The sequence below is a fragment of the Phyllostomus discolor genome, chromosome 12, assembly GCF_004126475.2.
Source record: "Phyllostomus discolor isolate MPI-MPIP mPhyDis1 chromosome 12, mPhyDis1.pri.v3, whole genome shotgun sequence".
NCBI classification, from domain to species: domain Eukaryota; kingdom Metazoa; phylum Chordata; class Mammalia; order Chiroptera; family Phyllostomidae; genus Phyllostomus; species Phyllostomus discolor.
In genome coordinates this window covers 3,966,110-4,208,770 of record NC_040914.2, presented here as the reverse complement: position 1 = coordinate 4,208,770, position 242,661 = coordinate 3,966,110, and the positions used below count along the sequence as shown (strand labels likewise).

The following is a 242,661-nucleotide window of genomic DNA, read 5'->3' as shown; positions in this document are numbered from 1 at the left end:
ATGGCTTTACTAGTGAATTTTACTAGTTTTATAAGGACCAAATAACCTTGATCTCAAAAGCGACAAGGATATTATAAGAAAAGTGTAAGCCAGTCTTTCTCATAAATTTAGGTGTAAAAATCCTAAACAAACTATTATTAAACTAAATCCAGCAAAATAGAAAATGAATAATATATAATGACCAAAGAATAAAAGGATGGTTTAACCAATTAATATAATTTCATTTAATAACAAAGGGAGGAAATCATGGGGCCATATCAAAAGATGCAGAAGAATCATATAGTAAGATTCAACACTTATTCATTATTCATTCTTAACAAACTATAAATAAATGGAAACTTCCCTTTGTAGGGTATCTACAAATAGAGATTGGTCACAAGAACAATATACTGACTACCAGTTCTATTCAACATTGTACTACAGGGTCTAAGCAATTCGATAAGGCAAGAGAAGAATAAAAGGTATAAGTACTGAAAAGGAGAAACAAAACTGTTGTTTTTTACAAAGAACATGATGATATACATAGGAAACCCAAAGGATCACACACCAACTGAGCTATACAACAAAGAGTTTACAATATTTCATAAACTTTAATAGCATATTTTGAAAGAAGTTCTGTTGTGGGTAAAATGCTATCAAACAGCATCATATACTACAGAGAAATCATTGGTGAAAGGAAGAGTCAATTAATGGAGCAAACTTCATTGCGTCATTTTAAGAAATTGTCACAGCTGCCCCACACTTCAGCAGCCACCACCCTGAACAGTCAGTGGCCCTCAACATGGAGACGAGACCTCTACCGGCAAAACGATCATGACTAAGGATATGGGGTCACAATTATCCGTGTTCCTATGGAAACTAATTGAATATTTGTTTTACATGGATTTTTACTCAATTTTCCAACACTACTGAAGAGTCCCCTTCCGCTGCCAAGCAAACATTTGTAACTTGTACATTGATGAAATGGACCAGAAGCTTAGTGTTGTGACTTGTTTTTAAAAAAGTACCTTGAAAATTAAAAAATATATATGTTATGACTTGCTGAAAGCTCAGATGATAGTCACCATTTTTAGCAATACAGTAGTTTTAAGTTAAGGTATATACATTTTTTATATATAATGCTACTGTATACTACAGTACAGTATAATAGACTGCAATAGTGTAAACATAAATTTAATATGCACTGGGAAACCAAAAATTCATGTGACTCATTTTACTGCAATATTTACTGTATTGAGGTGGTCTGAGATCAAACCTACAATATTTCCAAGATAAGCCTGTACTTAATTTATGATAAAGCTGACAAGTGCGGAGCAGTCAGGGAAGGATTGCTTTTTCAATGAACAGTGCTAGATCAATTGGATAGCTTCATGGGGAAAAAATGAATGTTGGCCATGACCTCAGACCATGTGAAGAATGAACTCCTGTCATATCAGTACTCTAAATGTGAAAGTTAGAACAGCAATGTTTCTGGGAAAAAAATGTAGGACAAGATCTACATTACCATGAAGTAAGCAAAACTTTCTTAAGTAGATCAGAAAGCATAAAGAAAAAGGCTGACAAATTGGATTACATTAAAATTAGGAACTTCTCTGCTCACAATAGACGCTGTTAAAAGAGTAGAAGTCAAGCCACAGAATGGGAGATATTTGCTGACATAGGCCTGACAAAGGACTTATGTACAGAACATATAAAGAACTCTTATAAATCAAAAAAGATATCCAATGGAAAAAAAATTGAATTGGCAGTTCACCAAAGAAAATTCCCAAATGGTCAATAAATGTAGAAAATGGTGCTCTATTTCATTAAGTATCAGGGAAATGCAAATTAACAGAATAATAGAATAACACTGCACTTCTCCCCAACTACAATAGCTAAAATTAAAGTGACCAACAGTACTGCATATTGGTGAAGATGGGGAGTGGAGTGCATACCAGTTTGCCTGGGCTGCCGTAACAAAGTACCACAGATTGGGTGGCTTAAACAGCAGGAATTTATTTCCTCACAGTTCTGAAGGTTAGAAATCCAAGGTCAAGGTGTTGGCAGAGTTGGTCTCTCCTGAGGGCCTCCTCCTTGGCTTATGGATGGCCTTCTTCCCACTGTGTCTTCACAAGGTCTTCCCTGTATTTGTGTCTGTGCCCTGATTTCCTTTCTTACAAGGACAGTCATATTGTATTACAGGCCACCCTATAGACCTTATTTAATCAACTCTTGAAAGAGTTGATTAACCTATTTCCAAATACAGGCACATTCTGAAGTACTGGGGGTTAGGACCTTAACATATGAATTTTAGGAGGGTACAGTTCAGCCCACAACCTGGAGCTACTGGACCTCTCCTACACTGGGAGTGAACTGAGATAACTGCTTTGGCAGCATCCATGACAGCTGAAGACACACATGCTGTGACTTATGGAAGATTCCACTTCTGGGGGTGTATGCAACAGAAATGCAGACAATATGCACATCAAAAGACATGGGAAGAATGTTTATGAAGGTGTTTATAATTGCCTCAAACTAGAAATGACCCAAATATCCACAATGGATAAATGAATGGATAAATTTTTGTATATTCATCCAATATAATTCTTTAAAATAATAGAAACGAACTATCTATTGCTACTCCCAACATAGGTGAATCTCATGAACATTATGTTGAGTGAAAGGAGTCAGATATGAGAGTGTACATTCTATAGAGTTGCATTTACACCAAGTTCAAAAATAGGCAAAACTACTCTGTGTGGTATTCAAGGAGGAGGGAAAATAGTGACTGAGGGCCGGGAACCAGGAGGGGGCTTCTGTTCCTTGATGTGGAGGCTCACCTTGTGCAATTTTATTGAGCTGTACACTTAGAATTTGTACAATTTTTCTCAGTATATCTGTCCATTAAAAAAAGTAAAGCACCTAAACCCAGCTTGATACTACTCTGCAACTGATTTTATAAAAAAAACACCTGTGTCAGAACAATTGCAATGTCCTGGTTCTCAGTCCTTGCCAGGTAGGGGGCCCTGAGGTCAAATCAGGGTCAGTACCTCCAAGCTGCTGACAGTATTTGTCATCCATCTTCTCAGCAACAGTTTGGAAAATTTCTCCCAAAAGACTATACTTTGCATGGTTAAGGGAACATTAAATTGACTATTGTTAGAAAGAGGAGCTTAGATAAAGGACTACTTTTTATCATGGAATTGAAAAAAGAGAGGCAGGACAGAAAATAACTTGCGTGAACAAGACAAGAAAAGAGCCCAACAAACTTACCGAGACAGTGTCTTGATCCCAGAGAAATCTAAAACTCATTTTGAGCACAGATCCCTCTTGAGGACGGAGTTTCCTTGTTCCCAACTCATTACTTAGCTGAATCTGGGCATTAGGTGTCCCAAAGCCAGCTGAGTTTGTAGTTACCATTCCCAAACCCCTCTTTGCCTGGATACCATGGAGATGGGCAATCAGAGAGCGTGTTCCCCTCCTCTTCCTTATCCCAAGGGGCAGAGCTGAGCACTCAGAGCCACAGCTTTGGATTTCTTTAGTTTGATGTCACAGGGAAAAAAGTTACCCTTGGAACTCTTAATATTTGGCATCTGTGCACCTCATGTGATTCTGGGGGAATTCTCATCAAAACCAGGATTTTTTCCACGACGATCTCAGTTTTACGAATACCCCAGTTAATAGCAGGTGAGGATTTCCTCCCACGCTGGTGCCTCATTGGCCCAGTGCCATGACTCTTTTGCTCTTTCAGGCTAATGAGAGCAAAATCCTGGCAGGCCTCAAGGGAGCGTTTGGAAATAGGTGTGGTGGTTACTAAACCCGTGTACGAGAGAACACGTTCTATTCCCAGGTGTATCCCACTCGCTCTTGTTTGGACATGTTTTGAATAGATAGGCCCCTTTTAAAAAATAATTCACCAAGTATATAACTTGGATGGGTTTTACTTAAACTTCAAATTTAAAAAAGTCTTCCTGCAGGAACAAATTTCCTGTTAAGAGAAAGAAACTTACCTTTTCCTTAGTATGTCTGACTGCTTCTCTGAGCATATATCCTAAATAGAATCCTTGAAAAGAAGGGCAGGGAGGAGATCATTCCCAAAAGAATGACTGTGCTTATGCCTACAATAACCTGTCCTAAGAGAAAAAATGAACCTGGCCGTTTTCAGAGTAATGAGACACCTGTAGAAAGCCATTCCAGATCATTCTGTTCTCATGGCATATTTGGGGGCTTTGATTTTCTTGGTCGGACTCCACAGGTCTTTGCTCCCATGTGGCCTTCTCACTGAGGCCCACACTGAGCACCCTATTTCAATGCACTCGGTCCCACACCCAGTCCTCCTTAGCTCCTCTGCTTCCCCTTGGCACCTTTTAACATAGTGTTCAGTTTATTGCTATTTTTTTTTTGTCTCTTGGCGGTGGTCTGTCTCCCCCTGCTAAAAGGTGACCACAGGAAGGTGAGGCTCTCCCTCTGGTTTGTTTCCTGGTACATAATAAATACCTGGGATTGTGCCTTGCACACAGTGAGTACTCAATAAGCACTTGCTGACATTTGAAAATTCACTTCTGTGATTAACCAAGCGCCAAGCTTTTTAATCTTCTTGCCTCAGATTAAACTACAAACTTTGATTAAAAAGTCTTTGCTGTTAGCCCAAAAGGATATTGTAACATATTTTCCAGATACAGGGTCAGGTTGCACTATTCCTTTTCATAATACCATTTAAAACAAATTATTAATAAATGTTAATGTTTGAATAACAAGGTTCCAAAATCTGGAAATTTTATCTTATTTTATTTTATGCTTTTTAAAAATTGTATTTATTTGTTTTTAAAGAGAGGGGAAGGGAGGGAGAAAGGGAGAGAGAGAAACATCTATTGCCTGCTTCTTGCATGCACCCCAGCTGGGGACCAGGCCCACATCCAGGCTTGTGCCCTGACTGGGAATCGAACTGGTGACCTTTTGCTTTGTAGGACAATGCTGAACCAACTGAGCCATGCCAGTCAGGACATACAAAATCTGGAAATTTAAAAAATTATGTATGTAATACATATATACTCTATGACATAAAGCAAATTTGGAGTTAATCAAAGATTTTTTTAACAACAAACTTAAAAGACACAAAACATTTGTTTTTAATCATGGCATGAAGTGTCTGAGGAACACCATATGAAAAAGTTCATGTCCGATTATAATTGTTAAAACTGTGTTTTGGATGCCTGGTAGGCACCAGGTACTTTCCTGCATTGCCTCTAATTTTCTCAACAGCCCTTTAAGGTAGGTATTATTATCCACATCCATAGATGAGGAAACTGAGGCCCAGGAAGGACAAATAACTGGCCCAAGGTCATACAGATCTCAGATGAGAACGAGGGTTTGTTCAGTTCCAGTATTTGTCCCCAGACACTGTGCTCATTCTCCAGAAAACAGTGCAATGCAATTTGATGTGATACTCACATATGTCATTGGTTTCATACTCTTAGTCAACACATATGTTTTGAGTAATTGTTATGTTCATAGCACTGTGCTGGCTTCCTTGGAGATCACTGGAAGAAGCTTGCCATCTCTCTGGGAGGTACTCATGAACCGTGGGGGCAGACTGTGTGATGGGACAAGTCAGTGGGATCCAGTAAGACTGTGGGAGTTCTGAAGAGGGAGGAGCCTTCATGGGCCAGGCTCCTGGAGCCTGATCACAGGTGCCCCTTTGCTTCCTTGTCCAGAAAGGGGTGGGCCCCTGATTGGGTTTGGCTGCCCAGCTTCTATCTCCCCCACAGTGGCACCTCAATTCTCATGAGAATCGACTTCCCCCCACTGTATGCCCTTAGCACAGAGGTAACCCCAGGTTGTTGCCTCCCACTGCCCCTTCCCCATCCTCTGTGGATGCTAAGGAGGCAAATCCTTCTCTTAGTTGCTGATAGGATGGGAGCAAGCATGGGACCCACACTAAGCCAGTTGCAGCCCCACTGTCAGGATCTTGGATCTTGAGTGAATGACAGAAAATGGTGGACCCTCTGTGGACAGGAATGACCATGGTGAGCAGAGGTTAAGCTTCAACAGCCACATCTTGATTGGGCTGCTCCTGGGATGAGGCAATGGCCTGTGTCCCAGTAAGTCTGGAAGAACTTTCTAGAAACCCCTCTGTAGTTGACACAATCCTAAATTTATTGTCTTGTCTTTATTGGAAAAGCATCTCTTTTCCTTTACTCTTTATCCTGAATTTAACGTTGACAGATCTAGTTCATGAAAAATCATTCTAGGGATGGTCATCACTGAGACAGACTGTGAAGCCTGCTGTTGGGAAGTTGTTTGCCTACTCTGATGCTCTCTCCACAGGCTGAAGAGTATCTGCTTCTTTAATGAAACTCTTTTTTTTTTTTTTTTTTTAAGATATTTCTAGGACTAAGTGTCCTAGAGTGATCTTTTTTTTTTTTTAAAGATTTTATTCATCCATTTTTAGGGAGGAAAGGGAGGGAGGAGAGAGAGAGAGAGAGAGAGAGAGAGAGAGAGAGAGAGAGAGAGAGAGAGAGAGGGAAACATCAATGTGCGGTTGCTGGGGGTTATGGCCTGCAACCCAGGAATGTACCCTGGCTGGGAATCGAACCTGGGACACTTTAGTTCCCAGCCCGCGCTCAATCCACTGAGCTACACCAGCCAGGGCCGAAACTCTTTTTTTAAAAGATTTTATTTATTTATTTTTAGAGAGAAAAGGGAGGGAGAAAGAGAGAGAGAGAGAGAGAGAAACATTGATGTGCGGTTACTGGGGGCCATGTCCTGCAACCCAGGCATGTGCCCTGACTGGGAATCGAACCTGCGATGCGTTGGTTCGCAGCCTGCGCTCAATCCACTAGCTATGCCAGCCAGGGCAGAGTGTCTGCTTCTTAATAAAGGTGAAGAAGTTCAGTGTTTTCTTCGATCTTCTGAAGTTACCTGAAGCTTGATAACCACTCAAGAAGCCAGCAAATGTCTCCAGATTGAGCAGGGTTCTGGCTGAGGTGTCAGGATGTGATGCCAGGGCTCTGGGTGTCCTGCTGGTTTTGCTTTGTGGGATGATGTAGGGAGAGGCTTTCCTATATTTTGGCTCCGAGCAAAAGATCTTATCTGTGAAATCAGAGCACTGTGCCTGGTCCTGAAACCATGACAGAATTAAGCCTGGGATGACCCATTTACTGGGGGAGTGCTCTGCAGCTTCGAATTGTTTGTTACCTCCCACAGGGTGCTGTGTTAATTCAGAGTCTGTTTGCAGAGCACATCTGTCCCTTTAAATTCTCTGCGTCTGTCCGTAGTTAGCATGCAATTCTAACTTGAATTCATTAAAGCCAATCATTTCAGTTCCTTTTTTTCAACTTGGAGTTTTTTAGTTTAAGTTGTCCTGGGAAAAGAACTCTTAATAAATCCCTTTAAACATAGTGAATCAGAGCAATTAATGGCATTTTAAGAATTATTGAAACATCTTAAGGTTTGTGATTTGTGTTCTAAAGGACATAAGTAATCCTTTTTTCTTTTTCTTTTTTTTTCTTTTTGGTTTCAGTTAATCTCAAGGACAGACATTGGGCACATAGACTGTTCAAGTATAATTAATTATCTGGTTTTGCCCACAACTGTCACACCTTCAAAACACTGAGACTGTAGCTAATCATCTGAAATTCTCCCACACTGAAATAATTGCACACACCCTTTTGGGCTAAACAGATATATGTATGAGGTGAATTACAAGAAGGGAAGTCACACACCCAGAGGGAAATCAAGTTTTGTTTGTTTGTTGGTGACTCATCAATGTAGCCATGCACTAAATATTCAATATCTGATGTAAAACATTTAAAATCCTGATGCAGTACCTTGAAGCGAAAATACATGAGTTGGTTTAACCAACCACATTGGTATTTTTGTACCATAAAGTACATTAGAAATCCCAGAGCTGGGAAAAGCAGTGGTGGAAAGATCCCAGGGATGGTGTGGCTCAGAAGTCCTTGGGTGAGCAAACCTGCTGAGGCTGGGGCAGGGGGTTTGTTTCAGTTTATGATCAACAGGACGCCGAAGGCCAATCAGCTTCAGCCACCAGAGAGATCTACCCATGCTGAGTGGCATTCACCTGAATTGTTTACTGCGTTAGAGTGTGCACCCCCAAAATGAGCCCAGTTATGACTCATACTTACATTTAATAAAAAAACCACTTCATTTTCCCATGCATTGATACACTTGAAAAAATAACACTTTACCTTGAAACCTCTCTTAGAAAAGTACTTAGGTTACCTGTATCAAGGCAAAAGATAAAATATGGGAGCCTCACATCAATCATTGTTGAGAACCAAACCCTTTCTATTTACCTCACACAAGGACATATCACACCAGGTTTTTAGAAATACCAAAGGCCTTATCAGGGTCACAGCTGAGTAGTGGTATGTAGGTCTGGAGTACAGATAGAAAACGAAGTGTTAGAACAGGCCATGACATGCCACATGCCCATCAGATGCATCTTTTCTTTGGCACAGAAGTTTGGAATTCACTGCTCCAAGGGAAAAAACTGCTTGTCACTCCAAACCCTGGACACCGATACTGGCAGCCAGCTCAGTGATAATCTTCGAGTGCGTCTCTGATGGTTTCTGAAAGGCAAGAGAACCTTCCCTGTGAGAGGCTCGGGTACTGTCGCCAGTGGTGCACCTTCCAGCCCTGTTTTCTATAGGTATGGGCTGTAATCAAGAGAAACTGGCTGCTTTGGAGGCTGCCCTGTGTGAGGTGAGAGAGAAAGGAGCAACTAAAGTAAAGCCTTACTTTACACAAAAGCTGGGCAGTGCAGACCAAAAGAGTGACTTCCACTTGATTACCATTGATCATTCAAGGAAAATCAAGTGTTTGGATTTGAATGTTTGAGACTAACTGCAGTGGTGTCAACTTGTGACTGTCTAGGACTGATCTTCTATTTTCCAGTGCACATTGGGCCAGGCAAACTGAGTTGACAGTGTGCACCCCCTACTCAGAGGACTCCACCCGCACCAAGTCTTTCTGGTGATGGGCCAGGGTGGCAGCTAACTCTGCCTCTGAGTTGTTCCACAGCTGCCTCCAGACTTTTGCCTTCACCTTTTCAGTGATCAGAAAGAACAATACACACTAAGGAGCCAATTGCTGATGAAAGGTTAATTTGTGGGAGGTCCTCATTATCCTGGAATAAAAAGAAAAGAAAAAAGAAATAAAGAAAAAGAAAAGGGAAAATTGAAGTGAATCTACTTAAAACAGGAACCAAACTTTCATAGTAAAGTGAAATAAAATATGATTGGAGCTCTGCCCTGAAAATTAAACAAGCATCATAAAAAGTCAATTTTATACTTCAGAAACTTGGGTTAAAATTGCAGTTATGTATAATTCTTAAAATTAACTAAGAATTGAGTTATATGTTGGTGAAGGAGACTCTGTTTATGGTGTATGATGATATTCTACAGATTTCCCTCTAGACTGTCACTGTGTGATAACAAAGAGGGCCATGTTATTAATTTTCCCAAGAGTCTTCCCTTGCTATTTAACTCTTTCATATCAGCATCCTTTATCCATTGATTTCCCTTCCTCAGTTATTTACATGTTTGAAACTTGAACTATCCACCTCTGCCAATGGCTTTGCTTGTGATACTAGCAGTCAATATGACTTTCACAGACTATGTAAAATGTGGCCTTTTGTGCCAGTTCACTTCATGGTAGATCTATTGTATATGTATCTCACTCCATTGGCAAGAAAAGACTGACCCCTCAAGGTGGTCATATGAAAGGCAAGATAATTCTCCTATTCTGTCAGGAGAAGTGTAAGTGAAGGTTAGTTTTAACCATGGCCAATTCATTAAACATGGCCATTCATATTTTCATGTTATGATTACCTGGTATTCCCTGAGCACTTTCATAAATATCAGTCTTCAGATTAAAAAAAATTCTTTTACTCCCAAGAATGGTATGATTCCCCATTTACTCTTTCCAATTATACAACCTTAAAAACCATAATTTTCTTGAGTAACTAAAACTTTGACTATAGCCTCAAAATTTAATGTATACTGTTCTCATAATTATTTTTCTAAACATAACTGAAACTGTCATTTTTATTATATCCAAAATTTATTATACCCAAAAGACATTTTACTGCAGTGATATTGGTTAATAACATTACATAAGTTTCAGGTATACATTATAGTTTGATATGTGTATACACTAAAATGTGCTCACCATCAAAGGTCTAGTTTTCACTCCTCACCATATATTTGACTCCCTGTACCCACTTTGTCCTTCCCCCACCTCCCTTCCCATCTAGTAACTACAAATTCATTGCCTGTATCTATAAGTTTATTTTTGTTTCATTTGTTTGTTTTTGCTTTATTTTCACATCAGTGAAATTATACAGTTTTTGTCATTTTCTGTAGATTTATTTCACATGGCATAATATCATCAAGATTCATTCATGTTGCCTCAGATGGCAATGTTTCATCCTTTTTATGGCTGAGTAGTATTTCACTGTGTTGTGTTTGTGTATCTACATCTATCAGTTCATCCATCTATCTATATCACATCTCCTATTTTCATTCATTCATTGATGGGTACTTAGGTTGTTTCTGTATTTTGGTTATTATAAATAATGTTGCAATGAACATAGGGGTACATATACCTTTTTGAATTAGTGCTTTTATATTATTTGAATAAATACCCAGAGGAGGAATTGCTGGATCATATGATATTTCTATTCTTAATTCAAAAGGATTTTTTAAAAACTGCTTTTCTTTTGATTCATAAATTATTTGATTATTCAATTGATCCTTTTTGTTTAACATCTAGTTTTATTGCATTGTGGACAATAAAAGTTCTACTTTTGGAAATTTATTCACATTTATTTTATTGTCTAATGTAATTATTTGTATTTCAATACTCCATGGATATTTGGAATATTAAATCACAGTTATATGTTGCTACTCAGATCTTCCACATCTTTTTAAAATGACGTCTTTGTTAAGATAAAACTATCCAAAGAGCTTGAGTCAAGATGGCAGCTTTACTCTAGGCAGAGTGTTTCTCTGCTTCTGTGAAGAGGAGGAAACTCGCAGTTTGGTGGAGAAACATAGCAAATGGACTACGTTACCCAATCACTTTTGAAAGCACAACATCAAAAATTATTGCCATCATTGAAAAACGAAACGATAAGGAGACTGCTTCAGGACAAAAGGGACCCAGGGATCAGCGCGGGGGACTAGGGATTTGCAGTCCCCAGGCCCAGTGCTCCCAGGTCTGCCTCAGGGGTCCTGGGAGAGGGGAGTTGCTGCTCCCTCCCCCGAATACGGGGATTGAGCAACTCCAGGGGAGAACTTGTTGCTTGAAGGCACAGATTGGCCAGTTGGACTGGGAAAAAATCACCCAGGGACTACGAACACCCACCCAGAGGCCTGGGAGAAGTGAGGGCCTCCAGCCGACAAGACCAGGGGAGGCCTGGAAGAGCGCCCGCACTCCTAGCCTGGTGGGAGTGTGGATCGGTGGAAAACCCGGAGCCGGGAAGGGCTGGGGCATTCTCAGTTCTCGGGAGCCTGCAGTTCTGATCTGGGGAAGTGCGCACCCCATTCAGAATCCTGACTCGCTCGCTGTGATCCCAGAAGGGATGCGGCGCTTAGTGCATTCCTATAGCCCGAAACTCAAAAATTTCCAGCCAGCCCAACCGGGGGTGGCTGGGAAATGCGCCCGCACCCATAGCCGGGTGGGAGTGCAGATCAGTGGAAAACCCAGAGCCGGGAGGGGAATCCTGACTCGAGCGCTGTGAACCCGAAAGGGTCAAGGCGCTTAGGGCGTTCCTAGAGCCTGAATCTCAAAAGTTCGGTGGAGGGGCGTGCCCTTTTACGATTCCCAGGGAGGGCGCAGTGAATCTCCAAACGTCGCAGGTGCCTCCTGAGATCATACAGCTGGAACCCTGCGGGGACTCCAGAGTCTGGAAGAATGTGGCAGTGAGCTCCGGTGAGCGAGTGTGCTCGGGAGCACCCAGGGTACCTGAGAGACTTGCTGAGATCTGGCTGGGAAAAGAGAGAAGCATTTCAAAGGTCCCTCAGCCAGCTGAAGCCAGCAAGATCAGAAAAACTGGTCTGGCCAGTTAGAAGCCAACAAGAAGTTTTTTTTTATTTTGTTTTTTTTGGGTTGGTTTGGATTGGTTTTTGTGGCTGTTGTTGGTTGATTGATTTTATCTTGTGTTTTAAGTGACATTTTATTTTTCAATTCTTATTATTTTTATATCTTGCAATCCCTTATGTTTCTCTTCCATTCATCCTAATATTATTCCTTCCACTCCAAATTTATCTCTCCTGCACTCCATCTTCTGCTTTTCTTTCCTTTTTTATAATCTTGCAAGTGACTGTACATTTGTATTATCTTTTTCTCACTTTTCTGACTTTTTTATTTTAATAATATTTTGGTATTCTTTTTCTTTCTGTATAATCTTCTTTGCTTGGCTGGTTATACTGTCATTTGATAGGTTCCCCCTGGTATCTCAGTCACAGTGTGTTGATAATTTACTATCCTTCATCTGTGTTCCATTAATACACCTCTCAAGGTCCTATACTCTTTATTCTTGTTATCTAGATCTCATCGATTCTGCCACAAGAGTGTCACTTTACTATTACTGTTAATAAGACCTAGTCCATTCAATTGTAAATACTACTCAATACCCCTACCTGATCTCAGCCCACTTTGCAATTTCCTGAACTATACTATCATTGGGGTTGTCTCTATTCTTTTACACACTACTCCTCTATACTAATCTTTAATCCAACCCTACCTTAGAATCTGACCTCCCACAGCCTCCCAACTTTCTAGATACAACTATCAACCCTCTCGTCCCCAATAAGAGTCTTACCCTCTTTCCATCCTTTCTAAAATGTGGATAGTGGGGTGGAGGATCACGGTTAACACTATAAGAAGCCAAAGGATAAACCATCTCTTCTCTACTGGCTGCTAATGTAAATATCATAGTACACTGTCTTGCTGTTTTAAACCATTTCGCCTTATTCCTCCAACTGATCACAAAAAAAAGAGTAGGGGGAAGCTGTGAACATCAGGATACACGAAGGAGATTGCACCACTGAATCTCAAAGTATTATACCACAGAAGTTCACACCATAATTACAGGGAACCAGAACAGATCAATTTAAGAAACAGAGGCTAACAAGAAGAAACCCACAAACAATGAGAAAACAAAGAAACAACTCCCAATTGAAGGGAAATGAGGAAGCCTCAGGAAAAATGCTAAATGAAATAGAGGCAACTCAACTATCAGATAGTGAGTTCAAAACAATGATTATCAGGAAGTTCAATGAACTCACAATGAGCTATCAGAAATTAGAGGGAAGCTACAACAATCTCACTGCAAACTATATAAACATGAAAAAGGAAATAGAAACTCTCAACAAAGGACAAGAGGAAATGAAGAATACAATTTCTGAACTGAAGAACACAGTAGAAGGAATGAAAAGCAGGATCGATGAAGCAGAAGATCGGGTTAGTGAGCTAGAGGACAAAGTAGAAAACAACATCCAGAAAGAGCAGGAAAAGGAAAAGAGGCTCAGAAAGAATGAAGAGGGATTAAGAGAAATGCAAGACAATATGAAACGTAATAATATAGGGATACCAGAGGAGAAGAAGAAGAAGGGATTGAAAACCTAGTTGAAAAAGTAATGAAGGAGAACTTCCCTAATTTGATGAGAGAAAAAGTCACACAAATCCAGGAAACACAGAGAGTCCCAATCAAGAGGAACCCAAAGAGGCCCACCTCAAGACACATCATAATTAAAATGGCAAAATTTCAAGACAAAGAGAGAATCTTAAAGGCAGCAAGGGAGAAACAGGAAATAACATACAAGGGAGCCCCAATAAGGCTAACAGCTGACTTCTCAATGGAAACACTTCAAGCCAGAAGAGAATGGCAAGAAATACTCCAGGTAATGAGAACCAGAGGCCTGCAACCAAGGCTATTTTATCCAGCAAGGCTCTCAATCAAGATAGAAGGCCAAATAAGAAGCTTCCCAGACAGAAGAAGTCTAAAAGAATACACCTCCACCAAACCAGCTCTGCAAGAGATTCTAAAGGGACTGCTTTAAGGAAGGGAAGGAAAAGAGAGAGAGAGAGAGAGAGAGAGAGCGAGGAACACGCATACATAAAAGACAATGGATAAGTTCCTATCAATAATAACCTTAAACGTAAATGGATTAAATCCTCCAATCAAAAGACATAGAATAGCTGAATGGATAAGAAAAAAATGACCCACATATATGCTGTCTACAAGAGACCCACCTCAGGATAAAAGACCTACACAGGCTGAAAGTGAAGGGCTGGAAACAAATCTTCCAAGCAAATGGACAGGAAAAAAAAAAAAGCCGGGGTAGCAATACTCATATCAGACAAAATAGACTTCCAAAAAAGGTCCATAAAGAGAGACCCAGAAGGTCACTTCATAATAGTCAAGGGAAGAATCCACCAAGAAGACATAAATATTGTAAATATATATGCACCCAACATAGGAGCACCCAAATACATAAAGAAAATCTTAGAGGACTTCAAGAAAGATATGGACAGCAGCACAATTATAGTGGGAGATTTTAACACCCCACTATCAAAAATTGATAGATCTTCCAAACAAAATATCAACAAAGATATTGTGGCATTGAACAATACCCTTGATGAAATGGACTTTACTGATATATACAGAACCCTCCATCCAAAAGAGCTAAATACACATTCTTTTCAAATGTACACAGAACATTTTCAAAGATAGACCACATGATTGGACACAAAACAAGCCTCAAGACTATCAAGAAAATTAAAATCATACCAAGCATTTTCTCGGACCACAAAGAACTGAAAATAGAAACCAACCCCAAGGAAAAAACCCAAAACACTCTAAATCATGGAGATTGAATAGCATGCTATTAAACAATGAATGGGTCAAGAATGATATTAGGGAAGAAATCAAAAGGTTTCTGGAAACAAATGCAAACGAACTCACAACAACCAAAAATTTATGGGACACAGCCGAGGCAGTCCTGAGAGGGAAGTTCATAGCGATACAGGCCCACCTAAAAAGTTAGAAACATTCCAAACAAACAACCTAACCCTACGTCTACAAGAACTCGAGGAACAACAACAAAGACAGCCCAGAGCAAGCAGAAGGAAGGAAATAACCAAGATCAGAGCAGAATTAAATAACATAGAGAATAAAAGCACAATTCTAAGGATCAATGAATCCAAGAGCTGGTTCTTTGAAAAGATAAACAAAATTGACAAGCCTTTAAGCAGGCTCATCAAGAAAAAAAGAGAGAAGACCCAAATAAACACAATTAGAAATGAAAGAGGAGAGATTACAACAGATACCACAGAAATGCAAAGGATTGTAAGAAATTACTATGAAGAACTGTATACCAAGAAATTTGAAAACCTAGGTGAAATGGACAAATTTCTAGGAAAATATAATCTTCCAAAACTCAATGAAGATGAATCAGAAAGCCTGAACAGACCAATAAGACCAGATGAAATTGAAGCAGTAATAAAAAAATGTCCTCACACACAAAAGTCCTGGAACAGATGGTTTCACAGGATAATTCTACAAAGCGCTTCAGCAAGAGCTAACCCCTATCCTTCACAGACTATTTCAAAAAATCCAAAAAGATGGGAGTCTCCCAAACTCTTTTTATGAGACCAACATCATCTTAATTCCAAAACCAGATAAAGACACAACAAAGAAAGAAAGCTTCAGGCCAATATCACTGATGAACGCAGATGCTAAAATCCTCAATAAAATATTGGGAAACAACATCCAACAATACATTAAAAAGATCATTCACCATGACCAAGTGGGATTCATTCCAGGGATGCAAGGATGGTTTAATATTCACAAAGAAGTAAATGTAATACATCATATAAACAAAAGCAAAGACGAAAACCACATGATCATATCAATTGATGCAGAAAAAGCATTTGATAAGGTACAGAACCCATTTTTGATAAAAACACTCAGCAAAGTGGGAATAGAGGGAGCATTCCTCAACATAATAAAGGCCATATATGAGAGACCTACAGCCAACATCATACTCAATGGGCAAAAATTAAAACCTTTTCCACTAAGATCAGGAACAAGACAAGGCTGTCCACTTTCACCACTTCTATTCAATATAGTACTGGAAGTTTTAGCCACAGCAATCAGACAAGCAAAAGAAATGAAAGGCATCAAAATCAGAAAGGAGGAAACAAAACTGTCACTGTTTGCAGATGACATGATAGTGTACCTAGAAAATCCTATAGACTCCACCAAAAAACTGCTTGACCTAATAAATGAATTTGGCAAAACAGCGGGATACAAACTCAATATCCAGAAATCAAAGGCATTTCTGTACACCAACAATGAAACAGCAGAAGCAGAGGTCAAGGGAAAAATCCCATTTGAAATAGCAAAAAGAAAAATAAGATATCTAGGAATAAACCTAACCAAGGAAGTAAAAGACCTATATAAAGAAAACTACACAACACTGAAGAAAGAAATTAAGGAAGACACAAACAAATGGAAACATATACCGTGTTCATGGATTAGAAGAATTAACATCACCAAAATGTCCATACTACCCAAAGCAATTTACAGATTCAATGCAATTCCTATTAAAGTACCAATGGCATATTTCACAGACGTAGAACAAACACTTCAAAAATTTATGAGGAACCATAAACGACCCCGAATAGCTGCTGCAATTTTGAGAAATAAAGGCAAAGTAGGAGGTATCACAATACCTGATAGCAAAACATATTACAAGGCCACTGTAATCAGAACAGCCTGGTACTGGCATGAAAACAGGCACATAGACCAATGAACAGAACAGAGAGCCCAGAAATAAGCCCAAGTCTCTACAGTCAATTAATATTTGACAAAGGAGGCAGCAACATAAAATGGAGTAAAAACAGCCCCTTCAACAAATGGCATTGGGAGAACTGGACAGCCACGTGCAAAAAAATGAAACTCGAGCACCAACTTACACCATACACAAAAATAAAATTTATTCAAGGTGGATAAAAGACTTAAATATAAAACATGACACCATTAACGTTCTAGAGGACAACATAGGCAGGAAAATCTCAGATATTTCACGCAGAAACTTTTTTACTGATACATCCCCCAGAGCAAGGGACATAAAGGAAAGAATAAACAAATGGGACCTCATCAAAATTAAAAGCTTCTGCACAGCTAAAGAAAACAGTATCAAAATTAAAAGAGAACCAACTGTATGGGAAAACATATTTGCCAATGATACCTCAGACACGGGTTTAATCTCCAAAATATATAAAGAACTTACATGACTCCACTCTAAGAAGACAAGCAACCCAATTAAAAAAATGGGCAAAGGACTTGAACAGACAGTTCTCCAAGGAGGACACACAGAGGATCCAGAGACACATGAAAAGATGCTCAATATCGCTAGCTATCAGAGAGATGCAAAGTAAAACCACAATGAGAAACCGCTTCACACCAGTCAGAATGGCCATCATAAACAAAGCAACAAACAACAAGTGTTGGAGAGGTTGTGGAGAAAAGGGGTCCCTAGTGCACTGTTGGTGGGACTGCAGACTGGTACAACCACCATGGAAAGCAGTATGGAACTTCCTCAGAAGCTGGTGGAGCAGGATATTTGCCTGTGGATAACTGAGAGGAACAACAGGGGAGTTAGACAGACTCTGCACCTAGGGTTCCACCTTGGGGAAATAAAGCCTCAAAACCTCTGACTGAAAAACCTGTGGGGGTTGAAGCAGCAGGAGAAACTCCTAGACTCACAGGAGAGTTCATTAGAGAGACCCACAGGGTCTTGGAATATACACAAAACCACTCACCCAGGAATCAACATCAGAAGGGCCCAATTTGATTGTGGGTGATGGTGGAAGTGACTGAAAGCCAGCCCAGAGCTGAGCAAGTGGCAATGCTCCCTCTCAGACCCCTTTCCAACAGACAATGCCACAATACAGCAACATAGATTGCCTCGCCTGGCAAATACCTAAGGCTCCACCCCTTACTATGTAACAGGTGCTCGGAGAAAAAAAATATGGCCCAAATGAAAGAACAGATCTGAGCTCTGGAAAAAATACAACTAAGTGATGAAGAGATAGCCAACCTATCAGATGCAGAGTTCAAAACACTGGTAATCATAATGCTCACAGAAATGGTTGAATATGGTCACAAAATACAGGAAAAAATGAAGGCTAATGTGAAATAGAAGAAAATGTACAGGGAACCAAAAGTGAAGGGGAGGAAACTAGGACTCAGATCAATCAATGATTTGGAGCAGAAGGAAGAAATAAACATTCAACCAGAACAGAATGAAGGAAAAGAACTCAAAACAATGAGGAGAGGCTTAGGAGCCTCTGGGACAACTTTAAGCATTCCAACATCTGAATCATAGGGGTGCCAGAAGGAGAAGAGGAAGAGCAACAGATTGAAAACTTATTTGAAAAAATAATGAAGGAAAATTTCCCCAATCTGGCAAAGGAAATAGACTTCCAGGAAATCCAGGAAGCCTAGAGTCCCAAAGAAGTTGGGTCCAAAGAGGAATACACCAAGGCACATCATAATTACATTACCCAAGATTAAAGATAAAGAGAGAATCTTAAAAGCAGCAAGAGAAAAGGAGACAGTTACCTACAAAGGAGTTCCCAGAAGACTGTCAGTTGATTTCTCCAAAGAAACCTTACAGGCCAGAAGGGGCTGGAAAGAAGTATTTGAAGTCATGCAAGGCAAGGACCTACATCCAAGATGACTCTATCCAGCAAAGCTATCATTTAGGATGGAAGGGCAGATAAAGTGCTCCCCAGACAAGGCAAAGCTAAAGGAGTTCATCATCACCAAGCCCTTATTATCTGAAATGTTAAAGAGACTTATCTAAGAAAAAAATGATCAATAATATGAACAGTAAAACGATAACAAACTCACAAATATCGATAACTGAACCTAAAAAACAAAAACAAAACAAGCAAACAACTAGAATAGGAACAAATTCACAGAAATAGAGATCACATGAAGTGCTATCAGCAGGGAGTGAGGGGAGAAAGGCAGAAAAGGTACAGGGAATAAGAAGCATAAATGGTAGGTACAAAATAGACAGAGGGAGGTTAAGAATAGTATGGGAAATGGAGAAGCCAAAGAATGTATATGTACAACCCATGGCCATGAACTAAGTTGGGGGAAGTATGGTGGGGTGGTACAGGGTGAACGGGAATAAAGAGGAGAAAAAATGGTACAACTGTAATGGCATAATCAAGAAAAAATATTTTTAAAAAAGATATAACATATATAATTTGCTGATTTAAGGTATATAATTCAATATTTTATTTTTTTTGTATATTTACATGGCTGTATAACAATCACTATATTCTAATTTTAGCCTAACTTATCAAACTCTACTTCAGGTTTATAATAACTTAGTTCCAGTGAAATATAGAAACTTACTCCTAAATAGGTCTATTCCACCATATTATGTTTCTCTATGTAAACCTAACAATACATTGTTATAACTAATGCATTATGTAGTCTCATGTTTATGAGAAACAGAAAAGAGAGGAAAGCAAGTATATATTTATGTGGTTGTTATATTGCCATCTTATCCTTTCTAATTTCCTTCATTTATTACTGTAGATTTGAATGATCATATTGTATCCTTTTTGTATTCCATTTAGCTTTGCTCCAAAATTCCTTCTACATAATTTTATTGTCAAATACATTGTAATTTTATATATTACAATTACATACACATTGTTTTTAGAATCAGTTTGGGGTATACAGAAGAAATATACAATTATGCACTGTCTTTTGCACTTACTACACGATTACCATTACCAGTGCTGTGTGTATATTCAAGTCACTATCTGGGATCATTGCTTTCTGCCTGGATATTTCTTGTCTAGCAGGTGTGGTATCAAAAATTCTCTCAGATTTTGTTTATTTGTAAATGTCTTTATTTTTCTTTTATTTTTAAAAGCTAATTTTAACTGGATATAAGATTCTTATTTGGCAATATTTTACGTTCAAAACTTGGACTATATCATCCCAATGGCTTCTGGCTTCCATTGTTTCTTTGGAAAAGTCTGCTGTTAATCTTACTGGGGTGTCTTTGTGTGCGATGAATTTTCTTTCATTGCTTTCATGATTTTACCTTTGTCTCTAACTTGAAACAGTTTTACCTTAATGTGTCTGCATAGGAATCAATTTGTTTATCATACCTGAAGTTTGTTGAGCTTCTAGGTTATATAAATTGATGATTTTTATTTATAGTAACTTTGGAAAAATTTAGTGATTTTTGTTTCTTCAAATACTTTTAAGGCTCTTCTCTCTCTTCTATTGTTGTTAATTCCATTATGTGTATTTTGGTACATATAGTGGTGTCTCACATTTTTTTGAGGCTCTTCATTTTTCTTTTATTTTTGTACTCTCTCCTTTTTTTTTTAAGGACTCACTGTAGTTTATTTTTTTAACTTTTTAAAATTTTTAATTGTTGTTCAAGTACAGTTTTCTGCCTTTTACTCCCATCCGAACCCACCCTCCCCCCGTGCTCCCCCCCTCCCTCCCTTTTCCCCCCCCCCCCCCCCCCCAGTTTTTATCCATGTGTCTTTTATACTCATTCCGGTAAACCCTTCCCCTTTTCCCCTGAAATTCCCTCCCTTCTCCATTCTAGTCATTGTCAGCCTGTCCTCTATTTCAGTGTCTTTGGTTATATTTTGCTTGTTTCTTTGTCCTATTGTTTAGGTTCCTGTTAAAGGTGAGATCATATGGTATTTGTCTTTCACCACCTTATTTCACTCAGCATAATGCTTTCCAGTTCCATCCATGCTGTTGCAAAGGGTAGGAGCTCCTTCTTTCTTTCTGCTGCATAGAATTCCATTGTGTAAATGTACCATAGTTTTTTGATCCATTCATTTACTGATGGGCATCTTGGTTGCTTCCAACACTTGGATATTGTAAATTTTGCTGCTATGAACATTCGGGTGCATAGGTTCTTTTCAGGGTTCTTAGGTGATAATTCTAGCAGTGGAACTACTGGGTCAAAAGGCAGATGCATCTGTAGTTTTCTGAGAAATTTCCATAGTGTTGTACCAGTCTGCAGTCCCACCAACAGTGCACTAGGGACCCCTTTTCTCCACAACCTCTCCAACACTTGTTGTTTGTTGCTTTGTTTATGATGGCCATTCTGACTGGTGTGAAGCGGTTTCTCATTGTGGTTTTACTTTGCATCTCTCTGATAGCTAGCGATATTGAGCATCTTTTCATGTGTCTCTGGATCCTCTGTGTGTCCTCCTTGGAGAACTGTCTGTTCAAGTCCTTTGCCCATTTTTTTAATTGGGTTGCTTGTCTTCTTAGAGTGGAGTCATGTAAGTTCTTTATATATTTTGGAGATTAAACCCGTGTCTGAGGTATCATTGGCAAATATGTTTTCCCATACAGTTGGTTCTCTTTTAATTTTGATACTGTTTTCTTTAGCTGTGCAGAAGCTTTTAATTTTGATGAGGTCCCATTTGTTTATTCTTTCCTTTATGTCCCTTGCTCTGGGGGATGTATCAGTAAAAAAGTTTCTGCGTGAAATATCTGAGATTTTCCTGCCTATGTTGTCCTCTAGAACGTTAATGGTGTCATGTTTTATATTTAAGTCTTTTATCCACCTTGAATAAATTTTATTTTTGTGTATGGTGTAAGTTGGTGCTCGAGTTTCATTTTTTTGCACGTGGCTGTCCAGTTCTCCCAATGCCATTTGTTGAAGGGGCTGTTTTTACTCCATTTTATGTTGCTGCCTCCTTTGTCAAATATTAATTGACTGTAGAGACTTGGGCTTATTTCTGGGCTCTCTGTTCTGTTCATTGGTCTATGTGCCTGTTTTCATGCCAGTACCAGGCTGTTCTGATTACAGTGGCCTTGTAATATGTTTTGCTATCAGGTATTGTGATACCTCCTACTTTGCCTTTATTTCTCAAAATTGCAGCAGCTATTCGGGGTCGTTTATGGTTCCTCATAAATTTTTGAAGTGTTTGTTCTACGTCTGTGAAATATGCCATTGGTACTTTAATAGGAATTGCATTGAATCTGTAAATTGCTTTGGGTAGTATGGACATTTTGGTGATGTTAATTCTTCTAATCCATGAACACGGTATATGTTTCCATTTGTTTGTGTCTTCCTTAATTTCTTTCTTCAGTGTTGTGTAGTTTTCTTTATATAGGTCTTTTACTTCCTTGGTTAGGTTTATTCCTAGATATCTTATTTTTCTTTTTGCTATTTCAAATGGGATTTTTCCCTTGACCTCTGCTTCTGCTGTTTCATTGTTGGTGTACAGAAATGCCTTTGATTTCTGGATATTGAGTTTGTATCCCGCTGTTTTGCCAAATTCATTTATTAGGTCAAGCAGTTTTTTGGTGGAGTCTATAGGATTTTCTAGGTACACTATCATGTCATCTGCAAACAGTGACAGTTTTGTTTCCTCCTTTCTGATTTTGATGCCTTTCATTTCTTTTGCTTGTCTGATTGCTGTGGCTAAAACTTCCAGTACTATATTGAATAGAAGTGGTGAAAGTGGACAGCCTTGTCTTGTTCCTGATCTTAGTGGAAAAGGTTTTAATTTTTGCCCATTGAGTATGATGTTGGCTGTAGGTCTCTCATATATGGCCTTTATTATGTTGAGGAATGCTCCCTCTATTCCCACTTTGCTGAGTGTTTTTATCAAAAATGGGTTCTGTACCTTATCAAATGCTTTTTCTGCATCAATTGATATGATCATGTGGTTTTCGTCTTTGCTTTTGTTTATATGATGTATTACATTTACTTCTTTGTGAATATTAAACCATCCTTGCATCCCTGGAATGAATCCCACTTGGTCATGGTGAATGATCTTTTTAATGTATTGTTGGATGTTGTTTCCCAATATTTTATTGAGGATTTTAGCATCTGCGTTCATCAGTGATATTGGCCTGAAGCTTTCTTTCTTTGTTGTGTCTTTATCTGGTTTTGGAATTAAGATGATGTTGGTCTCATAAAAAGAGTTTGGGAGACTCCCATCTTTTTGGATTTTTTGGAATAGTCTGTGAAGGATAGGGGTTAGCTCTTCCTTAAATGCTTTGTAGAATTCTCCTGTGAAACCATCTGTTCCAGGGCTTTTGTGTGTGAGGACATTTTTTTATTACTGCTTCAATTTCATCTGCTGTTATTGGTCTATTCAGGCTTTCTGCTTCTTTTTCATTGAGTTTTGGAAGATTATATTTTTCTAGAAAGTTGTCCATTTCACCTAGGTTTTCAAATTTCTTGGCATACAGTTCTTTGTTGTAATTTCTTACAATCCTTTGTATTTCTGTGGTATCTGTTGTAATCTCTCCTCTTTCATTTCTAATTGTGTTTATTTGGGTCTTCTCTCTTTTTTTCTTGATGAGCCTGCTTAAAGGCTTGTCAATTTTGTTTATCTTTTCAAAGAACCAGCTCTTGGATTCATTGATCCTTAGAATTGTGCTTTTATTCTCTATGTTATTTAATTCTGCTCTGATCTTGGTTATTTCCTTCCTTCTGCTTGCTCTGGGCTGTCTTTGTTGTTGTTCCTCGAGTTCTTGTAGACGTAGGGTTAGGTTGTTTGTTTGGAATGTTTCTAACTTTTTAGGTGGGCCTGTATCGCTATGAACTTCCCTCTCAGGACTGCCTCGGCTGTGTCCCATAAATTTTTGGTTGTTGTGAGTTCGTTTGCATTTGTTTCCAGAAACCTTTTGATTTCTTCCCTAATATCATTCTTGACCCATTCATTGTTTAATAGCATGCTATTCAATCTCCATGATTTAGAGTGTTTTGGGTTTTTTCCTTGGGGTTGGTTTCTATTTTCAGTTCTTTGTGGTCCGAGAAAATGCTTGGTATGATTTCAATTATCTTAAATTTGTTGAGCCTTTTTTGTGTCCTATCATGTGGAAAAATATGGAACACTTCACGAATTTGTGTGTCATCCTTGAGCAGAGGCCATGCTCATCTTCTCTGTATCATTCCAATTTTAGTATATATGCTGCCGAAGTGAGTACTGTACTCTGTTCTTCTGATTGGAAAATCTATATTGTTCTATCTTCAACTTCACTAAATTTACTTCTACCAACTCAAATCACCTGTTGAATCTCTCTAGTGAAGTTTTCATTTTGATTATTATACTTTTCAACTCCAGAATTTCTATGTGTTGCTGTTTAAGTAATTTTATCTCTTTATAGGTGTTCTTTATTTGATGCAACATTATCATCACACTTTTCTTTATTTCTTTAAGCATGGTTTTTTTGGGGTCATTGAACATATTTACAATAGCTGCTCTGAAATTTTGTCTTCTATTTCACCATATGGGCCTCTTCAATTTTATGTTCATTAAAATGTTTATCTCTTTGACCTGTCAAAGAATAAGAGGTATAGCAAAGTATCCCATCAGAAATGTAGTTTTGTACATTATCACTAATATTTTTTACTTTCATTTTGAAAAATGAATTTGGAGGATGTATACTACCAGATACAAAGATTTATTACTATGTTACTATAATATGTCAGTGTGGTATTAGCACAAGGTAGACAAACAGACAAATGGAACAGAACAGAGAGTCTAGAAATAAATACACACTTATGTGGATACTTAATTTATGATAAAAGTGACAAATGCAGAATAGTAAACTTGATTTGTACAAACTCATGTATTAATAATATCCCTGTGTTTGTTATATTCGTTATAAGTATTTTCTCCTAGTTTGTAGCTTATCCTTTAAACCTTTAGCTTAAACTTTTTCCTTTTTCCATCATGCAGAATTTTTTTGTTTTGTTTTGTTTTTTAACTTGTAGGTGGCCAAGTCTGTTGATATTTTCTTTTTGGAATTTTAGGTCCCATGAATTACTTAGGAGAAAATCCCTCAATTCAAGTTTGTAAAAAATATTTCCTTTAGTGATTTAAAAAATTTGTTTAAGACTTAGATCTATCATTCATCTAGAACTTATGTTCATGAATACTGTGTGGTAAGCATCTAAAAAACATCAAGTCACATTTATTAACTGATTCTTTGTTTTCCCATATAATTTAAAGGGCCACTTTTAAAAAATATTCTAAATTCCAACATCTGTCTCTGCTTTGGAGCTTTCTATTCAGTTACACTAGTCTAATAGTCTAATCTTGGACCAATATCATATTGTTTTAATAGCTGTAACTTAATAGTATATTTTGATTTCTGGAAGGATAACGGTCTCTTCATTATTTTTCTCAAGCCTGTATTATCTTCAGGGGTAATCTTTAAGGTATTCTGAGTCTAGATGCAATGGTCTAGGGATACACAGGCTGAAGCCAGGTAGAGCATCTATAATAGATCAAATTCTAAAGAAATGTCTTTTGTACTAGGCTCCACAGAAACAACCACAAAAAACACACTGGACAGAATTATAATCTCCAGCTTCTACTAAGCCCCATGCTGCTCTGAAATTTTAGTTTCCTAGAGTCATTTCTCTTTTCTAATCATCTGAGTTTCAATTTCACACTTAAACATCTCTGTAAAGCACCATTCCACCATTTACTTTTCAAGGATGAACTTCCCTTCTATTTTACAGAGTAAAAACAAACTGTAATATGGGACTTCTTAAGTTTCTGGTGGCAAAGCTACAAACTGGCACCTAAATCCATCTTTTCCTCTTTTCCCGTTGTTAAAATGGAGAGAGGGCCCCCCCTCCCCCTCCCAATTTCTGTTAAGTGGGATGGGATCTGGTCGCATCCCCTTAGGGAATAGTTCCTTTTTGTCCTGTGTTTGAATGTGCCTACCAATCTCACTTTCACACACACACACACACACACACACACACACACCATCACCCACCCTTTTACTTCAGATTTCCCTGAAGATATGTTACTATCTCCACTTGTTCAAAGCCACTTTTAGAAAAAACTGTTTAAACTCATCATTTCTTCTCCTCCTACTCATTTCTCAGTGTACTGCAAAGGTTACCTGTCACTTCCTTATGGTTAAATCTTTACTAATATTCTTTTTTAAGTATATTTTATTGATTATGCTATTACAGTTTTCCCAATTTCTCCCCCTTGTCCCCCTTCCACCCTACACCCCCCCACCCTTCACCATTCCCCCCCTTAGTTCATGTACATGGGTTGTACATATAAATTATTTGAGTTCTCTGTTTCCTATACCATTTTTGAGCTCTCTCTGTCTATTTTATGCCTACCAATTATGCTTCTTCTTCCCTGTACCTTCCCCAGCATTCCTCCCTTCTCCATCCCCACTGAAATCTCTCCATGTGATGTCCATTTCTCTGATTCTGTTCCTGTTTTAGTTGTTTTCTTAGTTTTTATTTTCATTGTTTGTCTTTTCTTTTAGGTTCATTTGTTGATAGTTGTGAGTTTGTTGCCATTTTACTGCTAATAGTTTCGATCTTCTATTTCTTAGATAAGTCCCTTTAACATTTCATATAACAAGGACTTGGTGATGATGAACCACTTTAACTTGACCTTATGGGAAGCACTTTATCTGCCCTTCCACTCTAAGTGATAGCTTTGCTAGATAGAGTCATCTTGGATGTAGGTCCTTGCCTTGCATGACTTCAAATACTTCTTTCCAGCCCCTTCTGGCCTGTAAGGTTTCTTTGGAGAAATCAACTGATAGTCTTCTGGGAACTCCTTTGTAGGTAACTGTCTCCTTTTCTCTTGCTGCATTTAAGATTCTCTCCTTATCTTTAATCTTGGGTAATTTACTGATGATGTGCCTTGGTGTATCCCTCTTTGGATCCAACTTCTTTGGGACTCTGGGCTTCCTGGACTTCCTGGAAGTCTATTTCCTTTGCCAGATTGGGGAAATTTTCCTTCATTATTTGTTCAAATAAGTTTTTAATTTCTTGCTGTTGTTCTTCTCCTTCTGGCCCCCCTATAATTTGGATATTGGAATGTTTCAGGTTGTCCCAGAGATTCCTAAGACTCTTTTCATTTTTTTGAATTCTTATTTCTTCATTCTATTCTAGTTGAATGTTTACTTCTTCCTTATGCTCCAAATTGTTGCTTTGAGTCCTGGTTTTCTTCCTGTCACTGTTGACTCACTGAATATTTTGCATTATTTCATTTTGGGTATTTTTCATTTATTTTTTTCTTTTCTTTTTTATTTATTTTTTAAAATTTTATTTTAATCATTGTTCAAGTACAGTTTTCTCCCTTTTACTCCCAATCCAGCTCACCCTTCCAACCCTCCCCACTTTCCTCCCATTACCATTCTCCCCCTAGTTTTTATCCATGTGTCCTTTAAATTTGTTCCTGTGAACCCTTCCCATTGTCCCCTGAAATTCCCTCTTCTCTCCCATGTGGCCACTGTCAGCCTGTCCTCTATTTCAGTGTCTGGTTATATTTTGCTTGTTTCTTTGTTTTGTTGTTTACGTTCCTGTTAAAGGTGAGATCATATGGTATTTGTCTTTCACTGCCTGGCTTGTTTCGCTTAGCATAATGTTTTCCAGCTCCATCCACACTGTTGCAAAGGGTAGGAGCTCCTTCTTTCTTTCTGCTGCATATTTTTTCATTTTCAACCAAGTTCAATCAGTTCTTTGAGCATTTTGACTACCAGGGCTTTAAATTCTCCACCAGATAGGTTGGCTATCTCCTCATTGCTTAGCTCTCTTTCTGAAGTTTTGCTCTGTTCTTTCATTTGGGTCATATTTCTTTGTCTCGGCACACCTGTTAAGTTGTAAGGGGGTGGGGCCTTAGGTATTCAACTGGGAAAGGCAACCTGTGGAGGAAGGGCCAGAGAGGGTCAATGTAGCTCACCTGCTCGGCTCTAGCTCACCTTCCAATGAACTCTTGTGTGAGACTGGGGGTTCCTCCCATTGTGGCAACTGCCATGGTCCTCAGTCAGCTATGTCTCAGTTTCCTGTTCAGCCATCCCTGCTCACATGATCTGCCACCTTGCCTTGGGTTCTTACCAGCCTGGGTGTTCTGTTTGACTGTTTCTTTAATTCCTTGGTTGTCAAAGTTCCATGCAGTTTAATTTTTTGGCACTTCTGTTTGTTTATTGATTTTGGATTGGTTATTATCCTCCTTTTGGTTGTGCGAGGAAGTGAAGGGTTTCTACCTATGCCTCCATCTTGGCTGGAACTCCTTTACTAATATTCTTGCCTCTGGTCTTGTTCTCCTTCAATCTTTGCCTCACCATAGCAGCCAGGATAGTCTTTTTTAAGATGCAAATTTGGACATATTTTCTTCATTTAGAAGCTTTCATGATGCTGGGTGAAAGGGGGTGGCTAGGGGTGGAAGAGGGTATAGGAGGGATAAATGATGGTGGGAAAAATAATATAAAAATAAAAAAATTTTTTAAAGAAGCTTTCATGACTTTTTACTGATCTCAAGATAAGGTCCAAACTGTCTGGCAAAATTTTCATCTTCAGTCTCCTCAATCTCCTCAGCACTCTCCAACCCCAAATTTGGCTCACATCACACTACTCACTGTCCCTGACTTCCTCACTATACTGTCACCTGGTTTTCCATTTTGCAGCTTTGCTCAGCTAACTTATACTTATTTTAGTACTCCAGCAAACAATGGGATGCCTTTTTTGACCACCACTCCAAAGCCAAATGAAGCACTCCTCTTTGTGGTTTTCCTTGGCACTGGTACTTATCCATATTATATGCAGCCAATATTATACTATTTATTTCTCTCTGTCTCCAACTACACTGAAAACTCTTGAGAGCAGGAATAGTGTTTTAATCACCACCTAACCCAATGTTAAGCAAAGTGCCTCAAGTATAGCAGATGGTCTATAGATAAGAGAATGGAGGAATAAGCAGCTCCTCTGTTAACTTGAGAACTCAGAATCATCTGTGACTTTTGTAACTGAAGAAGGCTGTTTATTTTGTGGTAAAAAGGTACCATTTTAATCATTTTTAATATAAGTTCAGTAGTATTAAGTATGTTTACACTGCTGTGAAGTAGATCTCTGGAACTTTGTCTTGCAAAATTAGAACTTTATACCCATTAAACAACAATTCTTTCCTCCCTACCCCCAGTCTCTGGTAACCACCACATTCAATTTCCTATATCTATAAATATGACTACTCTAGATACCTCATATAATGGAATTATACAGTATTTGTCCTTTTGCCTGCTTATTTAACTTAGCATTATATCCTCAAGATTCATACATGTAGCATGTTACAGAATTTCTCCCTTTTATAAGGCTGCACAGTATTCCATTATATGTATATACTACATTTTGTTTATACATTCACTACTGATGGACATTTAGGTTGCTTCCACTCATTGGTGACTTTTTCAGGATTTTCTATGGTATTATAATTCTCATTTTCCACAAGCTTCTGATTCTACAACATTCAAATACAGTATTCCATATAATATATGCAAATATGTGCTTTCCAGAAATATGACAGTCTTTATTAAACATAAGCTTTTGATGCTATTAAAAAGTTATTCACACTTTTTTCTAAAAAAACTCTTGTCATTAAAATGTATGTATTTTGGTATATATTTTACATTATAAATCCTCATTAAAAAAGAAACACTTATACAAGATTTGGTACATTAATTTATACAGAATAATGAATTTAATAATACTGATAAACATCAGTTTTTAAAATTAGAAGTATAGCATTCTATATAATATATATTATGTTTTATTCCAAAGCTAATTATGCATATCATTTAGAAAAAATGAAGGAACAAGAAATTGATTTTTTGGTTTTGTTCTGTTGATGTAAGAATGTCCAAGTTAGAATTTATTTGAGCTAAATTGATAACGTATCAGGAAACTAGATCTCAAGTGCTCTGGAGGATGATAGTATTATTAAGAAATTATTTTCCTAAAGTTTTTATTTTTATTTATTTTCAGAGAGCAGGAAAGGAAAGAGAAAGAGAAAGAGAAAGATATCAATGTGTGAGAGAAACATCCATTGACTGTGGACCCAGGCATGTGCCCCGACCAGGAATCAATCTAGCAACCTTTGGTTTGCAGGACAAGGCTCAACACACTGAGCAATACAAGTCAGAGCTGAAGGAGGACAGTTTTGCAGTTCTCTTTATACATGTGGAATTAAGAAGGGAATGTAAGGAAGATTACATGAAGGTGGGAGGTGGGGAAATCTTTATGATTGGATTTCAGGATAGTGAATAAGATCAAATGCTCCCTTGAGGGTGGTTAGCCTCCAAGAGATCTGAAAAAGAAATACTCTGGCATTTCAAAGGTGTGTTAACCTAGATGCACAAGAACCAGGGATGGTGTTGAATGAAGATAAACCTTTTATTAAAGTTATGCGCCTGGGGCCTAACACTTCACCATGACCCGCCCAGTTAGGAATTTGTGATCAGATCACCCTGTGAGGTTACTTTCAGGCACTGACTTATTACACAGCCCCTTTTCTTCCACAGTTCAAACAACAGACATCACAGAGAAGAACATTTTTAATCAACACCTGAGATCAGGTGGGGTAGACAGAGTTCTGTGCACTAATGATTGATCAAATTATAGTGCAATCCATACAAATAGGCACTCAGTTCCTCAAGGGAGAAGACAAAAGAAAAAACGGTGGCAAAAAATCCAATAATAGTCCCAGCCATTATCTTGTTACTTTTGAGGCAATAACCTATATTGGGCATATCTTTTTCTGTTGGTTTTGAAAATTTGGTCACCACTGGTTGAGGGTTATTCAAATGGACATTTACATGAATTTTCTCTTTTTCCCTGCTATTGTAAACAACAGTATAATGTACTTCCTTGCATCTTTGCATGAATATACGATGATCTTAAAATAAATGACTGAAGTAGAATAGGTAGGTCAAAGGGTATGCATACTTCTAGGGTTGTTACCAAACAGCAATTTGGGTTCCTGCTGCCTGCTACCATCCTTTAAGCAAAATTCCAGAGGCAAAGGTTTGGTGATAAAGGAAAGGAGTTTCTTCAAAAGCTTCACAATTTTGGAATAACAGCTTTCCACAAGAATTAGTCAGTTAGGCCTTCAATTAAGACTAAACTCTTTAATTCTTAGTTACAGCTTTAATCACTTTACCCTATCAATTAAGGCTAAACTCTAACACCTGGTTCTCCTATCATTTCCCCCTATTAGTTTTTGCCATATTTTGCCATGTATAGTGGGCACTTTTTTGCCCAATTTTTGAGGGAAAATAAGGATGTGCATTATACATGGGTATAATGATAACATACCATGGGTATAATAATAAGTATAATAATTCCATGTATAATGCACACAGAAATGTGCACATTATACACAGTAAAATTTCTATAGGGTTAGTTTACAAACTAAAACAACATAAGATACAAAACTTATGCAATTTTGGAAGAATGGTAGGCTTCTATCTCAGAGCTTGTACTCTCAAAGAATAAACCTCTGCCACCCTCTGCCAGGCCAGCCCAATCCTAGGCTGTGCCTGGAATTCCTACCCATCCAAAATACTGTCTGTTGGGAAAGGCAGGCAGCTGCAGCATGATCATCCAGGGATACTAGAGGAAGAAGAGCCTGAGAGCCTGTGAGCCAGAGAGCCAGCCCTCTTTTTATTTCTCTGTTATCTGGAGGCATTCAGGTTCTCAGCCAGTCCCATCCTAGACTGCTTATAATTGCCTCTGCAAAGTCCTCCTACAGCCCCTCCCTACTTCTCCCCAGTGATCTGATCAGATCTCTCTGTATCAGGGTTTTTATTGCAAATTGTCAACTAAGCTTTCAGAATGGTTTTTACCAAACTACTCCCCCACTGACCATATATGAAGCACCAATTTCCTTACTTTCTCACTAACATCATTTATTATTCTTTTTAAATGATTTATAATCACAGACAAAATGCAGTATCTCATTGCTTTAATTATATTTCTTTAATAATAAGGTCATATTTTTTCATGTCTCGGGCCATTAGTATTTCTTTGCAAAATGTTTGTTTATGTCTCTTGACATATTTAATACTGTGATCTTCATCTTTTGGTTATTGATTTTTAAGAGTTTCTTGTATGATAAGGATATTCATACTTTGTTATATACTACAAATATTTTTCCAGTTTCTTGTTACTAATTTTATTTATGGTGTATTTTTATATCCAAAAGCTTCAAATATTTATGCAGTCAACTCTAGCAATTGTTGCTTTTGTCTTTTTTGATTTGGAAGTCAAGCTTAAGTAACCTCTGTGTGGCAGATTCCTATCCCATAGGGGAACAACTTGCTAACAACTTGTATAAGAACCTTGGGGCAGGAATTGGGTGCTAGTGAGGGAAATTTGTCTTACAGTCTTGTGAGCATGGAGAATCATGCCTCCTGCAGGCCAGGAAGACCAGTGGTATATGAGTGGTGCAGGGCAGTGAGGAAGGTGTACCTGTCTCTTCTGCACAATGGCTGCTTCCACTCCCAACCTCCCAGCAGAAGCTGATCTGACCATGGAACAATGATAAAATTTAGGAAATTAATGTTGACACAACACTGTTATCAAATCTAAAGACCCAAACTGAATTCTGCCTAGAGGGCAGTGGCAGGCAGCAGACCCCAATTGCTGTTCCATAACAATCCCACTAGTTTCCTTTTCCAGGTCCAGAGCCCGATCTAACATCCTGAGTTGCTTTTAGTTGTCATGTCACCTCAGTCTCCTCTAATCTGGAACAGTTTCTGAGCATTTCTTTGTCTTCTATGACCTAATATTTTTGAAGAGTACTGTTCAGTTATTCCATTGAGTGTTACTCAATTTGAGTTTATCTGATATTTTCTTGTGATTAGACTGAGGTTATGCATTTGGCAAAAATGCCACAGAAGTCACTTATCTTTCTCCATCATACTGAGGCCATGGTGTTGATGTGTCTTATTCCCACTGATGTTAACTTTGATCACTTGGTTAAGATGGTACCTTCCAGGTTTCTCCACTGTACTAGAGATGCTATTTTTTTCCATTGTCATTAGTAAGTATCTTGTGAGGAGACACTTTGAGAATATGTAAATATTCTATTTCCCATTATATTTTCACTGATGGTTCATACCTGCAACAATTATTACTGCAGTGTTGTCTAAAGCTGATTTGCTATTTCAATCATTCTTTCTACATTTATTAATTGGAATTTACTGTAAGAAAGAGCTTTTTTCTGCTATTTATTTTTGTCAAAAAAATATCTATTTGTTTGAACTCATAGATATTTATTTTATTCTGCATGTTATCATTGATTACTATTATTTATTTTGTTACTCAGATTGTCCCAGATCTAGCTATTGGGAACTTCAAATTAACCCCTATGTTCTTTTTATATGCCCTCCATCATTTTATGAGCATTTCTTTACTTCTTGGCACAAGATGTACAAGATTCTTGTCTTTCCCTGCCCAGTGATGGAATCAACCAGTTCTTTAATGAGTTCTTCTCATTAAAGAGAGAGATTTACAAACCAACACATGTCTCTAGGTGGAATCATTGCTACTGGCATGTCACTGCATGCAGGTCCTCTCAGTGGATAAAGCCATATGTATGTATTCTCACAACCTATACACACATCCATATTTGTTTCTATATCAATCTGTGTATATACTACAAATCAATTCACTCCAATAACCTCTGATTCCAGTCCAACACCACAAGGTTCATTCTAGTCTTCCTTTTTCCTTATTTGTAACTTCTTTCTTCAACAATGAGAAACTTGCTCTAATTGTCTAAATATATTTACTTATTTGGTTAGTTGTAGCATATATGTAAAATAATTTTAGAATTGCTACATACCCCTTTGAAAAAATTAGTAACTAGTGCATATTATTTGTATACAGTTCTTCTATTTAGTCTTATCCAATCAAAATACTATTTTCTACAGTTACTCAGATTAGTTCCTTTCTTTGCTACAGTGTAAATATGTTGTTCATTTGTAGTGCAGTTAGGTTCATTGGTTACTGTTCACTTTGAGTTTCTCCCACATCCCAGTTGGTGTTAACTATTTATTTCTGAGACATGTGAAACCTTATTACGGTTCTCAGAGTCAGAGCTGTACAGAAAGGTATACTCACAGAAGTATGCCTCTTCCCCTCATCCCTTCTACTCTCTTTCCACTCCCCATTCTTTTTACCCAGTTCCCATCCACCCCTTGTAGGTAACCAGTCTCAATGGTTTCTGATTTATTTTTCTTGTATTTCTTTTGCATGAAGGATTCCTTGTCTGATCTTAATGGTAAATGGACAAGAGCAATGGCCAAGGCCTTAAAAGGATGTGGTAACAAAGGGTAGAGATTTCTAAAGGATGAAAGTATGGGTTGCCCCATTGGGTTACCTGAATACTTAGATGTGCTAGCCAATGTTGAGAGGAATCTGGAAAGAGTAGTAGGGGAGGCTGGTGGTGAGTATCAGTGTAGCCTTGAGGCCAGCTGTAGCAGGAGGAGTTGTAGTCCATCCACTAGCTATCTTTTGGCAAATTTCTCCAGGAAAGGAGACCATCCAAAATCTTAGAGAGGCTATTCCCAGCTGGGATCAGCATGTTATAAGTAGTAAGTGGATTCGAGCAGTGCAAGAGGTGAACTGTAGTGGATGTCATGCTGTACCTCCTAGGTTCCCCATTCAGGAAGGAGTCTCCCATTCCCTCACCTGTGTTTTCTAAAGCCTCATAAGTACATGACACAGTAGTATGTACATAAAACAGAACCATACCTTTCTATGAGATTAGAACAGAGTATAGCAGACAAAAAATAGCAAAAAGCACAACAATGTATACCTTAATGTCACATGCATATCATGGAGAAGAAAGAGTAAGGTCAGCAAGAACTTGAATGATCAGCAAAGGCTGAGAGTTGAGACTTGGCTTGAGGCTTGAGGGGTGGGAAGGAACTGGGTATGAGGAATTAAGAAGGAATGGCTCCCCGAGATGACACACCAGAATTGGTGGGCATTTGTAGCTTTCCTCAACCCTTCTCTACCTCCTTCTCCCATTTCTCTCTGCCCAAGACACAGTCTGCTCTTGTACCCTGTTCCAGCTTCTGTACCTTTGGCTTCACTCCACAGTTTAGCTAAGATAAGGCTGGACTTTTTAAAAAGGAAATTCACTGTTTGAACTCTAAAGTTTTCCCAGGCCTTCCCACCTGTGGTCACAGTGAGTCTCTTTAACAGTAATGGAACAAATCTCCAATCTTCATCACCAAGTGTTTCTTAGCTAGTGCCTAGGCTCTCACTACAATGTACTGCACCATTAACAGCTCCTATCTTCAAAGTCTCTGGATGATAGTCCACCTTAGCACAGTCTCTACTTCAGCTTCTTCTCAAAGTTGCTCTCCATTTGTCAAGGGGGCTGATTCCTAATGTTTACAGAAACAGAAATCCTAGAGACATCAGCATAATTCTGCATTCACTCCAGTTCCCACCAGGCTGAAGACACAGGGTTGTTCACAAAGGTGGGGGAAATGTCACTCTTCATAAAGACTACCATGCTTGTCCCTCCAAATCTCAGCTCTCCCCCAGAAACCTTTGCAAAGAAAAAGAAAAAAACCCTGGCTGGTGTGGGTCAGTGGATTGAGTGTCGGCTTGTGAACTAAAGGGTTGCTTGTTTGATTCCCAGTCAGGGCATACGCCTGGGTTGTGGTCCAGGTCCCTATTAGGGGGTGCACAAGAGGCAACCACACACTGATGTTTCCCTCGCTTTCTTCTTCCCTTCCCCTCTGTCTAAAAATAAGTAAATAAAATCTTTAAAAATAAAATAATAAAAACAAAGAAAAAGAAAACAAACTCCACTTTCTTCTTCTAGTTGAAACCCCAACATTTATGCAAATGATGCTGGTGTCTTCACCCACCAATTCCAAGCAAATCTAAATCCTGGTTTAAGTTTGCACAGGAACTGAATATTACTATAGAAACCTTTTTTAAAAAAAATGTAAAAGGAAGAAACAATGACAAAGGCCTCGAAAATTCCTGACATTAACTCAAAAAATTGTGGCTGACAATCCCACCTAGGCTGGTGATGCTTACTTGGCATCCTTCTTATCTGTTGGGCACAAGTCCCCTACTTCCCCAGCCCCAGTGCCTTGTTTTATAGGACTACCAGCCCTTGAGACAGAGCCTGGCACAGAGTGGGGCACTGTCGCAAATCATAAACATCCAATGATTGAGACAGATGAAAATGAAAGCAGGAATAAGTAAATGGGACATTCCTGCCTGGGGAACTCATCATTGCTTCATCTCAGCCCCGCAGCACCCAGTGATTGACCTAGCACATGGACTTTCATGTGAGGATGGGGTTCCTCAAAGATGCCCAAAGATGCCTCCCCAGGCTTCCACATCATCTTGCAGCCCCAAAGGGGTCTCTTTCCACCTGTTTTTCCCTCTTTACCACTATCCCCCCCTCCTGGAGGAGCCCCAGTAGTCCTGCTCCTTCTCCCTGACTCCATTTCTCTGCACGTCTTGGGTTTGCCTGATAGAGACACAGTCGCCACAGTGGTCAAGGCAGGAAGGCTCTTCAGATGAGTTCAACTTTATCTATTTGGCTAACATCTGGGCTTACTCTGATTTGTTAATGTTTTAGTGTGTTCTGTTTTAAGTTAATGTTAACACTGTAATGTACCTCCCATGTTTCTTTCCTAAATAGACTTTAGTTTTTAGAACAGTTTTAGGTTTGCAAAATATAGTAAAGATAGTACTGAGATATCTCATTTACCTGACACCCAGTGTCCCCTATTACTAACATCTTACATTTGCATACTATCTTTGTTAATAAGCCAATATTCCTACATTATCAAATAAATTACAGTTGATACTTTATTGGTATTTCCTTAGCTTTTATCCAATGTCCTTTTTCTGTTCCAGGATCCTATGCACGACACCAGATTACATTGAGTTGTCACAGCTCCTTAGGATTCTTCAGACTATCACACTTCCTCTGCCCTTTGTTTTTGATGACATTGATAATTTTGAAGAGTACTGGTCAGTTATTGTATAGAATGTCCCTCTATTGGGATTTGGTATTTTATCTCAAGGTTAGACTGTGGGTATGAGTTTTGAGAGGAAGATCAAAGAGGTTAAGTGCCATTTTCACCTCATTGTATCAACATGGTTTATGACTATTGATGTTGACCTTGAACACCTGGCTGTAGTGTTTGTCAGGTTTTTCTCCCTTTCATACTCTTCAGAAAGAAGCCACTATGTGCAGCCCACACTTAAGAAAGTGGGGAGTTACATTTCCCCATCTGAGAATGGAGTGTCTACTGAAATTATTTCGAATTCTTCTGCATGAGAGATTTGTCTCTTCTCTGACATTTATTTACTCAATTATTTATTTATATCAGCATGGACTCACTGGTATTTATCTGATACCTTGGGTTATAATCCAATATTACATTATGTATTTTGCCACTCACATTGGGACTCACTGGGCACTGGGAGCTCTTTCATTTGGCCCCTGTGACCCTTTCACATATTATTATAGACTGAACATTTGTGTCTGCCCCCCTACCCCCACATTCATATGTTGAAGCCTTAATCCCAAATATTATGGTATTTAAAAAATGGTGACTTTGTTAAGGTTAGATGAGTTCATGAGGCCCTGTAATGATGGGATTAGTGCCCCTATAAGAAGACACCAGAGAGCTTGCTCTCTTTCTCCTGAAGAGGCCATGAGAACACATAGTGAATGGCAGCTACCTACAAACCAAGAGAAGAAGCCTAAGAATAAAATCTACCTTGCTTGCACTCAATCTTGGACTTGCCAGCATCTAGAACTGTAAGAAATTTCTGTTGTCAGAGTCAACCAGTTTATGATATTTTGTTAAGGCAGCCTGAGTTGAGACACAGACCCTCACTGTTTTGCTTTCTGAGCATACTTCCTTATTTTCTGGCACTGCAAAATGCTCCAGGCTCACCTTGTGTATTTTCTGCCTCAATCCTAGAATCAGCCATTTCCCCAAGGAGCCCAGTTCCTTTTACTGGAGAATGGTATTAAAAACCAAGAACTGAGTCCTAGGTAGCCAATTCTTTTTGGATAGACAAATTATTTTGTGCCTCCTATGTGCCAGACACTATGTTAGCTTTTTTTCCATGTCAGTTTATATAATCCTCATAACAACTCCATGAGGTCAACTCTCTGTACAGGAACAGAGGTTTAGTTAGGTTATATGCTAGCCAACATCACCCAGTTCTGCCTCCATTGCTCATCATGTTGCCTTGATGGAGACTGGTGTCACATATACCACAAATAAACAAACCAAAAAAAAAGCAACCCCCACAAACACCACCATCATTTATCGTCTGTTTTGTGCTTCATAGATACTGCAGTAATTTAAATTACAATAATTCTGTAACAGGTAATCACTGCTTATTCAGTGGAGTGAAGATATAAGAATAAGACCCTCTTGGGCCCACAAAAGATACAGACTACCATTCCTGATCTGCATAGATGCCGAGTCCTTCGTGTGTGCACAGATGAACATGTACCTATCCTTATATGCACAGACTACAGGCATTTAGTCTTATGTACACAGATGCATACAGCTCTTCTCGAAGATGGGCTATACCTATCTTCATGTGCTCACATGGCATATACCTATCATTGTGTGCACAGATGTCTTGTATAATACTGTTATTATTCTTAAGTGCATAGGTGGTATGGGATCACAAAATCTGATATGTGGAAAAGTGTTTTATGATGGACATTCACGGTAAGTTTAAACAATGTCAGATCTTTCTCTTTAATGCATAGGACTCATGAAATTTGGGGGTGTCCTAAGACAACCATTTAGCATCATAGCTATTACAATTCTAATAGTGCTTCCAAAGGTAAAACGAGGTTTAAGTATTCCCCTCAAGGATGGGAATCATATCACATGGGAAAGAAGAAATCAGTCAGAAGATTGATGTGACTAAAGCTCCATTAGAGTGACTACAGTGTGATCTGACATTTAAAATGAATATTAATGGATTTGTCTGCTTAGCACCCCCTTTTCTGCGGACTGCCTCAGCCATACCATCCATGTTAGTACATCAAGACATGTTCATGGCCATTCGATCATTCCTGGTATGAGCACGTAACCCAGCTGGGCCAATCCCAGAGTCTTTGCCTAAGGACTATGTAATAGGAACTAAAAAGAAAGTTGGCTTTTCTTTAGTCATTAAAACTATGAACACTGAGGCAATGTGAAGAAAGTTTGTGTGCAGGCAGAAAGAATAATGAAAACAACACACACACACACACACACACACACACAGATGAACATGAAGGCACTTGAGCATTTGAGTTCTTGGTTCTGATATAGCCTGGGTATTTTGTGAAGAGTGCCTTCAAGTCTTTGACCAACTCCTTCTTTATATTAAGTCTAGTCAGGGATGGCTTTCAGTTACTTCCAGTCAAAAGTGCCCTAACCAACACAGAATGACTCACAATCACTGCCATATTACATGTTGCTAATATACCACAATAAATATCTACTAAGATCCAAACCTGACAGATATCTTAACTATCAAAATTTTATAGATATGTTTCAGATCTCCTGTGAAGGTGGTTAATTTGGTATATTAATTTTTCTGAAATTTATGCTTAGATTTAAATTATTTTAAATTATTTTAAAATTATTATAGATACTTAAGATACACTGGAGATAGTTAAATTTGCATAATAAACTTCTATTGATCTGGCTTTCAAACAAGAGATTTCAAATTATAAAATTTTTCCTCCACTCTATGGAAATAAATGAAAGGATAAGATGTGGCAACTAAGGAAACTGTTCTAACACTTTTTGGGATACACTACAGGGTCCATATCAACATCTTCAACATGATGTATATTTCAGTGCCTGAATCATCAAGGCAATATTAAGGACAGCTTGACCTTGTTTGGAAGTGCATTTCAGTTTACTTAATTCTAGGTTATAATTTGTTTATAATTCACATGTGAGCATGATGATAATAGTTAATACTTTTAATCTCCTACCATGTAGTAGGCAGGTACTCTTGTAGGGCCTAACATTAACTCCTTCAGTCTTCACAGTAATCCTGTTAAGTTGTTATCCCCACTTACAGGTGACAGAGAGGTCAAGTAATTTGTTCTAGGTCATACAACCAGTAAGGGGTGAAGCTGTGGACATAACAGGCTGACACTAGAGGCCATATATTTTAGGTAACTAAGGTAGTTAATCATAGCATCTCTCAGATAACTAGCATATTCAATTAACAGGACATCCTACTTCTCAAGTCCTTTGGATAGAATTTTATTGTACTGCTTGTTTACAAATTCTTTGGATTTGTAGAATGTGGACAATATTGGTATCAGTGAGGCAGAGATCGATGCAGGAAAATTTTATGATGGCTTGGGTCCCTGTGACTTGCAAGAAAGCAACATGGTATATATATCTTTCCTCATCCCAGAAACAGAGGTTCCACCGGGCTTTCATCATTTCCCTATGGTGAGAACAAGTCTTTCAGAGGCTTCCCATCTCTCTTAGACTAAAATGAGAAACTGTCTTGGGCCACAGGCCCTGCCTTTCTCACCACTCTCCACTGCCACACTGAGTTTCAGCCACCTGGCCTTAATTTTCTACCATCACAAGGCCCTCCAATAAGACTTTCCCTCTGACTGGCACATCCACTTCATCTGTGTCACCTCACCAAATTGTATTAATTTTGTAGGCCTTCCCTAAGCCACAGGCCAGGTTTGATTCCCTTCTTAAAATCTCTCACAGAATCTTGTACTTCTTATAGTATAGTAACAGAAAAATTGTGTAATTACTGAACGTCTGTCTTGCTGGCTCCAAGTGTAAACTCCATGTGGGCAGGGACTGTGTTTATCTTGTTGTTGCAAAATCCTCACAGCTTAGCACATAGCTGGCATCAAAAAAAATTTTTTTTTTGTAAACTGAGCAGAAAAATTACCAGCCGAAATGTAAATAAACACTCTTGTCTCCTTGGCATTGACTAGACCTGCTGAGTGTGGAAGAAGGCCTGCCCAGGCAGACACAGAGAGAATGCTGGTCCAGCTCAGCAGAGTGGCTAGCAAACCAAAGGAGAAATGAATACACCTATGCGATCCTTAAGCGATTACGAAATGGTCAGGATAAAATTATGATTCTGTGAGTAACAAAATATAGTCCAACTTTAACAGTGCTAAAATCTTGATCAAAGAATTTTCAACTCAATACTGAAGGTCAAAATGAAAGACATATACTGGTTTTGATGATGTGTCATTCTACCAAGTGTGCTTTTATGGTTATAATTGTTTATCTTTAATTGCAGCCCTTTTATTTTTATTTACCTTTATTTTTGAAAATGTTTTATCATCTCTTTCCTGATTCCTCGAAACAGTCTTAAGCGGAGAAGTGTTGGCATTACCATGGCCTTGGCGATGAAGAAATGTTTCCTCTTTCAAAGACTATTTTTTGGAGATAAGAATTGCTAAAGAGGAAGCAATCAAACCTATCGCGAATGGCTGTCCTCCACCCAACATGCGACTTCCTGGTTTTAAGATGCTTTCAGATCCTCCTGTGAGACATTGATAAACCTGGGTTGCCATGTATTTTCTTTGGAGCTCACATCTCTTAATCTGTTCACCTGGAAGACATCACACTGAAGTCGCTCGTGGAAAGTCAATTCGTTTTTCCCAACAACGACTCACTATCTGCAGTGTTACCAATGTGATATCAACACTAATTTTACACTGGGGCAATTTTGCTCTATTCATTTTCAACAAGTCTGCAGTTGTCTTCACTGCCGTGAGGCCCAGGACTTCACTCCAGGTTTCATCCGAGTTCGCGGTGCCCCACCTCCCGGGATGCCAAGTCTGGTAGGTCGTTCTGGAAGACTGTCGCTGAGAGCGGGGGAAGCCCCGAGGACGTGGTGGAACCGAAACAGAACTTGGTGATTCTATCAATCACCTCACGACACTGTGCTTTCTGAAGACAATGCTGCCTTCACAAAGCTACGCTTCTCCAACTTCTACAGACCCTTTCTCACAGCTGGGACCCACAGCTGGCTGCCACCGAGTGCTAAGAGCGGTGGGACCGCAGGGAGAGTCCCGGGTGATTCTCTTCACCCACCACGCCCGCTAGCCTTGCGGCGCCGCGGCTAACGCCTCCGCCACGTGCCCGCCTCCCCAGCCAGGCCGCTCGCGATTGGTTGGCAGTGCTGCCTATTGCGAGAGAAGGGCGTGTCGCTCCCAGGTCGGCGCTCCCATTGGTCTGGCCGCGGTGGTAGCGCGCGCGGCCGGGAGGAGGAGGGGAAGCCGGTGGCTGAGGAACGGGCGGAGGCTGCCGATTTCGTAACCGTCGCTCCTCCTAGCTGACTCGCGAACTGCGAGGACTGGGTCGGGTCGGGCCGCGCCGTGCGGGGCCGCTCGGAGAGGAGGCCGCCTGGGGGCGGGCGGGCTGGAGGTGCAGGTAAGGAGGCCCCGGACGTGCGGGCGGGCTGGAGGAGGAGAAGGCCGCGGTGGAGCCCGCCGCTCGCGTGGGCGCGGGCCCAGCCTGAGGAGACTCGGCGCGGCCCGCGAAGGCCGGTTGGTCGGGAAGGCCCCGCGCAGCCGGCGTCGCAGGCGGCGGCCCCGCGCGGCGTCTGATGCAACCTGCCGGCAACACCCAGCGGGGCCGCTGAGCTCATCCCTGGCTGCTGCCCAGAGCCCCGGCGCCGCCCGCCGACCCCTGCGCTCCCCCGGGCGCCCCTCACGGCGGGTCAGGGACGGGCTGGAAGGCGAGAGGCACCCGCTCCAAAACCCAGCCCTCAGAAGTGTGCAGTTCTGACAAGCCGGGCTCGTATTGGCCCCTGGGGATAAAGGGTGTTCCCAGGATAACAGGAGGTGAACCGTATCTTATTTTAGTGCCACATCGGATATTTTCTACTTCTCCAAAATTGCTCATTGTGGGGTCGTCGAGAATTCTGTTAAATCAATAAAGTGGTAGTCAGGGATAGCACTTGATATTTAAAGACGCGACTTTACAGAAATACTATTATGTAATTTATGAAGCTGTAGTTTGAATACCCTGCAGTTTACATAGGTGAGATGGTGCAGCAACCACGAGTTGAATAGAAAAGAGGCAAGAAACGAAGTGCTTCGTTAGCATGGTGGGGGAAACAGTAGGAAAACAGCTGGCAGAGGTATCTTAGATGGAGAGGATGGGAATGCAGGTTTGAGGGGAAGAGTAACTTGTTTTTCTAAGTAAGCTTGCATGTTTTTCTTCAGAAGGTTTAAGTGTTTGGTTCTTGTCTGAGGATTATGCTTAATCTGGCATCTTAAAATGTGTCACTTTCAGAAAGGTTTTAATATTAGGGGCTGAACAAAAATTGGTAGTTCAGTTTGAGCCTACTACACTCAATCGAATCATTTGGAGAGCCTGTTCTTTAATTTAAATAGGACATGTGACTACCAAAGACGTTTTAGAAGTAAAATACTGTAAGGGCTTTTCGTACTTAGAAATTCTTCATCCAAATTTTTGATATTTAAAAGTTAAAATCCGGTCAGCTATTACCAGTTGAGTGGTATTTGGGATAAGCTGTTCTTAAAGTTGATTCTTTGTTTCTGGAAGAATTTACTGTAAACAAGGTTAAATAATTATAGGATGCTGGTGAGCAGAAGAATTTGTCAATTTCTTGACACTTGCTTCTTGTGGACATACTTGGCTGATTCAGTCATTTTTAATACCTGCCTTAAAAACATTGAAACAAAACTTTATTTTGTTTCAGACTATCCATTAAATTCACAAGAACACCAGCAAGGTTACCTGATCAGGGAGAGGTGGTTTCCTCCCTAGGGATTTTAACAGCACACGGTAGTGCTTGATAAAGACAAATAGGATCTCATGGGGGCTGAATTTAGACTTAAAGTCTAAGATTGTCTCATCTGATCACAGTAATGATAAATGTAGGTAGGCACAATTCCAGGTTTATTGTGTATTCTCGAGAGGGGATGGCTTCATGGGTCCTTGTATTGATATCTTATACTAGTAGGTAAGGTACATTGGTCTCCTACCTTTTAGGCCTTCCAGTGCTGTCAGTTAAAAAAAAATTTACATGATCTAATAGATGTATATTTATAAACAATGTGTGTGTACTATTTATTGTGTATGTTGTAAATCAAACCAAAAGTGGATTTTAAAATTACTTTTAAAAAAGATAAATGTACATACATTTCCTTCTTATATTTATGTACTTACCAAAGGTATATACCCTTCTTCATGGACCCCTGTTTTGGATCATGAAGCAAGCAGTACAACTGAATAGTAATAACTGCTCTTTTGGGTGTGTATTGGCTTTGACTGCTTACCTGACTTCACTTGTAGTACAGAGTTATCAGACCCTGGCAATACATGCCTAAGAACTTGAGGTTATTAATTGGAAAACAGTGGGACTAAATAGAAAATAAAGCTTCTTAACCAAAATGAAACAAAGACCAGACAAGAATGATGTTCACTGTGTAGACACCGGGGACTTTTATTTTCCTATACACCTTTAAGAAAGACACTGAAGTTTAGGTAATAAGACCATGATCTCTTAGTAATACTCTTGATTTAATTGCAGTTGTTTTAACAGATTGTAATGCTAAAGTATCTCGTTTTTATGTAATACATTTATTAAAACATGTTTTCTCTTAGCCTTTTGAGACTATATTGAACAAATATTTCTTGGGCACCACCACTGTATATACCTAGCCCAGCACCCAATGCTGGGCATGTGGAGATGAAATGAAGACAGAGTGCTGCCTCTAGGTCTCTAGAGTAGTCTACAGAGAGAGACACTGTGGAGCTGACATTGACAAAGAAAACTGGTTAATGAATTGGACAGAAGCACAAACTAAAGAGAAAGCATGGACCTAGAGGTGTGGATTTAGAGGACCTATGATGGTTCGGTATTGTTGAGGTGTGAAGTGTAAGGGAACAGGGGCTAGGGGGAGCGTTAATTTGATGCTGTTTGTGGGAGCCACAGAAGAATTTTGAACAGGAAGGTGTGTGACACACTCAGGTTTGAGTGTTAGATTGCTCTAGAGACGGTTGGAGAGAACAGTGCTAACCAGAGGAGACTGGTGCCCCTGAGAGATGATGTCAGCCTGAGGTAATTCTGTGACTCTGGGAAAGAGAGGTATGGTAGATGTAGTCTTTTTCTGGGGTGGGGTAGAATTGTCACATATCAGTGATTGAACAGATTTGAAGCAAGGGAGAAACATCTATAAATATTTTGGAGTATAGACTTTTACTGAGGAAATTTGAGTAAAAAAATTTGTTTTGGAGGACCAGGGAGGAATATCTCGTTGTATGTATATGGGCAAAAAAGTGACAAGAAAGTTAGGAAAATTCTTGACAGGTTTATTATTTTCCTAAATAAAAAATTTTTATTTTTGTTTTAGTCATTCTAACACTGAGTTTTCAGTGTGTTACTGATATAAATGAACATTACTTTAATTAAGAAATCTGAATTTAAAAAATGTAACCTACTCAGTTTGTTCTTTTAAAGATCCATTGTTATCTTTAGTAGTGGCTTTCCAACTTCACTGTTAACAGAATCACTTGGAGGTCATATTAAAACAAGATTGCTCATACCTACTCCTAGGGCTCCTGATTCCTAGATCTGGTGTGGCTTGAGAATTCCAACAAGTTCCCAAATGATGATGTCGCTGGTCCAAGGACCATGCTTTTTGAGCACTGTTGCTCTTCAGTTTTTCTACTGCTTCCTGCTTGAATGATTCACATGCAAGGAAACAAGGCACCACCCTGTTTCCTGTAGACTGAACTTTGGAATAGAATTTATCCACATAGGAGCCAGACTTTCATTTAGGGTTCAATATCCACATTTGAAATAAACTTATTTTTTTCTCATTGTAGGTGCTCACATATTTGTGGAAGGAACAAAAGCACAAGTGACACTGTAAACTGTAAAATGTATAAATTTTGGAGGCAGCTATTTGCTGAGTATAAAAACAAAATTGATAATCTGTTTGGGGTTAAGGCTTTAAGACCATTATGCTCTTTGACTCCCTTGGTTCATTTTCCTTAATGGATATCTCTTCCTCTTTGTTTGTTTACATATTAATCTTTACCCAAGGATATAGTTTCTTTTTTATATTACTGATTTTAGAAAGAGAGGAAAGGGGGGTGGGGAGAGAGACGGAGACAAACATCTCTGTCTGAGAGATGTTAAGAGACAAATGTTGACTATCTCCTGTACATACCTTGACTGGGAATTGAAACTGTACCTTTTGGTGTGTGGAAGGATGCCCCAACCAACTGAGCCATCCTGGCTGGGGTGAATTATCTCTTCATTTTAAAAGCCACTTTCTTGGCTTGTCTTTGGCTGAAGACTTTTTTAAAAAAAACATTTTTGGAGTTCTTTTTATTACTACCAATTTTTCCTTTCTTATAGTTTTACCAGTTTGATGATGATTTTTTGTTTTTCAAGGTAAAGGGCTCATTTTCAAAACCTGGCCTATTCAGCCTAGTATCTTGCTTGGCAAGATGAGACAGACTGAGGTAGAAGAGCCCTTTCCTATCTTTGGCTACAAAAATGGGCATGAGCGTCACAGAATTTGGAGCCTTTACTGAGTTTAGTGATTGGCAGTTCATGGTATATTGTCAGTAGGAAGGCATTTTACTATTCTACATTCTCCATTGTTGTTGCTGAGTTGACTGTAGAGATTAGCTTTAAAGACTAAAAATATAAGTGGTGTATGAAAAGTAAAAAAATAAGATGATTATGATAGTTGAGATGATCCCAGTAAATAAGATGATTATGACTGTTGAGATTATCCCAGCAGAGGTGTTAAATGAGTTATTAAACGTTGAGTAAAATAGCCCTGGCTGGTATGGCTCAGTAGATTGAGCATCGGCCTGCAAACCAATGGGTCGTTGGTTCAATTCCCAGTTAGGGCAAATGCCTGGATTGCTGGCCAGGTTCCCAGTTGGTGTGAGAGAGTCAACTACATGTCGATGTTTCTCTCCTTCCCTTCCCCTCTCTCTAAAAAATAAATAAAATCTTTAAAAAATTGAGTAAAACACTTATGTTCACTTTATACCAAATAATTATCTAGGGAAATTGTCAAGTGTCCATTACTGAAGATAGACTTGGAGTAGATGTCCCACAGGGTTTGGAAGGAAGCTTTATATCTTGCCTTAGTACTGGAGTGAAACAGATGACCAATTAGCTCAAGGCTGCCTTCGTGGCTTAAAAAACAGTTGGAAGTAATGATATAAAAAAATTTGGTTGTCAAATGATCTTTAATTGAAATATTTTCCTGTGTAGTTATTTTGTTAATTTGAGAGAAAGGGAGAGGAAAAAAAACATCAATTTTTTGTTCCACTTATTGATGCATTTATTGGTTGATTGTTGTATGTGCCCTGACTGGGGATTGAACCCACAACTTTGGCATATTGGGACAGTGCTCTAACCAACTGAGCTACCCAGCCAGGGCCTTCCTTTGTAGTTCTTTTTAAGATTTTATTTATTTATTTTTAGGGGAAGGGAGGGAGAAAGGGAGAGAATATCAATGTGTGGTTGCCTCTTGCACGTCCCCCCACTGGGGACCTGGCCTGTAACCCAGGCATGTGCCCTACAATGGGAATTGAACCAGCAACCCTTTGGTTTGCAGGCTGGCACTCAATCCACTGAGCCATACCAGCTAGGACCCTTCACTAGCTAAATATTCCATTGTACCTCTGTTGATGTCATCTACGATGTCATGAATGTGGCAGCCATCAGCATTGCAGCCCACAAGTGGAGTGGTCCCCAGGATCTCTTTAATGGCTCCAGAGAGTTCTCTACCTAAAGATTGGTGCTATATTTGTTGGACAATGTTGACAGGCTCATCAAAAGTGGTATTTCCACTATGCTTAATGTTTATTTGGTTCTTTCTGTCTTTTGGTGGTTCTTTGAAGGCTTCGATGATCAGGCAGATACACAAAGTACTGCCTCAGTGTGGGTCTGTCTTCTGAATGGTCACCTTCACTGTAATCCTCAGATCCTTCCAATCACCGGTTGCTTTGGTGATGCCATCACCAACCTTTTTTGGAGACTGATCTTGGGGGCCAGGGCAGAGATGGCACTGACTTCCCCACATAGTGCAACTCAAGGATATGACTGGTCTTGTGGGGGCTGAACTTTGGAGGCATGGGGGAGATGGCTGGTGCTGGGTTTATCCAGGTCTCGGATGACTGAAGAAAGTTGCACTTAGACCTCCTCCAAGCTAAAAACCAAAGGGAATATGAATTTTTTAAAAGTAAATATTTTAAAAATCAGATGTATATACAGTGTTTATACTGAAATGCCTGGCTAAAGGTTTGGGTAGAGCTACTGGTGTTTACTAACTTAGCTTTTTGAGATATACTCATTTGAGTATAATTCTCAAATTCTCAAATTTTCATAATTCTGGCTTCAAGTTTTTCCATGATGTAGTTTTAGCAGTTTTGTGAAAAGATAACAGGATAGTTTTATGGTTCATAACACTGCTTTCTAAATTTTTAGGAATGCTATGACTTCTTGGTGCACACAGTTCACTCAGCCAGTTTGTCTTGAAGTGGCTTTACAATAATAGGACAGGTATGGTTTCTGACACGTCTTGAGGCAGTTGTAGTGACCTAGTTGAATTTGTAGTAATCCAAATATGACTAGTTTTTGAAACTGTGACTTCATTTGTACAGGCAGCACTACAGTTGTTGCAGAGCTGGCGTGTGCTCTGAGCTCTGCAGCAGTGCTGTGGGTGCAGGCACTGCCTCTGCTCCATTCTGTCTAGCCTGAGTCCCACTACCTGCACTTCCTGGATGCACTAGAGCTTTTGTTTCTTTTCTTGTGGTTTTAGTTTGACCGTGTTTAGATGTATTTTTAAATTAGGTCAAGAAGGGGAAAAAAAAAACACTATTAGAAGTATGGTGGGGTGAGGAAGCAAATTGGGTTTCTCAGAGCTCCTAAATCTTTGATCCAAGAAATGAACTTAGGAAATCTCTGTAAGCTCCTAATGTTTGAAGTTATTCAAAAAATTTTTTAAATGCCAACAAACACCTTTTCAAAATATCCCATAAACTAAGTCGAGTTGTTGCTGACTCACTCTCTCTGCATGTTGGAATAAGGAACATGCAGCTCTCATAGTCCAGTATTCCTGGTGAATGCTGGAGTTGGGGGCATTCTGCTGCAGCATTCCTTACGACTTCAACCAACAATTCAAACTTTTTTCTCCTTTTATTGCAGGTGTCTCTTCTATCATAATTGAACTCAGCTGTTCCCTGATTAAACCAAACATCTCAAATTTCTTTCTGGCAGATTGCCAAGTAATATTCAGCGTGCTGCCTAATTAGGGATATTCATGTGTTTTCCTCCCATTTTTAAAAACAATCACAGATGGGCAGTACCCTCAGGGATTCAGGTGGGCTGAATTTGGCCTTATGGTGCTTCTGTACTAACTTACCTTTCTCAGTTAAATGGTTTAGACTTCTGAAACATTGGAACAGTTGACAATTCCTGTAGACTTTTCTCAGCATAATCAAATAATGTTGGCTTGCTGTTAGGTGCATGCAAGTTTAATCTCATTTGATCTTGTCATTTCAAATTTTTAATGCAGTTTATTCTTTAACTAGGTACATGTGAAGATTTGGCAGTGTAGAGTGGAAACAATTGATCACCTTGCCCTCATTTCTGCCTCTTCTGTGTTGGCAAGGGAGAGTGCCCAAATGAGCAAGATACCGCAGCAGAACAGTACTCCAGGAGTGAACGGGATAAGTGTTATTCATACTCCAGCTCATGCCAGCGGCTTACAGCAGGTTCCTCAGCTGGTACCCGCTGGCCCTGGGGGAGGAGGTAAGGCTGTGCCTCCAAGCAAGCAAAGCAAAAAGAATTCACCCATGGATCGAAACAGTGATGAGTATCGTCAGCGCAGAGAGAGGAACAACATGGCTGTGAAAAAGAGCCGGTTGAAAAGCAAGCAGAAAGCACAAGATACACTGCAGAGAGTGAATCAGCTCAAAGAAGAGAATGAACGATTAGAGGCAAAAATCAAACTGCTGACTAAGGAATTAAGTGTACTAAAAGATTTGTTCCTTGAGCATGCGCACAATCTTGCAGACAACGTGCAACCCAGTAGCACTGAAAATATGACAAATTCTGATAACGCAGGACAGTAGACCACACCCCTTCCAAACTCCACACCTTGTGGCTTGAACATTAAAGGTGTAACAACCTAAATCATTCATATCAATGATTGAACATTGTCTTGTTCCTTAGTCAAAGATCCACTGAAGGTTGTTTTCTAGGATCAGCACTGAAGAATTGATTAACTAAAAATGTTAGCCATGTAATTCAAATTTCAGGTTTTAAATGTTACTGGGATAAAGAAATGAATTTTTAAGGTATATGGTAAAAAGTTCCAGACCTGGATATTCTTAATAAATCCTGACTTCTCAAGAAAAGCTTCTTTTTCACGTTGACGAAAGGAATGAGGAACTGCAGGTCATGCAGAAGTTTCTTGGTTTTAATGGACATGGTTAATTGGATTAAGAAAAAGTGTTGTCTGTGTTAATCTATTCGTGATTTTATTCTAAATTATGTATTAAAAATCCTTAGGGCTGTAGAAACCAATCACTTTGTAATGTGGAGTGATTTTATGTATAGCATAAACCTTTGTTTAGCATAATAATGAGTATTGTTTCCCCCACAAGGACAAGTTTTTGAGTAGCGATGTCAGGTTAAGTAAAGAACCCATTGTATTCTTTTTGGCAAATGGCAGTTTGCAGCCATTTGGCTTAAAAACAAATAATACTTATGAAGCAAATAGGTTCTTAAAAAAATAAAAGTAAAACATACTAGAATTATGCTTTTAGGATACCTTTGGGTCATTGGATTGGCATTTTTTGTATCCTTAAAAAAGAAAAAAGCCCAAACAACTCAGTAGTTTAAAGAAACTACCAAAATTTTAGTTTCTGCAGATGCTAATAAAGTAAGCATTTAAAAAATACCATTTTGACAGCCAAATTAGTAAACAAAATGTTTTAATAGTTTGGTCACATGAGCTACTGATCAGGATTTGGAATATCAGTTCAGCAGGTAGTTTCTCCTGTGTTCAAATACCTGCCCCCATGGCCAGGAGTTTGAAAGACGGAAATTTCTTATGAAGGACTATGTGGTGTTTGAATATAATCAAGTGATTATTAGAAAAGGGCATCATCAACTCCCAAAATAATAGTCTAGGAAAACTTGAAAGTGTAAGGTTTAGCCTTTAATTTATTTCACTTAAACACATCTTTTAATATTTTTGTGATACTTCTTTTTCTAGTTAGTGGGCTGTTCTTCCAGATTTTTTGTACCACTGTTTCTGTTATGTGTATGCTTTTATATCCCATAAATTATTGTAGGAAGAAAATATTGATAAAACTCAGGATATTGACATTTTTATTGAGACTAAAAAAATGGCAATCACTAAAGTCAGGAATCGCTAGTCTGATTTATATCAATGTCAGTAGTTTTGATTGTCCTTGTTGACTTTTTATTTTTAAGCAGCAGAAATCTAGCGAAAATTTGTTGGGCTCTGTGGGGTGTGTCTGTTTTTCTCTTTTGTGTGTGTGTGTGTGTATGCGCGTGCCTGGGCTGGTGACGAGACTGAGTTCACATCTGATAAAAAGTTTGCGTTACTGGGTATCTCATTTGAACTTAGTTATTTTTGGCCATATTGCTGTTTCATACTAGCACCTGGGAGAATGTAGCCAGCATGTAACTCAAGTTGTAGTTTTGGGTCGGTGGAAGAGTGCTCTGTGCTCTTTTCTTGGGTAGAAGACATCACAGCACTCTGAAACCCAGCGAAGCCATTATTTAGACCATGAGCCTCCCATGAGCCTCTTCTGCAAGTGACAGGAGCCCAGTGTCCCATAAGAGGCACTGTCCCAGGAGGGTTAACTCTCAATATATGTCCAGGAGACAGAATAGGTGTTTGTCTTAGGGTCCAACACCAGTGTACTTTGGATGGAGTGATGATCTACTGGTAATAGATGTTTTAAATAACTAGGAGATACCCACAGGCCCTACTGAATCTTTAATAGCTGATCAATATTATATAATTAACCTAAATGGTGATGCAGTTGGGTCATTTTAATCTTAAAACACCTATAAAAGGTGTTACAGACATCATAATTTCTTACTACAACTTTCAGAAGTTGATGTCTTTGTGGAATTAATGGTTACCAGTTATATGAATCGACTTAACTGTCTTAGAAAAAATGCTTTAGGGAAATCAGGAACATGTACTCAATATTCAAATTAGAACATGAAATTGAAAATTTGGAAAAATGGGTTCAATCTTTCTTGTTACCTCTGCAAATTAAACTTTAGCACAAGCAGTTCTTTATGCATAGGACAAAAATGTTAACTATTGTCTGGACTCTTACTGAAGTATTTGGGAAGGAAAGTTTTTAGTTTGATAGATTTATCAGTATAAAATTGAGGGAAATCAGGTATGGGGAATGGGTAAGTTTAGAGCTTTGGGAACTAAAATGGCTTTTGTAACTTTTGTAGGTTACTTATGAACCATTAGGATTTGGTCTGCCTTTGCTGGCAGGTCCAGTTGTTTAGGAACTAGGCTTTAGTATATCAGTTTCTAGCTGTATGTGAGTCTTTGGGGATGGGTGCTTTCTGACTTGTCTTGGCTGTAAGTGGTGAGGGATCAAGAGCAGCACTTCCTGGTGTCTGCCCCTTTCAGTTTTAGGGGTGTGAGCTCAGATACTTTAGACATTCTTACAAGGAGTAGTAAGATTTTAATAAAATAGGACCAGAACATGGTCACAGACCAGTCATGAGTGTGAAATCCTTGAATATACATAAAAAGTAGAAGTGTGTACGATTTAATATTTGATAAAAAAATTGTAGCAGTTTTTGGTATTTCTTAATTCCCTTTTAGAGGACTTGAAACTATGAACCTGAACCACCCACTTTAGCACTCAGTGCTTTTTGATGCCTTAGAACTAGGAAAAGCTGTTTTTGTTTGACAAAAGCTAGGAAGGAGAAAGTCCGTTCTACAGCTGTTAGATCTGCCTCTCAGGAAAAAGTACTTGTTCCTTTTGTTCCAGCCTTCCTCAGTTTGTGAGATGACTCTATTTTTTTAAATATAATTTTATTTCTTTCAATGAATTTGAAATAAAAAAACCTTTGGAATACAGAATTTCATTGTGGGTTTCTTTATGTTAGATACCAAGAAAGTGTCCAAGTTGTCTCCTGTTCCTAGCTTGGGGTTGGAGTGAGGTGGGGCTGGGAGGGACAAACGGGTATTTTGTCCAAGTCTAGGGAAGTCTAGATTTCCCTTAGTGGATGGGAACATAGTTTTCTGTGAATATAGAGTGCCTCTTTAGTTATAATTCTGTCACCTGGTCTAATCTAAAAATGTGTATTAGAGAAAGCAGTAACAAGTGTTCTTGCTTAGATACGTAGTGTCTCAGTGGGTGGTTTCTATTTACAGAGTGGTAGGAAATTTATTCATAAGGTAGGAATGTCAAAGTGAGGCTTTACCCCTAACGATACACTTTATGGTATGTATATAATAATTTCATTTACACGATGCCGTGGACTGTCTATAGAAACGAATTCATAAATATTGAGTCCAAGAAGCTGGTTTGAGTATTTCAAGGTAAGATTCCATTTAGATGCTTTTCTTCTGTGATCCTTCAGTTTATGTCTTGGGAAATGTCTACTCACTGCATCTTATAATCATTTCTATGGGTAGTACTGTTCCATTTCATTTTTATGAATTAGTTGTGATTGAGAATCCAGTATCTTATCTGGGGAATTTTATAGGCATGATTTGTGAAGGTGTCAGCTCTTTTTAAATAAAAGCACCTTTAGACCTACTGCTCTTTCATTGCCTGTGAGCGTCTGAAGAGTTCATATGCATTTTACATGCACTCAAAGGAGAACACCAACCCTGAATGCTCTTTTCCCGCAGTGTGCCCACACTCCTCACAGAGTTCTTGGCCTGAAGGTCACACAGAGCCTTCTAGAGAATTTGGGGTTGAAGAACTGGGCTTGAGAATGGAGTTGTCACACATTAAAACATTTTTGCAGACCAAATACCCAAGTCTTGCCACTCCCTTTGAAGCAGCTGTTAGAGCCAGATGCCCTTCCACATGTCCACAGTTCAGTTCCACCTTCTAAATGTCTCTTGTACCTACCTGTCTGCTTCCCTTCCCCTCCCTCACCTTCTGCGGAGCCATTCTCCTCTCTGCCTGGACTTGATCTCCCTGGACCACTGCATGTTCTCCAGATCTCTGGTTTCCTGTGGCACACAGGGTGAGGCCCAGCCTCCTTGTGGTGAGGCTCCCTTTGATCTTGCTGACTTCATTTCCTTCCATCCTCTGTCACATCACTCACTGCTGTGGCTGCAGGGATTTCCCAAGCTCATTACCCAGGGCTGCCTTAGGTCAGCTGTTCTTATGTCTTGGGTAGCCTCATCTCTCACTTTTCACTTTAAACTCTTCCTTTCTCAGCCCACTGGCTTTTAGACAAGGTGAATCCTGTTACCTTCCTTCTTGGCCCTTCTCTGTTTCAGACAATATATTTGTGTATGTTTAAGGTGCAGCCTTTCGAGACTACCGACTCTGAGAGCAAGAAGCATGTTTCTACTGTACACTGGCACATAGGAGATGCTCAGTTATTTCTTGAGTGGATATGTAGGCCCTTCCAGCATTTTGGAAAGGCATTTAGTGTGCTGGACAGCTCTCTGGGAGGGTCTTAATGTATCTCTGAAGCTGTACAAATTTCCGCAGTGGTTGGAGGAGACATGGGAACCTGCTACCTCCTTTGGAATGGTGGGTAGAGCAGTGGGCTACTGCTGGCCCGTTTGAGACCAGCACCTTCATGGAATGCCCCTGAACTTACCAACATGGCTAAACCAGAGTCATCAAAGCACTGAGTTACTGTGATTTCTCTTTGTTTTTTTTTTGTCTATTGTTTGGAAATCAGAGAAAACATTTATATGAAGTGAGCAGTTTTGGTATAAAATGTCTAAAGGAGAAAGATGTGAGACAGTTTTTATTTTTTTTAATTAACTAAATGCTTCATTTAGAGCAGGTGTGTCAATAAACTCATTTTCACTGGGGGCCGCATCAGCCTCACGGTTGCCTTCAAAGGGACGAGTGTAATTTTAGGACTGTATAAATGTGACTGCTCCTTAACAGTTAAGTGAGAGCTTGGCACTGCTGTGGGGTAGAAATGGTGCTGGGCTGGATAAAACAAGGTTGGAGGGCCAGAATGGGCCCTCTGGCCTTGTGTTTGTCACCTGTGATTTGGAGCTCCAGCCTAACTTGAACTGTTTTATCCTGGGGTGGGGGAAATTGAAACCCTAAACATCAGGCTCAGCTGGGATAGAGAGATGGGGCAGACTCGAACTCCTGATGTTCAGACAGGCAGCCAGTACTTAACTGCTCCATGTCAGAATAACTTAGGGGATGTATCTGTGCACCAGCAGAACTGAATGTTATAAATCTTAGAAACAAGATAAATGGTTTCTTGGAATTTAGATGGTTTTATTTTAATGTGGCCACATCACAAGCATTTTTGTGTTACTGCCATTGGAAGAAATAAATTTGTTTTAAACTCTTCAATGACTTCTCAAAATGTCTCTAGCTTGGGCTACAGAGTTTTCCACTACATCATGGTTCATCTCTGATGTCTTTTCTCACTTGCCCTGCACTTGGCTGGGGAACTGGACAACAGCACTGTGGAGACAAACCAGGAATGGTGCACAGAATTCTAACCAGGGGGTGGGGCAGTCCTGTGGGGCATGTGGGAATTGGGCAAGCAGAGCTAAGGACAGGTACTCTGCCACTGGTGAGGACCAAGCCCAGCCAGCCCTGGACGGCTCAGCCTCAGAATAGAATTTGGTCAGTGGGCTTACAGTTATAGAAGACAGATGGTTTCGATAGAGATGGAAGGAAGTAGAAAGCTCACCTGTGCCATAGTGCTGCCTTTGTCTTAGGTGCTGTCAACCCATTGGCTTTGCTAGCATGTCCTGCTCGAAAAGGATACCAAGGACAAGGAATCTCTGCAAGTGTCATGTTTTAAATAACTGTGCCTCAAGTGCTTCCTAATTCTGCCCCCTTCAGAATCTAGCTTTGAGGCAATAACCACATCAAAAAGCCTTCTTACTCCACCAGTTCACCTTTCAGCATGTGCAGAGGTGTGATGTGGGACAGCTCCGCGTGTGCCTGACCTTTTAGCCCAGAGTCTCTGGCTAGGTCTAAGTGTGCGTGCTCATCTGCAAAGGGGTAAAGGACAGAGACATGCACAAGGGATGATTTTAGGAAACCTTTAATTGCAAATTCCATTCTGTATATTGATTTTTGAGGAAAAAACATTGGTTTTTCCTGAGCATAAGAATATGAATGACAACAAGATACATTTTAGTGACTATTAAAGAACAGGATTTTTTTTTGCAAATAGTATTTTAAAAGCTACTGTTATTTAAGCTAAGTATTAACAGCTTAGGGTATGATCTTGTAGAAAGTTAATAAAATAAAGTTTCCCCCCCTAGGACATAGCACTATTTGGTGTGGTCAAACTTTGATGCTGGCACATGATTTCTGAGCTCCATCTCTCACTGCTGGGCACTCCCGGCTGGCTCTACTTTGGGCCAGAGACGGAAGTGAAGGCCTTGTTGGAGCCTGCCATGCATGCTTCAATCTCCTCCACTGTGCGGGGCACACAGGTCAGCAGCTCCATGCCATTCTCAGTCACCACGACGTCCTCCTCGATCCGGACCTGGGTCAGACCAATGGACTCAGTATGTCTGAGCTGGCCTCATTCTCAAGATGAGCGGGGCAAGCCAGACCTGACAGCTCCAGGCTGACCCCTACTGAGTGGGAGAAGCCCTTTCTGAGGGAGGAGCTGGCCTCCAAGACCTGGGTCACCGTGGAGAGGAAGGCTCATCCCATGGAGCCATGTGTGCATGCCGCCTGCCCACCCTCTCCTTGCCCCTTGTGCCCTGCCAGGTGGATAGGAACCCCTGGAGTGGGCAGGGGTTTTGTAGAATCTGCGTCTCCTCTGTTGAGGGGTGAGGCACCTATCCAATGCCAGACCACAAGAAAGGGTAGGCCGAGTGCTTCTCAAGTGAGAAAGTCAGGACTGTCCCTCCTCCCACTAGGGCCCCTGTCCTGGGACAAAGGTGGTACACAGCAATGTGGGGAGCATTCTGGGAGCAAGGACACAGGGGCTGGCGATCGATACCTACCCCACCAAATGTACGGAAGCGCTGCAGGACCTCACGGTTAAAGAAGCAGGCGCGTGACGGGTCAGCCAGGGCCTCGTCCAGGAGGTGGTCGATAAAGTAAATGCCTGGCTCCACGGTCAGCACCATGCGTGGCTCCAGGTGCCGTGCAGTGCGCAGACTCCGCAGGCCGGGCTCATCGATGCGCTGCACGCCCTGTGGTTAGAGGGACGGTGAGGAGGACCCAGATGACAGCTCACACATGGGAACACCCAGCGAAGCTGTCCTCTGCCCCTGCAGGCGTCCTTGTGTGAGGCCTGGCTCCAGCCCTGTGGGGTCTCCCTGCAGCTGCAGGGAAGGCTTTGTGATTCGGGGGTGGGGTTGGGGGTGGGGGTGGCTCTAGCCCAGACTCACCCTGCAGTGCTATGCCACAGGCACTGCAGAAAAGGCCCTCTTCTCAGCACATACCACCAGATTTTTAGTGTCCCTGCCCCTGTTACCCTCAAAATGGCCTGCAGGAGCCCTGTGGACACCACATGCACACACACAGGGCAAGCTGCCCAGGGGGCTGGCTGGGTGTCCAGCTGCCCTCACCTGGGCCTTCCCCTTGCCAGGGGAGCAGTTAGAAGCCAAGGCTGTGTGGCCAAAAAAGCTCTTAAGGAGGCTGAGGCTGCCGGCTGCATCTCTTCCAGGCATCTCAAGTGGAAACCAGCCCCAGAAGTGCTGAGCCTGGCGCCCCCAGGCCAAGTCCCAGGTTTTCATGTGGCTTTTCAGGAGGTACTCTCATCAGGATGGGCCTACCAGCACCAGCTCCGGCGAGTATTTGCAGAAATGCACGCATACTCCAAGTATGCTCTGTGCCCTCCAGCTGAGCCTGGACAACAGCGCCCAGCCCTTGAGGACTGAGCAGCAGTGGCAGCTGCTTCCGGCAGAAGCACCCCCTCCCCTGCAAGTGCACACCCAGCTTGGGCCTGTCCTCACATGGGTGTAGCTGACAGCGCTGCCTGGGCTGTGAAGGCAGGTGGTGCCTGGGATGCTCGCAGAAATTTCCATCTTCCCCAGGCCCCTAAGGCACACATCCAGCCCTCGGCCAAGGCCTGCGAGTGAGTGGGCAGCAAGCTTTCTGCTCAGGCTCGGAGCCGGCCCTACCCTGCTCGCAGCAATCCCCTGAAAGCCCGGCTGCTGGAGACAGAGCTGTCGTTTCTGACTGTTTGGGGGCCAAAAACATCAGACTTCAATTAGTGGTTCATGTAAGGTAACTGAAACAGGCTGGCTCAGCCTCCATGGCTGCGCATGGCAGGGGAGGCTGTGGCCGTTACTTCGTGAGGGTGGGGACAGCGGGGCACCCATGGGAGCGGGCATCCACAGCCCCTCCGACCACCTGGCGTGAGCCATGCTGGGATGGAGGTGGTGAAGGAACACCGGGGCACTGTGACCCTGTGGGTCCTGCTGTGGGCTCAGAAACCTGGTTGGTGTGGTACACAGCCCCATTCCGCTTTGGCGGGAGGGGCTGAGTCGGGAGGGTGGAATTGTGGAGGGGTCCAGTCTGGGATGGCAGCCCCTGTGCTCCAGTGCTGGGGACTGAGGGATGGGAGCCAGCTCCTGCCCAGAAGCTGCGTGTCAGAGCTAGGAGTCCAGGGCTCCTGCTCCAGCCTCTCTTGCCCCTGCCCTCTGAAGTCTGTGCCTGCCCTGGGCTCCACCTTCCTGAACCTCACCTTCATGCTACCCCTAAGTGCCTGTCCCCCTGTTCTCACTCCAAGGTTGCCAAAGCTGGGGGCCTGGCGGAAGCTGAGACCTGACAAGGTCACGCCCCCAGTTCCCCTCAGTTGCTATGGGCCCACGTTTTGCTGTTTCATGGATGTGCACAGGGTGGTTTGCTCAAGCTTGCATAGACAGGCTGCCTTCTGGACATGTTCAGGTGAGGAGAGGGGGATGGCAGGGTCCCCGGGGACGCAGAGCAGGATGTGCCTGTCGCAGTCCACCAACCTCTGCCCCTCCAGAGAATTCCTGCTCAGGAGCCTGCCCACGGGGGATGGCCTCCAAGGACAGCCAGGGCAGGGCTTGGAGAAGGATGGGGCTAGGCCGAGTGCAGGGCAGCTCCCACTCGGGAGAGGCTGAGCCCCAGCCCCGAGGGCCCCGGGGACTCCGGCCTTGTTGGGGGTGGGGGTAGGGGCGCTGGCCTCTGCCGGCTTCCACCTAGGCAGAGGGCTTGACAGGCCTCGATCGGCTTTTACTGGGCTCTGGGCAGAGGAGACCCAGATGTGCCTGCAGGCCTGAAATAAAACAAATGACTTTTATAGGAAAAGCCATATTTTTTCCACAATGTTTATCTGTCAAAAGAATAGACTGAGCACAAAGGGCTGCTTACTGGAAAAGATGAAAACAGTTTGCTGCCAATTTTCTCTGGTGGAAAAAAAGGGCTTTGGCGACTAATGAATAATGAACCTCAGTTAACAATGTCTGGAAGGCCCCGCTCTTGGCTCCCTGTACACAGTGTGATGGATAGAAATTAGGAAATTAAAACTGATTTTGTTTCTCTAAATTTAACTGTTTACACTTGAGGAAAAAAATAATTGAATAATAATGCTTCTCTTGAGCAACTCCCTCCCCCCCACCCCAAGTCATTCTTAGTGCTTTCAAAATACCCTGCAGCCAACAGGCCAAGCCTGTCTTGGCTAACTGGCTGGTGGGCCCCAGGGCGTGCACTGATTGCACAATCAGCCCCTGCACTGTGGGCACCGGGCCAGGTGGCAAGGCCAGGTTCATCACCACCCACCGGCCGAGAGGCTGCAGCCACCTGCCGGGCAGGGCTGCCGGGCAGGGCCTCCAGAAGGCCCTCTGGGTGGTCTTCTCAAGGATCTGTTGGTAGGTGGTGGAGGGGAAAGCCTAGCTGGAGACACCCACACAAGCCTCCCTCCCCTGCCAAGGAGATGGAGAGGCCATGGGGGCATGCTGGCCCAGGGGCAGGGCGTGGTGGGGGCAGGTGCGGACAGAAGCTGCCCCAGGGAAGAGCAAGGGTTCCGCTGCTGGCTTGTGAGGGCACTGGGCTTAGCTAGTCTCGGGAGAGACCAGAGCCAGCCACCAGCTGGTGGAGCTTTACCCAGATGAAGCCAGAGGCAGGAGGGCATGGCCAGCACAATGTCACACCCCATCGCAGAGACCCAGGTCCTGGGTTCCCACTGTCCTGAGGGCACCCCATGCACTGCACACTGACCACCTACCAGCCTCCAGGAAAGGCCACACCCAGTGCACTGCATGGGGCTCACTGTGCAGTGTGCCCATCGCACACACTGGAGGCGGCGTGCTCACAGAGCCTCCCCTGCCTTGACCAGGGCCTTTGGGGGTTGGGGGCACCATGGCAGCAGCCTGGGCCAGGACCAACCGCTAGGTGTAAGGGGAGGGGGAGCAGTGGGCCTCGCTGGGAGTCCACTCTGTTCCTGCCCGGCTCGTCACCACACTCCAGCCGTCTCCCAGAGCCCTAACCCACCCTGGGGAGTTCCAGGCTCAGTGACAGTGCAAAGGCAGGCCACTGGGGCTGGCGTGTCCACACTGACCTCTGGGTAGCCTCCCACGTCGTGCACATCGATGCCCAGGAAGTGACCGAGTCCGTGCGGCATGAACACGGCTCCCAGATGGGCCTGGACCATGGCGTCCACGCTGCCATTCAGGATGCCAATGCGGGCCAGCTCCTCCAGGTGGATGCGGTCAGCCAAGCGGTGCATGTCCGGCCACCAAACGCCTGTGGCTCAGAAAAAGGCTGCAGTGAGCTGTGGACCCTGGCAGCCTGGCCAGGGCTCCCCAGGGTGAGGTTCGCAGGACACAAAGCCCTCACACTGGCTGAGGCAGGAGGTTGGAGGAGGGGGCGGCGAGGATGATGAAGCCCAGGGTGGCCCTCTGTGCAGGGCTCTCCCAGCCGCAGCTCTGGACCTGGAGCCCCTTCCTCCCTACTGTGCCCTCAGAGGGAGGCTTCTGTCACCCACGGCCAGGGGCCTAGCCCAGGTGTGCTCCCCACCCTGTGCTGTGTCTGCCCCCCTGCCAATGCGTGCTCCTGGGGCCGTGGGATCTTGGCCAGACCCTCGGGCACCAGAAGGAGAGCATGAATGTCCCTGACAGTGGATGTGGGACAGCTTCAGGAAACCCCAGGCAAAGCTCAGGCCCCAAAACTGCCTAAGTGCCTCAGGCTTGGGGCCAGGGAAAGAGCAGAGGAGAGGGGTGATCCTACACTCCCCCAAATGTAGCTGAATCACTCTGGGAGCCACTGCAGGGGAGCAATGGTTTCTGGGGTGAAGGTGCAGCTGGCACCACCTCAAGGGCTGGCTGGCAGGGTCTGTGGCTCTGCCTCTACAAGCCCTGGGTGACCACTGTTGTGGCAGCACAGGCACCCAGGCCCCAGGTTGCTAATCAGGCCCATCTGTACCCCATATTTCTGAGGCAAAGGTCACTGTGAAGGACACTGAGTTGGGGTGAGCAGGCCCTGTGGGACTCTGCAATTCTGTCCTGCCTTGTCCCCCAGGGGGCCTTTGGGGGCTGTAGCCTAGGGCTCTTGGAGAGCCATCCTCAAAGACCCTTGGCTATCCCCAGGGCATACCAGCCCTGCCCACGGACTCCATGGAGCCCCACCTTCAGCTTTGCTCAAGGGCACTCAACATGCAGCGGAAGCACTAGGCAGGACCTAGACCAGCGAAGTTCCTTGCTCCACCCTACAAAGACTGAGCATGGGGCAGGGCAGTGTCTGCCAAGGCCAGTGACCCTAGGACATGCAGGGCCAGGCACATAGGGTGGGGCCTGCACCCCGATAATGTGCTCTGGCTACAGAATGTGGCCAGCCCTGGTCTGTCCAGCCCCATCCATGTGGGTGGCAACCCCAGCTCCCAGGGGCCTCCCCATTATACCCTGCCCTCCACATGGGCCACCACTGTCGGTCACTGCTACAAGGGGGCAGCGCTAGGACTCTGGGCAGGGCCTTGCTGGGCCCTGCACTGGCCAGAGCTGAGGCACCAGGGTCTGGGCTCAGGGCTCTGAACCTCTGTGGCCGGCAGAGGGCAGATGATGAGCTTAAGGGGAAAGAGAGATGAGAGCCCACCCTGGGACGCAGGCTGTCACCTCTTAGCTGGGCGCCGGCCCCCCAGATGGGGGCTCCTCCCCTGCTGGAGACAGAGGGGTCTGAGCTGGGGTCTTGGGTGGGCTGAAGGAGCAGGGCTGGTCCAACCTCTTGGGTCCCCAGGATCCAGGCTCTGAGCAGGTGGGTGGGGCTGCACCCTGGACAGTTCACAGAGCAGTGGCCAGCTGGTGGCCCGAGGCACAGAGAGACCCAGGGTGGAGGACACCAGGGCCTACCCCTGGAGACAGAGAGCCTCTGTCTCTAAGGGCAAGCCTTGCCCATTCTACCTGCCTCAGCCTATGAGGGGCTGAGGTGGGGGTGAGGGTGGGGTCTGGCTACAGCCACAGCAGTGTGCAGGGAGAGCCCAGTCTGCACCCCAGGGTGGAGCGTGGGTGGGGAGCTTTCCCCTGACGGCATGGCGTCCTGACATGGAGGCCCAGGACACTAGATCTGAACTCGGCTGCTCCTCACTGTGTGACTGGGACCAGCCTTCACCTCTGTGAGCCCTGGAGGCCCCCCCCTGGTCAGACACGGCCACAGCGCTGCCCTGGGGGCTGGCTGCAGAAGCGTCTCCCAGGAGACCGGGTCTGTGTGCCCTGGAGACTGCCGCAAGCCACCCTTCACCCATCACGTCTGGCCAGCCAGCCCCCAGGTTCACTGTTGCTCACTGCACTCACTCAGGGGCCACCAGCTGAGTCTGCCTCGACCTCGGGCCACTGCTCTTCTCCGAGACAGATCAGCCCCACCCCTCCAAGGGACCTACCTTCCCAGACTCATTCCCATTCCTCCTGTGGGCCTCTGTGTTGAGGCTTTCTCCAGGAAGCCCTCCCTGACTGCCCCATCCTGTGCTATCAGGACACAGCTGTGCCCTGGTTACAGCCTCTGAGCCCTGAGAGGGCGGGGCCTGTACTTTGCCCCGTGCCTGGCCACCTCTGTTCCAGAAGGAGCAGTGTTCCAGACACTAAGGTCTTCATGCCTCAGACCCTCTGCAGACTCTCCCTGGCCTGTGTCTTCTCATCCTTGCGGACACAGCATAAAAGTCAGCCCACCCTGGAGACCTCGCCTCCCTCCGCTATCCCAGTGACTTCCTTCCTTGCACTTAGTCCCCTAGACAGGTCTGCCTCCCTGTTTCTCACGTGTCCCCCAGGAGAGCAGTGTCCCCTCCGCACCCCCGACACACGCACCCCCTGGGGCCTGGCAGAGTGAGTGCTGGGTGCAGGGGAGGGTGCGCAGCGAGCATCTGCCTAAATCTGCTCCTGCCAGAGGCTCCGGTTCTAAAAGAGCCCCAAGCAGCTCTGCAAGCCCCGCAGGCCGGCCCCTGGGACCGAGGAAGGGTGTGCTGTGTGGTAGTTGATGCCCCAACCCCAGCACAACTCTGTCTGTCTCCGGCAAGGGCCTCCTCCCAGTGCCAGAGCAGAGCCCCCAGAGCGGCCTGCCTTCAGCCTGGCCAGCTTCCACAGCAGGCTGTGGTCCCGGCCTGGCCTCAGCAGCCGGGGATCAGGTATAAATCATGCTGGCGCTGGCAGCTCAGCTCCTCTCCTGTCCTTGTGGCCCCTCGTGGGGCCGGACGTTTGGGCCCGGGCGGTCCCCACGGCGCCTCTAGTCTTCCTCGCCTGCAGGCCCTCGGGGAAGGCCTTGCACACAGCGCTCTTGGCCGGGAGTGAGAGTTTCTGCCTGTGTGTGGTTAGGGCTGTGACAGTGACTAAACCTCCGGCAACTTGGCCCAGTGTCTGGCCCGGATGGTGGTTACGACACCCAGGGCCAGGGCAAGGGTCCCTAAGTGTGTGGAGGCTGCTGTCTTTGGGCTGTACGTGTGGGGTGGGCACAGATGGGAGGCCACCCCCACCACCTAAGCCCCTCACTGACCCCAGGTTCTGTGTGCCTCAGCAGCTCGCCGGGCCCTCGGGGCCGCCCCTCCCAGCAAGGAGGTGTCAGCAGCCCCCTAGGCCCGCTTACGCTGGGCACACCACGCTGAGGATCACGCTGCAGAGACTGGGTGCCGTCTGCTGGCCCCTGCCCCTCACCTGCAGCCAGCACCACATCCTGTCCTGTCTTCCTGAAACACCTGCGCCTGAAGCCTCATGGCCCCCACCTCTCCTGGACCTCTGCTGTCTTCTCCTCCTCCCTTGCATCGCCTCGTCCCCTACTTCATCCTGCCTAAGGCCTGGACACCAAGGCCACCCCTTTAAAACACAGGTCAGACGGGGCCAGCCCCTGCCCCAAGGACAGGGCCCTGAGTTCCTCGTCCCAGCTTCCGTCTCCAGCCTCATCCTCATCTACTCTCGGCCCAACAGCGCTGAAAGCTGGTGCCCCACCCACCCCCCTGTGCCTTCTCTTTGTGGTTCCCTAACTGGGACCATCCCTCCAAGGGTCTTGCCTTCCCAGACTCACTCCCATTCCTCCTGTGGGCCTCTGTGTTGAGGCTTTCTCCAGGAGGCCCTCCCTGACTGCCCTTTGCTGTGCTGTTGGGGCAGAGCTGTGCCCTGGTTACAGCCTCTGAGCCTGAGAGGGCAGGGCCTGGCACACACGTGGCCTGGGCAGGAACCCCAGCCTCTCTCATGGCCCTCTTTCAGCCGGTGCTGCCATCTTGTGGACCTGGGATTCAGGGGTGCCCCCCATCCCAGGTGGCAGGGTAGCTTCCGGGTCTCTGCCCCATCATCTGCCTGTTGGCTCCGAGGGACCAGAAACCAGGTACCCAGGCCCCAGTACGCATTCAGAGCAGCGCCAGGTCACCAGCTGGTCTTCTGTGCCCACCTGGTCCCCTCAGGCCACACCCTGCCGTGGTGGGCTGGGAGCCTGCTGGGCCTGCTGCCTGGGGCAGCTCTCAGAGCCCTGGCCACATCCATCACAGCCTCGGGGCCTCCTGCCCAGAGTGTGACAGCCTGGGGGCTCTGAGGCCCGAGCCAAGCAGAGGAGGCAGTGGAAGACCTCCCCCCACACCGCCCCCCAGCTGCATCCTCACAGCCACGTCCAGACAAAGAGCTCACTTCATCCGAAGACAACAGCCCTCCAGGGACGATATGTCGCCAGGCCCTGGGGGTGCAGGAGGGAAGGCTCAGGGCAGGGGTCCCGTGGCAGACCCTGGGGGCTGCAGGGAGCTGCCTGGCAGGCCAAGCTGGCGCAGGACTGAGGGTCTTCAGCCCACCCCGCCTCAGATCCCTGTCTGCTGCTAGGATGTCCGGGGACCCACACGCCCTTGGGCCGTGTGCGCCCAAGCTGCAGGCGCTGGGATGCTGTGTTGAGCATGGCTGCTTTGCTCAGTGTCCTTGAGGTCCTTCCCCCCACCACACAAGCACCCTGGCAGAGTGCCCGCAGGAGTAAATGAGGCCAGGGAGGGCGGGAACTCCCCCACTGTCCTGTAGCCAGCAGGGGGCCCTCTGAGGCCAGAGGGGTGACAGAGCCCAAAGAGCCCTCTGGGCCCTGGCTCCTGCCACAGAGGGCACCTGTGGCTGGGGTGGAGTGCTGTCCCTGTCTCTCTCAGCTTACCCCTGCGTTCTTTGCCATCTCTGAGGAGAGGCCCAAGGGGAGTCCAGCCCCTGCCCCTGCCCCTGCCCCATGGAGGGCAGCAGAGTCCACAGAGACACCCTAACCGCAGGCCACATGGGCGCCCTTCTCCTAGCTGGTCGCTGAGGCTCTAATAGCAGCCTCTCCTGTTGTCTGACCCACTCAGGGGGGAGGCATGCCCCACCGGGGAGAGCCCCAACTTCATGCTGGCATTGCCCCACCACGTACGTGGCTAGAATCCTGATACCAGGGGCAGAGCCGGGAGCTGGCAGCAGCTGCAGACAACCGCACAGACTGTGCAGAGAACGATGATGGCTGCTCATGCCCTCGAGCAGACTGAGACACAACTGCTTCTGCAGACAGCAAGGGGCCCCGAGCCCAGTGCGCAGCCTGCACCACCAGTGTAGGGGCTGGGGGGTGGGGCCCTGCAGCCCAGGCCAGGGCGACCAGGGTGGGTGGTGAGCAAGGAAGAAGAGGGAGGGAGGAGCACCGGGTCCTGGGAAGTGGGAGGTGAGGCTGCAGGAGAACTGGGTGCCTAGAGGGGACCTCAGTGCTCCAAAGTGACCAGAGAAACTGAGTCTGCAGAACAGCCCTGAGGTGGGCCACCCCCGCCTCCTCCCTGCATGAGGGCCAGGGGTCCCTTCAGCACACTTTTGTGCCCAAGGACACAGCGTGCTCTGCACAGGAAAGCCACACGCCCTGACACAGAAGCCACAGAGAGCTTTGATTTCACCAACCAGAAGCCAGCATATAGCCTGGGGGGTCCGGACCCCCTCCTGGAGGGCTGGCATTGATGATATTCCCAGGTAGATGCCGGAGCTGCCTGGCTCACCCCTGCCCACCCTCATGGGGCCCCGTAAGTCAGCTCAGCCCTCCTTCTCTGGCCGAGCAGGAAGCCCCGCCTTGGACTCCAGGACCAAGGGCTGAGGCCCGCCATCCTCACCCCCTGGGGCCATGTCCCAGGGTCCAAGTGTGCTGTGGTCGCCCATCTCTGCCTCTCCTCTGGGCATCTTGCTGGGACCCGGCTGTCTGCACACACTCCTCCCTGGAAGGTGGTGGGAAGCAACTGTGCAGCCTCAGTGGGTATTTGTCCTGGCCTAGGAGCTGAACCCACAAACCAGGGCATTTCCGCTGGGACAGGGCACAGGGCTGGCCTGGCCGTGGCCTCCTGACTGCTATGCGGAGGCAAACTGCCCCCATCTGAGAGCAGCTCTGTGGCTGCAGAACCCTCCCTGCAGGGCCTTCACTGCATGCGACCTCAGCGGAGCCAGGCTCAGCCCTTGGGAACCAGCAGCAAGCTTGTCGTACCTGTGGTAAAGGTCGGGGGTACTGTGGGGAAACTGAGGCCCTGGCGCAGGCCCAGTCTGTGTCCCACAGTGTGCTGGGGGGGCCGCCCCACAGTCTGCGGAGACCAGCTTGGCTGGGCCTGGCGCCTTGTGCCCACCCTGAGAGTGGTGTAGCCGGGCAGCCCCACAGGACTGGGCACCAGGCCTTTCTCAGTAGCAAGCAGGGCCCTGAGCACTGGCCTGCCTGTTGGCTGACTGAGCCAGCACACCAGCTGCAGAGATGCCACTCAGGTCCTCCCGCTGGCTTTCTTGTGCAGGGGGCAGGGGGCAGGTAGGGTCATCCAGGCCTTGGCCACCACCCCTGTCTCAGCACCAGGCGAAGACTAGGCAGTGCCAGAGGCTCGGACACTGTCCTTCCAAGGCCCTGTCTGCCTAGAATCTTACCAAGCGGCTCCCCCAACAGCCATTATGCCCAGGCCTCACTCCGCTGGCCCCGCCGTCCCCAGTGTGAAGGGTGGTAGGCAGCCCCCCTCCCTCTGCACTGTGGCCGGCGGTGGGCTCGGATCCAGGCAGGCCTGCCCCCGTGCTCCTCAAGGGGCCTATGATGGGGTGTGGGTGCAGGGGGTCCTGGCACTCAGGGTGGGCTCCAGCCCCCTCCCAGGCCTTTCGGGTGGCAGAGCCCAGCTCCTTCCGGCCTGGAGCCTGGGCCTCCGGGGCATCTACGTGCACAGCAGCCTGTGTGGCAGGACAGCTGATGTGGTTGCTCAGCCTGTGTGGTGACAGTGCTGCAGGTGCAGCTTTGAGGTGGCACAGCGTGGAGGTGCAGGGGGACCCTGACGCCCTCGGGGCTGTGCCCGGCTCAGGGCCACGTCCGGTCCAGGGCCCTCCTGGGAGCCGTACACCACAACCCACGGTCTCCAGCCACACCCTTTCGCTTGCTGTACCTGAATACTTATTTAAATGAGTGACGTTACTCAAAACAGAACAAAACGTGCTCATCCCTGGGGAAGAAAGGGTGTGGAGAGGAGAGACATGCCCTTGGGGTGACTGTGTCACAGAGGCCGGGTTTAAAGGTCGGAGTATGAAAAGGTCACAGTGAGCAGAGGCCCTCCTCCCCAAGCCCCTGCCCCGAGGGTCAGTCCCGTGACCCCTCCAAGGACTCAGAAGCACACGTGAGTCCGTTTCTCACTGCCGCCTTCCTTTTACCAGAAAGGGGGCCCTGGCCACCCCATGCTGCCCTTGGCCTCACGCGACAGTCCATCCTGGAGTTACCACGTGGTGACCCGTGCAGACCGCTACTTAGAGGGGGGCTGCTGCTCCCCAGACAGACAAGTAGCCTCAGCTGCTGAGCCAGGCGAGTCCCACCGCCACTGTCCCCCACGGAAGCGGACTCCTCGGTTTTCCTGGTCTCCCTTTGGGGTGTCTCTGAGCTCCCCACCAGGGCTCATCTGAGGGCCAGGCTTCGTTCCCGCTGGAAGAGTGAGGGAGCGGAGAGGGGCCTGGCGCCCCTCAGCAGCCCCCTCCCCCTGGCTCCCCAGCCTCTGGCGGGGGCCCTCAGGGCTGGACAGGGGCCATCCTGTCCACAATGCGCCTCCTCGGAAAATGACAGTTGCTGAGAGGCCTCAAGAGCAGCCCTTGGCTGTGACCCATCCCAACAACTGTGCGGGGGGGCCCCTGGGGCTGCTCAGCCACAGGCCGAGTCATGGGGTTCTGGGCCTGCAAGAGGCCACATTAGGGGCTTTTACACTCAGGGGCTAGGGATCTTTTCTTCTCTTTCATTTTTAAAATAAAGTCTCCTCAGAGGGATGCAAATATAAGCGCCACGGTCCCCCTCAATTTAGTGTGAACTCAGAGTCCGGCCTTCAGGACCTGCCATGGCCAAGACCCCAGATGGCCTTGCGGCCTCTGCTCCCCACCCCCGAACACTGCTGCTGTGTTCAGGGGGTGGGGAGCAGAGGCTGCAGCCCCCCTCAGACCAGCCGCGGCTGCTGCTCCCGAGCAGGAGGGCCTGCCATGTCCCACCAGGGGCCGGGGGGCCGAGCTGACCAAACCCTGCCTGCAGTGAACTCTGCTCCACGGCAAAGCTGGGGACACGTGGCATCCTGGCGGCCGGTGCAGACAGACAGGTGCAGACAGGAGACGTACAGGTGGAGGTCAGCTGGGGCATGGGGCGACCTTGGGCTGAGCTCGAGGATTCCCAGCGCTGCCCCTACTGGGCAGCCAGCCCCCTCTTCCAGGAGTGAGTGACTCTGGGACCTGACACCATCCAGTCGCACTGGCCAAGCACGCGAGGCGGGAGAAATTCTAGTGGCAAAGTGTGGGGCCCGCTGCTCTGAGGCACCGGCCACAGCTGAGGACGGGCCGGCCAGGCGTGCCGGCTGCTGCCCGGAACCCCCTTGCTGGGCACCCCACAAGCCACCAGCCCTGCCCTCACCTGGCTTCATGGCGCTCATGACGGCGCGGGAGCTCCGCAGCACGGCCTCGTAGATGGCCCTCTGATCGTCTGTGAACTTGCCGTTGGCGGGAAAGGAGCACGTGATGTCAGAAGAGAAGCAGTAATACTCGCCGCCCATGTCAAACAGGCTGCGGGGAGAAGGCGCATGAGGCCAGTGGGGGGCGCGGGGGGACACCCCAGCCCCACTCTCCTCCCACTCGGTGCACACGGGCAGCCTGTGGGATCCTGGGCCCGTCGGGGAACTGAGGCCGTCTCACTATGGGACTGGTTCCGCAGAGCTGGGGCCCCCACACTGGTGTCCACAGGAGCCCTGGGCCATGCCAGGAGACCTCTGACCCCAGAGCAGGGAAGGCTGGGGGCAGTGGGGCCGACTCTGCACTCACACCCCTGGCCTCCACTGGCTGGGCCACTGGGTGCTGGGCCACGGGGACTCACTCGGAGAGGGAGGGAGGGACAGAGATGTCCCCAGATGCCCTCTGCTACCGAAGCCTCCAGGTGAGCGCTCCCACAGGCCCTCCCAGCACTGCCCTGCTTCCAGCATGGGGCACGGCTATCGCCACAAGGCAACGTACGTGGGACTGGGTGGGGGCATCAGGACGGACGCGCCACATGCCTCCCGCAGGAACCAGCATCTGAGTGAACCCCAGCCAGTGCCTCTGCTGCCGCTCTGGCGTCCCCCTGACCGGCAGAAAGCAGCCCTCCCTGCTGGGATGGGACAGATGTGCCTGCAGGGCCTAACGGAGGGGCAGGGAGGACATTGCAAAGGACTGCCCTCATGTCCAGCAGGGCTTCTCTGGGGCCAGGCCAGCTGCACACTGCCCTTGGGGCTGCCCGGAGCCCAGCGTCCCCCGGTGGCAGAGTGGGACCAGCAGGCCCAGACGAGGCAGTGGAGAGTGGGAGGACAGACGAGGCCCGGGGCTGACAGACAGACAGCCTCGAGCCAGCAGTGGAGGCGGGTCAGTGCTGGGACAGACAGGCAGCCCTGCGGAGTCAGGAGGGCAGGCCCAGCTGACCTGCCCTCTGGACACCCCGGGACGGGCCCTGGCGCAGCGAGGCCGGAAGTGGGCTGAGCTGCACCGCCACGCTCTTGCTGCCCGGTCTCGCGCACAGAACCTCCTCCCCTGTCCCCCCCCGCCCCGCGCCCTCGCACCCCCCATGGTGGGACGGGCAGGGGCACACAAGGGCTTCGGGGTCCAGGCATGGCTCCCACTGGGTGGCCAGGCTGCCTGGGGCTCTGGGTGGGGGAGTGGGGTGCACAGACTGAGCGCCCCTCCCGCCCTGCCCCACCCGAGTGCTTGAGGAGGCACGCTGCCTCAACAGCAGGCACAGAGCGGGGACTTGGCAGCCCCTCAGCCCCTTCACGAGGTCACGGCCGAGTCCTGATGCTGGTGGTGATGGACCAGCTGAGGGACACTGGTCTGGCCTCAGGCCCCAGATCCTTCCTGCATCTTCAGGGCCACCCCAGATCCAGGTGGAGCCAAGGCAGTGGGGGCTGCCCTCTGCGACCAGTGGGGACCATGCTCTGACTCCCGTGGGGGTCACTCTGCAGTCACGCGACTTCCGGCCGCTCTGACTCGGCCGCTCCCAGGCCGAGTCACACCCCCCACTGCGGGGGCCTCTCACCCAAACCTGGGTTCTAATGGCATTCCAGAGCGGCCTGTGCCTTTGGGGGCCCCTATCCCACAGCACCCAGTTGGGGTCTCCAAACTTGCTGGTGGGACAAGGGGTCAGGCGTGGCAGGGAGCACCAGAACAGGCTTTTAAAGGACAAACGCGAATGCTCAGTTCCCTGGATGTTTTGCTGGAATCCAAGGTTCCCAGCTGGGCACTGTTTACTCTCCTGTCCTTTTCCGACTGCAGCTCCCCAGGGGCGGGGCCAGCAGTGCACACGGCTCAGACAACCCTCAGGTGCGACCCTCAGGTGACTCGCAGAGGGCAGGGGGAGTGCCCCCACCAGCACAGCAGGAGAACTTTGTGTTGGGTCAAAGTCACAGACTCGAGGGCACCCTGCCTGGGCTGGGCCGACGGGGGAACCTGGGCCTCACTTGAGGCGACCCACCCTGAGCCCGGTGTGGGAGCTGGAGAGTGAGGGATGATAAAACAAGAGGCCGTGTGCAGACGCGCCCAGGAGAGGTGCCTGCTCCCTGGGAGGCTGCAGATGCAGCAGGAGCTGGGGCCAACAGCTGTGCGCAGGTTCCTCTTGCCAGGCACTGTCCCCCAGGGCTGGCCGGGTGGTAGGCAGATCTTACCTCACAACCACAGGGAAGCTGAGGCTCTGAGGTCAGGGGTCAGCAGCTCAGAGACCAGACAGAGATGGGCTCTCCTGTCCTGGCTCCAGCACTTGGCCTTCAGAGCCTCGGTTTTTCCACCTGTAAAATGGGCACAGCAGCAATGCTGCAGCTTTGTGTCCTCTGGGCACCGGCGTGCAGGCAGCCGTGGGGAGTGGTGCTGCGTGGGGTCACGGGCCAGCGGCCCCGGGGAGCAGGGCGTTTCCATTTGGGCTCCCCAGAGGCAGCGAAGGAAACGGTTCATGGCTCACCTGTTCGGAACACCCAGGAATGGCCTGAGCACACAGAGTGGGCAGCAGCGTGGGGGACACAGAGGCCGGGGACCCCCATATCAGAAGGTGACCCACAGTAGCGCTGCCCCAGACAGAAACATGTATTGGATGGTGCTGATCTCAAAGAAAAACAGAAATTGCACTATTTGAAAAGTCAGGAAGCCCACTGGAGCGCACCAAATGCTGGAGGCATCTGGGACAGTAAAAACGAGACTCTTCCCCAGGCAGACGAGACGGCCAAGTTCTCCAAACGCTCCTCAAAAACTCAGAGAGCGTGGGGTGGCGGAGGCCCGGAGTTCCTCGGCCAGCCTGGCTGCACCACTGAGATTCTAGACGACTCCGGCTGCACTTTCTGTCTTAAAACCATCCGCTTTCTGGAGCAGGAAGTGCAGCACCAGCCCGCGGCTCCGTCCTGCCCTGCCGACGCTCAGGCACGGGGCTGGAGGCTATTTTCGTGCTCTCAGTTCCCTATCTTTCAGGGTTTTTTTAATCCCCCACAGAGTTCCTACACACATCAGTTATTCAGATTCAGGCCACGCTGGAATCCAGGGACAGAAGCCATCTCTTCTGTAAATCAGCTCCCTCCAGCCCCCTCATGCGCACTCCCCGTCCTCCGAGAGCAGCGGACAGCGGGAGCTCAGCCACACTTTGGCTCCACCGAGAACTCGCACCCCCCCCCCCCCCCCCCCCCCCGGGGACACCACTAGGAACCCTACCATCTTTGGCTGAGTGAATGCTTGTGATAATCTAAGACATCTGGGGAGATATTACACATCTCCAAGCAATATGCTGGCCTCTCTTTCCTCACATGTGTTCATCTGCTTCTATTTCTGGCTGGGATGAGAGGTTCTGTCTTCCCTTGGCTCCTCCCGGGCAGCCTCATGCCCGGGCTACCTGCCACCACTGGCCCACCCAGACCCTCCCCAGGCCCCTCGGCTCCCTCGGTCCCAGCGCAGGGCCCAGCCAGCCCACAGGCAGAAAGCCTACAGGATGGTTTGGCCAGTGATGGGCTTGGGAACAGTTGGGGAAAATGCTACAGTGCTTATTCAAGGACTACTTTGCACTGAAGTTCATAGTTTCCCTTCAATCCCCCCCGAGCTGTGGCCTCCCCCCAAGACTGGTGGTGCACAAGTGCCCGCGCACAAGCACATGGCCCGGGCCCCACAGAGGGCTCGTCTCAGACCCCAGCGTGCAGCCGCCCTGTCTATGTGTGGGCCAGGCCAGGGGATTTCTGAGTGGGAGGAAACCCTCGCTTCCCTTCAGAGGCTGGCGTGAGACAGAAAGGAAGGAGGACCAGTCACTTCCCGGCTCACGTGCTGCCTGGGCAGACCCTCTGGATGAGGCCCCTGAGCCAGCTGCCTGCTCCCAGCCTGACTCTCCGTGAGGGCCCAGCTCTGGGTGCAGCCAGCGGGGCAAAGAACCTCACTAGGAGCCCTGGAGGTTCCCTCAGTGCCACGGGCTGACCCACCAAAGCAGGCCTCTCCCCGGTGCCTTCTGGGCACCCCTGCTCCCCAACCCAGCCATGCAACAGCTGTCCCTGAGGGGCTGGACAGATGGGAAAGTCAAGCGCCAGCTCCCACAGCCAGCAGTCCCAGCGTGCGTGGTGGCACAAGAGCACACAGGCCTAAGAGCAGGCCTGTGCTGGGGGCCTCCTGAGTGCCCGCACAGAACTGCTGTGACTGCACTACAAGTAACGTGGGTGGAGCAGAGCAGCGGCATGGGGCCAAGTCCCCGGGAAGGACACTGCATGACACCTGGCCCGATGTGTGGGCGGGGCCCAGCGGCCACCCGCCCCCAGGGCTTGCTGAAACCACAGCACAGTGGGGCAAGGGCTGGCATCCGGGCAGCAGCCTCTGAGGGGGAAGAGTGAGTCGGCGTCACGCGCACAGCGTATGCCGCAGTGCCCCATGATGTCTGCAGGCACCCAGGCTGTCTGGACCGGTGCTTTCAAACTGCGGGTTGTAGAGTCAACTGAGTGGGGTGGGGGTAAGAAACATAAACAAGTCACAAGGGTGGAGAGAGAACACACGGTCAGGGTGTCTGGTTGCAATCTGGGTGCATGTGCATGCAAGAACAGAGCTTCTCACTAGACAGAGCACTCATGGCCACGGCCACGAGGCTGGATGCACGGCTGACTAGGGCCTGGCCCCAAGGACTGGGCACATCCTTAAAACCATGAAATCCCCAGGATGGGGCTGGCTGGTGGCAGCCAGGCATTTCTCTAAGGAAACAGCAGGGAGGAGGGGCCTGGCCTCAGGGCGCAAGCCCTGGGGGTGACACTTGTCCCCCAGCGCCCACTGAGGTGTCAAGCACTGGGAAAGTGGGACTCAAGAGGTCCCCCATCCCAGCCCCTACACCAGCTGGGGAGGAGCCCTGGGCCCATCTTCCCATCTCTGCCGGCCATGGTGCGTGGACGCCAGACATCAGACTGAGCAGCCACAAGCAAGCAGCATCGTCCCATCATAGCCCATGGGAGCCCAGAGATGCCTTGGGGTGCTGGGTGAGCGGTGGCACCCACAGTGTACAGGGGTGTGGATGTCTGTGACAGAGACACAAGCTGCTGCCCATAGACAGGGGGCAAGATGAGGGTGACCTTCGAGAGCAGCTCAAACTAACATCCAGTCCACATACGAGCTGTGGAAATAACAGGGAACTCACTTGAGAGAAAGGGCAGGGAGGAGCCACGTGGTGTAGGTGCTGTGAGCAGGAAGAAGGTGGCCAGGCAGGGAAGGAGCCTGCACTGGCCAGGCCCCCTCATCTGCAGGAGGAAAGGACGCGGCAGCTCTGGGGTGACTGGGGCAGAGGAGGGCTCTGATGCCACCTGGGCTCAGGGGAGACCCCACCAGTGGGATCGGCAGCGTACCACCTTCACGCCAGCCAGGGCTCAGGCGTCTTCAAAGGCTTCCCTGGGAGGAAACTGGGGGCCCTTACTTGTCTGGGCGAAGAGAACTGGGGCTTTGGTGGAGGTGAGCTGTGTCCCCACCTTAGCTGGTCAGCACTTCAGGCTGAACATTATCAGGGCAAGGGGACAGATGGGGCCCTAGCCCCACGACAGGGCTGGAGAGGGAAGCTGACACTGTCTGGCTGCTGAGTGTGGGACTGGGACAGTTCTGTTCCCCTAACTGGGCTGGCTACACCCCTACCTTGCCCAGGACACAGAAGATCGAGGCCTGCAGGGAGGAGGCCCAGCCCACACATCCTGACACAGTGCTGCCCTCTTCTGGCCAGTGCTGGGAGGTCTGGTTCTCTACCCACCAGCCATATCCTGCCAGCAAGTGGGGCAACCCAGGTGTGGGAAATCTTTAGAATGGTACTCTGGAAGGTTCTGAGAGGGACCACAGGACATCCTACCCCTGGAACCACTCCTCCTGTCACATGACCAGATGGTGGAAAATAAAGGATGTAGCAGGTAAGGAGAGGTGTCCCAGCTGTTTTCCAAATCAGAGCCCACTGGGGGCACACCTTGGACCCTTCCCCACCTCTCCCCACAGGGTGAGCCTGCTGATGGGCGCAGGAGAAGCAGGGAGTGCCACAGGTTGGCCTCAGACCCCCAAATTCAGCACAAGAATGGGCTTTTCTAGGTACACTGCCTCCCAGTGTATTTAAACAAGGACAATGGCGCCCCCTGGTGGCTCTTGGGCAGCATGTCAGTTCTTGATACCTCCACCCACACTGGGGGCTCTCTCCAAAGCCCAGACTGTTCCAGGAGGACTGGGCAAGGGCTTGAGGGCTCAGAGGACAACCAGGGTCAGGATGATAAGGACCTGACACGGTGTGAGCAGTGTGCCTCGAAATGCTCTCCTCAGCTCCACAGGCCCCAATTCTTAGGGTGCTGAGTGAGGCTGACAGAGACCAAGGCCCAGCGCCTGGTACTGAAAGGACAGAGGCATGGAGGTAGGCCCGGCCCGCCTCTGGCTCCCCCTGGCACACACCCGGGGGACAACTGGGGGCTGAGGACACAGAACAGGCAGGCCATGTGACTCGAGAGCTCCCTGTGAATAAACTGGGCCTGGCCTGCAACCTGTCTTGGTGGCCCTCACCTGCAGCCTGTCTTGGAACCAGCTGCAGGAGCACAAGCAGGAGGGGCCCAGCCTGCTGGCTCTGGGGGGAGACGGCCCCTGTGTTGCAGCTCGCACCCGCCTAGGCTCATGCTGTGCCGGCTCCAGGCTCAGCATTTTTGCCCTGTTATCACTGAATCTTCCTGGGGCTACATGCGATGTCACCCCCAGTGACTGAGAGAGAAGCTGGGGCCGAGGGACAGCCACGCAGCTGGGGAAGGCAGGGACTGGCACTGGGGGGCCTCTTTGCTCATCCTCACACAGCCCCGCCTCTCGCAGGTTCCCTGTGTGTGCAGGGGCGGGGGTGGAGGGGAAGGGAGCATCTAAGACTCTGGGGAGAGCAAAAGGCTGGCCGCACTCAGCACACACTTCCCACCTTCTCCAGTGGAGTCCGATGCTCCTGGGCCAGCGCTGCCCCCAAACAGCCCCATGGATGGAATGTTAAAATACCTCGGGGGTGTTTCCACCAGACATCAAGGACCTGAGATGCCAAGCGCCACTGCCCTGGGAGACTCAGCTTCAGGGAGCATTCTGCACTAGGCTCATGCTTTGGTTTCGTGCCTTATGATGAAGTGCCGTGGCTTTTATGTTGGGATAACAGAGTTATTTATTATTTACCAAATGCAGTGGGTGCTCGGCAGATCAATTTCAATAAAACAATGGCTTATAAATGCCACCAGCAATCTGGCAGGAGCAGCAATCAACAAAACATGTTGTTCTAAATCCTGCGTAATAAATTGACTATAATAAACTCATAATTATTCTACTGGCTACATTTCAAAGTTGGCACTAGAAAAATAAAATCACCAATTTGGGCTCAGCATTAACATCCAAGGAATTCCTTGGATCACTTGTCTCTAAAGCTGTGACCGGAGGGCGGGGGGGGGACGGGGGGGGACGCAGGTGTCAGTGCTGCCGGGAGGGCTGAGGCCACAGCACTTGAGCCAGGTGGAGTCCTGATGGCCACTGTGCCCTGGTCACCCAGGAACGGAGTGGGGACTGGTCTCTCATGGGGGGAGGGCCCTCCCTGGGCAGAAAGACGGGAGTGGGGAGGCAGCCACCTCCTCTGGGGAGCGCCGAGCCCACAGGGGAGAGTCCTTCACAGCCGAGGGGCCTGCACTGGGGCCCCCTAGTGGGCCAGAGCTGTCCCTGGACAGCTGGGACTCTGCCTGGGGACTGGCTTCCCATGTCCTGTCCTCCCAGCCAGAATGGGCCACAGAGTCAAAGAACATCAGGAAATGCTGCAACAATCAGAGGCCTTGAAGAGGCCAGCAATCTCTCCTCGGGGACAACAGCACTCAGCCTCGGCCCAGAGGGCAGGGACGGCCGCTCTGATCCCTTAGTCTCCAGCTGAGGCAAGTCTGAGGCAGCCAAGCCTCCCCCAAATCCCTCGGCCCTGCACTTGGACTGGCACCCTTCTGTGTCTCTGGGACCTCGCCGGCACGTGGCAAGGGGAGCAGGTGAGATACCCGCTCCGTGGGAGCAGGCTGTGAAAATCCACACCAGCTCCGCCAGGAAGGCGGCGTGCGGAGCCTCACTCAGGTGCCGGGGCAATAGGGGGGGAAGGCAATGACGTTCCCTCCGGGTGGGGCACTGAGCACACCGCACCCCGGCCCTCCCTCGTCTGTGCGCCCGTGCCCTCAGCGCCATGTCTGACGGCCAGACAGGGCCGGCCTGTGCAGCTGTGGCCTCTGGGCAGCTCTCAGTAGCCTCAGGCAGCCTGGACCGGCCCTGCCTGATGACCGGGTGGTGAAGAGGACGGAGCGGGGGCCCGTCCAGGTCAGTGAGGCGCTCACAGACCCCTCGAAAAGCCCAGCGTGCAGGCCCAGCAGGGTGGGGCCTAGGCCTAGCCTGAGTTCTACAGGCCGGGCGTCCACAGGCAGGACCCCAGAGTCCACCAACAGGGGATGGTGCACCGGGGTTTGGAGCCGCAGGGCCCACCCTGCCTTTTTCATCGTGGCTCCATGGGGAGCTGGGAGCACAGCAAACTGTGCTCAGAAGATGCACCCGAACAGCCTTGGGGGTGAAGCACCACCTCTGACCTCCCGAGCTAACGCTGCTGATGCTGAGAGGCCCTGCCGCTGGGCCAGCAGGTTTCAGGGCGGGGGGGCTCCCCAGAGGGTCCTCTGCGCTCCAGGCTGAGGGGCCTGCCCTCCTGGCACCGAGACAGAGGGGTAACTGTGGTGGGTGCTAAATGCAGGGGACAGAGGCAGGGGCTGGCAGATGGCTCAGGCCCTCTTCAGGGAGCCCACGGTCCCACAGGATCAGCCCAACCCCGCGGTTTCTGGTCCCTGCCCCTGTCTCAGCGCTCCCTGGCTCCTGGAGCCCAGGCACCATGCAGGCCAGTGCCTGTGGAAGGACCATGGCCTTGCTGTGGTCAGCCCTCTCAGGGTGGACCCAAGGGGCCCCAGTGAGTCACTCTCGAGGTTGGGTCTACTATGGCCCCGCTCGGCTATGGCAGAGCCTGGGCAGGGGCAGCTCGGCTGGCCGCACTCACCACATGTCTCCGTCCTGGATGGTCCGGTTGTTGGGGGCCCCGGCGTGTCCGTAGTGCAGTACCGCTGAGTTCTCACCGCTGCGGAGTGTGGAGGGAGGTCAGCAGCTCATCCTCACCCACCAGCCCCAGGGGCTGGCACCCCAGCCCCCTGCCCTATAGGCAGTACTCCGCTCCCTGACACAGAGGCCCGGGGGTGGCTGGGTCAGGCCTACAGCCTGAGGAGGGGCCGTGGGGCACGGTGGCCCCATCACCCACAGCCACACGCTGGTGGGCAGCCTCTCAGCTCGGGGGGCCCTCCTGCAGGGCTTCCTGGTGGATGCTGCCCAGGCAGGCAGCTGGGGCCAGGAGTGCGGTTCTGACGTGAGCAGCGCATGAGGAGAACAGACTGGAAGCGAGGGTTCGTGGGTCTGGGAGGGGCCCAGGAGCCCTCCTTTCCTGGAAGGGGCCTGGGCTGGGGTGGGGTTCCCGGGGGGGTCCCACTGGGGGGACACAGATGGGGTGCCAGTGGCTCTTCACTCCTCTGCTCAAGGGAGATTTCCTCATGAGCGGGTCCTTTAAGAAAAAAGGACTTTTAAGTCTGTCCAAGTGAAAAAAAGGCTCACCTGGGTGTAATATTTATGGCCCTGTTCGGGAGTTTCAGGAATCATAAAAGTAGAAATAATGATTTTTCTCTCTATCTACCAGAGAACACTTCCAAGGAACGAAATGCTCACATGCATTATTCACGGGCCGAAGGCGTGCACACCGCCGGCTCGGTCCTGGCTGAGCAGGGCCTGGCCGTCTGTCCGGAGGGCACAGCATGGGGAGATGAGATGGGAGAGCCCAGGGGGTGAGGAGGCCACCCACAGCCAAGACACGCCCCTCAAAGGCACACCTACACTGAGACTCTCTCTCTCTCTCTCTCTCTCTCACACACACACACACACACACACACAGTGTCTTCCATCCGCACTGCACACAGTGCACACAGCCTGACCCACCGCCACTGCCCCCCCCCCCGCCCCCGCCAGGCAGACAGCCGTGTGGGAGGGGTGAAGAGCGGGGTGGCCGCCAGTGGCGGCCAGTGGCAGCCAGGCGCCCTCCCGCACAGCAGCAGCCAGGGCAGGCAGTGGCAGCCTCAGCTCCTGGGGCCTTAGGAGGAGAAGCTTAGGTGGACACTGGTGTGGACATGGGGGTGAGAAGGCACGTCTAAGCTAGGGAACGGTGGGACCCCCTACTGCCTCCCAACCTCCCTCCATGGTCACCCCACGTGGCCAGGAGGCCCACTCACCTGCCGCAGATGCAGGTATAGGAGCTGTGGCGCATGCCACCCCGGGAGTAGCAGTAGTGTTCGAAGAGGCTGCAGGAGAGGGGAGACACGTCAGGGCGACGGAGGCCCGTGGCCAGCACGCGCCCTGCGAGGCCTGAGCTTGCTTGAGCCCTCCAGTGTGGGTCTGCGAGGCTTGCAGCTGAAGCCTGGGCAGCCACAGACCACAGACAGACGCACAGCAGTCAGAGCGGGGGCACAGGGCCAGGGGAGCTTGCCACCTGCAGCACTGTGCACTGCCCAGCTGCCCAGCCCGCCGGGAGGCCAGCCCTGGCCCTGTGGGAAATGAACCAATGCAGGGCCACAGCGTCTGCAGGGCTGGAGGGGGTGTCTCGGGACACCCACACCCAGTGGCCACATCTCACCTCACAACAAGGGGTTGGACACCCAGCCAGGGAGGAGCACAAAAGCTCTCCCAGCCCCTGAGCTGGACTCACCTGGGGCCCTGGGCCTGACCCCAGGGAAGAGTGCAGAGAAAAGGCAGCGGGAACCACTGGGCGCTGGCCTGGAGGATGGGGGTGAGGGGCCTGCAGCTGGAGCTGGGCAGGGGCAGGGCAGTCTCAGGGAGGTGGAGGGAGGCGGGGCCTGGGAGAGGCTAGGATGCCACCCCTCCACCCACCCTGCCCCAGGATGTGGGGGTGGGGCTTGTTTCATCCTGGGCCTCTGCAGAGCCCAGCCAGGGAGGTGGGCTGTCCTTGCCCCTCCTGAGGCCTGGGGGCAGCTCAGGCCCTGCCCTCCCGGTGGCCCTGGCTGAGAAACAGGTCTAGGTGGCCCTGCCCTGCCCACCCCCTACCAAGGCAGGGGCCAGTCACAGGACTGTGCTGTGGCCCCATCTCCAGAAAAGCAAGGCCCCCTGTGAGCACATTAAGTGGTGATTCTGCTCTGCACTTTCTAGGCCTGTTTCGGAGAACGCCTGTGCAGAGGAGTCCCATCTTCCAGGTACTGCAAACGGAAGTTACATGTAATTGTTATCACTGGGTATTAAGCAGTTGTTAGTTGGGAGCAGTTCCATCAGCTTTCAGAGTTGCCTATGAACCTCGGGATAACTGGGTATGCGCACATGAGATGCTCCCTTAACAGAAAGGACTCCAGGAACTGCCAGGAAGGTGAGAGAGCCACGTGCTCCCCGTCCCAACAGGAGCACTCTGGTGGCTGCCGTGAACTCCAGCCTGAGTCCCAGAGGCCACGGGGGCGGCAAGACCTGTCATGGCCAGGAGAGGGCCACAGTCCAGCACGTTCCTCCATGGAGCTGACCCCCCGCCCCCCGCCACCCCCACCCTCCCATGCCCTGGAGCGGCACAGGCTCAGCACCCACATCTCCCTGGCCTCTGCTCCCTGCCCACGCAGCACACAGCAAGCATACTGAGTGGCAGACGCTGGGCGTGCCGGGGAGCTGCGGTGCTCCTCAGCTTTGAGAGGAGCTAAGACAGAAGCAGGCCTCAGAGGGCTGCGCAGCGGAGCTCAAGGCCAAGGGCAGCCCAAGGAAACAGGGCGGGGCTGGTCCCTCCCACAGTCAGGCTCAGCAGCCTGCACCACTCCACTGCGCAGCAGCAGCCTCCACTGCTTCCCTTCCAGAAGAAGGCACCAAGCGTGAGACGCACAGCTGCCTGAAGCCCGAATGAAGGGCACAGCCCGACTCCGTTGGCCACACAGACAGCCCCTCACGCCCGGGGAAGAGCTGAGAACACAGGAGCGGCACCCCGTGCTGCAAGCCCACCCCAGCTACAGGGCCTGAGGTTCTTCCACGCGCACTTCGGCACCCAGCTTTGCTTTGAAGTGAACTTCTCTGACCTGACATGGGGACAGACTGGTTTCTGGTGGCAGCAGCGGGGGATGCAATGGGCCCACAGTTGCTGCTCAACGGCTAAGCAGACCCTCCCCCTGGGGCCTTGGCTGTGGACACCCGAAGGTGCCAAGTTCTGGGGCAGGTGCAGCACGTGGCTCGGGGGTCTGTGGAAAGACATGAGTCTGATGCCTTTCTGATTCTCAAGGGGTTAGGGGTGAGGAGTGAGGAGTGGATGCTCCAAACTGGATCCACCCACACGCTGGACACGAGGCCCCACAGAGCTTGGTCAGGGCTCGGCAGGCCGTCATGAGCACCGACCAGCTGCAGAGCCGCCCGGTCCCCACAGGGAGGCAACAGAAGGACACAGAATAGAGACCCCTCCAGACTTCTACAGAAAATATGGTAAGCCGAGCCAGAACAGAAGTGAACTCTGGCACACCAGAGAGGCCTAACCACTGACTGACACAGCCTACAGCCAAACCGAGCCACGATGACACGACGGCAGAGCATGTGACCGGAACCCCCACCTCCAATGCCTGGAGGTGCTGCCTAAAACGGAGGGAGCAGTGTTCACAGGACAGGAAAAGTGAGGCCGGAAGGGAAGAGGGGCTGGCAGTCCTGGGAACCCACGGCCTTGGCTTTCACTGCCATGTGGGGACAGCAACAAGACCCTGGGCACACGAGAGGTAGGGGACTAGAACAGAGCCCCACCCCCACATAAAGTCAGGGACTGGGCAGGGGTGCACCCTCAGCAAACGTGTAGATTTGGGAGAGCATTCACAAGCATCAAAGGAGACAATCAGGAAGCTTGTCTGGGCTCTGGGAGGAATAAAGAACATTTTCTCAGATTTCATAGCATGGGTTTGACTTCCATGGGGTTCCAGTTCAAGTGTGAACTACCTGCATGGTTTGGACACCCCCAAGCCAGGAAATTAACAAAAATCTTGGTCCCTGACTGGTGACACCTGGAGCACCTGACAGGGGCAGACACAAAAGCCATCGTGGCCACTGCACCCTCAACCCAGGCCAGCCAGGATCTGCACACATGCACACACTTGTGCACGCATGTGCATGCAACACACATGCACACAGACACACGCACACACATAAATGTACACAGCACATGCCTGCGCACACAGACACATGACACACAAATGCACACACACTTGTGCACATAACACACACATAGACACATGTACATGCACAAATGCACACACTTGTATACACAAGTGCACATCAACACATGCACAGACACATGACAAACATAAATGCCCACGTGCACACTTGCGCACACAAACACACACGCAGACACATGCACACATAAATGCATGTGTGTGCACACATATACACACAACAGACACACAAGCATACGTGTACATGACACGTGTGCATACAGACACATGCATAAATGTGCGCATGTGTATATCACAATACACACATGCATACACAGCCGCATGTACATACATGAATGCACATACATGCACACACTGAAGATGAACTCACAGTCTGAATGCACTTCACAAGAGCTGTCAGACACAGCAGGTAGGAGGCTGAGACTCCCAAGAACTTGTGGTAACAGAACCCTCAGATGCAGACTGTACATACACAGGAAGTCATTACCGCCTAAACTTACAGTGTGAGAAGAGATCAGGCAGACTTTGTGAAAAACCAAAACAAAGCTTCTAGAAATGAGCAGTCTCTGTATCAGAGGACCACAGACAGGAGGACAGGTGGCAGGTCATCAGTGACCCCGGCGACGCCCTCTGCCAGGTCTCTCTGCCAATCCCTGACTCTCACGTGCAGCACACACGTGGTGCTGGGCCTCACCCCCCCTGCCCACCGGGAGGCAGGTGGGGTGGGAGCACTGGGACTGGATGGGTCCCCAACCCGCCCCCTTCCACACGGCAGGAGGGAAGGGCAGGGCCTGCCCATGTCCCTGCCACCAGCCTCACAGACTCCCTGCTGCTGTGTGGTCCCTGAAGCTATCCTCCCCGTGGCCACTCTTCTAATGTCCTTGCCTATATATAAATTCCTGCAAGCGAGCACAGGTAGAAAATGCTCTGCATCCAGGCATAAATGAGAACCTTTACGTGACCTGGAAGAGTCTGTGCTGCGAATAATGAGGCGAATGCAGTTACTGCTGCGACAGAGGGGCAGGCACATTTGCCAGAGTTGGGGGATGACTAACGGGGTGGGGGCAGCGGGTTCCGGTCGCAGGTCTGCAGGGGCCGTGTCTCCAGGCGCAGCCCCACTGGGCCTCCCCGGGGGCTGCCAACCCAGCCCATGGAGCCTTCCTGGGCCCACGGTCCAGCTCCAGCCTCTGAGACAGACAGACATCCTACACTCACTGGCTGCCCCAGGTCACGGCGGAAGGGCTGCCCTGGCAGCAATGTCCCGAGCCATCAGCACAAGTGGGAGCCAGCCAGGGCTCTCAGCAGTGGGCCGCATCAGCCACACAGTCCCCCTGCCAGGCGCCCCCCCTCGCTGCAAGACCACCCCCCCTCCCCGCCGCTGCCAGGCGCCCCTGCCAGGCCTGGTCTGGGTGTACCTCGGGTTCTGAGGCCAGGCCAGAACAGACGCATGAGCAGGGAGATGGGCGGGGCGGGGGAAGCCACTCGACTGAGCAGAGGGTCTAGGAGGGTGAAGAAGCCTGGGCGGGAGTCCACCCCCGCTGTCACTGCAGTCTCCTCCTGGCCTGTGGGTTCCCCTCTGCCCTGCCCTGCAGTCCCTGACCCAGGCCCCATACCCAGGCTCCCAGGGCACCACTCAACGCCAAAGCCAATGCCAAATCCTGGCTCTGCCTCTTACTAACCAGCTGTGTGGCTTCTCCAAGCCTCAGTTTCCTCATCTGTAAGATGGGACAACAGTCCCTCACACAGGCACTACTGATGCACAGATCCACAGCTTGGACACCCGCACGTGCACAGTGGGGCTCTCCGTGGGCATCCCTCAGCCCCATGTGCAGGCCGATGCACATCCAGCAGCTCCAGGGCAAATGCACCTGGGGCTTTCCTTGACACAGGGCAGCTCAGAACCGGGCTCCTGCCCAGCTGCTTCTGCCCACTCCCACGCTGAGGGCTCTGCTTAAATTCCCAGAGTCCGAGCTCTTTTAACAGAGTTCTCTGTGGGCCTTCCGAGGAATGGCCAGCTGGCAGGGGTGGGGGCTGGGTGCCTGCCCCTCCTCTGCCCCAGGTCCCTGGGGAGGGAAAGACCCAGAACATGAGGGAGCCACCACCGAGACTCTGAGAATGTCTCAAATGAGCAAGTAGCAATCAAATGGCCTGCCACCAAGAAGGGACTGATTTAGAGCCTTGGACTGGGCCCAGACATGCATTATTAACATGCCAGTGCTCGTGGCACAGCCTGCCGGATGCAGCAGCACCAGGGACGTGCACGGTCGGTCACAACGGCTGCAGTGGCCGTCCCCATTGCCAGCGGCTTTCCTCCTGCCTGCTGTCCCCTGAGTCCCTTCACACCCCTCCCACTGCCCCCACCCTGGTCCTAGACCAGGGCCAACATCACCTGCCGGCCCAGGGCCGCCCTCAAGGGTGGGCGGGGTGTGTGGTGCCAGGCATCCTGGGCCTGTGTCGTGGACCATTTCCACATGGACGGACGAGAACAGACCCCATGAGACCCCCTTCCTGCCCAGGCCCGGCTCCCGACTCTGCAGCTGCTGCCAGCGTCCCGCCTCCAGCACCCTGGATCTGAGGGTCTTCCCTGGAGCAGGGGGCGCAGGGCTGGGGGCTCAACGCAGGCCCCACTGACTACTCAGTCGGAGACATGGGGCAGGTGACCCGGCCCCTCTGATAAGAAAAGTGCCGGCAGCACTTAGCGTTTACAACAGCTCTCGTGGGAGAGGCGCAGTCTCTGCTCCCCAGATGAGAAGACTCCCACCCGGAGCAGCAACGTGCTGGGGTCAGGGACCCCACCGGATCCGCGTGGGGGGTCGGGGTCCACGCACGGTTTCCGACGCCAGCGCCTCCAGGGCCTGGGGCTGCACCTGCCAGCAGGACGGGCCCTCACGCTCCGTCAGCACTGGGGCAGCTGTGCTCCGCCACGGCCACGACCTTCCCGAGCCCCGGCCCCCACCCGAGCTGGACGTGGGTCTGCCGGGACAAATGCCCCGCACGATCCAAGGGCAGTGGTGCCGTGGGTGATCTGGTGGGAAGGGGAGCTGGAGGTGCAGAGGCCCCGGGAGGGGAGACCCCACCCACCGGAGGCAAGGGCAGCGGAGAGACAGTGGTGGCCACTGGCCACGGCGGGAAGACGAGGAGCACCAGAGAGAAGCCACTCACTCTGTCCCCAAGAGCAGCTTATCCAGTTTTGAGATAATTAGCATTTTAATTGGATAATTGGGAATTCTAAATTGCCTGTCTCATATTAAGCATAACTGAGGACATAACATGACTCTCAATGAACAAATATTCCCTTTTATTCTCGACATGCTTGATTAGGTGGACCTTCCGAGTTCCCTGGTATCGGTTACTGGATGGAACACTCCTTAGCTGTCAAAGCCCTGGCTGCATCAGACTGCTAACACACTTTAAAAACGCATCTGTGTGTGTGCACACACACAAATGGAAGAGATCTTAGAAATTCTCTACACAAATAAAATAAGATATAAATAAAATCACCCATAATCTTGTTCTCCAGAGATAACCTCTGTTAAGTTTCCATTGACCATCCTTCCAGGCCTTTTTTTTTTTTTTGTATAAGCATGGATTTAAAAAAAATTGTCCTGGCTGGTGTGGCTCAGTGGGTTGAGCACCAGCCTGTGAACCAAAGGGTCACAGGTTTGAGTCCCAGTCAGGTCACATGCCTGGGTTATGGGCCAGGTCCCCAGCTTGGGGAGTGCAAGAGACAATTGATGTAATCTCTTACACAATCTCTTGATGCTTCTCTCCTTCCTTTCCCCCCTCTAAAAAGTAAATACATAAAATCTTTTAAAAAATTAATTATATTAAAGCCCTGGCTGGCATAGCTCAGTGGATTGAGCGAGGGCTGGGAACCAAAGTGTCCCAGGTTCGATTCCCAGCCAGGGTACATGCCTGGGTTGCAGGCCAGAACCCCCAGCAACCGCACATTGATGTCTCTCTCTCTCTCTCTCTCTCTCTCTCTCACTCTCTTCCTCCCTTCCCTCTCTAAAAATAAATAAATAAAATCTTAAAAATATATATTAAAAAAATTAATTACATTAAAATGGTAAACTTTGCCTGCAATCTGACACACATGCAGAAAGGGACAGAAACCCTGAGGACCCAGCCCAGTGGCCCGACACAGCCCACACAGACCGCAGCCCCCGAGGCCGCCCTCCCTCCAGGACAGCCTACTGCTCACACCCCAGGTCGGCGTCACCTGACCCGAGCTTCACAGAAATGGGATCAAACAACCCGTCCCCTGTGCCGGCTTCTTTGGCTGCCCCATGCTGTGCAGGTGGAGCCCGGGGTGAGGAGCTGATGCTCCCTGGTTCTCATGGCATGCCCCGGGGTGCAGTCACCCCGGGGTGACTGCGCCCTAGCGGGCTTCTGCAGTGTTCTGCTGGTGAACACTCTGGTTCCTTCCAGGTTGCAGCTGCCGTGAATAGCGCTGTCCTGGATGTTCTTGCTGGCCTGTGGGGACGGTGCACCTGTGCCTCCACCAAGCTCACAGCCAGGGCAGGACGTGCTGTGTCCTGGGATTTCATGCAGGTCCAGCTTAGCAGATAAAGCTGGCATGTCCAGGTGTTTGCCTCAATTTAGTCACTGGCCTCTAACCTCTCCTACTTCATACCTGTCCACGGGGCCCAGAAGAGTCGAGAAGAACCTGAAAGGACAAATGGCCCCACCCTACCCTGGAGGTCTCGGGGAAGGTTACTGCTAGATGCCTAGAAACAGTAGGTGCAAGGCTGCATTTTTTCTGAGTGCTCTCTCCGTGTCCAGAATCAGAGGACTTCTCCCTACTCACACCGCTTGTCCCTGGCGCAGGCTGCCACCTCCTCTGCCTGGCCGATGGTGACAGTGGTCCAGCTGCTCCCTCTGCCTCAGGCCTTGTCCCCGCAGGGCATGCTCCACAAGGGGGGGCGGTCACATCATGATTTAAGGGACTCCTCTGTTCAAACCTGGCCCCCGCTTCCCATGAGCAGTCTGCCTCCCTCTCGGCCTGTCTCCGGGTGGCTCTGGGGACCACGCGGCAGCTCCCGCGGCAGGGCCGCTGGGCCAGCCCCGTCCTTCCCGCCCTGCCCGGAGTGTCTGTCCCAGGGGTCTGTGCGCTCCTCCTTCCCGCCCCCCCTCCTTGGTTTCCTTCCCAGGGATGCCCCTGAGTAGAGTACCCCTCCCCCTCCAGCCCTCACCACTGTCTGTGTAACACAGTACCCATCCGTCAGTGTGTCCACCCGCCCATCCATCTGTCCATCTTGTCTCACCTCCCAGTGGGGAGGGGTTTGTGTATTTCCTTCACTGCAGGTGCCCTGGAGCCTGGGGCAGTGCCTGGTACACAGGACGTTCCAGGACACTTCTGCTGAGTGACTGCATAAGTAAATGGTGGCGTGGCGGTACCACGGCCTACGAGTTACTTAACCGGTTTCACGCTGTCAGATGTCTAGGTTGCGGTGGACACCCGTGGCCATGAGCCTCTCCACTGTCTTCAGGCTGAATTGCTAGAGTGGAGTCACTGAGCACATGCACAGTTTGGAGTCTCAGGTCGTGCTCCCCAGGTGGACCCCAGAAACCCCGTCAGGTTCTCAGGGCCCCCACAGCGTGTGCATGCGCGTGGGGCCCCTGGGGCCCGCAGGACCGCCAGGCTGGTGGGCGAAACAGAATGCCGCCTCCTTCTGCCATGGTTAACCGGCAAGTGTGGATAATGCTTTAGGTTTATTTCCTCGTATCGCCTCCTTTCTAAATGGCCTGCTTCTTTCCTAGAAAATTGAATGTTTATCTTTTCCTATCAATCCTTAAAGGGTTTATATAAGAAACATACTAGTGGTTCTGACTCAAATCTACGTAACAAGCCTCTGGCTCCCTCGGGTGACCTTGACTGTTGTACCTTCCCTGATGGTTCCTCACAGGACAGGGCACCTGGGGCCGGAGCCGCAGACCAGGGCAGAGCGAGAGTGCACACCCCAGGCCCACGGCACACAGCTCAGGGGGGACACCCCAGCCTGTGAACGCAGGCCCCTTGGAGCCCACACCACTGGGCGGGGGAGAGGGCCGGCGCCAGAGGGCCTGGGGGAGCTGGGAGCACTGGCTCACTCTGCCGGGCACTCTCTGCCTCGTCCTGGGCACAGCGACTGTGCACCACGGACCTGTCTCACCAGTCCTTGCTGACGTCAACAAGGACACCTTTCTTGGCCCCAGACGGAAAACTCTCCCTTTGAAGATGGTGCACCGGGGCTCCCTAGGAACCATTTTGGCCAGTGACCAGGAAGGGGCGGAGTGAAAGAAGCCTGTTTCACACAGCTTAGAGGCCACTTCCCCACAAGGGACACGGCAGAAGGCACAGGGGAGGGAAGCCAGGCGTACAGGGAGCCTCGTTGGGGTGGGAGTGGGGGTGGGGAAAGGCCCAGACAGGATGGGGCCTTCTCTGAACTCGTGGTTCCCAAAGCATGGTAAGAATCCATGAGATGGGGTACACCAATACATGTGTTTTATGCATTCGATATTTAAAGTATTAACCTTCCATTTATGGTGAATCATACTGGGTTTCACTCAAGACAGAAATGTAAAACTTTCTTTTAAAATATTTGTTTTTAAAAGTAAAGAAACTACTAGCCAAATAAAGTGCCACCTGCGAGCACTGTGGCAGGACCTGTGAGGGTGTCTCGTGACGGACGTGCTGGAGATCCTGCTCGAGGCCTCGCCGAGGACACCCCTGCTTCTGGCTCTGGGTGGGGACACTTCGGCCCTGGAGCTCCCCAGTGCCCGGACGGCACGGGCGGTCTTCGGAAAACAGCTGGCGGAGCCAGCTCCGAGAGAACCCCAGTTCTCCCCTATGTCCCAACCCGCTCCTGTCCCCAGCTCAGCAGCCTTGAACACCAGGTCAGCGTGGACCCTGGAGACAAAAGACAAACAGGCCCCCCCAGGAACGAAGCCACCTCCAGCAGAGCCGGCTGCTGAGGGCCTCAGGCGTGTAGACGCCAAGCTCTGACCACAGAGAGCAGACAGTGAGAGCTTCCCTCGGCCCAGAGTCCTGGCCGGAGCCGTGCTCGGCCATGCTGCCACCTCCCTTTATTTCACAGCTCATCCCAAGGTCAAGCCCTTCGATGGAGTCTGGCTGGGGCAATGAGGCCCCCCTGGGCTGCCCCCGCAGGGCCACGGCTGTGCAGCGTGGTGGTCGCCGCCCAGGGCCTCCAGCCCCATCTGGGGCATCCGTGCAGGCACCACCTGCCATGACCTCCACTCCCTCTCCAGTGGGAGAAACACAACTGGGAAGCTCCCACCCAACAGGTGTCTCCTCAACACCAACCTGCAGGAGGCAAGCCCAGTTCCACCCAGCGGAAGCAAGAAGGAAGCCCCTAGTTGTTCCTTCTGGAGAAAGACAGAGCTTTGCTTTTCGGATCCCTCTAGGATGTTCTGCTTTGTTCCTAGACTCCAGGGCTACTTTATTTCCAAACATCAAACTCCTTTCTCCCAGACTTAGGATTTTAAAAACATTTCTCACCAACATGTCATTTCAGACAGGACATTCTCTAGAAAGCACCATTCTATATCAATGCCTCTCAGAAGTGGCTGCCCGAAGCCCCGATTCACTGCCCCCAGCATGCTCCAGCCCTGGGCAGCCCCTGTGTCCCTCCTCTTCTGCATCGGTGGGCTGCCTGGGCCCCAGCGGAAGCAGAGTGGGGCCCACGCCTGGGCCTACATGATCCCTCCTGCCCTGTGCTCACAGCTCTGCGGCATGGTGCCAGCCAGGCCCACTCGAGCCACTCTAGGTGTTTTAAGCACAGGACACAGAACGTAGGGAACTGGGTGGGGAGGGTGTCGGTGTGCAGCACAAGTCCAGGGACACTCCTTGGCTGGAGGGACCCCAGGGAGCGGTGTCACCGCAGCCCAGGATTCCTGACCTCCTGCAGGAAGTGAGGTCCGCGGACGCCTCACCAGGTGAGCACCACACTGAGATGACCCTCCTCAGCTCCCAAGAGTCACGAAGCGCAGGTAGAAGCTGCAGCAGCAGTGGAGGAAGGCCCAGCCACTGTCTGCAGGGCTGAGCCCTGTCCACTCTGTGTGCAGCTGCACGGGGCTGTCCAGTTCTCTAAATGTTCCTTAGTCACGTGTGGACAAAGGAATAACAGGAATGCGGTTTATCACTTTGAAAGACTTTGTCCACTTACGATGACAAATGGGGGTCACGCACACGCAGCCCCTACAGAAGGAGCAGCTCTGCAGGTGGGGCTGCTGGTGGGGATGCTGCAAGCACGGGCGGGGCTGGGGGCTTCAGGGCAGGGCTTAGGTCTGGCCAGCGGCCCCTCCAGCACAGTGGGGGCTGCACCTGTGTCCCCCAGGAACGCGGCAAGGCCTCAGCCATGGGTTAGTGTGGCGAGGACACGCTCAGGAAGTGATGCCGCTCTCCAGGGCCTCAGAGGCAGAAGATGGGGGGCAGGAGAGCCCCCGTGGCAGCAAGGGGCCCACACCGTGCCCACACAGGGCGGGAGAGGCAGTTTACGAACTCACTCACAGGCTCCGAACGTTTCCCCTGCCGACATCCCAGAGATGCGGGTGGGTCCCTCAAAATGTATTCTCCGACCCCCATGAATGTGTATTTTTGGTAACTTAAACCTATTTATCAATAGCTAATTAACAGGGTCTAAGTCCTATGATGACAAGGTGATTAAACTGTTTTTGAAATAATCCATTTTTAATTAAAATGCTATCCTCTCTTGGTTTCTGGATAGCTTCAAAAGAGAGCCTTAACAGATGTCTTGATTTTAAATACACATTACAGAAAGCCAATCATTAGAAGAATTCATGCCTTTAATTACATTTTAATTATTCTTTGCCTATTGATGCAAAGTGAATATTCTTTCTTTATGGTGCTAGAACTGCTAACCAAAGCCAGCAGACAGTGAGCAGGAACTCCTCCCTGTGTGAAGTGCCGTGTCGGGGAGCCATGTGGCGGCAAGGTGCGCCCCGAAGCTGTCTGCCCTGGTCCCGGCGGATGCCTGGTCCGGAGATGTGCTCCGGCTCCGGGATCCTGGCCCCTGGCCTGGAAAGGCTGTGCTCCAAGGTGGGAGTGTGGGGTGTGTGACGAGGCCCAGGCGCCCCCTTTTCCTGTTCAGCCTGAGGCAGACTTCTCCCCTCCCCTCCCTGCACACACTCTGAAGCATCTCACTGGGGCAACCCGTGTTAGCAACCAAATGGCCCACTGAAATTCAGAAAGCTCACAAAACGCAGTGAGAGCTTGGAGCATGAGGAAGAGGGGGGCCGCACTGTGAAGGTGTGCTTTCCCCCAGCCTGGCTGGGCCACTGGAGGGGCCTGGGCACCCCACACCACCCAGCAGGCCCTAAGTACCCCCTTCCAGGCTCCACCCCAACACTGTCCCACAACCACTCACTGCGGGGCACTCAGGAAGGCCCCGGGTTACTATGGCCCCTCCTCACAGCTCCCCCAGTCCATCTGGCTGCCCTGGTGGCCTTTAAACAGCTTCCCTCCTGGCCTACCCACTTGCCTAGGAGGAGATGGCTGGAGGGCCTTTCAGTGGCCTCTCCCTCCTCTCACCATCGAAAGCCCTCCCATGCCTTCCACACCTCCCTCCCTCCCTCTCTCTCTCACCTCCTCCCCTTGGATTTCAGTGTTGTGCATGGCTGTCCCTCCACGCCTGACCCTTCCCCTACTAGTCTCGCAGGAAAGTCCCAGAGGCAGGCCCAAGTCATCCTGTACCCAGCTGCACACAGGGATGAGCACACAGTAGGTCCTCAGTAAACCTCAAGGGAAGGTTAACAGACGGCAGGGATAGTTGGCCTGAACATGCCTAATGATCACAACAGAACGTGCACAAACATGCACATGTATATGTGCACACATGTTTGTGCACGCACACATACACACGCACAGCCTTAACTCCCTCCTATCTGAGGGGAGCCCTGGTGGACCCGGGCCTCATGCTTACCACTCTGCTTCCTTTCCCTGGGCACGTGTCTCAGCCACACTGCAGGGAGCTGACTGTTGCCAATGGGAGTGTGGGAGGGAGTGCTGTGTGCCATTCCCAGGCTAGGCTCCTACGAGTGGGCATAAGACCTCTGCTTTCTGACTCCCTTCTCCAAGGGCACACAGTCAGGCAGCCCTGACGCCATTGGAGGAGAGCCACGGGGCTGCCTCCGATTGCAACATGAACAGGCAATAAATGCCACTGGACTGAGCCACTGAGATTTGGGTTTGCGTTACTGCAGCAAACGCTACCCTATGCTGACTAACACCGACAGGAATGTAGAATATGGTAAGGGAGGAGTTTTAAGTCAGTGGGGCAAAAACATTATTCCAAAGATATCAGATCAACTGTTCACTCTGAGGGGGCAAATTGAAATTCCCTCCAGCAATTCCATTTGCAAGAATTTACCCTGAAGAGGCTGTCAGTTAAATGCCTACGAGGTGGAGAGATGAGGCTGACTGTCACAGTGGTGAGTGGGAAACCACCTCCTGCCATTCCTGCGGAGGGCTGGTTGGGCAGATTATGGGGGCCCCACAGATGCAGGGTGCCGTAGCTCACTGCCAGGAAGAGATTTCTGCTTCACACAGGGGAGGAACAGACGCCGCCTGGTGCGATGCCAGCAGATCAAAGCCTCTCTGTGCGCCTGGAGAGACACGGGAAGCTCGTCTGCCAAAGCCACGGGGGGGTAGTGACCCTCTGCATCCCAGGGTATCTTTCATGTCTTGCTTATAATTCTCTGCACTGACTGGACTTCTACTGCCACGCGTAATGCCTTTTCATCAGCATAAAGGTATTTTCATTTTGAAAATATTTTTTGGAAGGAATAAAAAAGCTATCCGTTGAACACCAGCTCTCCTGGACCCAGCTACCAACCACCAACCAGGTCTCTTTTCTGATGATGTCCCAAGTGGACACACAGTTGCAATCCAGGGCAACTACACTGAGCTGCCACAAGGGGTCGCAAGCACATACCACTGGTCACCCACACAAAGCACCTTGAGAAATTTTCTGCCTGGCTTGAGGGACCACAATTCAGAAACAAAGTCTGTAGGCAAGGAGACTCTTCGGTAGGGGGTATGGAGAATCCAAGCCACACCCCATACCCAAGTGTCAGCTCGGCTCTGCTTTAAAGCCCACTTCTCTTCCTTCTTTGGCATCGGATTTGGTGGCAAAACCTCCACCTGCATGAGTATCCCTCCTGCAGTGTGAATGGGATGTCCCACGGCAGAGACTTGGTGGGAACTGGCCTCGCCTTCATCCTCTGGCTGCCCACACCACACTCTCTGCCCTGTGGGGACCGCCTGCCTCCAGGGAAACGGGAATGACTCAGCTCCCACTGGAGTAGAAGGGAGCCACAGACAGGCTGGGGCCAGACATGCAGCTCTGAAGGGCCAAACTGAGAAGCAGATTTGCCTCTGGTCCGTGGCTGGGAGAATCCCAGCTACCTCGCTGCCCTGGGGGCAGAGGGTGGCTTCTCTGCCAGGGAGCCTGCCACTGTGGATGGGTGCGGCAGGTACAGGGCAGCTCACTGGAGTGTCTAAAACATGATACTCACTGAACGCCCCAGACAGAAAACTCGGGTTCAGCAAAGAGCCTGGATCTGAACGGGTTTCCTGCACAGCTTCTAAGTCCCCGGACGAAATGCACTGCTGTGTAGCACAGGTGAGAAGTCGGGGCTCCCCTCACGTGCAGCCTAGGAACAGGGACCCTGACCTTGCCTGAGGTACCTCGGCCCCCTCAGCTGTGCCGCGTGCAGCCATGCCAGGCCCGACCTCCATGCTGCAGCTGGGTCTTCTGGGGGAAAATACCTCAAGGGACTTGTTTCTACCCCCCCCCCCACCAGTGCTGGGCCCCAGAAACTATACAAACACTTGCATGGGGCCCCCAACCAACACCAAGCTTTGTGACTCCAACTCCCTATCCTGGCCTTCCTTACCTGGGGCACCAAACACCTCAGCAGTGCATCAGGGTGTCACCCTCCGCAGAAGCTTCAATAGCCAGGGAAGAGGTACCCTTCTGAAATCTCTGTAGTCTGGTCGCTGGCCCTCCCCTGGTCCAGCGTGAGTAGGAGTCTCCCCCTTCCCTGCGAAGGGGTGCTCCCCCTCCACAGACACACAGGGGCACCAGGGCCCTTGAGACGGCCTTAGAATGATGACGCCCACTCTGTGCCTCCGGGGGCCTTAACTAATTTATAAGGCAATTTTAATAATAGCTGTATATTAACTTTACATTCCCTTTCTTCCTATTTTGGTGGCTATGAACTATTAGGAACTAGGTGATACATTACACTAGGCTTCAGGGACTTTTTATTAACTAATGCCCCATATTTAAAAACTTTCTTGTTAAAGAGAAACATTAAGGAATGCTGTCCCTTTTATAATTGCCTCTAACAGACTCACTGTTCAGGTCCTGGCCTTAACAGACAGCCAGGCAGTGCTGTCCTAAATTGCATTTAACTTTCATTTTCTTCCTGTCACCGGCCAACAGAATAATTCTGACAGCACGCAAGCGGTCATTTCACCGCGCCAGCCCGTAGTTCCTGAGCTGCCTGTCAATTTCGGGGGTACAAGGGCCGCTCAGGATGGATGAGCAGCGGGCTTTCTGTCCAGACTGTCACCGCAGCAGCCCTGCTTTAGGGGCTTCGGGTGCTGTTTTTCTGTTGCTGAACCTACTTATTGAAAGACATGTAAAGTGCACACACATTGGGTCCCACCGCCACGGCCTGGGAGGCTCGGCGCGAGTGCCAAGCCTCAGCGTGTGCCCTGGAGCCTGGCTTCTCTGGTGAGAGCCATCCACCCCCGGTCCCGGAGGCCAGGCCAACCAGTCCGTTCCCACTGCTCGGAGGTACTCGCCCTGTGAGACACCAGAGCTTATCCACCTCCACGGCAGTGCTGGGTCCCCCGTTTCAGACCGCTCCCAGCCCGCACACAGAGCATTCTCACACGTGTGTCTTCTGTGTGTTTGCTGAGTACCAAGCAGAATCACTGGGCCCCAGGCATGGACCGCTCAGCTTCGGGAGATGCTGCCTGCTGTCTTCTGGAGGCTGTCCCAGCATCTGCTTTCTGTTTGCCCTTTTCCCCCTGGCAGGGAAAAAACTTCAAAGCCCATCACTTTGTGAACCAGAGACTTGAACCCAAATGTGGGGCTTCAGAGCTCCCCACCAGCCTGCGGCCCCCCAGGCAAGCACCTTCCTCGGCCGTCTCGGGCTGGCAGGTAGGCAGGCAGGGCCTGCTAGTGCCAGCCCTGCCTGGTGGGACCCAGCACATCTGGCTTTCCTGAGGCCCCAGGGACACCTGTCCTCCAGACAGCTGCAGACAGACCCTGAGGCTCCTCCCAGCCCACCCTGGCCCAGAGGTAACTAACTGAGTTGGTACAACATAGACCTCCACAGGAATGGGAACTTCACCAGGGATGAGACGGGGGAGGGGCAGTGGAAAACACAAACCCTTCAACTAGGGGAAAAAGCTGCCAGCTGGGGGCATCCAGAATCGGTTGGAAAAGGTCACGGCCTTTGGGTGGTTGTAGAGCCAGGGAACAGGGTCAGGAAGGAGCCAGGTGGGGCAGTCAGGGGCCAATAAGACCAGGTGAGGGCCAGCAAGACCAGGTGAGGGCCAGCCCTCCTCAGGCCTGCCCTGCCCGCTCTGAGTAGAGGGCCGACACAGAGCACTGTAGCAGTACCCACTGGACAGTTACCAACATGGGAGGACAGCCTGCAGAGGAGGGAGAGACCCCCCACCCCACACCGAATGCCCCAAGGGGCCGCTGCCAGCATGCCCGGGAAGATCAAAGCCTGGGCTGCCATAGGAAGTTGAGGGGCGAGATGGGACGGCTGGGGACAGCTCCCTCACGTACCCAGCCTGTCCAGATGGAGGAGAGAAAAGGCCCAGCCTCCTCGGCTGTGGCTGCAGGAGAGCTACAGAGCTGGGAATCCTTTGTTTTTATTTCCAAAAGCACAGGGACCCCTGCTGAGTGTCTAATCCTGACTCAAAGCCACAAGTGGACCCCTGGGAAGCCCGACACAGAGGAGCCTCAGCTGTGGCAGCCCAGGGCCCTTGGGAAATTGAGGCCCAGAAGCCAGTTTTAGAAGTTTATGAAAAATAAATGCAATTAAAGTGGTGGAAACAGAGCCTGGAAGCCCAGCTGAGGCCCCAGGGCGGGCGACTCGGGAGGTGGGGGCACTGAGCCCTCACCGGCCACAGCCCAGGTCAAAGAGCAAGTGGGGCTTGGGTCCAGCTGGGGAATGAAGGCCCCCAGAACCCACCCCCTTGTTGGGTCCCGGGCAGGGCTCACCCTGCTGGTGCGGTTCCGGGCCCCTGTGCACGCCCCTCTGGCCTCAGTGCCCTCAGCTGTGGAATGGCAATGATGATCATGCTTGGATCGGATGTCGCCATGGAAGTGCTGTTCCCGTGACCTCTCACGTAGCATCCCGGGGGCCAGAATCTCCACGGACTGCAGGCGGAGGGCTGCCCTGGGCCCCTCACACCACAGTCCCAGTGTCCCCGCTTGGTCTCCGACACCAGCCCCACTGAGGGGCTCTCTCTGGTCTAAGGCCAGTTGGCACATGGGTGTCCCACCCAGGCTCTCAGCAGCCCTCTGCCTGCCTGGTGTCTGGCCCTGAATATTCACTCAGCAAACGTCAAGGAGAGTAGAGCAGGGGTGGCGGAAGAGGCCTGGCCTCCAGAAAGCGGTGAGAAGGAAGAAAGGTGATGGAGCTGGGGAAGCAGAGGGAAAGCCTGAGGTTAAGCTGGCCCAGAGCTCCCTCTGGCCACAGGCCTCTAGCGAGGTTTCAGGGTGCCACCTCTGGCCTAGAGGAGCGGAGGAGGGAAGAGGAGGTGGAGAAAGAAGAGGAGGAGGTGCAGAGGACAATGAGGGGAGGGGTGAGGGGGGAGGGGGTCCCAGCAGCTCACCTGGGGGCGAGCCTGAGCCTCCTTCAGCGTCTCCCGCTGGCCCCGACCGTGTGACCGTATTCCTGCCGGACTGAGACAGCACGGGCCAGGGCTCTGGTCCTCCCCAGGCAGAGGTCACACCTGCCCCCACCCTGGGCCACGAGCCCAGTAGAACCAGGGGGGCCTCAGTGGCTGCCACAGATTAAGTCACTCCAGGGATATGCTCCCCTCTCCCTGTAGTGGGTGCAAGGGCCTGTCAGGGAAGACGGGTGAGATATTGCCAGGAAGGTTCTCTTACTACAAATTGCACCTTTATGGGAAAATCAATGATACTACCTCCCAATCTTCCGCACTTGTTGCTGATCTACAGTAATTATCCTGCGGTCCGACAAGCCAGAACTGGGCTGGTGCCCCAGGAACGCCTGCCCTGCGGCCCAGGGGTGCAGGCCCAGGGGTGCAGGAGGCCAGCGAGAAGAGAAGCTGTTGGGAGAGATCTGCCACGCCCAGTTCCCGGGGAGCTCAGGGGGCCCCTGGGGTCTGTCCATCAGGTCTGTCGGCAGCACCATGACATGCCTACTATGCGCCAGCCGTGAGGCGCTGTGATCACAGGGTGAGCAAGGCAGACCCTGGGCTTCAAGTCCTTGGACACACAGAGATCCCCTGACTCCCTGTGACAGTGTGAGGTTGGACAACGCAGAAGCTACCTGCTGGCAGAGCACAGCCACAGGGAGGTGACTCATGAGAGGACTTCCTGGAGGAGGGGGTCTGCAGCTAAAGGCAGAGCAAGTGGGCAACCCGGAGGCGGAGAACGGCAGGGTGGGCGAGAAGGCCAACAAGGCCTGAGGAGGCAGCCAGGGCTCAGGGAGCAGCAGGGAAAGAGAAGGGAGAGAGGGGCCTGGGGCTGGAGGAGGGTCGCCCCTCCCTCCTTCCCCTAAGAACAGCGGTATTGCTCATGCCTGGCACAGTCACGCTGAACATTAACTTCTCAGACAGTCTACTTTTATTTCTTTCAAGATTCTTTTAAATGATAGCTTGTTTAACTACCAACATCAATTGGCCAGCAATTCCACGAACAAATGGTTCTCTGCTTATCTCTGAGTTCAGCCACTTTTATTTGTCCCCAAGTAGTTGGCAGGAACCAGGCACATCAATAAAGGAACATCAATTTTTAACAGCCACACGAGACGCAACAGCTTCAGATGGATTTTCCGCCAGCAAATGGGGAGCCTGGAGGAGCGGTTATTAACAGCCATTAGAGACGCGCAGGCAGGCCTGGGAGTCAGGGCTCCGGCACCAGACTGGATTAAGGAGACACTGTAGGCACTGGACCGCTAGACGTCATAAATAATGCTGAAATTTTAGACTGTGGTTGAACTCTCTGTTGTCACAACCGTTTAGGTCATGGTGTGTTTGATGTTGTAGAGCAAAATGACATATCTCTTTCTCTACTGCTAAGCGCAGTGAGCCCATCGGAATAAATCCAACTAAACTGCCCACTACAGGTGAGCAGACAGCGACACTGGGGGGAGAACCCGAAGGGGTGGTGGTAACAGACGCCCCTGGGACAGTGATTTCCAGAGGTGCATGGGTTGTGCAGGGAGGGACCTGTTTTCTCATTGGCCCTCGCCACTTCCTGCTGTGCAGTCTCATTGTTGGAAGAGGTGGGGGTCTAAACCCTCATGGGGTGCTAACCCAGCCTCTCCCCAACAACCAAGTCACAGCAGAGCCAATGAAAGGGGCAGAAAAACCAATGCAAGGAGAACAACATAACGAAGTGTCTAACCACGAACCAGGAGGACAGCAGTGCATTAAAGCAATGGGTGACGCTCCTGGACAGCGGGAAATAATTCTCCAAGTCCAAGGGCTGGCTCACTGCCCAGACACACCCAAGAATGCTGCCAACAAAACTTTGGGGCTTGTCCAGGATGCAGAATCTCAGAGGGCCCCCCTTGGGGTACCGTGTTTCTGGCACAGACACTCAGCTGGACACAGAATGAACACATCCATCTGCTCCCTGGGCCTGGAGAACTGGTGGAGAGGCAGGGATGCTACACCCAGCTCTCCCAGGACCCACTCTGCTCCATTCAGCAGGAGGAACAAAGCCCGTCTTCAATCCCGCCCTGGCTCCGAGCTTGACAGCATGCTGGCTGCTTCCTCTCTGGGGCCAGACTGGCCCAACTCTGGCTGCTGGAAAACAGAGACTGGAGGGCGTCAAGGGATGAGGCAGGTTGAGGGTTCCACTGGCCTGTTAGCCCTGTTACGTGCAAGGCCAAGACCTGTGCTCGGGCCCACTATGGCCGGAGCCTGGCCCGAGGGCGAGTTCTCCCACCGTCCAGCAAGCCAGGCCAGGACCGGGGTGGCCCCTGGGTAATGGAGGTAGGAGCACAGTGTCCCGCCTGCAGCAGACAGCTGGGGGGCAGGGCAGCTGTCCCAGAGGAAAATGTTCTCCCCAAGCTGGGTGCTCTTCTGGAGCAGAGCTGTGGAGCCTCAACAGTGGCAGCTCCAGGACTAAGGGGTGATCCCTCCCTACTCTGCTACTGGAGTGGAGGAAACAGGCCAGATGCCGTTTAGCAAAGGGGACCTGAGCTCCAGCACAGGCTGGTGGCGCAGTTCTCTCCGCCAGGCACAAGTGGAGGTTCGAGGGGCTATTCAGGACCAGTCATGGTCTGAGCAGGGAAAAGCATCACATGTCGGAGCTCCCACAACCTGGGCACCTCTCACATGCACCCATGACCCCATGATGCACCAGCAGCACCAGAGTCCAGCACCTCCTGACCCCCACCTCTCTTTGTCTGGGCACCTAAGCCCAGGGGCTGCCTCAGCACCCAGCCCTCCAAATCCTCTCCAGGAGGGGCTGAACCTCAGGCATAGGTGGGTCACATTTATGCCCCTGCCCACATGGGTGTGTGGGGATGGGGGGCCGAGCACTGGCGACCTGCCTGGCACAGAGCAGGCTGGCCTCTGGGTGGGCCAGCTGGGATGACCATCGAGCCTCCCTCAGCACCTGGGGCTGCTCGGCAATGCCCTTGGACCCGTGCCATCGGTTTTAGCTTCCTGGGGGCTCTCAGCAAAGGCAGCTCCCCAGATGAGAGAGATCCAACCCAGAGATGACCACCACTGCTGGTTCCTCAGGTGTGGCACAGTCCAGCACCACCTGAATGGGGGTGACAGGTGCCTCCAGCTGTCGGCCCGCCTGACAGGTGCTGCCACTCTTGGGCCTTAATTAATGCCTTTCATGAACTCCCCAGAGCAAACGCCAAACTTCACAAGACGGGGTTCTAAGAAATGTTCTTTATGATCTTGTGCTGGCTTTTCTTCAAGCATAGCTACAGTTCATTTGTAAAAATTCTAAATGACATCTAGTGGGACCAGTCACAAGAAGGCCGAAAACTCCCTGGAAGTGGCCCTGGCTGGAAATGAATCTTCCCCTCACGCTTCTCTGTCCCCACCCTGCCGCCTCGACCCCCCTGTGCACAGGCGTCCCCAGTCTTCTCTACCTCATTTAGTAGCACCTCCGTCCTTCCAGGTGCTTGCATCGAAGAGCCTGGAGTCACCCCCAACCTGACAGAGAGTCCTGCCGGGCATACCTTCAGAGTCAGGCGTGGACCAGACCCCTCCATCACCACTGGGCCGTCAGGCTTGCCGGGGCCAGGTGGACCCTGCCCTGAACCTGCCTACCTCTCACCTGGGACACTTAGTCACCTCTCACGCTGCAGGGGCCGCCCCGCTGGGCTCCCCGCTGCTGCTGCCCTCGCCCCTGCAGTTGCTCCTCAGCACGAAGCCAAAGGCGGCTGCTCTCCGCGGCTGCCAGACTGGGTCCCTTCCCTGCTCGGTGCGAGGGGCCCCGGGGGGCCTGCCCCTCCCCTCTTGGATCTCAGCCCCGTCCTCGCTCCTAGCCTCTCTGCTGCTTGGCTGTTCCCCTCCTCGGACACCCCCTCCCCCTCCCCCCAGCCTGGCCCCTGGGCCCCTGGGAACTTACTCCACTCCTCTTACGAGAGGCCTTTGGCACCACTGTCTTCAAAACTGCAAATCCCTTCCAAGACTCCCTCTCGCATCTTCCCCAGTTTTGCTTGTTTTCTGTAGTATTTGTCGCCATCGAATACGCTGCACATGTGACTGGTTTACTTTGTTTCCCTCTCCCCTAGAGTGTCACAGGCAGGCTGCCCTCTGCCCTGCCCCTCCCTGGGACAGGCTGGGCTCCTGCCGCTGCCAGTCAGTGTTTGTAATCCACCAAAGTGGCCCAGGCAGCCAGGGGACAAGGCAGGCTGGGCAGAGTGGTGTGGGCAGGGTGGATGGCCCCGAGGGTGGTCTGCTTGCCAAGGACAGTCAGGTGGAGCATGGGGGCATCTGTCAGCCTGCTCAGCTGAGAGCAGCACGAGGGCCAAGAGGGCTTCTGCTGTACTCTGGTCAAATCAGAGCTCCTTGAACTGGACAACCTGAAATGTGCTTCCTAGCCAGCTGGGCTGGACCTACCACACCTGGTCTTAAAGAGACAACTGTGGTTTCTGCAGGTTACATCCGGCCCAGAAAGACATGCCTCCTCAGCATCACAAGCCTGTGTTCAGAAACGCCCTGCTGTTTAACACCCCTCTGGTGAGGCTGGCGTTGGCCCGGCCCACCCACCTGCCCGTCTGTGAACGATTGCCACACGCACCGCGTTACAACACCAGCACCGCTCCTTATCTGCCCGCCCAGGGGCACAGACCTGATTCCCTGATAACCACTGGGCCATCAGGGTCAGCAGGGCGGTGACCACATCCACAGGAAGCGAGGCCGCCTGGAAAAGCACGCAGCCCCGGGGTGGGGATGGCACATAACCTTGCTCTGGCACGTACAACCTTGGCCCCAGCCCGGCTGGATGCTCCTTGGGCCCCGAATCCTCCTCACTTGCTCAGGGAAGAGCCTGCCAAGTCTTCCTTGCCCACCACTGGAGAGAGGAACAGCCCTGTTCCTTTTCCTCCTCAGGAGTGTTTACTGAGTGTCTGCCAGGCCACCCTGGCCCTGTGAGCATCCCTGACAGTGACCTACGCCCCCCTGGACCCCTCCCGCATCTCTACCCCTGTCCAGCCCTGCCCTTTGCTCTGGCCCCGTGGTCTCCGAAGGGCTGCAGAGAGAACCGTTGTAGAGACCAGAGCAACCTCTGAAGACCACACTCTGCTCTCTAGGTGATGGCCTCAGGGTTTCCTGGCTGAGCTTGATCATGACCATGGGGTGGGGGTGTCACTGGGCCTCCTGCCTTTCTTTAGCAGCCTTTCCCCTTCAGGAGGTGGAATCTTGCCCCTAGAGTTGGCCAGATTCTGCCCGGATGGTGGCATTCGGTAGGTATTTGTCTTTTTTTATCTTTGTAGGCGTTTTTAAAACCAGAACTACCCTCAAGGACAACCATGCCTTCCGGTACCCTGCACGGCCGCATGACAACTGTGAGGCTGGAAGAGGTGGCCCCTTCCCATCAGGCGAGGGCGTCAGAGTGGTATGGGCCTGAGGGTGAGGGCCTGATGCTCAGGGCTCAGATCCTCACTCCCTCACTTGCCAATGGTGTGACCTTGGCCAAGCAATTAGCCGTCTGGTTCCTTACTTTCCTTGCCTATAAAAGGATCTCAACAATAGTCCCAAGACTCAGGGTGTTGCTGCCAGGACGAACCTGGTGGAGCCCTCATTTGATCGCCACACTGGCAGGGCTCAGGCCGCCTGGCACGTGGTCTGACCTCAGGAAAGGCATGCGGGGCTGCTGTTGCTGGTGGGTCGATGACCACTACCTTTCTCCCCCAGAACTACGTCCCACGGGAGCAGGGCTCTCCCACATTGCTGCATCTCCAGGGCTCGGAACCGGGTCTGGGGAACGGTAGGTGCGTGATAAATGCTTGCCGAACAAGCACACGGGCTGACAGTGGAGTGGTCTGACTGAGGGAACCTGCCCTGGCCCCAGGGGTCTTGTGCCTCATGTGCTGGGGCAAGAACTGCTCAGTCCCCCAGCGCCCCTTTGCCTCTCTTTGAAAATAACCAGCTCCCTGTCTGCACATGTTACTGACCCCAGGGTGGCTGCCAGCTCCTCCTCACTCCTCCACCTGGGTGGCGATCCCATGTGTTTGCCCTGCCCCCCCAGAAGATCTGTCTCAGTGGGGCCAAGGCCCCTCTGTCCCCTGGCCCGGCTCCTCTCTAACTCTCAGGTGAGCAGAATGAGGGGCCTGCTTAATGAGTGTGCACCCGCCCCCACACAAATACCCTATGTGCCCCCAGGTGGTGAGGGTCTGCTTAATGAGTGTGCACACCACAGACACACACACTCAAGGCAGAACAGGGAACACAGCCAAGCCCCAAGTGCAGCTCCAGGGCCCTGGGGGTTTCCCACTTGTTCTCATGAAAGCACAGCCCAAGGGCAGAGGCTCTGCATTTCAGGCAGGAAACACAATGAAGGGGAGGTGGGAGGCAGGAGAGAAAGCAAGTGATTCCTCCTCTCCCCTCACTGCCAACATCCAACCCCATCAGCTCTAGTGCCAAACTCAACCTCTAGCCTGCCCTCTCCTCCCGCAGCCCTCTCCCCACAGCCTCCTCACTGCCCCCTGCTGCCACCTCCATCCACTCACTACCCAAAGCCTTAGCCTTGGCTGGTCAAGTGACTCCAGCTCACAGAAACCTGAGGGGCGTCTCACTGAGACTGGCCTTGCCACCCGCTCCTCTTTTATCCCCTGGGTCCTCCCCTGTCACCTGCCAGGGGAGGCCTGGTCCCCTTGGCAGAAGAAAGAGCAGACCCCCACCCAGACCACCCCTGGTTGAGGTTTTCTCCCTCCCGCCCCCCCGGAGGGACTGCCAGTCCGAGGCATCCAGACGGCAGCCTCTTGGAGATTCATTTCTGTCCTCTTCAGAGGATTATAGATCGACTGTCAAGTCTTGCTGTAAATCAAAAGAAAGTCACTACTCATTACCTACTTAGAATTCCCCGAGTTCTCCCTGGGAAACCATCTCTCAGCCGGTGGATCCCTGCGCCACCAGCACTATCTCCACACACGCCACCCATCACCACAGCCGCCAGACACTTTTTCCTTCCAGGCTCCTTTCATAGCACCTAGATGAATTTCCACCTTTCTCCAGTTTCAAGAAGAGCTGCCAGGATAAATGATTCGAAGACTCCAGCTCAGCTGAAAATGCATGGACTGCTAGAGCCTGTTCTGCATAACCCCAGGCTGGGGGGAGAGGCGCATTCCCTTCAGATGGGTCATGCTGGCAGCTGGGGCCCCAGACTCACTCAGGGACCTGGGCACTCTTTCCTGTGTCTTTGCACCTGTGGGACAGTGACACTTGTCCAGCTTCAGCCAGCACTAGCGCCCATGCCTACCCCTCCTACCTTTCAGTGCCTGGGGAGCAAGGACGTGCCCCACTTGTACCAGGAGGAACCCCTTTCCCAGGCCTGCAGCTGGTGCCACTTTTCCAAACAGCCCTTGCCCCCAAAGGCCTACTCAGCACCCAAGGAGGCCAGGGCGAGGTGGACATCAGCCTTCACCCACGCAAGGTTTCCATCTCCAGAGCCACCAGCCCGGCTGCAGGAGGAGCAGTCAGACCCTGCTTCTCCCGCTGGGATGAACTGCAAAACGAAGTACAACAGCAAATACAAAGCCCACCAGGCCCTGACCCTAACAGCTACCAGGCATCTCCTGGGGCCGGGGGTGGCTGGATGGGCAGGGCCATCCACCAAGCCCCGGTCACCCCAAGCTGGGGTGTCATGCACCTGGCTGGGATGTGCAGGAGAGCCACCTGACCTGGCCACAGACAGAGCTGCTCCTGAAGGTCATGACCTGGCCCAGGCCCGGACATAGAGAGAATGGGTCAGCAACTGCCACTCACGAATGTGCAGCGTCGAGTGCTGTCACGGGTGCAGTCCCTTGGGCTGGTGCTGTGTGGGACACTCATAGAGTGGGCACTGCTGCACACAAGGAGCGGCCGGGTTGAGGAGGGGTGGGCCCTGGGGCTCTGCGGCCACAGAACTGGCTTCTCGAACAAAACAATGGCATTAGCATGAACATGGCTGGGCCCGCAGCAGTGGTAACCGTGACCCCAGATCCCCTTCCTGCAGCCCCCACCAGGTTCCTGCGGGCACTGGGGCAGAGCGAGGCCGGCCTTGTGGTCAGGGCCTCGAGCAAGGGTAGAGGCCATCTCTCATTCTGCTCAGAGAAGCAGGTGACAGGAGGAGGCCTTGGGCCACAGCAGTGCTGGGTTCCCAGAAGGATCCTGGGGCCCCACACAGTGACATGCTCGCTGAGACCCCTGGCTGGAGGTTACCCTGGCCGGAGGTCTGTAACCGAGGCAGGGCCTGCTCACAGCCATCAGCAGCCTGGGCGCCCCTGGGTCTTAAAACAGCATGTGGACAGTCCCATATCCACATGACAGCCAAGTGGGCAGAGCTGCCGGGGCCCATCCCCTGACCAGCCATGCCGGCCCTGCCCCTTTCCTTGTCCTGCTCTGGGACAGTTGTGGGGGTGGGGGCACACGGCTGGGACTGTGGCATGCCCGCTGACAACTGCCAGAGGAAGCTCCAAGGCCCACACCACCCCCTCCTCACTGTGACTGAGGGGGCCAGAGTGAGGGGCAGAGGCTGCCCTGGCCAGCAGGCTTGCATGGCTCAAGCCCGGCTCCCCGGCTCCCCGGCTCCCCGGCGCCCGGTGGAGCCTGTGTCAGGGCCTCTGAACGGGAAGGCCCTCTCTGTGGTTTCATCGTAAATCACCTCCAGGTTTCAAGAGCAGACGCGCCTGCTGGCAGATACAGAAGCAGGCTTTCAGAGTTCCTGGATTAAACCCTTCATGACATCTACAGAATTCAGAGTTAGGAGGGGAAAACTCCCAGCCCAGAATAATTGCTCCCACAGGGAACATCCTTCTGCACCAGCAGGTAATAGGTCTGAATGAGAATTTTCTAAAAACCAGCACCAAACCTCGCAGCACGAGCCCAGCTGTCTGCCTGCTCTGGGAGGCGCCCCGAGGAGCGGCTGCTGCAGGAGAGTTCCTTACAAGTCGCTGCCGAGGCAGAGCTTGCCGATGGTCAGAACTACACTGGACAGACGCCCCGAGACAGCCTGGCCCCACAGCCATCCCCATGCCGGCCGGTGTGCCACCGGGCTCCTTCAGGAAAGCCTCTTCCGGGCTGCAGTGCGGGCAAGGCCCGGCTCCGGGGCTGGGTCACCCGGCAGGTAGCCTGTCAAGAGGCAAAGCAGGAGAAGCAGGCTTTTTCCATAGCTCTCTCTCCCAATTTTTCTTGAACTATACGACCCTTAAACCATCTTTTATTTTTCTCTCTTTTGATGAAGACACTGGTATGAGAAATCTTTCTCAACTGTAAGAGAACTGATGCGTGAGGCTGCAGAAAGGGGCAGTGAAAGGCTGCCTCAGTGTGTGGGGGGACGGCCAGGGGGGTGGGGGGCTTTTCCAGGGGCCCCAAAGCCTACTCAGCTCCCACTGGCTGCTGCTTTGTGGGAACCAGCCCAAGGTTACTAGCTATTTCACTAGCTTTTTCTAGAAAAAGCCAGAAAAGTCTCCCAATTTTAAATTGTTGACTTTAAAGAAACCTACACCCCCACCCCCGCCCCTTGCATGGGCCAAACTGAAACTGTCTGGGCACTGGGACCAGCCCAGAGGCCATCAGCTTACAAACTCTGGCCTTTGTCTGCTAGAGAATTCCTCCTGAGTGAGAAATGGGGACCCCCAGTCTCCCTGCTAACACACACACCAAGTCCTTTCCCTGACAGAAGCTTCTGGGGGCCCAAGGGGCCCCCGTGGAAGGCAGGCCATCTAGTGAGCTATGGCCAAGGCCAGCTCTGAGCAGCGAGCCCACAGTGGGGAAGCTGCCTCCCCCCCCCAGAGAGGGGGCACACCCCAGGTGTGGCTGGCACCCCTCCCTCCTCAGCTCCTTTGCGCGGTTCACCTCACACAGTGAATCCACAGGCAGCCCAAACTGTCCACCCCCTTTCCTCGGGGCCTGAGCAATTTTGACAGCACCCTCGGGGTGGACCAGAGAGGTCTGGGTGAGCAGGCAGAAGAAGCCAGGACCATCCTCCCTGTGGGAAGTGGGAGGAAACCGAGGGACGGTGTCCAGCACGTGTTTTCACGGGGCCATGCGGACGAACAGGACATGGAGAACGGGCCAGGGGAGCAAGGGCTCTCTCAGATGAGAGGCAGGCTACGAAATGGGCATGACCAGTGGGCAGCAGAGCCGGGCTGAGGGAGCTGCAGGAAGTGAATGGGAGACAACTGGAGGACCTTCCACTGATGCAGAAGAGGGAATTATGAGAGAAGGGAAAAGAGCCTGGAGAAGGCATCCAGGGGACAGGATACATGTGGAATAGGAATTTATTTATGTTTATTTTTTAAAGATTTTATTTATTTATTTTTAGAGAGGGGAAGGGAAGGAGAACGAGAGGGAGAGAAACATCCATGTGTGGTTGCCTCTTGTGTACCCCCTACTGGGGACCTGGCCTGCAACCCAGGCACGTGCCCTGACTGAGGGAGTCGAACCGAGGACCCTTTGGTTGGTAGGCTGGAGCTCAATCCATGGAGCCACACCAGCCAGGGCTGGAATAGGAATTTAAAATAAGAGCCTGAGGCAAAGAAAGGCGTCATTGTTCGGATGAAAGAGCCAGTTCCTAGACCATCTTGGGAGCTGGCAGGGACCACCCCAAGCCTGGGTGCACAGCTTCTGTCTGCCCCCCATGAGTCGCCCCATCAGCACCTGTGACTGAGAGGAGCCACGGAGCGCCTGGGGAGTGAAACCCATCAGGGTGACATGGTAAATACATTGCAGGTCTCCGCTACCATGACCCCAGGGGACAAAGGCTTGCCCCTGGGGAGTGGCCAGTGGAATAACTGACAGAAAACACACATGTGACACTCCCACTTGGGTGTTCAAACGGCCCCTGCCGCTGGCCGGTCCTCTGTGGGCACACCAGCCCCGCTGACGGCCGAGCTGTTCTGATTCCCTGGAGCTGCTGCTGGGTCCAGGTCAGCAGGCCGAGTCCTCCTGCACCTCATCTGCTCCGTGTGTCAGGCGCGGCTGCTTTGCTCTGCCCTCACTGGCCTAGGTCAGACGACTCCTGGCCTGAGTCCTGCCACTTGAGGTGTGTGGCTCTCTGTGGCCGCTGGCGTTGTGGACTGGCTAAAGAACTTTGAGTTAACACAACCCAGCTCACACCTGTTCTCAAGGGGCCGCCTTTACCTGGACCTCTAACCCAGCCATGAGGCTGGTGGCGTTTTGATGCCCAATGTACTGAGATCCTCAGAAAATAGTTACTCTCAAGAATAAAGGCAGAATCCTCTAAACATCAAGGAAAGAAAATAAAAAAGTTCCCTAGAAAAAAGAATGAAGAGAATTTGCTTAAGATCTCCAGCAACAATGGAGGGAATGGTTTCACGGAACAAAGATGCAGTTCCCAGCGAAGCCATCCTTCACATAGGAGGCAACAAAAGGCCTCTCAACGCGCAAGGTCAAAGGGAAGCATCAGAGCAGTGACTTTCAACTGGCGAGCTGCGAGGATTTTTAAAACACGAGTATCTGACTGTTTAGTCAGGGGCACTGACCTCTCCTCCCTTAGGTTGTCAAATGAAAAACTGACAGCAGCCAGCAAAGCAATAGCTGTCCAATGGGAATAAATCAAAATTATACCTGTCAGATCAGCAAAAAATGTATTTTTTGTAATCAGGTTACGTGCACATGAGAGGAACGGGCTGGCTGCCGCCGCTCTAGGGCAAGGGGAACCCTGTCAGGACAGCCGCGCTGGCTTCGCTGGGGCCGTGCTACATCTGAGTTGCTTACTAAACTGATTACAAAGCAATGCAAATGTTGAACTGGCTGATGGAAAGAGAAGTTATATATATATATATATATATATATATATATATATATATATGCTGGCAAAGAGGGGGAAAGTGGATAAAGAGTAAAACCATGCTAAATTTTTCACTCTTCAGAGTGAGTAATCAATAGTTTTAGACTTTTTACCAAAGATAGAGAACAGAGAGAAATACAGCTCATTTTTTTCTTAATTTAAAAGTAATTCTGTACCAAAAGTGAAATGCATATAAAAAACAAAGGAAATTTTCCTACTTTCCAATGACAGAAAAACTTGTCAGAGCCAGAAAGGCAGAACAGAAACCAGAAAGCACCAGCACGACGAGAGGCCAGAGCCCGGGCGGCATGGCAGACGCTGAAGGCCCCACTAGGGCAGGACAGGCTCCCATTTGGAACAGGGAGCTGCCGCCGCTAACCAAAGTCAAAAACAAAGGAGTGAGCAAGGGTACACCAGGGAAAGTGCAACAAAAAGAAAAAATTTAATGACAATGCCAATATCAGATGAAGTCAGACTCAAGACACATGGATTAATTAGGTCAAAAGGGATTCTTATAAGCTGTAAAAAGATAAAATACATAATGAAGACATAACAATCATCAACCTGAATGTTTCGAACAACTTGGTAAGGAAATGAATAAAATAAAAATCTATTTAGAATCACAATGAGGAATTCATAAAACCACCTCTCCTGATACTAGAGAAAATGTACAGAAAAAAGAGGGAGCGGGCAGATGGCTAGAATAAGGTAAGAAACCTGATTTAAGGTGCACCAAAGCGTGTGCACTAAAAATAAAAAAAAAAACAGTTTCAAATACATGTTTAATGTTTAATGTTTAACTTTATTCCATAAAATACTGACAAAAACATTTCTAAATAAGCCACAAAGAAAAACATCTCAAAATAAAGGAAAATAAAATTTACATACACTACATTCTCAAACTACAATGGTGACAAAACCATATGCTAACAACAAAAAAACTAACCAAGAAAGGGATCCAACCACATCTATCTGGGCATGAGAAGAAATGCCCTTCGTTCCTGTCTTAGGTCAAAATCCAATCAATCAAAACTTGTCAGGATGTGGTCAAGTGAGCATTCAAAAAGGCATTGTCAAAATTCATCTCTTACTAAAGAATGAAAATAAGCAAAGACTCAATTAAGTAACAGCCAAACGTCCCGAATGAGGCCAGCGGGGGAGGGGAAAGGAATCAGCGAGCCCGGGACTCCGGGACTGCACAGGCAGGAGAGCTGAGAGCACGTGCGGGGTGGGGGGGGGGGGGGGGGGGGTGGAGTCTGTGAGAAGACCAATGAGAGGGACGCAGTTCCGGTGGTGCTTCAGCACCACCAGGCACTGAGAAAGATGCCAGTGTCAGGCATGAGACAGGAAACACAGCTGCGGATACAGAGGAGGTACTTTTCAAACCCACGAAAATAAAGTAACTGCATTCTAATTAAGCTGAAAACTCCTGATGAAAACAAACACTTTGAAGAAGACGAGCTGCGCGACTGAGGGGGCAGCGTCCGATGAGGGCAGCGCCCAGGACCCGGGAACGCTGTCGAAGGCGAGCTCCCCAAGGACACAGTCTCTGCTGGTGTCAAAGGACTGCTTGACACCTCAAGAACAGAAAGCCCTATGCTTTCTAAATTGTTCTGGAAAACAAAAATGTGGACAGCCTCCCATCATAATTTAAAAAATCCTGATCTCAAAATATGGCTAAAAGACTTTAAGAAAAAATGTACAGCTCAAGCCCCTTTTTGAGTCTACATAAAATGCTAGTAAAAAACAAGCACATTATAATGCTAGCTAGATGCCATCAGGCCTGGCCAATTCACTGTCCATATATTAGTTCACCAAATCCTTCTAACTATCTCTGAAGTGCTATCATCATCCTTTTTCCAGATGAGGAAACTGAGACACGGGAACTGGCAGGACACCAGGCTCTGGAGACCATGCTCTAACCACTAGGATATACTGCCTCGCCATTTCACTCCTGCAGCTTTTTAGACTAGTAACCCACCAAGGCACAGCAGAGGGTGTGCCACAGACACCACACTGGCCAGACACCGAGCAGTCTGGTCACGAGGTCCACCTAAGGCACACCAGACTCACACCATTCTCCCATGGAAGCAGCCCGCTGTCCGGGAGACACAGCTGACCCGGGGGCCTGAGTGGGGCATGCACATGATGAGCCAGGTGTGTCTGGCGTCGGCAGAAAGAAGAGAGTGTTCAAAATCAAAACAACAGGGGCGGGGGGGCAGTGTTAAACAACACGGGTGCCCAGTGAAAGAGTCCCCACTGACTCAAGTTGGGACGATCCAAGTGACAAATTAAGTAGCTTCATATGAAGTTATAATCCAAAGTACAGAATGTATATCCATACAGATGTGAGGAAACGAATGGCTGAAGAAACACATACATGGGGACGAAGAGAGAGCTCTCCCGCACAGAATCACAACCGTGTGGGAGTCCGCTCCCCTGAAGGGCAGGCTGGGATGCAGGCGGGGCTGCAGCAGCGACTCTGCACAGGGAAGCCGACACACACTCCCTCGGGCAGGCGCTCAAGGTCCACTCAGCAGTGAGCTGTTGACAGCAGGCACCCTGGACACGTGGTGACGAAGTGGCACTGGGCTCCACGCTCCTCCTCCCAACACCCCCGTCAAACCCTGAGGAGACCGTCAGAAAAACGAACCCCGAGGGACACTCTGCCAGCTTGGTGACCGGCACTCCCAAAAACTGCCACAGGTTCCAAAAGCAAGGGAAGGCAGAACCTGTCACAGCCAGGGGGGCCTCAGGGGACTGGGCAACAAAGGGGAATACAACACACAGTGTTCTGGAACGGAAGAAAGGACATTAGGCGGAGCTAAGGAAACTGGAATGAAGTGTGGACTCCAGATCATGACAAGGCACCCACGCCGACCCTGAGCTGTGACAGACGTGCCAGGGCCATGAGGCCGGCAGGGCGCAGGGCACGTGGGAGCCATCCAGTGCTCTCGTAGCCTTTCCGTGACTGAAACTACTCGAAAATACACGCGTATTGATTGCTTAACAGACACAGAGACACACAAGGCCAAGGGAGGTGCCAAAAAGGCAGCTGGTAGAATTCAGCATCCTTTCCTGATAAAATCTTCTAGCGAGCCAGGATAAAAAACACCACTTTCTTAAACTGGCGCTAAATATTTACTGGAAATCAACAAAGTCAGGTTCAAATGAGAAGCACTGGAGTTAAATCATGAAGATGCCCATTGGCACCACTGGTACTGAACAGGATTCTCTCGAGGGGCAATCCCCCGGCATTTGAGAAGAAAACTTCTATTACCTTTGTCTTCAACAGCTCTCCCTAGGTCTGCATGGACCAGGCTGCCTTTCCCTCTGCTTCCTGGTTCAGCTTTCCAGCTGAATACCAGGCTGGTTTGCGCCCGCGTGTGCCCATTTCTCAATCACCCTGAGAGGCAGAAGGAGCTACCCCCACGTTAAGCCCGAGTCCCACAGCCTCTCCTCCACTGAGGCCACAGCTACGCTCTCCGACACCAGGCTCGGCCGAACTTCATGGAGAGAGCTGCTCCCTGTGCTCGTGTCGGGCATGGCCACGCGGGCGGGGTGGGCACTAGGACCGTGCTGCTTGTGTGGGTGCGGGGCAGTCCAAGATGAAGCACAGCCTCCTCCGAACTCCAAGGAACTGTCCACCCAAGACAACCCTGGCTCTTCTCACTGAGGGGTGGCCAGCCGGGTGCAGGGCTCGGGCTGCCTTCCCGAGGGGGCACCGGACAGACGGGGGTTTCCTGAGCCCTCGCGTGGTGGCCTCGTGTGACCCGTCTCCAACAGTCGAGGAAGTGCTGACAGGAAACCTGCACCGCCTCACAACACAAGGCAAAGAGTGGGTTTCACCACACCCGGACCTGGGGTCTCGGGGGCCCTTTTGAATGATCCACGCCACAGTCTTGTCCCTCAAGGTGGCCAATAGAGAGAGGCCCTGTCTACTATGGAGGGCACAGGGCACTGCCCATGGACAGTGGCCAGGCCCACAGAGAAGGGCCCATCACATCTGTTCCTACCCAGGGGGAAGCTGGCTGTGTACCTCCAGAACCTCCACGAAGGAAGGGAATGAGAGCTTCTTGCTGCCGTCCATCATCATTGAAAACTGGGTCCTCTGCGTGGCCTGGGGGTTGTGGTGGCCAGGGGCACGCATGACTACCATGCCCAGCAGGGAGAGCTCCAGGTAAGACCCAGAGCGAGAGAGGGGCCCAGGCCTCTGAGATGGTCCGTCGGTGGTCACAGTGCCCCAGGAGGACCGACAGATGCAAGAGGAGGGTGCTAAGCCAAGAGGCAGCTGGAAATGCAGACAGTCTGAGTCAGCTTGAAGGTGAGGGGTACCGGACAGAGGGAAGCAACTCAGCTGCCTCAACTGTTGGTGCCTTCTGCAGCCAGAATCACCGTGGGCTAGTAGGGTTCTGGGGGTTCCTACAACTCTCCCACCACCTTCCAATTATGCTCACTGGAGTTGAAATTTCTGAATATCAAAAAAACCCCAAAATGACCTTGTTTAGCAAGAACACAGCAAGGGTTTGAGGGGTGGGTAAATTGAAAGACCAACCACTCGACCCAGTACCCTGTGGCTTGGGTGTGGTGTGTGCGTGTGTCGTGAGCGTGTGAGTGGTGTGTGATGTGGTCTGTGTGAGTGTGGGGGAGGTGAGTGTGTGGGGTGTGGTGTGTAGGGGGCATCTGTGTGTGCACATGGTGTGATGCATGTGGTAGAGGTTGTGTGTGAGTGGCGTGCTGTGTGGTAAGTGTGCATGTGTCTGTGTGGGGAGTGTTGATAAATGTGTGGTGTGGGTGAGAGGTATGGTGTGTGTGTGTGTGTGTGTGTGTGTGTGTGGTATGTGTGTAAGTGTAGGGTGGGGCCGACAACCCCTCTCAGAAGAGACCCCTCAGGCTGGGTCCCTGTCCCTCACCCCTGTCGGGACCCGGGACACAGTGAGCACACAGAATCATGACTTGCTCCATCTGACCAAAGGGCAGAAAAAAGCAAGGAGACTTTTTAAAAAACCCTCACCCAGGGATGTGCTCATTGATGTTAGCGAGAGAGACGAACAGCAATCAGTTGCCTCCCTTATGCACCCCAACTGGGGATCAGACCCGCAACCTTTTCGTGCACAGGATGACGCTGCCACCCACCGCGCCACCCAGCCAGGGCAAAGCAGGGAGCCTGGTACCCCACCGAAGCAGCGCTGGGCAAGTGCTTCATTAACAAGGGACTGGAAGGGAACTGGCGGCTGCTGTTGGGGGCTGCTGTCTGTGCTGAAGAGCAGAGGAAACCCAGGCCCCGCCCAGGGCCTCCAGAGGGGCTCGGGTGCGTGCCCGGAAGGACCCCAGCCCAGGGAGGAGGATGGCACCACAGGCCCCCAGCACTCCCCACAGTCCCTCTGCCTTTCAAATGATTCCGCAGTCCCCACAGAAGCTGCATGGGAGGGCCCAGGATGCCCCATTCACCGTTTGGAGAGAAAGAGCGTAATTTCAATTAAGGTCCCAGGCTGTCAAAAACATCAAGTTATTAATCTCCTTGTGGCAAATGTGAACCAGGACCTGCTTACACAGCCAATTGAGCGTGCTCTAAATTAGTGTTTGCAGGTAATTGATTCAGCTGCCAGCCCCATGCCAGCCGGCTACAAGCTGGTTACGCCACTAACATTAAATAATACGAGCAGTAAAGTGGCCTGCCTGGTCGGGCCTGCAGTCAGATGCTGTTAGCGCCCGATTTACCCAAACGTTATGTCTGATTGGTTTAACACAATTTACTACACGTCAATTGGGGAAAATGATTCTCACTTCCCTGAAACTCTACTCACGGGCACAGCACAAAGGAGGAGGTGTCTTAATAAATGCCATCAGCACACTTTTTTTTAGCATGCCCTCAAGATTTTATAGCTTTGGATAATACATTAAAAAAAAAAAAAAAAAAACAAGCATAGCCCTGGCAAGGTGTCTCAGTTGGTCAGAGCATCGTCCTGTGTACCAGAAGGTGGCGGATTTGATCCCTGGTCAGGGCCCATACGGGAAGCAGCTGATCGATGTTTCTCTTTCTCTAAAATCAACAAGCATATCCTTGGGTGAGGATATTTTTTAAAGTGTAACTCTTAGAACTGGGTCTCCTGGCCGGCATCTCTCGAGTCCGGGTCTGAGCACCATCATCTTGGTGGTGCTGGTTTGCCCTCCTTGGAGACAATCAACAGGGCTTCTCACCCCACCACCCCCACCCCCACCCTCCCTTCAGTCTGGACACACTGGAGGCCCCGCCCTTCCTGCCCTGTGTCCCTCTGTGGGCTGGGGGTGCCAGGGGCTCAGGAGAACGTCCCGCTGGTTCTAGGGATGCTCTTCTAACCCAGGAGTCAACAGCTCTCCCAGGGGTAAGTCCAGCCTGTGCTTAAAGGGCCAAACCCCGTGGGGGACTAACAACTCAGATGCGGCTTCATATGCTTCACCTAGTTGAGAAAAGAAGGCTCAAGTCCACAGTGGCACCAATGACAGCAGGAAACAGCTCAGGACACTTCCCTCTTTCTCTCCCCCACCCATCCAGTGCACCTGCATGTCTGTCCTGACAAGAACCATGGGGCAGACACTGGAGATAAATAAGACCAAGTCTCCAAGAAGCAGCCTCCAGGCTCCCAAGGATGCAGACCACAGAGCTGTGTCCGCCAGCTGCCCAGCAGTGACAGAGAAGTGTGCCCGCAGGAGGCAGCTCCAGGCAGAGTGAAGCTGCCCACCTCAGAGCCGCAGATGCTCCCAGAGGCTTAGGCTGGCACTGGCAGTTGAAGGTGCCCTCCTCACATCTGGCCAAGGACACCCCCAGACGTGACAATGTCCTAGCACAACCATCTTCCTACCGTCTTCAGGGAGGTGACACCTTCTGCCTGCAAAGGTCACCCCAGCCACCTGTGCTTCAGGAACAGTCTCCACCTCTTGCTCTTGCTGTTTCTGCTTCAGCTTTTCCCAGAGCAGCCCCCACCCCCTCCTCACACTCCACCCCAGGAGCTCCTGCTCTCAGCTCTCAGGGACCCACAGGCTGATGGCTCCTAGGGCAGGCACGCGCCTGGCACATTACACTAAATAAATGCCGCCCAGCTCCATCAGGCCAGCTGCTTTTGGCCACATCTTCAGGCTCATTTCTCTGAGAAATGTCCCTGATGCAGAGGTGGCAGCAGTGTGTTGAACCCAGGAATGGGGGAGGGGTGGAGGCCGAGGGGTTTGAAGACAAGGGTGACCCCCCCCCCCCCGGGGCTCAGCGAGAAGAGACCCTCCTTCAAACAACAGCCAAATGCAACTCATAGACTTCGGATCCCGACTCGAACAAACCAACTCTGAAAAGATAGTTTTAGACCAATACAGGCTAGATATTGATAATGTTGAAGAACTATTGCTAATTTGGTTATTTGTAATAATGACATGGTGGTTATGTAAAGGGAAAAAATATCTTCATCAACTGAGACCCCTAATGATGTACTATTAGGGAGAAACGACATGATTCTTTGTGGGGGGTGTATTAACAATTTCCTGTTAAAGGGTAAAAAGAAAGACTGTTATTACCGTGGCGGAGGAGGAGGGTAAGGAGGTAGAGGAAGTAGCCCAGGCCAGCCCCTGCTGCAGAGCTCACACACAGGCCCATCTGGCTGCAGCAGGGCTGGGCTGCAGGATATGGGGCCAGAGAACAGCCCAGGTCCCTCCTAGGAGTCACCTTCGGAGCTCAGCCCCCTGCAGTGCAGGGCACAAGGCTGCCAGCGTGCAGCAGACGGCAGGGTTCCACACTGGGGCAAGCTAGTCCTGCTCCAATTTCTGGGTTATTTTTATTTGAGACATCAGCTGTGGGTCACCTCTAGGCCAGTTCAGATGAGAACAGATTTCTGGGGCAGTGCCAATCTCAGGGCCCACTGCCCGGCCCATCTCCCAGGTAGCGGGGCAGAATTCTTTCTGTTGCAGACAGATCCTTGGGGATCAGGGATGCTGGGAATCCTGAGCAGACACCGCGTGCCGCACGGTCCTCGTGGAGGCAGAGGCTGGGCCACTCGCATGCCCTTCCCCACCTCCGGGGTCCTTGGTGAGGCTCTCCTTTGGCCCCTCCAGGAACGCCATAGCAACCAGAGCTTCCAAGGCCATGTTAACCTCTTACCACCAGAGTAAGAGGACAGAAGCACAGAGGTCCCTGTCCAGGACTCCTTTCAGGGTCAGACTTTGAAAAAAATACCCACCCCCGAGCCACGTGACCATGAGCGTCAATGCCCATGCTGCCCACTGCCGACTCCGCCTGCTGCTTGAGCTCCCCCAGCACTGACAAAGCGCAGGCCTGAAAGGCTGGAAGGGGGACTGGAGGCAGAGCGGGCCCTGGGGTGCCCCGGCGGACTTGGGCCCCCAAGGTGGGCAAGGGGATGCAGCGCCAAGCTCTGAGGCCAGGTAGGAAAGGGCAGTCCAGGATCGGGACAGGTGGGGTCAAGGATAAAAGGTAAAACTCTTTTTCCGGTGCTCACCACACTTCCGACACCAAATGTGCGGGTTTTCCAAACAACCAACTCTCTAATTCTCTGTGGACACCACCGGGGTGTCCTGCAATGCACTTCGGGCACCAGCTGCCAGAGTCCCCACAGACCCCACAGTTTAAAGGGCTCAGTCCCACAAGATCGTCCCCACTTCAGACATAAGTCCAGGCCTCCCATACTTCTGACTGACCGGCTATAAATCGGGGGTCAGGACAGGGTGTCCCATGACGCCCTCTTTGGGGTTGATAATTTGCCCAAATGGCTCACAGAACTCAGGGAAGTGCTTCATTTACTGTTACCACTTTATTATAGAGATTACAACTCTGGCAGAGCCAGATGGAGGAGATGCACAGGGTGAGGTATGAGGGAAGGGTGTGGAGCTTCGATGCCCTCCAGGGGGTCCCCCTCCCAGCACCCCCACTGCATTCACCAACCTGAAGCTCTCCAAACCCTGTGGTCTAGGGTTTTCAGAGGCTCCATTTCACAGGCACAATTGATTAAATCACTTGTCAGAATGCATTCTCCAGCCCCTCTGTCCCAGGGGTTAGGGTCCAGGCTGGAAGTTCCAACCCTTCAATCACAGGGATGGAAGCCCAGTTACCAGCCCCCCATCCTCAGCAGCCATTAGCATAACTTCAGGCCTGGTTGAAAGGGGCTCATTATGAATAACAGCAGACTCTGTCACTGGGGGAATTCTGAGGGTTTTAGAAGCTCTGTGCCAGGGACTGGGGGCAGAGATGAAATGTGGATTTCTTATGTGGGGGCCGGGGAGGGAGGTGTGGCAAATGGCAGCCTGTTCCTCGTCCTCTCCCTGGGGGTGGGGGGGCTTCTAGATGGTGCAATCACTGGTGGGTGACTCAGGATAGGGGTGGAAGGGGAGCCACTGGAGCAGTCTGGGTCTGACCAAGGGCTTCCTCACATGGTGAGCAGCAGTATGCTGACCTCGGTCCCGGAGCGAGGCCGAGGACTGGCCATCCACACCCACAGAGGCTGGGCAGCCCCAGGAAGCGGCAGGCAGTACCGGCTTGCTTGCCACAGGCCTATTTGGAGCTCTAGGCCAATGGAGCTCTCCAGAATACTTTATGAGCCACTTAACCATCCTGAGACCCAATTGTCCAAGCACAGCGGATGTAATGACAGTGTTTACACATAAAAATGGCAAGCTGTTTCACTAGTGCCTTTCAGAGTCACAATAGCAGCTCTTTGGTAAAGTTTCCTGCAAATTGCACAAACACAGTCCAGGGGCTAGAATGATGGGGCACTAAAGCAGCCTGAAGAGCAATCATAGGCCATTACCATCCAATACTCTGCCAGGCGCCAGCAAGGTGGCCTCGGCCGGAGGAAAACCCTCTTCGCCCAAGATGCCCAGGCCCCACTGAAACCCCACTCGACCCACACACATCCCGGAGGCACTCCACCTGCCGCTCGCTCAGGGAATGTGAATCACTGTTTCACACTTTAATCTTCACCCAGAGAAACACAGCAGCTTACCTTTCCATCTCATATTCTTTCATTCCCACTTTTACAGCCTTCATCACCTAAAGTAGAGAACACGGAGCACAGACATTTGTATCACGGAGGTAAGTGGCACCGCCTGATAAATTATGTAGAGTACTTTTTCAAAAGAATATCCTCTTTTAAAAAAAGAGTGATACATGCACACAGTGGTGCAAAAAGTCCCAGAGTCACACAGTTGATTCAAGCTGCCCTGGAGCGCGCCTCCACCGGGGCCGACAGACGCCCAGCGCAGACAGGCGGCGGGCTGAAGGCAGTGAGCATCCAACTAAGACATCGGCGGACCCTCAAGGCTCAGAAAGCCAGGGAGACGAGCCTTAAAGGTTTCCTTTGCTTAACTCCCACGGAAAGAATGCTACACCCCCCTGTTCCTGGCAGCGTTAATTACAGTAGCCAAGACCGGGAAGCCCCCAAGGGTCCATCAGCACACTAGTGGGTAAGAACGTGGTGATACGTGTGTGCAATGGAATAGTACTTGGCCATCCATAAAAAAGAATGAAATCTTACCATGGGCAGACCTAGAGGGTATTATGCTCAGTGAATTAAGTCAGAGACAAATACCTCACGATTTTACTTATATGTGGCATCTAAAGAACAAAATAAACGAACAGACAAAACTGAAAGAGACTCGTAGACACAGAGGGCAGACTGGTGGTCACCAGAGGGTGGGGGCATCGGGGAGCTGGGTGGGAGAGGTGAAGGGATTAAGAAGGACAGGTCAGGAGTTACAGAGCAGCCACGGGGTGTACAGCACAGGCAGTGCGGTCAGTAACATCGTCAGAATTGTGAGTGGGGCCAAGCAGGCGGGGAAACTCTCCGGGGGAGCCCTGTGTAAAGTAGGGGACTGCCCGCTATGCTGCACACTTCACAGTAATACAGAGTAATACTGAGTGTAAACTATAATTGAAAAACAAAATAAAACAGAGAAAATGAACTTATACAAGGGGTTCTGTTGTCCATGAATGACCCATGTCTGTCTCCAGACCTGAAGCTGTGGTGGTCACCAAGCAGGCACCAGGCTGTCCCAGTCACCCTGACAGTCTCTGAAAATACTCCTTGTTTGCTCTGACTCCTCGGGGAAAGTAAAGGGGGAAGGTTTGGGAAAGAATGAGGGGAGGACATTTAATGAAGGTCAGTAATAAAAGTGCTTGGACCGTGGGTAAGAACCAAAGATCCTTTAAAAAGGAGCGGGAACTTTGGGAATTCTGGGAAAGAAAGCCCCACCCTCCTTGGGAGTGGGGCCCTCATGCTGGGGACTTCCCTGAGGGTGGGTGCCTGAGCCCCTGCTGCCCCTGCCCTGTCCCCACTGGGGAATGGAGAAAAGACATCACTGTGTCGTCTCTCCCACAGTGGCCTCCCTGCTGCCCCACTGGCACTCTGACGGCAGCCCCCCTGAGGCGTCTGACTGGATGCCGCCCTCTCGCCCCTCCACGCAACAGTGTGCTTGCCCCTCACCCCCGCCCCAGCCAGAACAGCATCCCAACAAGCCAGGGCCCTGCTTACCTCCCGGTGGGCCTCGCTGGAGATTCTGTTGGTGTAGCGTAAAACCTCCAGCTCCATGTCTGTCTTGAAGACCCGGCTTCAGGGAAGAGAAAGACAAAGGGGCAAGTCAGGGACTCTCAGCAGGAGCTGGCTGACCCCTCCAGAGAGACTCTGGAGCTATCGCACCTGCACAACCTAGAAGCTTCACAGGGCCAGGTGGTGCCCAGGGAGGCTGCAGATGGGCTACCTAGGTGTGGGTATGGCGGCAGGGTGGACCGCCAGTCTGAAGGAGTGAGAGCACCGAGAAGCACTGCCTATCCTCAACTAACAGCCTCACGTGTGCAGGCTGTTGCCAGTTACAAGATCTGGAAGCTGCTGTGGGTGGTGGAAGAAGCCCAGGTTCTTCAGCAAGACAAGCCTTGCCTCGCTGAGACTCAGTTTCCTCACCCATCAAATGGAGGGAAATCTACACAGGTGAGGCTGTTAGACCTGGATCTTAAAGTGTGCTGCCTCTCGGGCTTTGCACAGTTGGCTGAAGAGGCCCCCCATTCCTTCCCCACATCGGTGGGGACTCAGGCCACTGCCTAAGACAGAGGTGGGAGTGGGAATGGGGGGACATGCGATGCACCAACTTCCAGCCTAAGTGCAGGAGTGAATGTGGAAGGAGCCAGTCTGCCGAGAGAAACAGGGGCTGAGGGGCAGACACCAGAAAAACAGCAAGGAAAGAAAGGGTTTTTGGGGGGGCAGGTGGCACAGCCAAGAGACCTTGCTGACCGGTGGAGATGCCCTGTATTTCCTGCAACTGGACACCAGGTGGCCCTCACAATAAACGCCTATTAATTTGTACAAATATGGTTAAGGGTTTCTGGTCTTTGCAATCTATCTCATCCCCAAGTAAGACCCACACAGAGAAGCTAAATAACTATTCCTTTTCTACCTCCACCATACCCAATAAGCAACTCCAGGTCACGGGCATTTAAGCAGCAGCTATGGCCAGTTATCAGGAACACAGAGTCCTCAGCCATCCCTCCTGACCCACTTTCTACAAAGCCACCTCTCCCTGCCTCAGAGAAAACACACTCAAGCACCCTCAAGGGCAGCACAGCCAGCATGTCTGACGACAGCACACTAGCCCCTGCCCTTCGTCCATGTGCCTCTCATCCAGCCACTAGCTGTCCTCGGAAGCCTGGCTGCCCTGAGCTGGCCTCAGCAGAGGTACACAGGATGGCAGGGAGGACATCACAGAAGCAGCCCAAGCCACTGCCTTACAGTGTCCATGGTACCATCCAGCCAGGACAGCCAGCCTTTTGTCCCCCAGGAAGTGAGGAGGGCATTGGCCAGCACAGCGATGCCCTCTTAGGAGCGTAAAGCTTCTGGGGAACATAGACAGGGCAAACCCCCAAGCACACTGCGAGTTCTGCAAACAAACACGCCTTCTCCCTGAGCGGCAGACACTGAGCCTAACTGTTTGCTCTTCACCATCATAAAGATGCCTCTGGCTCTGCACCAGGGTGCTGGGAGCAGCCCCACCTGGGGAACAGAGAGCTCGTTCCTGTGCCCTGGAGGGTCCAGAGCCACCAATGGGACTCAGAGGAGCGGCTGGGGCACCTTAGGTCCAAACCCATTCGCCGGATGATCTAGCAGCCGCCCGTGCTTTGCTCCTCACTGCTGCCCTGCTTGGCCCCAGCCCAAGGACCTGGGAAGGGGCGAGCAGGCCTCTCTGGGATGGCCAGCGTGACAGCACAGGTGGAAAGAGGCCCAGGCTGCATTCGCCTCTGGCCCTCTGCCTCTCTGTTCAGCTTAGATCCCTGGTTCATCCTTCCAGCTACCACTCTTCCTGACAACTTAGACCTTGAGGCCCTGTGCCCATCTATCCAAACGGGGCTTAGCCAGACCCCATGAGGGTCAAGCCAGAGTCCGTGCCCATGTGCTTCAGGGCTGTGGGGGCTGCGGGGAAATCCTGCAGGTGGACGGCTGGATGGCACAGCAGCGGCTGGCCTGCAGCCCTGCAGCCTCCACCGGCCCCAGGCCTGCCCTGAGTCGCAAGCGGGCATGGAGGAGGCCTACTCTCAACTTTCCCCACCTCCCCGAGGTCTCTCCTCTCCCCTCTATAGGGCCCCCTCCCCTCTTCTCAGAGGATGAATGAACTCATCTCTGACTTCTCGGAGAGCACAGAAGCCAGCAGCTGGACACACTCCACCTCTTCTCTAAACAACCTGGCCTTCCCCCTCATGCTCTCCTCCCTCCATTCAAGGGAAGGGGTGTCCTTTTCCAGATGAGGTTCAGCCCCTCCCCCCCACACCTGGGTTCAGTCCCAGCCTCAACCTCCTCCATCCACCTGCCCCTACTACTGAACACCCCATGACCACTCACTCACTTCCCCTCTAGCCAAGCTTTATCGACACCACGTTTCTGGAAAGGAAACTGAAACGGTCCTTGCCATGGGAGAGGGGTGGGAGCAGCTTTTACGTTTTACTTCGAACCCCTTCCTTCCCCATCTCCTTCCCTCCCCTTTCCCTCTCCTCCCTTCAATCTGACCTTGCTTGTCCTTGCCCAAAACCGTCAGTGCCCTTTAAATGTCCTGGGGATGAAGTCAAAACTATAAGGTGACTCCTGATGCTCTACAGGCCCCACCCCCACAGCACACTCTTCTGCCTGGAACTTGCTAGAGCCCTTTGGGCTGACCTTTCATCCTCTAGCTCCCACGGAGAGGCACCTTTCTCAAGGTGGAAGGCTCCATCTCCCACACCAAGCTAGGCAGGCTCTCTCTGTTCCCTGGCCAGCTATAGAAATCCTCAGCAAGCTCTCACACTTGCAATCTCTTTTTCACCTAAGTCTCCTCCAAAACCATAGCCCTGGAGGGCAGCCCAGGGCCAGAACAGTGCCTGGCTCAGAGCAGACACACAGAAACTTCAGGTTAGAAATAGCATCTGGGCACTGCACCAAAGCTGGAAACACTTTCAATGAGGAGAGATAATGGCCTCATTTCAAAAGAAAAGGAGGCCACCCCTCCCCCGCCCCAAGGGGAGTTCACCAGGTCAGTGTGGGGGCTGCTCAGCCTGGCATGCCCCGGGCAGGACAGGGACACAGCAGCCCAAACTCCACTGCCATTGCCCACTCCCAGCCAGAGGCAGGAAGGAGCAGCCCCAGGACTTGACCCCCAGGAACTCCACTCGGCCTCCTCCCCGAGGCCAGAGAGCCCTGGTCCTAGAGGTAAGCAGTGCAAAGCACACAAGCAGCCAGAGAAGAAAGGAGACAAGGAGTCCAGACCACGCCCTCCTCCCTTCAGAGACCTTACGCATTTTAAGCCAGCGGACCAGGGTCCTGCTTTCTTTTCCAATTTTACTGGGGAGGAAAACTAGGCCTGGGGAAATGGCAAACTAGGCCTCTCACTGATTTCCTCAGAAGTTATGTTTTACTCACATTTAAAAAAAAAATCAGATGGAACCACAGCGGATTACCCCACAAAGGCAGTTCCATGGAGAGCCCAGCCCAGCCCAGCCCAGCTGAACCCAAGCTCTTAAGGCCCTGAGAACAGCCGTCTCTGTGTGCAGACTGCACCAGTCACCCACAGGGCACTCTGGGCCGGAAGCCTCTTCCCGTTTCCTCCACGACACAAGCTCCGGAAACCTGTGAGATGACCGCAGCGAAGAAGACCACTGGCCAGCACTCTGCACAGCTGCTCCCGTCTGCAGGAGGAGGAGGTCACAGCCCTGACTCTGACGAGGCTATTTCCATGGCTTCTGAGCACAAAGAAGGCCAGGAAAGGGGGGTTCCACCACAGTCCTGCCCTACAGGCCCAATGGCCGCTGGAGTGAGGGGGGGTTTAGGCCACAGTCCGCCCCAGCCTGATCTGGCCCAAGGATGTGTGAGGTCATGGTTAGACATGTGATCTGCAGGGGTTCTATCCCCAAGAGAGGATGAAGGCCATCTCCTCCACAAAGCATCAGAGGACGGAGGCTCAGGACAAGACAACACCCGTGACACTTAAGAAGTCTGGACGGAAGGCAGGTCAGGCAGCAGGAGGAGGCGCTGGCGTGTGTGGGAGACAAGCACTCACACGGCCGGCTCCTGGCCTGGCAGCACACTCGGGGCTGCTCCCTGAGAGGCGGCACTGTGGGCGGGGTGGGGTGGGGCACAGGAGGCTCAGCTTCCGCAGCCGCTGGCCCGAAACCCTACAACCACAAAAACTGGACTAGGCTGAGATTCATTTGTGCAATTTCCTACCCCCCGCCCTGGTAAATAGTCACAGGTCACAAAACTGCCTCTGGATAGTAAACCTAAATGGAGAAGACACCAATTAACTGAGGTCCGATGCTCCAACGAAAACAGTAGTATGACACGATGAAGTGTGTCCAAAATCAGTATGTAAGCGTCAGAGTGCACAGTGCTCACCAAAACCTGGTGTGAAGGACAGGAACTCCCTCTCTCCTGAAGACGAATGTATGGGGGGTGGTTCTGTGAGAGAGGGCGGTGAGAATTCAATCCTGCAGGACCCCCAAGACCATTCCTTCCACCCCGTGACGCAGCAATGCCAAGGGTAAAACCCCAGGATAGCAGCAGGGACAGAAAGACAGAGCCGGTTAGAATTACATATTTTCAGGAGGTTCCATCAGTAAGTCCCCTCAGAGAAACCGGAGCCACAGGTAATGCTGGCTGAGTGCGGCTGGGAGCCCAGTGGGCTGGGGACCTGCCTGGGCCAGGCTGGTGTGGGCCTCGGCCAGGGAGGCGTGGGACGCCCACCCCACACCCGGGTCAGTGCCTGACGCCCCCACATCCTGCCTCCGGCCTTCCAGGGCATTCACTGTGTGTCGAGTCCTCACTCTGCTGAGAATCCCACTTTCTACCTGGGTTTCTCATCAACTCAGGGTTAAATGCCTGTCCCCTGGGAGACAAAGACAGCAGCCCCACTGGAATACTCTTCACATACACACCCAAAATCTAAGTCATCAGCGACACACCTTTTCTAATCTGGGACGTACCGCCAGGACCTCAGATCCTGGTGTGCTTCTGCCCCCCAACCATCCACAGCTCACCATCTCCAGGGACGGGACGGGGTAGAAAAAGATTTGATACCCCACTGCCTGATCAACACAGACCAGACACCATTGCTTGGGGTAATTAACAGTTCTGAAACTGATCTATGACTCAATTTCAGTCTCACTCAAAACCCAAGAAGGCACAAGGCACTTGCCGGCATGCCCCCTCCCCTGTGCCGCTTCCGGGGCGAGTCACTGAAGCCCACGGCAGGGCACTGCTAGACGGCACAGAAGCATCTCCTTTTACTCCCCCTGCCTTCAGATCAATTTAATCATCTGTGGAACAGAAGAGGAGCACCGCAGCCTAAATTATGGAAGTGAGATGCCTGCTCTTATTAAGTTTCAACTTTTGACCTCCACATTCAAACTGCAATACCAGCACAAGAAGAGAAATTATCAGTTATAATCTCATGTTTGTGGGGAAGAGTATGATTATAGAGGAATTTACAGGAAATCAAAAAGGCACTGCTTGAGAGAATGGAAAACAATAAAGCAGTCACCAACAGGAAATGAATGACACCCAAACAAAACGAGCAAGGAAGCTCGGGCAGCACTGGGAGAGGCTGCTCACCGCCTCCCGTCAGACAGGCTCTGGGAGGCACCAGGAGGCACCCTGAACTCCCCGCCCAGGGGCTAAGCCGGAGCCAGGCTGCATGTCTGCGGCAGGAGGCACGGCGCACCCCCCATGCCCTGGCCTCACGTAAGACCCACTCCGGGGGCTCTGAGCACCCCCGCAGGCCCAGTGGCCACGAGTGAACGGAGAGAGGCTGACACTCAGGGGGCCCCGCCCTGGGGTGCCTCTCAGAGCTGGGAAGGGCAGCACAAGACCCCAGAATCATCAGGCTGGCTCAGCTCCCAGCTTTTTCTTGGGCGAATCCCTCGGTTTTCTCATCTGTAGCATTGGGGTAATCAGAGTGCCTTCCTCATAACATACATAAAGTATCTCTTTAAAGAGGGTGATGTGCGTCAAGCGCTTGGCAGAGTACCTGGCACACAAAGTCTCAGAAGGTGACAGCCATTGCACCGACCAGCTCAGGTGTGTCAGCACTGGCGCTCTCACCGAATTCCTCAGCCGTCCACCAAGGGAGAGCACTCCTACTTTGTAGGGGAGGACACTGAGGCTCGGTGCTACAGACTGAGCGCTTGTCTCCCTCCGAAATTCACGCTGAAGTCGAATCTCCAATGTGTTGGTATTTGAAAGTGGGATCTTCACAGACGGAGAGGCTGGGGCTCAACCAAGTTCAGTGCCATTCCCAGGGGAGTGGGCTGGGGTTAGAATTGAGATTTGCCCGAGGGGTGGTTTATCCATTACACCAGGCAGCTTCTCTCCATGGGCCTAGTGACAGGTGATGGTAGAAGCATTCAGGACCCATGGCCCTAAAGAGGCAGCAGTAAGTTGTCATTTAAGGGTATGGAGGAGCCCCTCCCTCCTGCAGATGGGGGAGACCTGCCACCACCCCACCCAGACTCCTTCTCGCAGTGACCAGAGGAGGGCCGCCGGGGCTCCCACTGAGAATGCTGCCGTCACTGCGACGCCAGCACCCACGCTATTAAAGCACACCCCTGAGGCAGGAAGGACAGTGTGACATTTCTAAAATAGTTCTGCTGCCATCAAATGCCAAATAAGTCCTTTCTGCTGCTGGCTTTAATAAAGTTGGGAAGCGTTCTTACGAACGCTGAATCCACTTCCAACCCTTGGAAATGTCATTAGAATTAAAGCGTGCCTGCTCTAAAGTGACGAACTAATGACACGTCCCTTCGGAGATGCTGGAGCGCACAGTTTAGCTCCCATCTATAAGCGTCCGACTCTAAGCAGCCACAAGGGAGTGCCATGTGTGGAGTGTAAGTGAACTCAGTCCGTTTCCCGAGTATCCAGGATTTATTCTTCTGTCAGGGGGGCTAGAGATGGGCCAGGCACGTGTTACGTTATAGAAACAAGAGGCGGCCATGTGCTGGAAGGACACAGGCCCCACCCTCACAGAGTGGGGCTGCGATGGGTCCTGGGCCAGAGCTGCTGACCAGCTCAGCTGGGGGGCCTGCCCTGCAGCTCCCCGGGGGTTGGTACCAATGCCTGCCCACAGCCCCCAGATCTTCACCTTCTGCCCAGACTCTCTCCCACGGGCACCTGACTCAAAATTAACACACGCCAGACAAGTCCTTGATCTGCCCTCCCAGCCATCCCCATCTTTTGTCCCCAGCTGTTCAGGACAAAAGCCCAGACTCACTTTGAACTTCACCCTTCACTCAGCTGTCGAATGCTCCTCTCAGGAGTGTTTGCCCTGACTGACACTTTATGTTTCGACTCCATCACACCGCCCTCCATTGCTACCTAGGCCCTGCAACAGCCTCCTACCTGGCAGCCTGTTCGCACCCTCACCCTACGATTGAGTCTCAGTCTAAAGCTAAAATGATTTTTTAGAATGCAAACCTGATCCTATTCTTCCCCTGCTTAACTCTTTCAAAGGTCTCTTTTGGTTCCCATTACTCTCAAGACCAAGTCTAAGTTGCCACCATAGCCAACCCATCCCCTGCCCAAGTCTCCCATCACCCACCGGAGCCACTTCCCCAGTGTGTGGCTCCATGCTGTCCGCACAAGGCCATTACCCATTCCCCTGTCTCCAGCCGTTGAACAAGTGGTCCCTCAGACTGTACTGTTTCCTCCTCCTCCTCTACTCCATGCTCTCCCCAACCTCACCAGCCAACTCCTACTCATTCTTTAGGTCACTGTTCCCAAGTTCCAAAACTGTCCCAGCTAGATGGAGAAATGTGACCATATGGCCTTAGATCAGACATGAGGAGTCTGCACACCTCCCTGTCAGGTGATGATGTGAAGGCCCTGCCTTACCTCTCCCCTATGTTCACAGTAAGTGCAGCCATATAACAAGGGAAAGCGTTTTGGTGCTATTAAAGACTTGGTTTCTATCAATGACTTGGTAGAAAACTCAATGATTAGGATGGCACACTGTAGTTGGAGGGTCACTCCCAGGGCCCACAGAGGCAACACCAAACCCGAGAAAGCTTGTCTTGCTTTGACCAACCAGAGACTGGGTATGCTGCAGGCAGGGGCTGCCCACATCAAGGGAAGAAAGTAGGCAACATAAAACATGTATAACAGGATGCCAACCACTCAAGACACATGCACAGCATGAGGAAAACATGTTTACCTTTTGATAATAGAATTACATATGATATTTATTTTTACTCTTCTCACTATCTACTTCAACTACATAAGGTTGGCTTATTTATAGTAGGAGCTTTAAAAGAGTAACAATAAATGAAAAGATAAGAGAAGTTTAATTGACATTCAAATGACTCATGTCCTTTCAAAAAAACCCCAACCAACTGACAAACAAAAACAGCGAAGACAGGGTAAAAGAAGAGGCTCTGGGAACTGGCTTGTCTGATGGGCACTCTGCGTTGGAGCAGGCAGGCACAGCAGGGTCTGTCACCTTCCCGCGCTGAGCACAAGGAACAGCCAATGTAGCCACAGGCTGTACTTACCATTCCACAATCTCCGGATGAAGAATAGCATTGTTAACATTGAACCTATAGAGAAAAAAAAAATTAAGCTCATTAGTTCAATGATCTGTCATCTCCCAGCAAGAAATACCTCATTGAAGACATACACACCATGACCAAGAAGGGACCATAACATTTAATGTAGTGACCTGCTGGTTCTGAGAAGGCCTGCTGCTTATTCTCACAGCAGACAAGGTAGCCCAGGCCATGTCCTCTAAGTGCAGCCAGTTGTGGAGCCAGCCGCCATCTTCCATCCTTGCTAGGCCGAGAGTTTAGCTTCTTCCACCAAGTATGGCAACATATGCATAATGGGAGTCTCAGAAGAAAAGGAGAAAGGAGTGGAAGAACATTTGAAAAAATAATGACCGAAAACTATGCCAATTTAATAAAAAACATTAATCTACAAATAAAGCTAAATGAACTCCCAGTAAGATAAAATGAAAGAGATCCACACCTAGACACATCATAATCAAACTGTCGAAAGACAGAGAATCTTGAAAGTAGCAAGAGAAAAGCAATTGATCACATACAGAGAATCCTCAGTAAGACTGAAGGTTGCTTTCTTATCAAAAACTACAGAGGCCAGAAGGCAGCGGGATGACATATGCAAAGCGCTGAAGGAAAAACACTATCAACAAAGATTCTACATTCAGCAAAGCTGTGCTTCAGAAATGAAACAAATTAAAACAGTCTCAGATGAACAAAAACCAAGAGAATTCATTGCTAGGAGACCTATCCCATGAGGAATACTAAAGGAAACCTTTCAAACTACAATGAAAAAACACTAGAGAGTAATTCAAATCAACACGAAGGAAAAAGAACACTGGTAAAGGTAGTGACATGAGCAAGTATAAAGACAGTGTAAGTGTATTTCTTGGTTATGATACCTTTTTCTCCTAACTTAAAATACAACTACATAAAGCAACAATTGTAAATCTGTGTTTACAAACACAAAATATACAAACAATTGATCTGTGTGCAATAACAGCATAAAGGGGAAGGACAATGGAGCTATATAGAGGCCAAGTTTTTGTATACTGTTGAAATTAAGCTGAGTTAAAGCAAAGTAGATTTTTAACTTCTTGTCAAGATAGTGGTGTAGGCACACATGGTCTGCTTCCTTGTATAACCACATCAAAATTACAACTGAAATACAGAACAACCATCACTCAGAACCGTCAGAAATCAAGTTAAGGAGGAAAAATGGAGATAATTGTACTTGAACAACAATATTAAAAAAAGAAGAAGAAAAAATAAAATCTTTAAAAATGTAAAACAAAATGAAATAAAGTTGAATGGAAGTCTGACAAGTTCAGAAATAAAGAAACCGCATCCATCCAGACTGGCAGGAGTGGTGCAGACACAGAACAGGCTGGTCCCTTATCTTTGTGTGCTGGATGAAAATTTGGAAGGGATATCTTGGGAGCAAAGAGTCTCAGGCCCCCTAGCCCAGGGTACCAGTGCTAGGAAGGTATGTCCCCACAACTTCTGGCTGCAAAAACCAGCGGGGATTGAGTCAGTGGAAGAAACTTCTGGAGCCACAAGCAGTTCTTATAGAACCCACACAGGGACTCACCTACTCAGACTGATTCATTCTGAGCTCCAGCACTGGGGTAGCAGACTGGAAGGCACCAGTGGTATACAGGAAGAAACTAAAGTGTCTGGCATCAAGGTGAGCAGAGGCCATTGTCCCTTTTCTAAACCCTTGCCTGACAGAGCCATTAGGTTGGTCCCATATCTGAGACTCCATTAACCTGGCTAACACTGTTTGGCCCACCTTGGAGATCCCCAGAGGCTCTGCTCCACCCCACTTACAGGCCTACCCAAGCTGCTCTTCCACATGAATCTGGTTTGGCTTATGCTTCACAACTTCCTAAATCTTCTCAAACTTGCAACAGCTGGCCTCAGTAAGCCTCAGGCCTGGCACTACCAGCAACCAGCCTAGATTCATGGCATGGCTTCACCTGGGAATCTCCAAGCCCAGCACAAGCAGCATCCATCTCAGATTGCTTTATAGCTCAGGCAGCGTGGCCCCAGGTAAAACACAGGTGGAGGCTGACCTTGGCCTGCACCACCCAAGAGACCCCTGGGCCAACACACCCAGTGGACAGCTACAGACCTTTGTGAGACCTAGAGTGAGCTTTGGAGAACCACCACTCTACTGTTGCACAGCTGATCCTCCAGAGGGTGGAGGTGGGTGGTCAGTGGTCACAGCCAATCTTTGCAGCTGACTGACATGGGTAAATTCCTCCCATTGACCTGCCAATAGCAACCAAAGCTCAACTATAAGAGAAGGGTGTACTTAGCTCACACAAACGGTGCACCTCAAGTATCCAGCTTGGATGATAGGGGAGGCTGTGCCACTGGAACCCACAGGACACCTACTATGTTAGGCCATACTACCAAGACACAGAGTCAAAGCAGCTCTACCTAATACATAAGAACAAACACAGGGAGGCTGCCAAAATGAGGAGACAAAGAAACATAGCCCAGATGAAAGAACAGAACACAACTCCAGAAAAAGAGATAAATGAAATGGAAATAAGCAATCTATCACACGCAGAGTTCAAAACACTGGTTATGAGGATGCCCAAGGAACTTAGTGAGGACCTCAGCAGCATAAAAAAAGATCCAGTCAGAAACAAAGTCTACAACAAGTGAAATAAAGAATAATTTGCAGGGAAACAACAGTAGAGTAGATGAAGCCAAGAATCAGATCAAGGATTTGGAACATAATGAAGTAAAAACCAAACAATTAGAACAACAAGAAGAAAAAAGAATCCAAAAACAACATGGAGAATGTAACTAGTCTCTGCAACAACTTCAAGAGGTCCAACATTTGCATCATAGGGGTGTCAGAAGGAGAAGAGAAAGAGGAAGAAACTGGAAATCCTTTTGAAAAAATAATGAAAGAAAACTTCTCTAATTTGGTGAAGGAAATAGACATGGTCGCCCTGGCTGGCGTAGCTCAGTGGAGTGAGCATGGGCTGCGAACCAAAGCGTCGCAGGTTCGATTCCCAGTCAGGGCACATGCCTGGGTTGCAGGCCATAACCCCCAGCAACCGCACATTGATGTTTCTCTCTCTCTCTCTCTCTCTCTTTCTCCCTCCCTTCCCTCTCTAAAAATAAATAAATAAAATCTTAAAAAAAAAAAAAAAGAAGAAATAGACATGGTCCAGGAAGCACAGAGAGTCCCAGTTATGATGGGTGCAAAGAGGCCCACTCCAAGACACACCATAATTAAAATACCGAAGTTTAAAGATAAAGAGAGAATCTTAAAAGCTGCAAGAGAAAAGCAGTTAGTTACCTACAGGAGTGTTTCCATAAGACTGTCAGCTGATTTCTCAAAAGAAACTTTGCAGGCTAGATAGGGCTGGCAAGAAATATTCAAAGTCATGAAAAGCAGGGACCTATAGCCCAGGTTGCTTTATCTAGCAAAGCTATCATTTAGAACCGAACAGCAGATATAGAGATTCCCAGGCAAGAAAAAACTAAAGGAGTTCATCATCACCAAACCATTATTATATAAAATGTTAAAGGGAATTATATGAAAATAAGATAAAAACTATGAACAATTAAATAGCAATAAAAAACTATCAACTATCAACAATCGAATCTAAAAAACAAACTAAGCAAACAAAAAGAACAGAGACAGAATCATGGATATGGAGCATTTTGATGGTTGCCAGATGGGAAGTGGCTAAGGAGGAATAAGTGAAGATGTGAAGGGATTAAGAAGTACAAATACGTAGTTACAGAATAGGCATGGGGATGTAAAGTACAGTATAGGAAATGGAGAAGCCAAAGATTTATACACGTGACCCATGGATATGAACAATTATGTGGAGACTGCTGGGCGGAATGGTGGTACCAGGTGGAGGGGGGCAAAGGGAGAAAAATTGGGACAACTGTAATAGCATAATCAATAAAATACAATTTTTAAAAAGGCATACATATCTATTTGGAAAATTTAGAAAATAAAGGTATAAAAGAACAAGGAAAAAACTCAAGATAATTGCCTAACTTTAGACTAATGTAAGTGTTCTCAGCCATTTTAAAGTAGGATAGGCTAAGCTATGGTGTTCAGTAGGTTAGATGTATTAGATGCATGTTCAACTTAACAATATGTCCAACTTAACAATGGACTTATTGGGATATAACCCCCTTGTAAGCCAAGTTGCATCTTGCAAACAGAAACCAAAAAGGAGCTCAGATAGCTCTACTAACATCAGCCACAATAAGCCTAAGACCAAAAGTTTAGGAAATACAATAAAAGAACATTTTATTTTGATAAAAAGGTAAATTCATGAAGTATATATAATCATTACAAATGTATATGTGCCCAACAACATCGCCCCAAGATATAGGAATCAAAACCTGACAGAACTAAAGGGGAAATGGACAATTTAACAACAGTTGGAGACTATAATACTTTGTGATAATGAATAGAACAACTAGAAGGAAGATCAACAAGGAAACAAAAGACTTAAACATTATAAACCAATTACACCTAACAGTCTTTACCCAATAGCATAATCCTTTTTCCCAAGGGCACATGGAACAGTCTCCAGAATAGGTCACATGTTAGGCCATAAAATAACTTCCAACAAATTTAAAAGGTCTGGAATCATGCTAAGTATGTCCTTCAACCACACTGCAGTGAAATTAGAAATCAGTAACAGAAGGAAATTTCACAAGTATGTGGGAATTAAATTATACACTCCCGAATATGGACCAATAAGTAGGTCAGTGAAGAAATCTCAAGGGAAACTAAAAATACTATGAAACAAATGGAAACAAAACACAACATACCAAAATGCATAGGATGTAGCTAAAGCAGTGGTTGGAGGGAAATTTATAGCTGTAAATGACTACATTAAAAAGGAAGAAAGTTACCTGAAATCAATGACTTGGTCTTCTACCTTAAGAAACTAGAGAAGAGCAAACTAAACACAAAGGAAGACAAAAGAACAAAATAATAAAGATTAGAGCAGAAATATGTGAAATAGAGAAGAGAAAAACAAGAGAGAAAATCAAAGGTTGGTTCTTTGCAAAGATCAACAAAACTGAAAGTCTTAGCTTGTCTGTCCAAGAAACAAAGAGAAGGCTCAGATTATGGAAACCGGGAATAAAAGAAGGGACACTACTACTGACTTAACAGAAACCAAAGGACTATGAGGGCATATAACAAACAGTTGCATGGCAATGAATTGAACAACTGAAATAAAAGGATAAATTCCTAAAGCCACAAACTACCAAGACTGATACAAGAAGAAATCAGAAATCTAAATAGAGCTATAAAAAAATAAAGAGATTGAATTAGTAATCAAAACACTTACAAAGAAAAGTCTAGGACCAAATGCCTTCACTAGTGAATTCTACCAAACATTTAAAGAAGAGTTAACACCAATTCTTCATAAACTCTTACAAAAACTAGAAGAGAAAGAAACACTTTCAACTCATTCTATGAGGTCAGTAGTACCCTTATACCAAAACCAGACAAAAACAGCACAAGAAAACCATAGATGAAAATCCCTTAAAAACACGGACACAAAACATCTTCAACAAAATCACAGCAAACAGAATCCATCAACAGTAAAATGGATGTACACTATGATCAAGTGGGACTTATCCCAGGAACATAAGGTTACTTCAACACATGAAAATAATCAATGTAATCAATATTAATAGAATATGGGACAAAACCACATAGATGTAGAAAAAGCATCTTACAAAACCCAACACCTTTTCATGATTTAAAAAACTCAATAAACTGTAAAGAGAAGGGAACTTCCTCAACCTGATCAAGTGCAGCTATAAAAATCCCACAGCGAACATCAGACTTGACGGTCAAAGACAAAAGCCTTTCCCCTGAGATGAGGAACAGCGCACGGACGTGCTCTCCCTCTGCTTCCACTCAGCATTGTACGGGGGATTCTAGCTGGGTTGACCAGGCAAGGAAGCGAAAGGAAGGGCACTGACTCTCTCTGTACATGACATGACCTTGTGGATAGAAAATCTAAGCAGTCCACACACACACACAAAAAGCACATATTAGTGCTAGGAAACAAGTTCAGTAAGTTCACGAGATATATGATCAGCATATAAAAATCAGTTATGTTTACATATACTAGCAATAAATAGTCTGGAAATGAAATTAAGAAAACAATTCCATTTATAATGGCATCAAAAAAATAAAATACTTAGGAATAACTTTTAACAAAAGAAGTTTAAGACTCAAACACTAAAAATTATAAAACACCATTCAAAAATAATAAAGACGGTCTAAATAAATAGAAAAACATCCCATGTTTGTGGATTGGAGGAATTAATTTTGTTATGATGACAATACTCCCCAAATTGATCTGCAGGTTTAATGCAACTTCAGCACAGTGGGCTTCTTTACTAAAATTGAAAAGCTGATCCTAAAATTTATGTGTAAATTCAAGGGGTCCCAAATAGCCAAAACAATCTTGAAAAAGAAAAATAAAATTAGAGGATTGACATTCTCTGACTTAAAAACTTACCATAAAGCTAGGTAATAAAGACAGTGTGATACTGGCGCACACACACACACAAGTGTGTGTGTGTGTGTGTGTATATGTTATATATAAAATATGTTATATATATAATTTAGAATCTAAATTATACATATAATTTAAATTTATAGGCAACTGATTTTTCTTACTGTGGTAAAATACACATACACATAAAATGCACCATTCAAGCCATTTCTAAATTTTATTTTTCAATTACAGTTTACGAGTAATATTATTTTGTATTAGTTTCAGGGGTACAGCATTGTGGTTAGACAGTCATCTGCTCTGCAAAGTGTTCAGCCCAATATTTCCGACAGCCACCTGGAACCACATGCAGTCACTATGACATCACTGATTACTCCCCTAGGCTGTACTTCCAGCTATTTTTAAGTGAGCAGTTCAGTGGCACTAAGTACATTCACACTGTTGTGCAACCATCACCAGCATCCATCTCCAGCACTTTCTCAGCATCCCAGACTGAAACTCTGTCCCCGTCAAACAAAATCCCCCACCCCTTGTTTGCCCCAGCTGCTGGTAGCCACTGTTCTATTTTATGCCTCTATGAACGTGGCTGTTTCATGTCAGTGGAATTATGCAATATTTGCCCTTGGTCAATTGATTTTTGACAAGGGTGCCAAGAAAATGCAATAGGGAAAAGGTCATCATTTCAACAGATGGTGCTGGAAAAACTGGATGTTCACACAGAACAGAACGAAATCGACCCCTACCTCACACTATATATGGAAATTAGCTCTAACCAGACCAAAGACCTGAATGTAAGAGCTAAAACTACACAGTTCTGGGAAGAAAGAGGCAATAGTTTCTTAGATAATGACACCTGAAGCACGAACAACTGAGGGAAAACAGATGCACTAGATTCATCAAAATGAAAAACTCTTGTGTATCACAGGATACTTCAAGAAAGTGAAAAGGCAACATACAAAAGGGAAGAAATTTTTTACAAATTATATGGTGTAGTATCCAGAATATAAACAGAACTCTTACAATACAATACAATTACAACAGAAAAATTGCTGCCCATTAAAAATGGGCAAAGGAACTGAATAAACATTCCTCTAAAGGAGATCAAACAAATGGCAAACAAACACATGGAAAGATGTTCATCATCAGCTACCAAAGAAATACAAATAAAAACCATAATGAGATACTACTTCACAGCCACTTACATGCTGCAATAAAAAAGACAGATAATAACAAGCGTTGGTGAGGATGTGAAGAAATTCAAACCTTCAGACATCACTGGAGGGAATGTAAGTTGGTACAGTCATTATGGAAACTAGTTTGACAATTCTTCAAAAAGTTTAACACAGGGTTACCACGAGACTCAGAAATTCCACACCTAAGTATATACACAAGGGAACTGAATGTATATCCAATATATATTAATGTACACAAAGACTGGCACATTAGTGCCCGTGGCAGCACTACTCTTCACAGCTAAAAGGTGGAAGCAGACAAATGTCCATCAACTGATAAACATTCAAGTGCAATGTGGTGTGTATCTACCAACTGGGGTATTCTGCAGCCATAAAAATGAGAAAAACTGTTTCATGCTTCAACGTAGATGGATGAACTTTGAAAACATGCTAAATGAAAGAAACCAGACATGAAAGGCCACATATTACATGATTCCACTTATATCAAATGCTAGAATAGGCAAATCCATGGAGATAGGAAGTAGATTAGTGGTTGCTAGGGGAATGGGGAATGACTTCCTAATGGGTATAGAGTTTCTTTTGGGATCATGAAAATATTCTAAAATTGACTGTGATGATAACTGAACAAATATATAAACATACAGAAGCTGTTTAATTGTGCACCTTATATTCTCGTAAAGCTGTTTTCAAAACTTACTGAATTATGCACATAAGGAATCTTATTGTATGTAAATTTTACTTCAATAAAGTCCATTTATAAAGTTGACAGAATGAGAGAAGAAATAAACCCACAAAGTTTGAGATTTGCTCATAGCTCTGTAGTAATAGAATAAGCAGATAAATCAGAAAAGATGCAGAAGATATAAACAATTAGGATTAATCAACCTGACTTAATTGACATATATAGAGCACTACAGCCCCCAACTACACAATACATGCTCTCTTCAAGTACCCAAGAAAATTTATCTTAATGATCATATGCTGGAAGTTTTAACAAATTTCAAAGTGATGAAATACAGAAAATGTTCACTGATTACAGTAGAATTACCATATTTTGACGTGTATAATGAGCACTTTTTTGCCCAAATCTTTGAGGGAAAAATAAAGATGCACATTATACATGGGTAGCACTAATTCCATATCTATATAAATGTTTTTAATGACTTTATTTATACTTATGCATTAAGTGTAACTCTAGAAAGCAATAAGGATATCCGTATGCAAACTACCCTGGAATATGATAATCTGTTTCTAAATAAAATAAATAATTGAATTTAAAAACTAAAATGAAAGATTTTTTTCCCTGAAAGTTTAGGCCAAAAATGTGGGTGTACATTATACACAGCAAAATATCAAAATCAGTAACAGAAAGAATACAAATCCCAAATTGTTTGGAAATTAAGATTTTTAAATAGCCACTGTTCAGAGAAGAAATAATGGAATTAGAAAATAAAAATGTAAAATACAACCACTGAAATGCAGCTAAAACAGTGCTTGGAGGAAAAATGCATAGCTCCAAACACAGCGGAAAAGAACACTGAGAACAAGGTATAAGCTCCATCAGAAGAATGTCTTTTCCTTCTTTCTCAAGAAGCCAAAGAATAAATGAACATAAAGAAATTCGAAAGAAATTAAAAAGAGCAGAAATCAATAAAATAAAAAGCAAACATCCGAGAACTGCCAGAAAATTGAACTGTATGGAAGTCTGACAACTAAGGAGTTAAAGAAGAAATATTAATTCATTCGTCCAGACCGGGAGAAGGGGCAGAGACGGGCAGCAGGGCAGAGAGGACTCCCAGCGAGGCAGTGGCTGGAGGACCAGGGTGGGCAAGGTAGCAGCTCATGGACCAGGTGAGGTGTTGGGCTGGTGGAGCAGACAGTCCCACATTTGCATGCAGCTAAACCGGGAGGAAGAACTAGGAAGCGAGACAGACACTGAAACCCAGGGTTCCAGTGTGGGGAAATAAAGCCTCAAAATCTCAGACTAAAAAAAATCTGTGGAGGTTGCAGTGGCAGGAGAAACTCCCAGTCTCACAGGAGAGTTCACTGGAGAGACCCACAGGGTCCTAAAATGTATACAAACCCACCCACCCAGGAATCAGCACCAGAAGGGCCCAATTTATTTATGGGTGGCAGAGGAGGTAACTGAAAACCGGCAGAGAGCAGAGCAAGTAGCATTGTTCCTTCTCAGACCCCTCCCCACTATGCAGCGCCACAGTGCAGCAACCTGGGTTGCCCCACCCAGGCAAATACCTAAGGCTCCACCCCTCATACTATAACAAGTGTGCCAAGACAAAGAAATATGGCCCAAATGAAAGAACAGATCAAAGCTTCAGAAAAAAATACAACTAAGTGATGAAGAGATAGACAACCTATCTGATGCACAGTTCAAAACACTGGTAATTAGGATGCTCACAGAAATGGTTGAGTATGGTTGAAAAAGAGAGGAAAAAGTGAAGGTTATAAAAAGTGAAATAAAGGAAAATGTACAGGGAACCAATAGTGAAGGGAAGGAAACTGGGACTCAAATAAATGGTTTGGATCAGAAAGAAGAAATAAACATTCAACCAGAACAGAATGAAGAAACAAGAATTCAAAAATACGTGGAGAGGCTTAGGAACCTCCAGGACATCTTTAAATGTTCCAACATCCAAATCATAGGGGTGCCAGAAGGAGAAGGGGAAGAGCAAGAAATTGAAAACTTATCTGAACAAATAATGAGGGAGAAGTTCCCCAATCTGGCAAAGGAAACAGACTTCCAGGAAGCCCAGGAAGCTCAGAGAGTCCCAAAGAAGTTGGACCCAAGGAAGCACACACCAAAGCACATCATAATTATATTACCCAAGATTAAAAATAAGGAGAGAATCTTAAAAGCAGCAAGAAAAAAGGAGAGAGTTACCTACAAAGGAGTGTGCATAAGACTATCAGCTGATTTCTCAAAAGAAATCTTGCAGGTGAGAAGGGGCTAGAAGTCATGAAAGGCAAGGACCTACATCCAAAGCTATCATTTAGGATCAAAGGACAGTTAAAGTGCTTCTCAGATAAGGTCAAGTTAAAGGAGTTCATCATCACCAATCCCTTATTATATGAAATGTTACAGGAAATTATCTAAGAAAAAGAAGGTGATAAAAACTATGAACAGTAAAATGACAACAAACTCACAACTATCAACAATTGAACCTAAAACAAAAACAAACTAAGCAAACAATTAGAACAGGAACATATTCACAGAAATGGAAATCACATGGAGGATTATCAATGGGGAGGGGACAATGGGGGAAAGGTACAGGGAATAAGAAGCATAAATGGTAGCTACAAAATAGACAGGGGAAGGTTAAGAATAGCATAGGAAATGTGGAAACTAAAGAACTTACATGTATGATCCATGGACATGAACTAAGGGGGGGTGTGGGTAGGAGGGGCAGTTCAAGGTAGAGGGGAATAAAGGGGAGAAATGGAACAACTGTAATAGCATAATCAATAAAATATATTTTAAAAATAAATACATCTCTATTTCTCATTAAAAAAGCAAACACACAATAAAGATAAATCTATAAAACCAAAAGTTGCTCTTTGATAGGATGAACATAACTGAAAAGGGGCCACCAGAATATAAATGAAAGGGTCAGACTGGGGCACATTCCTGACACTCTGTGTCAGCTGTAATCTGCAGCTCAAGCTGTCAGTGAGGCAGCTAGGGAAGTGCCACATGGCCCAGCACAGAGGACAGGACTCAGCAGAGAAAGCTGGGCAAGCCCTCAGCCCTCTGCACCCTCAGTCCTGTGACATCTTGGGTCAGGATATCACACACAGGGCACGCAGGCCTGTGGCCAACCAGGGACTGTCCACAGCCTCATTACTGGGACTTGAAAATGGCTGTCTACCGCCACGGCTGTGAGCTGGCACACCCACCCCTGGCTGAGCCTGACGAGGATGGTCAGTGACAGGGAGAAAAGAGAGAAAGAAGGGGGCATGGGTGGGCAGATGGCCAAAGCTTTGGGATTCCTAACTACATAAATAAGCCTACTTAATTCAAAGTCAACCAAAATGTTGCAGAATCAAAGCCCTCCTTGTGCAATATCAAAGAGACCGCAGACGGCTGACACAGTTCGGCATGAAGAACAGAGCAACAGATGACATAAATCAAGACGACAACACAGACTCTGCCTCCCGTTTTGCCAAATGTCACTTTGACATTAGGAAAAGCAATGGCTTATCTCCTCAACAGCCAAAGGCACCAGTAAAATCTCACTTCACGAAATGTGTGCGTGTGTACAAACCCCCAGCAGCAAAGTGACCCAGCACACAAACACACACACACAGATAACGTGAACACAAACACAACAGGCAAGATGAACTCACACACAGGCAGTACACACTCAGCAAGGGGGAGCATGCAGACACAAAGATGTGTGTACAACAGATACACTCAGACACATGGATGCGCACAGGTGTATACTCACAGTCACAGGCAGACACATACATGCACACAGACTCGGGCACACAAGCTCAAGAGACATGCAGACACACTCACACACACACACCAGACAGGTATACACAGACTAACACACAAAGGTCCATACCCAAATATACACACGTAGAGAAACACATACACTCACACTAATGCATGCTCAGACACAAACATGCAGACAGAGGAACACCTGCAGACACACAGCAGAGTCCGAAAGACGCTCCCCACAGTGTTGATGGACCTCAACTCAGGGCTACGAAACTCTGCCATTCCTTGTTTCTGCTGCTGTGCTAGTTCCCATTTTCTATGACGAGAATGTAATTGTGTAAAAACGACAGCAAACAAGTGCCTGAGAGTGGGGGGTGTCCTAGAAGCACAAGGTACTTCCCTGGTGGGCTCCACCTGTGGACTGGGTGCTGCAGGGTTGAAGTAGTACGGGCGCAGCCACTGCTGCCCTGGCCCCCGCAGCTGTAACCCAAAGAGCAGGCCCTGGGAGACCCCCCTCACCCCTCCTAGGGGCTGAGGCAGGGTCCTGTCCCTTCGAGACCCATCCCCTCATGGAGAATCTGTGGGCCTTGCTGAGAAGCCGAATCCTAAATACTAACTTGATACACAAGTTAGCAGTAATCAGAAAGCCGAGGTCCCCATGCCACAGACTAGCATTTTGCCATAATTGTCAGGTTTTAATAATGTCCCTCTCCTTTCTGGGTTTTAAAATTCACATCTTTGAATATTAATATTCCTGCGTTAACAACCCCCAAATTTAGCAATTTCATTTTTAACTGCTTATTTAAATGGAATTAATTTGTAACCAATGGTCTTCAAATATGCAAGGCAATTTAAGTAAATGCCAAAAGATAAAAAATAGGTATATTCTGAATAAGCAGCTGATGCCAAATACCGACCACATTCCTGTGAGACAATAGCAGGAAACAGCTCTGTGTAACTCCCCGCCCCGCCCTGCCGGGCCCCTGGGCACGAAGTCTGCCTGGTTTGGAGGGGGCTCCATGCCAGGGAGGTGTCCCCATTAAGGTGCACAAACTCGATGGATGAGCAACCTCGGCTCAGGCCACCTGGACCCCCACAGACCACCTCCTTCCTGACACAGCCAGCACCTCTCTCTCAGGAAAAGCTGCTCTGAAGCCCATCTCCCCAGGTGCTAACAAAGACCCCTCCCGGCTCGCTTTGCCCCCAGGCTGCAGCAGCCAACTGCTCTAGGCCCCCACGGGGTGAAGTCAACAGGAGGAAGCCTGGGGCCCTCCTGGCTACAGAGCAGACCCCCACCCCCCGCTCCTCCTAGCCCCCCATCCCTGCACCTGCCGGCCATGCTCTCACCAGGCCCTGGCCATGAGCACCTGACCCCATCCTCTGGCCAGAGCCCACAGAGAGGCCTGCTCCTTGCACCTCTTCTGGGGACTGTCCCTCCTCTGATCCAGCCACATGGGAGCCACGGCCTGGGCCAGAGCCCAAACTCAGGCTGAGGCCTGCACACTGCCCCCACCGTCTCCCTTCACCCTTGATTCCCCAGGGAGGACAAGGCCACACCTGTTGAGTCCACCGAGCCCAGGCCAGGGGGAGAGCCCAGTGTGTGTCTGCCATGCCCACCCCAACTCTGGCTCTGTTCCCTCTGCCCCTAGTCCTCTACCAACCCCGCCGCTGCAAGACTGGCCATGCTGCCTGCTGCAGGCACCAGACCCTGATGTGAGAGGGCAGAGGAAAGTCCAAGGTCTCCCAGGACCAAACCCCCAGCCCCACCAAGGTCGAGCCCAAGGTGACAGAGCCAAGGCAGTCAGCCCTGAGAAGCCACATTCAAAGGTCACAGGCCGCTCACCCAGCAGGACCAGGTCCCAGAGGGTCTGGCACAAGTAGACAGGTGAGGCCACTGTTCTACCCCAATACCCTCCTCTCCCCAGGCCAAGGGATGAAGGCAGCCTGGGGTGGCTCATCAGCACAAACTAAGGGGCCAAAACTGAACTTCTGCTCAAGCAGGTCAATCAAGGATCCAAGATGGAAGGTGTTGCAGAGAAGTTCAAGAGGGCCCTGACCAGTGTGGCTCAGTTGGTTGGAGTGACCTCTCACAAACCCAAAGGTAGCAGGTTCGATTCCCAGTCAGGACACATGGCTAGGTTGTGGTTTCAGTCCCCAGGCGGGGCATGTGTGAGAGGCAACAAACTAATGTTTCTCACATCAATGGTTCTCGCCCTCTCTCTCTCCCTCCCTTCCCTTCTCTCTAAAAAAATCAATAAGCATGACCTCAGGTGAGGTTAAAAAAATTTTCAAAAGGGCCAAACCCCAAAATTACCAAAAATTCCAGGAAAAACACACTTCATTAGGGCAGTGAGAAGTGACCTGTGATAAAAGCAGTTGAGCAGCAGAAAGTAGGACGACAGCAAGATTCATCTTGCTTAGGAGACAGGCTATTATTATCCCCACCAAACAGCTGGAGCTGCTCACGGCAATCAGGTGAGCAAGTCGCTGAGGCACAGTGGCCCTCAAGGACAAGGGCCTCCCCCACCTGGCACAGAGGCAAGGTGCTGGCAGCTGGTGTGGGTGGGAGGCACTGGCAGGCAGCTGGGGCCGGGGTCTGTGCCCATGGTGTGCGGAGTGGGGGCGAAGCTATACTGCCACAGTGGGGTGGGGGGCCCTGAGGGAGGCATAGAACACTAGCCCCTGGGGGATAGGAGGGGAGGAGCACCACAAGCAGGCCAGGGGACCCCAAAGCACAAAGACACACAGGAGGGATCTCACATACAATACATCAGCCAAGTCTGAAAACCAAGCCCCACATGTCGGTGTGGGGAGGAATCCCGGCTCAGTAGTGAGGGGCTGGGGAACACCCCAAGTCGGACCCTGTGGACCAGAGCCTGGGTTGGAGAGGGGACAGCCCAGAGCCTGGGGAGGATGCGCAAGGGCAGTTCCTGGTTCTCTAAACTGCCTCCCAAGTGCTGACCAAGTAGGTGGGGGCTGACAAGCACAGGACCTTCCGGGACCTCAGCAGGGGCCCAGAGACTCAGGGAGCAGCAGGAAACAGAGGTCGGGATCACAGCAGGACTACTCCCGGCGGGTGGGGATGACCATGATGATGTCTCTGGGCCCCCCAACCCTACCTCTCTCCAGGAAACTTCAGGGAGCAGCTAGCAGCACTCAGCTCTCAGGGGCTACACCCTGAGCTCCCCAAGAACCAGGACTGCCACACCACCACCAGACCTGTTCCTGGGGTGCTGAGCAGGCATTCTCTGCAGCAGACACCTCTGGAGGTGGCAGTCCATAGCCTCAAAGCCCCCCACAGCTCACTGACACCAGGAGTCTTATAATCAGCCATCCTCCTGGGTCCACCTGGCCCACTGCACAAACAGGGAGACTGAGGCTCCGAGGGGCAGCGGCTGGAGAGGGGTCTGCTTGCGAGTACCTGTTTACTGAGCACCGAATCCACGCCAGGCTCCAGAGGAGAAGGACCTCGTTTCACTCCCGTGACAGATCCAAGCGCGCTGCCCTTGGGGGCTCCAAGGCTTGGAGGGCTATTTCTACTATGGTAGCAGAGCTGGCCAACAAGGGTGCCATCAGGGCTCCCTCCTCCTAGCTCAGGGCCCTCCCCTCAAAGCAGAGAACAAAACAGAGGCTGGAAGGGCCGGCCCATGGACCACGGGGCCACTGCACGGTGTTGGCAGAGGCACCTGGCAGTGTGGGGTGATCACAGAAGACCTGGCCTAAGCCAGCTGGCAGCGGGTTACACGCCCCCAACACACACACTCTCCAAGGGTCGAGGGAAAGCAGGCAGGTCCATGGCCAGCATTTCAATGAGCTGGGCTAATTGCTGGCAGAGGGGGAGGCAGGGCCGCTCTGGGAAAACTCCCAAGAGGATGCGGAGATTTGAGCGATGAAGAGAAGCAAACCTGACACCCGCTCCCCCTGCCCCATTGCTCTTATCATGGGGAGACTGATACATATTTATGAGCTCATAATCCTTCCTAATCACCCCTACATCACACATATACACAAACTCCTGTGGCTTAGGCTCATACATAATTATAAGGCACTTCCTCTGTCACTGCCTCGGTCCACCAAAGGACAAAGGACGAGAGAGGATGCAATGGTGCAGAGTAAGTGTGGTGGGGGAGGGGCTGTGATCAAGGTACAGGAGGCAGCTGGGAGCTGTCCAGCCCAGCAGCCCGGAGGAGCAGGTGTGCCCTCCCGCTCACAGCCAGGCTTACCGGTTATAGCCTTGGGCTAGCATCACAGACCTCGGGACTAACCAGCCCCAGCCCAGACACACATCCTCCGGGGCACACAGTGTGAGAGTGGCAAGGAGGGTGAGGAGCTAAACTATGTGTGCCTGAAACCCACCCTCCTGCCTGGAGAGACCTAGCATGGGCAACAGGGCTTGGGGGGCTAGGCCTGGAGCTGGACTGAGGAGTGAGGGAGGTAAGGGGGTCTAGGGCAGCGGAGGCACAAGGGAGGTTGCAAGCAGGGCTGGGAGGGTTTGGGGGCCAGGAGTGAGGAAAGGGGGTTGATAAGAACAAAGACCATGGAGCCCAGAGCAGGTCTGAGAACCGCAGCATAGGCGGGGACCTGCCCGTGCACACACAGCGGCCAGGGCTCCCTATGCACCCTGCGGGCCTGCGCTTCTGTTATGGAGCTCCAAACAGAAGTGGCTCCTGTTCCTCAAAGTAAAGGTTGAAGCGAATTTAGGCAAATTATTTTTCTGAGCATTTCCTCAAAGCACCCAGTCTGGTCCTCTTTGGGCATCCTCTTGTTTGTGTATTTCTAGGCTGTAGACTGGCAAAGGCCTGCTGGCGAAGATGTGAGCTGTGCAGAGTGGAGAAAGGCAGTTCCCGGGCCCCGAGACTCACTTGCTGATGCCCTCGAAGGAGGCCTCCCTGCAGACACTGCCGCTGTCGGTGTTGACGCCACGCTGGGGAGAGAAAGGGAGCGTGAGGGCACGGACACGCACACAGGGCTGCATGGCATCCCCACAGCCTGCACTGGAGGGCCTGCCTCCCCAGCCAGGCTCAGAACTGGGGAAGAACCTGGAGCCACCACCCCGCCTGGCAAAGCCATTCCTCCCTGAGTAATGCCAGGCCAGGCCCCAACACAAGGGCAGGCCCTCCTTTCTGCTGCATCTTGAAAAGCAGAGAACAAGTCGTCCTCTGTCAGAGCACGTTGCAGACACCGGGTCAGCTGCTCAGGCAGGGAGGGGGGTGGGGCTGGGCAAGAAGAGCTGGGCCACGCCACGGCCACCACCGATCCGCTCTCCCAGGCTAGCGCCATCCCGTGCACATGCGTACACACACACTCTCCACTGGCTGTCCTGAAGGGCTCTGTCAAACTCAGCCCTTCTGGAGACGCCGTGTTACATTTCTCTCCTTTCCCCAGTTGTGAGGAGACTCCAGGTGGAACTTGGACAGGAGCAAAGACAAAAAAGATAAAGATCTAGAGAAAAGTGTGCCACCCCAGCGAGGGAAGGCATTTTAAACACCCACTTCTTTCCCAGAAACTGCAGGTCAGCATCTAATGGGCGCCCCCAACAAAACACCCTGGGCCATCTGTGACCACAGTCACCTCACACAGCCTTCTTTCTCAGCTGTCAGAACAGCAGAGCAGGAAAAAGAGACCACGTGAAGTGCTAACAAAAACAACCAGGAGAAACGATTTCGGTGAAGATCAGTTAATGCAGGAGAGAGGGTCACTTTGGGAGGAAAGAAGGGTTTCACACTCCTCACGTCTGAAGCTCCCCAAGGGCAAAGAACTACAAGAAAGTACCTTCTTTTCTGCGTCCTTCCCCGGCCCAGGAGCCCCTATGGGTGCAAGGGTGCCAGGGGTCCCTGTAAAGCCTGCCGGGCCCCAGGCCATGGCAGCCATGAGTCATTCAGAGCCCGTGTTCCAAACCTGATGGCACACTGCCCACATCCTCACCAGCAGATGCCGAGGGTGTGTGTTTCAAATTCAATTAACCATGGAGGAGACATAGGATGGAAGCAAATTGATATTCTACACCCACAAGTCCCACAAGCTCAGCCCGACACAAACACATCCTCCAGCCGGGTTTTAGCCCTTGGAGCAGGTGTGGTGTCTTGCCCACAGTGGCCTCAGGGCAGGGCATCCCAGGGAGACCGGGAATTGAGGACGTGGTCCTGGACACGTCCAGCCTTCCAGACTGACAAGGTGTCACTACTTATCACGAACGACCGTTTCTGCTGGTTTCTCAACCCTCCCCGGCAGCTCTGACCTCTGCAGAGGTCAGAGGCTCCCTAAAGCCCCTCCCCATGCCCAAACACGGCCGGTCCCCGGGCACTTGTCACTTACCAAAGTGAGGAGGACAGAGGGGCTCTGTGTGGTCAGGACAGTGGCAATCTGAAAGGCAAGAAAGGAAAATCCACGTTAGGGCATCCACGGGAGGCCGGAGGAGACAATGCACAATGCCACCATCACTCAATAGTGACAACTCACGTTTACTTGAGCGGAGCCTTAAAACAGGTGGTGCTAATGGGGTCCCCACCCAGCAGGTGAGGAAACTGAGGCTGACAGAGAGTAAGGGACTTCTGAAAGCCACACAGCTACCAAGGGGCAGCGAGGAGTTCAGATGCAAGTGGGCACACTTCTCCACATGCTGCCCTGCCCCGGGACCCCAGACCTGCCCACCCTCTGAGGCCAGCACCTCTACTCACCCAACAAGTCCCCACTGAGAGACCCGTTATGACAACCTCTTAGGTACTGGCCCCACCAGCTTCCCATCCCAGGGCAGACACTTTCCTCCCTGCCCCCAATTACTCTGCTAGACCCTGGGATGTTAGCCATCCTCAACTCCCTCCCTCCCTGCTGCCCTTCCCCCAGCCCACATCCCAGCTCTCCACCCTTCCACCACGGCCTACTCCATCCTCACGCCCCTGTGCACTGCTTGCTTCCTACCCCAGCCAAGTGAATGAGCACACCACACAAACTCATCGCTCCGTGCCGGAGCTCGGGCTCTTGCCACAGCCTACGGTGCCTTCTCCCCATCTTCGCCACTTCATCAGTTCGTACTCCGGACTGAGGCCCCTCACCCCACACCCACAGGTTCATCCACTCCCTCCTCTACAGTCCCACGGACGGACACCATTTTGCTGGCCAAGTGCCCGTCACGCTGCATTTAGCCATGCCACCTGTAACCCAAGGTGCAGCCACCGTGGTGGAGCACCTGCTTCCTCTCCTGGCTCCTCAATCTGCTCTGCATCTTGGCCCCTGCAGCCCCTACTGTACGTGAGCCCCCAGGGCAGAGAAGAGTCTTCTCTCTGCAGCCCTTGCCGCTGCCCACACACCCACCCTAAACTCCTTAGCACCCTGACACAGGGCACAAGTGAGAAGGATCTGTTGTTTGTTGATTTTACAGCTTTAGGGAGCTGCTGCTGACATATTCTCCACTGCACATATTTAAAGTGCACGTTTTGATAGTTTTGACATGTGTATACATATGCGTTTTAATACTGAGAGGCTCACAGAGAAAACCTGGAAGATACTAGAAACCATAAAAAGATAAAACACACCTACAGTCTCCTCCCCAGAGACCTTTAATATCTGCACATAAAAATGGAAATCCGTAATGACATTTGGATCGTGCAAAGTTACAGACCTCACTTATTCCCAGTCACTAAATATTCTTCACATCCATGACGCCCACCAGTCACCACCACCACGGATGGGGGCGTCCGACGAGCCCATTTCGGCCTGTGCCAGGCACTGCAGACGTCACCTCTCTCCACCACCCATGAGGCTGGTGCCGCAAACACCCAGACCTCACAAGTGAGAGAGGCTCGTGGGTTCGATCAGCTGCCGGGTTTGCAGTTAAACGAGAGCAGGGCCCAGAGGTGAACCTGTGGCTGTGTGATACTCTCTTACCAGACGTACCCTCAGTTATGCATTCCTCTGTTGGACACAAATTATTTCTTAGGACTAATGACTATAAATAATGCCCTGGTGAAGATCCTTCTACATAAGCCTTTATTTGCTGCAAATAAATTCCTTAAAGTTTTCATTTCCTTAGAGCAAACAGAGAAACCTGACCCAGTGAGACCGCTGGATGGAGAGCCTTGTGCTTCGCCGGGGCTCCTGAGGCTCACGGCCCTTCCAGACCGAACCGCCCACCCTCCCTCCCTCAGAGCCCCAGCCTCCACTCCCGGGCACCCCTCACTGACTCAGTGGTGGCTCCAGGAGCCACTAAGTCCCTCAGATTGTCTTGGCTGAGTCCCTGCTACTCCCCAGGCCCCTCGGAGGAGGGGGTGGCCGTTAAAGGGAACAAGAGCTGTGTGTTGGGCCCTGGGTGTGTTGTCACGTTGGTGACGGGTCTCCATTCATCAGCACAGAACAGTCCATCCGTTACGACAGCACAGCCCTAGCGTGAGCGGGCCCCTGGGAACAGTACGTGTGACTGTCCTTGGGAGAGAGGAGCAGGCTAACACATGTGCGAGCTGATGGTTTTTCTCTCCACGGTGACTCAGGGTGTGCTGCTTAGCAGTGGGGAGGAAAGCAGCCCTCCCGGAGCCGCCGGATGTGCCGACGGGTCAAGGCCGGCACAGAGCAGGCTGGGCATCTGCCTGTCCTGGTGGGGCCGCATCTCTTGTTCATCACAACCGCTTGAACAGGTCCTGGTTACCTCTGCAGCTGCCAGGCCGCCCCCGCCTGGCAGCTCCATCTGCCTGTCCCCTTCCCCGTGGGGACCCACCAGTGCCACACTCTCATCAACATAGCCTGATTCCACGCCTCGAAAACTGAGGGGACATGACACGGCTACTCACTGCCAGCTTATAGTGCAGCTCGGGCATGCAAGACGGCATGGCTCTGTCAACAGAGGGCCTCATCCCCAGGATGTGGGGTCACCGGGGACCCATGGGCTCTCACTGGCCAGTGCTGCATTGATCTGCCAGGCAGCCAGGCCTCTCCAGCAGGTCGAGGTGGACAGCACATGCAGGTCTCACGGGACCCCCACGGACTCGGGCCCTCCCCTGGGGAGGATCAAAGGCTGCCAGTGGACACCTTACATGCCTCGTGCCCAGAGCCCCCACCAGCCTGCAAACCAGTCTTCACAATAGTCCAGAAAGAGGGGCAATCTGTGACCTCAAAGAGTTGCACTGCTCTGGGGATCTGGGCATCACCACACAAGAACCTAAGCTTCTGAATGAACTGCTTTCCACGGCAGTCTGCAACAGCTGTGCAAGGGTGGCTGGCAATGTGCTTTAAAAAAGTTTGAACACCAGGAAAGATCATACACAATATGGAATCGCAGCTACTCTTGAACAATCTGAGTATCTAGCCATCCTGGGCGGCAGCTCCCAGATGCCACTGCACACCGGGGCCCAGGGGCAGGCGGCAGGCGTCCCGGTGCTGTCACGGCAGGTTCTCTTACATCCGTCCTGCCTGCACCGGAGCCAGTGACCCTGGTGCCCCCGCCACCTGCCTGAGCCGTGAAGAAGAGTGAGGGCTCACCATGCGCCCTCCAGCACGCCAGCCCCCACCCCGCTATGAATGCCGGCCTTCCTGCAGTGCCTGAACAGCAATGCCTGGGGGAGTCTCTCAAGGCTCTCCTCAGTGCGCCTGTCTCAGAGGAACACCATTCACTCTACCCTCTCAATCATTTAACTCAGGGTCCTCTGTGGGGAGGAAGGGAACTAGAGAGCCAGGTTGGCTACATCAGACACCTGCAATTTACTCTTGATATCGAGTGACCAGCTGTGGCCTGGGGTTGGGGGCCTTCCTGTCTTCTTTCAGAGGAGACAAGTATCAGCTGCTTCCCGTCTGTGATTCATCACAGACGACCAAGGCGGCCTGAACTTCGATGCGAGCACCATGGATGCGAGTGCCACGGACCTGTCCCCTTCCTGTCACCTGCCAGGATGGAGGACGCCTGGGTGCCTATCATGCCTCCAGCCCAGGTGCCTCAGTCGAGCAGTCTGTACTTTGGTCAGGCTCTGTTCTGAGCCACAGAGGATCAAAGGCACTTGACAGCCTGTGTCCCCTCTGTAGGTGTGTCCCCCAGCCCCGTCGCATTCCTACGGGGTAGGTACAGAAGTGAGAAGCCAGGCCTTTGGGGTCCAAAAGTCCTGGGGCCACATCCCAACCCTGCGGCTCCCTGGCTGTAGGGCTGCGGGGCTGTGGCCAAGGCCCTGCACACGCGTCCCTGAGCCTCGGTCTCACCCTCTGTGTTAGGGTGGGAGTGGTGGGCCACCACGGGCCAGGCCGGGGTGGGGGCCCTGTGGGAGGGGAATAAGGGCACCCTGGGAGCTGGCAATGTCACTGGAGCCAGCAGAAGCCGCCCAGAGCAAAGAGCCTGTTTCACTGTCAGCACGAGTTCCCGTTTCCAACAGGGGCCACGGCAGCAGCAGCCAGGACTGAGCGGACAAGCGATAACAATGACAACAACCTGCGGAAAGCACCTTCGCCTGAGAGTCCACCCTCCCAGCACCACAGAAGCCTTCTTGTAAGGCTCTGTTTCATAAGTACAGGCTCAGGATGAGCTGTGTTGTAGGCTGTAATTCTACACTGTCATTACAGGCTTTCCCGCTCTGACACTCAAGACCTCCTCTGTTTCACTGCATCTGGAAGCCAGGTCTCCTTCCTCTCCCCAGAAATCACAGCATAGACGAGGCTGGGTTTCTCCTAGGCGTACAAGCAGAAGCACCTGACTGCAGCAGGGAAGGTGGAGGCACAGGGATGCCCTGACCCAGGGGGGCTGCGTCCCGGGACCTGTCCCAGGCTGCCCCTCCAGGTTTCACACTGAGGAAACCCAGAAGCTCAAGTTCACAAAAGGCAGTCATGTTGAGATGCAGTTTATGGAGGCAGGAGGGATACACCTGCCGAAGGAAAGGGTCAGGAACAAAATCAGAGCTCAGGATGAGCAGGCTCCTCCCTCTCTAGCTGTTAGAAATAGAAGGTAAGCAGCAAATGACCTCATTAGGGGCATGCAAATAAATGTTGAGACTGTCTGAGATCCTGCATCCGAAGAGATCAATACAGCAGGTCACGGGGATATTAACAGACACTTGAGATGCTAGGAATCACTCCCCGATAACTTAACATTGAAATCACACGACATAAAATAAAGATCCATCAAAACCCATCTCTCCACAATCCAACCGGGCGGAAAGTGCTGCAGGAGCAGTCCCCATGGCCCTGGGGGCGTGAGCTGCATTCCTTCACCGGGGCCTCCTGACGGGGCACCACCACGCTGTGGTGACCATTCACCCACACGGTCCCTTCTCCATCAGCCCCTGCCCCTGCCTGCTGACTCCGGCCCTGGGCTTCGAGCAGCTCTGATGCCCACACATCCCTGGGCCCAGGCAGACAGGCAGTGTGAGAGTAAAGTCCGGGGGGCGGGGGAAGGACGCTGCCGTAGTGACAAATACAAGACAGTTGAGAGCAGGGCACAGACGAGAACACGGTCAGGGTCCACCATGTTTACGACTTGTCCCAGGAGCCAGGGGAGGGGTGCCGGCGTGGCTGGAAGTCAGCGGGGATATGGGGGGCTGGCCCGAGGCCTCGGATGGCAGGTAGGAGGGATGGTCAGAGGAGTGGGCCAGGCCTTCCGGGACAGCAGAGCTGGAGCGGGACTGTGCCTAGGCATGGTACTGACACTGGCCTGCCTAGGGTGGCCACACATGTCTGTCGAGGTCAGCTGTCTGTCCCCAACGCCAGGCCGAGACGCACTGGCTCCTCGCAGCCTTCTGGGTCTGGCCAGGATTCCGGGGAGCCCTCCTTTCACCCAGCACTGCATTCACGGACACAGCCTGTGTGCTGCCCAGGGGGAGGGGGCGCTGCTTGGCCTCCAGCCTGTTGGCTCCTGCAGCCACTTCCCCGCTGCAGCCCCAGCTCTGAGTGCACATCCACATGCAATCTCTGTCTGGGGAAGAGTGGCATGGGAGGGCCCGGTCCAGCTGACTGTGCCAGGCTGGGGGTAAACTTCGAGCACTAGGCACTGCCCTCTTGGTCTTTCTGTTCTGCCAGGTACAAACCTTCAGGGAGCACGGCAGGTGAGGCAGTGTCTAGGAAAGGGCAGAGGGCCTCCTGCATGCCTGGCAGGGGCTGCAGTGTGGGAGGCCTGCATCCCACAGGACACAGCGAGAGCACAGAGCTGTACCTCTCCCCTGCCATGGCCCTGCCCCATCAGCAGTGAACATCAGGGGCAGCCCCGCTGGACTGCCTGGCTTCCAAACAGATTCAAAGCCCGGAGGTGACAATCGCACACCCACCGAGGCCACCTGGGCGCATGGTACCACTGGGCAACCACCACACAGAGAAGTCGACTAAATCCAGGGACCTCCACTGCCACCCCCTCCCCACAGTCTCTGGAGGCCCAGAGGGCCTCTGCGCTGGCGTCTGCGTCAGGTGAGCCTGTGGGGACGGCCTCCCGACACGGGAGGGTCCAGGCTGAGCCCGGGGGGCGCCCAGATAGGACCTTCTCAGAGACATCCTCCCCTGTGCAGCTCAGCGGCCTGAACCCAGGCACCAGACCCTTCCTGCCACTGAGTCAGGGGCGCTGCCCCAGCAAAGGAGGGGGCTGTCTCCGGGGAGGTCTGAGGTTCATGTTTCCCACCTGCTCTCTCCTGAGGGGCTGGTGGTCAGGTGGTGGCCAGCAACGCCACGCCAGCCTGGCTGTGGCAGTGGGAGGAGAGAGGATCCAGAGCAAACGGGTAACTAGGAGCCCTGAGCCACTCTGAGAGGGGGCAGCGGCTGCCACTCACCTCGTCGGCATACCGGACGTCGTCCACAGCATACTTCTCCTTGAAGTGCTCCTTGGAGTGGATCCTCGAAGAGAAAAACAAGGAACACCATGGTCAGGGTTTGACCACCTTTCCAAGCCTAGGTTATGAAGCCCAGGCCCATCCCTGCCCCGCTGGCACCTGGCAACAAATGGGTCTGCCCCACTCAGATTCAGGGACAGAGGTACTAGGCCACCGAGTGACCACTGAACCATGGCTGTCCCCGTTGACCTCTGCTCTTCCTCCGAGTCGGTGACCCAGACGACCGGAGATGATCAGCTGCAGACAAACCCCCTCCAGTGAGAGCCCACCGGGCAGCCAGCTAGCACATCCTGCCCTTTGGGACGTGAAACAAGCTGCCTCACAGGCCCCCACAGAGACTCTTTAAAGGAAAGTTAAAGATTTAACATTTTAAAGAATTCCATATCAGTATTACTCACTGCAATGATGAGAAACATTCAAGCTTACTCATCGGCCCTGAAAAACCAGCCAATGAGAAGACAGAGACACACGGCAGAGGAGGCTGGGCAGCCCTTGCCCACCTCACGAGGGGCTCCTGGCCAGGGCCGCTCTGGGCAGGGGTCCGGCAGACACTACCCCACCCCCAGCCCCAGCGTCTCGGCCAGGGGGTGAGTCAGTGTCACTGCCTGGGACAGGGCTCCCAGGGGTGGAAGCCAAGGGGGGGGTGAGGGGGCTGCGGAAAGCCAAGTCTAATGACGCATACCCACGATCCTGCACCATCCCACACCTGCGCACCGCGTCAGCATGGGGTACGTACCCCGTCCTGCCTGTGGTCGAGTGGTGTTCTAGTCAGCAAGTGTTAGAGCCGAGGGGGCCTCAGAGGAAAACAGCAGATGGTTTCAGCCTGTGCTTTCTGGGCTTTCAAGGGCGAGCAGATGACAAGGAGGTGGGTGTGCCGGACAGTGGGCTGGGGAGGCTCAGGGTGGACAGGGCAGGGAGAGCACTCTGGGACTTGGAGATGACCGCCTCCAAGAGGCAGCTCCATGTGCCTTTGAGACGCCAACGTCTTTGAGACACACTCAGACATCACTGCCCAGGAAGCAGGATCCCTCTCCCTCTCAGAGCCCTGCACCACTTTCCTCCCGACCCAGCCACACGTCCCAGACCAGGCAGTGGCCACAACACACAGAGCACAGACCCAGGAGAGGTGGGTGGGCCAAGGGGACTGGCAGCAGGGCGCTCGCAGCTGCACACAGCAAGCTGGGCTGAGGAGACCACAGTCTCGCTGCAATGGGCTGCTCGGGGCCCCTGAAAACTCTTTGCATTGTCTCCATTTTGGGGTCTCTGAAGTGGGCAATGAATGCATCAAGCTCCTGCTGTGAATTAAATTCGCATGATCCAGCATCTTGCACCGTTGAGACAGGACTCGATGGTTAAATGGTCAAGGTCCGGTGCCTCCACCAGCACCGCCCAAAGCAGCCAGGGCAGGAACCGATGACAAGCATCTTGCCTGGACACCGGGGGCCCTGGCTCCAGGCTCACCAGAGAGCTCGCCGACCCTGTGCTCCTCAGGGGCGAGTGACACTCTTGGTAGACGGCTGGCATGGCAGATGTGTGCAAAAGCACATGCCAGAGGCTCAAGAGGCAGCATGGTCAGCGTCAACGCCCTGTGTCCTCACAAGTCCCCAAGCCACCACCTCTGGTCCCCAGTCACTTAATCACGTCCAGCTGTGATAGGCACAAAACACAAACTCCCAAAAGACTCAAACAGTGCCAAAGACTTGCTTCCAAAGCCAACCCCAATGCCTCCTAGAGACAGGCACTGTGGCATTAGCCTTGGCACTGACTTTCCACCTCCAAACCCAATGGGGACCCTGACCCTCCCAGCTCACCCGAGCCTCCCTGCCAAGGAGTGCCCCGGAAAACATGTTCTTGCCCGCCCTGCCTGAGAGACCTGGCAGTCGGGCTTTGGCAGAGACCTAGGAGACTTGAGACCTGGGAACATATCTGTGCACTCAGCCTGAGGTCATGGTCATTAATGATGTGGAACTACAGGAGGTAGGGGGAGGTGGAGGTAAAGAGAAGACAAGCACAGGACAGCTGTAATTTGTAGGTGGCCCCGGGGCTGTGAGCTCAACTGTCCGCCCTTCACCTACCAGCCACAAGCCATTCCACTGGCCTGGCAGCCTAGCGGCGCCAAGAGCCAGCCAGGCCACGGGCAAGCCTCCACCACACCCTGGTGTCCGGGAAAAAGTGCGGGTCGGTGTCGCCCCACTAACTGCCCTTTATCCTTCTCAAGAGCTGGGCTAACATGGGCCAGAGTACACACTGGGCTTCAAGGGCCAGGACCGCCCAAGCAGCCAGAGGCACGGCTTCCAACAGGAGGACACGTTCGACAAGCACAACCTGAGGGGGCTGCGGGCGCCTCTTCTCGCACTTGGCACGTCATTCTTTTCTAAAGGGCAGAGATAATTAAGTTTGAATAGTACTTATTTTTCATGTTTTAGAGCTAATTACAGTAAGAACCACTTAAATATCACCCTAAGGATAAGTGTGCCAGGTTACCACGTCAGGCTAGTGACAGAAGGCTCGGCAGCCACAATGCGGTGCGGCTGTCGGGAGAAGGAGCGGCACATTTGTCCACAAAGAGACCTGCAGAGCTGGCTGGAGGGGTCGCTGGGCAGCAATAAGCCCGCTGAGGGCTAGGCGGGCGGTGGCCACACAGAGGGCCAGCACCCTGCCCCATGGAGTCTAGGGTCCAGCAGGCAGCTCTCGCCAGTCCCATCATATGAGGGCCACAGAGAAGCGACTTGGCTAGAAAAGGGTGGCTCAGCGAGGAAGCTGACGCCACCCCAGAAACTCCCCTTCAGGTGGGAGGGACAGCGTTGGCAGGAGAGAGGACGGAGTGCCCCACTCACCAGGCCGTGTCCTGCAGACGGAGCCAGCTCCCAGGGACCCGGCCCACCATGCAAGTTCGAGGCCTTTCCCAGCACCGAGGGTCAGGGCTGATGCCTCAAGTGCCAACGCCTGTGCAGGGCCTCCAGCGGGAAGGAGACATTACACTAATGCCCACGGTTCAATTTCTGGAAAAGGAAATTGCCAAGCACAGGTCTGGCCGCTAGCTGACTGCCTGCCAGCGGTGGATGAATAAGTCACTGCGATGTTACAGCAGTCACCGTCGGCTCCCAGCAGCCAGAGCCTGCCTCCAACTACGAACAATGCTGCCGCCTTTCCGTCTGTTCTCCACCCAGGGCCCTGCGCTTGCTCTGGGATGGCAATTGGCACTTTTTTCAAGATTCTACCAGCTTGTCTGAGAAAAGCAGATCTCTCCAAAGCCATGCAGGCTGCTCCTGGGGACCACTCCCACAAGTGGACAGACTGCCAGCAGCAGCACTTCTCAGACAGGCTGGGCAGCGGTGGAGCTGGCAGCTCCAGAAGGAGAGCTGCTCAAAAGGAGGCCCGTGGTCAGTGGGCCTGGGAAAAGTTCCTGACTGGGGATCCTGGCACACCCCTAGCCAGGCCTCAGGCTGCCCGGGACCAGGAATCCCGCAAACTGCCAGGGGTAACAGCCGGAGGAATTCCCTCGGCCCTCCTCAGGAAGGCCTGTCCCCAACCAGTGCCTTGAAGACAGAGATAGAACAAAGCCTCCAGACAGGCTGAGGCAGCCTTGATCCTCGTGACCCTGGGGTGTACAGGGTGGGGGGCAGTGACTGTGAAAAACCACATAAAACACACACCACACATCGACAGCCCACCCCAATGACACATACACACCCATGCACACACATGTACATATATATACATACACACAGGTTCCCACCTCAAACAGCAGTGCTCAGGGCCTCAGACCTGGAACTCACTCACACCACTCCTGGGTGGTGCCCTCAGTAAGGGAGCACCCTCCTCCCTACACACCCTGAGCCAGGGTCACCGTCGAGAGCTCCAGGCCCGAGATCTCAGCCAGGGACAACAGCAGAATATAGACAAGTTGCAAAGGCTCTAGGAAGGTCCCCCAACTTGGCCAAAAGTTGTTCGCCTGCTGTGAGCACAGAAGCTGCTCAGGGTGTTTTCCCAGCCTGCTCGGAGAACCCGGCACCCCAGCAGTCAAAGCAGCCATCAGCTAAACCTGATTCTGACCAAAATGATGGGAAACGCTCTCACACCAGAGAGGCAGCAGGCTTTTGTAAGCAAAGACTCCAAATAAAAACAAATTTGAAACTGCCACACTCCTGTCCCAACAAAACCCTGGGGTGAGGGACAGGCCCGGCACCAGGACAGGCTGTTTACGCAGGAAGTGGCATATCTGGAGATGGAGGAGTTGTTTCTCTGAGCAACTTTATCTGCCAGATGGATTTTCAAAAGCCATTGGATAGAGACTCAAAAGGAAGCTGAGCAGCCGAAGGTCAAATGCCCCGTCTGGTGGGTTTTGGTTTCGAAGGTCAGGTAACTCTGGCAGCCGCACTCTTCCCGGGCTCTGTGGGTTACGAGAGCACCTGAGAGTGGCCACACATGGTCAGATCAGCTGCTTCCCAAGTCCAGCTCCACACGACCAGACCCTTAGCTACTGCCCTGTTGCAGTCATGCCTGTCTCCCGGAGGCTCAGCATAGGAGCCCAGGAGACAGTCACAAGAGAGCAGGGGAAGAGAAAGGCTGCAGTGGAGAGCCAGGCCTGCAGGAGACAGAGGCTGAGCTCCCAGCACGGGAGCCCAAAGACCTTTGGGACCACCATGGTCCGTCTGCTGCCCAGAGTGTACACGAAGTCTCTATGACAGGGAGACCACCCTGCAGGTCAATTTGCATCCTCAAAGCTCAGCCACGCCTACATGTCTGCACCAGACAATCAGCTGGCTTGGCAAAGCGGGAACAGACTAAAGCAGAACTTGCAGCCATGGCTCTGAAACCCAGCTGTGGCCACAGTACAGAGCATCACCCCTGTATCACTGAAGATTCCCTTTCCGAAGAGCCAACTGCTAATAGCTGTTCCCTGACCAATCAGGTCCTGGCTATGAACCCTCAACTCAAGTGCCACGTGGTTTCCCAGCCGGTGTCTCTGGTGAGATTTGCTCAGGTTTCCCCCTGGACAGTGGAGTCCCTGAGGCAGGGTCCAGGTTTCTCTTCCCATAACCCTGGAGGGTGCCCACCCTCCAGGACCGGCACTCCCCGACTTCTCCCAAGAGCCAGCTCTGCATAAAGAAGCAGAAAGACACACAGATGAGGAGGTGTGCTCAGAGCCCCTCCCTTCCACCACCATCCGTGCCCACATCTCGGCAGAACCAGGAAGCAGGAACACAGGGAGGCTGAGAGGGCATGAGCACCGCCCAGGCACAGGGGCCCTGGCTACTCCTGGACGTGCCACTGGCGGCAGGAGCTGAGGCCACAGCTGTGTGATCACACCAGCGTGCAGGAGGGATTCTGGGAGAATCCTCTTAACCAAGACCAGATCTGAGCTCCCACCAGGAAAGTCCTCACTGTGGCTGCCCCAGTTACCGGGCTTCGTCACAAACCACCCCAACACGAAGCGGGTACGAACCGCTCACAGGCTGGGAAGGGCAGGGCTTGGGTCCGAGCCCAGAAAGGAGGACGGCCCCACAGGTCTGGGACCTGGCAGAAAGACTCGGGGGCGGGGGCTGGCCCCTGCTCCGGTGGGTGGTGCTCGCCACGTGGGTGTGTTGGGGCTTCTGCACAGCGTGGCAGAAGCCATGGTGCACTTCACGGCCCAGCTGCAGAAGTCCCACAGTGACCCTGCCACCTTCACGCATCAGAGCAGTCGCTAGATCCCAACCTGAGCCAAGCAGGAAGGAAAAGATTCCAGCTCTCCACAGGGAATGGCCCCGAGTAATGCTGTGGCCACTTCTGGAAATTACAAACTGCCTGTTTCCAGCATTCTCACCACCTAATTTCAGCGTCACAGAAGTAGCTGTCTCCACAATGACCAGTGCCTCACGAGTGGCATGCCATCGGTTCCACAGAAACAGAATTGGAGGCCCCCAACAGTGGCCAGACCCAGACTGGCTCTGTGGAGAGGCCATACTCAGCTGTCAAGCAAGCTTCCAGCAGGACCAGGCCGAGGGACCTGCATAGGCCACACTGCCAAGCTGGGCCCGTCTCCTCTTTAAAACAGGGCAGTCACGAGGATCCAGCAGGGAACAGAAGGGAGGATGCCAGTAAGGGCCACGGCAGGATGTGGAAGCAAGGGCTGGGCAAGGCCAGGCCACCCTCCCAGGAGTGCTCACGGGTCCTGGCCTGGACCTGCTGAGCTGGCAGGAGGAGAGGCCCTGGATGAACGGACTGATGGGAGCCCACCCCTGGCCAAACCTAAGGCCGATTTCTCTGCAGGTGCAAGACTCACTCTGGTGAGGCAGGCAGTCTACCCCAGGGGCCTCCTGCAGGTCCCCCTCCACATCCCACTCCGGGCTGGGGCAGCTCGGAGTCCCTGGGGGCCCTCACCAGGCCCCACTCTGCCATGCCCAGCGCCCGGTCCCTCCCTCTGGGAAGGAGGCAGCAGACCTCCCAGTGTCCCCCCAGTGCGGGTGTGGAGGCCTGTAGGAACCTGCTTGTGACACAGCAGGGATGCGTTCATGCCATCTCCCCCAGGGGCCTCTGAGAGGCCCAGATCTAAGTGGCTGCCCAGCCATCTAGCCCAAAGGTCAGCGGGATCAGGCATGTCCACTCCCCACCCTCCCTCCTCAGGGCCGAGCCAGGTAAATGCACGGCCAGGAAGGGCCCACCCGCTTCTCTTACGCTGCCAGTTCTGCCCAGAGCCAGGTCTTCACAGCACGGTCAGAGCTCAGGGCCGGGGACGCTGCCAACGAGCTCAGAGCAGAGAAGGCAGCGGAAGAGGTACACACCAAACCGCAAAGGAGGCTCTGGGCTTGGCACTGAAGGGCCGGTGGGGAAGGGCAGCGTGTGAAGCAGGGGAAGAACAGGGGGCCTGCCCTGGCCCTCTGCACTGAGCACGTCCCTGCAGCAGCCAGGTGCCTGTCATTCAAACCAGCCACAGACCTGCCAGCCTACCTGGTAATGAGTGTTCAGGGACTCTAGGCAGTGAAGGCTGCAATTTATACATTCGCCCAGAATAATCACTCTCCAGGCAGAAATGACACACTGGAAGGGGTTAGCATGGAGTGGGGTCCTCCAGTCACCTCAAGCATCCCCAGTTAAGTACAGCTTCTGCCGCAGTGCCACTGAGCAGGCAGACATGGTTCCCAGGATAGGTGGACACAGCCAAGGGCTCTGGAGCTGGCAGGTGCCATTAGTGATGAGGGAGGGGTGGCTCAGCAAGGCCCAGGCCTCTGGTCCCATGCTTCTCACACATACTGCCCCATCTCACAGGTGAGCTGGCCAAGGCAGGTCATACATCTGTGGCCCTGTGGAGCTAAGCCAAGAGGCAGGCACACTGCAGGCACCCAGCTATGGCCTGCTGTTAGCGGTGGGCCTCAGAGAAAGGCTACAGGTGGGGCCACCTCCTGTGGATGCTGCGCAGATGCACTGGTCCACTGGGGCCAAAGCCTCAGGCGTTTTCACAGAGCTGGGAATCCTGAATTTCAAGATTAATAAACAGCACCTCTGAACAAACATGAGCACGGTGTGCAGCTCTGCCTCTGACACCCCCAACCCCAACCCAGAGAACAGGGCTCTGGACCAGAGCAGGCTGTTGGTGGGCCTCCCCACCAACCCCGCCCCTCGATACGCCTTCCCTCCTTGCCCTCCACAAGCTGGGCCCTGCACCCCCACCCCTGGCCAGCTGGTGGTCAGCAGGCATGGTCATGTCACCCAGATTGCTCCTTACTTTCCCATCCAGGTGGCATAGTGGTCAGGAAGCCTGGGCACAAAGAGGGTGGACTTCCCAGTGTCGACATCAATCACGCCATAGCAGCCTGGCTCAGTGACCCCAAACGCCCAGTGAAAGAAGGACTCCTGTGGCAAGAACAAGGACCAGCTTACCCAGTCAGCCAGACAGAAACGAGAGGTGCAGGGAGGGAGGTGGGGCAGCCAACCGAGCACCCGCCTTTAGGCCCACAGCCCTCGAAGACTGACCCCCAGCCTCACACAGCCCTCCACCTTGGTACTCCTGCCCCCGCTCCAGCTTCTGGCTGCCTGTCCCCTCCAGGGCTTGGCAGGGGTCACCCTGGCTGACTCTGAGCTTTCTCTGATGATGTGGGTTTCATGCTCCAGGCCCATGAGCACCCCCACCTCATTGGCCATGCCCCTTGGACCCTTGATAGAGCACACGGGTCACCAGCACCCACGAGCACCACAGGGTCAGTTCAGCCCTCCCCATGCCTCTCTGCCACCCCAATCTCTCCGCAGCCTCCATGCCCACAGGCAGGCAAGAGGCCACCCTGACTTAGACACCAGGCTGGACATCTGCACAGAAATGGATTCCTCCGTTAGGGACTCCTTACTTCCTTTTCCCACCCCCAGGGCTCCGGATGACTTCAGTGTTTAGCAGTAAACACTGAACTAAAATATCGTTAGAAAGGTATCGAGTGGAGGAAGAGCTCTTCTAAAATTAACCTTGCAGACATCAGCAAGGGAGCCAACAGCTGAATTTAGGAGATTAGTTTTTAAACCACAGAATATGTAAACCTCAAGATGCATCAAGACAAGTCAGAAAAACTTTAGAGCTCGTCTCTAGCAGCCAGGGATTGCAGCTTAGGGAAACCTTCCAGCAGGAGGCACTTCCGGTAAAAAATACTGCAACCCCTTCTGGCAGTGGATAGCAGCCAGACTATGCCCTGTGGAGTGGACAGTCCATCCGGGGAGGCCATCCTTGCCACCCCCACTCCACATTGGGCTCCCCTTCACATTCCCCCACCTCCTGCCTGCTTAGGATGGCTGGATGGCCATGTCCCCTAGGCCCTGCCTGCCCTCAGGGAGGTTCTGGAGTTCCCAGTGTATCAGGTCCCAGCTCTGGGCATGGCAGGTTGGAAAAGAAACCACTTGGAGTCTGGAGATGGGGTCCTGATTAATCCCAGCTCCACCCTTGGAGCCTTGGTTTCCACATCTGCATTGTACAAGTAGATGCAATGCTAGGATCAAGAAGAGTGGGGCCAGCTCAGGGACCCCCACCCCCAGCTTTCTCAGACTCCTCTGTCAAGTGTCCTACCTCCTGTTCCTGGGAACCGAGTTATGTCAGTGATTCTTGGCCAATGCCACCACTTCCAGGCTGGCTTCCTATAGCTGGGGCATCTGCCACCCCACAGGTTTCCAGAAACTCAAGGAACCCCTGGACACTTCCCAGGTGAGGGTCACACCCTCACCTGCCCGGGTCCTCTGGCGCCTGTGTGGCACCCTGCTCACACACTCCCCACGGGTCTCCGCTGCCCCAGCCCTCCGTGCTGCTGGTGGAAGGACCTGAGCCCTCCCAGCTGCAGCTGTCTGAGCCCATGGAACGCTACCCAGCCCACCTTCTGCCACTCACACCTACAGATACCATCCCCCCCACCTAGAGCACCCACCCCCATCAGAATTTACCCTGGCTTTCAGGGACCATACCAAATGCTGCCTCCTCCATGATGCTTTGCTTGCTGGCTTCCTTAGGAACACCCTTCTGTACTCGAACCTGAGAGCCGAGGCTACCTGGTGATGGCTCTGCCACCAGCGAAGGCGGGCTTCCTGAGCACCCAGGCCTGGGCCTGCCTTCAGAGCCTCTCAGGATGCCCCAGGAAGCAAAGCTGCCCACGGCCTACCAGGCCAGATGCTGGAGGAGGACAGCCAGCCAAAGGAGACGGGAAGCTGCGGGGCTGGGCTCACCTGGCGGAAGAGGACCCCGGTGTCCGTGCAGTAACGCTGAGTTTCCTCCCCGCCCTGCAGCAGCACGATGGAGCCAGCCTGCACGGCCTGGTTCTTCCGCAGACGCTCACATAGGCGCTGCCTGTTCAGGGCGAAGAGAGCTAGCGGCACCTTCAGGGTTTCGTTCCCCAGCCAAAACCACAGTCTGCGAAGATAAACACACACACCGCCACACAGGCCTCTGTTAGCACCACCAAGCATGGCCACCGCCCATGGCCACCGCCCATGGACAAGCGGGCCAAGCCTGCCATGGGGCCCCATTAGCACGAGGCTCCTCACCAGGCCTCCCCAGGACCAGAGGGGTTTATCACACAGAGCCTCCCCTGCTACCCCTGAGCACCAGACCACAAGCGGGGATGAGGGACAGCTGGGTCTGTCACAGAGGGCAAATGAGGCACGTGGAGAGAAAGCCTGGGATCGTGTAAAGATGTACTTACTCAGCTCCTGCCCTCAAGGAGCTTACGTCCACACCAGAAAACACACCCTAGCCCAGATGGCACTGGACCCCTGCCCCAGCGCCGGCATGCTGCCGACTCCTCTGCAAGCCACAGACCTGGCAGCCAAGGCCGGCTGCTCCTCACCTGGTGGGACACGCACACACACACACACACACACACACACGGTGCCCAGTGCCAGCCCAGGAGTGTGTTTGTGTGTGTGTGTGTGTGTGGAATCACCAAGGGGAACCCTGGCAAGATGAGCCTGGGGGTGGCAGTCCCAGCAGTGCTGACCTCGAGGAGAGCTGCTGAGGCTGCAGGGGAGGCTGGGCAGAGCCAGGCCTGGCAGGGCAGGTAGGTGTCTACCCCACCCCCAGCCCAGCACTGGCTTCCCTCCTCACTGAGAAACTCCCCTTATCCTGCCTGCACCACTCTCTTCAGCTGCTCCCGCCTGAGGCTTCTTCTCCCCCCCGGGGCGGGGCCTCCCCCGCACCCCCATGCCTATTCCCTGTGTTGCTCCAGCATCAGTTTTCCCCTCTCAGGAGCATTCTCAGCATCCAGACACACAGGAATCTCACCTGTCTTGAAAAAATAAAAACAAAAACACTTCCCTTGACTCCCATGCCCCCAGGAGTCTAGTTCTGCCCCCTTTGCGGTGAGTATCCTCTGAAGAGTCACCTAAGCCCACCATCCCCATGCCCTGGGCCCCCTTTCCCCTGCACTCCTTAATCGACTCCACCAGGTCTCAGCCCACCCCCTCCCTGCATTGCAGTGCTTATAGGCCTGTGGGTGCCCAGGACACTGAGTGAGGGCCACACTCTCAGATGAAACCCTGCTCAGCCCCAGCCCCTCCAGGCTCCCCCTCTCCTCATCTCACCCTCCATGCCGAAGCCCCACAGCTGTGGCTCATCCCCATCTTCCACATGGACAACTGAAGGGAACTCTCAACTGCTCTCCGAGTCCCAGCACCCCTCATCTGCCCACCCCCACCATCCCAGCTTGCACCCTTCCAGGGGGGCCCTTTAAAAATGCAAATCCAAGCAGGCACTCCCCGTTCGAGCCACCCAGCTTCCTAGTGCATTCAGGACACAGTGCTCCCTGACTCCCCAGCCATGGGGAGCTGAAAAGCCAGCCCCCACTCTGCCGCACAGGCATTTTCTCTCTTCCCACAACACCTGCACACTCCCCCGCCCACAAGGGCCTTTGCTGCTGCTGACCCCAGTGAGGAGAGCTCTTCTCCCAGTGCTGATACTCTGGGCTTCCCCAGGCCTCTGCAGAGACACACCTCTTCCCAGAAGCTTTTCCAACAACCCATCCAAGCCTCAGCCCCTATCTTCTTCACTCCTCTCTGGAGCTCATGTCACTGCCTAGGTCACATGTTTACTTGACTGTTGTTGTCTCCCCAAGTAAAATATAAGCTCCAGGAGGGCAGGGACCCCACCTCCTTCCTAAAGGTGCTGAATGCCTAAGTGCAGGAAGGAAGGGCAGCCCCAGCCGGGGAGGGGGGTGGCCCAGGGGGTCGAGGGGGAGTGGAATCAGGCAGGTGCTCTCTGGTGGGTAGGAAGGGTGGGCATGGAGGCTGAGGAAGACAGGGCTGGCTCAGAGCTGCTGTGAGAGGGGCTCTGCCTGGGACCGCAGTGAGCGAGCTGAGCCAGGCACACGGAACCTTCCTTCACTGTACTTGGCCTCACAGAGGCCATGGGCACCTCCTGCACTCCCCTGGCCGTGGGACCCTTGTTGGCGGGGACACTCCTGCACATCCTGGCTCCAATGCCACCTTCTCAGGATGGTCCTCCCTGGCATCCCTCACCCCTGCCATCCCCACTTGGTACTGGGCTGGGTTTCCTCCACTCTCCCAGTGCTGCCCAGGACTTCACCAGCAATTCTCCATGCCTCTGGCCTGCAGGTGGGTTTAGCCTGTGGGAGGCACCGAGGGACACAGGACTGGGGAGACTAGAGGAGGTGAGGAGAGGGGGGAGAACAGACAATCCACTCCCCTGCTCCCTCCCTGGTGGAATCTGGACTATGATGGCTGGCAGTCCCTTCACACAGGGCCGCGGTTCCCCCGCCGCCCTTCCTGCAGCACACCCCTGGATGGGTCCTGACCAGCTTCCCTCCTCTTCCTTCCCAGGCTCCCTACACCCGCCCAGAGCTCTGCAAACCAACCCTGCATGCACCCTCCTCGGTTGCTTCTGAGTCAGCTCTGCCCAGTCCCTGGCTGCAAGGGCACAGTCCCCTGTTACCACAAATGTAGCCTGGGTTCACAGGGGCTCACGAGTGACATCTGCTTCCGCCCACAGTGAACCCCATGAAGACAGAGACCTGGGTCTGCTTGGCTCACTCTTGTGCCCCGTATCTGGCACCCTGCTTGGCATACAGCAAGTGCTCAATAAATATTTGCTGAGTGAACAGCTATCACAATGTGGGGCCACACACACAGCTGTGCAGATCAGAAGTTGACACATGAGCCTGCGCAGGGCAGGAAGCAGAACCCTCAGGCCCCAGCCAGGCAGGACGGGTGGAGGGGTCACGCATAGCTTACTGGTGCTGACAGGGCTGGAGTCTCCCTCCCTTCACCTCCCCAGCATGGGCCCTCACTCACCCTCCCAGGAGGGTGGACACATGGGTCAGGGTTCCCCCTAAGTCGGGCCATTTCCTATCAGGCTCAGCCATAAGGATGAAAGGCAGAGACCACAGCTCCCAAACAAGCTCGCATCCCAGCTGGCCACGCTGTCAGGAACTGAAAGTGTGCGGCCGCCAGCATCCCTGCAGTGTCACACTTTCCCCTCACGCAGCAAAGCCTGTGCAGTGGGTGGGGACAGGGAAGAACCTCGTCTTTACAGACGCTCCAACAGCACCGAGGGAATGACACCAAGGCACAGCTACAGATGGCCTGGCCCAAGGTGCCAGACCCAAAAGGCCTCAACAACACAACTAGCTGAAAATGCCCGGCCTCAGCATGCAGAGCCCAGTGCTACCCACCTCACCCCCCTCCATTCCTGGCCTCTGGCATAGCCTCCCTCCTCAAACACACCAGGTGCCCACTCCGCCCCCACCGGTGGGGCCAGCTAGCACCCCACCACCGGGAAGGCTCTCGGAATGGGTGGGCTTCCTCTTACCTAGAGCCTTCTGAAAGGCCTAAATCCCTCAGGACCCCCAGACTGTGGCCTTCTGGCCTGACGGCCAAATAGCCCAGGGCAAGACAGAAAATTTGGTAAGGCACCTCTCTGCGAGTGTCAGCTGCTACCACAAGGAATATCTACAGTAAATATTGCCTGGTGCGGTGCGGCTCAGGGAAGGGTAGCCCAACCCAAGCCACCAGGCAGGCTGCTGAGCTGCAGTCATTCATTCCTGCAGGCACCCCCAGAATCAAGGTTCATAGACACATGCCCTTTGATTTCTTGTGGCACAAACCAACCCCCTCAAAGAGAATGTTGGGCCCAGAGACAATGCAGGTGACTTTTCTCTGTAAGTTCAGCAGAAGCAGCATTAATAAAACATCTCCAACTGGTTCCTGCTAGAACTTTTAACTGGCACCAGAATTTAAAAGGCAAAAGCCAGGTCAACCCCAAATCCAAGCATAGGCTTGGTTTCTTGTAGGCAGCCGAGGGTGCAGGCAATGCCCAGGGAAGACAGCAGGGGCTGGCAGACAACAGTTCGCAGGCATCCAACAGTCCCATGGAATAAGCTCTGGCCCCCACAGGCCAGCCAGCCCAGGAAGCTGCCAGTGACCAGGAGTGATCACTGTAACCCATTCCCATACCCCCAAACTGTCCCCTTCCCCGCAAACAGGCACTAAGCCACCTCCTCCTTTGCCTTCAATGGCTACCTGCCAGTGGGGTTCTAACCCAAGGCCCAGGGTCCCCAGGGGATCCATGCAAATAATTTAGGGACTCCATCTACTTGGAAGGGGAAAAAAAATCTATGTTTATGTTCTCTAATTCTTCATTCAAATTCCCATCAATTATTAATGCAAACAACTGACCACAATAGTATCAGCAGTGTGTGACTTTCACAAACAAAAATCACAGGGAGTTTAGCCCTGATGGATGTGGCTCAGTGGGTTGGGCATAATACTGCAAACTGAATTGTTGCCTGTTTGATTCCCAGTCAGGGTACATGTCTGGGTTTTAGGCCAGGTCCCTAGTAGGGGGCATGTGAGGGGCAACTGATCAAAGTTTCTCTCCCTCTCTTCCCCTCTCTCTAAAAATAAATACATACAATATTTTAAATTTTAATTATTTGATTTTTAAAATATATTGTATGGATTATGCTATTACAGTTGTCCCAATTTTTCCCTTTTTGCCTTCCAGTGATGCTCCCCCCACCCCCGCCTTTAGTTCATGTCCATGAGTTGTGCATGTAAGTTCTTTGGCTTCTCCATTGCCTATACTGTTCTCATCCTCCTGTCTATTTTGTACCTACTCCATTATGCTTCTAAATCCCTATGCTTTTTCCTCCATTCTCCCCCTTCCCCTCCCACCTGATAACTCTCCAAATAATCTCCATCTCTATGATCCTATTTCTGTTCTGGTTGTTTGCTTAGTTTGTTTTTGTTTTTTAGATTCAGTTATTGATGGTTATGAGTTCATTGACATTTTAATGTGCATGGTTTTGATTTCTTATTTTTCCTAAATAAGCTTGGTGATGATGAACTACGTTAGCCTTACCTTATCTGGGAAGCATTTTATCTTCCCTTCCATTCTAAATGATAGCTTTGCTGGATCGAGTAATCTGGGATATAGGACCTTGCTCTTCATTACTTTGTATAGATCTTGCCATTCCCTTCTTGCCTGCAAAGTTTCTGTTGAGAAATCAGCTGATAGTCTTATGGGAAATCCTTCGGAGGTAACTCTGCCTTTCTCTTGCTGCTTTTAAGATTCTCTCTTTATCTTTAACCTTTTGTATTTTAATTACAATGTGTCTTGGTGTGGACCTCTTTGGGTCCAACTTGTTTGGGACTCTGTGCTTCCTGGACTTGTATGTCTATTTCCTCTGCCAAATTAGGGAAGTTTTCTTTCATTACTTTTTAAGTAAGTTTTCAATTTCTTGCTTTTCCTCTGCTCCTTCTGCTTTCTCTATGATTCAGATGTTGGCCCTTTTGGAGATGTCCCAGATTCTTCTTAAACTTTCCTCATTTTTAAAAAATTCTCATTTTTTCCTTTTGTTCTGGTTGCATGTTTATTTCTTCCTTATATTCCAACTCATTAATTTGAATCCCAGCTTCCTTCCCTTCACTGTTGGTTTCCTGTGGATTTTTCTTTATTTCCCTTAGTAGAGCCTTCATATCTTTCCTTATGCTTTCACTGTAGTGAATGACACTTCTGAGCATTCTGACCACCACTGTTTTGAACTCTGCATCTCATGATAGGCTGGCTATCTCTGCATCACTTAGTTCTTTTTCTAGGGTTCTGTTCTATTCTTTCATTTGGGCCATATTTCTTTGTCTGCTGATTTTAGCAGCCTCCCTATGTCTGCGTACTAGTTAGGGCCACTTTGATTCTGTTTTAGTGCAACTATGAAGTCACGTGGGTCAGGGCCTTGGGTATTTGCCAGGGTGGGGCAACTGTGGTTCCATGTGTAAGGGAGGGATCGAAGAGGGGACAATGCATGCCCCTGCTGGCTGACTTCTGGGGGCTGGCCGGGCCCTCACCCCATTTCCAGTCACTTCACCCACTTCCCGTATGCAACTGGTATCCCTTCAGCTGCTGTCCTGGTTGTGGTTCCCAGGGTGGGTGGGTTTGCGGATATACCGGCAGTTTCTCCTGCCACCCCAACACCCACTGGGTTTAGAGCCAGAAGTTACGGGGCTTCATTTTTCCCGGTGCTGAGGCCCTGGGCTGCGCAGTCTGGCCTGGGACTGGGCTTGCTCACTCACGAGGTGTCCCCCTGATTTTTATCCACCACACGTGAACATGGGGCTGCCTGTTCCACCAGCCTCCACCGCCTCACTGCCTCTCTACCTCTCTGCCCCCGCTCCCGCAGCCACTCCGAGTCCTCCCCGCCACGACTCCCTGTCGGGATGAATGTAGCTGCTTTAAATCCTTGGTCGTTTGACTTCTGTACAGTTCTGGGTGTTTTTCTGGGTGATTTTTCTGGCAGTTCTGGCTATTTTTCATTTTTAAGTTAGTTGTGTTCCTTCTTATGGCTGTGCAATGAGGCTGGGCATATCACCTATGCCTCCATCTTGACTGGAAGCCCCACATAAATAAAATCTTAAAAATCACAGGTATTTTCATATCACATCATTAATGTCACAATATCTCCAAATATCACTTTTGTTCTCACTAAGTCAAAGTTAAGGTGGTTATTAGACCTGCAGCTTTTATTATTTAATGTGTTAATAAAAAGTATATATTACTATACCACAAATTTATTTTTTAACATTTTTATAATTATATTCCAATATAACTGGTTTTCCCTGGAACCCTCTGCATTTTATTTCATGCATTTTAAAAACATCATTCTGAGAAGGGTGCCAAGGTCTCACTGATGCTCATGCAGTCCACGGCACAGGTAAGGACAAGACTCCTATCCTAGAATGTGAGGCCACTTCTGGGTGGGGCCACACTGCCAAGAACCAGTCCATTTCCTCACCCTCAGCCTCCAGCTCAGGCCTGGCACCAAGCCCACTGGCTGACTTTCAGCCAGGCCAACCTGCTCAGCCTGGTTGGATGGCGCCTCTCGGCGACTGGTCACCAGCTCCCAGCCTGTCTCCTGCTCTCCAAAGGAGGGTTAGAGGGTCTAGGCACAAACAGAGACTGAGAGAGCACTCTGGAGAATCTGGACCAGGCCAGCACTCCTCCCACAAACCCACCCTTACCCCAGGCCCCTAGGTCAACGTGAGGCCTCTTCTCAAGGAGCACAGTGTTCTTATCAGGGTAGGGATGAGCTTTGATCCACAACCCAACTCCCCCAAGTACTTTCTCTCCAGAAGAATGCTGACTCCAGTGTGACCTATGACCCAACAGGTACACACCCAGGGCAGCTCATCTGCCACTTTTCTCTGGGTAAAGACTCTCTGGGCAGCAGCTTCCTGGGAGCCACTCACTTAAGAAATTAAAAATATTTCTTCATCCTACTCAAAACTCTGTCCCTCTCCCACCCATAACTCCTTTCTTCAATTTCTGAGAGCTTTCTGGAAAGCAGGAGGGCATGTTGGGCTAGTTTAGAATAAATCCCCATTTTCTTCATTCAGCACCATGTCATTCAGCATCAATCACAGGGTGGCCACAAATTGAACCAGTCCCTGGGCTCCAAGGATGCCAGTAGAGGCATGAAAGGCAACAAGCCCTCGCCCAGTCATGAAGAGCAGGCATGCAGACATGAGAAAGCATCCAACCAGTGGGCAAAACTGAGACTCTCCGGGGCTCTGAGCAGGTTGTCTTTACTGGAGACTGGGAGAGGGGGAAAGGGGTGTCAGGAAAGGCTTCTAGGACAGAAACCATCTGAGCTGGTCCTGCAAGTATGTGAACAATTGTGTCAGAGAACAAGGACACTCCAGGGCTAGCAGGTTGAATAGGCAAAGGGAAGAGGAGAAAGGAAAGATCTGTGTGGAGGAGCAGATGCAGGAGGGTCTGGCTGCAGGGGAGAAGGTTCAACTCTGTCCATGGAAAGCTCAAAACATGGCTCAAAGAGGAGGCAGGGCTTCCTCCCACCAAGTGCCACAGGATGGGGTTGGGGGTGGCCTCAAGCAGACCTCTGGGGACTGTGGGGCTCTCTGTTCCAGACTGGAAGTCCCTGCCTAGACAGAGCAGGATCAACGCTGACACACTCCCCAGAGGACATTTCAAGTTTCTAGTTGAATCTGAGATGCTAGCTCAGGGTTCCCAAAATCACATACAGCATACCCCAGTCAGCCAGGACTCTCACGGCTCCCCTGGCCCAGGCTTTGGTTAGACTCTATACACCACCAGATCTGACTTCCAAGGAGCCCATGACCATGACTTCATGGTGTGATGCCTCATTATGCCTGACTAACTGATCTGTCCTGTATGTGCAGCTGGGCACCGAGCTTTGCTGGAAACACTTATAACTTCCTTCCCTTAAGGAAGCTGGTGGGGCTTGGACTCAGGCTCTGGGTCCAGCAGGGCAGCCCCATATACCAGCTTGGAATGGCTCTTGCCAAGGAGGCCCTGTCAAGCTCTGGAAGCTCCCTGCACCTGTCAAACTCAGGTCTCCCTCCAGAAGCACGCCTCTCCTAGAGCTCTGTCACTCTCTTTTACCCTTTTACCCCCACCCCTTGCCCATACCATCCCAGAGCCCAGAGAATCAGCTTTGCTATACGATCCCTCCTTCTAGCCCTAGCTGGTGTGACTCAGTGGATTGAGTGCTGGTCTGTGAACCAAAGGGTTGCCGGTTCAATTCCTGGTCAGCCAGCCTGGCTCCTCTGTACCTTTGGGAGAGCAGCAAGCCTCAGACCAGCATGGACACCTGAAGCCAAATACAGCCTCTAGAACTCCCTGTGACCACCTGGCCAGCTCAGAATCAGGGTAACAGATCCATACCCAGGCACTGGCCTATACCTACTGCTCACTCTGCTCTATAAGTCAGGGTCACAGGTTGGGTTCAAGGATCTGACCTTGGTTTCCTTGACACTCTGGGACTTTGCATGCACAATTCTCTGCCTGCAGGGTGAAGCCTACCCACTCTCCCCTGAGCTTAGAACCCACACCCCTCCATGGCACATACCAAGACTAGAGGCAGGCAAATGGATGACAGAGTCCCATGTGCCCATCTGCCCCAGTGGCCTGTGAACAAACACCTAAGGGTAGGCTCAGGACTGTTTCTGCAATACAGTACATGCCACTATATGTTTGATCTGTATGTCCTAAGCCCTTCCAACCTTGAGGACCAATAGAGGAGGCCACTTTCTATTTTCATTCTCCCTGCCTCCCTAAAAGAAAGATGCATTCCGCCTACCAGTTCCCCCATTCTGACCTCAGCTCCCAACCTTGCGTCTGGAGTTCTCCCTCTCCTAGCACTGGGCCTCCTCGCCCCAGCATCACCAGGCCCTCATGCTATCCCCCACATTCCACCTCCCGCTGAACTCACACACAGCCCCAAGCAGTGATCATCTAAAAAGCAGATCTGAGCAGATTAAAACCCTTGACGGGCTCTAGGCCCTCAGGACAAAGTCTGAAGAAACCATCTAGGGCACCACACCCTCCAGCATGGAGACACACACCCCTCTCTCCTGTCTCCAGGACAAGCTAACCTTTGCTCAAATGTTCCCTCATCTGGGACAGTATCTCTAATGCTTCATTGACACTATCTGTCCATACTTTCCCCCACTAGGACCACTCACTCATTCGTTCATGCAGCAGAATTTATGAAACACCTGCTGTGTGCAAAAAACTGTCCTGGGGCAGCCTAAGAGTGAACCAGAGAAATGCCCTGACCTTACATTTTAAACGGGAAGACAAGAAGCAAGTGTACTATATACTTCATCAAGTGCTGAGAAGGGCTGCAAAAAGTAGAATAGGTGCTTGGGCAAGGCTTCTCTTTAGCGGAGCATTTGGGCCCTGAAGGAAGTGGGGAAGTGCTCCGCTGGGGAGGAGATTCCAAGCCCATCTCAAACACTGACTCTTCCCTGGAGCGCCCAGGGCCCCTGCGCCCTGGCAATGCACTGAGTTCCCATCTGAGAGTCGTAACCGTGAGCACGCGGGTCGGCCCGAACTCTCCACCTAGGCCGCACAATGGGGGCGATGGAGGCGAAGGGGGCCCCCCCAGGGCCAATGGGTAGCGGGAAAGGAAGCTGTGGGCACAGTGTGGCCCCTGGTTCAGAGGACGCAGCTAGCTTCCCAGGAGTGAAGACGCACGCTGTGCGCAGCCACCCAGAGCGCCTAACGGGGGCTGTTGCCCGCTGTCCAGCTAGGAGGCCCAGGCCCCCTCTCCGCGCTGCCAGGCAAAGGCCAGGGACTGGAGCAGCACTCACCCGGCGGTAGTGGCCATGTTCAACCCGCTCTGGCGTCACGTGAAGTGCAGTGTCAGCTGAACCACCACCACCACCTCCGGTCCGGCTTCGGGGGGCGGGGCCTGGGCGGGGTTGGGGGCGGGAGTCCCTGACCCGCCCCCTCTAGTGCCTAGTTCCTCAGAACCCGGAGTGGCGGAGCCCCGGACCGCGAGCAGGGTCTAACTACCCAATGACTTCCTGCTGCAGACGAGGGGCGGGGCCTGGGGGCGGGGCGGAGCTCTTTCTATAACCGGAAGGCGTGTCCTGAGACAGTGCTTGCTTCAACTGCCCCCCAACCTGGCGTCTCAGCCCGCCCTGGAAAGGACACCCTGGTACAGGGAGCCTATGAACCAAGCTAGTGATGGGGCAGAGGTGACAGCTATTGCTTAAGGAGGGAAATGGCTTGAGCGAAGGCCGGGACAATTGGAGTAACACAAAAGTTCAGCATCCCAGAGAGAGGGTGTGGGAGTGAGAGGTGTGGCCTTAGAGGTAATCTGAGGCCGGGGAATTATGTCTGGTAGGACCTTTCCAAGCTCCCTCAGCTGCAGGATGGAGAAGGACCAGAAGGCAAGGCAGCCAGTGAGGATCTCTGGGCAGAAGTAGGCTCGTGGAGAGCACAGTTCATGAGGGAGTGTCTACCAGAGGGTATCCCCCTTGGCACTGCTGGGCACTGGTATTAGGTGCACAGCCCCCCAGAGAGCTGGGTGGAGGGGTCGTGGGGGAGCATGGGAAGTAGATGTTCTAGGAGAGCAACCTGGGCTACAGGTGCCTGAGAATAATAGTAATACTACCATCTACTGTGCCCCAGTGCTTTGTAAATGTTAGCTCTTTGAATTCTCACAACAACCCTGTGAGGTAGGCTCTGTCCTGAATGCCATTTTACTGAGGCCCAGAGAGGTTGATAAGTAGCTTGAGCTCACACAGGGGCTGAGTTCGTGCAGTCCGTCAAACCCCTGAGTCATGACTCACACTGGTTCTGTGAAGGAAAGGGGCCCAGTCCTGTGGGGTGGGTACTGCTGGGGTCCTGCCACAGGATGGTACAAGTATGTGTGGACAGGAGGTGGGTCCTAAAGCATATCCCTGGGAATCCTGACCCCCGCCCTCAGCTGTTTCAAAGCTGAAAGTAGCTTCTGGTTGAAGGGCTTGTTTCTTTATCAAGATGAGAATGCAGGGGCTATGAGATGAAGAAGCAACTGCTGTTTGTCTCCCAAAACTGGGAAGAGAGCAGGTCCCTTAAATTGGGGGAAGAATCGAATATGACCATAAGCAGAGTGGGTGCCACCACATGGCCACTTCAAATCCCAGCACCATCTCTGGTCCCCTCATCTGTCAGGTGGGAGCTAATGGAACCCACCTCAGGGGACTGCTGGAGAGTTTCCCGAGCAAACCTCCAGGCACCGTTAGCCCATGGCATAGCCAAAGACGACAAAGCTGTGAGGGGAAGGTAGCATGTTCAGACAGACACAGATTCTACACATAGCAGCGCTCAGGGGTCTCTGTTCTCCAGGCACAACCCCAGGGAGGGTCTACGGGCCCTCTTGCCAGTATCTGTAGAGGAAAGCAGAGGCACATAGCCCTACACCCCACTACCGACCCTGGGTCCCCAAGAACTTGAGCCCCCCCCCCATTAAGCAGTTGCTTTTCCTCCTAAAGAGATGTGATTCCCTAATAAGGGACACTTTTTAAAAACCAAGAATGAGCAGAATGCACTTTTCATGCTCCTTTATGGAAGGAAAACCTGTTTCTGAGCTAATCACAGTCCCTCTACCAATTTTTAATATAAAATAGATAAAAATTAAGCTAGCTATCAGCTCTGAGTATTTATTAATGTGAACAAGAAGTAATTATTCCAAATCCACAAAGTGATACAAGGAGAGCACCTACCAAGTGGAATGCTCTTGTTTGTGAGCAGTAATAGGAGGCCCTGCCCATGACTCCTGCCCAGCCAGGCCTGTTTGGGCCATGGGCCTGTCTTGCCACCGTTGCATGAGCCTGGCACAGAGGGCCGACCCCACCCTGCACCCCTCTCCATCAGAGCTCTGGCAGGGGCCCAGGACAAGCGGCCCTGGGAGAAGAAGATTGCATAGTTACTCATGCAGGGCAGGCCCTGGGCACTGCTGGGAGCCAGAAGGCAAGTGGGGAAGGATTGATTCTGGAGAGTTGGAGTGGGAGTATATAAATCAGCAAGAGAGAGGCAGGCAACACACTCAGGCCTTGTGCAGGATACCTCTGAGGTCACAGGCCCTTGGCTGAAACAGTCTCCCCTCTGGTGACCTCCAGGTGGCTGGGAGGTGTCTGTGCTCAATGGACCCAGTGGTCAGAGCATCCTAACCTTCCAGAAGTGCCCTGCCCCAGCCAGAGACCCAGTAGAAATGTGGCTTCCAGGGTCCCTGTGACACCGAGTCCTGCCAGGTTTCCCTCCTCTGTCTACCTGCCCCCCCCCCACCCACCCCAATCTAGTGCCATGCTCTTACAGCTCCCTGGACATGGCTGACAGATGGCTGCCTGGAGAGAACAGGCCCAGAAGTGGTAACCAGCCAGATTTGGACTCATGAGCCACCCCCTGGGGCCTTTCAGGGGTGTCCCTGGGAGAACCATGACAGGGGCCCCAACCACCTTCTGCTGCACACCAAGTACACTGGTCTGCTGGGAGTTTCTGTGGGACCACACTGGAGGTGGCCTGGATGCTGGCTCTGTCCCCGGCTACTGAGAAATTGCCCATGAAGCCACTCTGTGACTGGCCACACTGTGAGGAGTCAGGGCCGAGACCCTGTCCTGGAAATCTGGGGACAGAAGAGGAAGAAGAGCCCTCAGTGTTGTCCACAAGAAGCCCCCATCTGGGAGGGCAGATAGCAGGGATCCATGCTGCTACTTCCTACTGTGATGAGTGGGCAGTTACTGAGACATTCTGAGCAGGAGAGCAGTAGGGTCCAGGCCTATGTCCCCGGAGAAAGCTCAGGAGGCTCAGAGGAGAGACCTGGAAAGGTCCAGAGAGACTCTGCATGAAGGCTGCATCCTCAGGTGGTGAAACCCCAAGCGGATACCGTTTGGGAGTCTTGTGATTGCTTGTTTACTTCTGCTGAGAACAGAAGGCTGGGCTCAGAAAACCAACACCTAACAGACTGAACAGAAAGATGGAAGGGTGTGGGTGTGTGGGGTGTAAGATGGGGGCAGGGTGGTGTATTTCAGCCCGACCTCTTCCCAAGTGGGGAAGGCTGGAGAGTGATGGAAATGAAACACCCTGGAGGCTGCCTCAGCCTTTGCCATGTCAGCGGCAGCTGCCCCAGCTCTCCCACTCCTGAGGCCGTGTGGCCTGTTCTCTCCCCCAGGACCACAGCACAGCTGTTGCCACCGTTGTCAGATCACGTCATTCTCCTCCTGCCCTTCTTTTCCCAGCCCAGGCGCCAGAGTCTCCATCTTCCTACAGGAAAGAGGCAGCAGCAGCTGAGGAGCCCTCCCCAGGAAGCCCCGCCACTGCCTTGGATGGAGTGGTCCCTGCTGAGTGCTTCGCCAGGGTCTGTGAGGCAATTCAGGAAGAGAAATGGAATGGCGGCTTCAGAAAGGCAAATCATTCCAACGGCACCTTAAAAACATCGGCGGAAACAAGTTCTTTGTGTGTGTGTGAAAATGAGGAATATATTGTTTTCCACTGTTTGGAAGACTGTTTCTCATCTTGAAATCACAAGCTATTTTCTTCCAGAGAGACTTATAAATACATCCAATTATTGACATTCAATACAGGAAATAAAGTTCTGAAATGGTTTTCTCCCTCGCACACCCGGAGTGGGCTGGCCAGGTTGGGGAGGTGATAATTACTTTTACTTCCGCCAAGTGTAGGCCTATCGGTGCAGAGCGGCCCCTCTTTCCCCCACCTTTCATCGTTTTCACCTTTACTACATTTCCCGTGTTGTGCAGGGCTATTCATTGGTGTAACTTTATCACCACATTTCAAGATCTCGATCAAAGAAATGAATGAAATTCCTACTGTTAGAAGTGTGAGTGCAGAGGCCCAGGGCAGGGAAACTTGGCTCACATCCTGGAACTTCCCCTGGAGGAGGGGCTCTCCCTCCCTCAGCTCCAAGTTACTCAGCATCTCTGACGTTCCAGCCGACACAACTACCCCTCTAGCCAGTTTGTGTCAGGCTGGCATTTTAAGGAGGACGCTCTCAGCCCTTCATGAAATTGCCCACAGGCTGTGTTGAGGAGATTAGATGGGGTGTCCCGTGAGACACTCAGCATAGCCCCTGGCTCATGATGACCGTCATCCTTACCTCAGTGGTCGTGAGAAGCAGGGCAGCAGGAAAGGACCAAGACCCATATCCCCAAGGGGTAGAGGTGACAGAGATGCCCCATGAGGTAATTCTCAGCCCTGCCTGCCTACAGAACAACTTCAACATGAAGGGGTGGGCCCCTGGCCCCAAGAGCCAAAGTGCTCAGCGCTCACTCTCTTCGAGAGGACTGACCAGGTCTGAGGGCTGCTCAACCCCCTCTAGCCAGCCCTCGGATCCCTGCATGAGGGCTGACACTCCAGAATAAAAGCTGCTAAAGAGAATAGAGAATGAGTGGGGAAGGCTGCCAAGAGGGGGTTCCTGTCCGCACCCAGGGCTTCTGGCCCAACCTGGGCTTCAACCCACAGGGCTGTGCTTGTGGGTGTGAAATTCCATGTAGAAAAGAGGGTGCAAGGAGGTTTCTGAGAGGCATTATAATAGATCACAAAATTGACTTCAAACCTTGTCCTTGCTGAGTCTGTGTCTTCGCTTTGTGATGCTGCAGCTCCTCCCATTCAGAAGTGGAGCCTTTTCACCAGCCCTTGAGTCTGGGTGGCCAAGCAACTTACTTGGGATAGTGGGACATTAGCGAAAGCAGAAGTCCTGGAAGGTGTTCATCCCCTGGAGCTGACCCTCTGGCCACTCTTGGGAGCCTGGGCCATGTGAAGATGCCCTAGGTAACCTGCCAGGGGTGTGAGACAGCTGTTCAGCAACCTGCCAACCAACAGACCCACAGGCAAGACTGACCTAGAATATCAGCCTCCAGCCAGCCTGGTTTCAGCAGAGGCCAGCTGAGCTGGCCCTCAGAGTCCTGAGCTATATCAATGGTTGTTATGCCAGGTTATCAAAGGTTCTGCCGTGGAGACGGAGGGGATCCTCTTCCTCCGAGAGGAGGCGGGGGCCCGGCGCTGTAAGGGCTGTGAAGGGCATTAGAACAGGCCTCCCCAACCTGTGCCACTTTGACATATGAATTATTTTGAGCTGAAAGAAATGGAGACCCTGCAGGCTCACCAGAAACTTACCTCTCCCTTAAAGAATTTAATTAGGGACCTTGCCCATAAAAAGAGTTATTACCAGAGATAACTTTTTATGACCTATCTATAGGGAAAGACAAGTTCCTAATTACTGCACATCTGCTCTTCTTTCTTATCGCCCTGCCTGCGAATGACCTTCCTTCCCTCTCAGGCCCCAACATGCCTTACCCCATCTTAGCGGCGAATGTCGCATATGTGTCATTTTCTGTCTCCGAACCTCTCATGTATGTGAGCTTTTGGTAAGTATGTATGTAATTCAATTTGATTATTTTCTCTTGTTAATCTGTGTCATTTTAGTTATTAGACCAGCCGAAAGAACCTAGGAGAGTAAAGTTTCTTCCTCCCCCACTGCTATTTTTACAAGGGATCCAGGGAGATGCAGGGTGCCAGCAGCACTGCCGTGGGACCCTGAGGAGAAGGTGTGACCTTCACCTCACCTCTGCCTGGAGCACAGTCTGACTGCAGCTCAGAGAAGGCTTAGGGACCTCGATTCTGCCTCAGTGCCGTGTGGGTGCCTGCCATGGCAGCCCAAAGAGGCAGTCCCACCACACACACAGTGCTGCACTGCTGCTGGAGGGGGGAGAACCATGGTGTGGAGAGGTGGGCCCCAGGGGGCTTCCTGGGCAGCAAACTTGCAGCACAGAAAGTGGGAGGACTCTCTGAGCTTCTGCAAGCATCCCCAGGAATATCTGGAAGAGACTTTCAGGGCCTCTGTCATACAGATGGGGCTGGAGCCAATTAAATCCAAACGATCGTGTAGATGGAGCCTTGTGTGCACAAAAGCTGGTGAGTCCGACCTGGAGACTCGGCCTGCACTGTCACACGCCAAAGCAAGGCTGGCCTGTGGTGTGCAAGCACCGGTTTGTACTGGGTGGCTTAGATGGGTCAGTGAAAGGTGGCAGCCAGTAGGGAGTTTGCTCCTAGGCTAGCCTTGCTGGAACAGACCCAACCTGAGCCTAGGTCAAGAGCAGAGCATTGACCCTTCCAAGGCAAAACTCTTCCTCAAGTTGCTGCAGAGACACCTGCCCCAGTCCAAGGCTAGGACTGTCCAAGCTGAGCGTCCACCTCACTTCCAAGTGCTGGCCACTACATCCGAAGCATCCTTTTAAAAGATGAATAGATATCCAGAAGTTGTCGCTGCTGTGCTCAGTCCAGACAGTAGCATGATCTCTGAATCAGGTGCTGAGTTTGCTGGCAGCATGCTGAGGTGGTAGGGGTCTCCCTCCTTTCCTTGTCCTTTCTGGGCATTCAGTTCAGCCTTTGAGAAAAATCACAATTTTATTTCTAGATCTCAGAGATCGCTATTTAGGGCTTGAGGGAGAATCTACTGAACATCATCTCGCAGTGGAAATGCCAGAGGCAGGAGCATCTGCATAAGGACCCCTCTGAAGAGGCAACTCATCTCAGTTCCCAGACCACAAATTTGCCTGCAGGACCAGACATGCGCCCAGCACGAGGCCTTTCCCAGCTTCCTCCTGGTCACGCTGCCAGCTGACAGGGGCCGCCCAGAGCCCCAGCACCAGAGCTGGTTGAGGGTGGGCACCAGGCCTTTTTTCACTTGAATTTGGGAGAAGAGACCTAAAACCTCCATCAGCACCACCTCTGCTTGAGAGAGGAGGCCACAGCTGGGCTGAGAAGGGCTTACAAAATCTCTGCGGACGTCCCCTGAATTCTAGGCTGCAGAACTGGTTGCTCGGAAAACCCTTTTTACCTTTGGACCTGGCACCAAGGGTGCACTCTGCCCCTCTGTCACCAGGGGACACTTGCTATGTGAAGACTAAGGGTCCTTTCTAAGAGGGTCCAAGGCCTCAAGGCAAAGCCCGCCCAGGTGAGGAACACAGTCCAGCTCTTCGGTGTGGTTTTCAGGGTAGGGAGGGCCCATGCAGCCCACCCCTCAGGGATCCTGACTTGGTGGGCTGAGGTGTGGCTCAGGCACACGGATTTTTAACCAGCACTCCAGCTGCCTGTGGTATGTGGCCACGTTCCAGGTTCATGTGTGGGCAGCCACCCACGCAACTCAGCCTCCCTCATGCCTGCAGTGTACTCACGCTACTAGGCCAGGCCCTGCCAACCGCCTGTCCAGGGGTGGAACGTGGGCTCTGGGCATCAGTTCTGAATGCAACCAACACCTCTCCCCCCACACACATTTATCCCCACCTTCTCCTCAGTGACAGCCCTTCTGCCCAAGGCCCCTTCAAACCCCACTTCACTGCGAGGCCAGCTCCTTCTGCCCTCCTCACAGCCCAGTCAGCAGAGCTCCCTGGCCTGGCTGGGGGCCGCGCACTGCCCATGGAGCTGCAGCCCCTGCCAGCCGGAGAGCCTGTTAGCCCGTCACTCCCACCTCCTGACTGACATCGAGTGAAAGCTTGCTGAGACCAAGTGTTATAAGGCTGTGGGGGAATAAATGGGAACATTTACTTTGGAGAGTACTTTGGAAATATCTATAAAACCACAAAATGTAAAACTAAGCCTTCTGACCAGTAATTGCAATTCTTATCACCTACACTGAAGAAACTCGGCCTCGTGAGTGTGAGGAGCGGCTTTCTTTGTGATGGTGAAAGCTGGAAGCCACCCGCACACTCACTGATAAGCGAGCTCTCAGCCACTCACGTGCTGTGGGACCAGTTAAAAGGAATGTCCCCGATCTACAGGCACCGACACAGGGACACCTCGACAGCACAGTTTTCCCAATACATGTAACTGACAAAGTTTATTATCAAGGACTTTAGTAGGTTTTTAAAAAGACTGTTTTGGGCCCTGGCTGGCGTCGTTCCGTGGATGGAGCGTGGGCTGCGAATCAGAGTCACCAGTTTGATTCCCAGTCAGGGCACATCCCTAGGGTGTGGGTCAGGTCCCCAGTAGGGAGTGCTCAAGAGGCAACCACACACTGATGTTTCTCTCCCTCTCACCCTCCCTTCCCCTCTGTCTAAAAATGAATAAATAAAATCTTAAAAAGAAGACTGTTTTAAGAATACTGAAAGATGATAATCCACCTTAAGACATGTAGAAACAAGGATAATGAAAATACTAAATACTATCTAAATTACAAGGCCTTACTTCACATCGTTAACTACACTCTCGGTGTCTGGCAAGCAGCAGCTGTACAGCCAGCCGTCACGAAACTCGCCTCGCAGCTTGTGAAGGCTGCAGAGTCTCACTGCAGAATCGATACTATTGCTTCCGATTACCAATGCCGAGGGATTTTTTTGTAATCAAGCATGCATTAATACAGAAAGCACAAAGTCCTATTCACAGGGACTGTTTGTTTCTTTAAAGCATATCTCAAACATCTCTTATAGCGTGAGCCACAAATGTGCTCAACAGCACTTTGTGGAGTGGAAAGTCGAAGGATGGTGCCTACTGCGCTGTATCTTGTCAATGTTTACAACCCGCAAAACAATAGACAGTTCTGTGAATTCTCTGTGGACTCGTGTTTATGTTGTAAAAGTGCTTAAAAGGTCTGGAAGAAAATAAACCAGTGCTGTCTTCAGGGCTTGGGGGAGGGCAGTGTGCGAGAACTTGAGGGGATATACCTTTATCTAACAGTCTAATTTTTCTAAAAAACGAGAGTATAATCATGCATACCTGTAATTAAAGATAAATAAACTTACTGTACAGGAGAAAATCCCAGTCTCAGGGAGCCCACCACCCGCAGGGCTCCCCTTGCACGTGGGGAGCCTGCTGTAGTGTGGCTCCAGTGTGTGCTGGAGCTGGCCCTACACCCCACGCTGACCCATCCCACCACTGTGCTCACCCAGCTCCCGAAACAGACGGGAGGTTGGCCGGTTTGTATTTTGCAGGAAAAGGCCTGGTTATTATTTACAAGGATCACAGACAGAACGCTCCAGGGCAGTGCCAGGAGGACAGTTGGGGAGTCGGGTGTTTGGTGGGGGGACAACCATAGTACACGGAATCCAGAGCCTCTGTGGCCAAGCCCACCTCCGACCCCTGCCCCCATGCCCCACTCCCCAGTTCCTGACTCCTACCCCCCAAATTCTACCTGCTTCTTCTACTTATCCCATCTCCCAACCTACCAGACCCAGAGCCCTACAACTCGAGTCCTGCCAGCATGCATTCCTGACCCCACCCCTAACCCCCACCTTCACATAACAACCACTAACTATCTGACTTGCAGTCCCCACAACCCCTGTTCCCCCTACCCTGACCTTGACCCCCACCTCCCAACTCCAAGGCCTGCTAGCCCCTCCCAGAGAACTGAGCCTCCCTCATTTCTACAGCCCTGGAGAGAAAGGGAAGCAAATCCTTTGGTGGAGCGGTTGCCAGTGAGAGGGAAATGGTGATTTAGGCTTTTATTTATCAAGGAAGGGACTATCCCCCCTCCCCTCCCCCTCCGCAAGATTTGCAAGAAGGCGCTCAGCCTCCTCCTCCTTCTGAATTTCCAGTCTCCTCTGTGGTTTCCATGGATTCAGAGATTGCTCCCAGCACCTGAGCCCCAGTGAGGGGGAGGGAAGTGAGGGGAGTGGCTTAGTGAGCTGCGGTGGCTGGGAGGGAAGCTGCTCCCCAGGGCCCTCCCCTGGCCCACCTGCTTGCTGCCCTTCCTCCTGGAGGCCCCAGAGTTCACAGGGGGCTTTGTGGGGGCTTGCTAGGGGCCTGACATCCTCTTTCTGGGTCTCATCTTCTTCTGGATGGCCCAGGGGCCTCCAGAAACTGTGCTCTACCCTGTAAGACCTCAGAGGAGCTTGAGAGACTGACACCTCTGGTGAGAAAATGCCAACAGTGGCCACAGCAAGAAGGAACTCACCCCAAACTGTTGGTGAGAAGAGCAGCATAGTTTAGAAAAGGGGCCAAGGCATTGCCGGGTCAGTCTCTGTTCTGCTGCACCACAGCAGCCCAGCCAAGAGCTCATGTGGGTCCCCTGTTTCCAGGGCTCTGGTGCTGGTTGCAGACTCTGGGCTACTGCAGAGAAGGTGAGAAAGGGTGTGGTGGGGAGTCACTGACTAGCATCCGCTTGGGGGTGTCCATTCAGCTCTGTTTAGTCCCTTCTAGAACAAATGCAGGGCATTCCCCACCTATCCCTGTGGCTGCCCTGAGTCCCCAAACTGTTTTTCTCTTGATGGCTGTTGGGTGTGCAGGCCCCAAGCATGGCCAGGCCAGTGCCCTGCCCAGGGTCCAGCTCAGCCCAGAAATATTCACAGTGGCTGCAGGAGAGCTGCTTTCAGAGATGGGCAAGCAGCCGGTGGGGCCTCCTGGCCAGGCTGCCCTCCTGGGTTTCTCCCCAGCCCAGTCTCAGCAGGTTCTGAAAGCTGCTTCAGACCCCTCCACTGAGGTCCCTTTTCAGTGTTCATTTGCTCAAGTCTGTTTTTGTTGTCTGTGACCAAGAGCCCAGGCTTGACACCCTGTTTCCAGCAGGTTTGTGGACCAACTGTGATCTTGGGGACCAACTGTGATCTCAGGGGCCACTACTACATGAGGTGCAGGAAATTCTACTACATGGGAAATTCCCATGGAATTTCCTGGGGAGCCACTAAAAGCTACTCACTCATTCCAGATCCCCGAGAATGAAGACAGGATCCAGTTCCCTCTGGGTCCCTGTCCCTCAACTCTGCCCCTTCCTCCTGAAAGCAGGCCCCAGGCCCTGCCCCCTCATCTTCTTTGTCCCTTGACCACTCATGCCAAATCCTGTTTCACTCTTCCACTCAGCCTGGAAAGGAAGCCATTCTTTGCAACCTTAAAGCAGAGAGTTCATGTCGGACCCAGCAGCCCTACCCCTGGGTGTGCAACCAGCAGAAATGTGACCATCTGTCCAGCAGTGGACACAGGCAAGGCGGCTCAGAGCTACACTGTTTAGGAAAGCCCCAAACCGGAGCTACCGCAATGCCCATCTGTGGGGGACTGGGTGAATAAAGGGGTGCTCTCACACAGTGGGTCTGCACCAGCAGGAGGACAGCCTCAGAAGCCTGATGCTGAGTAAGACCAGCCAGGGGCAGAAGAGCGCCTGCGTGTGATTGTGTGGCTGCTGTTGCAGGACAGTGGCAGAGCTGAGGAATCTGAAGGGGTCTGGAATAGGCCTCCCTCAGACATGCCACATCGGCATGTGATTCTTTCGAGTCGGAGGCCGTCGAAGCCCTGCAGGCTTGCCTCTCCCTTGAAGAACCTAAGTGCCTTGCCCATAATAAGAATTATCACGAAGAATGCCTTTTCATGACCTGTCTACATGGCAGAGCAAACTTCTCACTAGGGACCCTCTGCTCTCCTTACCCCCTGCAGTGACCTCCCCCCCACCCCCCACCGGCCCCCGCTGAAGGCTCAAGGTGCCTGACCTCATCCTTTCCTCGGAAAGCCACACATACCTCATTTTCCCTCTGTCTCTGAACCTCTCGTGTCCTCGGGGTCTCCAACTCTTTCATGGGTGTGGGGTTCCTGTAAATCCATACATAAGTGAATTTTGTTATTTTCTCTTGTTGATCTGTCTTATAACAATTTAATTGTTAGCCAGAAGGAAAAACCTAGAAGGGTAGAGTAAAATTTTTTTCTTTCCCACAAGTTGCAACAGACACCATAGGGCCTGCAAACTTGAAATGTTTATTGCTTATTCTTTCTCAGGCATTTGTCAATGCCTGACTATTGGGTAGTGGCGATGGAAATGGGCAGAAATAGAAGCAAGACTTCTCAATGTACGCATTCATATCATTTGGTTCTTGAACTTATAAATGAATGTATTGGGTGTTTATTTTTAAAAATCAACTTTAAAACCGTTAAAAGAACATTGGAAAAACTCATCTAAATTGTTGAAAATCAAGCTAATGGCCTCCGGTGGCTACTAGTGCCTGGAAGGGGAGCACAGGAGAGCTCTGGGGGCCGGCGACCTGGGGTGAACTCATCTGGCTGACTCCATGGGTGCGCTGCGTTTGTGAAAGTGTGAGGAGCTGCCTGACGGGAGCACTTTTTGGTCGATGTGTGTGGCAGACTTGGATGAAAGGTTGCTGTAATGAACGGGGCTGCCCTCAGGGTGGGGAAGGTAAGGGAAACATTCATATTCCCTCTTATTAAAGGAAAGAAAAGAAACCTAAACTGCCAATCTTCCATTTTAGAGCCAGCTGTACATTGGCATCCTGTTGGGGAGTGACTTTTTACCCCACAGTTGGGCTGCCTGGGGCTCCAAGCAGGGGCAAGCCTCAGCCTGGGGGCTGGGGGTGGGGCCTGGAGAAGGACAGCCAACCCCACTTGCCTTCTCTAGGTCCCCTGTCACTCCAGACCTACTGGGCGCCTTTCAGCCTGGTCCTGCTTGACTTCTCAGCACCTTAGGGTGCCGTGGACCAGTCCCTCCTTCTTGAAACTCTCTCTTGCTTTGCCTCCCACCTGCCCTCCCCTTCTTGGCATTCCTCCTAACTCTCTGGCTGGTCCTTCAGCTGCTGACAGTCAGTCTATCCTCAAATAATGGGCCCCCCAGGGCTCTGTCTCAGAGCCCACACCCTCTAACTGCAGCAGCAACAGCAGCAGCTTGGGGTGGGGGTGCCTGCCTGTCAGGTTCTGCCCTGGGCTCCATTTGTGTATTAGCTCTCAGGTATCATCAGACAAGACAAACACCCTGAAATGGTCACTACTTGCCCATTCCACACCCCACCACTGTTATTCCCCATCTCTGGACACTGTCTCTGACCAAACTCAGGCTCCTCTGAGCCTTCTTCTCAACTGGCCTCAACCACAACCTGTAAGGACCACAGACTCTGAGCACAATTTCATTCACCCCCCTCCCCCACACACACCTGGAGGCTCGAACAAATTCTAGCATGGCTCCTGACAACTCAAGGCTACATCCAGCCCCCACTGGGTTTTTGCCTGAGAAAGCTCAAGGTTGCCCAGAAAATTACTGTTTGTTCAGTAAACGCCTGAAGCTAGGTCGCCTGTCTTCCTGGCTCTGGGGGAGGGCAGGAGCCTGCTTCCATAAGCCCAGTTGGCCAGCCCAGAGGCCCCACCACACTGACTACCCCCACTCTCGCAGCTTCTGTCTTCCCTGATTCTGCTCTAGCCCCCCTCGCCCCCACTCTCTCCCTCTCCCTACTGCCCCACTTTAGAAGGTCCAGTCTCCTCACCGGGGAGTTGAGCTCAGCTCTACAGCACTGTTGGGGTTGTTATAAATACGATCTGTCTTTACTGCCTTTAGCTAGTGTCCAGCTTTGCTCTCTCTCACCTCCTCGAGTATTTTTGTTTGAGTGAAAGGCGGTCAGGATGTGCATGGCTCCTTCCCCCCTTTCCAGTGGGGGTGCTGCATTTGTCTGAGCCCCATAGGAGGCAGTGAGCTAGGACAGGCCAGACCCTGCCCCTACATGGGCTCCTAGGTGGATTGATTTCCCAGAGCTGCTGTAACCAATTGACACACACCAGGTGGCTTAAGATGATAGAATTTCATTCTTGAAGGTTGTGGAGGCCAGAAATCCAAAGTCAAACTGTGTGCAAGGTTGGTTCCTCCTGAGGCTCTGAGGGAGAGTTGTCCCATACCCTTCTCATAACTGCTGGTGGCTGCTGGGAGTCCCCAGTGTTCCTGGGTTTGTGCTCACATAACTCCATTCCCTGCCTTTGTCCTCACGTGGCTTCCTGCCCTGTGCCCTGTACCTTTTCCTTTCCTGTCCCTTAGAAGGACTCTCATCATTGGATTTCAGGCCCACCCTCACCCAGGATGATCTCATCTTGAGATTCTTAACTTATTAACAGCCCCAAAGGCCCTTATTCCAAGTCCTGTCACATTATGAGGCTCCAGGTGGACATTTTGGGGGGACTTACCACTTAGGACTCAGCAGGCACCCACCCCTCTTTCTGGCACTCATGCTGGCATCACCAGGATAACAAGACAGATCCGTGGGGATGGCTGGGCAGGGAGGGTCCCAGAATGTGGAAGGGCCTGGGATGGGGAACCTGAGACCCTGCATTCTGGCAGACACCCCTCCAGTCCTCTGTCGTCTCCTTCCCAGTGATGAGCGCTTGTCTCAGAGCCCAACAACCTGGGTCCAAGCCTAGCTCTGTCCCCTGACTGCTGCATGATCTCTGGTGAGCAGGTCCCCTCTTCAGGCAGAGATGAGCCCCCGCTCCTGCAGCCCCAGCCCTGGGGCTGTGAGCATGAGCTGCAGCGCCTCCTGTTCACATCTCAGGAGCCCGGAGCCCAGTGTCTGTCCCAGCACAAAATGATGCTGAGTGAGGGCCGGGTGTCCTGGGATGGGAGGTTCATGGTGGATTTGGGGAGTCCCTGACCTTCCCAGATGGTCACGTCCTCTCTGTGGCTGTGTGCAAATCGCTTCTTCTCACATCAGTCGAGTTCCCTGCAAACAGTGAACGGTGGCATATGGTGACCGAGCACAGAGAAAGATGCAGTAAGTGAGCCACCGTGGGGAATCCAGTTCCTCTGGTAACAAGGCGGGGCTGTGAGCCTTCACAGTGTGTGATGTTGTCAGGGGACAGGAAGGATGAGAGGAAACAGGGGACTCATTCCCAAGACACTTGCGTTGACCCCAGACCCATCCTAGGTGTGTAGAGAGAGCACACAGGTGTGTACTCCACCCCCACACTGAGCTGTGCAGCCTTGCCTGTGTGGAGGTGCCTCCCTCCCCGCACACCACTGGTGGCTCGGGGACTGGCTGGAGGGATTTGGGATGCGGAGTGCAGCCAGGATCACGGTTGCGTGCCTCGGGCAAAACGGTGAAAAGAGGGCAAATATTTGCTCAGCTCCGTCTCATCTCACTCTTATGATGTCCCGATGAAATAGGTACCACATTCATTCCCATTGTATAGATGAAGAAAGAAACTGAGGCTCAGAGAAACCAAGTAACTTGCCCAGGATCACATAGTTCTTAAATGAACAGGGCAGGAGTCCAGCCCAGTTTGTCTGGCTTCAGCGTCGCTCTCTACCACCTCAGCCCTGCCTCCCGGGCCAGGCCAGGCGGGTGAGCCAGGGAGGAAAAACGAACAATCGCTCGGCTCATGGGCCGCACCCCAGACTCCGCCATTTTACTCTCCAAATAATTTTAACAACAGTTGTATTCGGGGTGTGGGATTATAAGGGAATATTCTCCTGTTTTCCAAATATTTGTTAGTGTGCTTTTATTATCTTTATCACTAAAAAATAAACATTAAAAAGTATCTATCAAGTGGCTTTTGTCAAGAGCACAGCTAGGATACTTGTCATGCAGAGGAGGTTGCTCAGGGGACCAGCCGAGCATTCACAGACTCTCCGAGCCCTATTTTCCTTGTCTCACCTCAGATTGCCAACGAGTTCCTCACAGCACTGCGTTTCTCTGCTTTCACACAGAATGGTTTTTACCAAACTACATCTTAGCACCGTGCCCTCAGTTTCTGCCGAGGATCAATAGACAAAATGCACACGTGTAGGTTGTTTCTGCATTTTCCATAAAACCTCTCTCATGGACACCATCTGCTGTGCTGTTCACATCCCTCGCAAAGATCCAATTGACAGACTCCTGTCGGAGTCCTAGCTAGGGGAAACTCTCTCGATCAACGTGTAAGCTCCTGAAGAGCTCAACCATGTCCGTTTTCACTCACGTTGATTTCACAGTGCCCAGTACAGCACTGGGCAATTACAAAGTGCTCATGTATTGTTTGTTGAATGAAAAGAAAGAGGAATGTATTGACTTGCACAATTGAGAAGCCCAAAGGTGTATCTTGCTTTAGGTACAGTAGGATCCAGGGGTCCAAACGGTCTCATCAGGAGTCTACCTCCCTTTTTGGCCTCATTCTCTGGTTGACTCCCCATGTCAGCCAAGACAGACACACCACTTTCATGTACCAGTTTGTAATCCAGAGGAAGAGAGGATTCTGGTCAGTCAGCTGGAGTCATGTGCTCATCACTGAACCAATCGTGGTGGCTAAGGAAATGAGGTCCTTTCAATGGTCAGGCCTGGGTCATGTCCCGCCTCTGAAGCCAGGGGGAAGTGTCAGCTGTGTTTTTCTCTGGAGCCCAGCAAGGACGGCTCTGGTTCCAGAAGAGGACGCAGAAGGAAGCATGCTGCGTGGACAGAACCCTAGGCTGTCCCAGGCCCTAGAATGTCCCGACCTGGGCTCCGGATTTCACCCCTCTCATTGTACTTCCCCATCCTGATAGGTGGTGCAGCCACCGACTCCCCAGTTCCTAGAGCCAGAGAGCTGCAGGTTGTTCTTTGTTCTTTTCTTCCCCTCCCCTTAGGGCTGATGGAAAACGGAGGCATGTGGCTAAATCCGGCCACCCAGCAGTCCAGCCCAAGCCCAGCAGTTCTTGACATGCCGGCCCCCCACCCCCTGCCCAGGCCCTTCACAGCCCTCATCACGGTTCTGAGAACCCTGGGGCAGGGAAGGCACGGTGCCCATTTTATGGATAAATACACTGAGGCCAAGCTGAGCTGACGATGTGTCTCCTAGAAACACATAGGGAGCTGATGGAAGAAGCATGGCGGAGTCCAGGCCTGAGACCTGGTTGAGAAACACAAGCTACTCTCACTCTACTCCATGGCCTGTGGCACTGGGCACAGCAGATCACCAGTACTGCCAAGTCAGGCACCCCTGTCCAACAGCCCTGCCCTACCCCAGCTAGCCAGGGCCCCAAGTCCATGGTCTGGGGGCTCTGGGCCTCCCTAGTGAGGAAAGGGAGGAGGCAAGGCTCCCATGTGGACAGGGTGCTGTGGCCACTGCTGGGACAGCATTGAGGACAGTTTTCCTTGGGAGATCCCTGGACACTGGGTTGTTGGATGCCAGGACAGATGCAGATGAGTGTGCATGTGGGCTAGGTTTTCCGTTAAGCAGGACCTACACCTCAAGCCAGGACCAGCTGCTGCTGGGGGGACACACCTGCTTTTACTCATGAGCTCCCTGGCACTGGGACATTTTAGTCTCTGATGCAGAAGAAAGGAAGTGCTGAGATTCAGAGACTCCAACACAGCTTGTGGCACTGAAGACCCCCAGGGCGGCTGGCAGGTGGAGGTCCAGCCACAAGCAGTGCTGCTCGCTCTGCTCTAGGCAGTTGACGCGCCAGGAACTGTGTGCCTGGCCTGGCGTTCTCGCCTGTGTTACCTCACTGCTTCCTCATTGCGGCTCCATGCGGAAGGCTCCTTGTCATCTGTGACAGTGTGTCCTCTGGGAAGCAAATGCTGGGAGGAGGAAGGGGTACAGCATGTTTATTGGGGGGTAATGTGTGCCAGAGATAATAGGGCAGAAAACCATTGAGCAGGGAGCACCTCAGACTGAAATGGAGAGGCAACAAAGTTTCAGCCAACCAGAGGGGTCCTGCAGTGGGCAGCCCGATGCTGGCCCCCTGCCATGCTCAGCCAAGGGCTGAGAGGCACCAGGGAAGAGCCTGGTGGGGGGCTGGAAAGCTCCCTGATGTGCAACAGCACTTCCAGAGATGAGGCAGAGGCCCGTCATGGCAGCCCCTTGAGCAGTTTGCAGCTGTAGAAGCTGGCGCCAAGAAGAGTTGGGACGCCCCCAGAGGCACACCCTGCACCAGGCAGAGCTCCTGTCAAGCCCTGGCAGCCCCTGACTCTCAGCTGCGAGATGCTGTTTTTAGCCGGCGGTCAGGATCCTGGGACGGGTTCCCCTCTCCTTCTCCGGGGAGAATGACGCTGCAGCTGACGGAGATGACAGCCTGACAGAGGACCTGGGTCCTTGCTGGGCCTCAGCATAGCAGGGACCATTGGGCGGCATTCCAATCTGCACGAATCTCATGACACTCTCATTGTGTGATGAGAAGCCATTTTGATGTGGTGGCCCACGTTCTAACATAAATTCATCAAGAAAGCTGTGGCATTCCCCCATCTTTCTAGGTCCTGTGTCTGTCGGGATCTTCCAGGGCTGTCCTCCTGACACCACTGAGGTTCCTGCTCATTTCCACCTGTCCCTTACCCTGATACAACATCAAGAGGTAATTTGGTTGCTGTTTTTTCAACCTCTTTCTAATTGTCAGCTTCATTATTGTCCAGAAAATCCTCCAGGTTGGTTTTTAAGAACTGAGGAAGCCACAACTTTTGAGCCCACCTGGTGTCCTACACACGGAAAACTAACTCCTCTTACAGAGAAGCTCAGACACCTGGTGATGTGATTTCTCCAGCCCAAGACTGTCTTCTCACCCCACCCATCCCAGCTTGTCCCTTTGAGCAAATGGGTCCACTTTCCACCCCACTGCTCAGCCCCAAACCTCAGCAGTCCATGCTGACCCCTCTCCTCAGCCCCCTCCTGACCCCATGGAACAGCCAGCAAACCCTGGGGTTCTAGCGCCCCAAGGGCGCCTCCATCACCGTGGCTGCACGGCTGCTCTGCCTCCTTCAGCTGGAGGGACTGGATGAGATTCTACATCGGTCTCCACTCCTCCAGTGGCTTCCCCAACACCCACAGCAACAGCAGGCTGGTGGTGTGGTTCTCGACTCTGGATGCGCATTTGAAAAACCACGATGCCAGGATCTCACCCCTGAAATTGGTCTGGAGTGGGGCCCAGGCACTAGACATTTATAAAGGGCTCCAGGGAGTGCTAGTGTTGATAGGTGTTCTACTAGGACAGTCACGAAGGGCCGTCTGGCTTGGAACGGGGCCCTGTACTTGAGATTTAATTTCTGCTGTTGTCATATTATGAAATTCTTAATAATGTTTGTACTTGAACTTGCTTTGCGAGGGACAATGGAACATGTGCTGAGGCTTGTAGTAACTGCCTTCCACCACCTCTCCACATCTCAGGATGGGTTCCCAGACACCTACTCCTCATCCCCCTGCCGCACCCTCCCTGCTGGAGTGGAGCAGTGAAGCGGGCTAAGCACAGGCAATGGGCGGACTGGGTTGAGCGCTGAGTTGCTTGGTGGGGCCCTGGGTGTCTGTGAGGGTTGCATGCACCCCACAAGCATCCCTGTGCTCAAAGGAGGGTGGTATTAAAAAGTAGATAAAAAACACCACAACAGGTGGTGGGAGAGACTGTGGAAGAAAGGAACAAATTTTTCTCTGCTCTTTGAACAAGGTGCCCTGTGTTTTCATTTTGAACGGGGCCCTGCAATTATGTAGTTGCCCTGCCTCCAGGGGGCGACGATAGTACTGATGTCACTCCTGAGCTCACACCCTGGGCTTTCTACTGAAAGTGCCACCACCCCATCCTGGAGGGCTTCCTCTGGGAGAGGATGGAGGCTGCTCTTCAGGGGCAACCTACCCACAGATGCAGGAGGCTCTAACAGGGAGCTGAGTGGGACCACCCCCACTCCCACATCAGCCTCTGAGCTCACGCCCTCCACTTTCCTCTCATTCCCTGCCCATCAGCCTCTTCCCATCCTCCCACAGCCCTCAGTGTCTCCTTTGCTCGCACCGCTCCTTCCAGCCTCCCTGCTGGTTCCTTGGGCTCACTTCCAGTGCCAGCTTTCAGAGGGGCCCTTCTGAGCCCTGCTGCATTTTCTTGGTAGCACACGTCTCTCTCTGAAGTTCCTTTTCTGTTGATTTGACTGCATATCTGCAGAGCTCTGCCCCTCCACACCCCCTGAGGGCAGGGCTTTTTCTGTTTGGTTCACAGATGAGTCCCCAGAACTGTGCTGGACACACAGTGGGAGCCCAGTGAATATTTGGGGAAGGTGCAGGAAGAAGTCTGGCTTAGCATTTGGGCTGTGAGTCTCAGTTTAAGGGGCGACTTCCAAAGTGCTGGACCAAGACCGAGCTGAACAGATGACCGGCCCACGGGGCCGGCCACAGCAGGGGGCCGTGTGGAGCTGACAGGACTCACTGCAAAATGCCGGTCTCATTCCACAGCCTCTCTCGGCAAGGAGGCAGTGAATGCCAGTGGCCCAGAGGGAAAACCATGGTGGCTTTGGCTTGAACGACAGGAGAGGAGGTGAGGTGTTGGATACACTCAATTATCACCCCGAACCCTATCATTGCTCATAATCGGCCTGAGATAAATCACAGGCAGGTAATTATTATGTCAGGTCAGGTAGCAAAGAGAAGTTTTAAAATAGCAATCAAAGAACTTGCTGGTTAATTCAAATCCATCCTAACTCCCTCCAGGGACAAAAGTGATTTGGCTGTAGAATTGACCAGGCGTAGAAAAATGTGATTGCTCCATGCAAAACGGGGACTCCTGGACTTAATGTTTCTCTCTGTCAGGTTTCAGAACAGCATGCCTGCCAGGAGCCCTAAATCAATGGTCACCCACCTGGAGTAAGTCACAGTGCAGGCACGCCCTGTTTCCTGGGTTTTGAGCCGGAACTGTGAAGCCAGCTTGCCAGACTGCCCGGCCTTTGGGACAGTCTCAGACACATTCCCCTCTGCTCAGTCCCGCCTTGGGCCTGGAGCCCCTTGCTCACCCACATCCGTGTGCCCTCCCCATCCAAGCACCAGCAAGGCCCAGCTCAAACCACCTGGCCCCCTGAGCCCCCTCACCCCAGGCCCCCTTGAGACCCATCCCTAAATCTGCCTCAGGAGCTGCCACCTGTTGTCCCTACCTTCAAAGGACAAGGCTGGGTTTATCTGTCCCTGGGCCTGTGGTAGGTTCCAAGGGTTCTCCTAGAGCTGGGTGTCCTCATTCTTGCCCACTTGAGCAAAACAGCCCCCTGGGGCCAGCTCCTCTGTCCAGCAGCAGAAACTACTTTGGAATAACTTAAGTCAAAAGAGTGGGAGTGGGATTACTGGGAGGATGCTGGGCATGGGGCGCTCTCTTGAGTGGCAAAGGGCGGAACACCCAACCCACTCTGGGCTGAGCAGACCCCATCCAGGCAGGCTGGCCTCAAGTGTGCCTAGACTCAGCTACTTTCTCTGGGCCCTGGGTTCTGGCTGACTATGGGCGATGTTCCTGAGCTCCACATGACAGAAAGTTGTTCGCATCCGTCCAGGTGCAGGTCCACTAAACATGGCAGGCATTCTTGCCCATTTGCTCAGTCAAAGCCCTGGGGTTAGTTCCACTAGGGCCTCACCATGGGGTCAGTCATATGCATGTCACCGAACGGCAGCGCAGTGATGTGCCTGGGCCCTGGGTCACACGCTGGCCCCACCTAGGGTGCAGTTCTGTTCACAGCACACAGGCTGAAAACAAGGCAGGACTGAGTCCCATGGGTGAATTGGGTCCCAAGTAGAGGAAACGGGAGCTGGGCAGCCCCAAACCAACAAACAACCACGAAGGTAGCTCCCTGGATCAACAAAAGAGAGCTGAGCAAAAATCAGAGTGCTCCAAGGCCGGGGGTGGGGTGGGGGGGGGGGAGGTGTGTGCTGGAGTTCGGGGGCCTTCCCTTTCCTGCGGCCAGCCATGAACGAGGTACTCAGCTTCACCCATCTCTGGGTCCCAGGAGAAAAACTGCTTGGGCAAGCAAGCCCCTGCCACAGCCAAGCACTGGGCCTCCCCAGAACAGGAGAAGGGGCTTTGAAAGTTGGAGACATCCCGCCGGCAGCTGCTAGAATGTGGGTGCTGCCACCCTCGCAACTGGGCCACCTTCCCCCCAAACCAAAAATTGTACCATTTTCCTTCTGTTATTACTGGTACGCGATGCAATTCCATGGTAGTGATTTATCTCAGTGGAAAAGTGTGCCCTCCCCTGGCCGGGAGGCCTGGCCAGAGCCACTGAGGGATGGGTTGTCCAACTTCTCCCTTCTCTTGGGTTGGGAGAAATTAAATGACCTAACTTTTTACCTCAGATTTCTAGCTGGTCAAGTGAAACTGCCATTACTTTAGGGGTAGTGGAGAATCCCACATGAACGCTTGAGCCCCTCCCCCTCAGCCTGAGACCCTCCAGGTAAAGTTCAAGGCCATTCATTATCTTGGGACTCCCTGCCCAACCCCCCATCTGCCCACAGCCTTGCGTTCTCTCTTGTCCAGCCTTGAATCCTGCTCTGGCTGGCCCTGGAATTCAGCGGGTCAGTGCTCCTTTCCATGCCTGGGCTGCCCTTCTCCCACAGCAGGCACTGACACCACAGAGCCAAGCTGGAGGGGCCGCACCCACCTCCGAGCCCAGCAACCCCTGTGCCCCAGTTCCCAGCCCATGTGCGCCGGTGGACCTCACTGCGTTGTGGATGCCTCCGCCCCCATCCACACCTGATCTTCTCCGGACCTCAGGTCGCCACACGGGTGGGGGCAGCGTGCTTTAAGGCATGCGAGTGGAGGATCTGATGGCACCGTTGGGAGGTGGGACCACAGCTCTGTGGCCAAGGCTCAGCGTCCTGGGGCTGCCCAGCCTGCCAGCCCTCGTTAGGAAATGCTCAGACGGCACTTAAGTCAAGAAACGGATTCACCAATGCTGCAGCACCCGGGGACTGGGGCCCTCAAGCAGGAACTTGCGCGGATAAAGCCAGGAATACATCTCTTGGAGCCCCCCAACACAGGGAGCCCCTCAGAGCAAGTGGCATTGGTGGCCTTCACCCCCAGCCTGGCTCTGGAGGCCCCAGCGAAGGGTAGAGTCCTGGGAAATGCCAGGCATTTGGAATTGTGGGAGTGCGAAGGGCGGGAGCACCAGCGCTGCAGGGCGCTGCGGCGGGTGCGGCGGCGGCTCACTGGGCTCCGGGAGCTCTGTCTCCAGGGCCTCACTGAGAGGCTGGAGGTAGACCCTCTACCCACAAATTTAAACAAGGTACTTGGCCAGCACAATAAGACTGAAAATAAAGAAAAGCAGTACAGTGATTCGAAAGAAAGAGATAATATCATTCTTGGCAGATAACATATTTATGTTTCTCTAGAAAAGCCAAGAGTTAACTCACAACAATTAGAGCCACTGAAAGGGTCTGGAAAAGTGTTCTCATGGATGATTCATTGAGAAGAATCCACAGCTTCCCAGTGAAACGAAATGAAAAAGGGCCTCATCCACAACGCCGATAAAGCTACAAAGTGTATGAACTTAACATGGAACATGGAAGACCTAGGTGAAGAAAACTCTGAAGCATTAAAAAGGACAAAAAGACATGTTTGGTTGGAGAGAAATGCTTGCCTCCAAGTTTATCAGTTTTTCTCGAAATTCCACTTTTTAAAATTTCCCCAAACCTTTTTATTGGAATTTGAGAGCAAAATGTTTAAGTTCATGAGAAAAGGCAGGAATGGATGGACTGAGGGGGACTGAAGTGAGCCCTCTCCCCCCGCACTCCCCTCCCCGCCAGCCTCAGACACACCCCTGCCAGTCCCAGCCTTGCAGGATGAGAATGCTGAGCTGAGGCCTGCTCTGTTCACACAGCCCCTGCGTTGCCCTACCAGCCTGTGGCCTGTAGTGTGTTCTGAATCCATACTGGGAAGGCAGGTGTCCCGAGAATGGCTGTGAGCCCAGCAACAGGACCCATGGTTGAGCCCGGCTCAGTCTAGGCCTGTGAGGGTGGCTGCCTGGGGAAGTCTCCTTTGCAAAGCTGGGACAGAGGGCGTGGTTTGGGCTTTCAGGGGTCTGGGCACAGTGCAGATGGTCTGGGGAGGAGGGGCGGTAGGGCAGGGCAGGGAAGACTATGAGGGCCTTGCCTCCCACCTGGGGGTGGCTGCTCCCCTTGTCCTGACCCTTTCCTGTGGCTTTCTGAAACTGGGAAGCAGAGCCTAGGGTCCCTTCTGGTCTGTCACTGCAATTGTTGTGTGACCTTGGACCATCCTGCCCCTTGGTTTCTCATTTTCCCTGGCTATAACTTGGGGGAGGGGTATAGCTGGGTCTTAGGGCTTGGGTCTCTCCAACAGGGCTGCCTTTCACAGCAGGTGAGAACTGCCCTCTTACAGAGGGGAACCCAGATGTCAGGTGGCTGGGAGGCTTGGGTGAGCCAGGCCAGAGCTGAAGGCCCCAGAGAGCCTGGGAGAGAGGTCCAGAGGGCAGCTCTTCCAGGCCCTGGAGGTCTCAGCAGACAAACAGGCTGCAGGGAGGGGGTGTGGACCCATCTGTGTCCTCAGCCCCACACCCAGCCTTCCCCGGGGACCACGCCTCGCCCAGACAGGCCTGAGACCAGCTGTCAGAGTTGGGGCCTTGTGTGGGCAACTCTGGGAGCATCCCTTCTCCCTCTTCCCAGCTGGCTGCCCCCACGCTGGAACTGGGGACGTTTTGCCGCAGGATTCATGGCAGGAACGGATGGGAGCTGCAGGCTTTCCCACCTCAGAACTGAGGTTACTCTCAGATTCATGGGAGCTATAAACCCATGCCCTATTTCTGCTCTAATTGAAGCTATTTGTATTGTGACTAAAATAATCAGAGACAATTTTATTGGTACATTTAAAAAAATAATTACATTCCATATATTTAAGTCATGTAAGTGCAGCGGTAGTCTGCTGGGGCTCCCCAGGGGCCCAGCTCACAGGGTGTGTGCTAGGATCCCACCCTGGCTCCAGAAACAGATCCCTAAGGCCCGGGCCACAGTCAGGGGACTTCCAGGGGCCAGGCAGGCAAGGGGTGGGGGCAGGCATGCCAGCGCTGCCCTGAGCACTGTCGGGGAGCACAGAAGCAGGGCTCCCTGGAGTCCAACCAGACCCTGGCTCAAAACTGTCCTTGTGGCAGGTGTCGGTGCTTTGCCACCCAGCAAGGAATCATCTGCCTTGTAGTCAGTCACCCCACTTTTCTCTGGGGACCCTCCCACTCTTTGTTCTCCTGCTTCTGGAGCAGCTGACTGCCCACCTGCTCTGGGGGTGGCACCAATCAGAGCCCAGCATTCCCCAGCCATAGTGGTTGGTTCAGGGTGGAGCATGTGACCCAAAAATAACACCTGTCCTGATCCCCAGAGTTTTCAGATATGCAAACGAGCGCACCCCATTTTTGCTTACATCTTTTGGAGCTGGGCTTTTGTCCTTGTGAGAAGTGTTCTAACAGATCACTCCTATAAGGAGTTTGTTATAAGGATGCATGGAGATGAGCCGTACACAGCACCCTCGTAAACAGTCGCTGTGCTATTGTCAGGGTGCATCACGGAGCGTGGACGCTCGTCACCAGTATTAGGAGACAGGGAGAAACTATGAGGGGCGTCGCAGCCTGGGAGGATGTTGGCCCGTGTGCTCGCAGGCGGCAGGAGCAGTGTGTCTGCCGGCTGGCAGTGGCCCTTACCTTCCCCATCAGGCCTGTGCTGCATGGGCCGGACACAACTGCCCGTGCTCAGCCAGGGCTCTGGGTTCCCAGGACCCCAAGCTGGCTCTTTTCCTCTTCAGCATCTCTTCACTGTCTGTGGGCCTGATGGATGCCTCAGCACCCCCACCGGCCCCCGAAGCTCCGGGTCCTGCGCTTGGAGCTGAGCAGGGCCTGGGTCTTCGTACCCACCAGCCCGACAACGCCCTCAGGCACCACGGGGCAGAAGTTAGCCGAAGTTCCCACCCACCTGGGGCAGGTTTCCACTCCCACAGCAGCACTGGGGAGGCCACTCTGTCCAAGTTGCTGACAGGTGGCTGGAGCCTTGCCTCCCTTCTCCTGGAAAGCTTTCTGTCTGCTGGACTCAGGCCACCTTGATCTTAAACAGCAGCGAGAACCTCGAGGACAGCCCTGCTGTCTACCTGGTTGGAGAGATACCGTGTGCTCCTGGCTTATCTGGGGGCCCACTGCTTGGAAAGGATCTGAGAGGCACAGGGGCTGGCCCACCCACCTGGCCCCTGGAGGTCCCGGTCAGTGGACACAGGCACACCCACAGGCAAACACACACACGTCTGGCAAGGGCTTGCTTTTTCTACCTGTCCCAGAGCAGAGGAAGCCCAGCTTCCTCTGGGGTGCCCTCTGTGGAACTCCATAGCACCGCACAGCCTGGCCTTGTGCTGTGTCTGCCTAGGAGGCCGCCTGCTCCTGGGTGTCCTTGCCCTCCCCAGTCCTCAGGGTCCCCAGCCTGACAGCATGTACCCAGCATCCTTGGTCCTTGTGAACAGTGACTGGCCACATCTACCCACTGGGACATTCTCCCTACCCAGCCCCAGGGCTTCACCAAGGTCCTGATCTCAAACATTCTTTCCTGTCCTCAGGCGGCTGTGAAAATCCAGCTCCTCACAGGCCCAGACACGAAGACACAGAGGACTCTGGAGCTAACATGACAAACTCCTCACAGTCACAGGGAGACAAGTAAACCCAGGGGCCTTTGGCACAACCGGGCTCCTGGGAATCAGTGTGCGTGTGACGGAGGCCCCTGTGCCTCTGGGTTGGCTTATAGGCCTCCCCTGCACGAGTAGAGCAGGGGACACAGTCTTTGTCCCCTGATGGTGGGGGTGGCACAGACAACCTAGAAGTACATAGAGGAAAGAGGGAGAGGACAGAGGGAGGGTGAGAGTGTGAGAGGGAAAAGGTGGGGGGAGAAAGGGACACTCAGAGGTGTCCAGAGAAGCTGTCACCTGACTAGGAGGTTAGAGGGGTGCAGGGCAAGTCCAGGTGGGCCTGCTAGTGGGACAGACAGACAACAGACTGGGACATGGCCTGGCTCCCCATCTGGGCTCCACAGAGATAAATGGGTCCACCCAGAAAGTGCCCCAGAAAGGCTCTGCCCCCAGGACCTCTGTGCTGACCATCCTAAAGACCCGACCCACCCCACTGCCACTCCTTGTTCAGAAGAGGAAACTGAGGCCCAGAGGCAGCTGGGGCTGCTCCAGGTTACCCTGTGAGCTGTGGGTGTGTTGAACCCAGATCCCTGAACTCTGGCTCTTGCCAGTGACCACCCCAAACCACCGTGTCTCCCTACCCCTCAATCGTCCTCATCTGCAAAATGGGGGTGTTGGGCCAGAAGGCTGTACATGCCCCTTCTGGCTTGGACACCTAGAGATGCAGGACTCCTCCCTCTGAGTCTTTGGGGGTCCAGCAGGAGCACTCCGCATTGGGCACTTACTGTAAATTAGCTCTGTTAATTACAAAAAAAAACACCTGCTGGCTTGTTAAGCTATTTCAGATAACACAGAGGAGACAAGGTGGGAGCGCCTCCCAGCCTGGCCCATCTCCACCAGGTGCCATGTGGTCCATGCAAGCACAAGCAAGGCCCCGTCCTCTCTCTGAGCCCCTCTTCCCATAGAATTAAGGAGGAGCGTCTGGAGTGGGTGACCAGGGACAGCCCTGAGCCCGGGCTCAGCCATCCTACTACACGCAGCAGCCCTCAGCAGGCCCTGCCTGTGTCAGCCCCCGCCTCCTGTGCCAGACCCCTGCTCAGAGCCCAGGGACAGGGGCTCATTATCCCATCCGGTCTGCCTGGGATGCGGCAGAGTGACAGCTGCTCCGGGTTTAATTACTGATGGGCTGCGGCTATGCCAACCCATGAATAAAATTACAGTTGTTCTGCAATGCAAATATGGCAGCCTCAGTTTGAGGGTCTGAGGTGCTTATTTTGATTGGCTGGCTTTTTTAATGAGAAAAGTTTTATTACATTTTAAAGCACATTAGTAATGATGAAACACACACCTAAAGATTTATATAGCACTGCAAACAGTAGCAGGGAAAAAGGAAGTTATTTATAACTTCAAATATGTTCCTGCCATCTGATTGCATTGTTTTAGGGAGCAGGGCATTTTTAGCTGATAATTGCTTTAATGATAAATGTGGAAACTCAAGAACCAAAATATACAATGTCTTTAAAAGGCAAAAGCTTCAGTTAAGATTGGATGCATTGCTCTTATTTAGGGAAGGGGGTGGAAGAGGGGGACCTCAGCAGGGCACAGGGGTAAGAATAAATTAGGGACATTTGACATCCACAGGTGACCACTGAACACAGATTCAGCCTGTGGAAATGGAAGCAGAAACATACCTCCCTTCTGTTGGAGCTGCCCTGGGGGGCACTTATTTCTTCTTTGTTGTTGTTGAATGTTTCCCTTCAGAGTGATGTATCAGTGCTCTGGGTGACTGCCTCACCTGAGCTGTAACTGTGCGAGAATGCAAAGTTCGGGTACAGTGACCTGAAATCCATAAGGATTTGCATATGGTGCCTTTGGTCCAACTTCCCCATCACTTAGCAAATGGACTTTCCCTGGGAAGGCGGAGTTTGCTGATAGGTGGACCTGGGAAGTGGCAAGTCCCTCACTAAGAGTTCTCAGCAGCTCTTTCCCTCTCGGGACATGGCTGAACTCACAAACCTTCTAGCTGAGAGGGAGAGCTCTCCCACGGGCCTAGGTCCTCGCCTCCAAACAGAGCAGAACTGACTGCAACTCAGCAGCATTGGTGCATTCTTGGTTCCCCCTTCTGCTGGCGTGTGTTTATTGAGGGCTTACTGTGAGCTGAGCTCCTGGCTTGTTCTGACCTCGAGCATATGGCCTGCACTTTCAAAAGTGACTTAACGAGTATGGGAGAGACAATTGAGCCCCCCTAAATGACAGTGTGACAAGGACAATGGACACACAGCAGAGGATGGGGCTGGCTCTGCCTGGCTGGGGGAAGGGAACATTAGTGAAGAGGTCACCCAAGCCAGCCCCGAAGGGTGCTTAGGAGTTTGGAGCAGACACCCACCACATCGAGGTCTATGGGAGGAACAAGGACTTGGAGTGACTCGAGCACAGGCTGCTGTCTGTGAGGGGGAACTGGGGTGAAATGGCGTGCCAGGCCGTTGTGCTTAGCACTGAGGGCACTTCTGCCGCTCTGGGCTGGGGTTCAGGCAGACCTGAAGGCAGCTCTGATGGGGCAGAGAAAGAGCCTGCAGAGCAAGGCAGGCCAGTGGGAAGGCATATGAAAAACACAAGATGGAATCAGTGTTTTCTGCTTCCCTTCTCTTGGAGGTCACCGAAGCTGAGTGCCTTCTGTCCATCCAGCCATGGGCCCCACCCTGGAACCAGGAGGCAAAAGATGGCACAGGAACCATAAACTGGCTGCAGGACTCCCTCCCGGCATCCTGGCCCCACTGTACGTGTGGGTGTGTGTACAGGCTTCTTTCTGTGCATGTGTTTACCAATGCACACATCTCTGTACAGTGAGTCCTCACTTAACATCGTCGGTAGGTTCTGGGAACTGTGATGGAACCACTTACAACAAATCCAGTTTTACCTGAGGCTAAGAGTTCAGTCCCCACAGCATCTCATCAATGTTGTCTTGAGATGATGCCAAACGACATGCTATTCAAAGACCTGCTGTGTGTGTTTGTGTGCATGTGTGTGCACATTGTGCATGCTCCTGCATGTGTGTATATGTTGTGCGTGTGTGTGAAAATGTATATGGCATGTTGCCACCTGTGTGAACATATGTACATGTGTCTGCATGCGTGTATCTTGTGTGTGAGTGTGCATGCTTGTGCGAATGTGTGCTCATGCATGCATTTGCAGATGTGAGTGTGTGTGCATGCTCACCAGAAGACCCATGCCTAGACTAGACACTGGGTTTGTAAGTAAAGCCTGACGCTCTGGAATCAACAGTCTGATACAATCACTGCAGCTTCTCAAATGAGTCCCACACAGCTAATACCCTTGGGCGGCTCAGGTTGCTAAGGTCTGCTTGGTGAGGGGAAGAAAATGAAAAACTAAATTTTCAGGCAGCCTGGGCCAGGTTTGGAGGGCTCTGAAGGGGGTTGAAAGGGCATCTATTGATAGCCAGATGGGTTCTGCCACCAGGGTCCCCAAGGGACAATAGGAAAAACCCAGCTAAGCCCAGCGCAGCCTTAGGGGCCCTGCAGACAGAAAAGGTGAACAAATGCCTGTGTGTGTAGGTACATATGGTGTGTGTATGAACATGTAAGTAGGCACATGTGCCCATCTGTGCAGCTGTGTGTACACAAGTGTATGAGTGCACGAGTGTATGTGCATGCTGGTATCCATACATGGCCATGCACGTGACCTGTTTCCTGATCTAGGAAACTATCTCCATTGACCATGGAGTTACCCAAAGCCACATTTAAGGAAGGTGAAGCCAGGAGAGAAAGGTCAGGGCACACGTCTGCACCGCCCTCCCCTGTGCTGGCTCTCTGATCCACCAGCATCAGTGCTGTCCAGGGAACAGACCATGCTACGGGCTGGAGAGATGGCGCACTGGGTATAGGATATAGCCCAGGTACCCTGCAGCGTGCCACAGTGGGACAGGAATCCATTGCCTGCACCAGAGACTTGTTCTATTCTTAATGGCTTTTTGGAGTTTAGCTGAGGGCAGGCCTGCAGTTACAGTCATTACTGGGTTTAAGAAATCTTTCTTGGGTAGCCAAGTCACTTGAGCTCTGTTTCCTTTCCCTCCCTCAGTGCTGGAGGAGATGGAGGGGGCTGGGAGCTGGGGGTAGCCAAGGGATCTGGTGATTAGGTGAGTGGAAGCTGCCAGTCCTGCTGAGAATAGCTGGGCTATGGTAGTGACATAGTGGCCTGACTGAGTGGGCCAAGGAGTGCTTGGGAGGGGAGTGAGGACACAAGTGTAGGTGTCTTACCAAGCAGCTGGGACAGAGCCAAAGAGGGAAGTGACGCACTGGGCAGGACTAACAGAGTTGGCCCATCTGCAGAGCACTTCTCCCCACAGATGCCCTCTTACCCAGGAGCAGTGCTGTGAGCGCATCTCACGGGCTGGAAACCGAAGCTCAGGTTGGGCAGCTGCCTGTGGCCACTCAGCAGGTCTGATCAGAGCTGTGGCCTGTGCTGACCAAGACACAAATACCAGGCTGGCCTTTGAGTTTTCTCCCTGCATCCTAACATCCTACCTTCCTTGGGTAGAGCCTTACCCTGCCCTTTCAATCTCTGTTTCTGCCTTCTTGATTACCCCTCCCTGCCTCTGCTCTCCATCGTTGGTTAATCTCAGATGAGATGTACTTGTATATCCTGCAGCCCTGCCCTTGGGCTACTCAGCTGTCCCAGGGAATAGGACAGTTCTTGGGGACCAGAGGCTGGCAGTACCCATAAGCTGGGTCTTAGCCATTCAGGCTTTCCCAGAAGGGGTCCCTTTCTGCAAGTGGGGTTTGAACAGACAGTGGAGAGAGACTGATCCTTGTGCGTGCAAATGCAGGTCAATCAATGAGACAAACCCTGAAGAGCAGAAGCCATGTAACTATTGGGTAAAATTTTAGACCAAATGAGTCACCTACTCTCCTGAGCTGGCAAACCATTGGGGGCTCGCTCAGATGCCACTTGGCAGGGTTGCCTGGTCACCAACCTAGCCTATGATCCAGGGAGGGAAATCGCCTGCCAACCGATTTCTCAGGTACCTTTTCCCAAGGGTCATTCCAGCTGGTGAGTCTAAATATCATACAGGGTATGAATGTGCTGCATTTATTATTTTCACCATGGAGACGTCCAAGAAAACTGACCTTTTCAGCTCTAATAAAAGCGGATTTTCCTGTAGGTCCTTTGACAGCAGCTACAATCGTGAGCTGGGCTGAAACTCAATATTAAACACCAAAGAACAGAAAAAGGAGTTACTTTCTCTCAGCTTGTGAGTCTTATTGGCACACATTTATGATCAGGCATGGGAAAGCATGTGGGTGCCTGAGCCCAGCTCAGAGGAGAGGCCCAACTTAGACCCTGAGGGGTCAGGCACCCCATCCCCATAGCATCAGAGGTGACTGCTATTCGTGCACTCAGTTCAGGGCAAGTTGGACTCACAACAGAGCTGTAGCAGCAGGCTACATAATCCACCAGGAATGGCTATGGGATGCTCAGGACTTGGTGGCCCTTTCTCGACCCAGGAGCCCCCAGACATCTCACTTTGACTCATTTTCCCCTAGAGCCAGCCCATGGCTGACTGACTGTCTCATCATTCCTTAGCCACACTGATGGGAAAACCCTTGCAGACTTTCTGCCCCATCATTTCTCCTGACCATGATAACCAACATATAGGGGGACAACATGACAGTCAAATAATAACAGTGCTGCCTTATGCTGAGACATGATATTTAACAGCAAAATTTAGAGTTCCTGTTAAAACCAGTGGCTAGACCTCAGGCATTTTCTCTTCCCCATCCCAACCCTGCAACCATGAAAGTGAAGCAATTTCAAGAGGTATAAACTAATAAGATAAATGAAGGAGTAATGGCAGTGAAGAATTTCAATGAATTTTGGAAAGCAGGAAGTAGAGGGAAGAGTGCAACTGACTGATCAGAGCAGAGAAAGTACCACTAGGTGCCTTGGAGGGAGACACTGCTGAGCATGAATGCTGTAAGCACAGAATGTCCAGGCTCAGCAGCAGTTGACGCTGGAAGTGGGGACTTAGAGGAATTCAAAACAGGGGTACTGAGTGATGTCACGGATGATTGCAAAGTAGGAAGTGACAGGAATCTGTCCCTCCATCCAAACAATGATTGAGCTGGCAGGAGCTGTCTGAAGCAATTATCTTAGAACTGTGGAGTTTAGCTGAAAACTTGCAGTGTTCAGGGAAGAGCTTCATGAAGATGCCAGTGAATTTTGATAAAATCTCATGTTTTGCATACTGGCTGTCATCCTCCAGCCACCAGCGCCTGACAGGCAGTCATGAGGATGATAGCCATGGCGTGGCTTACTGGCTCAGGATAGGCAATAAAGACCTTGCACTCCCAAAACCAAGGTTGTATGTTTTGATTGCTGATCACTATTTTTGATTACTGAGGGGCTGGCACAGAAGCCAGTCATTGTTTTAGATCCCCTGGGCTGAAGTAGCTTCCCCACTGTGAGAGAATTTTAAAGAGACACTACTCCCTTCTCCCAAATAGTTAAATAAATCTTTTTAAGGTCACTGACTGACCTCAAAAACTTCAGTGACCACATGCAACAAGGAATACACACCTTGAGTTACACACAAAAAAGTCTTTTTGTGACTTTTTGTGACAGCCCCAGCTCTCAACAAGTAAAAATTAGCAATATCAGAGAAGTAGAAGAAATACAGATCCACTGTTATCACAACATAATACTCAGAAGGTCCAGTTATCAAAAAAACAACAACAAAAAAAACATAAAAAATAGGAAAGTATGGCCTATTCACAGAAAAAAGAAATTTGACAGAAACAATCCCTGAGGAACAGCAGAAAATTATTTCTCAGAGACATTAAACTGGCTGTTTAATATAGTCAATAAGCCAAAGGAAACTATGGGAAAGAGCTAAAGAAAATCAGAAAAATGATGTCCAAAAAATTAGAATACAAACAAATGAAAATCATAAAAAGGAACCACACAAAAATTTTGGATTTGTAAAACACAATAACTGAAATGAGATCCCACAGGAGGGGCTCAACAGCAGATTTGAGTAGGCGGAAAAAAGGATCAGTGAATTTAAAAGATAAGACAGTTGAAATTATCTACTGAGAAGCAAAAAGAAAAAAAATGAAAGAAAATGAATAGAACTCATGGGACCTATGAGCCACCATCAATATAACAATATATGCATTACAGAAATTACAAAAGGAGAGAGCAAGAAACAGAAAAAAATACCTGAAGAAATAATGGTGAGTTCAAAATATGATGAAAGACATGATATAAACACCCAGAAATCTTGAGTAATTCCAGAATAAACTTGAAGAAATCCACACTGAGGTATATTTTACTCAAATTGCTGAAACCCAAAGACAAAGAGAAAAATTTGAAAGCAGCAAGAGAAAAGTAACTGGTCATGTACAAGGGCTCATCTACAAAATTAACACCTGATTTATCATCAGAAACTATGGATTCCAGAAGGCAGTGGGATGACATATTTAAAGTCCCGAAAGAAAAAACTTAACCAGAATTCTACATCTAGGAAAACTATCCTTTAGGAATGAGGAATAAATTAAGACATTTCCAGATAAATAAAAGCTAAGGAAGATCATTATCAACAGACCTTCCCTACAAGAAATGTTAAAGGGAGTCTTTCAGGTTGAACTAAAAACACACTAGACAGTAGCTAGAAGCCATAAAAAGAAATACCACTGGTAAAGATAATTCATAGGAAAGTATAAAAGTCGGTATTATTGTACTTTGATTTGGTTTGTAGCTTTTCCCTTTTTCCTATATGATCAAAAGGCAAATAACAAAATAATTAATTATAATTAATTAATTAATTAATAATTGTAAATCTATGTTAATGTGTGGCAGACTTTGGCCTGCAGAGTCTGTATGTTATGACTGAAGATGAAAATAAATGCACAGGCTACAACAGTCCTGTGGAGAAAAAGGGAAGGTATGGTACTCTCAAGATGAGAATCTCGTGGCCACTTCTCTCAAGTGGAGAGCTCCTTGGTCACTCTCTCAAGGGGAGAGTGCACCGACCCTTGCCTGAACAGGCTCTTATTGTTTTTCTCAGGTCTTACATCACAGAAGGATTTACCTATTGCATAGAATATTGTTGTCTACATTTTAGGGACAATCAAAGAAATGAAAATAACAAATGCAGGAGGGAAAGGCAGTGAGCTGATTAGCTCCATCTTTGGGAAAATTCACACAGGCTTTGGAAACTACCTTGAAAACAGGCAATAAACATCTACTGTTTCAGATCAGGGTGAGGAAGTTTTAGCAAGAGCAAGCCATAACAGTCTTTATGCATTTTCTAGGCCTGATTCCCACGGGAAAACCTGGTTTGAGGGTCTGGCTCCTGCCCACCAGTTCACTTCTGTAGGTTTTCCATACAGAGCTGAGTCACATTTCTCAGACCAAAACAAACCGGTTCCCTACATTAATGGGCATCCAATGTATACAAATATCTGTGACAATAATAACATAAAGGAGAGTGATGGAGGCATATGGGAGTTGATCATTTGTACACTATTGAAACTAAGTTGGTATTATTTAAATTAGATTCTTAAAAGTTTAAGATGTTAACTGTAATTTCCAAGGTAACCACTAAGAGAATAATTGCAAAATAGATGAAAAAGGAAATCAAAATGAAATGCTACAAAATATCAACTAAATACAAAAAAAAGGCAGTAAAGGGGAAACTGAGAAAAAAAAAGTCAGACATACAGAAAACAAATAGATACATATTTGTTTTCATTTACAGAAATACAGAAAACAGAAAAAGTAAATTATTTTTGTCAGTAATCACATTAAACATAAATGAGTTAAATTCTCACTAAAAAATCAGATATTGGCAGATTGAATAAATAAAACAATATCTATTTTTATGCTGTCCACAAAGACTCACTGTAGATACAGGGATACAAGAAGTTGAAAGTAAAAGGATGGAAAAAGATATTTTATGCAAATAGTAACCAAAGAGAGCTGGGTGGTTACATTATTGTCAGATAAAATAGACTTTAAATTAAAAAAAAAGATTAAAAGAGACAAAGAAGGACTAGGGAAAAGATGGATGGATGGATGGATGGATGGATAGATAGAAAGTTCAACACAGTAAGAAAACAGGACAATTATAAGTATATATGCAGTCAACAACAGAGCCCCACAATATATGAAGCAAAAATTGACAGAACTGAAGGGAGAAATAGTTCCATAATGCTAGCTGGAGACTTCAACACCTAGTTTTCAATAATGGATAAAACAAGACAGAAGTTCAGTAAGGAAACAGAGGACTTCAACAACACCATGATGCAATTTGACTTAACAGCCACATACAGGACACTCCTCTAACCAGCAGCAGAGCACATGTTCTTCTCAAGTGCACCAGGAAGATTCCTCAGGATAAACTATATGTTAGGCCACAAAACAAACCTTAACAATCTTTAAAAGATTGGAATGATACAAAGTATCTTTTATGATCACAGTGTAATATATCTAGACATAAATAACAGAAGGAAAACTGAAAAATTTCACAAATATGTGGAAATTAAGCAACATACCCTTAAACTACCAGTGGGTCCAAAAAGAAGCCACATGGGAAATTAAGAAATACCTTGAGACTAATGTAAACAAAATCACAACATACTAAAACTTATGGTATGCAACAAGAGTGTGCTGTAAGTGAAATTTATAGAAGTAAACAAATACATTAAAAAAAGAAAGCTTTCAAATCTATAAACTAAAACTGTGTACCTTAAGAAACTAGAAAAAGAAAAGCAAACTAAACCCAAAACAAGGAGAAGGAATGAAATCATAAAGGTTAGAAGGAAGATAAATAAAATAGAGAATTAAAACCCAAAATCAATGAGAGTAAAAGTTGATTCTTTGAAAAGATTGACAAAAAATTGACAAACCTTTAGTTGAAGAAAAAAAAAAGAAGACTGGAGTTACTAAAATCAGAATGTAAAGTGTAATTACACTTAATGTGTAGTGGGCACATTACAGAGGTAAAAAAATATTATAAGAGAACATGCCAACAAATTAGAAAACCTAGATGAAATGGACAAATTCCTAAAAGCACACAATCTACCAAAACAGATTAAAAAAGAAATAGAAAAATCTCAATAGACCCATAACTAGTAAGATTGAATCAGTAATCAAAACTCTCCTGTCCTGATCAGTGTGGCTCAGTGGGTTGGGCCTCATCCTGTGAAGTGAAAGTTTGTGGGTTCAATTCCCAGTCAGGGCATGTGCCTGGGTTGTGGGTTCAGCTCCTGGATGGGGCGCATAAGAGAGGCAACTGATCAATATTTCTTTTTCACATTGATGTTTCTCTTCCTTTCTTTCTCCCTCCTTTCCCTTCTCTCCAAAAAATAAAAAATAAATAAATAAAATCTTAAAAACAAACAGAAAAACCTCTCCTCACAAAACAAAGCCCGGGACCAGTGTCTTCCCTGGTGAATTCTATCAAACATTTGAAGAAGAATTAACATCAATCTATCCAAAACTCTTCAAAGAAAAGCATGAACTACAAAGTAAAGAAGGAACTATATTTCGAAAGGAACCACTAAGAATACTAACACTAAATACAACTTGGATTCCTTCTCAAACTGGGCTGCAAAGGTTCACTTTGCCCATGGCTTTGGCAAAAAAAATGAACTCATGAATAAATTCTTCCCAAACTGCAAACATGTTTGATGCTAGTGATACTTTGATATCCTAAAGAAAAGAATAGGTATCAGCTTTCATTACTTTTATGCTTCTTTGAACTTCTTTTTATTACTTCTAAGCATTAAAATACTTTAAAATTGTAAAAAATAAAAAAAGAGGAGGAAACACTTCTTAGCTCACTCTGAGTCCAGCATTATGCTCACACCAAAGCGAGATGAAGACACTGCAAGGAGAGAGTGGGGGTTGCTTCTGCCTCGGCCTCATCAGGGCAGACCACAGCCTGAGGGAGCAGGTTCCCACAGGGAAGTCCTCAGGATGCGGTAGGACAGAGGTTCCCTTGTCTTGGTAATTTTTTCTTGGCGCTCCTAGGCTAAAAGAAATGCCTAACAATTCTATCTATTAAATGGTAGGTTGGAACAACTTAATCAATATGGATGCCCTAACAATTTAGTGTCCATGTGAAAGAAACAACCTAACACACAAAAGTTGCACGAAAAATACTTGGATTTCATTCTTTAATCACCAGTTACTTCCTTCTGCGATGTGTGTGTCTCTGAGACACTGTACAGCTTCTTGACCCTTTGAATCAGCTTATATACCTTCACCCAGTACTTGCTTTTTATCATAGACACTGCTGAAAACCCGACCTTGCAAAAATGTGACATTGTCATCCAGAATGTAGTTCGCTCTAACCTTGAAATAGTGAGCCCCCTGTTTGCAATGCCTAACAAATGCTGACTATCTCAGACACTGAAACACTCCATGGTGCCACAGTGCGCTCCCTACAACCTCCTGGGAGCCCTGCTGCAGTTGGGGAGTTGTGAAAGTAGAGTCTATCAGAAAATATTGTTAAGAAACGTGGGCAGAGATTTCAGAACATTCGGGAAAAAATAATGAAAGGAATACAGAAACCCGGGCAAAGGAAAAAGTGAAGCAATTACTAACTTTAGAAGAAAAAACAAGGTTGGACAAGAAAGGCGAGAGATACTGTACTTCGTGACTCGACCAGGAACGGCATTTTCATAGTCACAGCAGCAGAAGCGCAGACGGCGTGCGCTCGTGGGAGGGGCAGCCAGGGCACAGCAAAGCAGGCCTTGTGAGAAGAACGAGAAGAACATGAGCCCAGGTTCCACCCTCCTGGAAGTGCGGTGGGGATGGCAGAGGAGGCACAGGCAGGGGCTACCCTGGAAAGTGAGAAAGTCTTTTGCATGGTGGGCTGTCAGTGATGAACGGCAGATGGGCGGATGAAGAAAGGGCAGGGGTTGTGGATGTGGGCTGGGAACCGGGAGGCCAGCGCTGGGGGAGCAGGTATAGGAGTTAAAGGTGTTGGTCTGGGAGCAAGATTGGGAGGTAGGGAAATAGAATTATTGTTCCTTATTAAATATCTTTTGGTAACATTTGACTTATTGAACTATGTGCATGCATCGCTTTGATAACAACATTTAAAAATTAAACAAAGCAATAGTTAGGCCTAACAAATGTAACCCACATGCTCCTTATGATCTAGATAATGTTTCACCTTCAGCAGAAAGTCTAATAAGTCTCCCGAGATTTCTGCAAATCGAGCCTGAGAGAAGGGAGATGAATTATTTTCTCATGGTGCTTCAGGCTCTGGCTGCTGCCTCTGCTGAATTCCCGTCCCCTGCTCTCCATCATGCCTCTGTGATTTACTCCTCACAACTCACCTGCCCCAGCCTCGCCATGAAACTAAGAAAACAAGGCCCACACCTGAGAGTTTGTGGACCTTTGAGGAGGGACTGCATATTAGACAAGACACCTTTTTCTCCACATCAGGCCTGGGCTCCCCCTTCTGGCCTGGCCCACTGGCCTCTTCCCCTGTCTCAGAGGTGGATCCCCCCAGGAGTCCCAGCTCTCACTTCCAGAGCTGGTTCCAGACCATCGTGTGTGTGTGTGTGTGTGTGTGTGTGTGTGTGTGTGTGTGTGTGTGTGTGTGTGTGTGTGTGTGTGTGTGTGTGTGAGAGAGAGAGAAACCGCATGCGCACTCTCTTAGGAAGGTCATCTGAGGCAGAACAAAGCAATCCTCTGAGAACGAACAACAGAGACCTCGGAATGATCTTCACGAGGCTCCGCCCTCCCAAAAGAGAGCGGTGGTTGGAAGCAGCATTTCCCCTCCACCACGCGCCGCACATGGACACAGTGCCTCTGCGCCGGGACTCGCGGTGGTCCCAGGTGTGAGGACGGCAGCGCTCTTCTCTGCCAGCTGGCCGTTCCCAGGCTCTGCATGTCTGTACGTGAGGAACCGTGCAGTGTGGCGGGGCCGCCATCCACCTTTGCTGAACAAAGAGGAATGATCACTGCTCAGGTGCAACAACGGAAATCTCAACAATCCCAAACAACTCACTCAGAAGGCTCGTGGTGGGAAGCCCACGGTCGGATGTTTTCGGGGTAAGGAGTTGTGTCTCCCTCAGCAAGAACAGCTGCCGACGCACTTCGGATCCCCTCGCAGCCCTTGAACAGGATCTTGCTCCCACATGGGCTGAGGAACCCGGTTTGAAGAAGTGTGTTCCTGCAGTGTTATGTTAAGCTCGTGGACAGCAGCATTTTTGCATTTTTCTCCTGTGTTCCCACAGCATGTACCACAGCCCTGGCCGGGCATCTGGGGTCTAATCCCTCTTTCTGGGGTGGCCAGAACCCAGCTTTGGTCCTCCAGGCCTCCCTGAGGGCTCTGTCTACACAGGTGCTCCAGAGAGGGGCTGCCTTGAGGGCAGCTCTCGGGCCTTCCAGCTGGTTGGCCGTGGACAGAGCAGTCTGTGGGAAAGGTGCATGCTTCTGGCCAGCACCCGCATCTTTGGGCAGCACAGTCACATGGCCCATACTGAGGTGGTCTTCCCCACTGTGCCCTGGGGGGCTGCAAGGGAAGGGCAGTGGAGGGATCCGGGGAACATCCAGCCTCCATGAAAAGCACAAACCTCCAGCACTGGCAGTGAAGGGAGCGCTGCCCCAAGGCTACCCCGGGTGCCTGCTGGCTTGGCCACAGTGGCTCCCCTTCCATCCCAAGTGCAGACACATGGCTCTTCCCTGAGGACTCCAGAGCATGAAGTCCAGGACAAGGAGAGCGGACAATGGCCAGCACACACCCGACAGCGAGGGCTCCTTCTTGGGCCTGGTGGGCCAGCTTTCCTCCTGGCTCCTGGCCTGCCCCCATCTGAATCAGAGCCTTGGGGCTGTCCTCTGAGGCCACAGCTCAGGGCTTTGCCTTCTTTAGAATCTACCTGCCTTTTCTTCCCACCCTACTGGGCAGACACAGCCTTCTCCCCCTGTCCAAGGTTCCCCACAGGGAGCCCTGAAGGTCACTGGAAACAGTGTTATCTATAGGAAGAACCTCTGTACCCCCACCCCTGCCCCCGCCTCACCAGGACTGCCTACCAGAAAACTCTGGCCACTGGTCAGGCACAGGGGGGCCAAGAGCCATTGAGGATGGAATGCCAAAGTCCCCTCACGCCCACATCATCCTTTGAGCAAAGTCAGTCTCACAGCCATGGTCAGAAACTCAGCCACACGGGCTGGCGTCATGTCCTCCCTGTCCTTCCCCGGGCCAGCACCTGTGCCCTTCGCACACACTGGGTGGGTCACTAGTGCTCTCCTGAGCTGGGTGCAAACCCCCGCCTCGACTCACAAGTCCTCTATGGAACCCCCTTGTGCTTGGGGCCTGGGCCTGAACCCCAAACATACTGGCTATGACTGCTGAGTAGCTGCCCCTGTGCCCCAGAGGGAGAGCAGGGGTGGAGGGGAGCAGACACTGCTCCGAGCTGCTCTGCGTCATCAAAGCCCCGCTCCTGGGAGGCAGGAAACACTCTCCTTCCACAAGTGTGGCTGGTCCTCACCGCAGGGTCAGGATCGATACCAGTGTGAGCAGAGCTCCAATCTGAGTTGTTGGCTGTCCTTCCTGGCTTGGGGCGTAATCCATAATGCTTGGCTCCTGCTGCCCAGCTCCACACAGGCTCCAGGGGTGCTGATGAGTGTGGCATCCAGTCAGGGTGAAGGCAGAATCCCGGGGGCAGTTTTGAGAGAATAATGAGGAGCACGAGGACTGAGCTGGCTGGCAGACCCTCCAGCCAGGAGTCTGGCTGCCCTGATCTGGGGGCAGCACATGCGCCCCCCCAGCCCCAGCACCAAGTGCCTGAACCCTCCCCAGACTGCCTCCTGTGGCCAAGCTGCCCACGTATCTCCTGTCTGTCGATCTTGCTGAGGACAATTTGTTAAGAACTGTCTGCTCAGCTGATAAAGAGGCTTGGCCCTTTGCTCTGGCCCTGGTCGGGGGTGTTCCAGGGAAACAGGCTTTCCAGTGATGCTTAGGCAGGGCCGTGCCGTATCCTGGCAACCAGACCCAAAGCCACATCCTTCTGAGACCTAGGCTGTAGCCCAGTGCTGGGCAGAGTGGAGATCCATGGCAGCCCAGGATGCCCCACCCCACCCCTCGGCTAGATCCCCGCTGTGCAGGAGGCACCGCCCTCCCTGGGCAGCCACAGCCTGCCCTGCACTGGCCTGCTTTCCCCCCACCCCACCATTCTGGGCTCGAGGGCTCTTCTCAGCCAGAACCTCCTCTGTAAAGAGGCTGGGGCGGAGGGGGCTGGGCAGTGCTATTCCTCCAGCTCCCACCCGTGGGCCCATGGCTCCATGGCTCCATGGCTACCCACACCCCTCTGCCATTTCTCTCTCTCTAAACAATTTGTTTAAAAGCAGCAGCTCTTGGGGCACCTGGGATGGGGGGGGTGTGGTGCCTGCAGATGTCCCGACAAGTCTCAGGGGTGTCCCCACACCCAGGGACTGGCTGATGTGGGGCACAAAAGCCTTTCCTTGCCTCAATATGGGGACCAGTCTGAAGGGTGTCCCAGCTCCAGAGATCTCTGTAGGAATGGCTGAGGCCTCAGCTGTGACCCCGATGTGGGTCTGCTTCTCTGTCCACCCACTCCTGTGCTCCTCACTCCCTGACAGGGGTCCCTCCTCAGAGCCTTCAGCATAACCCCCTGCCCCAAGCTCTCTACTTCAGTCTATTTCCAGGGAACTCAGCCTAAGATGCCTTTGGGCTTTGGGGCCAGCTGGCTGTGGGTATGAGGGGAAACTCCCAGCCTCTTGGAGTTTTCCCTGCCAACTCAGACTTGTAACTTCAAGTCTTAACCTCCAGCTAACCACGGCTTGGGCCTGACCCCAGTGCCTCACTAGCTCACCCCCACTGTGTGGGACACCAGTGATTCTCTTCCCATACCTCTCTGGCCTTCGTTGCCACCCCTGCACCTGTGCTCTGATGCTTCGAGCGGCAGTTGCATCTTCTCAGACACCTGCTCCGGGTTTCGGGAGCTGTTCTGTGCACAGACACGGGGAATCTGTGTCTCCTGGGCAGCCCTCGGTCAATGACTGACAAGCACAAGAGTACGAGAGCCCAGCTCCTTTCCCTCAGGGCAGGGACAGCTGGGACCTTGCCTGAGATGGCAGCCTCACTGGCTGCTTCCCTGACCTGTGTCCCCCGCCCCCCGGGCCCCCATTGCTTCACCATAGGAGTCATCCTTAATAAACCATGCGCATGATCATCTCAGGCTCCACACCCAAGGCGTTCTTCTCTCACAGGGAAAATGTGGAGCCTGGAGAGAACCCCCTCCCCTCACACTCAGGCCTGCGGGCTTTGGACTCTGCGGCTTCCCTGTTTGAGTCAGGCCTGGAGGACTTTCTCCTGCTCAAGGGTCCACCTTGCAAGGATCACTCACCTACATTTTCTTCCATTGTCTTTGAGAGCTCCAGTTGTTATAACTATATCTTTAATCTACTCCTTGGAATTTATTTTGGTATATGGATAGGGAAAGAAACCAATTTAGTATTTTTCATAAACAGTTCATCAATTACCACAGTACTAGTTATTTATTTATATGGTTTTTAAATTAAAAATGAATTAGCACATGAAATTATATTCAAGATACTAGGTAAAAAACAAAAACAAACCGCAGAACAGGGCAGAACAGAATAAGTTCTTATCCATTTAAAAGACTACATACAAGGGCTTCTATGTCCATGAACAGTGCTGAGAGGTTTGCAGAAACCCTTTCAAACGGTGCTTGTCTCAGGAGAGAGGCGCAGGGGCTGGAGCGGGGGGACCTCCTTTCATTGAATGCCCTTAGACCTGTTTGAATTTTTTATCATGTTCAATTATGACCATTTTATTAAAAAATAAATTACTTAAAAAAACTCTAAGACTGTAAGTTGTAAGGAACAAAACAGCTGATGAACAAGGGAACACACATACACATAATATAAAATTTTTAGAGAGAGAAAGGAAAGGGGGAGAGGGAAAGAAAGAGAAATATCAGTTGGTTGCCTCCCACACGCACACTGAGAGGGGATCAAACCTGCAACCTAAGTACGTGCCCCGACCGGGAATAGAACCAGCAACATTTTGGTGCATGGGACGATGCTCCAACCAAATGAACCACCCAGCCAGGGCTGGGGAACACCAATTTTAAAGGATCCAATGGACACCCGTGGAACCCAGGGCCAGGGGGCAGCCAGTGTTGAGAGACCTGAAACTAGAGATGCAACCCTAACAGGATGGCCCTTTCTGCTTGCCCAGCTGTCGCCATCCTGGGTCAGAGGAATTTCCTCCCAGGGGAAAATGCCTAAAACTCACTGGTCCCTGCCCACCCACCCCTCAGGCAGGCATGAGGCTCCTCTTCTCAGAGCTCACCTTTCACAGGGAGTGGGTCCCTCAACTATCTTATGCGGATAGACATGGAACCTGTCCCTGGCTCCCATGGTGCCACCTGAAGGCCAAGTGATAACACATCCCGAGGACAGTGGTGGGTTTCACTTAGAAGAGGGGACGTGTTAAGAATGTGCTAGAACAGAACTGTGCAGAACCGTGATCCACTCAGTTGTCAGTACAAAGTGGATACCATTTCTTTTTTTAAGATTTTGTGTATTTATTTTTAGAGAGAGGGGAAGGAAGGGAGAAAGGGAGGGAGAGAAACACTGATCAGGTGCCTTTCACGGACCCCCAACCAGGGACCTGGCTCACAACCCAGTCATGCGCCCTGACTGGGAATTAAACCAGTGATGTTTCCATTCACAGGCCGGCACTCAATTCACTGAGCCACACCAGACAGGGCAGATACCATGTCTTCCTGTCCAGGAGGAACGTGGGAGTGAAGGGACCAATGGATTCTTGCCTTCCACAGTTCTCCAGTGCCTTGCTTTCCTGGCCAGCAGCCATCCCGGAATGTGCTGGTCATGGGGGGAATGCCTAACCCCTGGTCCTATGGGGATACTCAGAGAGGAGCACCGGGGAAGATCCTCCCAGGGGCTGACTGCTTTGGCAGTTCACGCCCAGCTAGAGCCCAGTTCAGAGCCGTAGATTTCCTAAGGGACTGAGGGTCACCAGCCCCTATTGGCCAGGCTTTCTTCTGGGGGAAGGGGAAAGCAATGCATCTCTTGTCAAAACCTGAGCCGTCTAAACTGTAGGGGTCCCTTACTGGCTGTCGACCCCTAATCCTAGACCTGAGAGCCAACAAGCACTGTGATTGTTTCTCTAATATGTGACCCAGCTGGGAGGCTTCTGAGGATTGGAACGTCTCACTGTTGACTTCCTCACCCCCATCCTGCTTCGGTCAGCTCATTGTCTTTCAAGGACTGTCTTCTTGTCACCCAACTTCGGGTACTAAGGTGGATATCTGCTAATATTCTTCTAATTATATCATCCAACTGGAACAGGCTTTTTAAAAAACATGTTGTATTTTGTTTTTAAAATGCTGTAGAACCTATGAACAGGAATTTAGGCCTCAGGAAAGCCCACCAGTCAGAGCCTGGACTCCCCTTGCCACATGGTTGAAAACGTTGCCACCCACTTGGCTAGGTTAGAAGCTCAGCCCCAGTGGCAGCCAGAGGATCTCCCCAGCCCAGCTTGGGGGGGGAACCCATCCCCAGTTCGAGCCCTCCTGCCAGGATGGAGGCAGGGCTGGGGGTTGGGGAGTGGACATGCACATTGTTCACGCTGCCCATTAGACGCCTGCCAATGCTGTCAAGTTGAGGCTCTAGGATTAAAAATTAGTTTGAGTGAGGAGATACCTATGCATAGTGGGGGGAAAGCGAATGGTATGAGAGGTCATTTTTCTATTTTGAGAAAAATCATAAAACTTAAGAAAACAGAACACACCCTTCATCCCATCTACTTAGACAATTATTGTTAACATCTTGTTCAACTCTCCTGTCCCCTCCTCTACCTCACCCTTGGGTGCACACTCTTTCAGTCCTTTGTTCTCTGTATTTATAGTAAGTTTTACACATACATGATAGCAGACTATGAATGTTCAGCCTGCTTTATTGGAGAATCTAAATTATTTTATCTCTTTTCCTTTTTTGTAGCAGTAGAGAGACAGAATGCAAACATTTCACCTCTATTCTGGGAAGGTTTGCATACGAAGCCCTCCTTGCCCTTGAGGAAAGGAAGGGTAACCAGGTTTTTGGTTGCTAAATGATGGGCTTAATGGCTCATCAAATCAGGCCTATTGTGAGCGAATGAGAGAAGATGAGGGGTTTGTTGGCATTTGAGGTGAGCTATAAACAATACCCTTCTCTCCCCATCAGGTTCTGAGCCAAGTGAGAAATAAAATTCAGTAATCAGGAAGGTGAGGATGAAATGATCAGCATTGGGTTGGATGAGGCTGATGTGAAGAAGTCCCTAAGATCTACAGCAGGTGTTAAGCTTCCTGATATCACACCCCGAAACCAAGCCCCTCCCCACCAGCTGGGACAGTGAGTGGTCACTGACATTCCCCTGCATATGTATCTACGAAAATGAATCATACGGTTGGTGGTGAGTACTGCACCAGGTGTTAGGCTGGTGGGGTCAGACCAGACCTTGGTCGGCAACCTCAGTACTTGAGTTCTGGCTAGGAAAGAATTCAAAGCCAAGAACCAAACATTTATTTAGAAGGTCACAGAGGTAGAAGAAGTGAGCAGCAGAAAAATTGGGCTCGGGAAGCAAGTTACAGAGGGGAAAGAAGGGCCCTTGGAGCGTAGGAGAGAAGGTAAAGGGAATGTGCTTGAGGGGAAGAAGAGAGGGAAGGAAAGTGTGGGTGTGCTCCCTGAAGGGAGAGCTGCTGGGCCCTCCATCCTACGGGCTTTTCAGGGCTGACAGTTCAGAGGAAGTCCCAGGGGAGGATCTCAATAGACTATTCATCCGCTTTCCAGGGGTGTCCTTTCAGGGTTGTGGCCTGCACTGATTGGTTGCACCAGGGCAGGGGTCATTAGTCATTGCAGCTGGTCCTGAGGCAGCCATGACATCACTTGTCTGATTTTGCTGCTTTTCTGGGCCTGGAGCTGAAACACAGCTGAGGCTCAGATGTACTTGATGCAGGTCAGAGCCTCATTGTCCTGGGAGCTTAAAGCTTAAAGGCTGTTCTCTAGCCCCCTTGCGCATTCTCCCTCCACAAGGTCTAACCCACATGACTAGCTGCGTGCCAGGGGAGGAAATGTCAGGGGAGGGTCTGAACTGAGTGACCAGTGCTATGAAAAGTTGGGGGGTATGAACCAAGTGACCAGCCATGTCCTAGGGAGGAAAGGTTACCCTGGGGGCAAGGTCCTTGTGTTCCCAGTTTTGCCCGTTGCTAGGCACTTGGGGCTTTCCACCCTGGGGATCTTCTGTACCCAGCTGATTGTCCTTGCTTGGCTCCCATCTGTCTCAGTGCCGACCGTCACACCATGCTCATTTTGCTCTGAAACCTGCTTTGTCCCTTGTCAATGCCCTTTGCTTTATGAATCTCCATTAAATGGCATCTGTGTTGTTTTATCATGGGGACTATTATGAACATTCTTCTTCATATATAGTTTAAACCTGTTTGATGGTTTCCTTATAATAAATTCCGAGATTTGAATCATGTTACAATTGTGTAAGCATACTGCTACACGTGTCTCAGAAATATGGTAACAGTTCAGAATCTGCCTAACAGGGTGTGGAAGCCGCAGTTTTCCACCTGCTCATCAGCATTGGTAATTCTCCCTTTTCACTCTTTGCTGATATAAAAGACCAGAAACATACTGTTTTAATATATATATTTCTGATAACCATTAAAGTTGAATGTCTTTTAATATTTGCTGGGCATTTGCATTTCCTTTGGAATTGATTGCAGTTGATTTTCATCTTTCTCTTATTGATTATTTTCTTAAAGATTTTATTTATTTATTTTTAGAGGAAAGGGAAGGGAAGGAGAAAGAGAGGGAGAGAAGCATCAATCAGTTGTCTGCACCTGGGACCTGGCCTGCAACACAGGCATGTGCCCCAACTGGGAATCGAACCTGTGACCTTTCGGCTCACAGGCCAGCGCTCAATCCACTGAGCCATACCAGCCAGGGATTTTTCTTATTGATTATTAAGAGCTCTGTATATACTGAGGATAATAAGCTTTTGCTCATTATAATGTGCTGTAAATCGAATTTTGTTTTCTGGTTGTCTGGATGGTAGGGGAATCACTAAGAAATTTTCCAGTATCCATATGCTAGCTACATTTATTAAGTATTTCCTATGTGTCAGGCACCGTTCTTGTTGCTTCTCGTGTATTAACTCATTTAATCCATAGCACAATAACCCTATGGGGTGCATGCTGTTATGATACCAATTCTACAGATGCGGAGACAAGCACAGAGAAGTTCGCTCACTGGCCCAGGGGCACACCACCAATGAGTGGGCTTCCAGCCCATTGCCTGTCTACAGAGTCCTTGCTCTAACGTGACCTGATGCCACATGTGTTTACTAGCCCCGGAGAGTCTGAAGTGTTTTGGGGACATGGCTGCTGTACACATACTGACAAAGCCCCACAGGCCATTCTGTCCACCCCCAGGATGAGCACCAGTTGTTAGCGGTGTTTCACTTGTTTGTGTTTTGCCTTACTGAAGCTTTACATTTTTACATAGGCGAAGTTGTCTTATTTTTACCTTATTTTTTTTCTTTAGTGTTGCCTTAAGAAAAAAGCTTTTCTTAACCCAAATGTATCATTTTTGCTGCACAACACTCCACTCCAAAGCATAGTGACTTAAAATATTAACCACTATTATTTTTGATGATTCTCTGGATGGTTTGGGGGTGGCGTTTCTGCTGGCCTCACCTGGGGTCACTTAGGAGTCTACGGCTGGCGGCTGGTTCTGGCTTTCGTCTGGGGTGCCTTGGTTCTCCGCCACAGATGCTCTCACCCTCCAAGAAGCCAGACTGACCCGTGTGGCCAGACTGACCCGGTTTCAGGGCTATGAGAGGGTAGAGTAGAAGCTGAAACATGTCTTATGGCAGAGGCTCTGGAACGGGCCCAGTGTCACTTCCCTGCACTATACAGCTGGAGCAAGTTACAAGCAGTGGGGAGATCAGCACCTTGCAAATGGGCATGGGCACGGGAAGACGTGCTCCCCAGGAGGCCCTTATTGCAACCGTCAACCACAGGTGTTGAAATTTCCTCCACAGGGCCTTCTAGTCCTTGTTTAAATGTATAGGTCAGTGCTTTCACAATATATTCACAATGTTGGGAAACCATCCTCTCTATCTAGTTCAAAGACATTTTCGTAATCCCAAAGGGAAAACCCACATCCATTGAGCAGCCACTCCCAAACCTCTCCCTGATCCCAGCCCTGAAAACCATTGCTTTCTATTCCTGCAGATGAACCTGTTCTGGACACCCCATATAAACGGAATCATTCAACAGGTAGCCTTTGTGTCTGGCTTCTTTCACTCCACATACTCTTTTCAGGGTTCATCTGTGCTGCAACATGTAACAGTCCTTCCTTCCCTTTTATGGCTGAATGTCATTCCCTAGTCCAGACATGCCATATTTTGTGTATCCACTCATCAGCTGGTGGACATGTGGGTTGCTTCCACCTTTTGGCTATTGTGAATACTGCTGCTGTGAGCATCTAGTACCCTTAATTCTTCTTACTTTGACATCTTTCCCGTATCTGGGATTCAGTTTTGTGCATGGTTTGATATAGGAACTCTTACTCTATTTTCTTCCTTTTATCCCGATGACATGCACTTATAGGCTATTCTTACACCAGACTTCTCTGTCACTCATCATGTAATGTTGTGTGTTCTTGGGCAAGTCATTTAACCTCTTTATGCTACAGTTTCCTCATCTTAATTTAGGATGGGAAGAGTGACCTATGTCACAGGATTGTCAGCAGGAGTGAATGGCTTATCACCTGGCAAGTTCCTGAGCAGGGTGCTGGCACGTGGGAGGTACTCAGTAAGGATTGCTGTTGTCCTTAGTAATCCCAAATGTCTGTATATTCAACGATCCATTCAGGGCTCTTTTCTGTTCTGTTGTTTTATTTTCCTATTTCTATTTTTAATGAGCATCCTTTATATTCTCTTTTAATCTTCAGTAAACCAAGACTACCTTCATAGTTCTTATTAAAAAAAGGTTCTTAGTTCATTTTGGTCATTTGGAATTCTTCCAATTGAATTTTATCAGGTTCTTTTCCCTAAATCCTGCTGGGGTTTTTATTGGAGTTACATTTATAGATTAATTTAGGGAGAATTGAAATATTTTTATTACTAAGTCTTCCTATGCCACAGTGTTTCTCTTCATTCATTAAGCTCTTATTTTGTATTTCACAGTACAGTTTTATAGATTTTTTTCTTATAGATATTGCAGATTTCTTTCAGTCTATCCCTAGATATTTTATATTTTTTGTTGCCATGGTAAATGAGATTCTTTTTCATTATGTTTAACAAGTTACTATTTGTATATTGGAAAACTTTGGATCTCAGTTATTTTATTTTGATGTTCTGATGGTTTTTTAACTTTTTTTTGGCAAAGCATATAATCTTCAAATAGCTACCTTTCTTCTCTTTTTCCATCCTTTTAGCTATATGTTTTCTTGCATTATTGCACAGGCTAAGACTCTCAGAACAACACTGGGCAGCAGGTGGCAGCAGGTGTGAGCAGGTGTCGGGGAGCGGCTGGGGAGCCATTCCAGTGGAACAGCACTCAAGGGAGTTTGTGAGAGGAAAGCAGTGATGTGTCTAGAGAATGGTCCACAGAGAGAAGTTGATGTTAAATTCCAGGGTGAGAATTATGGATCGGACTTGGTGAGTGGTGGACATTGCCCTGGTGTGGTCAGGCTGCGTTCCAGAAGCACAGCTCCGACTTCAGCAGGGGAGAGACCGAGGGGAGGTGAGACCCAGACAGGGTGACCCATGAAGTCCTAGTGAAGCATCAAATGGGAGGTGATGAGCACAGAACTCTGTGGGAGGGTGCGCTGCTGCCCTCTGTGATGAGGGACACCAGCTCTTCCACTGAGAAGGGTTAGGTCTTGAAACCCTGAGGCCCTGTGCAGCATGCAGGAATGAAGGTTCATGCTTCTCCTAAAGAGGGCCAAGTGCAGCAGGACCATGGTGATGGCTGGCCCCAAGGGCAGCCTCTGTGCCCCTTCCTGTCTCACCCTCCAGAAGATTGTCTCCACCCTCAGTTATACTTCCAAGTGGGGGCAGGGCTTTATGGGTTTTGTTTTGTTATTGGTTGTTGGATGTAACATAAATAACAATGCATCAAAACTCAAGATTTCAAGCCTGTGGCTGTGGCCCCAGCCTTTAGTACCCCATCCGTGGGTTGCACATCTGTGCTAGTAACTCAACTCTCTCCGTCCATGATGGAGGCTCCCCCACTCACCTCCTCCATTGTCTGGCCTTCCTTGACTCAGCCTCCCAAATGGCTGAGACCACAGTGGTCATCTCCAGGTGGGTGGGGATAACTGGAACTTGGGGGTGTTGTGTGACAATGGGGAGAGGCCTGGGAGCCAGTGACCCAGCACCTCCCTCTCCCCAGCAGCATCCCCAGGGCAGCTGTTCAGACCTCCTCTCCACCCTCCCCATCCAGTCATTGTAGCAGCTAAAGAGCAAGATGTGGCCAGAAGTTGAACCCAACTCTGGAAGCTAGAAAGGACAAGCCCACAGCAGCAGGGGCAACAAGGAGTGGATGGGCAGCTAGCAGGCCAGAAGAGATGGGGCAGCCCTGTGCAGCAGAGAGGGGAGCAGGTTGATGGGGGCCGCTGGGGGGCCCTGTGAGGAGTTCAGATAGTGGGGTATGGGTTCACTATGAAGATACAACTGTGGAAGCAGGAGCACCTCAAAGTTCTCGAGGGAAATCAACACTCGGGGAGGACAAGCCCTAGCAGAGAGCCCTTTGCTTCTGTGACCCCAAACTCCACCAGAAGTCAGGAGTGGTGAGGAGCCCCTCTGCCCTCTGGTTCTGCTGGGCTTCTGCTGCCCCTCCTCATCTTCATTCACATCAGCACAGGAGCAATGCTAATAGTGCCCGTAGCTTCTGGGACACCAAGGTCCAAGAATAATGCCATCCAGGGGATAAACCCTGATTTCCTGCCCAAGTGCAGCCCTGGGTTCCTGGCAGGGACTGATTTGGTAGCTGGCAAAAGGGTATCCGGTGGTGATGCAGGTGATGGGCTGTTGGACAGGCAGAGGTGCTCCACCCACACCTGGTGGTGCTTACAGTTTCACCTGGGCAGGGCAGAAACCTGGATCTACTTCTGGCGATAGGAGGTGCAGAGTTTTCCGAAGCATCCAGGGCAGACCCCAAACTCTGAATCAGGCAGGAGACCACTCACCCTGGCAGTTGCTCAGTGCTGATGCTGGGATCACGAGCCCTGCTTCAAAGAGGCTCTGAAGTTGCAGGCTCCTCTCTGTGCCAGGCCCTGGCTTGCGGGCAGTGCCCCCACTCCTTCTCTGCTTGTCTTCTCACTCACAGTGGGTGTGAAGAAAGAATCCGGGTCTGGCTGTGGCTGTGTGTTTGTGTGACTGTGGCTCACATTTCCCGGGGGGGAGAGCCCTGTGGAAACCCACACAGAGTGCGCATTTTAATTAACGGAGCTGGTCTGAAACATTAGCTGATGCAACTTTGCTCAACATTAAGGATGATCACAGTTTAACGTCGGGAGAAGAGAGCAATGAAGGAAATAGATCAGATGAGGCAATATTGGGACTTTATGAATCCTGTGCATTTCTTGTGGCTTCACAATGATCAATTTTAAACTAGCTGTCAGCCATGCATGAAAAATCACCTCAACCCAGCGTGGAGGGGTGTGGGCAAGACAAACACTGGCGCACAGGACACGGGCACTTGCCTGGTTCTTGCCTGGTAATTCTTCTGCTGCAGAAGTGGAGAGCACTGCGATAGCAAAGAGAGATGTGACCCTTGTGATGTCTTGGAAAAAAAAAAACAGGAACCCTGGGGGCAGGGGAGGAAAGAAGAGAGCTAAGAAATAAATAACAAAGCAGGATGCTATTTACATACCCAGGGAAGGCCTTGGAGACTTTGCTCTGTGCCTTGGATGTCAGTAATAACTTGGTGATGGAAATAAAGAGGCTCATCTGCAAACCCACGTCACCTGAGATGGTATCAGCACTGTTTTTCCCTTTGTTTCCAGATAAATTCCAGCATAGCAGTGGGCAAGACAGGCCTGTTAAAGGGAATGGTGAGGTGGGAGTGGGGGTAAGTCTGATAGTCCCCATGAAGACTCAATTATGTTGGTTGTGAAAAGATTAATTAGAATTGAATTTTCTATTGATGTAAAACTGCCTTTTACACCTGCTGCTGGCATCCTCATTACTGGTTTTCTGTTACAGGGGATTATATGATGCAATGAAATAAAGTTTATACTTCCTGAGCATACTCTTAAAATAGGTTTACTGTACTTAAACTGGTGGTAAAGAAGGTTACCTGAGATAAACATGATTTAGTCCATTTTTTCTTCCTCTTTTTTTTTTTTAAACAAGGGAACCTCTTTTCACTTCTGTAAATTGCAAGGTGCACACATTTTAATGTGCACAGGCCAGGCGGTCGGCTCTGTGAGGCGAGGTCCGGCGTGTCTGCCTCTCTCGGTGCTGACACGGAGGATGGCATCAGAGGAGCAGGGTGCAGAGGTCCGAGTGTGGGGAGCGGGAGGCCCCGGGAATTTTGTGACTTGTCCCTTGAGAAGGGGGCTAGAAGTGTGTATTTAAGGGCAGCCTCTGTGGTCTGGGAAGAGACTGGAAAATGACTGCCAGGGACAGAAAAATGCCTCCTGCCCATGACCACCTACTCCTCCCTGCCGCAGCAAGCCCGGGAGGTGCGGGGTGGGAGTGGGGCCATCCCTGCCCAGGACGGGCTCAGTAAACATTTGTTAAATGAACAACAGAGGCATCACCCTCCAGAGCCCTAACCCTCTCCAACTGGGATCATGACTAACCCTTTGGCTTCTGCTATCCAAGGTGTTAAATAGGTACAGACCAGGATGGAGGAGGCTATGGAAAGCAAATAATTCTCAGCTGTTTGTATAAACTTGATTTCATCTAAGTCACCTTAAGTGATGCTTCCTTCCAAACATGCCCCGAATTGGGGTCTCCAAGGATAAAGGTGCTGCCTCATGTTAGTACGCAGGTGCACCTGGAATCCCTGTGTCCTTGGGGGCTCTGGGAGCTGGACTAGGGAGCCTGGATGGGAAGCAGAAGCAGCAGAAGGCTGCACACACTAGCACCAGCCTGCGCTGTCTTGCCCTGAGGTTTTCAAGATGAACCCATCTTGAGCCCTGGAGCCCACAGATGTCCCTGCTTCTCTTGAGCAGCCTCCACCGCAAATGCTTCCCTGCATGGGCGGGGGGGGGGGTATAATCCCGCTTCTCTGAAGTGTTACCAATCTCTGGTTCACAATAAAGGCAGAAGGATGATCCAGCCCCTCTCCTGCCCAGCCAGTTTCCCTTTGCTCTTCTTCTGGAAGCAACAAGGTGTCCCTCACAGATGTGGTTTCACCTGGGAGGTTCCCACAGCTTCTCAGTCACCTTGTTCAAGTGGTGGGAAGGTTGGCATCCAAAGACGGGCCAGGAAGTGGCCTTGGAGATGCAGATATAACTGATTCAGAAATAGGGAGGAGACAGGCTTTTGCAGCCTGGTTTCGGTATCTTCTATAGGACTGATTATTCCATGCATTTCACCCTGACAAAGTGAACCCTCCCAGGCCAGCCTCTGTCAAACCTTTGTCCAAACCAACAAATACTCGTTGAGTACCTGCTGCGTGTCAGCGTGCAGCTGGGCATACAGCAGTGGGCGTGGCTGACATCTTCCTCGCCTTCTGGAGTTTACACTCCAGTAGGCCGGTGGGTCTTTCTCATTAGTTGCTCAGTGTCCTTCCTCAGGAGCTAGAGCCCTCAAGCATCATGTTGGGAAATGTCACAACCCCCACCATTGCCTCTGGGTATGGGCAGAATGAGGATGAAACTATGAACTGGTAACATTTTTTAAAGAAATATTTTCATTGTAGAATAAAAAGGAGAGAAAAATAAGCCAAACAGATGTATAGCATAGGGAGTTACAATAACACCCACCAGATCAAGGAATAGAATGTCCCCCATGTCCCCCACGTGCCTCCTCTCCATCTCCGTGGCCCCCCTCCTGCAGCATGACCCCTCTCCTGACTTCGACACTCATCTATTCTGTCTTTACATTGTTATCATCTGCATGTGCCTTCTAGACATTTGTTGTAGTCTTACCATTTAAAAAGTCCGATTTCTTTTTTAGCCTTTTGTAATCTACAGGGTTTTCTCCTCCATCTCTTTTCCTCACCACATATCTGTTAAAGAAGCTGAGTCTTTGACCTACAGTTTCCCACCACTAGGATTCAGCTGATTGATACTCTTGATGCAGTTCAAGATGTTCCTCTGAATTTCCTGCAAGTTGGCAGGTGCATCCAGGGGCTGGATCAGACTCAGTTTCAGTCCTTTTGGAAGACCAGGGGTGGTATTGTGTTCTTTCATCAGGAAGCATGTGATGTCTGTTTGCCTCGTTTTTTTGCGAGATTAACAGCTGCTGCTGCACAATACCTAGCTCTGCTCATTCACTGGGGGATTCAAAATGGTGATATTCTAATTCTATCCTCCCTTTCTCATATAGTAACCTGAGCACTTCTTTTTTTATAACATATTTTATTGATTACGCTATTACAGTTGTCCCATTTCCCCCTTTTATTCCCTTCCACCCTGCACACTCCCTCCCACCCGCATTCCCCCCTCATGTCCATGCTTCATACATATAAGTTCTTTGGGTTCTCCATTTCCTATGCTATTCTGAACCTCCTCCTATCTTTTTTGTACCTACCATTTATTCTTTTTTATTCCCTGTATCTTTACCCCCATTCTCAACACTTCCCCTCCCTGCTAATAACCCTCCATGTGACCTCTATTTCTGTGATTTTGTTCCTATTCTAATTGTTTGAATAGTTTGTTGTTGTTTTTGTTTTAAGTTCATTTATTGATAGTTGTTTGTTGTCATTTTACTGTTCATAGTTTTGATCTTCTTTTTCTTAGATAATTTCCTGTAACATTTCATATAATGAGGGCTTGGTGATGATGAACTCCTTTAACTTGACCTTATCTGGGAAGCACTTTATCTGCCTTTCTATTCTAAATGATAGCTTTGCTGGGTAGAGTCATCTTGGATGTAGGTCTTGTCTTTCATGACTTGGAATACTTCTTTCCAGCCCCTTCTTGCCTGTAAGGTTTGTTTTGAGAAATCAACTGGTAGTCTAATGGGAACTCCTTTGTAGGTAACTGTCGCCTTTTCTCTTGCTGCTTTTAACATTCTCTCCTTATCTTTAATCTTGGGAAATGTGATTATGATGTGCCTTGGTGTGTTCCTCCTTGGTTCCAACTTCTTTGGGACCCTCTGGGCTTCCTGGACTTCCTGGAAGTCTATTTCCTTTGCCAGATTGGGAAAGTTCTCCTTCATTATGTTCTCAAATAAGTTTTCAATTTCTTGCTCTTCCTCTTCTTATTCTGGCCTCCCTATGGTTTGGATGTTGGAACACTTGAAGATGTCCTGGAGGTTCCTAAACCTGTCCTCATTTTTCTGAACTCTTGTTTCTTCATCCTGTTCTGGTTGAATGTTTCTTTGTTTCTTCTGCTCCAAACTGTTGATTTGAGTCCCGGTTTCCTTCCCTTCACTGTTGGTTCCCTGTAGATTTTTTCTTTACTTCACATAATGCAGCCTTCATTGCTGCCTGGGTCTTTTTTTATGCTGTTGAAGTGCCTAGTGAGTTTCTAGAGCATCTTGACAACCAGTGTTTTGAATTTTGCATCTGATAGGTTGGCTATCTCTTTGTTGCTAGTTGCGTTTTTTTTTTTTCTAGAGCTTTGGTCTGTTCTTTTTTTTTGGGCCATTTATTTTGTCCTGGTGCACTTACTATACTGTGTATAGTAAGGGGCAGAGCCTTAGGTATTCACCAGGGCAGGGCAACCCATGTGGTTGTGTTGTGACACTGTATGTGGGGGAGGAATCCAAGAGGGAACACTGCTACTTGCTCTGCTTTCTGCCAGTTTTCAGACACTTCCCCGGCTACCCACAAGCAAATTGGGCCCTTCTGGTGCTGATTCCCAGGTGGGTAGATTTGTGTACATTCTAGGACCCCCCGAGTCTCTCCAACAAACTCTCCTGTGAGGCTGGGAGTTTCTCCCACTGCCACCTTAACCCCCAAAGGTGTTTTCAATCAGAGGCTTTGAGGCTTTATTTCCCCGAGCTGGAACCCTGGGTTGCACAGTCTGTCTCACTCTCCAGTTGTTCCTCCCAGTTTATCTGCTCACCAATGTGGGACCACCCAGTCCAAAATCTGCTGCCTTGCTCAGTCTGCCAGCCACTGCCTTGCTGTGAGTCCTCTCCACCCTGCTGCTCCTCTATGCTCCTCCTACTGGTCTGGATGAATGTTTCTTCTTTAACTCCTTGGTTGTTGGATTTCCATACAGTTCGATTTTCTATCAGTTCTGGTTGTTTTTTTGTTTTTAAATCTGTTGTTGTCCTTTTGGTTGTGTGAGGAGGCACAGTGTGTCTACCTACGCCTCCATCTTGGCTAGAAGTCCCTGAGTACTTCTATAAAGAGATGTGTCCACTCATCTGCCACTTGGCTACCAAGTGGTGCAGTTCACATATTAAAGGCAGGGTGAATGTTTGATTCTTTCTCTTCATTTACCAGTTTTTGAGAGAATGAATTTGTTCCTTCTCCTCTGAAGGTGATGATGTTTTAAGTAGCTTTATGAATTAAAGTTTTAAATGTATTTGATGAGTTTTAATTCATTCTAATTATAATCCTTATTGAAGGTCAAATGACTCTATATTTGGCCATTGAGAGCCCTTGCAGATGGTACAGATGTCCTGTTGATACCATCTTTTAGACTTTGCTAGCCTCCTTGTTATATATTGAAGATAAGGGAATCTATCTATCTACCTTCCTCTCTTTTAAAAAAAAATGTTTCAGATTGGCCAAAATGGAGGCGTAGTTAGATACACTTTGCCTCCTCACACAAGCAAATTGGGCCCTTCTGAAAGAAGGACAACAACAAATTTAAAAACATAAAGTGCCCTGACTGGCATAGCTCAGTGGTTTGAGCCTGGGCTGAGAACCAAAGGGTTGCAGGTTTGATTCCTGATCAGAGCACATGCCTGGGTTGCAGGCCAGGTCCCCAGTGGGGGCCACATGAGAGGCAACTACACATTGATGTTTCTCTCTCTCTCTTTCTCCCTCCCTTCCCCTCTCTAAAAATAAATAAATAAATAAATAAATAAATAAATAAATAAATAAAATCTTGTTTTAGAAGATACGAAAGAAAACAACCAGAACTGCCAGGAAATCAAACTGTATGAAAGTCTGACAAGCAAGGAGTTAAGGAAGAAAGATTCATCCATACTGGTAGGAGGGACAGAGATGGACAACTGGGTGGAGAGGACACATGGCATTGCCATGGCTGGAGGACTGGGGTGGGCAAGGCAGCAGCTGGTGGTCCCACATTTGCAATGCAGATAAACTGGGAGGAACAAATGGGGAGAGAGACAGACCATGCAACCCAGGGTTCCAGTGAGGGAAAAGAAAGCCTGAAAACCTCTGACTATAAAAACCTGTGGGGGATGTAGAGGGAGGAGAAACTCCCAGATTTATAGGGGAGTTTGTTGGAGGGACCCACATGGCTCTAGGATGTACACAAACTCACCCACCTGGGAATCAGCACCAGAAGGGCCCAATTGGCTTGTGGGTATCAGCACCAGAAGGGCCCAATTTGCTTGTGGGTAGTGGAAGAAGTGACTGAAAGCCGGCAGAGAGTTGAGCAGGAAGCATTATTTCCTCTCCAACCCCTCCCCCAGACACAGCATCACAACAAAACCACATGGGTTCCCCCACCCTGGCAAATACCTAAGATTCCACCCGTTATACCATACACATGCACTGAGACAAAAAAAAAAAATGGTCCAAATAAAAGAACAGACCAAAGCTCTAGAAAAAAAAACGCAACTAGCAACAAAGAGATAGCCAACCTATCAGATGCAAAATTCAAAACACTGGTTGTCAAGATGCTCTAGGAACTCACTAGGCACTTCAACAGCATAAAAAAAGACCCAGGCAGCAATGAAGGCTGCATTATGTGAAGTAAAGAAAAAATCTACAGGGAACCAACAGTGAAGGGAAGGAAACCGGGACTCAAATCAACAGTTTGGAGCAGAAGAAACAAAGAAACATTCAACCAGAACAGGATGAAGAAACAAGAGTTCAGAAAAATGAGGACAGGTTTAGGAACCTCCAGGACATCTTCAAGTGTTCCAACATCCAAACCATAGGGAGGCCAGAATAAGAAGAGGAAGAGCAAGAAATTGAAAACTTATTTGAGAACATAATGAAGGAGAACTTTCCCAATCTGGCAAAGGAAATAGACTTCCAGGAAGTCCAGGAAGCCCAGAGGGTCCCAAAGAAGTTGGAACCAAGGAGGAACACACCAAGGCACATCATAATCACATTTCCCAAGATTAAAGATAAGGAGAGAATGTTAAAAGCAGCAAGAGAAAAGGCGACAGTTACCTACAAAGGAGTTCCCATTAGACTACCAGTTGATTTCTCAAAACAAACCTTACAGGCAAGAAGGGGCTGGAAAGAAGTATTCCAAGTCATGAAAGACAAGACCTACATCCAAGATGACTCTACCCAGCAAAGCTATCATTTAGAATAGAAAGGCAGATAAAGTGCTTCCCAGATAAGGTCAAGTTAAAGGAGTTCATCATCACCAAGCCCTCATTATATGAAATGTTACAGGAAATTATCTAAGAAAAAGAAGATCAAAACTATGAACAGTAAAATGACAACAAACAACTATCAATAAATGAACTTAAAACAAAAACAACAACAAACTATTCAAACAATTAGAATAGGAACAAAATCACAGAAATAGAGGTCACATGGAGGGTTATTAGCAGGGAGGGGAAGTGTTGAGAATGGGGGTAAAGATACAGGGAATAAAAAAGAATAAATGGTAGGTACAAAAAAGATAGGAGGAGGTTCAGAATAGCATAGGAAATGGAGAACCCAAAGAACTTACTGCATTTTTTGGACTATTAGATGCACCCCTCAAATTTAGGAGGAATAATGGTTGTTAATGCTATTGTTGAGTTCTGTTTACATTTACATTAGTGAAATATTATGTTATTTATGTTATTAAATATTTTACCACATTTCTTGCTTCAAATTGTTTTCCTATTTTCCTCCACTAAAACCTAGGTGCATTTTATGGTCTGAAAAATATGGTATATGTACAACCCATGGACATGAACTAAGGGGCAAGAATGCTGGTGGGAGATGAGGTGTAGGACAGAGGAGAACAAAGGGGAGGAAAAAATGTAACAACTTTAATAGAGTAATCAATAAATATACTTTAAAAATAATGTGTCCAGAAAATGAGAAACAAACTACAGACTGGGAGAAAATATTCTAAAACACATGTCTGATAAAGGATTGTTATCCAAAATATACAAAGAAATAATAAGAATGAGCTCTCAAGCCACAAAAGACATGAAAGGAACTTAATTGCATATTGTTAAGTGAAGGAAGCCACTTGGAAAGGCTACATACTGTATGATTCAGACTATATGATTCTGAAAAGGGCAAAACTATGGAGCTAGCAAACAAAATCACTGGTTGCTACTGGCTGGGGAAGAGGGAGAGGAAGAGAGGGATGAATAAGTAGAATAACAGGGCACTTTTAGGGCAGCAAAACTATTCCGTGTGATACTATAATAGTAGTCCATATTATTATACATTTGTCAAAGCCATAGGCTATACAACAGAGAGACTGAACTCTACACAGTGGACTTCAGTTGATGTTAGTCAAAGGTTGGTACACCGATGGTTGTGAATGCAGCGTACTGACACTGGATGTGGATGGTAGAGGAGGTTGTGTGTGTGTGTGGTTTGGGGAACAGGGTATAGAGGAACTCTGCTTTCCACTCATTTATGCTGTGAACTTAAACAGCTCTAAAAATTAACTGTTAAATTAAAAACGTTAAAGTGCCCCGAGAAGTATGCTGGTTTTTCCAATTGAAATTCAGAATTATTAGGTGTTTACTTAAACTCTTATTTCTTATACCCAATCCCTTTTTCTCATTCAAGAATCCTGAGGCCACAGGAGATGACAGAGCTAGAATATCCACTAATTACTCATTTACTTCGCCCCATATTTTACACACATAGTCTCAGTGTGAAACACTAATGCCACCTCAATCACCGTCATTCCTGAAAAAGTTTAAATTTTTCCATATGCTTTCTTCACTCTCTTATCCGCCCATTTATAAATAGCCGTGCTATATCTAGATTGTCAGAGCACACAGCCGTTATGTACTATACTCTTTCGTTTTAATCTTCTTTATTCTTAACCCCACAAACAACCACATATTTAATGTTTGCTTCCTTGAGTTGATGTCTCTGTAATCACTTTGGTTCTCTGAAGCACATTCTCAGATGATTCCTCCGGAAGGACTCATGGGAACAATATTTCCTGAATTTTACGTGCTGGTTAGAGTTTGTACCCTTTCTCCTTGAAAGCCAGTTTTCTTAGATCCCTGGTTCGTATTTTATATTCTTGAGCATCTTAAGTATGGTATTCTATGTTCTTGTGGAACAAGCGTTGCAGTCAAAAAGTTGACAATGATCCAATTCCTATCCCTTATAAATCATGAGCTATCTCTGCTTACTTAGAGGATTTTTATTTTTCTTTAAAGTCTCGCTATTTTCCTAAAATTAAGCCCTGATGTTGGCTGCTCTGGGTCAATTGTCTCAGGAATGTGGTGTGACCTTCAGTATGTAGTTTCAACCTTTTCTTATTTTCTGAAAGACTTTCTTGAATTATTAAAATTTATTCTGTTTCCTGCTTTTGTCTTTTTCCCTTGGGGATGCCTATTCTCTGTATGTTGAATCTCCCCACCTAGCTTCAAGGTTGATCGCTTTCTCTTGGATCCTTGTATTGTGTTCATTTCTTTCTGATTTCCAAAAACGTCTAGTTTTTCCTTCTTCTGTTTCTTCTAAAGCATTATCTGTCATGTTCATTCACTTCTGTATTCTTTTTAGTTTAGTCTTAATTTCTGAATTTTTTTCTTTTAAACCAATTATTTCCTGAGTTTTTCATTACATTTTGAGTGTTTCTATTTCTGACTTATGTTGTTTGTTCATACCTGGTAACATTTTATTCATTTCTTTTAGGTATTTTTGAAAGTAGGTTATATCTTGTTTCTTGTTTCTTTGGTGGACATGGCTTTCTGGTGTGCTTTCTTTTGTTGAGATGGTGTTCTACTCATCCTCTTTTTTTCTTACTTTGTGTGGGTTATGACTTGATCCTTTTCTGTTGCACATTTTTGTAAAGATTAAATTAATTTTTCTGAGCTTCTAGGAGGAGGTCAAACTCAAGATTGCTTTTCTAATTTCATAAAGCTCCCAGCTTCATCTCATTTACTTCAAAGATATGGCAGTTTGTTTTCCAAGATTTTGGCTCTTATAAACATTTCCACTTGCATCTGGATCTTCTGTCTCCTTCTCCTCTGCCGTTCATGCTGTGTTCAATTTTGATTCTTCTTTCAGCAGCATCTCCTCAGGGTGGCACCTGCTCTGGAAGGAAGGCCTGGCCCATCAGTTTCAAGAGCTCACAGGGGCCAGGCAGCTCCAGTCCCTTCAAATCTTCTTGCCTGATGCTCTGTGCACTTCCATACTATTGGAGTAGACAGAATGCCTCTCAGTTTGACATACTTTTCTAAATGGGATCTCTGTGCTCTCCAATAGCTATTGGCTATTTTGGGGTGCTTCTGTTCACAGGCATGACAGGTACCCTGTTTCTTCTCTTTGCTGGTATTTTGGTGTTTGGGGGAATACATTGCCCACTAGTTTTATTGTGGATGTTACCTACAGGTTTTCAGTCTTGCTGTGTAGTTGGTCTGTTTTTATTAGAGGATTCAAAGATATTCAAAATTATACCTCTAATACTGCCACCATCGTCCCCAAAACACCCAAGGAGGATTTTCATACTGACACTTTGACGCCACTGGGAAATGCTTTATCACAACTAAGCTGGAAGAGAAAACCTCCGTAAGCAGTCATTCGAGTAGAGTGTCTTATGCTAATTATGACATTGCAGCTGACCCTATGAATTCCCTCAGCCCCTCTGAGGTCAGCCCAGGGACAGTTCCAACCTGAAGCTCCTGCATCTCTCTCCTCTCTCTGGAGCATTCTCTGGTGGCACCCAAGCTTGTTGGCTTGCCTTGTACTTCCTGAGATCACTCTCAGATAAACCACCCAGACCTGAATGGCTGTCCTCAGGTTTGCTTCTGTGGAAACACAACCCCAGGTAGACGCTAAGCTGTGTTCCATGAACCTTGTCTGTTTCAACAATCTCCCATGTAGTAAAAGCTGCTTATGATTTCAAAAGTGGAATGATTGTTAGTTTAATGTTGTTAAGAGCTTTTGGTGAGACTTTTTTTATTATACACAAATAAAATGCTGTGTCTCTCTTTGTCTTGCCCTCTTTATTCCCTCAGAAGGCCCTGGTTGATTAGCTGACTGCCCTCAACATTGTCTCTCCTAAAGCCAGGCCTGTTTATCAGAGTTCAACAAGCCTACCTTGTAATGACAGAGTCGATCCTTTTCCTGGACATGGAATGAGAGTCCTTTATCTGCACGTGCCAGTGTATCCTTTGTGTTTAACACAATGTTGTATTGAATTATCGTCCCCCCTGGTTCTTTGTGACTGTGAGTCTTAAGAGTAAGAACAGGCCAGGTGAGATTAGGTCAAGTCAATGCCACCTCCTCCATTAAACCCCTCCCTGATCTCATGGGAAGATACCTCAGTCATCTGTCTTATGGCTGCCTTTTATATGACTTGCATTCTAGTCTGTCCTGCCTCTCTGCCTGTCTTCCCCCTTGACTATGAGCTGCTCTCCCCTTTGCCTTCCCCCACCCTGTCTCCAGAAGTCCCTCAGGAAAGGTTTGGCTGGGCCATGTGCATAAAGGCAGGTGACTCAGACATTTGTAAAAGGGCCTGGGCTTTTATAACCTTGAGCCTGGACCAGCCGGTGCATCAGGTCAGCACCCTCTTTCACTGGGGCTAAGCAGGGCCTTGCCAACACCCCTGAATCTTGAACAAGGTACTGAGGCTGTGATAGGCACAAAGGGTGGACTCATTTGCGCTCAAGACATCATCTCTGAGACCAGCAGACAGGAAGCTCTGTTTGAGGACAGGAATTGAGGGACAGAGTGTGACAGGCTCCTTGCTGGGAACTGCAGGGCTGCCTTAATGCTACAGGGCCCTTTGCGTGGTGTCAAAAGAGGAGATTTGGTTGTCTTGTTTTTTAAAGCTAACTTTTAAAACACTACTGACAGCAAGATGTCTCTGGCACGGAAGCCGAAAGCTGACAGGGAGGCAAGGACTCACTGTTTCCATAGCTACTGACAGGACGCCACTGGGCAGTGCTCTGAACTCCAGAGCATGCTGGGCTCTGCCTGCAGGATGAAGTTCCTGGGCTCTGGGAGAACTCAGCAATGAGTGGAGGTTGCTTATCTCAGTTTCTGCTGAAACTGCCTTCTTTTTCAGAGACAGTGTTTCATTTCTCCCGGCGTCCAAGGGTTTCCCTGCAGAACACTCTCGCACCCAGGAATCAATCCTGTGACGCTGAAGATGTCCCTCCCCCTACACCTTCTGCAGATTGTGCCATCTTCTTCCGAAGCCTGGTGCATCTTCTTTGGTGCCTTCTCAGCACTGAGAGATGGTGTAGCGAGGCTGGGGGGGGTTTCCTGGCATGGACAGGAGGGGCTGAAAGTAAACTTTAGCATTATCTATTTCCAGCTTGGGAAACCTTTGGAGGGCCTGAGAAAGCAAACCCTGTTGGGCATTTCCAGTTTCTCCTTCAAGGGAATGTGCAGGGCTGGTTTCTCTCCAGGCTAACCTGGACATGTCCTGTTGAGTGAGTGTCCTTCCACCAATGCTGTGGGTCAGAGAGGGGCCTGGTGTGGGTGCTGGACTGGGGCCAGCTTTCCTCATCTGCTTCCTCGGATGTCCCTCTGAAGGGAATGCTGCTGGATGGATGGCTCCTTCTGATCTTGGCTCTATGGACACATCAGCCACCAAGACATAGTCCTTAGTGCTGGTGGAGACAGACTCAGGCCGCCAGGTGTTGTGTGGGCTCCCGGCACAAGGTGAAATTGTTGCTTGCTCAGGGCCTGAGATGGTCAGAGCCTGCCACTGTTCTTCCATCTCCACTGTGGCCGCCATGAGGTTTGTGGCACAACTGCCTTGCTAAGAGGGTGTGAGAAAACCTTGAGACTAACCAACCCCATATGGGAGATCTTTAGTCGGTCCTTGGCAAGCAGCAATTGCTGCTGAGCTTAGTGACCCCTTTGCACTCGAGCTCCGAGGGCTCCAGAACGAGGCCTGTCCAGCCTGGCTATGAAGTTGCCACATGCATGTCCTCTATCTTTGTGTCCTACCTCTAAGCCCATCTAATTATAAACCTCCCAGTTCAGGGAAGTCTTAGGGTGCACATCTTTACCCAATGGCATGCTTCAGTGTCATCTGATACATGTTTCTGGAGTGTTCCTATAGAAATATTTTATTAGTTTAAGCAACCTTTCATTTCCTTTCAAAATCTCCAAACCTGATTCTTACTACTAAGCATTAAATTTAGAATAGCATTGAAGTTTGCACTTTAAAAAATGCTTCTAGCTATCTCAGGAAGTCAGGAGATACTTAAGCTCCACTTTTCTACCACATGATGGAAGTGATGAACTGATTTATAACCCTTGGTAAGGGCGCAGGCGTTCTGAAAATGCACTCTGGGCGGTGGTGCTGGAGAGATTCTGCTCTCAGACACCCCACTGTCTGTCTCAGGACCCACAGAGTCCTTGGTGACGCTGACAAACCTACAGTCACTCTGCTCTGGGGAGCCACCAGCCACCCAGCAGGCACATGAAAGGAGGCTGAGTCATGTCAATCGCAGCTAAGCCGGAGGGAGTCCCAGAAAATCAGCAAGCTCTCCCAATTAGGGGGCGTTTAAAAAGCAGTGCCATTTATTTGTGTCATACAGTAATTTCCTCATCTTAATAGTTACCTCAGTTAATGACTAGCAACATATGGTCAAAAAGGTCAGCCAAGCACATCTGATGGACCAGAGAGAACCGTTACTAATGAACTTACTGATATCTGGATGCAGATAGATGCACAGAGATAGCACGGAGGCAAGAGGAGTCAAAACCCATTTGCTCTCCCAGGCGGGGGTACGTGAGCCTGCAAGCCTGTTTCCCACTATCTTTGACTGACAGTGAAAGAGTAAACTTCAGTCCAGCCCTACAGGACATGAATGCTGAGTTAGCTTGGCCCAAATTAAATAGCCTTCACTGAATTGTGACATAGAAATATTCTAGAATTTGAAACTCTTTAGCCCAAAGTCAAGAGGAAAATCTCTATTGTTTCTGTTCAGGGTTCCCCATGTAGGCAGGTCACTGGAGGCTGATTGGGCTCAAGGACTTGTGGGAATTCACTGAAGGAGTGGGACCAGTAGCCGACCAGCCCAGAGTGATTTTTTTTTTAATTAAGAAGCACCAAAATGAACTTGAGCTTGGCAAGAACTCAACAGAGAAACCCGGCTGGCTCTGAGCCCAATTTACATGGATGGGCTGGACTTGGACTTGGGCCTGGCTCCTTCCTGGACTCTGGGGTCAACAAAGGCCCATTTGCAGACCTGCTCATCTTAAGTCAGGGAGAGGGTCCCTCCTGGAGACCCCAGTGGTTCTCTGTCCTCCTGGATGCTCAGCTCCCCCTCTACCCTGAGAGATTCCCCAGTGTCTTTTCAAGGAGCCTCTCCCTTTTTGCTCGAGTTAGCCACAGTCGCCGTCTATTGTGTTTTCCCAGAAAACTGGATCTGTTCACCAACTCTCGTCTGTGCTGAAGACACTCTGGCGTCACCTTAGCCTGCCTGAGACCTGCTCTTATGCCCTGAGGGATGATGGTGGAATTTCAGAAATTCCAACAAGTGTATATGATGTGGGGGTGCCTGGAAGCCCCAGCAGCGATGCTAATATAGGGGACTCTCACACAAGCACACTGACGTCAGGAAACTTCAGATAACTTAACACAGAAAAGAGCAAAGCAACCCATTTCCTCCAGCTTCTCAGAAACCCAAGGGGTGACCAAAAGGGAGAAGGGTCACGAGGAGAGTAGGCAAAGGGCAGGGAAGGGACATTCATTCAATAATTTCCTGGGTGACTAAGGGGAGCCTCAGGGCCTCCTTTCCAGATGAGAAGTTTTTAGGAATCATGGAATCACAACCCAGGCCTGCAGGGGGCCTAAGAGCTACAATTCCCTCACTGTTCAAGGCCGGGCAGTGGTGGGGGGCAGGTAGACGTGGCCACCATCCCACAGGGCCACAGCAGAGGCAGCTGGGAAGGCTGCTCTGTCCTGGAGGAGGAGTCTCCCATCTGACAGTGCTCTGGTCAGCATGTCACAGTGTGTTGAACTGACTTGGGAAACCTTGGGGTCATAACGTTTCAGAGCCAGCACAAGGCCAGATGTTTGACACCCATGCTCTGAGGTGGCTGATCTATGACTCAGAGGAGGTGGGGACCTCACTTTCCAAATGCTCTCACGCCCTTCACACGATCTGAGTGCCCCCACTGCCATGAGCAGGGCAGGGTCTATTGTCCTCATTTTACAAACAAGGGACCAGGTTGGGGAGGGCTAGGAGGCATGCTCCAGACTGCCCATCTAGCACCCTAAAGAGCTCAAACAGACACTCTGGTCCATCCCATTATTCTCTTCTTTCTCCCATGGTATTCAGAAAGACAGATGTTCCCAGACCTGCTGCTCCAGATGGCTCCCATTTCCTCCCAAGGGCAGCGCTCTGATTCTTCTCACGGCAACAGAATAGAAGGTTTAGGATCAGGCCTCAGTCCTGCACCTGGTTTACCTGCTCTTCACCACCACAAGGTGCCTCCCCACAGGGCCGTCGTCAGTCCCTGCTCAACAACGGGTGGAAGTTTTTGCTCTAAGAAATGCCCATGGCTCACGAGCAAAGGAGGAGGCACTTTGCCTGCTGCCCACCTCCAAACCTGGTCAGGGCCCCTCCTCCCAGGCCCATCCCTTTGGCAGCAAACACAATGCCTGCTGAATGTCTCTGTTACCTTTTCTGGGGCTTGGGTTGTGGACTGAAAGGGCCACCCAATGAAAATCTTTTCATCTTAGGTGGGGTGCAAAGGGACAAGTCTGCCACTTATCTTTCAGTGGAAGCACACATATCAAAAACTGCAAGTGGGCACAGGTTTTTTTTTTTTTTTAACCAGGATTTGCAGCATTTTTTCTGCCTCCCTTACTGCAGAGGCTGGGCCCGACTTTCAAAAAAAGGGCATGCAGCCTGGGCAGATCTTACGTCGGAAAGCTCGATGCACAGCAGTGCCATCGGCTTCAAGCCCCCTTTGGGGAATGAGCCCAAGGACCTATCAAAACAAGAAGCAGTCTGAGTGACAAATGGAAAGTATAGCAGATGCCAAAGGAATGCAGCATCGTCGATTCCTAGAGGGGTCTGCCTGGATATTAGATGCAAATAACTGCTAATAAGTACAGTTAGAGAAGCTAATGGAATAAATGTCCTTCCCAGGAGGATCACTGCATGCAGATGCGAGGGGAAACTGAGATGGCCTGACCAGCCCCACTTGCTGCTGGTGTGGTCTGCGAAGTCAGTGCAGACTTGTCCTGTAGAAGCAGAGCCTGCATGGACTCGTCCTGTGGATGTGCTTCTGGTGTGGAGCCTCCTCCTGGCTGTAGGGTTGGCTCCAGGGAAAGAGACCCCTGCTCATTCTCTCCC

At 50.2% G+C, this 242,661-nt stretch overlaps 2 protein-coding genes and 1 non-coding gene across 6 annotated transcripts; 1 reads left to right on the top strand and 2 right to left on the bottom strand.

Moving 5' to 3' along the window:
• Positions 1-23,924: 23,924 nt before the first annotated feature.
• On the bottom strand, positions 23,925-24,031 carry LOC114511758. Its single transcript, XR_003685727.1, has one exon. It is a non-coding gene; the product is annotated as a U6 spliceosomal RNA (small nuclear RNA).
• An 18,133-nt stretch (positions 24,032-42,164) lies between these two features.
• Positions 42,165-53,052, top strand: CEBPG (CCAAT enhancer binding protein gamma). Of its 3 annotated transcripts, none has more exons than XM_028529583.2 (2): positions 42,165-42,319; positions 49,487-53,047. In XM_028529583.2, exon 2 carries the CDS (start codon positions 49,580-49,582, stop codon positions 50,027-50,029), a length of 450 nt encoding a protein of 149 aa, XP_028385384.1. In that variant the 5' UTR covers positions 42,165-42,319; positions 49,487-49,579; the 3' UTR covers positions 50,030-53,047. The 3 variants fall into 3 exon arrangements, with proteins under 3 accessions (XP_028385384.1, XP_035868379.1, XP_035868378.1); XM_036012486.1 differs by lacking the exon at positions 42,165-42,319 and adding an exon at positions 48,381-48,455 and having other exon boundaries at positions 49,487-53,052; XM_036012485.1 differs by lacking the exon at positions 42,165-42,319 and adding an exon at positions 48,481-49,275 and having other exon boundaries at positions 49,487-53,052.
• Positions 53,053-56,230: 3,178 nt separating this feature from the next.
• Positions 56,231-174,751, bottom strand: PEPD (peptidase D). Of its 2 annotated transcripts, XM_028530500.2 has the most exons (15): positions 174,592-174,751; positions 164,179-164,362; positions 162,212-162,339; positions 154,444-154,507; positions 148,040-148,087; positions 146,587-146,648; positions 129,531-129,575; positions 121,012-121,087; positions 119,485-119,531; positions 79,818-79,886; positions 78,548-78,625; positions 69,413-69,561; positions 60,642-60,826; positions 57,112-57,303; positions 56,231-56,642 (listed from the first exon to the last, which is right to left on the bottom strand). In XM_028530500.2, the coding sequence occupies exons 1-15, from the start codon at positions 174,606-174,608 to the stop codon at positions 56,505-56,507; spliced, it is 1,482 nt and encodes a 493-aa protein (XP_028386301.1). In that variant the 5' UTR covers positions 174,609-174,751; the 3' UTR covers positions 56,231-56,504. The 2 variants fall into 2 exon arrangements, with proteins under 2 accessions (XP_028386301.1, XP_035868377.1); XM_036012484.1 differs by lacking the exon at positions 148,040-148,087 and having other exon boundaries at positions 174,592-174,737.
• Between the last annotated feature and the right edge of the window lie 67,910 nt (positions 174,752-242,661).

Coding starts and splice junctions, on each gene's coding strand:
- PEPD (XM_028530500.2), bottom strand. Junction 148,088..154,443: donor ACGTCCGGTATGCCGACGAG/GTGAGTGGCAGC, acceptor CTTGCCTTTCAG/ATTGCCACTGTCCTGACCAC. Junction 60,827..69,412: donor CATGAGCGCCATGAAGCCAG/GTGAGGGCAGGG, acceptor TCTGAGCCACAG/GCGTTTGGTGGCCGGACATG.
- CEBPG (XM_036012485.1), top strand. CDS start 49,216: ATGTGTTTTCCTCCCATTTTTAAAAACAATCACAGATGGGCAGTACCC. Junction 49,276..49,486: donor CAGTACCCTCAGGGATTCAG/GTGGGCTGAATT, acceptor TTCTTTAACTAG/GTACATGTGAAGATTTGGCA.